The following is a 278,206-nucleotide window of genomic DNA, read 5'->3' as shown; positions in this document are numbered from 1 at the left end:
AGGGTCATTCCCAGCCTGCTTTTCTTGAGCAGTAGGGACACAGCCCATGATGCTGGGACAGGACTGGGGCAAGCACCTGCAGAACAGCTGGATGCTGGGTCTTTATCTCAGCCCTCACCATGGCTCCCTCCAAGAACAGAGTGTGAAATATGAGCTGTAGGTGGAGAGACGCCGAGAAGAAAATAGGGTGGCTTTTTTCCCCTTGTGAATCCGGGAAATGCCACTCCTGAGAACATACTTGCCACCACACCAATGTCTATGGTGCAACAGGTTCTGTTTATGTGAGAAAAAAATGCTGTTAAGTCTCACGAAACCACAGCCCAATAACATTTCATCACAGTGTCGGATTACCACTGAACGGAAACTAGCTTTCCGTATATATTAAACTTCTCCACACCTCAGTCCTGTACCAGAAGCTGAGCTGCGGATAAGTAGGTAAGATACCACCGCTCAGGGCAGGAGCTCTTCTCATTCCCTTCAGCAATACCATCTCTTCAGTGGCCCAGGGGCTGCAGCTTTTTGCTGCGTGAGATTTCTGCTTGAATAAGGGTACTGAGATTTGTCCTGTAGTTCTGTATTTAGGTCACGTAAATTTAAATGGCTCTCATCCATATGTGAGCCTTTCTCCCTAGGCTCCCCTCACAGCCAGCGAGGGGAAATGGGTGCTCCTAGAGTACAACTCACCCTAAAGTAGATAGATAGCCACAATGACTTAGACAGCTTGCATCTTGAAAGTGCTAATTTCTCAGTATAAAGAAAGTCTCAGGAGATTCAGGCAAAGCTGTCCAGGTGTGGCGAAGGCCGTTTGTATACAGAATATGGGCAGGGAATAAGGGCATTCACGGTGGGAGCGCAGCAGCACAGGGCACTGAACATTACTAATTTTATTTTTTCTGAATTAAATATTGGGGTTTGAGATTTGGAGGAAGTTACCAAGATGTCGTAGAAGATGTGGGTTTGAAACACCAGCAGAAGTGAGAGGTCACAAGTCTCTTGTGAACGGCTGCAACCTGGTTTGTGCTGGAGCAGGAGAGCTGCCATTGGGGTCTCTTATAAAAAGAGATGCGACTCCATTTGTGTATCGCTTTGCCTACCCAACCAACAGAAATACCCCAGCTCAGAAAGACTTTCTTTGTGTTTATTCGGCAAGCAGTGAGATATATTCATGCCTTCATGCATGCCAATGCTGACTGATTGATTTTCAGGCTGTTCTGCATGCTCAGGAAGGACCACCCCATGTACCCGATGCTCGTGCTGCTGGGCCTCACCGCCCTCCTGGGTAAGTCTGGCATCCCTCACTGCCTCACCCAAGCAGCCGGGGACATGCTCCCGAGGGCTGGGAAGCAGGAGACATTGATGCACCTCCTCACCCCCCTCCCCAGAATCTTGGTTGCCACTAGACTCTATCGGAGGAGAGCGTGCTTGGGTCCCCTTGCGAGTCTTGCAGAAGGAGGGGTGGCCTCCGAGGGTCGGGTCGGCTCAGGGTGCAGGGCGCAGGATGCAGGGCAGGACCTCGCCTCCTCTCCAGCACAAGGAGTGATGGAGGCAGCCTCATGCATCTCCCGCACCCTGCAGCCTGTCCTCTCCAGGGTGCAGCCTCCCCTTGGGTTTTACTTGCAGTCACAAAAGGTTTTTGCTGCTTGAGCCTTTCTGTGTCGCCTCTGCAGGTGCCTCCCAGGGCCGCACGGATTGCTACGGCAGTGTAAACAGGATTGCAACCTCTGGGGCTTCGTGCGAAACTGCAAAGCCAGAGCGTTTACCCTATTGCGGTGAGTATCCCTCTTCTGCCTAACGGCTCCATTTCTCCGTGGCACAATAATCCCAAACCCTTCACATTTCCAAAGTGCTGCACACACACTAGCTGCTGAGCCTGCATAATATCCCTGTAGGCGAGCATCTACCTCCTCCCAGTGGTGATGCAAATGAAATTTTGATGTAATGCTGTCTGTATTAGGAGAGAGGTGAGAGGCAATTCTGAGTTTTAAAAGTTATTAAGCAAATATCTTTACTTTTTATTTTAATTACAGGAGTTAGTGCTTCAGAAAAGATCGCTGAACTGGACCTAAGAGCTATGGATCGATATAAAACACTCATTAAGAAAGTTGGTGAAAAACTGTGCGTCGAACCAGCCCTGATCGCTGGCATCATCTCCCGGGAATCTCATGCTGGCAAAATACTGAAGAATGGCTGGGGCGACAATGGACATGGATTTGGTTTAATGCAGGTATTTGCCGATACTCCACTAAAACCTGATAAACAAATAGCATATAAATAAAAGTAAGCCTCCTAAACATATCATCCATTACAGCAAGGAAATTACTTCTTTTTGTTGTTCTGATATTTCTAGGTTGACATAAGGTCACATAAAAAGGTGGGAGAATGGAACAGCGAAACTCATCTTACCCAGGGCACAAAAATACTTATCACGATGATAAAGGCAATACAGAAGAAGTTCCCACGCTGGACAGCGGATCAATGGCTGAAAGGTAAGGTACAGGCCACAGGTTTTGTCCAGGAGAGAAGAAAAACTTTAGGACGAGAACATCCTGAATTAGTTCCTGTGTTCCTCAATAACCATGTTTCTAACAGGCTGTCGCTTAGCTTTTCGCCGCTTTTTTTATTTCACTGTGAAAATACAAGTTTTGTCAATTCTGTGTAGTTTCTGCCTTTCCTTAGTATGGCAGCCTCGCCGAGTTTCCAGCACCGTGTGGCAAATATTTATACATCTGAAATCTAGTCTATACAAGAGCTGAGCTTTCCTTACCTGACCATGAGGAGTCTCCTACAGCCATTCGGGTTAACAAATAGCTCCGTGGTTTACTTGAACGGGGCCAGCACTTCACTCCGTATCTCCGTTGACAAAGGAGACAAGGTGTTTGCTCTCAGGGAATTGCAAAGCTGTGCTGCGCAACGTGGAAAAGCTGCCTGCCTCAAAGCAGGCTGCACCCCGCGGCCCCCTTGGACTGCTGGGGTGCCAAGGTGGGCTCGTTTCACAGCCACCTCAGATGCTTTTCAACACCGCATATGGAGTAGCATATACGCAGCTGCAAGACAAAGATAATGCAATGTATAAGTGTGTTTTAACTCTCTTTTAAGAACAGTAATTTTCAAGGATGAGTGAGAAGTTACAAGGTCGTTGGATATGATATGATATGATATGATATGATATGATATGATATTAACAAGCCCAGTGTAAATGAAGGGCATGTGCTGGCCCAGGTAAATGGTGCAAGCCCATCAAACTGCAAATATCTGTGAACACAAAACCTCAGGTATCCTTCTGATGTTTTGGTGGATTCAGGAATAACTGTAAGCTGTTTGCAGAGCCCCACTTAAGTCAGAGAAGCTGTGATAACGCTGCCTACTCCCCTTCCAAAGTCTCCATGAGTCAAAACTTTCAAAACCAGTAAAAGCAGAACATATCGGGCTGGAATTTTCCCTATTTTTTTAAGTCTGTATGACTTCTTTTGGTGTTTCATTTCAGGTGGGATTTCTGCCTACAATGCTGGTCCTAAGAACGTCCAAAGCTATGACAGAATGGACATTGGCACCACTCACCATGACTACTCCAACGACGTGGTTGCACGAGCCCGGTATTACAAGAAACATGGATACTAGACTTGGGAATCTCTACTGAGTAACTTCCTTACCATCACCTGCATGACACCGCTGAGGGAGCCAAGACACAGAGCAGCTGTACCCTGCAAACCCATACAGATGCAAATGTACGAGAATGATTTACGTGTATAGGAATGTGCAGACTAAAGCCCTCAGTTTTTAAAACAATACTCAGTAAGACACCAGCCATGTAGTTTCTTTACAAGCAATAGGATTTGGATTTTACAAAGGGAATATTAGCAAAATCTTAATATTTTTTTCTGCTATCTACGTATTTCTCTGAGTTATGAGGGCTATCTTGTTTTGCTATGGATAATGTGCTGCCTTCCAGATCTTAAAACACATTTCTGCCAAAATCTGTCATTCTCTTAAGAAATCAAAAGGCAAAATACTTTCTTGGGTATTAGCTTAATGATTTATTTTTTCAAAGCTGCTTGATATTTACATTATGTTGTGGAGTAGTAATTTTTTTCTGAATGCTAATGTTTCAAAAAAATACATAGAATAGAGATAGGTGTTTTCAGTTATACAGAAATAAGCAAACAGAAATTGAATAAAAGCGTTATTAGCAAACAAAGCAGGACTCCAATGTATTCATATTGTCATGTGTGTTAGCAAAGTTTGGATAAATACGATGTTAATTTTAGGCAGATAGAGAAACTGAGAAGGGAACAGGCTGAAATACATATTTGCACATCATAAAATTCTTTTCCCCCTCTGCTGCTTGTAGAACAGTGACACGCAGGAAAACAGCAGTCTTTGAGTTCAGCATATTTTGGTGCTCCTATTCCTTCTAGATCTGGAATTGAACTATTAGAGGGGTGGGAGGGTAGAAAGGCAACACAAGGAGAGGGATAGATGCCTGCAGGACCCAGTGACGCTCATTCTCCAGGGCCAAAGGAAGAGTTGGGTTTGGTCTGGCAGTGCAAGCTGTGCCTTTCCCACCAGCATCCACTTGCAGGCTGAGGGAACTTCCTTTATTCTTCCATGATGAGCACACCTTCTGGGAATAACTCTATGTCAAAATAATTAGAAAAACCACTGGCTGCAAGCATCTTAAATGGATAGGAAAATGCAATCCAAAGCCATTAACAGTGCACAGACTTATGACGCACATCCTCCTAGGAGCAATTAGAGACCATGGTGCAAACAACCAGCATGGATTTCAACAGGGTAAATAGTGCCCAGCCAACCTGTTTGCCTCCTGCGATGAGATGACCAGCTTTATGGGAAAGGGGAGAGAAGCGGATATAGTGTACCTTGACCTGGCCAGGTCTTCGCCCCAGCCTGCTATAGTATCCTTATAGCCAGACTGGTGAGACACGGACTGGATAGGCAGGTAGACTGGAAAGTTGCCAGGCTCAAAGCGTGGTGGTCAGTGTCACAGGGGTCAGCTGGTGGCCAGTTGCTAGTGGCATCTCCCGGGGACAGATCCTGCAGCCAGTACTGCTTTCTGTCTTCAGCAGCAATTCAGACTGGGGACAGAGAGCGCTCCCAGCAAGTTCACAGCTGATACCAAATGTGGGGTACTGGAGAGGCTGGAGAAATGGGCTGATGGCAACCCCATGACGATCAAGAAAGACAAAGGCAAAGCCCTGCACCTGGGACAGAATAACCCTCCGCACCGGTATCGGCTGGGGCAACTGTCTAGAAAGGAAGCTGTGCAAAAAGGGACCTGGGGGTCCTGGTGGACACCATGGGCCCTCACGGAGATGTAGACTCAGAGCACTCTGAGCTGCATTAGCAAAATTCTAGCCAGCAGGGAAGGGAGTGATCATTTCCCTCTCTTTCATGCTTGTGAGACCATATCTGGAGCACTGTATCCAGTTTGGGGCTCCCTGATACAAGAGGGACACTGACACGCTGGAGTGAGTCCAGCAGCGGCCACCAAGCTGGTCAGGGGCTGGAGCATGGGACACACAAAGAGACGCTGAGGGAGCTGGGTCCGCTCAGCCTGGAGAAGAGTCAGCTTTGGGGTGACCATGCAGCCTGGGCCCTGACTGCAATGAGGGGCTCTGCAGCCTCTTCCCCCTCTCTCCCAGGGTCTGGCTGCCTGCACTGAAGGTCAGCTCTGATACCACACTCTGAGGAGCCTCATCTGTTCTCCCCTCCCATGCCTGCTGGCTCAGGAGCTGCATTTAAGCTCACAACCTTGCCCTGGGTCCTCACCTGAGCTGCACTGAAGTCTGCCTGCACCTGGCTTTGTAACCCACTGATCTGGATTTTGCCTCGCTGACTTTCCTTCCTGGCTTGCTCTTGAACCTGTCTTGTAACGATGTACTTGCCCTAGCAAGTCACCTTGACTTGGAAGGAGCCTGCTTGTCATCATCACCGCGGCCCACGTGGTGCTGTGAGCAGTTTGCACAGGAAGGTAGGCTGGGAGGTGCCTGCCTTGTTGCCACCCTGGAGAAGTGGCTGTCTGACAGCATTCCCTTGGAAACCCAGGTGATTCACTTGGAGTTTTTTAATGTGGGCTACACAAATCACCCAGAGATAACAAATGCTGATCACTATTCAACTCTTAGATCAACCTGTTACTCCTGCAGATGGACTGACTCTGATCAATCGCTTCTGCAGATGCCTCGCGTCACTGGTTCCCGGGACCAGCACAGAGGGATGTCCCTGTCCCAGGGCTCACCGACCCTGGGCTCCATTAGCTGGAAGGCACCTTGCTGACACTTCAGCAAGAGCTGCTATGAAATCACTTGTGTTCAACATACACGTTTTAAAGCTACTGTCTCTTGTCTTACCTTGTACCAAATTGCTCAGTAGTACATCTGAAGGCAAGGTCTTAGCACTGCCAAACTCCATACGACCTCACACCGAGCCCATACAGCCAATGCCACGTGAGATAAGGGCCACTGTGCATTTAAATACAGTTAAACATGACCACCTTGGTATTTTCTACCTCCTGGCAGTTGATGTAGCAGAGTTTTCCATAGTCATGTAATAAATACGTGTCAAAAACATCCTGCCTTTTTGTTTCTTATTCAGAAAAAAAACTCCAAAGCTTTGTAATTTGCTTAGCAGAGATACAATTGGCTTAGTATGTATCTTCACAAGGTCCTCCTTACATACACGTGGACATGGCTGCAAACCTCACAGCAAACGTTCGCTGCAGACATCCCTCCATGTGGGCAGGTGGCAACTTCACCTTTTCCCCATCCACGCCACCGAGGCGGGCTGCACTCCACGTGCCAGGATTTGCCTCCCACAGCTACAGAGGTGATTCAGTCTTCAACATCCACCATCTCCTGCCCTCCAGCCTGGGGACCGACAGCGCCAGCGTCCCTAGCCCAGGGCCAGAGCAAGGCAGCAGGGTGGGAGATAGGAGTGGGGAGGGCAGAAGTGTTCTGCTGTGGTACGAAGGCAACTGCCACAGTAGAAAGCACAACACAGAGTATCCCTCTGCAAGACACATGAAGTCTTCATGCTAATCACCACCAGAAAGGCCTCAGCTAAGGACTGCGTTTGGTTTGGGTAGTTACAGCTCAGCGAAGATGGGGACCAACTGGAGAACCTCAAATCCACAGCAACAAGCAGGATCAGAAGCAAAGAAAATGTGGCCTGAAAAGACTGCAGAACTGGGATGGCTTAGACAAAAGAAAACATGCTAAGGACAGGTATATGTGTCCACAGCTACATGATACACAGCCAGGAAAGGGAAAGAAGTAAACAGGTTTGCCACATTCGTGTGGACAGAGTGGAGCAGGTACACACACATAAATGCAAAAATGCATGTAGTTTCCCTTTTTCGGCTTTCATTTTTAATCAGCAATGAATACAAAGCATTCAAGTATTGCTCTTTAGTATTTATCTTATAACAAGAATGGCCTTTGCTGTACTTAGCTGAGGTCATGAACAAGACTTCCAAGACATTTGAGAATTTATCTAAAGTCCCAGCTCAGTGTTGCAAGGCCCAAGGCTTAAAAAAATGAACTTATTACAAAAGACACTGAAATTTGTGCAATTTGTGTACATTTCATGTCTCAGTCCTGTTTGCAGTCTCCAGTATGGGGCTTTACGTCTGCTGATGGGACAAGTAGAACTTCTGCAAAAACTACTGGGGACTTTTGAAATCAAACCAATAAGTAAAACCAGCAGGGTTTTGAAACGTATGGTGCAACTTGTTCCCTGTAACAGCCACAGCCACTGCTTTCCTTCTTTCAGTACTCTGTTGGATTGCACTATCAGGCTTAACGCCTTTTCAATTGCTTAAATGCTAAACTATAAAACTGAGCTTTGCCACACCAGTGTCTTAAGTTAATTTCTTAAATACAAACTGTTATTACAGAAAAGAAAAATATTACCAGAGCAGTAGTTGAGAAGCAGGTATCATGAATGGTGTAGTTTACTGATGGGACTACACTACCTAAAAATTACATGGGAAGAAGAAAGACGCAATTTAATCCCACATCCAACACCAAGAAGCCATGGGTGCTTCTAAAACAAGTCTGCAGTAGTAAAAGATGTGAAGGATAATCCACTCAAAATTTTTATTACAATTGGACTTGTGTGATCTTTTATGAAAGGAAGGGCAGGAAGGGCCCAAAAGCATGTTCTTAATTTGCTTTATGCTGCCTTAATTTTTTTGTATCAGACAGGTCCTGTTTGACCTCCTCGGGTCTCTCCTTTACAGAGAGAACTTCAATTAAATGTATGCCAAAACTCTCAACTACTGGCTTACCAAAATGGAAGAGAGACTTGTTTTATTTTAGGGGAAGAGGCCCTGAAGGTAAACAAGAGCTAAAAGTAACATAAATCACAACTGCCTTCACGCATTGTTTAAATATTTCCCAGCAGGGTTACCCAGCTTCCACCTTCTGACTCAGAAGGGTCACTATTTCACAATTTCTCTAGCTATGAAAAATGCTGCAAAGCCGGACAGAACACACCAAAGGACAACACAAGCAAAAGTAAATCCAGTAGAAATAAGTCAAGTCACGCTCCTACAGTTAAAAAACATCTAAATACAGTTTAAAAGCAGTTAAATGCAAAACAGTTAAATACTATTTTAAAATAGACGAAGTTTTGTTCATCTCTGCTGCACGATGTTAAAAAAAGGCACGCTACTCATTGCTTTGCCTTTAATTGAAAACATTTCCAAGCCGCCCTGTCCCAGGCTGTGTGATATCACCTGCCCCCTCAGGAGCTTAACACGGGTATTCTTCAGATAAAGCTTTTGCGGATGAGCCAACACTCACTCCCACACTGAGAAATGACTCTCTGAATCCCCTTCAATTAGTGCATAATCTGCTTCTGAAAAATGCCAGGGCCTGCCTCCACAGCTATTATCTCAGTTCTTATACCAAACATTTTCAGTTTATAAGTAAGTTTCTGTCTTGATAAATCTCTCACTCATGGAAATCAGATTTAACCGACTGGCTCTCTTTCCCCTCTTCCTACTCTTTCTTTCAGGCTTTTCCCCTCCTGACAGATGATCAACAAGTTAAATTATTCCTTCAGTCATGTACGTGTACGTTCCCATTACCTTCAGATTATGACCTTGCCTTCGGTGCAGTTGCACAGACGTAATGGACTGAATTCAGCAGAGGTTGCTGGGGAGGGAAGAAGCACCGGCCCCCAGCGATGCAGTGCAGTAGGGCAACCCACAGTCCATGGGGCTGGCTCATGGCGCTCCGCAGTGAGGTCACAGAATCATAGAATCATAGAATGGTGTGGGTTGGAAGGGACCTTTACAGGTCATCTAGTCCAACCCCCCTGCAAGATCAGGGACATCTTTCACTAGATCAGGTTGCTCAGAGCCCCGTCCAGCCTGGCCTTGAATGTTTCCAGGGATGGGGCATCTGCCACCTCTCTGGGCAACCTGTTCCAGTGCCTCAACACCCTCATTGTAAAAAATTTATTTTTTAAATCCAGTCTAAATCTGCCCTCCCTTAGTTTAAAACCATTGCTCCTTGTCCTGTCACAACAGGCCTTGCTAAAAAGTCTGTCCCCGTCTTTCCTATAGGCCCCCTTTAAGGACTGGAAGGCTGCTATAAGGTCTCCCTGGAGCCTTCTCTTCTCCAGGCTGAACAACCCCAACTCTCTCAGCCTGTCCTTGTAGGAGAGGTGCTCCATCCCTCTGATCATTTTTGTGGCCCTCCTCTGGACCCACTCCAACAGGTCCATGTCTTTCCTGTGCTGAGGACCCCAGGGCTGGACGCAGCACTGCAGGTGGGGTCTCACCAGAGCGGAGCAGAGGGGCAGAATCACCTCCCTCGACCTGCTGGCCACGCTGCTTTTGATGCAGCCCAGGACATGGTTGGCTTTCTGGGCTGCCAGCGCACATTGCCGGCTCATGTCCAGCTTTTCGTCCACCAGTACCCCCAAGTCCTTTTCCACAGCGCTGCTCTCGATCACATCATCCCCCAGCCTGTATTGAAACCGAGGATTGCCCCGACCCAGGTGTAGGACCCTGCACTTGGCCTTGTGGAACCTCATGAGGTTCACACAGGCCCACTTCTCCAGCTTGTCCAGGTCCCTCTGGATGACATCCCGTCCTTCTGGCGTGTCACCTGCACCACTCAGCTTGGTGTCATCTGCAAACTTGCTGAGGGTGCACTCGATCTTGCTGTCAATGTCATTGATGAAAATATTGAACAGGACTGGTCCCAGTACGGACCCCTGAGGGACACCACTCGTCACTAATCTCCATCTGGACATTGAGCCATTGACCGCTACCTTCTGGATGTGACCATCCAACCAATTCTTTATCCACTGAACAGTCCACCCATCAAATCTGTATCTCTCCAATTTAGAGAGAAGGATGTTGTGGGAGACCGAGTCAAAGGCTTTACAGAAGTCCAGATAGATGACATCCATTGCTTTTCCCTTGTCCACTGATGTGGTAACTCCCTCGTAGAAAGCCACTAGGTTGGTCAGGCGGGACTTGCCCTTGGTGAAGCCATGCTGGCTGTCTCGAATCACCTCCCTGTCCTCCATGTGCTCTAGCATAGCTGCTAGGAGGATCTGTTCCATGATCTTCCCAGGCACAGAGGTGAGGCTGATTGATAGGTCCGTAGTTCCCAGGGTCCTCCTTTCTACCCTTTCTAAAAATGGGTGCAATGTTTCCCTTTTTCCAGTCACCAGGGACTTCACCTGACTGCCATGACTTTTCAAATATCATGGAGAGTGGCTTGGCAGCTATGTCAGCCAATTCCCTCAGGACTTTAGGATGCATCTCATCAGGTCCCATCATAGACTTATATATGTTCAGGTTCCCCAGGTGGTCACAAACCTGATCTTCCCTTTCAGTGGGAGGGGCTTTACCCCCCTGGTCCCCAACATGTTGTCCATTGACTCGGGAGGGGTGAGGAGAGTGACTCTTGTCTCTTGTGAGAGGTCAACACAAGAGACCAAGTTTCATGGCAGAACCACACTCTGACAGGCTTTTTGTAGCGTTTCTGAGAGATGAAGTAAAACTAGGATGAGCTGGATCTGAACTGGAGGTTGCTGATTGCTGCAACTAACAGCAAGTGCAAGGGGAATCCGGCAGACAGACCATGATTTGGGGCACTTTTGAGGCTGCCCAAAGCCACCACCTGTACCCCTGACACGGCAGGAGAGATCGCAATGCGCTGTGGCTTATGTACTGCCTCCTCAGTGACAAGCGAGCGATGGGACAAGTGAGAGATTCTGCAAAGAGCACTGGAAAAAGCCATAACTGGTTCTCCATCCCTGGACACCCGAGCCTGCAGCAGCTCCCAAGCTCTCGCTGGAGCATGCAAGCTTGACATCGCACAGATGACAGACAGGGCTGTTGTTATGAACCATCGTGAGGACATGCCATTCTCCTCCAGTAGTCTGAACACAAGTTTGTTGAGGAAAACACTTCCCAGGACATGTGAGACTCCATGCATGCATATATGATTAAATAATAATTTCTGGATAGGGCTCCAGAAAACATAGGAGATCCACCTGCCTACCTCAATTACTGTGGTGTAGAAAAAGCAAACTAGTACATCCTTTAGGATTCTCCCCCAGCAATAAGGGAGCACAGGCCATTTGGAGATTACCGGTTTGTGAATTATCTTTAGTGGTATTTAGAATTTTCAATTTTTTTAATGTCACTCCTGTATGAGTGAGTCATATCTGTTTTATTTTCCTTCCTGCCAGAGGTACTTCCCTGTGTTTCAACCTTCTTTAAACTTACTTGTAATTGTGAACATGAAGAGCTCCATGCAAGGGCTGGTGTGACTTTTTGCAGCCGGTTCTCAATGATGTGAGGCATCAACAGTACAGGAAAAATTTACAGAATTGAATCGTTCAACGCTGTGACACAGGATGAATTCCCCGGCTTAAAATGTGAAAGAGCTGATCAAAAAGCAAAACAGCATTTCACCCTCACAACATTTACCGGGTGGGGGATGCATGTCAGGATGGATTAGCAGTGACGGGGAGCTCTGCCATCCAGTGGCTTTTTTCCTCACTGCTGAACAGCTGCAGCGGCTTTGATCCATGCTGCCTGCTAATTTGGGTTTGTGCCTTCACCTTTGTTGTCGCTGTACAAGAAGGGATAACAACAGGGACCTGGGATAGTCTCTGCATTTCCAAGTTCTCAGTGGTTGCAGCTCTGTATCATGTTATTGTTGCTGGGTCTTTGCCTGCAAAAATTTTATTACATCCAAAAGTGCAGGTTCTTGTTTTCCCATTGGCAGCACGTTATTGCTCCCAACAACTGAAGGGGGACAGTTGTTTTCAGACGAGGCTCCTCCTAGTTCCAAACTGTTAGCAACGGGGTTTTAAATTAAATTAAAAGGTATTTCATTTTTAAAATGGTAATTGTGTTTGTGCTGTGGAGCAGAAAGCCTGTTGTGTTTGGGTAGACGCACAAGAAATTGTTAGGCGTTCCTGTTTCCCGTAATACCAGCGGCGTGTGGGAAGTGCACTGAGTCAACTGCTCCAAAACACTGCCAGCAGATAAAAAGCCCATTTGTCTCTAGGAAGTGCGGCGAGAAGGTGGGGAGACATCCTGCAGCAAACATGTCAGGTCTGTGCTCTTTGTCTAATATTCCTGTAAATAATTCACTGTACCAAAGTCTGTTTTCCATTAACTGCTGGGATCGGGTTAGCATCGTTCCTCTTAGCTGCTGTTTGTGTGTTTTCCCTTCTGCAACAGCGTGTTTAGGCAACAGATAAATGCAGATAAATTGCAAGTCCAACAAAATGCAAGTCAGATAAATTGTAATGGATGTAATTGAAGGATGTTTCTCTTCGATTTTTCCTGTTGACGGTAGCTATGGAAAAGCAAGCTGGAGCCAGTAAGTAGTGTAGGATTTCTTTTGACTCTCACAGATTTTTTTTTATTTTGGAATAGAACAACCGCCTTTTGGAGGTGCCTTTCTCCATTGGCTATGCGGACAGCCCAAGTCACAAGCTTAGACTTGACAGCTAAGTTTTAGGCAAGCTGAAGTTTGAGGAAATGAATTGTGCACAAGCTAGTTCACCTCACAAGCTACACTGTGGCTTTCTGGTAGCATGCCCAAGAGGTAATCCTTTCCAGAGCATACGGTACCATGACTGCATCTGCTAGCACAAATGCCTGCACTAGTATCAAAACGATGCCATGGGTTTCAGTCATGGATCTGAAAACACTTTAACAGCATGCATTACACACTGCGCTGGCCTGACATTTCATTATATATATTGCTTTTAGGCTGTTTGGAGCATTATGGGAATATACTGAATGTTGACACAACTGGAGCTTCGGAGGCAACTGCGAAACCAGAAGGTCTGAGCTATGCAGGTAGGCACTAATTCAGTTGTTCCTCTCCCCTTACACCCACGCACAAGCTCATGCCTATTACAGATCCCGGTCTCAGGCTGTCAGTCATTGCCATGCGAGCAGATTTTTCCACAACCAACAAAGATCCTACTTGGGCACATAAGTTTATGTTGGGAAGAGAGTTGCCTTTGAGATGTTCTAAGGAATATTCAAGACTATCACAGAGAAAATGCAAGGTCTGCCGAGTGCATCCAACCCCTGCCATCGAGCCTGCTTTTCTCTCTCCCTTAAGAGGGTTTCCCTCATGACCTAAGTTTCTGAACATTTCTCCATTATAGTCCTAAATTAAAAGGAACTAAATCTGGGACTAATCCACCCAAAGGCTTAGATTTAAAACAAGAAGACCCGCCTTTTAGTCTGCATGCTAGAGAACTGCCCCCTGTATTTGAAAAAACATCTTTTAGATCATCTGTGTATTGATTTCTAGGGCACTTACCCTTCAGCAAAATTGGTCAATTCTATCATTACTTCTCTCTAAATAGATTCAGAAGGATTCAAAATGTCAAGTCAGTCATAATGAATGCTAGAACAACTTGCTTCTGATTTTAAAAACAAAAGGAAGTCATGCACATTGTGTTGTAGGAGTTCCTGCCTCAGAGAAGATTGCAGAAAAAGATTTGAAGAACATGGAGAAATACCAAGCCAAGATTACAAAAGTTGGCAACAGCAAGTGTGTTGATCCAGCTGTGATTGCTGGTATTATCTCTCGAGAGTCACATGCTGGGACAGCGCTGAAGGATGGCTGGGGTGACTACGGAAATGCATTTGGTTTAATGCAGGTATGGTCAACCTTCTTAAAAACACAAACCTCATCCTTCTTTTGAAGCAGAACGTCAAAAGAGCAGCAGGGGCCCCATTGAAAGGCAAGCCCTTAAACCTTTTCAGACAACTCTTTGGCCAGAATAAAGCTGACACTGACCCAGCTGTCAGCTCCCAGCACCAGGGAAGGACGCCGGTGAGTGTCAGGGCATGAGCAGACTGCTTTTGCACTGTGAAACCGCTGCTTGCTTCCCACTGCTCTCTTGGGAATTAAGAGATTAATTGTTCCTATTTCATACTTTAGATAATAAATCTTGTTTCACAAAGCATTTTTTTCAACTAAGCACAGAGGCCTGTAGGCTGCAGCTACATGCAGTAAGGTTAATTACCCTTTATGCACCACAGGGGCCTGGCTAGTGGGGGATCTTGCTTCATTATTCATGCCTACATTCATGTCTCACTTGTTTGCCAAGTTGTACACTTATCCGTACAATCCCTAAACATTTGCTGCACACGTTGGGATCTGCTTTTGTAACAGCTCCAGCCCCCTCAGATTTGCGCTTTACTACCCCATAGATAAGAAGTGAAGAAGAAGAGAAGAAGAAGAAGGAGAAAGAGGAGGAAGAGAAGGAGGAGAAGGAGGGGGCGAAGGAAGGAGAAGGAGGGGGCGAAGGTGAAGGAGAAGGAGAGGAAGAAGAGCAGAACTGTGGCAGAGATCGAGGGGAGATCCCTAGAGGAAACAGGGGTTTTCCCACCCTTGATGCAGCTGGGAAGGAAAGGAGCAGTCACCTTGCAGCTGGAAAAGCTTAAACAGCAGTAAGCCCACTTTCTGCACCCTATCACCTTTACAGCAGCAGCTGTGTTGGGTTTTTAAGGCTCTGACAGACAAGGAGGTGGGGCAGGCATTCCTCTTCAGTGCCCCGATAGTCTGCTATTCACGCATCTGCTGGCTTCGCCTGCGCCTTGAGCTAAGTTTGCTTCCTCTCTACACAATTACGAAAGAGGTAAATCATGAGATTAAATACCAAAATTAATACAAGCAGCCTGTAAGCAATGAAGAGCTGTGGATAAATAGTGGAGTTTCTGGTGTGCCGATATTGCTGTTTCACTTTCAGGTTGACAGACGGTACCATAAGATTGTTGGGTCATGGGACAGTGAAGAGCACTTGGCACAAGGCACAGAGATTTTATGCGGGATGATAAAGGAAATCCAGAAGAAATTCCCAACATGGACAAAGGAACAGCAGCTCAAAGGTAGAGTATTGTCAGCTTTAAAATGTCAGCTTTAAAACACTTCACACACATAAAAGTCAAGCATGATGACGCTGTAAAACCGAGCACTTCAGAAAACTAAACACGTCCCAAACCCCCTGTTCATTTTATTGAGGTGTGGAACAATATTCCTTCACACTCACTAAAAGGAATAGAGGAATAAGATGTGGTTAGCTTTCTAGCAGGCTTTTGCAAAACTTGTCAAATATCATGACAGTTTTGACTTGCAAGGAGTAAGGGTGGGTTTTTCCCCACCTCTCTCCATTTCATTTGTTTTGTGCTTCTATACCCACCTACAAAAAGCTACTATCCTGGCAACTCCAAAGAAGGAACTCATTAATTTCGAAAATGTATGGTCCTCTCTGAAGGAAGCATGCTTATATTCTTGAGCACTGAATACAGTTGAAGCTGTCATGGTTGGATCTCTTTATTCCAACTACAATACAAATACATCTGAGGTTATTAACGTGGGTAGACATGAAGGAGTATGCACAAAAGGAAACAGTCATACAACTGAAGATGTTACATTAGCAAAAGACAGCAAAGGGTCAACGATCACCAAGTCTGGATGTAAAGGAGGAAATTATGCTTTCTTCACAAAGTTAAAACACAAAAGGAACACCTCAGTGGCAAAAATAGCTGGAAATGGTAATACCATACTGGTGAAAAGAGAGCTGCGAACTAAAGCAACACATTTGTGATTTTTGTTTGTTTCCTTATTTACTGACAAAGTATCACCTCTGTTTATGTGTTTCTTTCACTCTCATTTCAGGTGGGATTTCAGCCTATAATGCAGGAGCTAACAATGTCCAGAGCTACGACAGAATGGATATTGGCACAACACACAATGACTACGCCAATGACGTGGTTGCAAGAGCCAAGTTTTATAAGAGAAATGGATACTGAGATATCTGAGTGCTGATTAGATTTGAGGCACTGATTGCATATTTTGCTTCTAATTTAAAAAACACTGGATTTCTCCCCCAGAAACAGTAAGAATGAAGGAGAGCAATGAAGCCAGAAACAAGTGCAAGCTTTCAATGGTTTTTTTCAGCTAAGGCTAATCACTTTAAAAGATAACACTACTAATAATCCAAACTGTAAGCTATCTTTTGCCATTTATTTTTTATCTCACTTCACGAGAATATTCAAGCAGAGTTTTCATCTGTGCTTGCAGTTTCTCAAGCAGCAGATTAATGCTGCAAGAAAGTCATAACTGCTTAACAAGATTTTATCTGCCTTAGATTTTATCTATCAATACATGTGTCTAACAGCAGTACAAAATTGGTTGTTGACAATTTGCAATTTTGTAATTGAATATTTGCAATAAATATTGTATACATTTTAATCTACCAGAAGAGTATATCACAGTGTATCATATGCTTTCAGAATAGTTGCTCTTACCTTTGGTGATGTGAACCCAAAGTGGCTGTTTCTTGTGACATGAGGGAAAATACTAAGCTATCCTTACTTTTTTTTGCCCTTGATACTACTTCATTTTAGCCTTTACAGTTGCAAACAATCTGTAAAACCCAAGCTGCTATAATGAATACTTCTATTGGAGCTATATATTAGCTTCAATGCAGGGTCTGGAGTAAGAATATGCATATTCCATCATGTTTTTAAAATGGCACGTAGTTTATAAAATCTGATGCAAGTTCACGCACAATAAACAGATCCTTTTAATCAATCATTAAAGTAAAGCTTTTGGGGAGCCTTAGCCTCAGAGTTGTTGGGTTCATTCAGCCATTTCAAGACACAGGGGAGAAAAGTAAGTGGTTTAGAGTTGTTAAAAAGAACCATCAAGCGTATCAGTAGGGGCTAAAGGAGAAATAACAAAGAGCACCGGGGGGGGTGTTTGTTTGTTTGTTTTAAATATGGTGCATTTTTTAGAGCTAGTATTTTGTACCTGTGCTTAAAAATGTCCCGATGCTGTTATTAGAATTGTACTGATCTACTCACACTACAGTATTAATTACCAAATCTGAAACAGTAAGTGAACCTGCAACAGAGCAATAGCACGGAAATACAAATTTATTCTTAAAACAGTACATTTCTACATTGCTACCACATATTGCACCAAAGATTTGTTTGAATATACTTTAAATGCTACAGCAGGTAGACATGGCAAATGGTTCCTACCCAAGAAGCAAGGTCAACATGAGCCAGTTGTGTGCCCAAGCAGCAAAGGCAGCTAAGGGTACCCTGGGCTGTACGAACAGCAGCACAGCTTGAGCAAGGGAAGGGACTACACGCCTCTACTAAGTGCATGTTAGACCACATCTAGAGTAGTGTCCAGCTTTGGGCCCCCTGACACAAGGAAGAAAAATTAAGTAGAGTGAAGTCAGCAGAGAGCCACGAAGGTGGTTGGGGCTGGAGCACTTGCCCCATGAGAAGGGACAGCTTCAGCTGGACCTAACAGCAGCCCCACAGTACCTACCTGTGAGGAATAATTGAGCAGATGGAGCCAGGCTGGCTCCTCACAGTAGTGCAAGGTGGGAAGAGAAGTGACAACAGCCATAAGCTGAAAGAAGAGAGGTTCAGACTGGATGCAAGACTGTATTCTGCATATAACCTTTTCCCCATGAGGACGGCCAGGCAGCAAAGCAGGCTGCCCAGAGAGGCTGAGCTGTCCCTGTCCTCAGAGATTTTCAAGACCCGACTGGACGAAGTCCTGAGCAACCTGGTCTGACCTCAGCACTGGCCCTGCGTTGAGCAGGAGGTTGGACTGGAGACCTGCGAAGTACCTTCCAACTGGAATTTTGCCATCATCTTAAGTCAGCCTGTTTGTTCCCTGCACAAAAAGGCAGTATCTCTTAGCTGTGCTTCATGAAGATTTACATGAAGCATTTACAATGCTCCATTAATGAAAGGATGTGGACACACAGTGTGTTTGTGCAGCCTGTTGGTTCAGGTTTTAGACCTGAGAGCAAACGTTTAGAGAATGTATGCTTATACAGAGAAGGTTTGGGATAGCAGATTGACTGTATGACAGTTGTGACCTTCAAGGAAATACCTTTTCAGAAACATCCAAACCTAAACATATATTAAAAATTTTAAGAAAATACCATTTCCTTTCTCATGAAAACCGCCAGCTTGTCAATTAAACACAGCTGTAAACATCTCTTGTAGCTAAATCTTACCCAGAAATAACAGGTACTATCTAAAGCATTTTCCCTTTTCTGTATTTGGGAAGCAGTTATTAGCTCTGCTCTAACTTAGGTAGTTTATCACACACTATTTAAGTTGTGCACAGTTCATGAACACTTCTTTCTGGTTTACATTGCAGTACTTTTGAAGGTTGTAGCATCTGTGTAGTGTAATGAATAGAAGATCCATATTCATACGCATACTGTGTATGACAGAACTGGCAGTGCTCCCTCTGTTGGAGATTCACCAGGCTGCAGTGCCATGGACACAAACCCTGAACGTGCTTGGTAAGGCTGAGTGATCCTGGCTTTGGTGCTCTGGGCCACCAAGCCTGCTACAAGATTTATATTTGCTATCCCTCAGCAACAAGACACATTTGACTAATTTTCTGGGCCCTACTACTTGTGCCATCTCTTTTAAGCATGCCCTGTACCTTGGATGCACTACACATGTCCTTCAAAAGGCCTGAAATTTCAGCTTTACTAAGTACCTCCCTGTGAGAACATGATCAACACCACACAGAGACTGCAGTTACAACACACTGCAGCACAAGATGCTATGCAGATACTGGAAGGAAGGAGGGAGGGAAGAAAAGCAACATTCATTTATCTGCTTTTTTTTCCTTGCTATTCTATATACTTCGGACTGACACCAGTATTTTCTGTGTCTTTCCAACTACAGACTGTATCTTGTTGAGAAATTGAGGTTTTTCAGCTGTTTTGTGTTCCTGCCTTCGGCCTGTTTGTAGGAACCATTACAGTCTTCAATGCCACTACAATAGCCTATCCTTCTTTTCCTTTCTGCTGCACACAGTGCCTCCAGCTTTTACGTCCCTCTACTGATATGTCTATTCCTTTGAACTCCTACTCATGTTTACTCTTCTCTGCAAACATGCAGAAAGAATAAACATTCATTTTCAGCGACTGTATCCCTCTGATCTTCTCACAACATACAGTCATTAAGATTAACTTCTCTACAGTGTGTCTAGCGTGGGAGAGGCTCAGTGTGCTAAACTATGGAATTTATGCTCCCTGGAATGAAAACTACTTTATCATTTGATACAGCAGTGGCTTCCTAACTTTGGCCATAATTCTTAAAACCATAAATAAAAATACACACACAGTACTATCCAAGATCCTTCAGTAAAAGGTGTTATTTCATAAGCTTGCAGCCCTTAATTACTAACTTGCATCAAAGAGGTATGCTTCAGGGTCTCCAGATTTCTAAAGTTTGCAATTTTAGAACAGGAAAAGCATAAACCTTCACATAGACTGCAGCTCTTAAGCTATTATTATTAAACATTAAGGATCAAGAAATATGTATGAAGTGAGATAGCATGTTTCCTGAAAGACAAATTATACAACCTACCAAGACGTGAATCCCTCCTCCTACTACTCCCAAATGGGGAGTTCAGGTACTTTTTAAGGTACAGAGGAGACCAGATGACAGACTGTTTGCTAAGGAACAAGTGTGAGATCTGGATGACCAGGGTAAGTCACCCAAATGCCTGCCTCACTCAAATGACACTCTCAGTGGATAGCCAGTCGATTCTTGTGTAACTGGTAAACAGGGAGCTTTTCAATTCCAGTTCCTTCCTTGGTGCAGTAAAGGTGAAGTCATGCACCATCATTGTAAGCCTTTACTGTTAGCTGGGAAATGTCCTCATCATCATGAGTTAGATCTATTCTACTTACTTCTCTGCTTATCTGACTTTATAAATAAAGTTCTCTAATAGCTAGCATAAACTGCAGTATTCTAGACACCAAGTTAAAACACGAGGAAAGAAAGCCTATAATTCATTTAATATTTCAGGCAAACATTACCAATATTTAATTTTATATTTGTACACATGTAATCCTTCTTTAAGCATCAGTGTCATCCCTGTCACTCATACCAGACAGGGTAAGAATTAAGATTACATTTCATACACGAACTCTTAACTCAGGAGTTTAATTATTTATTTTATAAAATATAAATCCAACCAGCACACCTTATGACTTAATTTCTTTCTGCTCCACAGGTTTCAGATGCCGTTTAATGACAAGCTCTCCCTTGCTTGTAAGAAAGGTGTCTGACATTTCCTCTTCTGTTGGCAATCCGTAAGGTAGTTTCAGTGGCTGTATTCTACAGGCAAAAGAGTTTGCTTAGTGAAGTCCTATGACTAGAAGAGAGTTACATTAAGTGTTCCAAATTAAGCAAATAGTTAACAAACCTTATCAGATGTTTAATAACTTTCAGTCTGGAATTCACAGAAGGGATATTTTTGTGCAGTCTTGCCTGATGTGCCTATATAAAGGATAGAACAGGTTTTACAAATGCATTGCCAAACCCCAAATCTCTATTCACTGAACTTTTCACGCTATCAGTAAAAATATAAACCACATTTACAAATATAAGATTTAGAGAAATGTCATGCATCAAGAACATACATAAAAATATGAAATCGGAACTTGATCAAATTCAATTCCAGTAAAATGACAAATTCAGCTTTACTCCCATTACATCATCAATATATTCAATTTTTTTTCAACTGTCAAAAATACTATAAATGTAAATACAGGAGTTTAGGGGTAAGACTGCTTGCTTCAGTTAGATCTTAAATTGATCAACCATGCATTTTTTTTCTCTGTAATATAACACTGACTAGATGAATCTTTGCACAATGTGCAGCTGGCCTAAAAAAACTGGATAAATATCTTTGACACAAACTCTTAAGAGTCTTGGATTTGGAAGCTTTTTCATTAATAAATGAGTCTTATTTGCCAACCTGCAATATCTGAATAATATGACCCACAGAGAAAATTGAATTCAAAGTCTTTACAATTCTATTTTTATTATTTTAGCAGAATTCTCAAGGTAAAGTTCTCCTCAGGCATGCAGAGCAATACCATACAGTGATATTCTGAATTCCCACTAAAAGGGCATTTGCCATTAACGTTCCTCTCAGCTCTTAAACATATCACCGATTTCTCAATTACATTTATAGCAGCTGTAAAGCAATACAAGTTTTGTGACTGCAAAACTGAGGTCCTTAAAAAAACCTCATCACCTTAATTCTACCTTATGTTTCTACATTTCTGATGTACACAGTAAGTATAAAGAACAACAATCATACTTTATCCAGTCCAAGATCATGTATTATCTTCTTTTCCCAATATGGGCGACCAACTACACTTTTTATTCTAGTAACAACATGGATTTTGTGGGGCTGCTCAGGGTCACCTCCATACTTTTCATGATCTCCAGGCCGTGGCTGAAATACCTAGAATAAGAAGGTCACAAAATCAGAGGGTTTTTTCCTAAATATCTGAATTATTATTACTATTATTATTATTATAGTTAACAAAATAACTCTCTAAAACATACTTCAACCTTGGTAAAAATTTTTACATATTTAAGTACCTTTCTTTTCAGAAGGTCAAAGCACCAACAAGTGACCTCAAATTTTATAACATTAAGTCAAACATTTTTATAATGGTTTGCTGATTAATACATTAATTTTTTAGTTTGGCCGTATAACTGCATAGAAACACATGGACAACACTCTATACCAGCACAGCACCTAATTCACATGCATTTCATTGAAGAAACTCTGCTTAGCCTCTGAATGGTTTAAGGCTTTAAGAATGATTTTAAGGAAAAGAGTCAACTGACACTAGATGGTATCTTGCAGAAAGATACGCTAAAAATGTAAGTGTAAAAATGTACAATGTAAGTTGAACTTCTCATCTCTTCAGTTTCAGCTATTTCAGTTGGAAGGGACCTACAACGATCACCTAGTCCAACTGCCTGACCAGTTCAGGGCTGACCAAGTTAAACCATGTTATTAAGGGCATTGTCCAAATGCCTCTTAAACACTGACAGGCTTGGGGCATCGACCACCTCTCTAGGAAGCCTGTTCCAGGGTTTGACCACCCTCTTGGTAAAGAAATGCTTCCTAATGCCAGGTCTAAACCTGCCCTGACGCAGCTTTGAACCATTCCCACATGTCCTGTCACTGGATCCCAGAGAGAAGAGATCAGCACCTCCCTCTCCACTTCCCCTCCTCAGGAAGCTGTAGAGAGCAATGAGGTCGCCCCTCAGCCTCCTTTTCTTCAAACTAGACAAACCCAAAGGCCTCAGCAGCTCCTCATAGGACATGCCTTCCAGCCCTTTCACCAGCTTTGTTGCCCTCCTCTGGATGCATTCCAGGACCTGAACATTCTTCATGAATTGTGGGGCCCAGAACTGCACACAGTACTCAAGGTGAGGCCGCACCAGTGCCAAAGGCAGCAGGATAACCACCACTGGCTGGTTATACTGTGTTTGATGCACCCCAGGATGCGGTTTGCCCTCTTGGCTGCCAGGGCACACTGCTGACTCATGTTGAGCCTGCTGTCAACCAGCACCCCCAGGTCTCTTTCTACAGGGCTGCTCTCCAGCCACTCCTCTCCCAGTTTATACTTGTACCTGGTGCTACTCTATCTTAGGTGCAGAACCCAGCATTTTGACTTGTTAAATTTCATGCTGTTAATCATATAGCCCAATGCTCCAATCTATCTAGATTCCTCTGCAAAGCCTCTCATCCCTTGAGAGTCAACAGCATCTCCCAGTTTCCTACCGTCAGCAAACTTGCTAATGGTGCATTCCACTCCTGCATCCAGGTCATTGATCAATGTATTGAACAGAACTGGCCCTAGAATTGAGCCCTGAGGAACGCCGTTGGTGACCGGTCGCCAGCCAGATGTAGCCCCATTCACTGCAACCCTTTGGGCTCTGCCCTTCAGCCAGTTCTTCACCCACCACACCATGAACCTACTCATCTCACAGTCTCCAGAAGTCTGCCATACCACAGAAAGCACAGAATTAAGCAGGCTAATATCTATTTTTCAGTTTCTCATCTACTATAGCACATACCGAGTCTGGAATTCTCGACCTGGTAAAGAGACAACGAACCCATGCTGCGGACGCCATCCCCTCCATCCTCTTCCCCAGCATCTGCAAAGAGAGCAGGACATAATTTGCCCGGACTTTCCCTATAGCTCTTAATACTTGCCAACAGATTATACAGTCACTCAAATTCAGATCGGGGGAGCATATAATCCGCCTTTATTGCATCTCTCGGTGGTTGAAGAACAGACTGTGCTGACCCCGGGCGCCCATAGGGTGTTCGGCCTCTCCAACGGCCGCGCTCTCCTCTCAGGGGAGGCATCGACCGGGCCCCGCGGCGGTGGCGCCCCGAGGCGGCGAAGCCCGCAGCAGCGTGAAGCTTGGCCCCTCACGCCACCCGTCACCGCCCTCCTCTCTCCTTCTCCCTCTCAGAGGCGGCTGCGGGCCGCCAGTGCCGCGTCGCGCCCGAGCCAAACCCCAGCCGGCGCCAGCACCTTCCAAGCGGCTGCGTGCCCCAAGCCGGCCCGGCCCGTCGCGGCCGCCATCTCGGTGCGCAGCCTTCCGGGCCGGCACCAACGCCACGGCACTTCAGTTCCGCGCCGGCGGAAGGACAACGGTGAGGCACGGACCCTTTCCCTTCTCCTCCGCTTCGGTTTCTAGTCCTTGGCGGCGGGTGAGGCGGCGCGCATGCGCAGCGGCCCCCCCCCGCCCGGGGCGCTGCCGGAGGCGGGGCCGCTCCGTGCCGGTCGCAGTCGCAGTCGCAGTCGCGGTCGCGGTCGCGGTCCCGGTCCCCATCCCCATCCCCGTCCCCGTCCCCGTCCCCGCCACGGCGCCCATGTCGCGGGCGGGGCGCGATGGCAGCGCCGCGCTGGAGCGTGCCGGGGCGGAGACGGTGAAGCGGGCGGTGGAGCTGGACCTGGCGTCTCGGTTCCAGGAGTCGCTGGTGTGCTACCAGGAGGGCATCGACCTCCTGCTGCAGGTGGTGAAAGGTACCGGGCGGGGCGGCGGCGGCGGCCGGGCGGGGGGTGGTTTGGCAGCCGTTTACGACAACCGTTGGGGCGGTTAGTCGTTAAATACATCCCGGCTCTGTCGGAGGCCGCCAGCTGGGGGTGGTTTTGAGGAGGCACGAGCCGTGCTTGCCGCCGAGGGCCGGCCCCGGTGCCCCGTCGCCTCACGGGGAGGGAGAGGAAAGCTGGCGGTCTCTCCCCGGGAGACCGGGCGCCGGGCCGGGCAGGGCTCAGCTCCCCGCGCTTCCCCCGCCTTGAGAACTGGCCCGTGTGCTTTCGATCCACAGCCACGAAAGATGAGGCAAAAAAGCACCGTTACCGGCAGAAAATATCCGAGTACATGACCAGAGCTGAAGACATTAAAAAACACATTGAAAAAGAGAAAGAAGGTAATGGAGCGGCGATGTACCCGTTGGCATTTAAATACCTGTTGTTATGTGGACATTTTATGGCCGAGGCGGTTAACACAGGAATTATGTCATGATCTTTACTGAAAAAGAGACCTCTCTTGTTTTCAGATGGCAAATACCATAAGCAAATCAGGATAGAGGAAAATGCAACAGGTTTCAGCTACGAAAAGCTTTTCCAAGAGTACCTTACTGAGATTGTTTCTGAAGTTTGGGTGGAGGACCCATACATTAGGCAAGTTCATCAGGCAAGTAGATATTCAGGGTAACTGATACAGACATAACTACAAAAAAAATCCAAGTTACTAAATTAAATAAAACTTTTACAGTTGTATAACTTCCTACGATTCTGCGAGATGCTAGTTAAGGGGCCGTGCAAAGTGAAAACAATCCACCTCCTCACATCCTATGATGAAGTAAGTGTCTAGGTTTTGGTTTCTGTTTCCCTGTACTCAGGTGATACCACAGGCAAGTGTCTATGTGTATATATATGAATACTTAATTTTAAATATAGATTTGTTCTTACTTACCAGTACTTGTTAGACTGAGGCTCTGATGCCTTCAGAAGAAAACACAGATTAAGAGAAAAATAAAAATATGATAGTTGAACATAAGTGATTTTGTAAGTTCAGAGTTTTCTGATAACTAACCAATTCTTGGTAAGCAGGATCTTAAATGGAAAAGGTATTTTTGTGAAAATTTTGTTGTGGAAGATGTCATCAAAACCAAAGCATCTGTTGAGATGGGTTTTTTTCTCTTCCAACAGCTGTATATAGTTGTAATTTTGGAGGCTTTGATGAGCTAAAACCTCTCAAACTATCACTGCATTTACTTTGGCTCAAATAGTAACTCATATCTAGTTTCAAAGGGCTGAGAGTGAGCTCCTCCTCCACATCCCTTAGCAAGTGTACCTGTAATCTGTCTGCTTTTTATCCTGTCTTTGAAACTGCAAATCTGCTTTAATCCAAGTTACTTTCTTTTGGTTTAAGTTATTACTAAAAAGGTTTTGTTGGTGAGTTTAGGAAGAGGTGACCAGAAGTAGAATATATGGTTAAAAAAAAAACCCCACCACGTTATTTTTACTTTTAACAGGGTAGTGGGAGGAGTCAGCAGATAAGTGGCTTGGAAGAAATACGACAGTCACTGAGGAATTATGGAGTAACACTGAATACTGCATTTTCATCTTCAGTACATGATCGAGAAATTAGGTGGGTGATGTAAGAAATCAGTAAATGCCAGTTATTTGAAGTCAAACTATTTCACCCCAACTTTTGAGACAATTTCTAATTACAGCTGCGGTTAACAAAGTAGAAGGCAGTGGCCCTAACTGGATAAAATCAGCCCTCCATAGTTTCATGTGTTCTAACTGTGAACATAATAGTAGATGTCTCTTTATATAGAACAGTGTCTTCCGTGGTTCATACAGGTATCAGTGACACTAGGAAATAACTGTGAATGAAACAAGGAGCTTGTGCATCATGTGGATATAACTTTTTTTTTTATTCAACATACTCATGGTATTCAAATTTGTGAATTTTTAAAACAGATTCAACAATGGATGGATGATTAAGATTGGAAGGGGTCTTGATTATTTTAAGAAACCACAGGTAAGAATGCTGTGACCTCTTTAATTAACTTACACTGCAGAAGAGCTCATTCTATATTCACCATGTCAATTCTATTAATTTCTACAGAGTCGTTTCAGCATTGGATACTGTGACTTTGACTTGCGACCTTGTCATGAAACAACAGTGGATGTCTTTCATACTAAACATACAAAGAAAATGTGATCAGATATGACTGCTTTTAATGAGTGTTTTTATAAGCATAAAAATGTAAGACTGGAAGATGCTGCTTGAGTCCAGCGGTCCACCCTCAGAAGCAACTCTGCTAAGTACTTAGTCCATCACAGCTTTTATAATCTATAGGTTTAAGAATATTTGAGACTTTTCAGTCTGAGAAAACACAACCATAAAATTCCTCCACTGTATTTCTCCCCTAATCTTAATTGATACAATCCATGTCTAAATTTGATCTTCATTTCATAACAGACTCTCAATACTGTCTCTCAAAGGCCTCTTTACTGTCATTTCTATTTTTACTATTAATTTTGTCTTGAGCAAATTTTTTTTGTATCTTTAATTGACCACCTCACAAGCATTTGAAGCTGGGCTGCCACATGTCCTCTTTTATAAGCAGCCTTATTTATTTCCTTTAATTCCTGTATTCTAGTCATGACTAATGTTCTGCTGTGTTTTGGTCCATCCCTTAATACCTGATTTCACAGACTGGTAACCCCAAATCTAACATTCCATTTTCCAAGCTCCTTGCATACAAACATTGTAGTGTTCAATATACAGACATTTTAGGGTTGTCTTATGTGTCTCTGCATAATGGATTTTGGGCTGGAAAGGATGCAAACAGCTGTATTCTTTTCCCTGTCACTCCTGTATGGTCTTTTATTCTGTGATGTATGGTCATATACCTGATTTCCATCCTTTGCATTAGGTGTGAAAAGGTTGTATGATCCTCTCCCAGTCTTTTTCCCTGACTTCCAAGTTTAATGTCCTTCCAGCTAGTCATGCCAGTCTGAACTGCAGTAAGCTATTTCCCTGCTACTAAGATAGTCCCCTAAAAAAATAATTGATTTTTAAATTCTTCCAGAAGTTGGATACCCTGAAACTTTCTTGTTAATAATTATTCTAAGGAATATGCTGTGCTAATTGGAAAAATGACAGAATCTTTTCGAGTTCTTGATCATTGTCAGCAAGAATCCAGCAAAGTCATATATTCTGACATGAAGAAAAGGCAATGGCCTCTTGCAGGTCCCATCAAAATCTTTTCAGCCTCAAGAATGATAAGTGCCTTATGCTTTCTGCATCTTGTAATACAATATGCCTCCATATTCTAGTAGCATGTTCATTGCTACAACTTTTTCTCTCTCCTATGTTTCTTTTCCCTGATGGCTGGTGTATTCCATTATCCTTTTTTTATTATTATTTGCTTTATTCTTTCACCTTCTGTCATCTAATGCTGCTATTCTTTTAGTCTTGCCTCTAACACAACAAATCTATTCCATAGCTGTCAAGAAGAAACAGAGCTGGTCTTTGCCTTGTTCTGTGGATCACAATTTGCCAGTGGTCTGCCTTCTTTATCCTTTTGCATAATAATGTCTCAGCTTTTCAGTGTTACATCAGCAAAAACAATAACATACGTGCCATGGAAGCTACCAGTCGGTCCCCCCAAACATTCCATAGAAGCTCCCTGGCTTGCTGCTGTGATACGAGGTTTCTGGTCACTGTCATCAATTTTATTCAGTTGTGTATAATATATGCCTATTTTTAATGGAAATAAAGGTTATTTTTTATTATTTGTAGTTTTAGTCATCTGTTTGAATTCTTCTCTGCACTACACAGGGTAATCCAAGGAAGCTGGGTAATGCCTTATAGATCAGCAATGTTTGGGAGAAGGTTCACTGTAAATACAGTAAGCTTCCCAAATGTGAAGCTTTGTATCTTTTAACCTAGTCCAGCAATTTCAAACATACAGGGGCAAAATAAAAAGCCACCTTAAATATTTTAGATCAACTTTAAATCTTAATTGGAAATCAAAGTAAAAATCTTTATGCTTTCTGCATCCTGTAATACAATATGCTTCTCTGTTCTAGTAGTAAGCCCTTATGATGTGGTCCTCTGCAACTACCACAAGAGGCAAGCATGGTCTTCCCTCTCTTGCCTGTTCCTTGCTAGAACTTTTTCTCTGTTTTCTAGCTAGACTATAATTCACTAGCTAAGACTGCAGATTTCCTTGCAGATCTCATGGATACACAACTAAGCCTTTAGTGACGTACCAGTTGGCACTGCACTGCAATTTTTGCCTATAAGCCCTTTATCTCTGCATGGTTCCTTTTGCTGTCAGTAGGAACACCATGTATGAAGAGGAATGGGCATCAATGAACGGGGAAAAAAAAATTATCAGAGCAATCTAATACAGTTCCACAATCATTTTACTGACTCCAGGCCATGATGTTCTGTGCTGCCACTTGCGCTTACGTAGTCAGGTCATCGCCTGGATTGTGCAGCCAGGACTGTCCCTCCCGGCATCATCTGTGGAGACGAGCTTAAGCCACCTTCCCAGCTGGAGTCAGCTGAGTGCCATTCATCCTACAGTGTGACTGCCAGTCCTAGCAGAGGGCTGGATTCACCCCCACTGACTGCTCTCCTTAGCTAAAGGTAGGTCGCTTCTGCCACGTCATTTCCTCCTACAGAGTGCTGGTCAACCAGACATCTTTTAAAGATGAGACTGTGCAAGTAACATAGTAACACCTCATAGGCCTTTGCAGGCTTCCCTTGTTAAGAAATATTTGTAGCTAGTAGTCTCTTCTGCACGATTTAATTAGCAAAGGAGTGAAGCATTCATAAAAGGATATACTGCCTAGGGCTTCCTAATCTGTCTAGATCCTCCTTATTGGAAGAATTTCAGTCTCTGCTGTTACTTACCACATCCTGCTTATTTGACTTTGGTGAAGAACAAATTGTGTAACGTAGAAGTATACTCTGTAACAGCCTCACTTCAGCAGAGATCCTATCAGCAGAGGCTGTCTCTGCTGCTCTGTGTTCTCTCCTATAAATTGCTGCTGTTTTGACCTGATCAAAATTGCATTCCAGTTACTCCGTGACAGAATTTGGTGCTGTGACTTGGATTCATATGTCCTGCGCTTCGCCTGGGAGGACAACAGACTGATCCCTGCCAAAACCCCCTTGGTGCCACTTAGAAAGGTAAGGGACCTTTTGAAATCCCTACTGGAGCTTCAGACGAGGGTTGTCTGTATGGACAACAAGGACACTGGTAGTCAGAATGTCCTGACAGACCTAATCGTAAGTCTTTTAAGTCCAGCAGGATTCAGTCACCCCAACTTTCCACCTGACTTTTCCTTCATGCCACAGCCTCAGAAATGTGATTAGGACAGCCCCAAGGACATAAACATCATTGCTCCTTTGCTTTCTTTAGGCCAGACTGGTCCTTAGTTATCTTGCCCTATTAAGAGCAAGATTGTTTCTTGCCTAATTGATACTGGCGTTTCTCAATCCACTTTATGTGCCTCTGATTCTCCTGCAGTTCCCTTATCTGCAGAAGTAGTAAACGCTGTTGGTATTTCTGGACAACCCATACGTCATCTGGTCTACAACAAGCCCTTTGTCTGTAACTATCCACCTCATTTCTGGACACCATGCTTTCCTTTTAAGTCCTACCACCGCAGTTAACCTTCTGGGAAAAGACTCTTGTGTAAATTGGGTTGTGCTACATATTGCGCCCTGAATGGAATTTACCTTGATGTGCTCACACCTCCACAGGGTGAATTTATGGCTTTTTTGCTTGATGAACCTCCCACTTCAAATTTAACTAACTACTATTCAAGGGCGGTTTGGTGAAGAAAGAGGTGTATGACATAAAGGTATATAAACTCTGTAACTGCCTCATTTGGGCAGAGTTCACATCAGCGGAGTCTCACTGCTGCGCTGGGTTCTCTCCTACAGATATAGCAATAAACTGCTGCTGTTCTGCGCTGATTAAAATTCCATTCTGCTTATTCGGCAACAACAGTGAAATACATCTTGAGCCCTTCTTTCATGTTACTTTATATTGAGCTATTATTTTTATTTAACATGAAAACTGTCCTTTTCAGTTCACTATTGCCTTTCATTAGCAAATTTTCTCCTAAGTGGTAACATAAGGAACCTGTTTCTCCTAGATCTGTATTTGCAAGAGTATTTCCTAATGTAGAAGTATTCCACTTTTAGTTTAGACACCAGTACCTGTGGCAGCAGTGACTCTCAGTGTTGTGCCAGGCAGCGCAGGTACAAAGGAGGCATGTGTGGCCTCCGTCCCAGTTAGCCTCTCCTGCCCTCACCCCATAAACCCCCACACTGAACTTCCTAATCCTTCCCTCCCTTTTGACATGCGTGGACAAAAGCCCTAATCCAGGGTGGAACTGCTGGACTGATTCACTACGCAGCAGCGAGCTTAGCTTACTACCATGCTTGTAGGGAGAGGGTCATCAGCGCTCTGCAAGAAAGGACTTTCAACCAGAAACCAGGGGGACATCCCTCTCCACACCACTCAGGGGCTGAGACATGGCCTTCGAGCTACTATCTGCGAGGAGCGGGATGCAGGCTGGAGGATCCAGTGCAGCAGCACAGTGGCAGTTTTCCATCTACCTCAAGCCATCTGTGTCAGCCATTTGTACCTTCTCTGCTACAGAGCCAGTTTGGGATGCCACCACCATTTTCCCTGGTTTAAGCAGCGATGATGTCTGTTAGCGTGGAGCGATACAGGGCTGCAGCCTATTACAGTGGCTTATATCCTACAGTTCGGGAACCTCAAGTGCAGGCAGTGTGAAATCTAATTGCCAGTAGCATTAAGCAAAAGCACAAGATTAAATGGCTTTAATGACTAATAAATGAGAAAAATTCATCTTGTAGAAATTAATGTTTTAATTTTGTTTTCCATAAATTAACTTTAAAAGCACAGAAATTTAGTTTTCATTTTCAAAATGCAAGTCACATTAACATTATCATATTCTCACACAGCAGATTCCACCTGCTGTGCAACTCATCATCTTGTGGACACACTCTTAGTAACGTCGTTGCTAGTGTAGTGGTTTCATTTGGGCAAAACTTACTGCCAGTAAGGCTCTTCACCAGTTCACTGCACAGCGCTGGTGGCAGCCACTGCTCCGGCAGATCAATGTCACAGACTTCAATCCTTCCATGCTTTACATCCATATCTACTTTAACATCAAGAACAGAATCTTTATAGACCATGTTAAAACAAGTGCTAACGCTGAACTTCGGTGTCTTCCCATACACCCATTCCCAGGTTTGTAGTTCTTTAGTTTTATTATTAATTCCAGGAAGCACAGCCTCATCAGCTGGATTGATTAAGGTGATGTGATGATCTATGTGGTGTTGCTTAGCATATTCTTCAGCAATGGCATCCAGGAGCATCTCACAAGTTAAACTAGGATCCTCTTCAAAGAGATTTTTCACTGAGGCAGGCACACTAGGAGTGGCATTACTTTTTAGCCCTTTATAAGGACTCTTTAACACAGAAGATAAAACAAACTTATCTGCATTGCAGAGTAAAGTACAGTGGTGATAAGCAGTTGTCCTTCCCAGCTTTGCAGCAGTACCTGAGATTTTGTACTGCCTACCTAGCAAGATGTCATATCTGTCAGTGACATGCACATCTAACTGGGGGCGCAAGGCTTTCAGTGCCTTCACAACTACCTTCAGGTTTTCCATTCGTTCATATTTTTTTCTGGTTGTAAAGAAAGTCAAATTGATATTGCCTAAGTCATGGTAAACTGTCCCTCCTCCACTTCTTCTCCTGGCTAGTTTTATATTTTTTTGCCTCAATAGCCTGAGGTTGCATTCCTGCCAGGGATTCTGATGTCTCCCTATTACCACAGCAGGGGAATTTCTCCAAAAGAAAAGGACCTGTCGATTCTCTAAATTCATGTGGTCATGGATCCAGTCTTCCACAGCTAGATTTTGGTAAACATCATTAGAAACAGACTGAATAATGAGGCCTCCACTAGTTGTGCTTCTGAAGCCAGCTTTTGGAGTCCTGAGGACGCAGGATAGCTGAAGGCAGTTCTTTAATGATGACTGGAGTACCATGTTTTTAATAACTGGACAGTGGATGGAAGGAACGCTTGAGCTGGCAAAGCTGAATGTGGCAAGTGCACAACCTGCTGTTGTGACAGAAATGAAATGCTAGTGGCGGTCATGATGCAGTCATGCTCTTCCCCAAGTAGCAACGCTCCCGAACTGATCTGAGTTACCAGGCATGTTTCTCCTCCTGAAGCGAATGATGCCGTTCAAACCCTGATGTGTGCTTAACATAAAAGCTGAGGTCAGAGCAGCTTCTCCTCACAGTCCTTGGTGCCTAAAAGACCAAAGGAAGAAATGGAATTAAACTGTGTGTTTTCCCCTCTCTCAATACAGTCTTGGTAATACAATTTTACTTTGTGGATTTTGCTAAACTTTATTTTAGCAGTCTAGTTCTATTAATTTTTTTTAATTGATCTGATATGAAAAAACGGGCGCAACACGTTCACGAGCTTGTTGGGTCAGTGACGAGCCAGCCAGGCGCAGGGCTTGCTACCACGGAGCCCGCAGCGCCCAACCCAAAGGCAAGGCAAGCGCCGCGGAGTTACCGGAGCCGGTACCATCCGCTGCCGTCGCGGGCGCCATTTCGTTCTTGGCGCAGGCGTTCCCTCAGCCACGGCGGCTCCTCCCGAGAGGCCGTGCCACAGCGAATGCCCTCGGCGCCCTACAGCAGTAGGCCCCGTCCGCCCGCGGGGCTGCACGGAGGCGATGCACCCCCCCCGTCCGCCATCGCCCGCGCCTCCCGCCTCCCCTCACCCCCTCCAACGGCCGAGCTTGCGCGCGGGGCGCGAGTCGGTACTCACGGCGGGCAGGAGCGAGGCGGCGCTCGCGCGCGCGCAGGCCCCTTAGAGCGGCCGGCAGCCCCTCAGCGCGCTCCGGGACGCCTTCCGGTTCCCGAGGTGAGAGGCGCGGGGGGCGGGCGCCCGGCCGGCGGGGCTGCGCCCCGGTACGTGACCCTGCCGCCCGGGTGAAGCCGGGGAGGGAGTCCGGAAATGCAGCGCCCCGGCGCCGGTGGAGGGCTGTAAGCGGGCTTTCGCTGCTCGCGTGAGAGCCGAGGGGAGCGGGTGGCACCGCGGTAAGCGGCGCTCTGGGGCGGTGAGCGGTGCGTGGTGCGTGCGGGTACCGCTTCTCACACCGCAGCCAGGACGTGGTACAGCTGGGGGAGCTGAGAAGAAGCGAGAGTGATCAGCTGCTGTGCAGCGTGCAGCTAAGTTAAGCTGCAGCGTGCAGCCTGGTAAAAAACAAAACAAACAAACAAAAAACCCAACAAAAACCAAACCTCCTATGGTAAGAGATTGTAAAACGGTAAGTGGTGTTAAAGAAAGTAGGTCGGTGTGTAACCAGATGTAACCAAAATGATTAGTTCGTTCTTTTGTAACTAAGCAACGTAGAGATAGGAGCGGGGTAGACAATATAATATTGTGTTTGTACACCTATGGCTATGGATATGCTACTATGCCCAAAGACAATAGGACGAGGAGTAGTACGGACATGCTGCTATGTTCCCAGTACAGCCCCAGCCCATCTTGACAACGAGTCAAGGGTAGTTAGAATAACTGGTTTGTGTTAAGGGTGCCAAGTCATTGTTAGGGACCATGCACCATGAAGAAGGGAAGCAAGTTACATAAGCAAGGTGATATTGCACATGCCCATGAGAAGGGGTCAACTAAAGGACACACCTGTACGACCACCAAGGACCACCAGAGACCCCCAAGAAGCCCCTTGGAGCTCAAGGATGCATGCGTAATGACCATGCAAATATGATAATTAGTTCTGGGAAATAGAATTAATATGCATGATCATTCTGGGAAATTTGATGCATATGTATGTAATCGGACAATATAAGTTTTGGTTGATGTAACCTGCGGCATGCACACTAGGTGGAATGATCCCCCGTGCATCTGGTGCCGTAATAAAGAATGCCTGCTTCTTAATACTACATTGGTCTTAAGGAGTTTGATTCCCGATTTCGGTGACAGGTGTTGTTCTTTACTGCCTTTCCCAACACAATAACTGTGAAGCATTGCATCATGCCAGCAAGAGGCAGATGCACAACGGATAAAATGGATGATTCTTCGTGCAAGATCCAGCTGTGCAGTTCCTTGCCACAGGATATTCTGGATGTGGGAAGCTTTTGTGAGTTCAAAGGGAGACTGAACAAATTAACACAAATGCAGAGACGGTTCTCAAATACACAGAAACTATCCATGGCATTCATGAAGATACCAAAACTAAATGTTGATAGCATAATTAATTAACAAGCTGGAAATGGTGTTGTAGTAGTCACTTTAGCACTAGTATCAAGGCTTGCTGAAGTCAACAGAAAAACAACAGAAAAAAAATTGGCGTAGTCAGCAGGATTACCATGGATAAACTGCTGCAAAAATACAAATGTGCCCCTTCCCAGGCTGGGAAGGAGTGGGCTCAAAAATTTTGGAAGGACAAAGAGAAAGTGATAGAGCGCGCTGAGCAGTGTCAGGCTGCGCAAAAGTTTGGAGTGAAAAAAGGTAAAGGTGTCATTTGTGCGGTATTAGGAGCCTGTGTATCTTGTGCTCAGCAAGAAGCTAAGGAAACCCCTGCTCCCAAACTACTTTCCAATGTGGAATATTCAACTTTACAATCAGAAAATGATGTGTTGAAGTAATCATTGGCCTTTGAGAAGGAGACAGGAAAAACACTAAGAACCCGAGCTGATAACCTTGTGAGTGAGAATGATAACCTTGTGAGTGAGAATAATAAACGCGTGAGTGAGAATAGTGAACTTGTGAGTGAGAATAATCATCTTAAACAATTGCTGGAAAGGGTTAATAGGCTGCTAGATAAAATACAACCTTCTGTTCCAGTTAAGCAGATTCATAGGTTAATGTGTGGTGCAAACCCTGAAATTTGAGATGGTGATCTTTGGTTTGACAGTGATGATGATGAGGTCGAAGGGACCTCCAATTCCAAGCCTCAATTGATTTCCTTACAACCTTTGGTTAAAACTGAGACCGCTGTTGATGACGATGATGAAATCTGCACTACTGTGCAAACAATTCCATGGTCACCATTGGTCCAATCTCTGGGTAAAAAGAATAACCCAGACGGGGAGAATTGCCTAGCTGGAAAACCCCCAGCCCACAAGGAAAGTGCACCTTCTGCACCAGGCTTAATTGACGAGGCGGAATCTCAACGAAAAAACTTACATCCCCAGGAAGGGCAGTGAGCCACCCTGCTCGGTGGGTATTAGCAATTCAATGGCTCTCTGATGAATACTCTGACCCTGTCATTGCCATTCCCATTGGACCCCGAAAAATATTGGTAAACTTTCTCATTGGCACTGGGGCCCAAATGTCAGTAATTACCCATGAAACAGCACAAGCCCTGGGCATAAGATCTGGCCGATGCAGGGTTAAATTCACAGGAATTGAAAAGGAATGCACCACTGAAAAAAATTCACCCTGGTTGCCAGAAGAACGAAGATTAACCAGGACAGAGGTATTAGCTGGTGCTGCATATACTAACATTCTCGGATTTGACATACTGCGTGGGCGAATGTGGAAACTCCCAGATGGAACTGTGTGGAGTTTTGCAAGAGGTAAAAAGGAATCAGGCATAGTGAAATTGAGTCTGTTACAAACATCTGGACCCTTACCCCCCTCTAAAATCACTAATGTTCGGCAATATCTGTATCCAGCAGCAGTGCTTATGGGGATTGATGGGGTGGTAACGGAATTGGAAGAAAGAGGCATCATTAAAACGACTCATTCGCCTTACAATTCACTGGTGTGGCCAGTAAAGAAACCAAGCGGGCAATGGCGTTTTACAGTGAATTTAACACTGCACCTAACACTAACACTGCACCTTTGACTGCCACAGTTCCAAACATGGCAGAAGTAGTGACATTGATACAGGGAGCTGCCCATCCCTGGACGGCTGCCTTGGCAGGAAAAGTACACTGGATTAGCACCCGGTGGATCTCACCCTCTTTTTAACCCTGCCAGTTAAATACAACCAAGCACATTTGTTTCCTTTTTGTGTTCACAGGAATCCTGAAAGAAGACGACTCCAATTGAAGTAGATGTCTGCAAAATGCGGCAAGGGGAGTTGTATTGGAATCAAAGTATACATTAAATTTGGCAGCATTTTGCAGACAACTTCTTTGATGTGTAGCCAGAAGGACCCAGAATGGCCGTGGTCCCAAGTCCACATTAAATACAATGGAATTATTGGAACACGTGCCATCAAAGAAAATTTAAACTTAGCTACTGTAGTTATGCATGGTTCCCATGTGTTCTCAAGACACGAGTGGAGCTGGGATAACGGATGGCTTCCACTCCTGAAAGGAAAAGCAGGAGAAGAAATCCAGGTAGGGTGTAGAATGATCAACGGATCAACCCATGAAAAGGTCACATCCATGATAATATCCAACATTTCCAGAAATCCAATAGCAACAAAGTCTTGTGTCACTGACGAGTGGGATTGTTGGTATAACTTTACTCTGGTGGGACCCACTATTGTGGCTTGTATGTGGCAACAACAGTGTACAGGGCCAGGGCTGTCATTCCGTTTCAAAATAGGTATGATTGAACCTGATCTAACTACACCACCTGACCTAACCTCACCCACTCCATTTGACACACTACCATATAGAGTTAGGAATGTACCCATTTTCACCACGGTATCTCACAATGACCCTTGGGACCATGCGCTGTCACAATACAGTGCAAGCATTGGAACACTACAAAACAAAAGGAACTTAAATCTCTCCACTCTAGTCATGCATGGAAATGAAGTATACTCAAGAGTTGAATGGAGTTGGAATGACTCTCTTCACATGGCTAGACTTCAAGCCATTCCAGGACAGACAATACAAATTAGCTGCCGAATAACTAATGGATCTACTTACCATAGGCTGACTGAAATTAAAACAGTTTATCCAGACTCTTCCAGCCCAGAAAATTATAAGGCCAAGTGTTACAAAATAACTGAACCAAATTCAGATTGCTGGTACAATCTTACCTTTACCAAACCTATAATTGTGTACTGTCTTTGGGGTTACAGAGGCACCGAATTACTATTTGAATTCATCATTGATACAGCAACATCTGCACCCGTTGCAAAGGATAAGGAACCTCTGCCCCCACAAATGTCTGAAAATGTATCAACTCGGCCTCCCATTAGTCTAACTCCTTTCATCTTCAACACAGGCCCTTACATAATTAAAAATACAGGTCAGCAACAAGTGCTGTTTAATCCATCATACTCCCTCAAACGGGTGGAATTAGCAATACAGACTAATATCTCTGCAATTAAACCTACTTGTTCACCATTCCTGAGTACATCTTACGCAGGATGGTCAACACGGTTACATAAACAGACTCTCATCTCTCCAAAACAATAAAACAGAGATGTGACTGGTGTCTTTGGAATGGGACTGGGAGTCTTAAACAGCATAGATGCTGAAGTACTTGCTAATAAATTAGCCACAGTAACCAGTGACTTAAATGCCTTGAAACACCCTTTACAATCTTCTCTTTCAGCTCTGGGAGCTAACCAATGGCTCTTATCGGGTATATTGCCTCAGTGGGGAGAGGTAAATGAGAAAGACCACCAGTTGATTGTGGATGCACTTTGTGTGACCCAAAACAATGTTTCTTTAGCTCTTAGTTGTATCCAAGCTCAACTGTGGATGCAATCTATAGTAGCTGCAACTATATGGGAAGGTGAGAAAGGCACCCTGCCCACTGAAATTTGAAAGGTAATTTGGGATAATGCAACTGAATTTGAGAAAGAATTCCAGTCCTGGTGGTATCCAGTTAACTTCACCTACGACCCCACTGACAGCAAAGCCACAGCTTTTGTCTTAACAATACGCAATGCTTCCGTATACACCATATACCCAATCATTGCGCTGGGGTTGAATCACAATGGAGCTATACTCTATCCATTAGAACATAGAGTATGGGCCCAACAAAATGGGAACAAATGGCAAACTATTGATGTTAATGCATGCGTTGTACGGGAACAACAAGGATTTATTTGTGAGAGTAACACCATCAAAGCCCAAGACATTTGTCTTGACACTGAACAAAATGTTTGTCATTTTGAAATACAACCAGATGAAGCCCCTGAAACTGTACTTGTATATATTGGAAAAGCATGCATTTGCATAAGAACCCTTTGTGATTTTATATTTGTAGATAACATTACTGTAGATATAAGCAATCACTCAAATATTTGTGTTTGTAATTTTACCAAAATTATGGGATGTGACTTCAACTATTCATCTCCTGTCACAACTCACCAACTGCTGCAAGCTAACTGTACACTGTATCAAGACTTATTACCTGCCCCTATTGGAATGAATCTTACATTGGTGAGGAAACTACTACAACACGATGACCTGAACCAATTGCTGAGACACATCCGAAACAATGGACAAAGAACCCTTATTACCATCCATCATGATGCAGAAGAAATACACCATGTCTTGGAAAGAGTGAAAAAGGATGGAGAACACCATTGGTGGGAAACTCTTCTGGGATGGTCAGCGACCGCAACAGGAATTCTCAATAAGATGCTTCATCCAGTTGTTGTTCTGCTAATGCTTACTGTGTTATGCTTCATTTTAACCATTGCGCTGTATGTTAAACTTTGGATTATGATGGAGCATTTGTCTCATCTGATATCCCCACAAGATGTATATGTACTTGATAATCCTCACCACGAGAACGTATGTGATACACCCAATGCATTCCAAATATCATGAAGCTTGAGTGACTATAGTCATGGGGTGGGTTATGTGCAATAATTGCTGGAGGTGACTTAGAAATTAAACTTATATTCACATTTTTAGGTAAGGCACAGCATTGAAGAAGCTGCCTGGGTGGAGTGCAGCTGACATGCAAGGAATCCATTCCATGGACGTTCCCTAGGCCTGCAACCTTAGATGTTGGCAACGCCAGGGGAACTTGGTGTGTTGGCTCTAAGAGGAATTGCTCGGAGGGTGGAGCAGTGTGGAGATACCATGGCCAGGCTCTGTGATAATATGGGAACTTGAAGGTAGCACGGAACCAATAAGCTGCATATTTGCTACCCTGGGCCAACAGTCTGTTGTGGTTTTGACAAAATGCTGTCCTTTTGGTGAACTTTGCTCATTATAACATCGTTATAATACCAAAACACACCTCCATCCCAAAAGCTACCTGCCTCCAAGGTGTGACCACCCCTCACTGAGCTTGCATTCTGAATTTTTCTAGTTTATACCTTTAAAAGCGAGGCGAGAAAACCTTACACCAATCCTAAACAAAGGTATGTATGACTAGAGTCACTCAAGCTCCACCTGAAAGGTGAGAAATAGTATAAAATAATTTAAGAGAGAGAGAATGTTGGGGAAGATACCATCACGTACCACTCTGACTTCTGGGATCAGTCGACGGGCTGAGCCTCTCTTCCCCCCCCATCAGGATGCCTTTGGGTAAGATTCAAACACTTGGTTATACCAGGTGCCTCCCCGGGAAACTTAAAAATCTCTATTGAGTTGCTTTATTATCTTTTAATGCATTTGTAGCCGGCGGTATTACTCATACTCTTGGTATTTGCACATGCTTTGCAGACAGTGAATTTATCACTGGTAATCCAAAAGAACCTGTGTATCTGTTGCTTTAATAAACTGCACTCTTCATTAAATCTAGCTGTGATAGTTCTCATTGAACACGACCAGACCCTTTAAGTGTGGCCATGGTAGTTCACGCAACACGACTAGACTGGAGGTGTATCATGTTATTTGTGAATCCGTAATCATGATAGTTCAGTACACTGAACGCGACCGGACTTATAACGCTGTCAAATTACTTTAACACTGTCACCTTAATCAACTTTGCAAAGCTGTTTCAGTGAAAGCCCTGAGAGGGCTCTAACAGGCAAACTTTTACTCTGATGGGTGACTACATACTGTCCTTAGAAAATAAACCATTGACCAAGTCTGAGACTAAGACTGGGCTTAGCCGCACCTAGACTCCTCTCTGAGAAGCAGTTTAGAAAGCAAGGGGGTCCTGTCTGAACCTCGTGACTCAACGGGAGGGTTCCCCCCCCCCAGCCACTCCTCAGACTCCTATGCGACAGTAACTTTTAATGCAACATTAGGCCACAAGAACTTTCACCTAGATCCACTGACCGTGCACTGAACTTTTACTTGGCTACATGAAGGAAGGCCCCCAAAACCGGTGCAAACCAGAAAGATAAGGAGGCTTCGACTTTAGCAGAAGCTGCTATCCTAGAGATAAGAGAAGAATTGGCCCACCTAGAGACAATGAAAGGGCCCAATGAAGAAGAGGAAGACCCCAAACCCTGATACTACTATTGGTCCGAACTGCCTCCTGAGGGGAGGGGAATTTAGATTTTAAGGCTATAATTACCCAGGGATTTCTTTGTTCTGGGTCCCTCTCTGGAGGCACCCAGCTCGAGCTGTTTTCACCGCTGTACCAATAAATTCGTCTGGCGTACGTCGTATCAGAGACTCTGCTTCGGGAAACCTAGGGTCAAGGCAGAGGGGAGAGGAAGCATCCGAGAGTGAGTGAGTGTGTGTGTGAGCGAGGAGCCGAAAAGGGGCACCCGTCAGCTCAGTGGAGCTGCCCGCTGCGAAGGGACTCAGGTCCTGGCAGTTAAAGTCTCGGGTGGTGTGTGTGCCACTCCATGAAAGGAGTGTGAGTGCTCGGGCAGCGGCTTCTCCTTTAACAGTGGACAAAGACTAGATAATTAAAGGTGTATTGCATGCAGCAGATTGTCTTCAGATTTGCATTGATTTAAGCCATTCTAAAAGTCTACCAGACCTTAGCTATAACTCTTATTCAAGAGCTGTTGTCTGTATTTAAATTTTGTATTAAATATATTGTATAAAATATATTTGTATTGTACATTAAATACGAATTTGTATTTGTATTGTACATTAAATACAAATTAAATATATTGTATAAAAATATTGTATTAAATACACTGTGGGCCAATGCTCAGCACTACTAGTCGAAGTTTTTATCCACAGTAGTATCTATATGGGCACATACGTGCTTTATACCTCTTGCTGGTGTACATGTATTCATAAAGGATACATTGCATGCTTTAATTTCTCATTCCTCTTCAGTATTGGGGTCCCAAGACATGAAGGAATCGTAGAGAAAAAGGGTGGGACAGTGGGTTGTGATGATTTACATAGATTATTCCTCTTGAAGAGGAACAGTTACAGGCAATTTTTCTTCTTTCCAGTTCTAGGAATAGGTGGCTTAGGAAGAAACACCGAGTCGATACCCTTATTCAGGTGAAACAGTGAAATTATTTGAGGAAGCAATTTGGCTTTGGGTATGGGGTGTTCATATGTTTGCTTTACCAATAAAGAAAACTGTTTAAGATGGGGCCTGAATTGCCTTTACCTTCTGATTGAAGAAACAGTACTAGAACAGCTATATTCCCTGAAAGGTGAAGGAGAAAAGAAGGTGGATAAAGGGTGAAAGGCTTCAGAGATTAAAGACGTGAGCTTGGGGTTGTTTCCTACTGAAGAACTGGATCATCACGAGCATGACAGTTCTTTACCAAACTCTTAAAAGAAATGTGTGGGCGTAGTAGGGCAAGTAAAAAGTAACAAACCATCACCACATGTATGGTGGTGGTGGTTAGTGGGAGAAACAGACTCTAAAAGGAGCCTGACATGATGTGTGCCCCAGCACTTGGCAGGTTGTATTATCACATTAAAAAAAAAAAATTTGGTAATTATTTTAAGCAGTTTGAAATGGGCATAACTTGTTGCTAAACTAGACTGGTGATAACTTTTCACGGGGGTGAACTATTCTGTAGTGCACAGGGTAATAAGGATGTGGAATTTGTCTGTAAAAATGTGTTGATTTAGTGTTCCAAATATTGGAAGATCAACTTTTGAGTCAGTTGGCAGAATGCAAAAGTGAACCTGGGCACTGTAACGCTGGTCAGAGGAAGTGAAACGCATCTTGTGGGACTTTGGATGTTAATAAAAAAACCAAACAAAATGTGGGACCATTTGTTTCTGTTTTGGTACTTAACTCTTGGAAATTTGTAACGTGTCATTCCTTCATTTTTGCCATCGGGTGTCACTAAAAACATACTGTGAGCTGTTACACTCTGTTTTTCAAGTTGAAAACTGTGGGCCTAACCAAGGCAACTCTCTGTTCCTTTAATTAGAACCAGAATTTACGGAAAATGTAAAGTGTGCAGAATATGAGGTGGACAGGTAAAAATGCCGTGGGTCTGTTTCTGATATGCTGAAGGATGAAACAGACGTGCAGCAATAAATACCTTTCCTGAAAAGTGGCTATTGTTGAAGACAAACTCGGCAAGATAATTAGAAATATTCTGGCAATAAGCAAAAAGTATGAATTTATAAACAGGATGATGTTACACTATAAGCCAGCAGAAGATCCTGAGAGAGACACATAAAATCTCAGAATATAGTTATCCCGTGGTAGGATCCAGCAAAAACTACCTTAGTGACACTTATTCCAGTATTTCTCTCAGGAATGCAGTTCTGGGTTCAATCTCTGTGTGCAGGAATCCCGAAGCCACTGGGCTACTCTCCTCTGATGGATGTCTGAGGCAAGCGTCCATCTGCATAGCCAATGTTAATTTTCACAGAGCCTCTGGCAGCAGCATAGAGAGGATTTATTACTTTCTTAATTTGCTCTAGCAGGAGCTGAATTATGCATGAAGATGTGACTGGGGCAAGAGGGGGGAAAAAGGCTCGTGTTAGCAGAAGAGAGATTGAACAAAGTCATAACAATGCCGCCATCTTCTTCCTTGTGGGCACAACTAACACCTTTCTAGACTTGACTTTAAATATCCAGCTTGTCAACTGGACTTCCGCAGTGAGAGGTACTCTGGTCACCTTAACTCTGCTGTTCTCATCATAAATCTTGTATTTTTAAAAGTCTTTAGAAATACAACATTATCCCAACACATTTTAGCGAGATTTTCCCCATTTTCTGTCAGTCCTTAGAACCACCTTAGAACAAAGACCTCCTTGTAACGATTTGAGGTCTTTCTTTTTCATGGGCCACTGAATAAGCCAGACATACGCTGTTGCTGTGGTTTCAAGTCTCATGGCCCAGCTACCCTATAAGCAATTCTGCATTCATGTTTTACTGCGTTCACATCACTGTCAGTGTAAACTGCTTGAACTTCCCATCAGCCAGCTCAGTGACTACTCTAATGATGGGGTTAATTTTTTTTTTTTTCTCTGCTGGAAACACAGGAAAGGGGCAAGGCTATCAAATTAACCTCGCAAGAAAACACCTCTGCCATGTTATGTTGGCTAACAGGATTAATGTCCTTCTGACTCCTTAAACAGGCCATGCAATTCTGTTACAGAAACACATCCTTGATGCCTGCCCTAGCCCCAACAATTGAAGTAATTTGGAACAAACCATAATGTTTCCATATCTGGCCTAATTTGTCCCAAATTTCCAGGTGTGGTATCTGATACTTTCCCAATGGATAAAGTGTACATACCATGATTTATTTCTTTCTTCACTCAGTCTAGTGAGGACTGCATTATGTAGGAAGCTGCAAGTTTTGCAGGGTGAGGTTAGTGTAAGAGAGGTAGCGCAAAGTTATACTAATGCCATCTTCTCCGTGGACCTGAATAATAACCTTTCTGGATTGGACTTTTAAAATTTCTTGTCTTAACTACGATCCTATAAATCACATACCTACAAAACACAGCAATTATTATTTTTGCTTTTGAAAACAATTCTGTCTGTGAGTTTCATTCTTTCTTTGATCAACAAATTTTTGTTTGGTACACAAAAAGCAAAGCAACTGTTCTGCACAACATTAACCAGCATTAACATATAAGAGAAAACTCACCATACTCACCAAGAGAGAAAACCATAGACATACCAGAACAATGCCAACTAAAAATATATAATTTTACTTCTAAAATGAATTTTCATGAAGAATAATTTTGATAAAGTTATGAAAACCTTGAATACTATCTTTTCACATCTCTTTTGGAGACAAACGTGATAATGCAGAATCTTCTGTGATGATTTCCACCATAGCAAAATCAGAAAGTAAGACTTATAAGAAATCCAGGATGAAGAGAGGAAAAGAATAAGACTGTTTCTCTTGCCCTTTTTCTGGAAGTTAAAATCTTCCAATTTCTTCTCTGTCTTTGGATGGGGATCATATTTCAGAGGTATTACTCACTCCTAATCTCCAAAAAGGTGAGCTCTCTCCATGAATGCTTAATGGTGGAAGCTTGCCAAAAAACGCATCATCTACCCAGCACTGCCTCTGGCATATAAACTCTGTGTTAATGCCTAACAGGGAAGAGAGTACATTTTCTCTGGTTTCTCAGCTTGACTTTGGGACTACCTAAAGCAGCCTCTTTCAAAGACTGTTTATGTCTGTGCCAGACACGAGCAGGCAATAGGAGCCACAGGATTCACATAGCCTCCTTACCCTTTTCACCTCACTTTCTTCAAAGGTGCCAGTCTTCTCCTCCCTGTCTGTACTATTCCAAGAAGAGATGTGCAGCTGGAGGTGCTGTAAATAAGAACTCCTATCTTGGGGTATAAGAAAACATAAGAAGTAATTTCTTTCATATGATTTTGTTAGTGGAATAAAGAACAGCGTAATTAGCCTTGTAATACCTTGACATTTTAACTTTACGATGTTTGTAAACCAGTTAGTATGTTAGTCCTAGCATTAAAAAACAGGAATGAGTTCATACTGGGGTTTATCATAATGTGCAAAGCTAATGCTTGACACTGTCAAGAAACAAGTGTAATGTTAAAGGTAATATTTATTCTGGACAATACAACTGGCACATATATCTTACAAATACATATGTAAATTAGATGGGGTTTGGATAGAAGATAAGGTTTAATTAAAGGAAGGCTATTTTCACAAGATTGAGTCTTTCTTATCTAACACTTGTTTTGTTCTTGTCAAGCCAGAGAGGTTGTATGGCAATTGTTGGAGTTTTCATCTGTAAAAGTGTCTCCTTGGATATTAGTTTCTGAAAGAGATGAACCTAATTAGAGTAGAGGTGTTAAGCTGAGCTCCCTGAGCTCGCTGTCTGTCCCAGGTGATCAGCTGTGGCAGTTTTAGAATACCCGTCTTCTCTCCTGGGGCTGGACTGACAAGGCACAGCTGCTTGGCTTTGTCTCTGAAATCCTCTGACCTGTAAGCATTTCTTGTGCTGCCTTTCCCTGTCTTTCTCTGAGGCTTTTGGATTAACTGGGGGTGAGCCCTATGCTGCATGTGTGCAGATGGGCCCAGGGAGGTTTGAATTAAAGATAGTTAAGGGTGCTTTAAAACCAAAGAATTCCACTCAAACCAACAATGGGAGGCATTATATCATATGTCAGAGTACGCCAAACTGTGATATTCACCCACCTCCCTGTCTCCATCCCCAAATAACTGAGAGGAATGAAACTATTACTTGAGGAAGTCGTCTTTTTATCTGTCAGGGTCTGGAGAGAACTTTATGTCGTAGCTGGAGAGCTGCCCGTCAGAAAAGGATCTGGGGGTGTTGGTTGACAGCCGGCTGAATATGAGCCAGCAGCATGCCCAGGTGGCCAAGAAGGCCAACAGCATTCTGGCTTGTATCAGGAATAGTGTGGCCAGCAGCACTAGGGAAGTGATTGTCCCCCTGTACTCGACACTGGTGAGGCCGCACCTCGAATACTGTGTTCAGTTTTGGGCCCCTCACTACAAGAGAGACATTGAGGTGCTGGAGCGTGTCCAGAGAAGGGCAACGAAGCTGGTGAAGGGTCTGGAGCACAAGGCTGATGAGGAGCGGCTGAGGGAACTGGGGTTGTATAACCTGGAGAAAAGGAGGCTGAGGGGAGACCTTATCGCTCTCTACAACTACCTGAAAGGAGGTTGTAGAGAGGTGGGGGTCGGTCTCTTCTCCCAGGTAACAAGTGATAGGATGAGAGGAAATGGCCTCAAGTTGCGCCAGGGGAGGTTTAGACTGGATATTAGGAAAAATTTCTTCACCGAAAGGGTTATCAAGCATTGGAACAGGCTGCCCAGGGAAGTGGTTGAGTCGCCATCCCTGGAGGTATTTAAAAGAGGTGTAGATGTGGTGCTTAGGGACATGGTGTAGTGGTGGACTTGGCAGTGCTAGGTTAATGGTTGGACTCGATGATCTTAAAGGGCTTTTCCAACCTAAACGATTCTATGATTCTATGTCACTTGAGGAAAGGCTTGGCTTAGCTCCCCGCCCAACAAAAAAGCCATTCAAAAAGATATGGAGGCAACCAGTCACTCAATATTCATTTGTATTTAAAACCAAAATGTGAGCACCTTTTATTGACTTTAGTAATGTTTATTGAGGAACTATGCTAGAAGTCATAAACCTGATATCTGAAAGTTTAATTTTGATACATAAGAGTTACTCAAATACCTCCCAAGGTGAAACCAAGTAGAGAGAGAAATAATTAAAATTTATATGAAGACAGTGCTCATCAATATTTATATCAGAATTAATGGAAAAAAAGTTTTACTCATAATTTTGTGCAAGATTTTACAGTGCATATGTTCTTACTTTTTTTGGCCTCTGATTCAGGTTTTTTAATAGTTTCTTAGGTTTATTTCTAACCCCTCATTTGGTTTTGCCTCTAGCATTTCAGTCATATACACCTGTAAGGACAGCAGGTGTTATGATCATCTTTGAAAGCAAGATTAAAGAGAACAAAAGTAGAGACCCTACATGCTCGCTACACAGAGCTACTTAGGTAAGTTGTTGTGCTGGTACTGTGCCAGAAGTTGGTTCGTCCATCGCAGCTCCTTGGCTTCTGTCCTGCAGGACTCCCAGCCCAAGGAAATGGGACAGCTTCGGGAAGGGCAATATTGTGAGGATGTAATGGTAATGGGTAGCTTTTCCTTCAGGGGGAGAGCTGGAGTCGGGGTTTCTACGGCTCTTCCCAACCATCCAGACTAGCCAAGGCTTCCACTCAGCCGCCTGGAAGAAGACGAACCACCTCCCGCCTTGGCTGTGCTCCCGCTGTGGAGAGCTTCGCCCCACCGCGGCCGCAAGGAGGCGAGGAGACGCCGGCGGGCGGTCCCCGGGGCTGAGGAGACAGCCTTCAGAGACGTGGGCCGCGCCCCGGGCAGGCGAATGACAGCGCACGGCTGTCCCTTCCCGCCATCCGCCGTCCGCCGCCCCCTGCCTCCCGCCGCCCCGCCAAGGCTGAGCGGGGCGGTTAACGGGCGCGGCAGCCCGCCGGCCGTTGCCAGGCGCCCAGGGAACGCAGAGGGAGGCAGCCGTTGGGGCGTGGCGCCCCGCCGCGGACCAGAGGGGCGGGCGCGCGCGCGCGCGCAGAGCTCCCCTTGGGGCCGGGGCAGAGAGCGGGCGCGGCGGCGGGTGAGTGCGCGGGGCGGGCGGCCGCGGGTGCCTCACCTGGCCCCGGCAGCCGCCATGAGCGCCCGGCGCTCCCCAGGGCGCCGGGAGGGGAGAGCGGAGAGCCGCCGCAAGGTAGAGACCGGCGGGACTCGCCTCGGCGCCCCGCCCGGCTGCCCCGTGAGCCCGGGGGGTCGGCGCGGCGCGGGTGTGTGCCGAGCGACCAGGGGCGAGCGGTGCGGAGGGCGGTGGTGCAGGGCGCAGGACGTTGCAGGTGCTGGTGCTGCGTGCACTGTGGAGAACAAGGAGGAAAGGAGCATCTTCAATTAATCGCTGAAAGACTTGGAACTCAAAAACAGTTTTGGGGACTTAATCAGTCCAGAAAGTTTGCTAACTCTGAATTCTTCTGGTCATGCTGCTAGTGTCTTTAGTGCTGCATGAAGCTTAGAGTGGTCTTAGCGCAAAGTTTCATCCCAGTTGCAAGGGGGTTGCATTATCACAGTTCGGAGGGTGGTGGTGAAATGTGTCAACAGCGGTAATTAAATCTTGCCACTTTATGGCAAGCATCAATAATAATTATTTTAGGAAATACAAATATTATAATGTCTTTCCAAAAGTTCTCTTTCACAAGTTGAGTAAAAGTAGTATTGTGAGTGAGCAAATACGATGTATTCTATCTGTAAATTTGAGTCCTCTGCTCAGTGAGGTACTGAAGGTACGGATAGCTTGCAGATTACTCTGATCTGTTCTGTTCCCTTTCTGGAAAGACTTAAGGCAATGCATATAACTGGAGAAAGTTGTGAGTGCCTCTTTCAGAGAGAACAGAGTATTAGGATGGGATTCACCTCATCTGTTTTCACATGTCAAAGGTGATGATGACTGTGATAGAGATGAGAGACATCTAGGCTGTCTTTATTGTCAGAGGCACTCCTAGGGCACTATTAATTTTTAGGATGAATGCCTAAAATCAATCATGGGAATCACTTTCTAGAAATGCCTCTTTGTAGATACCCCAAATTAAGTTAGCTTACTCCTAAACAAAACTGTCGCTTATATTGGTGCTTAAAAACACCTTGAGGCTGATGGTCAGACTGATACTTGGTGGCAGAGATTTGATTCAGATGAAGTTGAATGTGGTAGGGAAAGAACTCGGTGAACCAGCTGCCCTTGAAACTCTTGAACCTGAGCATGGAGAGAAACTGTTGTGGTCATGCTGGTGGTGATAACTTCCTGCTGGCAGGTAACTGAATGTTCATATTCTGTTGTTAGACCTGTGGGCTACTTCCTATATTATAACAGGAGCAGACTGTTGGGCGTTGAATAGCACTGTGGGGCACTGGTGTGCTTGCCACTTGTGCTGTCTCGCTGTGGCTCATTCATCTTTCACCGAGGGACTCATTCCAGTGGCCCTACTTTATCATAGTTATTCTGAGAAAGCTGCCAGAGACCACTCCATCTTTTTCTTCCTTCTTATATTTCAAAGTGTGTGTGGATTTGTAAGGAAACATAAGCGGCAGTACTGTGAGTTGATGATAAGTAGATCCATATCCCTATGTTCAGCTGAATTGAACAGAATTTGAACACTTACAAATGTTTCCGGCCTTGCTCTATATTTGAGAGGATGCTGATAGATAGAGATAATTCATAAGTTATGTCCATGTTTCTTATTATCATGTATTTCCTCTATTTTGATATAGCTGAAATACAAAAAGATGCTTTTCTGCATCCTTTTGTGCCTAGGAAGTTAAATGGTAGCATTCTCCTCCCCAGTTTATATTGCTGGAACAAGCTGTCATGAGCTAGAGCAGAATGCAATGACATGACAGGAACAAAGGTTGTTTGTACTTTATGATTTTTTTTATGGCTATGAGTATTTTTTGCTAGTGTGGTATTGGGTTTTGAGCCTATAAAGCCTTAAGTGATTGATAATTTTGTTTGCTTACAGACCACTTTCATCATATAGCATTGTGAGCACAGTTGTAATTAGTTAAGGTGCTCAAACTGTAATTCCTGTCTGTATAAAGCAGAGTAATTTGCTAAAATGGTATTTTCCATGAAGAACCCTTAATTTGGTAATCTAAATACGGTATGTCTGAGTGCTTGCCAGAACTTTCTTGGTTATCCAAGAGAAGATGAGGGGGGAAAATCGTAGAGTCGTAGCATCATTTAGGTTGGAAAAGACCCTTGAGAAATGATAAACAGGTTTGCTGTATGGAGCAACAAAACCACTTCTGGTGTAGTCAGTTGCTTGAGGCTTGAGGGTGTGGACGTGACTCAGACTTCAGTTTTGTAATTTTAAGTGTTGTTTGTACATTCAGATGCAGAGTAGGATTTAGACTCCTTGCCCTTCATTAGCACTCCTCTTCCCACCATGTAAGGCAGGCATCGTTGTGAACTTCCTCCAGTAATAGCAGAGCTGTATTCTCCCCAAATTTCGTAATTTAATAAAAGTGCAGGAATCCCCAAAGACAGATGCTGTCTCTACTGCCCTTTGTGGATGCTTTCTGTGGTGTTTTTTTGTTGTTTTTTTTTTTTTTTCCCAGATTTTTGAAAAAAAAACCCCTACTTTTCCCCTCAACCAATCCATAATTATCACGTTTTCAGGTCTATAACTGTGCTTTGTTATTAATTCAGTAGCATTAGCTGGATCAGGCTTGATGAAAACATAAAAATAAAATTAAAATAAATTCATAATTTTTTCACTGACTCTCCTAATGTATTTATATACCCATTGAACAGAAGAAGTGGCAAAATTAACTACTACAGAATGTCACAGGACAGAGCCCACTCAGAAAGCTTTTAGTCACAAAGCATCTTTCAGGTCTTCCTAAATAATTCAAAACGTATTTTTGTGCACTGATAGTAGTACCTGAAGAAAATTCTCTGACTATTAGAATCAAGTGAACCTCACAGAATTCGGTATTCAGTGATGCTGATTTCTCATGCATTACAGGATCAGCCTGTGCAAACAATGGAGTTTCTGCATTGCACTGTATCCATATCTTGACTGGGCTGGGATTTTAGAAATCCAAGGCTGTAATGCTCCTGTAGACTGAGATGTTACAATAAGTTGACAGTGCCAAAATAGTTAGCAACTTCTGGTTTCTTACAAAAAGGCCGTAGACATTTTTTTTAAAGACAATATTGTTCCAGGAAAATTATTAATCTTATATGGATTAACTGATGAATTAGTATTAATACTTGAACTCCTACATTTCTGCTGGCCTTTGTGAAGTATGTGTGAAGGATACAGGCCCAACTCAAAGAGGATGATTGAAGGGCATTCCTAAGATCTAACAGAGCCATAGTGAGTAAGGGTGTTGGAAACTTGAGACCAGGCCTGGAGAGACTTTTCCTCTCACAGTACTATGGGAGAATAACTCTAGTGGCAGCCTAGCTTGAGATAGGTTTTTAGCATAAATATTAAGAATCAGATTCTCCATTGTCCAGAACCCTTCATAATTAATCTGTACAAAATGGTGCTAGTAATATGCATATTGTTCATTTGTAAATGACATATACTGATTTTTTTTTTGTTATGCGTAAATTATTTCTTATTATTAAATACTTCCTGCAAATCCTTGAAGATGAAGTAAAATACTTTCTTCCTCCTTGTCCTCATAGATTGAAGATCTGAAGAAGATAAACCATGAGCTAAGGCAACATGTCATACAACTGCTTGATAAGAAGCAAGCGGTGGAAAGTCAAGTGGATAGGTTCACCTGTAAAAATTATCATCTGTGTAAAGAACTGGCTGTAATTGGCAAACTATCTGAGCAGCTGGAAAAAGAATTACTGTTGAATACTGGTGATAAGGAGCTTGAGGAAGCAAAGGTATCTACTCATTAGAATTAATATTGTGCAGTGATATTTTAATGTTTGCTAATATTGTGGGAAACTGTTGGGGGGGGGGGAGGGTTGACCTTTTGGGCTGCACTTCTAGCTTTAATCTCTGCTTTGAAATATATTTGTTGGGATGAAGGAGGAGTAGGTTGCAGTTAGGAGTATGCTTGCAGTTGGAAAGAATGTAATTTCAGTGAAAACTGCTTTTGATTTCACAGGATAATGGAAAATTGCATTCTATGCACATGCAATTATGTGATTTAGTAGTAGTGGTCAGATGGGAGAAAGCATACTCTTTGTTTGCAATTAGTGTAACTACATACTTATTTCTTTAGCCCACAGGTATATTCAAACTGTCCCTGTTTTCAAAAGTTTCTTGGTAAGACAGTTCTGGGGAAAGGTATCTCATGCTTCCTTTTTCATTTGCTCACCTGAGAGTAACTCAACTGTTACTGTTTTTCCTAATCCTGGACTGCATCTGAAGATAAAACTTCTAACTGATTCCCTTCTAGATTAAGTATATTGTTACTAAATAGCATGTTTTTAGCCTAGTCAAACTAGAAAACATGTACAAAATGTTCCTTTGGACTAGAACAGTTGAGCTAAAATGCTGGATTTGTGCTAATGATTATACAAAATCAATGCATCTCTTGCTCTCAATTTTTTTATGGTAGATTCAAATTCAACACCAGCAGAACAAGATAAAGAAGCTGGAACACTCAGTGAAAACACTAAAATCTGTGAGTTAAACATGTATCCTTAATATATATGTAGCTATGAAATCAGGTCATTTTCACATGAAATTAATACTTGTACAAGTGAATTTCACTTGCTTTGTTTTCACTGATAAGAGACAAGTTATAGAATGGATAAACATATCTGTTTTCATTTGTAGTTTTCTGTCTCTGGATGGATGGCAATCTGTTTGTTTTGCAACTAGCCTGTAATGATTTTGCTTTTGAGAATCTCTCTTTTTTGTTGTTGTTGTGTTTTGTTTGTTTGTTTTGTTTTACAAAATTGCATATAACTGTTTTGAATATCTTGTAAATCACTTGCAAAACAGAAAGAAGTAACATTTTTTCTTTAAAATTTTTATCTTAATATTCTGTCTTCCTTAAGGTGTAACGATACTGTTGGAATATTTTGAAATGTATACAATGTTGCAATTGTAGAAATATTTGCTAGTGGTAAATCTAACTTAATTTAACATTTGAATTTATTAAGCCGCTCATTCACTTGCTTCCAGTATAAATTGATAGAGAATTTGTTTGTGTTCAAGATGATAATTTATTACTGTAATTTAAAGATTTGTCTCAAATTTCAGGGTGGTGGGAGGGGTTGGTTTTTTTCTTTCCTGTATAAAATATTTGAGCTTATGCCACAATCCTGCAAAGAACCCCCCCTGGAAAAAAAACACTCTGACCATGTAGAGCTTACTGCTCAATTACCCTGGAAAGATTTAGATCCTTCAGCCAGAAAGTTTGGGATTTGAGAGCTAGATTTACTGAGAGAGTTAGGTGATTAATTTATAACTTTTCAGGGATTTAAAGACCTACTTCTGCATGTGTCTTAACAAAAATAATAAATTTGCAGAGTTTAGTATTCCCTAGGTGCTTAAACTTTCATGATTCCAGGTACTTCCAACAGATAGATTGTAATGGAGAGGGATCTGGTGTGCAATTTTGAACTCTGGAATTGCAGTTCATCTTCAAAATCTGTTTTAGGTCCCTACGTGACTTTCTGGATTTCAACTATAGTTATTTGCACATTACTTTATTTCCATTTCAAAAGTTCACCTTTCATGGATCTTAAGCAAACATAGTGGCCTAATTTCTTTCATATTTAAAATTCATTAGCTATTCTAATACAAATCTACTTAATTGTCCTCTTTAGTTTTGAACAGATACATTCCAAGTTAATTAACATTTAGCTTTTATGTCCTTTTCTGTCCTGTTAGATCCATTTTAGAAGGACATTCAGACATATTCTGCAATATAACACAAATGAGAAAATACAGACATTCAGAAGTTACTTCAAAGTATTAAATGGATATTTATTTTAATTAGATATCTGCTTCCTCTTCATTTTGAAGAGTATGTTTATTTTACACTGAAGTATCGTTCATTACAAAAGTTCTGTTTCAGTGAATGAATTATCTCATTTTTGCACATGCAGGTTATTTTACAAACAGAAGCTGAAATAAAGCAAGGGAAGTCACCTTCAAGGCTTGATACCTTTATTAAGACCTTGGAAGAGGACAGAGGCTACTATAAAAGTGAGACTGAGAATTTGCTGAAGGTATTTAGAAACGCATTTTCAAGTCCTAAGCGAACCTCTACTTGTGGCAGCATGTCAAAAAAATTTTCATCCATCCAGGTGAGCTTGGAAAACACTTTGGAAGAAGAGGAATACATTTTTTTATAATATTGGTTTATCTTATGCTAAATCACCAAAGCCATAATTACCAGGAAGAAAAATAAATTCATTATGAACACAGGGATGCCCAAGATGGGAATGGGCAAATAATGTGAACTTAACTGCCGTTTTACACTGCATGCATGTATATGACTTTAAATGGCTCCTGACATCTGCTTATGTCAAGTAATTATTAACATGATTGTCAGTAACATTTGTGATAGACATTTGCTACTCAAAATAAATGTGTATTTTAGAAAATGTTATGTATATGTGGGTTCTATTACTAAGAAATATATATGTACAGTCTTGATGGTCTTGTGGTTACTAGGTTGAAGGCTTATTAAATCTTTTATAGAAATTTCCAAACCAGATATAATAAAGTGTATCAAGTTTTGTTTCTCTACTTTAACCTTATATCATCTTTAAGGGAGTGAGTTCTGATCCAGAAGTTTTGAAAATATTGAGAGAACGTGAAGAACTTAAGTCAACACTGAAAAAATATGAGCGCCGTGTGGCAGAAATTCAGGGTAACTTCAAAGTTTTAACAGCTGAGAGAGACAAAATTGTCAATCTTTATGAACGGGTAATTTTATTTATACTTGTATGATTAATTGAAATAGCTTAAGGTGATGTGCAAGAAAAAAATCCTATTTTTGTGTTTTTTTTTTTTTTTGTAAAAAAGAAAAAATGCAAAGCATTTGTTCAAAAAGTAGAAAAAAGTTATAGAAATTCTGTGATTTGAATCTGTCAGTTAAATACAAGTTTGTAAGTGCTGTCCTGACTTAAGAATGCTTTCCTGAATCAAAGGATATATGCACAAATCATTACTTCATCCTTGATATTGCAGTTTCTGGGATGCTCTGCCTTACGAGCCATATGCTACAGTAATATATTAAATTATCTATTCCATATTTCTGTTATGCTGATGTTTTTAAAAACAGGCACAGCAAGAGATTTCCCGACTTCGTCAGGAAGTTATCAAATGCCCCAGGACTCCTAAAAGTGCTGTGACAGCTCAAGCTATGTTAAGACATGTGGAGATAGAAAGGGATACGGCACTGTCAGATTTCCGAAGGATGACTACAGAACGTGATAGCCTTAGGGAGCAGTTAAAGGTTTGATTCTGCCCCCGCCCCGTGCCCCCCCCCATCCCCCCCCCCCGGTTATTTTAACATGAAAACTACTTAGTAGTGTAATTAAAGTTGCTAAAGATTTCTATTCTAATCCTGAGAATTAATTGCATTACATGTCTGTGGTGAGTTCAGACTTGTTCTATGTGTGTTTTTGTTGTTGTTGTTATTTGATACAGATTTCCCAAGAGACTGCGTTTAATGAAAAGGCTCATTTGGAACAGAGAATTGAAGAGCTAGAAAACACTATTCAAAATGTAAGGGAAAATAATTTTTTATGGAGTTGTAAATGTAATACAGATGATATTCATGGTTAATCCTGGAGGATCAACCTGACTGCTTTCTATTAGGAAACAACAGGCTGAGAGCAGTGGATGTATTTACCAAGACTATAGCAAGGCTTTTGACACTGTCACCCACAGTGTTCTTGTATCCAGGTTTGGATGTTATGGTCTGGATGGGTGGTCAGCTAGATGGGGGAAAATTTGATTGGATGGTCAGTCTTATCAGGTAGCAGTTAATGGGTCGTACTTGGCCTGGAGAGTGTTAACATGGAGCACCACAGGTGTTTGTTCTGAGGCCTGTCCTGTTTAACATCTTTATCAGTGCCCTGAAGGAGATGACAGAATGTGTGCTCATAAAGTTTGCAGATGACACCAAATCAGGGAAAACTCTTGATATACTCAAGAGCAGGGCTGTCATCCACAGGGACCAAGACAGGTAGGAGGAATGGACAACAGGAACCTTATGAAGTCCAACAAGGATGAATGCCAAGTTCTGAATTTGGGAAGAAGAGCCGCTGGCACCAATACAGGTTGGGGTCCAATGGGTTTGGGAGCAGTTCTGCTGAAAATTCAGGCCCTGGAGGCCCTGGTGTACAGCAAGCTGTACATGAGCCAGCAGTATGCCATGATGGCAAAGAAGGCCAAGAGTGTACTAGGCTGTGTGAACAGGATGCAGCCAGTAGCTCAAGGGCAGTGATTGTCTACCTTTACTGAGCACTCATGAGACCACATCTGGAATACACCGCATCCAGTTTTGCCACCACAGTACAAGAAACACATTGCCAAAGTGGAGTGAGTTTAGTGGAGGGCTCCCAAGATACTTGGGGCTGGAACACTTTCCCTATGAGAGGGAGGCTGGTGGAACTGGGCTTGTTCCACCTGGAGTAGAGGTGGCTTAAGGGAGACCTAAGTCCTACCTGCCAGTACTCATCAAGAAGTCAGAAATCAGCTTTTCACAGCAGTGCATGGTGGAAGGATGAGCAACAATGAGTGTCAGTTGAGATGAGAAAGGTTCAGGCTGAATACAAGGAAATGCTTCTTTCCTGTAAGGACAACTGAGCAGTCCCCAGCCTCGGAGATTTTCAAGACTGGACTGGACAAAGCTCTAAGCAACCTGACCTCAGAGCTGGCCCTGCTTTGAGCAGGAGTTTAGACTAGAGACCTCCTGGAGTCCATTCCAATGTGAATTATCTTATGACTGTCTATCATTAAGACCTGATGCTCCAAAACCAAATGTAATTGTACTGTTCTGGCAAGTCCTATTTAATATGGTTTAAGTTACTTGTGTGTGCAATTGTTTGCTAACATATGGTGCTAAAATAGAAAATGAAAACATTAATAAAATGAATATAAACCTTAAATATATTTACAGTCTTGGTAGAACTTGATTTTTAAATAGATTAACGTTGATTTCTGTAGTGTATCTTTCTTCTAGATCTTGTGGTTATAAATTCTGGTTCATTTTCTTTTTCCCCTTCAGCCTTTTAAATCCTACCAAGCTTATAAGTATAGTTCCAAGGATTATAATATTAAACTGAGTGTATCTGTGATGAAGAATATGCTGTAGGCTTAAATAACTCTGAGTACTCCAAGTAGTAAATTAGCTTTAATCACACACTTGACAAATGATGTGTAGTGAATATTGGGAATAGTCCTGTTTTAGGTACATCATCTTATTTCTTCAGTTCATTTGGTACCCTTTGAGGGCGATACATCAATATGAATCTTACTGACTTGCTCTTCAGCGTTCTGACCTTTGATTATAGTAACACAGAAATTAGTACTGAAAGAATCAGTAAATGAGGAGAGGAATGAGATGAACATTTTTTACCTTAAAAGAGCTGTTTCAAATAATTTAGAAAGGACAGTTCTTTAAATGTTAAGTGTAACCATTATAATAATGAAACACAGCTTTCTTTAAACTGGAGATTTCAAACTAGGTTTGCTGGAGTCTGTGCAAGAGTTTCTGGACCTGTTCTTTGTTCTAGGTCCAGACCTAAAGGCCTCATGGTGGTAACTTGGTCATATAGTGCTTTATGCAAATGTTTTACAGTGATTTCTCTATCCAGTTATTGGCATAACTATATAACTTAGTAGAGGCCGAAATCCATCATTGGTAGTGTTGTATCCCAAACTGTGATTTCTCCCTTCATACCCTAATAATAATATTTTCTTTTATGTTATTTTGCACTGAAAACTTTTCATGTTGATCAATGCCAAACATTTTTGCCCTTGGGCATAATTACCAACCTAAAATTTACTTTAATAAATGAAAATATTTGCAGAGATATGAAAGATAGGAAATTGATTGTCCTTCAAATGAAGTGAAAATTGCATTTCAGCTCTTTGCCAACTATCTTCAGTAGACTTGGAGTCAAGCCCTGAGTAAATGAGATACTTAGGCATTTCTCCTTCAGTAAAAGATTTGTGCTAAAAACAGAGTAGAATTTGAATTAATAGGAGAAACTCTGTGTATAAACCAGCCTCTTTCGGCTTTTAATATTTAATTATATTTATAGTTAGATAGTGAACGGTTAGAACAGATGTCCAAACTGGCGCTAATGAAGGACACCATTGATTCTCTGGAAACTGAGATGAAAAGATTGGCAAGAAGAGCACTGGACTCTGAAACTGAGCTGAGCCGACAGGAAGCTGAATATGTTTCACTTAGGTAGGTAAAAGTATATGATTGCGTTAGTTTGACGAGTAACGTCAGCCTATGTTTGTTGGTTTTCATAACTGTTACGTAGCTCAAAGGGAAAGGAATTTACAATAGTTGTGCTTCTGAGCATCCTTCTTTTTGAAATGAAATTGTTTTCCTCATTGCTTATTTATATGTAAATGCTCTTGGCTTGTTGATTTTATGGTATGCTGAAAACCATCTTCAGTGAAAAAGTAAAATTCACTCTGACTTAGAGTTAGGAGCTTTCTATTAGAAGCTGCAGGGATTGATGTTTTTTGGTAAATTGCATATGAATTAATTTTTTTCTTTTCATTTTTATTGTTTTTATAGAGGCAAGCAAACACGCGTAAACTAATAAGTGTCCCGTGTAGTTAGTTTCAAACATCCTTTTCTTAGTCTTGGAGCGTTTTCATGAGAGGAAATAAAACTGAAGCCTTGCACAGGGTTTATGGCCTGCTGCTCAACTGGAGTTCTTAACCATGTTCAGAAGCATGTAGTGGGACTGGACTCAGTTGAAGCCTTTAGGGAAGAAAGCATAGGTCAGTGAGTGCAAAATAAAAAAGGATAATTTACTGACTGGAGGGAAAGATCAAGCACTTGTGAAGTTTATGTGGAGAGATAAGAAGGACTAGATCACAGACTGAACTAAGCTACAGAGCAAACAGACTGCAAGAGAAGATACTGCGACTTTTTCCTCTTGTATTTCCTTAAATATAATTCAGTTAGGCAAACAATCTCCTAAACCTATGTGTCCTTACGAGTGACTGGTGTAGTCAACACATGGGTGTGCAGGTTTTTTGGGTGGATTTTGATTGGTGGGAATGCTGGGTGCTAGCGTGCATTATCATGCTGGCCCACAATGCTTTTCTAAGGATACTGTGATTTCTAAAATAACATGAACTCCTTTGCAAATCCAGTCCTTAGTTATTGCTGCTCTATAATAAGTTGTCAGATTTATGAATACTGTAAAAATTGAGTTGTTGAATATTAGTTGCTGCTACTAAAAGATCTTTTTCTTTTCCCCCTAAACCAGGCTGATAGTTGTCTTCAGTTTCTTCAACAGTTTGAGAATCATTAATATTACTACTTGATTTGAATGTTTGACTTGGGTATAACTTGAAATAGGTCAAGCATTCCAATGTATGTCCCAAGTGATGATTTTTGTTCTAATAATTTCTGAGAAGTTTTTATGTTCACCTGTTGTAAAGAATGCTTCTTACTTTTCTGGGATTCTTTACAGGAGTATTTGGACTTTAATTTCCAGAGATTAAGGTTAACATTAATAAAATATCCCAAATAGACTAAAATATACAGAAGAATCTTGCTTTTTCTTAACTTTTGCAATTTTAGTGATGTTTCAAAAAGGAAAAAAAATTATAGATAAACTTCTGAATTCTCCTGTTTAATGCTTCTGCTTTTCCAGTTTATTGAATGAAAAGACAGAACAGAGTCTTTCAGAGACTCAGCGAAGCCTTGTTAAGAAAAAATATGAAATTGAACTTGCCCAAGAGAAAATTATGCTTTTGGATGAAAAAATTGGTGAGTGACAGGTATGGTTTTTGTAATAAAATTCAGTAGGGTAATTGTTATATTACAGCATTTTTCTTTTTCTCTTATGGGATGAAAGAAAAAGTGTTGAATGCAAATAAATATACTTTTGACAGTTTTAACATTTCAACATCTGTTTTATTTCATTATTGGAAGGTTTTTGCATTTTAAAATTATGTAATAAAACTCTTGCAAGTAAGTTTCAGTGACAGCACATACTGTCAGCTGAACAATGTGCGTCAGTACCAATGTGCAGTGTCTGAGCATATCAGTTATATTTATGATCCACTAAGGTGGTGGTAGCACCTCTCAGCATCCTAAGATGATGATGATGGAATCAGGAAAACATCCTTTAGAGTATATATCCTATATTGTATGTTGCATCTTTTTTATATTATGGGAATAAAGGAGGTGGGTACAGGAATTATTATTCCTGTAGTAGCAAGGAATATGTTTTCACTTCCAAAATTACAACTGTATTGTGTTAGAAGTCTTTTATTATTTTCTATAGATGCAGTTGACGTAATCTGTTCTCAAATGCAGTGCTGAATTTGTGAAGGGAAACTAAAGCTAACCTATAGATAATGACACCTAATGTTAGAGCTGCCTTATGCTATTAAAATATTTTGTTTTCTCTTACTTACAAATTTCAAACTCTGGTTATTTGGATTTAAACATTTCATTCAAGATGAACATTTCATTCAAATGAATAAGCATTTCATTCAAAGTGAACTTAATTTTTTTTTAATGCTTTAGCTAAGGCATCTAAGCCACTCCTGAGAAGGATAGAGAAAAAGATGTTTTGTCCACATTAAAATCCACATATTTTTTGTTTTAAAAGTCCTATACCCCTGGAACAGTAAAATAAGGGACTTAATGTTTGATAGGCATGTCACTCTGTGTGTTGTTGCATGCTTTTGATCGTTCCCAGGAAATGTGTCCAAATGAAGTGTAATTTAAGCCTAAAAAAAAAAAATTAGTTCATTAAAGCTGAATAGAGACTTTTCAGAATTTAGCATCTGAGGTATCTTATCATCTGACTGAAGCATGTTCCAATCTAGATTCATTAGGATTTTTCATTACTGTGAGGCAAGTCCAGGCAAAGAATCTTGAAATTAATGGAGACTGTATTGTGCTATTATCCTGTCACTAGAGGAATAACAGTGGAAGATGCTGAAGGAGAGGAACTACAGTGTAGGTGTGGAGAGAGAATGTACTGAGAGAAGACAGTTGAGAGGTTTTAACTGCAGGATTAGTAAAGACAGGATACTGAGATTACAATTTGCATAATCCTAGTGAAATAGGTAGGAGAAGTAAAGTTAATAAAGAGCCAGGAGGCAAGTGAAGAACAGGGATATTGGCTTGACAAGAATTTGCAACAAGGCGGATTGGTTGTCAGAGGACACTGTAAGTGGGAAACGGTGAGATTGGGGAGGCAGTTAATGGAGAAACAGTGTGGATGTGGCACCAGGGAAAGCTGGGGCAATGCAAGAAATCAGAGACTGAAAATTAATGAAGTGAGAGGAGGGAGTGAAGAATGATCAGAGACATCCAGTGAGGAGAGCTAGTATGAAGTGGTTAAAGAGACTGGAAGGATCCTTAAAATTGGGTGACTAGTTCAGAGATTGTGGGTAGGACTTGGAGCTATTGGACGTGCACCGTGACTAGAAACTGTAAGCAGCTATACACACAGAATATTTAGGACTTGGACAATAAAGTTGAAAGCAGGAGAAAGATTGGAAGTAAAAGGAGATTGAGATGGAAAATATGGATTTAGGAATTTAGGTTTGGTAGGGAAGGAATCTAGGATGAGAAACCGTAAGACTTGGGGCTGACCAAAGTGAAGAGAAAGGATGAGCAGCTAATGGTATCTTCTTGGAGAGGCAGAATTGGAGAAGATGGAAAGAAAGTGTGTGTGCCCATTAGAGAACCTTTTCCCTTTTGGAGTCTGGAATGGAATTTGGGATTTCCAAGTCTTGTGTTACCTTCTCTTGTCAGCAAAATAATGTACACTTGGCAAAGTGTCTCTTTCCAGTACTTGTCTGCAGAGAGAACAGCAGTATAGTCCTCCAATGGTTCATCTTTTATGTCATGTGCCACACAACGGGAATCCAAATTGTGCTTTTTGTTTTACAAGTTAAGTAACTTATTTTGGAGACAAACACTAAGAAGTCAGGAATGCCAGTCTTAAGGTTGTCTGTACTACTAAATAAATAAACCCCAGGTGGCTGGGATTTATTTCCCTTATGGTATTGTTTTTAATTACACTATCATGTGGTGTTTTTCTGTAGGAGCCTTTGCGCCAACTTTTGCAGAGTTTTGTAGGGAGTAAATCAGTGTTGTCTAGTGAAGCAAGCTTGTCTGTCAGATCTTCTCCTTAGCCAAAAATACAGTGAATAAAGCAGGTAATTGCAGAAAGAGAAAGCACATGCTATTTAAACTGTTAAATATTGCTATGCAGTATTTTATACTATTGCTGTCTTTACATTAGAATTTTGTGGTGATGCACAACCAAACTTTTCAAAACTGCTCACTAACTATACATATGACCTATTTTCAGAGTGCCTGATTTGACACTTTGGTTATTAATTTTCAGAAATGTTGAGCACTCACAGCTGTGGCAGCAATCCATGGTTGGTATTTTTGAACATGTAATACTTTCTATCCTGAAAATTCAGGTCACAGTTTGGGCATCCAAAATAATCAGATAGCATTTTCAATTGATCTTTGTGCCTCCGTTCCTTCTCTGTAAAATGGTGATAACACACCCTTGCTTAGAATCACAGAATGGTTGAGGTTGGAAGGCACTTCTGAAGGTCATCTTGTTCAACCTCTCTTCTAAAGCAGGGACACCTAGAGCCAGTTGCCCAGGACCATGTCTAAATGGCTTTTGAATATCTCCAAGGAAGGAGACTCCGTAACCTCCCTGGTCAACCTATTCCAGTGCTCGGTCACCCTCACAGTAAAAAAAGTGTTTCCTGATGTTCAGAGGGAACCTCCTGTGTTTCAGTTTGTGCCTGTTTCTTCTTGTCCTGTCACTGGGCACCACTGAAAAGAGCCTGGCTCTGTCCTCTTTGCACCCTCCCTTCAGGTATTTATATACATTTATAAGATCCTGCCCTGAGCCTTCTCTTTTTCCAGGCTAAACAGTCCCAGCTCTCTCAGCTTTTCCTCAAAGGAGAGATGCTCCAGTCCCTCAATCATCTTCATGGCCCTTCGTTGGACTCACTCCAGTATGTCCATGTCTCTCTTGTACTGGGGAGACCAGAACTGGACCCAGTGCTGCAGATGTGTCTCATCAGAGCTGAGTAGAGGGGAAGGATCACCTCCCTCGACCAGCTGGCAATACTTTCCCTAATGCAGCCCAGTATACCGTTAGCCTTCTTTGCAGCAAGGGCACATTGGTGGCTTATGTTCAACATGCCGTCCACCAGGACCCCCAGCTTTCCTGCCAAGCTGTTTTCCAGCTGGGTGGCCCCCAGTGTGTACTGGTGCCTGGGGTTGTTCATACCCAGGTGCAGAACTTTGCACTTCCCTTTGCACTTCATGAGGTTCCTGTCAGCCCATTTCTCCAGCCTGTCACGGTCCCTCTGGATGGCAGCATGACCCTCTGGAGTATCAGCCACTCCTCCTAGTTTTGTGTCATCAGCAAAATTCCTGACAGTACACTGTGCCCCATCATCTAGATCATCAATGAGGATGTAAAACAGGACTGGATGCAGTATTAACCCCTGGGGCACACCACTAGTCACTGGCCTCCAACTAGACTTTGTGCCACTGATCACCACCCTCTGGGCCTGGCTGTTCAGTTTTCAATCCACCTCACTGTCTGCTCATCCAGCCCCTATGTCAACAGCTGATCTATGAGTATCTTACGGGAGTGTTAAAGGCATTATTGAACTCGAGGTAGACAGCATCCATTGCTCTCCCCTCATCTACCAGGCCAGTCATTTCATCATAGAAGTTTGTCAAGTTGGTCAAGCATGACTTTCCCTAGGTGAAGCCATGCTGACTACTGATGATGATTTTCTTGCCTTTAATGTGCCTAGAAATGGTTTCTGGGATTAGCTGCTCCATCAGAATTTTCTTTAGAGCTAGGTTTGAACACTTTCTCAGCAGGTTCCAGAGCCATGCATCCAAAAATATGAGGTGGAAATTTGAGCACCTTTCATCTTGTGTTTTGAAATAGGGAAAGATTCTGTGGAAAAAATAGAACGTGACTATATGCTATGATGTCCCTGAAAGACTAAGCTACAGATCTTTTTTACTTTGGATGTTTTATCTCCTGGACATGGTTAATAAGTATCATTCAATACGCCCAATTACACTGATATTTAAAGAGTCATTTGCAGCCTGCATGGTTTTTGAGATGTAAGGTTCACTGTAAGAAGGGTTTCTGTTGTTCTCCTCTGTGAATGCAATGTATGTAGATCATATAAGGATTGACTCTCTGCCTGTTTAAAGGTAAATGTAGCGTGTAACACCTTATTAGCTGAATGAAGACAGGGAGAGACATCTTTTAGAATTTGATTTTGTAATGAGTAGATCGCTTTTTTCATTTATTATCTTTGCAATTTTTAAGTGGTGTTGAATTTTATAACTATTACTTTTCTACATAAAGTTCATTTTGATTAAAAAAAGATTTCAGAAAAAATGGCTAATGTCAGGATATCAATCTCTTTTACTTCATCACTCATTACACGCTGTAGTCTACATATTGCTTCTGTCTGTTGTAATTCTGTTTAAGCCTTTATTGTTATAATACCTGAGAAAGTTATTTTTAATGATCTAAACATTTGCTGTTTAAAGATAGATTTGTTTTGAGCCAAGTAATTTAAGGCCTTGATCTAAGGAAGAATGCAGTTCTATAAATATCAGTCAGATTATTTATATGTTTTGAAAAGGTACATGCTTCAGTGTTTTCTTGAAGGGGAGCTTTTGCCATGTTCTTTTATGCTTTAGAACTGTATTAAAAGAATTTTTATTTCAAATGGGTTGAATTAATAAAAATGAGGGCTTTCTGATTGTGTCCAGATAATTTTTCAAGACAAAGTCTTGTACAACAAGAGGAGATCTGTGCTTTGAAAGAAACAATTGCACAACTTGATAAAGAGAAGGCATCTTTGCAAGACTGTGTGGAAGAAGGAAGAGAGAAGACTGCTACTTTTGAGGAAACCCTAGCAATTAAAGTATGTTCTAACATGTAAATGGTCACAAAAGGTAAATAGGGAAAGGATCTGTTGGGTCATCACACCTATCTTATATTGGTATCTGTAACAGTGCTCACTGCTGACCTAGTTCTGCTCCAGTTTCAAGGCAACAATAAAACTCATGTTGACTTCAACAGCAGTAGGTTCGAGCAGTGTTGAGCATCTCATGTTTGATGTTTTGTATGGTTTATACTTATCAAGAGAGGAGACTGTAAGTACTTTCCTGAAGTGGAGAAGAGTAAATTAGCCAATAAAATATTTCATTTATCATAAAATTTAGCCTAAATTTTTCCTTGGGTCCACTGATGTTATGCAGGGTGCCAAATAATACTGCCTTTATCATCACTGAAGAACCATCAGAATTATATTCTTTTCACCTTAAGGTATATTGCACAGTATATTGTACATAAGGTATATTGTACATAAAGAAGCTGCTTAGTTCTTAGTTCTGAAACATTATTGTTCACTTCAGCTGAAGTAACCTTGATATTGATTTAGGATAAACTAAATAAGGTTTTTTTTAACTGTTGTGGTTGTTAACTCAAGAATTTGCATTTATTTTTAACAAAATCTTGAAGAAAAGATATTGCAGGACAGGCTAAAAACATCTTGCCATAAGCACTGACTTTGCATTTTTAAAACTGTAAATTGTAAAATGGTGTTCATTTTAGAGAAGAGATGGCTCACACCTCTCTTGTGTCTCCAGTGGAAGACATTTCCTTAGCCTGTCTATGCTTCTTTTAATATCTGTATCCAAAGACAAGGGAGTAAGGTAATATACTTTGTGATGGAATTCTTGTTTTATCAATTACAAAATACCAGACTCTGGTAGTTTATTCATTGTAGAAAATCTGTGATAACGTACCTAATATGCAGAAGACATAATTTAGTTTTGGGAGTGTGAGCCAAATGCTACCTTTAGAACCACAAAGGATTAAAAAAATTAATTAAAATTATTATATGCTGCAGAAAATAATAATATTTGTTCCTTTATTTGCCAAATTAGATTATCAGAATTTTCAGCTCTAAACAGTACAGGATGAAACTTGGATAACCACGGTCCATTTTGCATTAAACAGTTAAATTAATCAGCTAGCTGAATAAAAGGAAAATATAAATAATCTTGTTTAAATTTTTTTCCATTTAGACTGAGGAGTGGCGAGAGGTTTATTTTAATTTTGTATTTCTTTTTAAGGAGAAAATAATTTCAGATTTCAAGATTCTGATATCTGAGTTGGAGCGTTCCACGAGGTAAGGATGAAATATCAAGATCATTATCAAATTTTGATTAATTTATAACATTAACTAAAAAATTGAATCATAGGATGTGCTAATGTAGAAATATTTTTTCTTACTCTATTAAATATTAAAATGTTACAGCTTTGTTTCATGACTTGCAAACTTAACCACTGGAAAAGCTGTCATTTGTATTAGGTTGGGCAGTATTTTCATACCTGAAGTATTTCTTATTTGCTGCATAGAAAATCTGCTGAAGCGCTCTGTATCTGTGAGAAAGATATCACCAGTTTGCATCAACAGCTACAAGAAACCAATGAAGAACTTGCACGGACTAACCAGAACAGAGAATCATTAGCTCAGGAGAATGACAGGTTACAAGAGCATCTTTCTAATGTTAAGCAAGAAAATCAGGTATATTTGTACCCTTGACTAAAAAGGAAAATTGTGTATTTTTCAAGTAGTGCATAGAATTGGTGGGCCCTCATCTGAAGTAAATCTGCAGACTAGTTTTTAAGCTCATTTTTCAAACTCTGATTTTTCCCTTATTGCTCTCGTATAAAGAGGACCAGCTATTCTTACATAATGGTTTGGACGTTTATCTTGAGGAACAACTAATTAATGTTTTTTTCTGATCTTCATGTAAAAACACTGGCAGTTATGACTATTATATAGAAAAGTACTATAAAGGAGGCAGCGAGTATTTGTTACACTGTGCTGTGACTGGCCTAGAGTACTTAAGAGCTTATGAATTTGACTTGCTAATAATTTAACACAGAACATGCTTTAATAAGGTTCAAAACTTTATCAATAGTATTGTATTTACATTCCCTTAAAGTGGCTTTTGGATAAAAGATGATGGAAATATTTGGTTGTAATACAACATTACATTATCTACTGTGTTATTTATCTTTGTGCAGTTACTAATGAAAGTAGTTAAAATACTTGAAGTGTCATCTCATGCACACACAATGCTCATGCATCAATGTGTTTTCCAAGCAGCTAGAAATTAAACTTAATTAAGCTTAATACCTGTAGTCGTTCATAACTGTGTAATGTTCTGTCTTTTCTTCTTTTTGTTCAACCTCTTGCCTTCATGTAGGTTTTCTGATACTTGCTCTTTCTTCTCTGCAGTTATTCTACTGCTTAGGATATCTTTGTCTTTGAAAATACTTTCTGCTCACCTGGCTTTCTCTTCCTCTAGAAGTGCTACCCAGGTTTGAAAGAGCAGATTAACTTCACCTGATTTTAGCTATAAAAGTTTTAAATTATTAAGGCTCCCTTTTAAGTGAAGAAAAGTCCTCCAGAAGGAGATTCATCCCATCCCAGTTTTAAAAAGTGATTCATTTTATCTGTCTCTCTCCCTTCATTATAGAGGAATTGTAGCTAACTAGTTTAGATCAGGTGCCTAATTCTGCCCTGCAAAAATTAGGTGAGACAACTCCCATGCTAAATAACTCTTCTCTCAAACACATTAATATTTTCTCTTCAGCGCCCTCCTTAAGTATGCTAGAAAAGTCGAAGTCCTAGTAGCTTTAACCACCAAAGGTAGGAAGTGAGTGTCACTAGAAACATGGATTGCTGAAAGAGGTTACTCCAGGGAATCACTATTCTTTACCTTCTCTCAGAATCACAGTTGATACTGATGAGGTCAGCTGGTACAAAACAAAGCCTCCTGTTGCTTCTAGCTACTTTTGAAAGCTTCATGGTTTTCTTTGCAATGCCTGGATGCTTGTAGAAGCAGTTAGAAACAAAAGGTCTTAGCCTCGCAGGACCAACTACTTTTTAATGGGCTTGCTTCTATAATATGTAATGGTTCCTCTAGGTTCTTCCATTAATTTAGGTGGTATTTAAAGTAGCATTCCCTTTTCTTCAGTTGGGTTTACTGGAAAAGTTCACAGAACCTCTCTCAGCAATTCACAGCCTTTTCACGGTAGGAACAGGAGTTTCTCCATAGCCTACTTCCCCCCCCCCGCCTCCAGTTCCCACACCTGAGCGTTACAGTAATTTTGTAAGGAAGGAAGAGTTTCTGAACAGGGCAGTTCAAGACAGCCTTTCTGCAGGTTTTTTCTATACTGTTCTATTTCTCAAGCAATAGTTGCCAGAACTGTGCGCATTCTCCTAATACTTGTGGCTTTATTTCTCCTGATTAGGAGATAACCACTTAATTAGTTAATTCCATTTCTAGCTATCTTCTGCTTTTTCAAATGGGGGCTTTTAAGAGACTGTAACATGTAAAAAAGAGGGAATGGATTCTGAGCCCTGCTCCTTAAATGGGGCAGGCTATTTTGTCATGACCACCTAGCTGCTTAATAAACTTTTTCTTCTTAACTGCTACATTCTTTTATTGACATTTTTCTTCTTTTTAAGAAGATTTAGCATTATTTGTAAGTCAAAGAAGGTAAATATTTTTGACATATGCAAAATTTTATTTATAGTAATATACATGGTTTAGATTTTATATAGCCTTTAAATAACTAGTTAATAAAGCCATAGGCGCTAGATACACACTAATTCTATTTTTTTGTAAAGGTACAAACAGTATATTTTAACTTTATAAAACAAATCTTTCTTCACAGGTACTATATAAAAAACTAGCAAAGTACCAGAATGAGCTTGATGATATGAAGTTGAAAGCCCAGGATTCAAACACAGATATTGTCAGGCTGAAGGGTGCACTGAATTCTAAAGTGAGTATATGGATTAAATCTGTTAATAAAAGCTCTTGTTTTACCTAAAAATGAAATTTTAACCATATTTCCATGGAAGAATTTGCTTCCTAGCTTAAACTTATTTGCATTCTACTAACATGTTTTTAATAGTCTGAACACATTTTCTTATCTGTTTTTGCAGTACACAAGTAAGGAAGTATATTTCGCTGTGTTTTTTATATATATGTGTGTGTGTTTATTAAACTTAAGCATTCAGACAGTGAATAATACAGAGACTTGGGACTCTTTTGTCTTTATTACCATACGTGATTAATAGTACCCCCCCCCATTTCTGCAGTATATTGCTATACCTTATATTTGTAATGTTAATTTAGCCATTTTTAACAGATGTCTTTTGAGCATTAAAATGCAGCCATTTTGAACAAACACCGGTTCCTGAGAAGTCTCTCAATATTTTAGTTAAATGGCAAAGTTTTCAATGGAAAGAGAACATCCAATACCATGTCATACCTGTAGATGTATAGATATCCCTATTTAGTGAAGCTTACTGTAAACTATTAAACAAGCTTTATGTGTTAGGAGAGAGAGAACTGTGAGCTTTTGGAGAATTACCACAAAGCCTGTGAACAAGGAGAAAGTTGGAAAGCAAAATACCATCAAGCAGAAGCAGACTGTAGCTCTGTTAGACAGGCACTGATCAGTGCGGAGTCTGAGAACCGCAGGTTGAAAGAGAAAATGGAGTCCTTTGAAACAGAGATGGAGCAAGTAAGTTGAAAGCATTCTTTCCATAGTTCACCCTTGAAATGGTCTGGTACTATTTTAAGCCTGCAGCTGTTTAAAATTATGCTTAATGCCACTTGTCATATTTTAGAGATACTTGCTACAATGAACTATATGAAGTTTGAGTTTATTTAATAACATGACTAGAATTCCATTGGTCACACTTGGAAAAGAAATCTTGAAAAATAACTTTTTTCCTTGAAATATGCTATTATAAAATGCTTTCATGTTTGGAATGACTGAAGGCATAATGTCACACACAACTCCACAGCCTACCTGAAACATACCTAGAGCTTTGTCACCTGTTACGTTCTTGTCCCTGCTTTTTCTTGCTTCCAGCTTTTCAACCTTCTTTCCACTGCTTTAGGGGTCCCAAAGATCCTCTTCCCACTTGAAAATCTGAAGAACTTAAAGGGACATGTACAGCATGGCTTTGAAAATACGTTATGAACATATAAGCTATCTTCTGGTTTTGGGTTGTTACCATTTTTGTTGCAGATCATCTCTGCTTCCTGAATATCACGTAGGCTACTGAGGACTACCCGTGCACGTTAGATACTCAGGAGGAACTGAGCTGCTGCTGTTCAGGAAATGGATGAGAACATAACAGTAGCAAAACAACACAGGAAGATTGTGTGGCAGATTTTGACTTTTTTTAAATATAATAAAACTGGTACATGGTCCTAGTTTGTCCAGCCAGCCTCAGCATGTACATTTTCAGCCAGCCTCAGATGGGTAGAAATTTCATCCTTCTAATTCCTTCCCAGACACCTGCTATTAAGTATCACAATAAACAGGCCTCTTCATGAAAACTGTGTCAACAAATTGAGGCAGAATTCCAGATGGATATCGTGTTCAGGTTCATAGCAGTTACATGTAAGGCAAATATCTAAAACACAGAAGTTTTTATTCAAAAATCTTAACGTGCTTAGCAGTGCCCTGTGTTCCTTGTGCTTTTTTTAGGCAAGACAGAGCTAGAATTAATGTGACGTGCTCCCCCTACAGTCATCTCTTTTGGTCTCATTCCTAAGAAATCCTTCAAGGAAGCCACAGTGCTTTTACTGTCCATTTGCTTTTGTCAACAACCTCCCAGACTCATTCTGCCACCTACTGAAAATTAAATAGTTAAAAGTGACCAGAAACACAGGTCAAGTGTCACAGGGCAAAATACAGGCATTTTTTCAAAAAGGGAAAACCTAGGGTATGTTAATTTAAAATACACAAAATTCTGAACGCCTTTAGTCAGAACTGCTGCTGCTGGCTTGTGGACTTCTCTTTAGTGTGACTTCTGTCATCTCTCAGTCATGCCTGAGTTTATGGGTGACAGGAGTATAAATATGACTGACAGTATCTCAGCATTCACTGATCATCTACATGCAAGAATACATTTTATTGCTAAAATAAGAGGGTCTAATCTGAAAATGGAATGGGGCCCATGGCAGAATTTTGAACCTTATTAGCTCTGCAGAAGGAGTAGAATTCTAGGAATAGAGTTTAAAATGTCAGTAGCGGATTTTGCTGTCAGAAGCAAGAACTCTTCTCTTCTAGTTTTTATATACGGGATTTATTTAAAGAAATAACTTTAAAGTTGATGCCAGAATAAATGACTGCTGCCTCTTAAAATTCACCACAATTACATAGAGATATTTTTGTAGTATTTTGGAAGCAGTTTTAAATTTTCTTTGCAGTAGAGTTTTTTGATTATCTGATACTGCTTTACTGTAGCATTTAACAACAGAAGCAGCATACAAGTCTCAGATTTCTGCCTTAAGCAAGTCTCCTGTGAAAATGAAAGGAGAGCTTCAAAACATACATCAGAGAGAGTCTCTATACTTGCAAATCTCACATCTACACAAGAACTTTGCATTAAACTAGATGCAGTCAAAGAACTAGTACATCAGCAGTTAACTTACACCGCAGAGAAAGTAGAAAGGGTATGTGAAATATATTAGAAAAATAAGTTCATGTTAATGTTATACTTAAGGGTTCTAAATCTACCTTGGGATCTAGAATAATCAAAGAAATGCCTATTGATGATTAGTGTTTCAGGTTTTTGAATGTTTACTTTGGCATTCTGCAGAGGCTTACTCCTCAGAGGGTGGATGCTGTATACTATTTGAAAAGCTCACTGCGTTGCAAGGTTTTACTGTGAATACTCAAAAGTCAGGACCTAAAATTACTGGTTGTTTTCTTGAAAGATGTCTTGGACTTTACGTCTAGTCGCTAAGTAAGCAGAATAGCTGGAGTAGTTTATTAGCAAAGAAACTTGACATGGACTTTAAAATGCTTGACTGTTTTAGGAAACCCTTTAACAATCTCTCCTTAATTTACCTTGAAAATAAATTTCTGTCGACCTTGATTTTTACAAAAACTATAAAATTAATGTTTGATAGGCAAATTTTTAAATACTCAGCTTGAATAAACTGAAAAATTGTTCATACATACTCAGATTATTCAGATATTTTCAGTATGATTCTATCACTGTCCTGTGTGTTCTCTGCTCCAGCTGAGATAATTTCTTGTTCTTTACAGGCTTCCAGCATTCTCGTTTGACCTTTATACCTGTTCCATACTCCATGGGTAAAACTGCTGTTTGACAGTTGGTTATTTGTTCCAGCCAAATATGTGTGATGTCTTTTGTATGCTTGTGGAATCCTCTATGATGCTTTCGATAAGGCAATTTCCAGCATATGACGTTTTTCTGAAGCTTTTGTGAGATCTAATATGACTAAGCCTTCCTGAGATTGTCACTGAAGGGGCTTGCTGGGCCTGTGGAGAGCAGCAACAGTTTCAGGAGAGAGAAATGCAGAAATGCAGTTGGAAAGTTGGAGAAAAGCCTGCCGTTCAGAAGTTTTCACTAATTTTTTCATACCTTTCAGCCAATAGTCTTTCATCAGCCATGTATAACCTTGAGATAGGGCTCTTATTTTATGGAGTATTCCAATGCAGAAATCTGCACTACTAGATTGCAGCATATGTATATTCAGAAGTGGAAATTAAACCTGATGCCGAATATATTTTTAAATATTATTCTTTCAGTGTTTCTAATACTGTTTATTTTCCTATAACTTATGCTGTCTACAGTTTTCAGTATTCTTTTGTTCTGAAGTACAAAAGTAGAATATCAAAACTTTATAGGCAAAGGAACTAGATTTTTGATTGACAGTTAGTAGAAAATTGGATCTTTCAGATTGAAAATACCTTTTAGTTTAGTTTGGTAAAACCAAATCATTTGGCTTTTGCTTTGGAAAGTGAAAAATGCTTTTTTATTTTTTAAATTTTTTTCCTTTATTTTTTTATTTCTTTTTTCTTTTTTCTCTTATTTTTTTTTAATTTTATTTTATTTTTTCTTAATTATTTTTTTTTTTTTAATTCCCTGTTGGCCTATGACCTGAGTTCTCTAAGTATCTTCCTGGTTTGAACACACAAGTGGTTATCCTTTGAAAATTCTGAAGAATGTGCTGAAGAGGTGGGGTGTTTGTTAAGATGTCTCGGTTCATAGATTTACTGTGACCTTTGGGTGAGCATTATTGTGCTTAATGTAAACTAGGTTTGAGTAAAATACAGATAAAAGTGTTTGCAGTACTCCAGATGGACTCAGTTAGACATACTAAAATGCATACATGAAAAGATGAAGGAAAAATACCATCTAGTTTTTCTAGCTAAGATTAAACCAGGCAGTTTTCTGTGTCTCTGTAGCTGACTCAATACACATTTTCCTGACTCACTGTCTCTGGGATTTTTATTTTTTTCTTTTTGTGTAGTTATGTCTCAGGTATGTCCATTGTTCCATTTTCAGTGGAACATACTAGGTTTTATGGGTATTCTTCTTTTTTAGGTTCCCCCAAGATGTATAGATGCTTAATCTTGTTTTGGATTTTATTCGTTTTCCCTTTACCCTCAAATTTATTCTTGACGCTCCTTCAAGTAAAATAAGTGTCATCTCACTCTGCTGGAGATGCAGATATTGGTTTGTTATACCAGGTGTCATTTCCTGCATGCAAATGGTTAATCAGTAGTTTCTTGCCTCAACAAAATGTATAACTTCCTTGCTCTTCTTTAATGATTCTGTCTACAGTCTCTATCCATTGATCCGTATATTTCGTAGGATTTTGTCGTTTCTATCAAGTACATTTTCATTCGGATATATACATTGGGTGAATTTGTAAATCTGACACAGGATTTTGACTGAGGGCAAATATAACACTAATCATCCATCTCGGAGTGAGAGCAAATTTTGGTCATTGATCCAGACTTCCTTTTTTCTTATTATCTTTTTTTTTTTCAAGTTTACCATAATAGGTAGAGAAAACTTTAAAATCTTTGTTTAGCTGCAGAGCAAGTGTGAGTCATCCCATTCTGAAATAGAGCTGCTGAGAAAACAACTGGGAAATGAAAGAGCATCTATGAAAAACCTGGAATCTTTGCTTGTTTCCAGTCGTGAGAGAGAATTTCAGTCACAGATAGCAAAGCAAGAAAAAGACTCTGAAATTCAGTTTCTCATGGAACAGCTTGCTTTAGGAGAAAATAAACTGTGAGTAAATGACCAGGAGAATATTACAGTTTTTTTCATTCTTCCCAAGTGTATATACACACAGATGGTTTTATATCTAGCTGCGTTTTCAAATGGCCAATGTACCTTGATTACTTTAACAGCAGAAGATACCGAAAACCTGCTTCTGATTCCTCAGCTATACCCTAATAGACTTTTTTGTGTAGTGTTATATTTTACTCCAAAAAAACGTTCTTAATCTCAATTGCATGGTATAGCTGCCCTTTTAATTTTAGATAATTGTATTTGGTAACGTACTTGGAGGATTATAGTTGCTATCTAATTAAAGTGTATGGACTTTACAGTGCTGTGCAGAGTCGAGATTTTACTCAGCTCAGAATTAGAGCAGCTCAGCTAGAGTCGGAACTGGATATCACCAAAAGACAGCTGGGGACTGAGTGCTTTGAAAGGTAAGTATATGTTTTTGTATTGCGCTTCCTGCATCTAACTGGGGTGAAATGCAATGTAGTACTAAGACTTAGACTAATCAGTAGGATAAACAGCAAACTTTGGTTTTGCTCTGCTGTACATCTCCTGTGTGTTCAGAGGCTATTCATGTCACTGAATTCAGCCTGTGTAGCTGTTACACATGCTGTCTAAATTAGTTGTCTACGTTCCCTTTATAGCCAGTGGAATGAGACAGTGAGATAAACTGCCCTCTGGAATTGCCTGTTTTGGGATGGGATGGATCACTTTCCTGAAGATGCTCGTCTGTCTTCACTTATTTATAGTGATGCTTGTCTCGATCTATAGTGAGAGTCTAGGTGACTAGTTGGCTAGACAAGTGATTTATAGACTAATAAGTTCTGCGATAGAAATGGCTACCTTTCGGCTACAGCTGTACTAGTGAACTAAAGCAGGTCAGAGCATTGACTTGAGGGGGTTCACGCAACTGTATACTTCTCCTTACAGTTTAATTGTTAGTACACACTCTGGAATGATTTTAGCCCATACCAACCCACCTTCTCCCAGGTACTGCTTGGGGCACAGAAGGTGCTAGGGATGGTTCCCAAATGGCAGTACAGCCAAAGGTTTTTTTTGTTTTGTTGTTTTTTGGTTTGTTTTTTTTTTTTTTGTGGGAAGAGAGTTTAAGAATATGTACAAGCTGTTTCATATGATTTGGCCACAGTACCAGAGAGCAGTCCCTGGCCTGCCTCATGAGTTAGTTTATCTATGTAGTCTCCGTGTCTTTAATAGTTTTCTTATCTGTGAAACAACAGTACTTCTCTATTTCATGGATGTATTGAGGATAAAATATTACTGTCAGGCATTATTTTGGGTATGTAAAAGAGATGGCTAAAAGAAGCAGAGTGATGTGATTATAGCATAGGTTTGAGAATCAAGTGCATTGTTTAATTGTAGTAAATTACTTCATTGATACTCTGTTCTTTCATAGGTAAGGATGGAGGTATTGGAGGGGGCACCTCTATAGCTGATCTTAGGTCTTTTAAAGATGGATTTCTTAGATGTCTCAGTGTATATTTCAATTTCAAATTGAATTCTCTTTTACCTTGAAGTCATGGCAAAAACTGCTAAACTTTTGGGTTAGATGTGCAAGTGAGTTTAAAAGGTGGCATCATTTGTGCTTCTTCAGCTGCATATGAGCAGCTGAATGCTCATATGCACAGAATGAGCCAGACTGTATGCTAATACAGGAGTACCTATTTTTTAAAAGAAACTCAATCTTCTTCAGACTGTTGTTTCTCTACTCCCCATGTGAGTGCATCCATCTCATGGTGTATGGGTGCTCCCTGGTAGGGACTGCAAGTGTTTCTTCTTGAAGTGTTCATTGGCAGAAAGTCAAATCAGCCTCCATACTTAATCTCTTCCCCTAGTTAAGGATAATTTGTTACTCACGTGGTTGTTTATAGTTGCAATAATATCAATGCTTAGTTTACAGTTGGTTAGCAAAACAAATATTATAGTGAGCCTATGCTAAGGCAAAGATTGCCTGTTTTCATTCTTGGAGAGAATTTCTCTTCTACTTCAAGAGAATTACAAACATAATTATCTGAATTGTTTTGAAAAGAACAAACCTAGGTTCCATTATGCAGTCTGCAAGTCTGTTGCAAAAACAATATGCAGAAATCTTAGATAGCAAAGACTGAAATGTCATATAAAAATCCGAGGCTGACATTAGATTTAGCTGTCTTTGAAAGGCTAGAGCTTTTCTCTCTTTTTGGCTTTTTCATAAAATCAAAACAGTGTCCCTTCTGTGTCCTGCAAAGGTTACAAGAATTTTATTTCTTTTCTGTTTTTCCTCAGAAAGTCATGCTTTACAAGAGCAGGTATCTATCTCTTTTGCTTGCAGGGAAAGGGATTAAAGCTCCAAGTTGGCTTCGTACAGCCAGCCAATCTATTTTTCTGGTACTGGCAAGTGAAAACCAGAAAATTAGCCAGAGAGGAAAAATACTATCATTAAAGTCAGTATCATGATAGTATATAATGGAAGCAGCAGATGTCAGTACTGACTGGGGTTTTTTTTGTTGTCAGTTTAAACAAGTGGGTAGATGATATCCTTGTTCTAACACTGACTTAGCTGGTTGTATTGATTTACTGCCTTGGCACAGAATGAAATAATGCCTGAAATTAGGAGGTAGAAGTGCCAATGCTGTCAGGCCTTGAATGAGCACCAACACAGTGATACCAGGTGGCTTAATCCATCTGTCTGGGTTTTTCTTTACCAGTCAGGAAAAGCACCTCCCCATCCCTCCCATCCTCCTGACTGTGGAAGCAGTTTGGACTCATGTGGAAACAACAGGTTTGATTTATTGTCCTGTTCTGGCTGTGGTGACCAAGCACAGGGACTGACTGTCAGATACGCCTGGACAACCCCAAGTGCATGACTTGCATATCTTTTTATCCCTTTCTGTTTCTTGATCCTCCTTTTTGCTGTCCTTTTACTTCCCTTTCTCTGCCTCAGTCTCCCCCCAAATAAAAAACTTGCCCGTGGTTACTTTTCCCCATTGGTCACAGGTTTGCTACATTCATACCCAAACTTGATATTCTACAGGGCAATGTTACCTGTGAGAGCTGCAAGCAGCTGCACTCTGACTTCCCACCATTGCCAGCACCATCTTGACCGTTAAAGACAGTACAACATGTGCATAGTAGAGCCCTTAAAAGCAATAATGCTAGTAAGAGTAGCAGTCAATGTAGATAGGTCTGGTTCCATAGTCTTTACAGGGCATATGACCCCTCCCCAGGCACAAGGTTGTGGGATGTTGGTAGCTAGGTGGAAGACTGTTACCATCTCCACTGGGCTCCTGCTGCTAGAGGGAGCCCTTTTCTTGCCTGTAGATTCAGATCTGTGAGCTGGTGCTGGATCTGATCCCTCTCCTGCAGGTTTTGGTGATCTGCTTCAATGGTCCACTCCATAGGTAGTTCTGTGTTCATAGCTAAGTCACACTGGAGTCAGTTTCAGTTCAATACCATACAGGCAGTCCTAGTTATACCTTCATTTGCAAGGTTTTGGGCAACTTGGAGTCCTTTTTTTCCAGCCTGGGTCAGTGCTATCCTCCCAATACACCTATTCATTTATAATGAACCATTGTCCAGGTTTTACTGGGGTTATCCACTGAAACGCAGGGGTTGTTGTAGCCACCCTTCCTAGTAGTTTCCCAATCCAACCCAGACTAGATTCTCCTTATGTAAACAATTGGCAGCCTGAAACCAGGATCCCAGATGAGTATGTCTCTCCAAAATTTTCTAATGTAGTATCCAATCCCGTGTACTTCCTCCCCCTACACCCAGATGCAGGAGTTACAGATTGATCCGGTATCCAGGCCCCACCTCTTGCAGTCAAAATGACTAGACTGCTATTTTATAACCTTCCCACTGTGAGTCCAGCATTTTTTGAATATCCACCAGCTCCAGGGCACTTTAGGTAGACTCTAGTCCACTGGCCTCAAACAGCACAAAAATACCACAAGCAACACTGTTTTTACATTAATGTCATTGCTGATTTTAGTGATTGTCCTTATGGTGCAGACTTGTGAATAACTTTAAAATTAAGCTGTTCCTCCCTGGAGATTTTTACAGTTTTTAGAGTTTAATGTGCAGCAAACCATGGCTGGCTTCTGTCTTTTAGGGAAAATAGAGACAATGGATATGTAGAACTAAATCTGAGTAAGGGATTAATACAGATAGAGTCACTAATCTGTCTTTCAGAGAAGTACATGATAAACACCACATCTTCTTTTAAAATAAAATAAAATTTTAAAAGCTAACAATCTTAAATAGAAAAAAAATATAATAATGACTGAGATAATTTTGATGATTTTTCAAAAGTGCTTAGTCTCACTCTAATGTTTATTTAGGGAATGTGCTGTACAGGAGCTTCGACGCCAGAATCGTACAATCCCATATCAGTTAAGCTCTACATTAAGAACATCATCACCTGAACATTCCCATAATCGATCTCCTGATTGGTCTCTGGACTGGTCCCTGGAAGGGTAAGTGGTTCAACAACATACAAGTTCCAGACACTGAGGGGGAAAAATAAATAAAAATAAAAGGAGGAACTCTGATATTTCTTGTTGTAATATTGGCTGAATTCCATGGAATTACATTGGTCCAAGAAAAGTTACAAGAAGATTCAAGACCACAATATTTTGATGATACTCCTTTTATTTTGTTTTATTGAGCTATATCAAAACTATATGGTTAATAGCAACTACTTACACCAGGATGCTATAGTCATAAATTCTTAAAACAGTAATAGAAATAATGCTACAGAAATCTCTACTTGACTTGTCACCATTTTGTGCAGATGTAGATGTAAGTATTTTCATCTTTCCTGCATAAAAGCTCACGACTATTCAGCCTTTCTTCTAGTAGTTTTCAGAATAGTTTTTACTCTATATATGTGCATTTTTTACAAGAAACATAAATGCATTCTAAAAGTCTTCAAATACTTGTAACCCTGAGGAGGAGCAAGCCCAGCTTTCCTTTCAACAATCAGTGAAATGGAGCCTCCACAATATGCAGCTACTCCCGTATCAGTTTCAGTCTCAGCTTAGTTTCATATTTGGTAGCTGTGTGCTTGTTGCATCACACTTTTGTGGTAGATTGATGGCAGCATGCATTAAAAAAAATTGCCAGTTGAGGAGGAAAAAATCTCAATTCATGATTTGCAGGAAATAATTTCTGCTTTTGAGATGGTTATGTACTTCCAAGATGAATTTTGTTAATACTTTGGTAACTGAGATTATTACCTTTGGCACTTGATTAATCTTTGTTACCAAAGGCTCCTTTAAGTACAGAGGTCCTAGGAATATGAGACAAGTTTCCTCGGGTCAGTGAGCTGGTTCTGGTGCCCTTAATGGGAAAACACAGCTGTGCAAGACAGTGATTTTGTAGCTATTGCAAGTCCTTGATAGCAAGTACAGGGAATCTCCATTCCTCTGATAGAACTGCATCTACTCCTCCTTAGTCTGAGCACAGCGCAGCTCTTCAATTTGTTGAAATAAGCATTGTATCATTTGGAATGGTTTAATTTACTTTTAATTACCATAACACTTTCTTCTATTTTTGATACTGTATAAAGAAAAGAGGGATCAATCCATGTCATCACGCTGATACTAACGATTATGGTGCTCTTTCTATTTGTATCACCCCCTTTTCAGGGTGATAGCATTCCTTTCTAATTAGTAAACTTCTGGCTAAATACTGAATCAAGACTAATCTACAAACCAGGTTATGAATTCAACTCCTTTCTTGTTTGCTTTTTAGGTTTGGGGGTCGGGGGGGGGGTTGTTCGTTGTTGGGGGGGGTTTTTTGGGTTGTTTTTTTTTTCCTCTCCTGGCTGGCCTGATGTAGCATGATCTGCTTTTGCACATTCCTGGGCATCAATGAGTTTAAGGACTAAAAATGAAATATGTGAGCCAGGTATAAATAGTTTGTTTGCTTAAAATCTTCAGTTGGATTAAGCTAAATCTTTCTCAATTAAATCAATGTAGCTTTTGAGTGCAAATGAACTCATTTTTTTTCTGCTTAATTATTTTCCATTTTTGAGTGCTCAAGATACTAATAAAATTCATAACTTTTTTCCTTATCCAGCTCTTTGTTATACTTTCTTGGCTAAGTGGGAAGAACTAGGGTTGTTCCAGACTTACTTATTTATACTAAATGGTTTTGGATTGTTTTCATTAAAAAATCCTGTGCAATAAAAATAGAAACTTTGGTAGTCTGTGCTATGTTTTAAAAGCTTAACTGGAAAGAATTTATCAGGTTTGTGTAGTGTGGTGATACAGTGATGAATAAAATAGCCTGTTTGATAAAGTTGTCCTGAGATAGAGCAAAGATCTGAATCTGGATCTGTTTGCTTTGTACAAGTGATTTACATTTGATTTACCTATGTCTGGGTGAGTGCTCTAATGTCCAGAATACTAAAGTTCTTGATAAATTTTATGTCAAGAACTTAGAGTTTGTATCAAGAAAAAGACGGAATAGTAGACATGTCTGAAATATTTATGGATGATTAAATCATTTCCCTCCCAGCTAACTCTATAAAGATTCAGAAAACTTCACGGAGATCAGAATGAAAGAAAACCCAATGTAAAGTATGGCCTGACACAGAGTAAAAGCAAAAATATTAGTGCAAACATTTGGGTGTAATCATCAGCAGAATCACAGAATTAAGACTTTTAAAATAGATATATGGGCAACTGATGAAACACAATCTAGGTGTGAGTTCCTGTTGGATTTAAAGCAGAATACTACTAGAAATAATCCTCCAGGAAGTGAAATTTCATTTTTCAATTGCTCGAAGATAACTCACCAGAGATTGAAAAAGATATTGTAGAAACAACTGTTCTTTGGTAGAGAGGCTTCTTCCACAGCTAACGTCTGACTCTGCAGTACATGAAGTATAATGAGATAGCAGTCCTGGAATCACCGTTAATACCCCTCCTCCTCTACAGTGTTTTGGTGCTATTTTAGCAGACAGACTGTGATGGGAGAAGAGGCAGACAGTCATCTTTTTATTTTATTGAGAATGTGATATCAGAAGTAAATTGGACAGTAACTTTTTCTTATTCTTCCATCTTTCTCTGTCTTTATTGCACCAGACTCCTCGTTTCAGTAAAGTGAAAAGGATGTGCCTTGTAGTTTGTCTTGCAGACCTAGTGGGAAAGACATTTTCTGTCTGATTTTCTTAAGTGATAGGAGTCCAAAGCTTGCCTTTCACTTCAAAGAGCATTGTAGCACTTTTATACAACAAAATCTAATCCTTCAAATGATCTGGATTGACAGTTGAAGAGACTGGGAAGCCTGCTCAAAGTGCTTTCAGAATCAAAACCTTAATATTTTGTACATGGAAACATCAGAATGTATTGCTGTATTCACTGAAGGTGAAACAAATTAGATTTATTTTTCTTTCTAGGAATTCTTGTTTCAAGGACTTATAATGTTATATTCACAATGGCTTGTGAAGACTCTGCGCACCATCTGGAAAGTTAGAGTTCAAGTTTAATGCTCATTTAATTATCATTTTTTCCCTGCTGAAGGCTAAATTTCATTAAATCTATTTCACAAATGCTTGCACAGGTTTTTTGTCACTCTTAATGTTGTTCAGTGGGAAGAAATCAGTCTAGCTAGCTTCCTCTCCCACACCTCTTCCAGCTCTTGTATTGTGTGATGGCCCATCTCACACAAACAGGAAAAAACCCCGCAAGTTCCATTGACTGTACTGACAGTGTGCTTTTATTTCAATAGTGTGCATAAGTTTAAAATTAGATTATAATTTGGATGTATTTGGATGTATTTTTGCTGAACTATGTATTATGCTTGAGAGAATGCTGTGCCATCTCAAGGTAGGAGGAATTTGGGGTTTTTTTCCCCCCTTCAAACCTGACTGACTTATGAATTTGGATAAATAAGATAGTAGCGCCAGCAGATACCAGTGTTTCAATGTCCATCCATGAAGATATGTATTTTTTGGTATGTTTCCATACTTAATGCAGGTGTGTTCAATTTCTAAGAATTTCATTAAAACTGCACAAAGTTTCTACTTAGAGTTCTTTAATATGAACGCGTACTGTTTGGTGATAGTTATTGGCACTTAAACTTGCTCAGAATTTCTGCACTTTATGTCATAACATTTGTCTGTGTTCTATATTCTCACACTTTAAATGCAAGAGAAAATGTAAAATTCTATCCTGTAAATCATCTGGGAAATCTACACTTCTGTATATGGAAACAGAGAAGTAATTTCATTTAAAGTACCCATTTTTTTTTTTAATAGATTCATCCTTCTTGCTATCTTCATAAAAGAATTTTTAAAAATGTCTCCAGTTTATTTTTGAAAGCAAAGGCACGTTGGTCATGGTAATGGTTTAAACATCTATCTTGCATGTATGTTCCTTCATATGAATGGTTTGTGATAACCTGACTACTCAACATTAACATTAATGTTTCAGTAATGATTAAAGACAGCATAGCCCATATGAATGCTCCAAACTGCCTTTTAAAACCTGTTGATATGAGCTGTAAATATGACTCTGTTGCTTTTTAGGAACAGGTAGCTTTAAAAGGCCTGTAAAATATAAATATATACCTGTAACACAAATTCTAGGATTATCTTCCATAAGAGCAACAATATTTTTCTGTACAGGTGAATTTATTTTAATTTGTAGGTCCTGATTCTTAATTCTTTATTTGGGGGACAGCCACTGAAGTAATTTCAGCAATCACCAGTGTTAATGGGACTACTTGCAAGTAATGAAGACTCTAGGATCAGACATAATGATATTAACCATTTCCATATTGTGCAGTTATTAAAAGGCATATTGTACACTTTTCCCAGATGAGAGAAGATGATTATCTCATCATCCCAGAAGATGAGAAAGGGGTTTGTTGTTTTGCAATCATATTGTCATATTGATTTTTTTAGAAGATGATCACAAAAAAGTTTGAGAAATGTGATCTTAGTCTATAAAACTAATACCCTATCATTTAGAAGATGAGGAGGAGAGATTAGATAAACATAAAATAGATAAAACTGACTTCTTTTTGGGAGCGGATATACTGTGCAGAGGCACATGTCCTAAGATGTAATTCCTTAGTTGCAATAATGATAGCTTTTCAATATAAGATCATAAAGAAGTCAGTAACGAGGTGCTCCCCTACAAAGTAAAAGTGCAAGATTCTTAAGCAATTTGGACTTTAAAATTCTGCTCTTAAGTAGAGAGGATTAAGGGAATATGAGGTTATAAATATCAAGATGTAATAAACTTGCTTTTTGTAGAGTACTCTGATAAAGTAATAGCCTTTTATTATTAGGGTTAGCCTTTGTTTAGAAAATGTTACAGAAATGAGAACCTTGTTTTCTGCAGGCAAATTGCAAAGGGCTCATCAGGTCATGGATGGGGCCAAAGGAACTTTTGCCAATGGTGATGGGATATAGACTTCAAGTGACTTCTGACAGCAATTAATTGCTATGTAATTATTGATGGCTAAAAGAAAAAAAATAATTCAAGTCAGTATATTCAGAGAGCAGCATCACTGTAGTGGCAACCCCCCTATATCTGACCTAATGCAAACTCAGAAACTGAAAGAAAGAAAAAATGAAATAATTAATTGAATTTGCTGAAGTTTGCAAATAATACCTGTTAGTTTAACAAAAAAGCTGCTTGTTGGCAATGCCTGTAGTAATAGCCCAAGAGGACTTGAACAGTATTTGTTGGTTGGGAATTGTATGTACTACTCCAATAGTATATTCTAAAAACCTTCAGACCATTGCTGAATATGAAATTTTGCTTCATCCTTAACTAAAGATAAATAATGAGCTCAAACAGAGTATTTACAGTTCTTTACTTTTGGTTGCAAACTTTCTAATCTGTAACACCCTAATTTTTTAAAAAAACAGGAAGTACTGTTGAATATGCCCAAAGTGAACTGTGTTATACATTTTGTGATAGCAGCTATTTCCTCATAATGTGGGTTACTCCTGGTAGGGTGATTTTCTTGTTGTTGCTTTATTACTGTATTTTGGTTGGAAAGAAACATACACCAAAAATCTATTTATCATTTGTTTGCATTTGTGACACTTATTTGCAACTGTGAATGACGCTATATTTGATTTTTATACATTTTTTTAATTGCCTTTTACCGCAATGTTTTTACATAAGCAAACCTGAAAATACAATTTGTGATTTTATATGAAGTAAGAGCATGCTAAACTTGTTCTCAGCTACTCTGTGATGATCTAAAATTACCTGTTTTGCATAACAAAGAATCCTATAGTATTTTAAAAAGTATTCATGCTCTTCTGCAGCAATATTTTTCTAATTTCTAGCCACTGGTTACGGAGTTGTTTCCAGCTGATTTTGCTTACCCGTGGCAGTGGAAACTGTCACCATTAATCAGCAGAAGGTATTTTACTTGAGCATAACTGGTTTACAGGGTTTGTATTAGAAAGAATTCAGTGCCTCTGGTATCATCCCTCCTTAGTCTCTTTTCCTTCATCCTAGAAGAAACAGAAGCTACTTTGTATACAGAACAGTATCTCCACTACAGGTATAGTCCCACCAAGAAGGAAGAATTCATTGTGTGTTGCTGGGTAGAAGTATTTCACTGTTTTTTGTAAAATCTATGCAAGCAACGTTTCAGCAGCATTTGGAACCATGTATCTGTGTGATTTATCCTACTGTTTCCACTCAAAGAAAACCAGATTATTTTTTTTTCCTTTCAGTCACTAATAAAGCTTGAACTTTAGCAACATGTAAGCGGAGTTAAGATTCTGTTGTCAGTGTTAAAGCAAATGGTTTTAGTCTTTGACCAGGGAGAATGCTCATGGTATGGGGTACTCTATAGAGCTGAGTGTTTTATTTTACACCCCTCCCCCCCCGCCCCACTTTCTTCTGAGAGCATCAGTAGAGGCTGTAGAATATTACATTGGCACATGGCTTTCAATATCAGATACTCCTTAGCAGCTCTGTTTACTCTCTTGCTTTTGTATATTTATTTAATCTGACTTTGATATTAGCAGATCTTAAATGACACAACAGAATGCATATAAAGTTAGTATATATATATATATGGAATATTTAACTAGGTAATTTGCATTAGCTCTTCGTTCCATTTCGTAGTGATTTCAGTAGGAATAGCCTTGCAACAAGGAATACAAGTTGTTTTACTGATAACAGACTGGAGTGTCTGTAAAGAAGTGATTTTTTTTTTTTTTTTAAATAAAAGAAAGCAAGAGGTTTTTTAAATGTATCTTGCACTCTTAATGATCTTTCCTCTGATCCACTGAACCTTCATATTAATTTCCAGCAGAGGGAGTATGTGAAATGAAGATGAATGAATCATACATAGCTTTATGGTATTGACATACACAGTTATCTGAACACGTGGAAAGATATTTCACAGTTGGTTTTAGGTTTTGGACACTTTCCACACAGAAGAAAAATAGCTTGATAAGATTGACAAAATTTTCATGTGACTTACCTTGGATTGACTATGTCAAAGTATATCCTCATTCCATGACATCAATCAGATTTTTTTTTTTATTAATAAACTTTGAAGAAATGAAGTTTGCTATAATTAAAACATTATGTATAAGACATGGCCTGAAATGATACTTCCATCCAATGGATTTTTTTTACTCCCTAATACATTGCAATTCGATTTCTCTCTTGGCTGTCCCACATTTGACTTTTAATAAAATCTGTGAAGCAGTTTAATCATTTATTTCAGCAGATGTAAAAGTCCAAGCTTAGTTTTAAGTGTCCAAGCTTAGTTTTAAATTTCCTAGCTTGTGCTTCCCATCTACAGTGTATTTTCAGTGTTTTTATTTCCTGAGGTGGAAGAAGAACAAACATTTTTTTTTTATCTTGAATGCAGCCTACACCCAAGCAATTTATAGAGTACACAAAGCAGAAAACTTCTTTGTTGTCAGAGCTGCAGTGCTGCCCAGCAGGTGAACGATGTGCTTCTCAGATTTGCTTTACACAAGGGTATGTCTTTCCTGCACACATTAGTGTTTTATAAAATTACTGTTGGCAGAATATCATACGCATTTTAAAAAAAATGCTACTTAACAGAAATAAAACCTATAATTGAATTTATTTTTTGACCCACAGTGGCTGCTCTAGAAGTAATGTTGAAATGATTTCTCATTTTAAGACTGAGTGTGCACCAGTTTTCCATTTTCATTTCTGCTCCCCTTACCACTGCCGTAAGAAACAATCAAGCTCCATAGCATTTTTCATTCTAACATTTTTACCTTGGACTGCAAGACAATGTAGTGTGGTATTCTTTTTTTCAGGCAACACCTGTGTTTTCTATGCAAAACTGCTGTCCTCAGACTCACTGACTTTACACCAGCGAGACTGACTGTAGAGACATAGATGCTATGTGCTGAAACTAGAACTCACAAGTTTGAGATAAATTTATTGAAATCAATAGATGCCAAAGTGGGAGACTATTCCGTTGATGTTATTTTTGAAGTCTTCCAGCCAGTTCCTCCAGCCTTCCTTTTTCATCTCTTGCATGGAAACTAAGCTTCAAATACACTATTTGAATATCCACATGTACTACTATTCACAGCTGCAAGCAACTTCAGCTAAAGCCTTTCATTCGGATACCACTGTAAGGATCTTGACTAATTTTTAATTTGCGTCTGATCCTACTGACTGTAGCTACGTTCTGCAATTACCCCGCCAACTCCAACGGTCTTTAACTCTCTTGAGAAAAAAAACTGGAGATGGCCAGTTGCTGCTTTAAACCACTAGTGGTAGGCGAAGGGGAAAGAAAAGCCAAGGCAGAAAGCTCTAGTGGTGAAACAGTTCTTTTACAATTGTTGGTTTGCTCTCCTCCCCTCAGCCCCGTGTACCTCAGGGACCCAACCGGGGTCAACGTCTTCCCAACGCCGGCCCGAGGCGGGGGGCCTGGGCTGCCCTGGCTGCCATGCCCTTTACCTCAGCGTCGCACCCAGCCCGCCAGCTCCCCGGGCAGCGCTGCCGGCTTGCCTCGCCTCTGGCCCCACGGCTGCGGGCGGGTCCTGGGCTGCAGGTGGCTGCCGGGCCCGCCGCCGGGGAGGAGTGAGGCAGGGCTGCGGGCAGGTGGCTGCGGGTCAGTGGCTCTGGCGCGGCGCGCTCGGATGGGCCGGTGCCGCCTGACTCATTCCCCGTCGCCTCCCGGGCGCTGCCAGCCGCGGGCACCGCTCCCCTGCCGCCTGCGGGCTGCCGGTGCCCCGGGTTGCGCCGCGGCCGGCGGCGGAGGGCTGCCGCCTCGCTCCTCTCACGGGCCCCAGGTGAGTGAAGGCAGCGCGGAGCCCCTCACGGAGCCCCGCCGCCGGCAGCGTGTAAGTAAGTCCCCGTGGAGTCCCGGGCAAGCGCCTCGCCGCGGAGCGCTGGGAGGCCTCAGCGGCTCTGCCGCTCCCCGTCTTACCGGCGGCCCCGCGCGGCGGGAGGCGAGGAAGCGGCGGCAGGTGCCCAAAGATGGACGCTGCAGGCTCTTTGCTTCGCGCTTGGTCGTGGAAGTGCGAGGAGGGGGCAGGCCCGCGTGCTGCGCCTCAGCTGCAACGCCAGGCGCCTGCGGGGTCTGCCCGCCTTTCAGCCCGCCCGCGGCGCTCCCCACTGAGCCCTCGCCTCAGCCCGCCCTCCAGCATCCCCCTTGCCCTCCGCGCTCCCCGCCGGGATCTCGCCGCCCGCCTCACTCCGCCAGGACCCCGCCAGCTCGCCGGGGGCGGCGCAGAGGGGCTCCCTCTTGCCGGGCGTCGGGCCGCGGCGGTGGAGCGCTGCCCTCAGGGGCGGGGAGGCTGGCGGCCACGGCGGTGCCCGTCCGCGGGGCCGGAGGCACCCCAGGGCGCGGGAAGCGCAGGCCGGGGGGGAAGGGCCGTGTTTCCCGTCGGGTTCTCCCGAGCCTGTTTTTCAGAGAGTATGGTGAAGGGAGACGCTTAATCCGACTCAAAATAGGCGTTTAATTAGGGGCTGAAGGCACGTAGTGGGAAGACACGGGCACTGGTTTCTATGTGCACAAAAGGCTCCTTCGCGATCGGTGTTTCAAGGTTTACCAAAGGTGTGAATAAGATTGAGGTGAACCAGGCTTGCGCTCCCACTGGCTTAACGCCACTCAGGAAGGCTGAGTTTAGCTTGCGGGCCTGTTTTCTTGCCCCGAAAGGCTGTGGCTTTCCCTCTCCCATTCCTCGGATGTCTTGCAAAATGCTCACTGGTCTGATGGCCTGAAATTATCCTTAAACGTTGTGACTTCTTCCCCTCTCTGATACATTTTCGGACATGAGACCTGAGATATCACGAGTCAGTTTTTATCGTTATTATATTAGCTTCTATTGACAAGCTTTACTGTCAATAGTATATTTAGTGTATTGAATTTTAATTGCCACTGATAGATCTTAGGTCACTGTATGGGAATCTCTTCAACTAAAGAAGCTTTTAGAGTGCAATGAAATTTATTTTAGTTGCAAAGACATCATTCTGCCAGTTTTGCCATACGATTAACTGAAGAAAATACACATGTATTTAATACCAATATAAGCACTAATTATTTGCATATTTTCATGCTGGTTAAAAACCTACGTTTTTTTCTATAGCTAGTTTAATTGTATTTCATTTGTATAAAATCATGCATGTCTTAGGCTTTATATGCATCTAAATACCAAAGCAATATAAATATCAGCTAGAAGTGTGCAATGGACTGTATGTTACATCCTTTGTCTGAAAGTAAATTGTTATTCCAGGTTAACACAGACAAGATCTTCCAGAAGTTTTGCCTCTTCTACTGTTTTCCATTATAAATCTAACATACCATAATTAGCTCCCATAAATCTTTCTTCAGTTGGATGTCATGTTCTCTACTCAGTGCTGTATATTCTCCTGTATTTGTCATCATTAAAAAGTTCATTTGCTTTATCACTCACATCTCATTAGCCTGCAAAAGTAGTAACCATGCATCAAAGCCTGTTTGATACTGATACAAGGCTGTATATCAATATCATTTTTGCATCAGAGTAATTTCTCATTCCTCGTACTGCCATGCCAATAAACACTGGGGCTTCAGTCCTTTTCCATGCAACATGATATGGATTGGTTTTATGTAAATCTTAAGTGGAAGCGAGTTCTCATCAGCAGTTTCTACAGGGCAAAGATTAGATTACAGAAGGAAAAAAATGTAACATTATTACTGCCACTTGCCTTGTAGCTCTTTAATCATTGAAAGAAGGCTGTTTCATGGTAGGAGTTGGCTTATCATTAAAGGAAAGGGAGTAGGTGCATTTAGCTTCATCCAGTGATGAAGTAGGAACTTTCTGTGGTTGTAGTGATGGGTAATTAATTTGCCTATGTACAGACGTCAGAGTTTATAGTCGGTAGAAGGTCTTGTTTCTTTGCTTTCACAATGACCTTGTGAATTTTACTTCTACTGTGTTTTTAATTAAAAATGTTTTCTTTAGCATGAAGTATGCTTGCGGATATATATTGTCTGATTCTTCTCTTGGAAAAAAAAAAAAAGTAACCCGTGCAGTAACCTTGCTGCAGTAGTGTTGCGTCTAATGTAGGGCATAGGAATATGAGTGCCTTCTGCCTGTCACTGAACTCTCCAGAGAAAAGGGCTCCGCTCACATGCGACCTGTAGCGTTACTGATATCCTCTGCTATCCCTTCATGCAGGAGATTAACAGCTGTAAGTTACTTGGCTGGCAGATTCAGTATTTATAGTCATGACGGAAGAATACCAAAGGGGAGGAAGAAAGAAGGAGCTCCATAATAGCAGGGACTGGCACTGAACTGTTACCAAGGAACTGGAAATACGATTAAATTATGGAAATGTCTCAGGCAAATATTTATTGCAGTAGCAAAGCTACATTTCAGATTCAGCAGGACTAAAGTGAAATCGTCGATGTCTAATGACACAGAGACAAGTTCTCCCTCTGTGAAGATTTAATAAATGGCCATTGCCTCGTAGAGCATCCGGCTGTTCCACTCTTGGTTTCAGATGCGTGTTGCCCGCACAGCCAGTCTCTGACTGGGGCACTATAACCAAAGCACGTTGTGGATAGGGAGTCTGCAGAGCACTCACTGTGCAGAAAGAAAAGGTGTCTCCTACGTCTGCTTTTCCTAGTGTCACAGATCTCTTTTCCAGTGCCCTGCACAGCTGGAGTGCATCAGTTCTCTCGCCCTCTGAGGTCTTGCTGCTTAACAGCAAGCTTTGGCTTTGGCTCATTAAATGTAGTATATATCTAGCAATGCACAATTAATTTATCTTTATGTTTTCAGATGCCTAGAAGTGCCTTTCTGAGACTGCAGGTGCTGACGAACTGAATGTGCCTGCTTTGTATCAGTCCAAAATACTAAAGGACATCCATTTGAACACGGAAGTCTTTGTTAGAAGGCAGTAGAACGAAGGCTGTACATGCCAGGATTGTAACACACTCATACAGAAAAAGCTACTTCATTTCCCAGCTTTGCATACTCTGAAAGAGAGTTAACAATCACAGGAGAGATGGAAATTCTATCATAAACCACTAAAATGTAATGTGTCCAACTGTTAAATATACAGTCTTCTCTTACTGAGAGGTTTATGGTTCTGTATTATTAAAGAGAAAAGAGAGGCTATGCAGGGTCAAGGAAGGAGGTAATTTAGTACCCATTTTGTTATAGTGAAATATCCATTAATGGACAAAATTGTCCCTTAAGGAAGATGGCTTTATCTGTACTGAAGCATTTCTGTGGGTTGCTACTCATCCTAAAGTCAGCAGAACTCCCTCAAAATTATGTTTCTCCATCCTTCAGCTTTGCGTTTGATAAGGTCGGGTCCTCTCAGTTTAGGTTTTTGAATCGGCCAATGCTGGCACAAGTCCCTCCCAGTGCCTTCTCTGTAGTACTGCAGCCTCTCTCACTCCGTCACCCCACGTGAAGAGGGATAGAGCTAAGATATGCTCATTAAATGTGTGTGATCTCATATAGTCATTAATGGAAAGATCTTTCTAATTCAGTACCAGATTAACATTTTGCAGGTAGATGTGGATAAAACAAAGTGCAATGTAAGAGTCAAGGGGGTCTTTGTCTCCTCTGAAATACATTTAAAATGGAAGGTTTTAAAATGAAATATAAAAGTGAACAATGCAATCAGTACAGTAATTCTGGAGTACTTTAATTTTTGGTGTCTATAAAGTGTGAACATTGTGCGTTGTAGAATTCTGAGTGTAAAATGCCTACATCTGTTTGATGAGTTATAACAGGGTGAAACTAAAAATCTTGGCAGTTCAAAAACAAACGATTGGGTCTGTCGGCACCTGGGAAAATAGACAGCAGTCTGGGAGTATAGCATAAATGTATTAGTAGACGTTTCTGTGAAAACAATCAGCAGTGATGTTTTTAATGAAGCTGAGACTTAAATAATCATCTTGATTTCAAGGGTAACATTTTATTGTGTTCATAACTCTTGCAAGTCCCACTACTCCTGCTGCCTATATTCTGTATAGCCTCAGCTGGAGCCAACAAAATTCGTCTTGGCAGTAGTAGCTTATCCAGTAGTTGTAGGAATTTAACTAACAGAAAACTGTCTTAGAGCCCTTTAAACAGCAGATGGTGTATCTACCTTTGCAGAGCATGTTTGAAATGTACCTTGGGAGCAAGTTTTGCTTTGTGCATTGATGATACCTTAAATTCTGGCAATTTTTTAAATAATTCAAGAGGAAAATTGAATCAATGACTTGGAGAAATATGTGTCAAAACAGGTATAAGAGAGATGGTAGGATTTTTTAGCAGTTTGTCACCATTGACTCTTCGTGACCTTGAAAGAGTCTAGTGAAGTGTAATTACAAGAGTATTTACTTAGGGCAAACAGTTTTTTAGCCTGTCTGTGGATGTTCAAAGAGAATGAGATAAAACAGGATGCTGATTTCTTTAGTATTTCTTCCAGTACATTTTGTTTCCCAGAATTGTTAGGCCCGCGGATCTCCGTGCTCTCAGCTACTTCAGAGCAGACTTCATCAGTCAGCCCTGGGTGTATGGGAAACGCACGTGTGTACACGGTGGTACGTACTTCTGGTGGTGTCCTCTACCAGCTGGTTTTCTGATTAAGTTTGTTGCTAAGCTAAGACAGAAGTAGCTTTAAAAAGCTATAAAGGAAAGTATCTTGAGTATACTGAAGTACAGCTTTTTCTTTTTGGGCCATGCTTATGGTCTTAGGAATGATGTGCAAGTCTGAATTTACAAGGGAGACAGACTCTTGAGAGTACACAGTTATAAAAAGTGCTTCAGCATGCACTGCTAAGCTAAAGTCTCCATAAACAGTTTATTATATTCTATGGATAAAAATACACACTAGCTCTGCTTTTTTAAACAGCAAAAGAGTTTGGGATTTTTTTTGAAAGTAAATTTATTTTGAATGGCATTGTTTAATATTGCCTCCCTGAAAAGCTGAAAACTCAGTGTGCTTTGTTTTTTTTATCTGTAGCACATGAATGTATGGGCAGGGGAGGCAAGTTGCAGTTTTACCCCTTTGTATCGAAAAGTGATAAGCAAGATGGGAAGATTACCCAGTTTCTCTTTCTCTCTGTCATTCTTCTTTTATCACATCAGCTTTGGCAACTCTGCTATTTAAAGAAAAATAGAATAACAAAGGAACAGCTTCATCTTCCAACTCATTGTCTAATACAATGCTATCAGCTGCCTCTATTTTAGAATTATGGGTTTTATTTGATTCTACATTTGATTAGATTTCTTTCCTTCTTAATGGAAAATATTCTAGAACTTAAGAAAGAAGCTATAAATACAATATGTATAACATGGAGCTTAAAGAAGGACTCAGATGTATAGTAAAAGGGCACTGTATGCCATCAGAGTTAGTAACTCCTGAAATCTTACAGTTGTGACATTCTTTCCTTAATACTGGAATCAGTATCGCTAAGCTTTTTGCAAGGTATTAGGGGTCTGGGGAGAAGCAGGGACTGCATGGCATCAGCTGACCATGGAAAGATGCAAGAGAGACATAGGTACTTGGACAAATTGGAGGTTAAGGAGGTACAGACACGCTGTCTGTCCTTCTAACCACTTCCACTCCTAGAAGAAGAATGGACTGCTAATTTCTGTAGCTACGGACCTTCTGAGTTGGTATAGTGTTTAATGCATCACCACTGAGTTGACAGTTTCATAGCTGGGAACGCTGTGGAACGCTGTGCAAAACATCCATATGGCTTAGGTGTCTGCTTGTAAGACTACAAAGTGGAGAGATTCCGAATTTCCATCACTTTGTGTGCTGCTCTGCAGCAAAAAGGCATACAAGTCTGGTCTCATCAAGATCTGTTTTTTACTTAATGATATGTTAGCTTAAAAAACTATTGTGCAGAAAAACATTGGGAGAGGAAGAAAATTACTGTCACTGCTTAGCAGTACTTAGTGTACAGAAGTAGAGCACGAATGCAGTATGTATAGGAGTAGCTGGTGAGAGTTCTCCATTTGGCCTCACAGAAACTTTAGGTTTGGTTTTCATCCCTGTCTTCCACACTGTAGGCTGGTCATGTAGTGTGCTCAGGCATACTCTCTGTTATTTGGAAGTAACTGCTCATGCTAGTTTGGTAAGCATTCACCTCAGAGCCGTCTGTTCTTCTCAGACCTGCTGATGGCAAAGTCTTCATCAGAGAACATCAGAGCAGGCAAAACTGGGAAGACCTTTGGGGCTGGAAATCATAGACAAAAGATGACAAAAGATTGTCCCCCCAAACCTTTTATTTGACGTTTCTCTTGGCGGGGGGCAGTATGTTGAGGGTTTTATCAAAGGATAAACAATGTAATTTTTATAAATGAAAATCAAAACCATGCAGGGGTAGTGTGGTGTTCAAAAAGACTATAGGTGGCAGCATCATAATAAAATAGAGTTTACTTGATGTCTTTAGCCAGAGATCAGTCCTTAGTTCCTTCAACACTGCGTCATGAACAAATGTACAAAAGAGTGTGAATCAAAAAGAGCAGATGAGAAACTTGTTGATCACCATTTGAGCAAACAGTTAAAAGAGGTCTCTTAGATCTGTGTGTCCTCAGTTTTGCAAGCATGAATGAACATGCAGACATGCAGAGATCCTCCTTCTCAATATGTTGCTTGGTCCATTCAGGCCAGCAGTGGTAGCTGGATTTTGCTACACTGGCACATAATCCAAGCACGAAAAAGAAAATGCTCTCCTCAATGGCAATATTCTCCCAGGATTTTGAAAAGGAGTTTTTGAAGAAAGACAAGGTAGTTTATTTGAGTGAAGTGTTCTGACTTTTCCTAGGTGGCTAGTGTCTTTGGGACACTGAAGGTAGATGGACTTTAAAGACTGATTTTTTTCACAGAGGAGTGCTCAACAGTTTATGAAAATGGAGCCTATTTCAGGTATCTTAAATGTGGCTTCCAAACATGAATGCATCCAAGTTATTTTTGAAAAAAAGACAGCCCTTGTTACAGTAAGGTGGATAACATTTTTTACTTCTGTCCCTCCTACTTACCATTAAGGTTTATGGGAACAGTTAATGTGGCGTATCCTCTTGTGTCAGTGCGTGCTATCATTTTCTCCTAGTGTGCTAATTGCTTTATAGCAGAAATGAGAAATTTTTTTTTCCACAGCCCAGGGAGAACAGTCAGACCCATTTGTCAGGGCACAGATTCACTTTCTTTCTTGTCCAGATGCATCCCCCGAAAATTACTCAGCCCCAAATTATCAAAGTGAAGTCATAGACTGTGTCTGATCCACGGGTTTCTTGTTCCTCACCAACCTGCTTTATGAGAAGATACTGTCCAGTTTACTGCTCTCAAATATTCACTTCGAATATGTACTTATCTCAAAGCTTATTTGATTCAAAATAATGGGAGCTATGATAGACAATATGTATGATTTTTTTATCTTAGGGCCTAGCTCTTTTTCACATCTTTCTGTGAAATGAAAATAGGAAGAAAGTATGCTGCAGACTGTAAAGCCAGCTTATCTAATTGCTGGTGAACCGACTGATGAAGAGTGCTGTGATTCTTTACTAGTTTAGTTTTTTAAAGTGAGGTGATAACTGTATATTGGTGTTTTAAATTGATTGCGCAAATTGCGGAGTTCTGGATAACGTGCATCAGTGAAAGGATGCTGGGGAAAAAAAGTGTCACTGTGAAAATTATTTGTTCTTTCTAATGACTTCAGGTTCCCTTTTTTAATTACTTCCACAAAAACCCTTTGACAGAATGCCAAACCAGTGTGAACTAAACTACTTAACTATTTCTGCTTGTCTTGTGTGTCACACTACCAGGCAATGTTGAAATTTACCTCAGGAGCTTCCACGGGACTTCCATTTTTTTGCTCAGAGATAGACTTGAAGCAAGTTCTCAAAGCTGAAATATGCAGGTGATATTTTTTATTTACCCAGGAGAAGGAGGAAAACGCTTGTAGTATTACTTCCGTATTTCTTTCTTTCATAAGTCAGCAAAATGGATTAGAGACAGTGTACTTGGGTGCCGAGGGATAACAGAGGCATCTGTCTTATACAGAGACTTTTAACATCTTCAGGGATATAGTTTCAGTCAACTGCAATAGGATTGAGGCACCTAACCTGAAAATCCCACTGTACATCTTATCAGCTAGTGATTCCTATTGATTGCAAGAGGTGACGGCTCCCATCTCTATCTTTAAGTATTCAATGGCTCTGAAAACGTGACTCTCTAGAACTGTATATCTAAACAGTGGATGCTTGGAGTGAGTACTTCTGAATGTCTGAGCAGCGGGTGTGCCATGTCTGTATCATAGCTCTGTCTGGGTAGTAGCTGTATGTGTGTTATTTTCACCCTCTTTCCTTGTTCATGTGCCTTGGTTTGAAGGAAAGGAAATTTGGTTCTGTGAGCCAACAGGCAGCTGTCATGCACCTTGGACATGTCCCAGATCTGAACAGTTTGGGGTACCTGGACAGGGAAGATGCATCTGTACTACTGAACAGCACAGGGAACGTTCCTGAGTCAGGCTGTCACTGAGCACCTATCCTCTCGGGTTGTTAGAACAGCCCTGGACACGGTCCTGGTTAGATAGGCTGGTGATGGTTTTCAACAAGCAGTGTGGATGTAGTCACCCTCTTCCCGAGGACTGCATGAGTTTAGCAGTCTGATTTCAAGCCATTGGCTCCAGTGCCATAGAACGGTCCTGAGAGGATTTCATTTACAAGGACAGATGCATCCTGAGGCATACCACAGAGGCTCCTAGATATGGGCTAGGCCATATCAACCACACTAAGCAAAATGATTTTGTCCTTACCCTGAGAGATGTCAGTAGGTGAGGGTTTAGTTATATTTGAGGGGAGGGGAAATCATATCTTCTGTTTTGATGATTTTTTTTTAAAGCACAGTTCTATTTTCTGTGCCAGCCTGTGGTATATTTTTGTAGCACAGTATGAATGATTTGTGTTTGATTCCACAGTTAGAGAGAGCACTTCCAGTCTGCAGGGCAGGAGAGGTCATTTATATGTTGTTGTGAAAGGCTGTGGGGGCAAATGCCGAGCTTCTCACAGTCACAGCTGACATTTCTTTTAACACTTCTGAGCTAGAGGTAAGGTTAGTGGGCAGCAGGGTGCTGGTAGTGGTGGGAGTTCCCTGGAACAAAGGAGTATTCACCCAGTTAATGTTTATTACTGTCTTATTTTTCCCCATAAGATTATAGCCCCTAACCCAAAGATGATCTAGCACAATGCTGTTCCAACAGCTGCTGTTAGCGGAAGACGTTCTGGGTATAATTGGGCTCTGTACACTGATGACAGATCACACGAATCTGATAAATTCTTATGACAGGATTTGTGGCTTTGAGGTTCATTGTAGAAGCCAGATTGTGCCTTATTTGCTGTTAAGGCTTAATAGAATTGCCCATTGATTTCTCTGCAGCCAGGTCCCCCAAGGGATTTATTCATTCAGGGATTAAAATTGTTCCACGGTTGTCTGATTTGTTTAAAGCTCATGTGTTACTCTTAATTGGAGACAGTGACCTCAAAAATAGCTGAAACCTTCCATTATCCTTATGTGGAAGAAAAAGGTGTACAAAAAAATAATATTCTAGCTAATGAAGGCCTTTATGTCTCTACTTTTGTACCTCCCTACTTCTGCTTGCTTGAGTCAAAAATGAGTTGAAGTATTTGCCTTATGAATTTTTCTGGAGTGGAAGGAAGCCAAGAATTATTTTAACAAATGTTTTAGCTTGACACTGAGTGTGGAGGCTTAGTTTGCCAAGCTGGAAAAGTGAATAACTAGGCAGTTTTTGTGAGGCTTATATAGGGTGTGGGTCATCTTAAATGTCAGTTCCAATCTGTGTTAAGTATTTGTAAAGGAGCATATACTGTGAATGAATTGACACATTCTCGTCATAAGTTTCATGTTTCTCTGAAACAACTGATTAGTTTTGAGAAACCGTGGCACATACTGCAATCAGCTGAGAAACCTAAGGGACTTCAGGAAATCTGCTCTTCTATCTGCTGGACAGAATTTGACAGGTACCTGCTTTCCCTGTACACATGTCCAAAGGAGTGCTGTGTTGGGTGCCGTGATGCTGTGAAGGTAACGTGTCTGGTAAGCTGGGCTGCCGAATACAGTGAGGAACTTTACTGACTCCTGTGAAAGACTGTTGGAGTTCAGCGCAGGACAAGGGGGCCTTCTAGCACAGCTCCTGCAAGCGTTGGGTCCCACTGGTTGGTATGGTGCCTAGCTGTCCTCCTGTCTGTGGCCTCATGGTTGTAGAACAGGCTCACCAGCTTCTTTTGACAGGTTTGCCATTATTAATCCTTGCCACAGCTATGAAAGAAATCAGCAAAACTCACCTGAACGTGGATCTGCTGCTTCTTCCACTTTTGCACAGGCATTTGAGAAGACGGAGTAGCATGTATGAATAAAACCATACTTGGGCAAGACAGAACGAGGAACTGCTGCAAGGACAGAATCAGGGTTGTGACCCTGGATTCACTTGAGTTCAGGCTGTCAAAACTTAGGTCAAAACCAGGCAATTTTTAATAAGTTTTAGCTAATGTTAATTTCTGGTGATTAAGCCAGATCCAATCCTGATAATTAAAAAAACCCAACCCAAACCTTGTTTCCATGGATGAAGTAGAATTCAACTAAGAGGAGGGAGGCTTCTCTGAGCATCACTCCCTACTTCGTTCCACCACCAGTGAGGTGGTGCTCTGTCATTAGGCCTTTTCAGGGAAGTTTTCCCAACAACTGTTCTTGCTCTCTCTCAGACTTTCTGCTGCCTTTCCTGTATTATTTTTCCTACAGAGTTTATCCTTTCTTTCTGTCTTTCTTCTTTCCTTCAGTCTTTTCCACAGAAACATCTCTGCCATACAAATGTCTGCATTTGTGATAGCAATCTTTGGCCCACAACATTAGTTGCTTCTTTGGACTTGCCATGCAACTATAGGTGATGGTTCTGTTGCTCTCATTATCTTCTTGGATAAAGAAGCTCTGTTGCATTTTACACTTGCTCTTAATTATAGCCATTGCTTCAGTAATGCTTAACTCAGTCACAACAATAACTTGGGTTACTAATTTTTCCGTTGTTTTGTAGCCTGCAATTTAACAGTGGAAGGTGATAGGAGAAAAAGAGAGGCATTTTTTCCTAGAAGCAAGTTGAAATCATGAGTGTGTAATAATTTAATACTGCACATCTGATATTCCAGGATTCCCAAGTGGGCTTCAACCCTTGAACAGGCAAAGTTCAAAGTTTTTATGGGACTGAAGGTTGATCCATTTCAGAGAGATCTGAACCAAGTAAACGGTCTGGCTCCTCTCTGACATTTGCAGTGAGTGTGCAGTATACGGAAGGATAGTGCTAGCTGACCTGCTGTTTTGACAAAATTATGCTTTTTCAGCTGGTTACTATCTCTTGTGTAACTCAGCACTGTTAGTACAAGCATATGAGGGTTTATATTTGGACTGTGGTGGAGTGCTTTAAGGAAATGCTATCTGCTTTAAAGAGGTTGTTTCCATAACCTTTCTCATGGTGACAGGATTTTTTAGTAAAAGCTGGTCCTGTGAATCTGATGCCAAATGACTCTGTGAGCAGAGAGCACTGTAAATTGTTTGTCATGTGTACACAAAAGATTTTTGGTCAGTTTTCTTGAAACTTTGCAGAAATTTTCTCTGCAGGTCTTGCAATGAGCCTGATGTAGCAAGTTTCTTAGTCAAAGCAAAATAAATAAATGTGTTTACTGGCAATTAGACTGTAACCTTTAAGTCAAATTCTGTAATTTTTATTCACGTTGCTTCAACTATCTGGTTTAATAACCAGCTCAGCTGCTTTGCAGTCTTATTCTGAATGAAAGCCGCAAGCTGTAGCTCAATCACAACAATAATTTGGGTTGTAACAGAGGACCATGTGTGCAAATAGGTACATCTCAGTATAAACCTTCCTGTTGGACTCGTAGGGACTCTGGATCTGTGGATGATGGTGGTGGGAGCCTCCAGCAGGGGCTTCCTGCCTCCATCTCCACAAAACAAACTTGCAAATTCTTTTTCCAACCACATCTGCTCCCACAGCACTAAATTTTGTCAGCAGTATCTCCACAATATAAAGCCTCATTTCCTATTAGCTTTTCTTATCTGACTAGTTGTTATTTTAATAGCCTCTGTTTCTGAAACATAAGGCAAAATAAAACTGACCAACGTACAGTTTTTGTCGCAATATTTATAAATGATTACACCATTTTATTTTCTCCATCCACTTTTCAGGATGGAATTAGGCTGGAATTTACAATAGAATTCACTTAGCATCATCCTAACTCTGTTTACTGTGCTATCAAATTTGGACTAAAGCTGAGAGCTTTTATTATCTCAGCCCAAGAGTTTGCTGTGGTGTCATTACAATATTATATTGCACAAGAGGTCTGTACATTGTGTAGTGATCTGGAGACAGTATCTGCTTTAATAGGTTAGGGTAAGGAAACAAAAGCTGTTTGCTAGTGTAGGTGGAGTGAGGTGCTGCGACAGGAACATGCAAGTGGCATACTTACATGAGAAGGTTCTTAATAAAAATGAACTTAAAATTTTAACTAGTGTTCCTGACATTTCTTATTAAACTCTCAGCCACTTTGCTTAGGAAAAGCAGATTGTCAAATACCAGGGGAAACCACTTCAGTTTTTAAATGTTTTAATTAATTGTGTTGGATGTGTAATGTCTGATAATGTGCTATGTGTTAAACCAGAACACCCTGACAGCTTTGTGCAGATTGCTTGAAAAGAGCGTTACTTACTTTGCTGAGTCAAAGCACAAACTTGAGTGTGTCAGAACCAAGGTTCATTGTGCAGCTGTAACCTGCCTCTTGCATGTGGGGTGGGCTTCAGTTACACCATCACAAGCTATTAATCCTTTTGCCCTCCCACTCAAAGGGCCTAAAAGTTATACCACTTGTCAAGTTATAAGCAACTGAATATAATAAAGGAAACTAATACAAGTATCGCTGTTATCTCACCTCTAATAATGTATCACTGGCTTACAGTGAAAGCCTGAAGGGAAGTTAATCAAGAAATAAATACATTGTGTGCTGCATAAATCAATGCTGATTTCATGTAGCTGTAAAAGTGAAGGTGTAAATTTTTTACGTACAACTGTCAATTCCAAGACTTTCAAAACCAACTAAAATAGAAAATGACTTTTTCCTGGGCTTATATGTCATTGGAGAAATAAAATGTACTTAAGCCCCATTTTCTTAATGGCACTGTAGAATTTAAGAATTTATTCCAGATTAGGAAAGTAGTTTGCTCTGCTGTATGATTATCAAATTATACAATATTTAGTAACAAGACCATGCCCAACTTATTTTAGAACAGACTATTAAAAAAATTACCCTGTAGATAGTATAGGATGGAAACGAGATATTTAAAAAGAAGGAGCTTTTTTTCTCCTGTTTTGATGTTCACATGGCTTTTTGATTATGTTAAGGCTTTATTGCCTTTGTTTGCTTTCTCTCCCCTTTTCTTTTTGATGTCACTGTTTCTTGCCTCCAGTGAAGCCCAGGGAGAAGCTGCACCAGGAGTGAGCCAGAGATATGGACCACGCGCAAATGGCTGTCAGACTCACAAATGGAATAAACTGAAATTTGTGGCAGGGGCAGGAGAATAAGAAGAGGAGATTATTAAAAGTAGCTGTATTTATAACATTTTTTCATCCTGCTACTTCAGAGGTTACATACAGCAACAGGGCAGACCGTGCCTATTTCTTTTGTTCTCCTTGGCTTCCTGCCTGGCAGCTCAGCACACAGGCACCCAGCAGCCAGTCTGCGTGGGCTCAGCTCAGTGTCGGCTGCAGCGCTGCCTCTTGCCCTGATGATAACTGGAAGGAAATGGAGAGAGATGGTGGTTCTGCGAGGGTCTTTTGGGGTACACAGAAGTGCGGGAGCTCAAGGGGTTGCCCTTTGGGTCATTGGAGTAATGCAGTAGGCACACATGGGAGGAGACTGGTATCACTGTTCATTGTATGGAGATCCCAGTCATTTCGTTGCTTATGCAATAGCTCATTCTTTCTCTGAACATTGTCCTACAACAGTAATAGAACTTTTATGAGTTGTTATAAGACAGTAAAGATTGTCAAACCTTGCCTGAAGCGGATGTAATTGCATAATCATAAATGTATTCAGATCATACTCATATACACAAAGAGAAATGAGCTATATTGGTACTTTGTACCTAAATACTGTATGCTGATAGCTGCATAGCAGGTCATTGTTTCTTTCTTTAGCTTGCATGCCCCAACCGACCAGTGTATGTCTTGGGTACTATACTGTATTGTGTCTATTATAACGGGTTGGCTGTAATGTGACTGGGTGTGTTTGCATCAAATTCAGCCTTGGTGGAACAATAGCTGTGAGCATGCAGAGACGTGCACTGCAGTGCAAGCTAGACAAGCCCTCTGAGGACTGAAGATGCTGATGAACCCATATTGTTCTTTTTCCTCATTGCTCTTGTTACCTGGGGGTGAATACGGCCCCAACCTAAATAATCTCGCTATGTAACATGAAAACTATTTAGCCCTAATGCAAAGGGGAAAAGAATAAAGCTTCTTTGTTCCCCATCTCAGGACTCCTTTCCCCAGGAGATCCTCTCTTACTACTGGTGGTACAGTCTTCCTGTCCTTTATTCAGTACACCTACTAACATCTGTACCAGTGCAGCTTTCAAATATAGACCTGGCTTGTGCTGTAGCTGGCTAGATATGGTGCTGTTTTACACATTTCTGTGACACATTGTTTTTGGCTGGTTGTTCTACCTTCTCGAGCAGCTGTAACATTTCATAACTTCTCACTGAATTTTTATCTTTCCATTCATGATGGGGACAACCAGAAATCTGATTGTCGTTTCTTTATGAACCACTGACATGAAGTACAAAAAGCAGCTTGGGAATGTCAAGAAATCCGTTTCTCAGCACCACTCCCTTGAACGCTGGGTGGTGTATCAGATTACGTGAAGACCTGGAGCAGGCGGGTCAGTGCAATACAGTTCAGTAGCGAAGGAATTTGCATTGCAAAAGAATTTATACATCTTGTTCTTCAGTTGCACTCGAGTCTAATTGCACTTGATTTGGCACTCACTGGGTAATTAGGGAATCTTTCTTTTGGCCTCAGTGGGCATTGGATCAGAGCTGCTGAGACCAAGGACACCGAACAGCTGGGATAGGTTTATTAGTTTCATAACTGAGGTTGGAAGCTCTGGAAGACTAGGACCAGCTCTGTAGGGTCAGCGTTTATCTAAACAGTAAGAGATCTAGATGTTGCAGACCTCGCACTGTTCCCACTTACTTCACCATGTGATGCAAACCTGAGAGCAGGCAGGCTCTTTGGATGTCAGTTGAGCCACCAAAACCACAGGAGAAACAGAAGAAGGCAAGTGTATATGCAAATTTAAGCATACGGAGAAGCATTGAACTAGGAGTTCTCAAGCTTTTGTTCACTTGGACTATTTGGATAAACTGTTGGTCTTTTGTGGCATTCAGATAGGAAATGAAATGAATATTTTTTCATGAAAGGAATGTTTTTTTTCTGTTGTTAAAACACTTTTAAGAGAGAGCAACAATAATAATAAGAGGATTAGAAAATGTGTTTTTGAGTGTTGCTGTGGCTATGATTTGTCCAGAGTCGTGCGAGATCTTCTCAAGTATGAATAGCACCAAGCTTTTTACTGCTCTTATTATTTAATTGTATTCTCGTAGCATTCAAAGGACTCAGCCAGCACAAGGAGCTATTGTGCTTGGAACTGTGCAAACACTCAAGAGACGGAATCGTCTCTAAAAAATTCTGAGTTTAAAGTAACAAGGTGGGTAAAACATGCACATTCAGGCAACTCATACCTTGCTGTTAGGCATTTAGGTGGGGTCATAGCAAGACTTTTTGGCACCTTTCCCTTCCTCCTCCCTCTGTGCTGCCTCTGTCCTCTTCCTCACACCCTTCCCAGCCAGCTGCTGTTGCAGTTTTGCAGGCCCCTGTCCTGGCCATTCCCTCTCCCCTGGAATGCTGCCTGGGCTGGTTACCCTGCAGGCACAGACATGGTACCCATATTCATGTCAGTTATTTCACAAGAGTCCCCGTACATTGTCACTGAAAAGAGCAAGACAATTGCCGAAGACTCTGGAAAATGATTTGGAGGATTTAAGTCAAGTTTTTTTCCACACAGCATTTGTTTCTTTCAGAAGTGCACATGCCATTCCCTACTATTAGCTGCTGCACAACATGGTATCTTCTCTCTGTACGAGGCCACACAACACCAGCTGCTGGGACTGCAAATCCTGCTTCCAGGCGATAGCCACGACACAGACCACTTTCTGTTATCAAGACAACATGGTTCAGTTCCTCTTGGTACTTGTCTTTCGCTCTGGCTTTGTGCTTCGTTCCCTCTTACAACTTTGCTCCTGCGGTAATGGCTCTCAAAGGCAAAAGAAGGAGAAAATTCCTGTTGGTGGAGTGAGGCCTTACCCAAATCTGCCGGTCTGCCTGCCATACTATTTTGGATGCCAAGTTGACAGCAAGAATGAATCAATGCTGTGAGATTGAAAAGCAAGTGCATCATTTAGCTGTTTGGACCAGCAGATGGCAAATGTAGAGGGAAAAAATCAATCTAAGAGCCAATCCAGGGCATAGACATTAAATAAAGCCATCTGGCAAACATATGAGGGGAAAGAAGAAGATGAGACCAAGTTCTGCTTTAAATATCTGCTCACAACCAAGAGGAAGTTGCTGGGAACTCATGCCATGGGAGAGCAGACTTTGACCCTGTAAGAAGTTCTGTGGAGTGTCAAAACCTTTGGCAGCGTTGAGGACTTACAAGAAAGACCTTAAACTGCCAAGCAGAGAGAGCCTAAGCAGCAGCAGCGTTTCTGCCAGTGTGAGATCCCGGTGATACTCCACATAGAATAGTGAATAGAGGACTGCTTGATCCCCCACGATGGGATTGAGAAGACCACATCTAGGAACCTGGTTTGTAGAAAAGGACTAAAAAGAAGAGCAGGGAGTAAGCAAAGAGGGTGATCAAATATATCCCCAATTCTGAAAGGCATTGATAAATCTGTTTTTATGCCAATGCCATGGCAGTTTGTTACTTTGCCCTACTACTTTTATTCCCACAGAAGAGAGATGTATGTGGTTTTGCACTCAGGCTTTTAAGTAAAGTTTCAAAAGAGAAGCACAATTCATTGAAAAGGGAAATGGTATCTTACATAAGTGCCCAGCCTTTCTTTTGGAAGCTTGCTCTCAGGGAATGTGATTTCAGAGCCCAGAAGTCTAGCAGATGTTATTACTATTTCTGTTTTACAGGTCAATGCTTTGGTTTTTTATACTCAGAAATGCACACAGCTGCTAGCCTGTCTTTTACATTATAAGAACAAGTCGATTCTGTATCTTAACTTATACATGTGCTTTTTTTTTTTCTGGTGAAATGGGTGGACTGTGGCACATCTTGAAAATTCAGGTTCTCTGGTACCCAACAGTTTTGCTGTCACACTCTGTCATCTTCTTATTTGCATAAAGAGCAACAGTGGATCATTTTACAATGAATGGTCTTGATGGCCGGGCCTGTGGCATTAAATAGAAAAAATAATCCCACCACTCAGACTTAACTGCAATAAAAGGAAAAAATTCAGTATTGTAACATCATTTTTTAATGCGTCTGTTGATAATAAGGTTCATATCAATGATGAAGTAGTAGCTGTATTTTGTGCGTTAACTGTTGGTTTCAGACATTTACATGGAAAATGGTTGCCAACTCTCACTGAACAAATTTTTCAAGTATCTACTTCCTTTCCATCTCATCTGTGTTGTTACTGATTAGTTATTGTATCTGAGAAAGTTGTCTTTAGTTTCCCTCAGCATATAATAGCCAGACTAACAAAAAGGCAGTATTTCTGTCCCTCTGCTCAGATGAATAATTCATTGCCCTGCACTTTTTGTGTAAAGTAAATTTGAACTGTTTCTTTTGTAAAGATTATTTACAAGAGAGTCATGGACACACAGAAATTCATTTGCTGCCTTCAGGCACGTCATTATCTTTTTACTGAGAGGGAAGTAACAGTTTATTTTGGTTAAATTTTGGTTAAAGGGTTTCCTATATCTAGCGTTAGAGGGATGGTATCCTTTAATTGGGGAAGTCGGAGTTTGGCAGGTTTTCAGTGCTGTTCTGCTGCTATTCTCCCCAGCCCAGCTGAACAATGGGCTGGAGGGATGCTGGCAGTGTTGCTTGGTTACAATTCATCAGCGTGAATCAATGCTTCACGCCGCTCCTTCTGCGGCTGAACAACCGGGAGACTTCTTGGTACTGTATTACTGATGTATGCGGAGATGTGACCAGATTACGTATTATCGCAATTACTGTAAAACTATACCTTTGCAGAGAGATTTGGATAGCAGCGTTTGACTTGCAGTGGTTGAAGTCAGGCAATTTCGAACTGTCTGTTTCGAACTGTCTGTTTTACATGGCTTTACAAATACATAGCTGAGTAAAGCAAATTTTTAACAATGTATTTTGTTGCAAGGTGTGTTTGACAAGTTCGGTACTTTAGCATCCTTCTGTATTCATCAGGAAGATTAAATCCTTCATTAAGTATCTTTCCCTGGAATAGACATGTGCTGTGCTGAAAGCTGCCCGCAGGCAAAGTGAAGCACATAAGAGAGACCATCACCTTCCTCATATTCAGTGCATTTGGCCAGATCTTAAGCTGGCATAAAATGAAGCTGGTGGAGTTATGCCAGATTAGACAATAGGAAGATGTGACAGGTTATTTTTAACACTATGGAATGGCTTTTCTGTACCCCACCCAGATCCATTTTACTACTTGCCCATTCTTGCTGTTCAAGACATGACCAGAGGAAATGTTAAGAGGGAGGAAAGGTGCCCAGTTTGGGCTCTCCCTTGAATCAGCGTTTCCAGCAGCATTGTTCCTGTCTACATCCTTTTGCTCACTCTTATATAAAACTGATCTATTGTTTTGCGGTTCTCACTGTTTTATTGCCTGTTATCACTCTGCTCCATGTACCACACACACCCCCTCTTCTGCCCAGTAGAAGTTTAAAACTTCCCATGAGTCTTCACAGCATTTTGGTTATGCTTGAAAAGACCTAAAAAAAAAATCAATGGACATACGATAATTGGCAGCTTTGCCGAGAGTGTTAGTGACAAGTCACTGACTGTGCTATTTGCTCATCTGTGGCCAGGAGATCACTGGATTCTGGCACTTACCTGAAGCACTGTCTTCATCACCAAGTATCTCCTGTGGCTCTCTACCCACATGACAGTCCTGGTAAATGTCCTTCAGTCTGTCTACAGAAAAATCCAGAAGTATTTTTGTCATCTTCCTCTTCCTCTTTCACATCTGAAACTCTTGTCCCTGAAAGGCTTTCCCTTTCCCTCTCTCTTTCAGGCTCAGCAATTCTCCATTTCTTCTCAAATCTTCCATACTTGTGTCTTTAAATTTCCCTTTGCCTCTATTAAGGGCCTCATTATTGAAAGCTTGTATTTGCCATAACTTTCCTTTTGCCAAGCTTTCTCTGTTTTCTCTGTTTTCTGCTATTTAATGTCAGCTTGCTGAGTTACTGAACATTAAGGCCATTTGAAAGAATCTGTAGGAAAAAATACATTGAAGTGACATCCACTCCATTTGGTTTGCAAAAGAAGAATCTATAGTAAAAAATGAATCTAGCACTATCTAAAATACAAATATTTCTATGAGTAGGTTCTCTGCATCATTCTGCCTTCTGGTGATGGTATCTTTAGGATGGCCTTTCATAAAGAAAATTGTTTCAGAATACCTGCACTACTTAAAATAGAGTTGCACTGCACAGAGCTATGATTTCTGACTTGCACTCAGTATTCTGTTATATGATCAGCTTTTCTTTAGCAGCAGGTGAATATATATTTAACATCATAAATTTTCAGTTTGTTTTATCCAAATGTTGCTTCATTATCTATAAAGATTTGTTTACTGTGACTCTCTTTAACCTGGATTAATTCAGTTTTGCTGCTTCCCGGATCATGACATCTGTAACTATTTTGTTTGGAAATTTAAGTGCTTTTGGGATAGGACTTAACACTGAGCTCTTCCTATGTCTGCAAAAAGATGAGATAAGGTGTCGTGGTTTAACCCCAGCCGGCAAGTAAGCACCACCCAGCTGCTTGCTCACTCCCCGCTCCCCCCGTGGGATGGGGGAGAGAATCGGAAGAGGAAGAGTGAGAACACCTGTGGGTTGAGATAAGAACAGTTTAATAATTGAAATAAAATATAATAATAATAAATTGTAATGAAAAGGAAAGTAACAAAAAGAGAGAGAAATAAAACCCAAGACAGACAAGTGATGCAAATACAAAACAATTGCTCACCACCAACAGACCGATGCCCAGCCTGTCCCCGAGCAGCAGCCCCCTGGCCAGCTTTCCCCTAGTTTATACACTGAGCATGACACCATATGGTATGGAATAGCCCTTTGGCCAGTTGGGGTCAGCTGTCCTGGCTGTGCCCCCTCCCAGCTTCTTGCGTATCTCCAGTCTTCTCAGTTGGTAGAGAATGGGAAGCTGAAAAGTCCTTGACTTAGTGTAAGCACTACTTAGCAACAACTAAAACATCAGTGTGTTATCAACGTTATTCTCATACTAAATCCAAACCACAGCACTGTACCAGCTACTAGGAAGAAAATTAACTCTATCCCAGCTGAAACCAGGACAGTATCCACTCTTTATTCTGTACCATCTATGTCATGCCCAGGTCCCACACTTTCCAATACATTCCAATTAATCACCACCACCTTTCCTGTCTTTTGATATAAATGCACAGATATCATTTGCTCAGTCTACGGGCCATCCCTCTAAAATGTCCGTAGAGTTCCTTTAGTCCATGACTTTGGGCTCCATCTGTTGTAACAGTCCTTCAGGGCAGGTAAGATGGTGTGTGGTGTTGGACTGTTGCATGCTGAAGCCAGTTCTGGTTCCATCACTGCTGCGCTTGTCTGGTTCTATCATCGCTGCACTTTGCTTGGTTTTCATCAAAATTCATTCTTCATTAATCTGGGTGATTTTTACTGTAATAATGTTGATATGGCATATAGCAACCATAGTAGTGATGACATACAGTAATCTGTAGCAATGAACATCATACAATTAAAATCATTGGCTATTCCCACCCAAAATTAAATCCCCTTGAGGTACACATCGGACTTGCCCATCCTTCTGCATTACCCACCAAGTGCACCCAGGTCCTTGAGCAAAAGAAATCCCACGAATGGGTTTGCCTTTGCCCGAGACAGGAATAACCCAGACTGTCTTCCCCAGCATATTTTTTATGTGCACTACAGGGGCTCTATCCCCTTCTACAGTATGTAAAAGTTTTGACTGGGCAGGGCCAGCTCAATTGGCAGATCCCCTAGTGTTGACTAACCAGGTGGCCTTTGCTAAATGTGTATCCCAATGTTTGAACGTCCCAGCACCCATTGCTCTCAGTGTCGTCTTTAACAGTCCATTGTATCACTCGATTTTCCCGGAGGCTGGTGCATGATAGGGGATGCGATATACCCACTCAATGCCATGCGCTTTGGCCCAGATGTCTATGAGGTTGTTTCAGAAATGAGTCCCGTTGTCTGACGCAATTCTTTCTGGGGTGCCATGTCACCATAGGACTTGCTTTTCAAGGCCCAGGATAGTGTTCCGGGCGGTGGCATGGGGCACAGGATATATTCCCAGCCATCTGGTGGTTGCTTCCACCATTGTAAGCCCATAGCGCTTGCCTTGGAGGGTTTGTGGGAGTGTGATATAATGTCTGCCAGGCCTCCCCATATTTACATTTCAGCCATCACCCTCCATACCAGAGAGGCTTTAACCACTTGGCCTGTTCGATTGCAGCGCATGTTTCACATCCATGGATAACCTGTGCAATAGTGTCCATGGTCAAGTCCACCCCTCGATCATGAGCCCATCTGTGTGTTGCATCTCTTCGATCATGAGCCCATCTGTGTGTTGCATCTCTTCCTTGATGGCCTGAGGTGTCATGGGCCTGCTGAGCTATTAATAATTCACCCTGATGTTGCCAGTCCAGATCTACTTGAGCCACTTCAGTCTTAGCAGCCTGATCCACCTGCAGGTTGTTCTGATGTTCTTCAGTGGCCTGACTCTTGGGTACGTGAGCATCTATGTGACGTACTTTTACAACCAGGTTCTCTACCCGGGCAGCAATATCTTGCCACAACGCGGCAGCCCAGATGGGTTTGCCTCTGCGCTGCCAGTGAGTCTGCTTCCATTGTTGTAGCCACCCCCACAGAGCATTTGCCACCATCCATGAGTCAGTACAGAGATAAAGTACTGGCCATTTTTCTCGCTCAGCAATATCTAAAGCCAGCTGGATGGCTTCCACCTCTGCAAACTGACTTGATTCACCTTCTCCTTCAACAGTTTCTGTGACTTGTCGTATAGGACTCCACACAGCAGCTTTCCACCTTTGGTGTTTTCCTACAATACGACAGGACCCATCAGTGAACAGGGCATATTGCTTCTCATTTTCTGGTAGTTTATTATACAGTGGGGCCTCTTCAGCATGCGTCACCTCCTCCTCTGGTGATATTCCAAAATCGTTGCCTTCTGGCCAGTCCATGATCACTTCCAAGATTCCTGGGTGACTGGGGTTTCCTGTTCGAGCCCGTTGTGTGATCAGTGTGACCCACTTACTCCACGTAGCATCAGTTGCATGATGTGTAGAGGGGACCCTCCCTTTGAACATCCAGCCCAGCACCGGCAGTCAGGGTGCCAAGAGGAGCTGTGCTTCAGTACCAACCACTTCCGAAGCAGCTCGAACCCCTTCATATGCTGCCAATATCTCTTTCTCAGTTGGAGTATAGCGGGCCTCGGGTCCTCTGTATCCCCAACTCCAGAACCCTAGGGATCGACCTCGGGTCTCCCCTGGTGCTTTCTGCCAGAGGCTCCAGGTAGGGCCATTCTCCCCAGCTGTGGTGTAGAGCACGTTGTTTATGTCTTGTTCTGCCCAGACTGGCCCAAGGGGCTACAGCATGAACTATCTCCTGTTTAATTTGTTCAAAGGCTTGTTGTTGCTCAGGGCCCCATTTGAAATTGTTCTTCTTCTGGGTCACTTGTTAGAGAGGGCTTACAAGAAGACTGTAGTTTGGAATATCCATTCCCCAAAACCCCACAATGCCTCAGAAAGCTTGTGTTTCCTTTTTGCTAGTTGGTGGAGACATTGCTGTTATTTTTTTGATCACATCCATTGGAATCTGACGATGTCCATCTTGCCATTTTATTCCTAAAAACTGGGTTTCCTGTGCAGGTCCTTTGACCTCACTTTGTTTTATGGCAAAACCAGCTTTCAGAAGGATTTGGACTATTTTCTTCCCTTTCTCAAAAACTTCTTCTGCTGTATTGCCCCATATGATGATGTCATCAATGTATTGATTTCATCAATGTATTGCAGGTGGTCCAGAGCCTCACCCTGTTCCAGTGCAGTCTGGATCAGTCCATGGCAAATGGTAGGGCTGTGTTTCCACCCCTGGGGCAGTCAATTCCACGTGTACTGGACGCCCCTCCAAGCGAAAGCAAACTGTGGCCTGCACTCTGCCGCCAAAGGGACTGAGAAAAACACATTAGTGATATCGGTTGTGGCATACACACCACTTGGCTGCCTTTGACCCCAGTTCATATTGAACTGGAAGCACGTCCAGCACGGCAGCACTCAGCAGTGGCATGACTTCATTCAGACCACAATAGCCTACTGTTAGTCTCCACTCTCCATTAGACTTTTGCACTGGCCATGTGGAACTGTTAAAGGGCGAGTGAGTCTTGCTGATCACTCCTTGGCTCTCCAGTCGATGAATCAGCTTATGGGTGGGAATGGTGCGATATTGCTGCCAGTGCACCGTTGTGGTGGTGATTGGCACCTGTTGTTCTTTGACCCTCAGCAACCCCACAACAGAAGGGTCCTCCGAGAGACCAGGCAAGGTGGACAGCTGTTTAATTTCCTCCACCTCCAAGGCAGCAATACCAAAAGCCCACCAGTACCCTTTTGGGTCCTTGAAATACCCTCTCCTGAGGTGTTTCTGAGGTAGTCTATGCCAAGGATGCACGGAGCCTCTGGGCCAGTCCCAATGGGGTGCTTCTGCCACTCATTCCCAGTTAGGCTCACTTTGGCTTCCAGTACAGTTAGCTGTTGGGATCCCCCTGTCACTCCAGAAATACAGATGGCTTCTGCCCCTGTCTAGCTTGATGGCATTGGGGTACACTGTGCACCGGTGTCCACTACAGCCTTATAGTCCTGTGGGTCTGATGTGCCAGGCCATCGAATCCACACAGTCCAGTAAACCCAGTTGTCCCTTTCCTCCACCTGGCTGGAGGCAGAGCCCCTCTAGTCCTGGTCATAGTATTCACTACTCACTTCTTGTAAATACAAATCAGAAGTCCCTTCATTAAGATCAGAAGTAAGATCAGCTCTTCTACTCTGTCTGGGGAACTGCTCACTGGAAACTGGAGCAGCAATTTGCCTGGAAGAACCCCCTTGTGTGATTGTTTTTCCTTGCAACTCACGTACCCATGCCTCTAGGGTCGAGGTAGATTTTCCATCCCACTTCCTCATGTCCTCTCCGTGGTCACGCAGGTAAAACCACAGGGTGGCCCGTGGTATGTACCCTCTATATCCTCTCTCTTGAGCAGAGGAACATGTACTCCTAATAGCTGAGATACTGGTCCGTACAGGTGGGGAGTAAGATCTATCCTCTTCGAGTTGGTGGACCTTCCGGGACAGTTTCTCCACAGCCAAGATGAGGGAGGAAGAGAGATTTTCTTCATATTGCCGGAGATGGCCAGCCAATTCATCCACCATTTGTCCCTCTCCATCTTTCCAGGTCATTACTGCCAATGAGTTGGCATACGACGATGGTACGCTCCGTACAAACTTCCGCCACGTGGGTCGCGTGCACTGAACTTCTTCTGGATCTTTGGATAACTGCTTATTGTCCAGGTCACTAGAAATCACCTCCAGCAGGGCTAATTCCCTCAAGGTACCGGATACCTGTCTCCATTGTGTTCCACTTGCCTGGGTGACATATAACATCTTCCTTTCCTTCACATCTGACAGGAGTTGCCTCCAGAGGTTGAGGACTTGTGCCCTTTTCCAATTGCTTTGTCAATGCCCACTTCCCTCTAATCCCAGCTGCTTGGCTTCCCTACCCTCTAATTCCAGGCTACTGGCCCCAGCATCAGAGCAGCCAGGTGACAATGTGCTTGCCTGGACGACGGCTGAAATATTTTTGCATATCTCACAGCTCACTCAGGCAGAGAGATCACATGGTTACTGTCTCATTTCTGAGTTCTTCCTCTCCCTCCAAGGAAGAGGAGGAACCCTCCCGCTGAGTTCTTCCTCAGGGAGAAGCGGGGAATTCTTCCTCTTCTTCCTCCTGTTCTCATGATGTCCCTGTTTTAGAGTAGTCTGCCTCCTCGCTGGCAGGGCAGTATACTTCTTCCTCCTGTTCCCTCTTAGGAGAAGCTTCTTCATCCCTTACTAAACGAGCTGACTTCTGCTTCCAGTATTTCTTCTTGTGTATAGGGGCAACTGATACCAGCATGGGTTGGTTCTCTGGTTCAGCTGCAGTGCCTGTCACCAGGGTTGGAGTAGCCTCAGTGCCTGTCGTTTTGTCATCAGATCCAGAGACCTTGAGGGTACCTTGAGACCTTGAGACCTTGAGATCCAGAGACCTTGATAGTGTTGAACGTGGCTCAGTAGGTATGGGCCAGGCCCCAGCATGTTGCAGTGATTTGTTCCTCTTTAAGTTGCCAGGGTAACAGCATACTTTTTCCCAATACTTTACTAGTTTTTGAGGATTCTGCACTTGTTCAGGGATGAAGTTCCAAAACACTGGAGGTGCCCACTATCCTAGGTACTTGCCCATACTATCCCACACACCCTGCCATTCATAACTATCCAGCCACGGGGTAGATCTCTGGGTGGTATTCTAAAATAGTTGTTTAAATTTAAACAAGACCTGAAGCACATTAAGGAGTAGGAACATGCCAGTTTGAACATCCCCAGGGTATTCAAAATTCTCAAGAGCTATTGTAACTAGCCTGGAGGAGAAGGGGAAAGTGAAGGAAGGTGTCTGCCCTGTAAATCAAGTCTCCGAGGAGAAAAGGTACAAAATGTAATTATTAATAGTTTCCAAGAGATGGCTCCCAAAGTACTGGGATGATGGCGATGCTGAGTACAAATACCAGATTAGTCTCACGACCAGTGATTTTGTCATACCATAAACCAGTGTTACAAAGTACAGCAAAACAATAACCTTAATCCAGCTCCCAGCAGTGATAAACAGCACAACAAGGAAGATCTACAGCAAGTAAGGTGCTATATAACACAACTCTGAGAACAAGCACAACTTTGAGAGCAAATTAACCAACATTGTGACCAGCAACTATCAAACTAATACAATGAATGTTTATAACAGATTTGTTCTAATGCGGTCTGGTCAGATTTGTTGTTATCTCAACCCGTCGAGCCCCACGTTGGGCACCAAAAAGGACTGTCGTGTTTTAAGCCCAGCCGGCAACCAAGCACCACACAACCACTTGCTCACTTCCCCTGCAGTGGGATGGGGGAGAGAATCGGAAGAGTAAAAGTGAGAACACTCGCGAGTTGAGATAAGAACAGTTTAATAATTGAAGTAAAATATAATAATAATAATAATAATAATAATAATAATAATAGTAGTAGTAGTAGTAGTAATGAAAAGGAAAATAACAAAAAGAGAGGGAAGTAAAACCCAAGACAGACAAGTGATGCAAATACAAAACAGTTGCTCACCACCAACCAACCGATGCCCAGCCTGTCCCCGAGCAGCAGCCCCCTGGCCAGCTTTCCCCTAGTTTATACACTGAGCATGACACCATATGGTATGGAATAGCCCTTTGGCCAGTTGGGGTCAGCTGTCCTGGCTGTGCCCCCTCCCAGCTTCTTGTGCATCTCCAGTCTTCTCAGTCAGTAGAGAATGGGAAGCTGAAAAGTCCTTGACTTAGTGTAAGCACTACTTAGCAACAACTAAAACAGTGTGTTATCAACGTTATTCTCATACTAAATCCAAACCACAGCACTATACCAGCTACTAGGAAGAAAATTAACTCAGTCCCAGCCGAAACCAGGACAGAAGGGAAATGAACAAAAGAACTATAATTTTCCTATCAACGTAATGGGCTTTGGCTGTTGTTCAGAAAGATACTTGAAGCACCGTAATACTTACCTGCTTTTGGGCAGTTATAATTGCTGCAGGGATAGACTGATTCCCTGGGTAAATGCAGACATTTATAGGGGAGGGAGAGATTTCAAGCATAACTAAGAGACCATTGCCTGACCCTGAGCATGTGTTGAACACGGCTTTATTGGGCCACTGAACCTGGCTGTATGTAATAATGAAAGGAGAGCCATTTTGGGGATACACTACACACATCAGCAGTAAATTTTAGGTGTGCCATTGCACAGCTGAGATGGTGTGGTGTTCCTGCAAAGACACTTGTGTACATTTCCCTTCCATTAAAACTTTGCTTTGTTTTTAACAGATAAAAAGCTATCATAAGTTGTGGAGTAATTCCCTTTTACTGGGAATTACTGGACTTCTCTAGACATGACAGGCCAGCCTTCCTGTGCCCGAGACCCCTCTTTAAAAGAGCTTTTGCCCATGTGGTGTCTGGGTGGTACGTATACCCGCTGCAAATCTCTCGTGCAGAGAGTGTGCCCTACAAAGATGATACTGGAGCTACCCTCGTGGCTGGGCCACGGATCCTCACAGATATTCCTGTCCGGGACTGGCAGCAACCGCCTGAGCAAGGAGGAAGCTGCTCACGTGTGAGAACATGCTCAGATGCAATGGAGGACTGTCCGGCTGGAATGAAAGGACTTGTTTCTGCACCAACACCCCTTACCCTTCCCAGCCTCACCAGCCCCTCCAGCCTGCGGGAGCCATGCCGCACGTGGTGTGCGCAGCATCGCTTATTGACATTGTTGCCAAGAGGACAGATGTTCCTCGGCGTCGGTAGAAAGCAAACAGGCATATTTTCAGATAATCTGGTCTGTGTGAGACATTTGTATTATGCTGCATCCGAGGAGTCATTATTTCCTTTCACTATACGGGATAACTAGGGTCAGTTATACCCCATGCAAGGGACCCACAGGCGCTTTAGCTCTTCAGGTCTAATTCAGCTCTTATTTTTCATCTTTTAGAAAATGCATACTGAAGGGGTTGAAGCTAAATAGAGTAATTAATACAATGGCATGGCAGTAACTTAAAGTATTTAAAAGGTCAGAAAATGCAGAGTTCTTGTGTCATCATTAACTTCCCTGATTTGCTTCTCTTCAGCTCTTTATGTTACGAATTTGGTGTTAGAATACACCTCGTAGCATACGTGTCTGGGATAATCTTAATGTCTTGATTTTTGTATGTTTAGTATTCTGCGATTGTATTTGTTAGTGCTGTGGCTGTGTGCGTGGTGGATGGTTTCTTCCGCTTTATCTAATGACCAAATTTGAAATACAAAGATCTTATTGCAGGGTTAAAAACTTTCTAGTTTCATTGGCGTGAAAAACAGAAAATTCACCCTCCATTTTTGCACGTGCTTCCTGTTTTCACCACAGGTGCCTTTTTGGTATAAAAATAGCTCAGCCGCTGTCCCTTTGTCCTGGGTGGTGCGATGCGGTGGCCTTTGCAAAGCCAGGAGCAACTTTGCGGCATGTCCCTGCCTTTCCAGGAAGGACCCAGCTAAGCTTCCTGAGCAACACCAGCCTCTGCTAAGAATTCAGGTCAGGATCTCCCTGCTTGTTTCCTAGCAACTGGGGGATACTGGTGCTTTCTCCTCTAACCAACTCCTTCGGCGTTAGATACAGGGATCACTCGGTGAAGGGATCGGGGCAGTGCTAATAACTCATGCTTCGGGAAGGCAGAGCGTAGCCCGGTGGTGGGTAACTGATGGGACGTAGGGTGCACTGCCCAAGTCAAAGCGAATCGAGACTTTACAGAATCCTCCGTGCAAACTTGAAAGTGCCTCTGCTGTTTTTGCTACGACTTAAATGTCTGGCAAGGTGACAGATCCCTTTTGAAACACCAGTAGCCTTTTGTGTTACGTTGAATCTGGCAAACAGGAACGTACGCAGGTAAGCAGCTGTAGAAAGTTTATGTCTGAGGTGCTTTAAAGGTTGTTTTCCTACTGGTGTAATGTGTTTCTTGGTTACACAGATGCACAACATTCAGTTGTGGGAGTATTGACCTGCCTTTGTACTTATTAAAGTTTCATTGGATGGTAAGTAAAAAAGTTAAGTGGAAAGATGAACTGTCTTCCCTAGTTCCTTGTGGTGTCTCTTTATAAAGTGCTGAAAACAACCTTTAAACTTCACTAGTTAATTTATTGTAGAATTGGCTAATGAAAAATCCTTAAGTGATCAAGAGTGATTGGTTGCCATGCTCTCGCTGCAGCTGGCTCCTTGTAGCACATTTACAAAATGGAAAGCAGCAAGTTCCTCTATGTATTGTTTGCAGAGGGTGGCAGTCATTGCTGCTGGTTGGCAACACAATGGGATTTGTTACTGCTGTTTGTTTTCCTTTGATAGATTACAAGTAGAAAGCCTTTGACAAATGTAAAAATTAAAGTGATGTGCCATTCTAAAAAAAAATTTAGGAAAAAAAAATTGTCTTCCTTGTGCTGTAGTCTCTCTTCTCTACTCACAGATAGAAGAGATGGTAGGATTTAAACCAAAGTATGTTCATATCTAGTGTTGGTATAGGGCTGGCATGATAGTTTTCTGAAGGACTACTCCTCACAGAAAATACAGTTTTCGTATTTAAAAAAATGTGGAAATTAATGTCTCCAGGTGCATACAAGCTATTTAACTTGCCTTTTTCAGAAGTCTATAAACAGTACATTCCAGCTTTTCAGCCATATGATTTGGCACAGCTCCAATTAACTTCAGCAGAGGCCCGCCAAGTGACATCAGGCAAAGATCTGGCTGCACATCTCTAGGACAGGTACTGCAAGCATGTTCGTAGGTTTTTTGCACAGGAGGCTGTAGTGGTGGATTCTGAATAGGGACATAAAAGACCAGATTCTTTTTAAGCCATATATTTTCATTATCTCTAATATGAAGCTGTTTGAGTGCTGACTCTAAGGCATTCAGGAGCTGATTTCTTCAGAGAGACTGAGTAAGTGCAGTTTCAATTGATATTTTCCACACTTAGTATTCAGAAAAACAATTCCCAGAGTCTCACGTTGCATACCTGATACAGCAGCTGCTTTTCAAAGCGTGCATGTCTAATTTGCTATCCCAAGCTTTTTGTCTCTGTCATACATATGGGAGAGCTCATACATCCATTCCTAGGACCCACAGTGTATATGTCCACTTAGGAAGAGAGAAAAAATCTATACCGGGGCAGGATCTTTGTGCAGTTCAGGATGTTCTTTATTACAAAAGGCTCTCCCAAGTGTGTAACTTCACACTACTGTGTGTTTAGGTGATGTAGGACATAGAAGGACAAATATCTGTTTGAGGAGGTGCTTCACATTTCATTTAATTGTTCCGGTCTCAATGTCAGCAACTTTCAGGAGACAATTAACAGCAGAAACCTCTTTAGTCACTTTGTTCTAGCTGTTTTAGTAAAGCAGCATCCTCAGAGGGTAGCATGGGACCCGAGAGATTAAGTCGTCCAGCACTCCCTGATCTTTCTTCTGTTCACAAAGCCTTATAGTGTCCTCTTAATAATGTGCTTCTGCCAGAGCTGGGAGTTCTGCTAGACATCTCATTCCCTGCCCATTGCCATGACTCACAAATATTTTTAAAACGTCTTAAAAAAATGGTGAAAGGAAAAGGAGGCCTCTAAGCAAAGAGGGTCAGATTTTCCTCAAGCTTGAGCTAGTACATTTGCCAACTACATGTAAAAGGCTAAATATTTTCCCATTACAGCTATACCAGAGACACTCTGCAGATATGCAGATGACTGGGCCCTTGTGAGTCCAGCCAAGGGAGTGTACGCCGGTGCTTCGGGGTTTGAAAAGAAGCTGGAATGGGTCCTGTAGTCTAGTATTGGCAGCAAGCATCAGCGATCTGGGTGGCTGGATGTAGGAAAGAGCCAAGTCTGGGGAGGTTATTGGAACATTCGGCTTGCACAGAATGGCATTTCTTGATAGCAAATGGCTCAGACATGCCCTTGGACTCCGCAGTAGAGAGCGGGCTAGAGCTGGAAGGTGAATGCTTTCCTCTCTGCCTGTCTGCCAACCTGTGTAAGTCTAGCTGGGAGCTGTGAAGCTTAAATACAAGAGTGACCTTTGTGTCATCTAGCTATAGAGGCCACCTAGCATCCAGTGTCCGATTCTGGGCATCTGGCTGCCAGAAGAGGTGAGCTCGGAGTGGGACGGGTGCAGAAAAGGGTTAGTAAGATAGCCAGGAGAATGGAGAGCTTTTCTCTGGGAGGAAATTAAGGTGCCATGGCTTGTTTGACTTCGCAGATGAAGGATGAAAGGGGAGATGGCTGTCTTCGCTAAATATCCCTGGCAGGAGAGAAAAGCTGCCTCAAGGGAAGGATCACATTGGTACAAAAATAAACAGGTATGGACTGGCCATTTAGTCTGGGAATTTCTAACCATCAGAGTTACAAAGTTCTGGAATAGCATTTCAGTCAAAGGGATGGGGAAAATTGAATAGTTTTCAAAATAAGACTTTAATCAGCCTGTGAAAGGATTATATGGAGTGTTTGCCAGCAACAACAGGGGACTGAATGCTCAGGAAGTCCCCTCTGGTAGTATGTTACCAAGTTTTATCCTGACACACCTATGTGAAGCTCAAAGATTTAGGTGTACCAAAACTTGCCATTCCTCAGGAGACTGTACTGTATGAGAGAACTGAAAAAGGCCCAGCAATGCCCCCTGCGCTGGGAAGGGGCTGATAGGTAGGATGCATCTGGTAGTGATAGGACTTACAAAAACACAGAGCTGAAGAGCCTTTGTGGGCAAAACAATTCATCACTAAACTATGTAAGACACTGGATGGGTGCTGAGCATCTCTTCTGTTACTTTGGACCTGCCCAAGGGATCAGAAAAAGCCAAGAAGTGCTAGGACCCTTCAAAGGTGCCATGAGACTGGTCATTTTGGACATGAGTTTTGATTTGTTGCTGTAACTAGTTCTGTACACACAGATTTTTTGCTTGCCTCCCTGGGAAAGCAAGTGAAACACAGCAGTTCGAGGCGGGCAGTTCCCTCCCCAGGAGTGGTGGGATGGTCCTGGAGGGCTGTGCCATGCCTGAGAGACGGGTTGCCCCAGAATGAAACCACTTCAGTGGTTTTACTCCGCACTGCCTGACTTGGTTGAGATCATGGCAGGCCCACAGGAGGCGGAGGGAAAGCCCACCACAAGCAGCTTTTGCTCACACAACTTTGCCTTCTGAGCTCAGCTGATGCTGAGGGTGGCAGCTCTGCCACCCTCTCTCCCAATGGTGTCCCTTTCGCTCCCCATGGGGAGGTTGTGTGCCCCTCTGCTCCTCTTCCTATGTCTGGAAGAGCATACTCTGAGGTTAGATTTTTCTAGCATCTGAATGCCAATGCCATTTAATTTATGAATGCTGCAGTAGATTTTGTTGTGCTCATTTAAATCAGGCAGAGTTCAAGTATTGTACAGTCACCTGTAAAAGTGATGGCAGATGAGAGCTCTTTATGTCATGCTGGATTTCTGCAGCTCACTTACACTCTATCTGCCAAATTGCAGGCAGGAAATTTTTGAATTAATGACAAATATTTCCCAACAGTAGTTAGTTAAGTGCCTGCACATGTTAAATTAATGATAATAATCTTGTCATAGTCATAAATTAATAACCTGCATCTCATTGGGCTTTGAGTATTGAAGTAAAACATTTGTGGTCTATTCAAAGAACTGAGTCTGGGGACAAATGGGGTAAGTCCCCAAATGGGTCTTTTCCTTTCTGCCCCTTTTAAACATCATTGCCAGGTTCCTGTGTAGCCTTTGGGGCTTGGCACAGGGGGTAGGATGGTGGGGATGGGAATGCAGAGCACCTGACCATGAACAGATAGGTAACCCTGGCTTCCCTCTATCCTGCACAGAGAGGCGTCTCCTCGGAGTAAGGTGATTTAGACCTATTAATATCTGAAGTGTCTTATTTTCTTCATTGCCTAGAGGGAGATACAGCCAGGAACAAATGTGCATGTGAGAGCTTTCTGCCAAAGGGATCTTAAAACAGCGAGGGGTTTCACAAGGAAAGTGCTCCTCAGGTCAGAGGAGGACAGGGAGAATTTCTGCCCCAGTGGTAGAAGTGAGAAGAGACTGAGGGCAAGTGGTGATGTGGGAAAGGGGGACATTTCTCCCAGTGTATTCCCCACCAGTGGTCCATGGGACCCCTTCCAAGGGAGATCCAGGGAGCAGGATCCAGTTCCCTTTGCCTCCTGCTTTCCACTGGGCCACGGGGTGCCATGGGGAGCTGGGCCCTGGACCAGAGAGGGCACCTCAGTCTGCGCCATTGGCTCCAGCAGAGCCGGACCAAGGGACAGGCCTGGAACTGAGCACTGCTTCCGTATGACAGACTCACTCTGGTCCCTACTCTGAGAGATGCTTCTTGGAGGACATCGGGAAAAGAATTTAATCTCTCCATACTTTTGTACCCATCTGTAAAATGCAGGTGCCAACAATTCTTTTCCCCCTTTGGAGAGCCTTTTCAAGTTGTAGGCTGGTTGTCGTCCCAGCATTGTATATGTATGGACTGGTTCAGCATAAATTCATCATGGTAGGCTTTGTAGTGGTATGAGTGGAAACAACTCTACCTTTGTAGTTTCTTGAAATGCCGTGATGTTCTCCAGAAAGTCCCATGTGACTTGAGGTCAGGGACAGGTCTGAATCTCAGGACTTTGAGAGAGCCGCAAGAGCTGGCAGCTGCCTCTTCCACTCTCTTTTCTTCTCTCCATCTCCAAGTAAAGCGGCAGCATCATGATAACATCAGCGTCGTTTTCTAAACAGCAGCTGGCTTCTGCCAGGCTGGTGATGCTCCCCTGCTGCAGTATGCACCCCCCCCCATGTGCTCTCTTCAGGACTTCATTTCTCAGTCCCTCCCTTCTCCTCCTGACTCTCCGTCATGCCCTGAACTGTCCGTATCCTCTAACAGCCAGCCTAGAGCCTCATCAGGCCTGTGCCTGGGCTACAGGTGTACTGGCTGCTCAGCTGGCTAGCAAGAAGAACAAGCAACTGCTTTCCTCCTGCTGTTGGCTTTCCTGCAGTGGGGACTCTGCACGATCACCAGTTTTCGCAAAACTGGTAGAAGCTTCATAGTTTTGAGATGCGTCTCTCCATTGAACTCAGCTGAAAAGGACCAATGGCTTCAAGAGCGGTGGGGAAACAGGAAAATGGAGCAAGATAGACAGTGCAGTCACGTAAGTGTTGTTGCCTTAGGAAATTAAACCTAAGGAGTAGCAGCATCATATAGTGATGTTTATCACCTGTCCTCCTGCACTGGTTTAAGATGAAAGTGCTTTCAGGGCTGGATCCATCTGTTTTGCAGATGAGAGAGGATGCACAATCAGTATGACACTGTGACTGGTGGCGTATTCTTCTGCTGCTCTGGATAGATAAGGAGCAGGAGCCCTCCCCGTGAATGTGTCCCTTACTGTCGTTATAAATGCTATCAGGGAAGGTTTGAGCTCTTCAGTGCTGTCCTTTCTTGTACTTTCTCCAGTCCACCCTCCTCATTTTGTTCTGCATCTAGCATTTTTGCATGTAATCTTCTGAATATATGAGCACACGCGCTCACTGTTACTTGGCCTGGACAAATTGGCACATGCAAATGCTTTCTACTTCCCAGTCCAAGGGAATGAGTGGGCTTGTGCAGGTGGTGTAGGGTGCACTAGAGACTTGGCTCTGGACTTCTGACAAGGCAGCAGTAAAAACTGCTAAGCTGCATTCAGGGTATTGACTTCCAAAGTCTGCAAGTCTGAAGTGGCAACTGGAGGTGAAACATGCAGAGTGACTTGCCAGAAGTTATTTTCACTGAGGTTGTTGCTGCAGGGAAGGAGTGAAGGAGAAAACAAGAATCTGAGCAAGTGGCAGTTATTTCCATTTGCTCGTATCCTTGTTTTGAACCAGAGTGTGGTTTGGAGCGCAGACCTCCAAGTATACAGGGAGAAAAGAGCTACAGGAAAATATCTCCTCTCTTTCAAAGACAAAATAACAAATATGTCCTGAATGGATAGTAAGAATGAAAAGTTTGCAAGTACATGTCATGAGGGAGTAAATGACAAAAAAATAGGGCTCTTAAATTTGTGAAATCCTTGATTGTTATTTTCTTGTAGATTGTGGAGGAAGGTTCCGAGCAAAGATGAAAGGACTCAGCAATGTTGTTTATTGTGGCGTGGTCAGAAAGCAACCTTCCAGTCCGTTCATGTAAGGAATTATTTGGGTTAGGAAGACTGTCCAACTTAACTGGACTCCTGCCTGAAACCCCTGCGGTAGACATGTATTGCTGTGACCTTGCATTAAAAATTTCATGCTCTTTTTTCTGGAAGTGATCTGAGTGTTACTCAGGTGGAGGAAAGAGAAAGGAACCCATGGCTCATCTCTCTCCCATCCGGGCTGAAGAAAAGGATTATCAATTGAAAGCTGAGAGGGACTAAATTAGGAAGGGTCAAAAGAGGCTAAATAAGGTCCTTCCCCATTAAAAGCCTGCCACAAGTACCTCTTCAGAGAGAGTCTCATACAACAGTTAGACAAGAGGCTGTTCAGCTTTGCGTTTGGCCTGTGGGGTTTAACACAACAGGAATGTGGAATGTGTTTACAAGGTAGCAGTTATTGCTGAAATATGTGAGCGCTGTTGCCTGGGGAAATTTCAGAGGATTGAGATTGCGCTGACAGTGGCTGTACCTCTTGGACAGTTCGTGTGGATGTTGAGGAAGAAAGTGACCTCTGAGTCTGCAGCCAGAGCCTTGCAGAGGGAATGCAGGGGAAGATGCTCCCCTTCCCCACCACCTCCCGCTGCCCTCCCGCGGCTCCAGCCGGATCTCACTCCGTCCTTGCCGCTCCTTCATGCTAGGATGACCCAGGAGGGAGAACCGGTCCTTGGGCTGGAGACATGGCTTCTTGTTATCCCTGCATCCGAGGTGACTCCAGGTTAGCGCATGACTGCAGCCGGTTCGGCAGAGCGGTGTGGGCTGAAACGAGGCAAAGCCAAGGGAGTGCTGAGGACTGAGGGCCCCTGATCGCATCTTTCATGAGCAGCTCCTGGAAATCAACCTGCTTATGTTCTGGCTAGTCTCAGCTGGTAGGCTGGTGTATCTGCCTGGAAGTGCTCAGGCTTTTCTTAGAATATTTAATTCATTCTCTTTGCGTTCCCTACCTCCTTTCTGTTTGCTCTTCTTTCAATATTCAATATTAAAACTGTTCTGCACATGGTGCATAAATGATCACAATGGTTACTTCATCTTTACAGCATAGGAATTCCCAAGGAAGCCAGTAAAGCCCAGCCTAATCTCTTTATTTCATGTACTTTCCTCATTACTTGTGTTTGGCCAAACCGGACTATATTTTTCATCACATTAATGGCAAAATATTTGGAAGTAGGCCTGAGATATAGCTATATTCTGTGTTCAGATGAACATGATGTTTGAAAAGATTTATCATTAACTTTTAAAGAAACTTAATAAAACTGTTGAAATTACACTGTTGAGTACACCACACATTATGCAGCTGAGAACAAATACTCCATGCAGTATAGATAGGCTCAGAAAGGATGAAAATTGGGCCGTGTTCAGCTCTGATGTTAGCAATTGCCTTCATTGTCTGGTTAACTTGGCCCCCTGTGTTTCCTTCAGAATAGCAGATAAAGCTGAATAAGGATGTCATTCTGAGTAGTGCTAAACATTTTCTGCATCTTAAGCTCCGATTAACCTCTGCACTGTACAAAAACACGCTTACATTAGGCTAATTGATGAGGCAGCAGGTGTGAGTGTGCCATTCCTCAGGGCTTGCTGTGGTTCCAGGTTAATCTTATTCTTTCTTTGCCACAAAGTAAGTGTGTGTGTGTACATAGGTATATAGACAATTTATGGTATTCATGGTTCCAAAAACCAAGGAAGGATCAATGAAAGCCTGGTTATGTTTCCTTGAATTTAAAGGTATTGAGACCTTACAACAATGTTGATATTTCTACTCATTCTGAATGCCAAAAGACCTGGTATAATTATTTTTGTGAAACAGCTTCAGGAATGTTCCCAGTGCTGAATTCAAGAATAATTGCAATTGTGACATGTAGAATCAAATGTAATTTTGTTCTAACTAAAGCAAGACATTTTACTTTCTTTTCTATTGCTTTTCAAGGAGAGGCACAGTGAATTTTTAATACTTTCCTGACCCTTGATTCTGAGTGACGTTAGCCTGCTATTGTACAAAAAAGATTAACTTCTTCAGAACATTATTAGCCAAAGTACTCTACATGAACACTTGATATTATTTAAGTTCAAAATACAGATTATGCTTCTAGCCGTAAAGGTGGCTGATACAAGCCTAAAACTCTGGTAGTACATCGAGCTGTTTGTGCTCCTAAATATAGGAGAGGAACTCTGGTAGGGAGCCGGCTGGGGGAGGTCTTGTGTCTTTGTGTTAAACAGCTATGTCTTTGTTATCCCTGCGTGCTGAGAAAGAAGAAGGAGAGCCAATGTGGCTTTATTACTCTAACAGGTCTTTTAATAATAATGCTTTCCATGTTGGTAGAATAGATCTCCTGGCCCCTCTCTTAAATCACAAAAAATAGAGAACTGAAAGCAAGAAGGAAGGGGTTACTCCATAGGAATAAGACATTTCACATGAGTTTCCTTTATTCTTTTGCCAGAGTAAACTCCTCCCCGCCTCCCTTTTAATTCTTTTATATAGTTGTTTGGTTTGTTCTCTTGTTGGTTTTTTTTGTTTAAAGAAAGCGTGCAAGCTATGGCTTTTCCCATGAACAAAATGTGGCCTTTGACAAGGTGTGTACCCCCGAGGTACTGAGCTCTATCAGGGAAGCAGAATTCCCTGGAGCCTTCTGGGGGACAACCTATTCCTTACACTATCCAGGACACCAGACTGGGCAATCCCAGTGGTGCCTTCTGACCTCTTATGTTTGCATGTTCTGTTGCAATGCACTTTTTTAAAAACAAAAAGCTCACTTTTCAAAAGCTGCTTGGGGGGAAAGTTTATTTTATGGAGTGTTTCTTATTTCTCTCAGAAACGATGCGGGAAGGAAGCTCTATCAAGTCTTGAAAAAAACAGGTAGAGCGAGCAGGGTGTTTTCCCCTGTCCCCTGGAAATGCATTGTGTTTGTAATAGAGAAAGGAATGTGCTGTTGGCAGGGGCACAGCAGAAGGGCTGGTGAGGATCCGACACGAGAAACTGCACAGCCTTTGGAATAAACAGGGACAGATGCACCAGGGAGGAGCTTGGGCTGGTTAGGTGAAGGAAAACACACATTGCCCAACAGTAGTCAAAGAAGCAAGCAAAAACAACTGAACACCCAGAAAACCCATTGAAAGGCTTGGAAGATGCACCTGCTGCCTCTTCGGTTTTTCCTCTCGTAGCTCGTGAAGTCCAACATGCTGGTCATGGCAGGTCTCGCCCTGTTCGCACAAAGGCTCGGAAGGGGAGCCCATGCAGTGAGCTGTATCCTATCTCCCCTCTCCCATCTTCCTTTTAGCAGGTATTTTATTACTTGAGCTCCCTTGATGTCTCTTCTGTCAGTGATCACAGGGACATCGGGCACCACCTTATGTTTACACAGTATGCAACGGGGGATCTGAGTGATAGATGTGAGTACTGCAAAGAGAAGGGCTGGTGCAGAGTAGCACCAGCTACTCCACGTGTCAGCAGTTATATGTAGCTGGTCCCTGTGCCACAGCTTGCTATTCCTCCACCTCCACCGATGCCGGAGGTGGAGGAATAGCAAACTCTGGCACAAGGAGCAACACTGGAAGAGATTACGTGTTGGTGCAACTAACTTCTGTTAGTCATTTCTGAGAGAAAGGGCAAATCACTCAACAGCTAGCTCTATTCATTTTGACAGCGACTGGGAAGAGGATGGGAGGATCCCTAAAAAGCAGAGTTTTAAAGAGGAAGGCATTGAATTTGTGTTCAGGCTGGGTGCTGTCACCTGATGCCGGCCTAGGACCCACGCAGCCAGGGAGAGGATGCTGGTAGCAAAGCTACTCGCAGCCAGCCTTGCTCTGAGCGTGAGGAGTGGCACCCAGGCTCTCACCACACCACCGTGGTTGTGCAGTATACAGTTTTTCTAATAACATGAGAGGAAAATGCCAGCCACAAGCAAAGAAACAAAACCTTTTCTTAACCAATAATGCAGATAAGAAAAGGTGGGGAAGGTGTACCAGGTTCAGTGTGAGACTGATGAAGATAGATAATGAACTATCATGTCTTAGACAGCAAACCATTAGTGAAAATACCACATTTTGAAGATGATGTCCCCATGGACATCAGTCAGCGTAAACAAGTAGGTGCTAACAGCATCCGCACTAAATTATTAAAACAAGCAGAGAACACATGAAGTCAGAGACTTTGCAAAGTAATACTTTTTGTTTACTGATTCAAAACATTTGAAGAAAATGGAAGGAGATAATCTCTGCCCAACTTTGAAAACAAAAGGCGAAGTTGTATACAGAAAGTGACAGGGCGTTTTTCTTCTTGGTTTGGCATGAAGTTTATCTTTGATATTTTATATAGATTTGGTAGAGGAAAACAGTGCCGTTTTCTCAGAAAATATGTCTTCTCTGGGTAAATTATTTTTAGTAATTCAAAAAGGATGGGGACACAGCTAGAATATGTACAGATCCTGTATAGGTGCTGACATATGGTAGAGAGGCAGGGTGGCCCTTCAGTCACAGTTCTGGGACTCTGGATAAAGCTCCTAGGATGGCTCTGTGTATGTAAGCATGGACTCAGGTGCATTTGTTAATTTGATTTAAAAATTGGAGGCTGAATAAAAAGTGAAATCTGTACTCCTTTGACATAAAGAGATGTCTGGAGCAGGAGGATATATGGCTTTGGAAATGGTGTTGCAATTGTTATCAAATTCTCCTGTCCCTTTATGTGAGCTTTTTGGATGTGTTTATACAAACTAATTGGATTCCCAGAGACCTGCATCTCACTCATGTGGACATTCCTAATACCTGGGCTCATATGTGCCATGCTAGCTCAGGGGGAGCGCTTCACTGTGCTTCCTAGACCTCCTCTTGCAGAAGTGGGGGTAGAGAGGAGAGGTAGAGAGGAGAGGTTTATCTTAGTAACATAAGCTCAAGATGATGGATGACTTCTGGAAAGCTTTTTATAATTGGGCACGCTGTGAGAGATTTAGTTTTGGCTAGGCTCAAGCGTTATCACTTGGGAGCACTGAAAGTGGTTTGAGAGCTTGAAAGAGGGGGTGATGTTGGGATCTCTGTTAGGAAGAGAAGGTCTAAGCAGAGAGGCGTGTTGAACAGCAGGGGTTCTTGCACTGTGCAAATACCTCTCCGTCACAAGCTCCTTACACTTCCTTCTAGCACACCCTGTTGCGCAATGTCTTCAGCACGCGGTCTGCTCCAGTTGCAGGGATAAACCTTTGCTTGGGAGGCAAGTGATCACGACACGCTTTTGGACCTGCGCTATGCCACAGCGTGGCATCCTGGAGCTGTGTCCGGATGGTGCTCATGCTAATCCACGTGCCAGAGAGCTGGAGCATCTCCAGAGGTGTGAAAGCTCTGCTGATTGTGCCTGCTGCTGGCAGGGGATCGCAGTGGGAGCCCTGGGCTTGCTCCCTCTGGAAACTTCGAGCTGTCCCCTTTCTGTGGTCCATGTGACAGGAGAAGGGGCTGCATAGCCCATGGATGGTGCCTTCATTTCAGGTCTGAGCCCTCAGAGAGGGGGTGGGTGAGGAAAAGCTGCCTCAGTCTTCACTTCTGGTATTTAGGATGTGTTTCGTTCCGTTACGACCTGTCGTGGTTTAACCCCAGCCGGCAGCTCAGCCCCACCCAGCCACTCGCTCACTCCCCCCTGGTGAGATGGGGGAGAGAATTGGAAGAGTAAAGGTGAGAAAACTTGTGGGCTGAGATAAAGACAGTTTAACAGGTAAAGCAAAAGCCATACACACAAGCAAAGCAAAACAGGGAATTCATTCACTGTTTCCCATGGGCAAGCAAGTGTTCAGCCGTCTCCAGGAAAGCAGGGCTCCATCACGTGTAAGGGTTACTTGGGAAGACAAACGCCATCGCTCCAAACATCCCCCCCTTCCTTCTTCTTCCCCCAGCTTTATATGCTAAGCATGACGCCATATGGCATGGAATAGCCCTTTGGCCAGTTGGGGTCAGCTTTCCCAGCCATGTCCCCTCCCAACTTCTTGTGCACCCCCAGCCTACTCGCTGGTGGGGTGGGGTGAGAAGCAGAAGAGGCCTTGGCTCTGTGTAAGCACTGCTCAGCAATAGCTAAAACATCCCTGTGTTATCAACACTGTTTCCAGCACAAATCCAAAATATAGCCCCATAGTAGCTACAATAAAGAAAATTAACTCTACCCCAGCCAAAACCAGCACACTACCTCAGCTAGAGGAGTCTTTCTGAGTATTTGGGTTTTCTTTATATCCCCAGAATCCCTGCATTTTCTTTCCCAAATCCACAAGGCTGTGTAATACCCGTAGGAATTTTAGTGCATCTCATGATATTGGAGAGAGAAAAGGGCAGATCTTCCTCTCATGTGAAATGATTTCCCTAAATTTAGATTTTTTAAAATTACTTTAATTCCTCGTGTTTCTTTGCCTACTAGAAATAGAATATTCTTATACGACACAGGAATAAAAGGTGTAAATTGCTGTTGTTCGGTTCAGCTGTGATTCTTTGGAGACACGCTTTTGAATGTACTGACATTTGGGAGGGATAGGAAGGGGAATAAACACCCTTTGTGCTGTCATATTCCCTCTCTATTCTCTGCACTCATGTAGTCTCAGCTGTATTTCTTGTATCTTAGCTCATCTAGAAGGGGCATGGGAAGAAAGAAGGAAAGTGGAAAAAAGTCTCTGCTGGGAAAAGTCCAATATAGAAAAAATACTGTTATAAGCTCAGGTAATATTTATCAATTTATCATCAGACATTTTTGGCTTATAAAATCTCATAATAAATTGATAAACCAGGTATCTCTAGCATTCCCCTGTGAAAAGAACCACACATAAAATGCAAAGGGAAAAAAAAAAGAAGAGGAAAACAGTATGACTGCCAGCAGTGTGGTAAATCTTGCCCTTGCTAGCAGAGGAGGAGAAGTGATGCAGACTGCTCCTCTAGGATGTGAATCCTGCTGAGTCTTCAGAACACAGGGTGATTTAACTTAGTGGTGGACTTCAGCAGATCCTTGGGGAAACTGGAAATGAGAAAGCTCAGCAGCCCCGCTCTGCAGCTGAGCCTCCAGATCCAAGCATAAGTGCTCACTGAATTCCAGCCGTGCTGGTGGGTGCCGATTCAAAGCTGCTGGATTTTGTCAGCAGTTCGTCCCACAGCTATTAAACTTGCAGGCCGTCATAGATTTTAAGCAAAGCTTTGAGGAAGATAAAATTTAGCTCCAGAGCAAACAATCAAATCTCTGTTTACGTCAGGGAAGTGACAAGCAGTTACAGTCATACCAAGGGTAAACTTTGGCCTCTGGTTTTTTTCTGTCCTCTTAAGTATCATGTTTTAATTGAATCTTTTGTATGATGAATGTATTAATACCAGAGGTTTTGTTACAGACACTGAGGAAAAAGCTTGAAAGATTGAAAACCTGCCTAAAGATATTGTTAAAATAGGTTATACTAAAGGAAAAAGGGGAGATACAGATAGAACAGTTCTCCGAGTTCATGTATTTGGGAAGGAAAATAGAGTTATCTTGTGATGGGTGGTGAGCCTGTGAAAACCGGCGTTTCTCTAACAGCAAAGGAAGAGTTTAAAAGGAAAAGCAACTTTCCTCCACGTCAATAAATATGTCATCGTAAATTTTAAGGTAGAAATGAATGTGATTGCCTACAGCTAGGTTTGGTGAGAACTTAAGCAGGGCAGCACCCTGCTTGCAGAGAGGTGCAGAGGGATCTCCAGCAGCCGTCGGATGCTCAGCGGGGGCCAGTATCTCTTCACGCTGTGTTTTTGCATGGTTTTTTTTTTTTATCGGTGGTTTTTTTCATGCTGATATTGCTCCAGTGGAAACTGTCACTCAGCAAAACATTCAAGCAAGTGGCTAAGTCTCAGCTTCAGTATTTGCTTAAAATCAAGGTTTGCTAAAAACCGATCTGTTGACTTTCGAACATATTTCCGAAAACCCGGCCTCCAGCGCACTGCCCGCCAAGCGTTTCGCAACTCCTTTCAGTCCCCTCCACTGCTGACACTGTCCCCCCACCGTGTCGTCCCGTCCCCCCCCCGCTGTCCTCAGGTTAGGGAAGCAGGTGCCCGTGCATCCTTTGAGGCGAACAAATCTCCCCTTGGTAATAGCAGCCATAAAACTCCTCCTGCACCCTTGGTGCTGGGCGGGTGGCCGTGCCTCGTGGTCCTCATCACAGCGCATGTTTGGACAACATAGTGACTGCGGCGAGGGCTGCCGCTGCCTCCTCCTCCTGCGTGTCAGCCAGCATGGGCCTGGGAAACTCACTTCAAACCCTGGGTTCAGGCTGGAAACTTGCCTTTTGAACTGAAAACCTGAGGTATGTCCACTCGTAAGCTCTGGACCCTGAAAGGTCTACACAGTTCCCCAATCCTTATAATTGCACACTGAGTTGAGATGCAGTTTTTATAAAAGCCTTACAGTCCCCCCACTGCAAAACCAATATTGCCCATCTGACCCAAATTTCTAGGATTTATTTACTGTAATTTAAAATAACTGTGACTGTAATTTAGAATAACTATGTCCCTGCTGGGGACATCAGAGTCTCTGGGCTCCTGCACAGGAGGCAGAGGCTGCTGGTACTTGCAGCCAGTGTCTTCTCCACCCCAGGTACCTCTGACCTGCACCTCAGGTTCCTTTCTGCTTCACTCCAAAGTCTTCTTACCTGAACAACCTTCCTCCCCGCACACCGCCTGGATCTCTTTGGCAGCTCTCCCACAGCGAAGCAGCCAGCTCTTCCCGCAGGTGACACTGGGGAGCCGTCCAGGGACAACTCCGGCAGCAGTGGTGGGACCTTGTGTTATGGAAATTATGCATGCCAGCCACCATAACAGGGTTTGAATCTAGGTTTCCGCTGAATCGATAAGCCGAAAGATAGATTCCTCTATAAAAGTACTTTTTATTAATTCTATAAAAGTACTTTTTATTAATAGCGCTACAGCTCGAGCTGGGTGCCTCCGAAGAGGGACCTCAAACAAAGAAATCCCTGGGCAATTATACCCTTACAATGTAAATTCCCCACTGCTCATGCAACAGTTCGGACCAGTAGTAATGTTAGGGTCTGGGATCTTCCCGTTCTTCATTGTCTCTAGGCGGGCCATTTCTTTTCTTATCTCTAAGGTTGCAGCTTCTGTTAATGAATGTAGCTTCCTTATCTTCTGGCTTGAACCAGCTCTGGGGCCTTCTTTTACTTGACTAAGTAAAGTTCAGCATATCTACGTGAAAGTTCACAGCTTGCGGCCTAAGGCTTCAGCAAATTTAGCTACTAACGCTAAACAAGTTATGCTAAACAAGTTCTATATAAGTAGTATATCAAATCGCACAACACTGGCCAAGGACCTGCCTCCTTCTCACAAGCCAGCGCTCCAGCCCTGCGCCCCGTGCTGCGCCCTTGCAAGAGACATCCCCAAAAGCACAGCGGTGGCAGGCTGCCTCCCCCAGGTCTTGGGCCACTTTTTGGAAAGACACACTAATGCTTAAAATAACGTTAGAAAACAGCAAAAACGGGGTAGACCTGAAGAATGTCCACGTGAGGTCAGAAGGGGAGCGAGGACCTTGCTTCAAGATGCACAGCTGGCAAGGAGAGAGCTCATCAGGGTTCAGTGTCCTTCTGTTTTCCCTAAGTGAGGAGATGTATGCCCTGGCCATGTATTACTGTCCCCAGATGTTTGGCGCACCCAGTGGAAACACTCTTCATGACCTCAGATGTCATAAATCCGTCACACAAATCTTCTCTGACATTATGGTGGAGCTAACTTTTTTTAAAATCGTTTTTATTCTCTAGAAAAATGGCTGCTAAGGTTTGGGATGGGACAACAACACATTTCTGGTTTGTCAGAAATATAATATATTATCTGCTTGAATTTTGCCAGAGGCAACGTGTTTATACTTGCCTGCCTGTTTCAAACTAACATTTCCATTATGTGGCTATTTATCCCCTGGTGGCTTTGCTATTCAGAACTAGTGACGTGTGGCATATAAACATTTGGATAAAAAAAATACCCTCACCTGAGTGCAGCTGGATGCAGCGGAGCTATGCCAGTGGGCCACAGCTGGGGATCTGAGTTATGGCATCCATAATTTATATAGAGACTGTAGGATCCCACCTCTGAATGCATGTAGCTTATAGATGCTACAGGGCATGCATATAACAGCTGAGGCTTTGAAGGTATTGATTTGCACTCCTGCCATTGCTATTGCAACGTGACAGTGTGAATCTGAGACATCCCAAGCCTGTTTAATAATTGACTAGATATGCCACAGCCCACAATACATATTTATCTGTCACCTCCCAGCAGGCATTTACTTTAAAAATATATGTATCATCCATGTCTGTTCTTTTCTAGGGCCGGTTCCTTACTAGTTCTCCCTATGTAAGGCAGATGCCCTTGACCAAAAGTTGCTCACCCTCGTGTTTGTGTTTAACTCTGGTTTGGTTTCCCAATGGGTGGTGGCAGGGGATATTTTACAACCAGCGTGCAGGTCCAGCTGGCAGGGGAGCCCTGGAGCCGCTGGGCAGCAGAGGTGCCTTTGCTGTGGCTGTCATGCAGCCGTTCGTCACAGCCCAGCTCAAGCGCTTGCTGATGGTTCAGGCAACACATCGTGTTTTAGACTTGAGTAATAAATGTTTCATTTCCATTTCACTAACTCTTTGAATTTACGAGCCTCGTTACTTAAGTCTGCTGGTACTTCAGAGGATGAAAATAGCCACAGTGTACTCACCCTCCCATCCAGGTTGTGGCATGAGCATCTGTCACCATTACAGCCCAAGGGGTTACTCTGCAGCATTAGCAGGAGTAGGGAAGTGATCGTCCCCCTGTGCTCAGCACGGGTGAGACCACAGCTCGAATACTGTGTTCAGTTTTGGGCCCCTCACTACAAGAGAGACATGGAGGTGCTGGAGCGTGTCCAGAGAAGGGCGACAAAGCTGGTGAAGGGTCTGGAGCACAAGTCTGATGGGGAGCGGCTGAGGGAACTGGGGTTGTTTAGCCTGGAGAAAAGGAGGCTGAGGGGAGACCTTATCGCTCTCTACAGCTACCTGAAAGGAGGTTGTAGCGAGGTGGGGGTCGGTCTCTTCTCCCAGGTAACAAGTGATAGGACGAGAGGAAATGGCCTCAAGTTGCACCAGGGGAGGTTTAGATTGAATATTAGGAAATTTTGCTTCACTGAAAGGGTTACCAAGCATTGGAACAGGCTGCTCAGGGAAGTGGCTGAGTCGCCATCCCTGGAAGTATTTAAAAGACATTTGGATGAGGTGCTTAGGGGCATGGTGTAGCGGTGGTCTTGGTAGTGTTAGGTTTATGGTTGGACTCGATGATCTTAAAGGTCTTTTCCAACCTATACGATTCTGTGATTCTGTGATTTAACTCACCATCCAGTCAATGGCATCCGTGACTTGATTCTGCCTTGACCATGAAATTATGGCTCTCCAGATGAAGAAAAGAGAGCACAAACAGACTACTGCTCTGGAAATGCATTTTAAATTACAGATATTCTGTCCTCGGGCTTGGGAGATGTCCTTACATGGACTTACAATTTTGGAAATACTTTTTAATTTAGGAACCTTAATAAGCAAAGTGATATTTTGCTTCCAAAAAGCAAAGAAAAGAGAAGAAAAGCAGAAAATCAATTGTTTTATTTTTACTTGTACTTTTCTGTTGACTATATGAACAAAAGAATAAAAAGAGTTGTTACCTTTTCACAAGTTGCTTAAAATAGAAGAAAAATTAGAATCTACAGAATACTTCAAGTTGCATATAAATAAAGGAAAATTATGTGTGGTTCTTTACTAATGTTACTCGTACGTGTTACCCAGATGCTGTAGTTATCTCAAAGACATTTTGTCTGTGGTCCTGAATAGGTGCAGAGAAGGAGACTCAAAGAAAGCCACCTCCTCTGATGCGTGCTTTTAGAAGCATTTGAGAATCTCATCAAACTCAGTTTTTAGTAAGGAGAGGTTAGTTGGTTAACTAAACCATAATGTACTATTGTCTTACGAAAGTGGAAATATTCTATGGAATTTATTATAAGTTAGCCTAATAAGCTTCATCCTATAGGATATCTTATATTTTATGTATATTTATATATAGATATAATACATATATTTAGACATATATTGGCTACATATTTATATATAAAAGCATATTCATAACATATTATTTTATATTTTTATATTTTAGTAACTTGCCTGTATGTATATATACACATATATAGTGAAGTACTGTTATTTTGTTGATACGACTGACACTTTTTCTGCCTCCTTTAGTGACTGTCACATGAGTTCCTCAAGGATAATGGACCCTAAGATGCGAGAGACTGAAGGAGAGGGAGAGGACAATTCAGGTAGCATTGCTCCCTTCCCCAGTGAAAGAAAAGTGCTGTGATTTCTTGAGCTTCAATGCCTTAGCTCTATCATAGAAGTGAATCTGTTTGTTTAGAGAATGCATTCTCCCTTTCTTTCCTCCTTTCTCCAAGAGCTGTTATATTTTTGACATTTTCAGAGGCTTGAAATAAGATTTTTGTAGCATCTTGTGACCAAGTTAACTTTTTTACCCAACAAGATCCAATGATGAGTGAAATGTTGACAGGGATGCTTTACAGTGCTGTCATGCCAACTTATATGGGACAGGCACAAGCTGTTGGGATGTCTTGTGCAAAACGCTGATTTCATTTGAAGTAGTTTCCTTTACAGGGCTTGCAACTGATCCTAATTCAAGTCTTTCCTCACTGAGCAGACTAGCATTGCTTTTCAAGATTATTGCTTGATTTCTAGTTTAATACTTTGTGATCCATTGAGTCTTGTAATTAGCATTCAAAATATTCTGGGATGTATTAGAAAACTGATATTTTTAAAGCATTAGCCTCCCAACACTGTGCATTCCACCTATGTAAGCCTTTTCTGCATTTAAATTGGTTTTGGTAGCATTGTCCTTATCATCACTATTTAGCTTGCTGAACAAAGGCAGTGGTTTTCCAAGCTGTAATTTCTTCTCCATATCCCAGGCTGTTAATACTGAAGTCTTTCTTCACAGTCTAATTATCTCAAGAGGCAAGTAGAAACTCTATTAGGAAAGATTCTACACCATAGGTTATTTCTTATGTGTCATAAACATTGCAATCCATTCTCCAAGATAATAGTAATTTCATGCTATCAATATAGTCTTAAAAGACATAATGCAAGAGCAGACTGTGTTGCATTTTCTAGGAAAAAAATCCACTTATGCAGAAATTATAAAGGAATTATTATTGTTCTAAAAACTTGCACATGCTGCTGCATTGCATCTTCATTATGTTTCTCCACTTAGGAAAGAAAAAATCAAAGTTCAAATCTTTCAAAAAGTTTTTTGGTAAAAAGAAAAGGAAAGTGACATTGTCTTCTGGGAGCAGCACTCCGAAGTTATTCCAGTCAACAAGTGATGTTGCGGCCTCTCACGACATGCATGTTAATGATGATTCTGAGGATGAACTTGAGTAAGTCTTTGGACTCTAGCTGGTAAACAAACACAGAACTGCTACAATGTTTGTAGATTAAAGACACCCCAAAATTGCGTCCTCCTCTTGTTCAGAATGCAGCATTCTCAAACACTTGCCTTTTTCAGGAAAGTACAAATTAAAATGGCTGATGCAAGACAAATCGCAAGGGAATTGGATGGGGTACAGCAAGAAATAATAACTAAAAAAGCTTTAATTCAATCAGAAATAAGCCTTGGGTTATCGTTTCAAAAGAATGTAATTCCCATCTTCAAAAATGAATTAGGCACTCAGCTTATATCTTACCAGGATTGTCTTATGCCCCTAAGATGTAACTCCTAAAGATTGTTAAAGAAATTTATATGCCTAACCATTTACACTGGGTTTTGAAAGCAAGGAAGAGATAAGGGGATGACCGCAACTAAAATCAGCAGGAACCAGAGGCTGTGAAGCCTTTATTTCCTCTGTATACATGGGATCCATCTGACCAAAGGACAAACGTCTGCATCTGAGTTAGTCACCAGCTGCCTTTTATAATCAGCAGAGAGAAGTCAACACTACTAAGAAAGCTTGTATCTTTCTTGTGTAGATGTCTGAAGTTGTTCAGATGAACCAGGCTCTGGAAGTGCCTGTTTCTCCCCACTGAATGTAAACGGGAGCCAGGGGTGACCAGCTCCGATGTAGATACCTGTGGTTTAATGTCTGAAGTTAGACCAGATGAATCCCAGCCTGTGTATCTGCCTCTGAAAATCCTGTCTTCGTTCAGGCATTGCCAAAAGCGTTGCCCACTACTGAAAGGTAACCATGAGAAACCCGGTCTAAAGGTCAAATGTGTTCCTGGATGGAGAGGTGGACTGAAGAGCCCCTTGGCTGCCTAGAAAGCCAGTCCTTGCACGGGTGGCTCTTGGGCCTCCCCGAACAAGCCTCCTGCTCCTCGGGCCAGAGACGCTGCTGTGCCCAGGGGCAGCAACCTGTGCCCAGGGAAAGGCAACCAAACCATCCCGGCCATTTACAACGACGTTATACCAGGCGGCCACCAGGCAGCGCCAAACCACCAAAAGAAATTATTAACAATTTTTGTGTGTGTGTGCCTTTTGTGGCATTGGCAACAGTAATATTAGTCCATCTTGAAGCCCCAGGAGTGCCGGGCTGGCAGCACCAGGTCTACCAGTGGGCTATAGCACTGCTGTTTGCTCGACAACATATTTTTAAGACATGGATGGTCAGATTTTCTCTCCCTCCTGCACGACCCAACAAGGTCACGTCCGAGTGGATGCGATCTTTGGCTGTTTTGGCCACGTTCCTGTGCCGTTACTTGCAAGGTTGTTACATTATTGTTTCTTAATCTTTGTTTAGACAGACAAAGACCAGGAAATTCCTTGAAAGGCAGGAAAATTAATTCCAGCGCTCATAATCTGAGGAGACATGTAGGGTAGCTCCACCATGCATCCAGGGGGTCTGCGTCTGCTAGAAAGAGAAAGCAAAGGTAGCATGCTGGGGTAAACGTGCCCATGCAACAACGCCGCTTATCTGGCTGCCGTTGCAGGTTTGTAAAATGGCCGTGCGTTGAGCAGCCATCGCAGCCCTGGCTGGCACGCACTTTGCAAATCGCTATAGATCTGTCTGACCCTGCATACATTGCAGAGATCACATTTTCACTTAGGTAAATTGTTCTCCTAACGTCTCTAACGCATTAAGCAGAAACAGCAGGCTTTCCTTCCTTCTGCAGCAGAAATACAGATAAACTTTTTCCTGCTATTGTTTTATCAAACATATTTATAGCAGCCATTACAAGGAAAATGTTACTTTCTGCCATGTCTGTTTATGTTACTGAATGTCCCTGTGACAGTATCTAAGATCCAAAAATACACAGTTCTCCTCCTGTTTTTTTTTTCTTTTTTGTTTTTTCTCTAGAGTGTCTGCTCAAATAACTTGATAGTTACATGAACCCAAAGAGTTCTGTATTCTGTACTCTGGTTTGCCATTTCATAGCTGTCTTATTTAAAAAATTTAAAAGAAGGGAGTCCTAGAAGAAGCGCCATGTGCACGCATTTCTGGTCCCTGCTCAGTTAGGCTATGAGCTAAGCTGAGGAAAATGAGCACAAGAGACCTCCTAGCAGCTAGCTGTCTGTCCGTGGCTCTCCTGTACTGTTCCCATGAGGAAACAAGGTGTTCATGCCCCACATGTAACATTTGCAAAAGAAGTTACATACCACATGCATCAAAAGTAAGAAACAGCATATGAGAGAAGCTACCCACAAAGCACCTCCTGCTTTCTCTCACCAGCCCACAAAGAGTGTCCATGAAAAAATGTCCCCCGCAGGCTCGTAAGGGAAAATCCCAGGGATCTTGATATAGAGCACAGGACCTTGTAAGCATCTTGTAAGGATTTATGCAAATTATTCTATGTGAGAACTATATTGCCTGGAATATTTTTCTTAATGACTTGCATGGCAGAGATACATTAAATGCTGTACCACATTCTTCCTATGGTAATGATCAGTCGTTTGCAAGACACATTCTTACATTAGCAAGAAGTTAGTCCATCTCAAGTACAGGCTCGTTTATGTGAACTCCCTTCATTTTGTACCTGGGCTTGCCTGCAGCACTGTCACGCCACCCGGCTGCTAGCTTCCAGGCAAGGGGCAGTAGCTTTTCCATAAGATGTAACTCAGTTGCTGGGGTTAAACTGTCTTTAACCTTGATTCAGTTTGTTAATGTGACAGATAACAGCATTTGCAAATTTTTGTTTGGTTTTTAAAGGTGTTACCTAGATTAGCCTGAATGACTGTATTGTATTCATGGCAAAGTCTGGAACCTTGTGTGATGGGTGCTGCAAACACCTATCTCCCACTCCATGTTCAACAGACCACCTGAGTTAAGAGTAATAGGACTAGCAAAAAACTCTGTATGTTTTCACTCATTTCTTATATTATTCTAGGACACATAAAGGCATTATGGGAAGCAGAGCTTTGTCACATGATAGCATTTTCACCCCTGAGACTGGGCAAGAGCCTACAAGGCCAATAAGAGTGTTTTCTCAAGAAAACGTTTCTGATCGGATTAGAGCTTTACAGGTAATTTACACAACATAACTTTTTCAAATGCAAGAGGTGGAATGTCTTTCCAGGCTTGATTTTTTGGGATAATATTTGTGGTTGAACATTTGATTAGTAAGTAATATCTGTCTGCAGCTTGCATTAAATGTCCCATTTGTTAATTAGACAGCAGTAGCATATCTTGGTTCTACTTAAATGATAGTTGAAAAATGGATAGATTGTTTGGCTCCCTAAGAGAACGTCTAAAGTGAGATGTCCTGTGCTCTGGATCATTCAATTGTGAAGTTAAAATAAAGGTAACTCATTGACCTGAGCTAAAAAATGTACTGGGGAAACCTCCATCACTATCACATGCTAATGTATTTTATGCCATGATGAAGTTGAAACTCCAGCCTACCATGAAATTGGGACCTCCACCTCCATTTGGACTTCATGCAAAGCGAACAGAGGACACTGGGACCAGTTCTGAAGACGATGGATTACCCAGGAGCCCTGCAGAAATGTCTTTGCTCCATGAAAACCTAAATTCAGACACAACAACAAGAGTGAGTAGTTCTGGTGTTGACAAAAATCAGTGTTTACTGACTTGTTTTACCTATGTGTGGAAGGCAGAATAAAATAATTGGTTTGCTATATGTATCACTACTTTAACCCTGAAATACCTTACTCCAAATGGGAAATGCTCTCTCTGTGTAAACAGCTACTTAGAATCTCTGTTCCTGTTAAAATATAAGTATCATGCCACAAAATGCAGAACTAGGAAGGAGAGGATGTGTTTGTGTGCATGCATGGGGTTTTTTAGGGACTACAGAGAGCTGCCAGGCATAAAAAAAAGGCTGAAAAATCTGTATTCTCCCCTGAATGTGCTGATAAGAGAGCTCTCTTCTTTAATGATTTTCTAGGCTGTCATCAGAAAAAGAAACATAAAAGAATTTGAAACTTTTTTCTTTTTAAATGATAGTTTTGTTATACATTATTTCATTCTTTATCTGCATGTCTTACACTTTATGTTTGCAGTGTCCTTGCTAATCCTTAAGACTATAGAGAAAAACAACTTACATTGTCAGTATCTGTGTGCACTTTGTGTAGATGGTTTCTGTGAGTATATCCGTCTCGTTTGTCATCTTTTACTGAATCTCTTCCTCATTCCATCCCACAGTTCTCTGACTCTCACAAGCACCTTAGCTCTTTGAGTTTAGCTGGAACAGGCAGTGAAGAAGAAGAACAGGTAACTTCTGCCAAATGTATTAAGGGCCAAGCAATTATGCATAGTAGTTTTTTAAAGAAATGTAAGACATAAATATTATTTTGTTGCCTGTCTGCTGCAAAAAAAAACCTTGGATGTATGTAATTGCATGCCTGTCTGTTTGCTGTGCTTTTTTAATGCCTGTCCATCTAACATAAAAGTTATGATTATTTATCAACATAATTCTGACGCCAAGTAATCTCCCATTGATAATAATTAAGCCCTCCAGAATAGCTCATATCCTTTAGCAAACTTTACAGACATGATTTAATCTCCAAACACGACCAACCACATTCAGACGCTGAAACAGTATCCCTTTTTTTAAAGATGGGAAATTGCAGTAAAGGCTGCTTGGGTTACATGCATAGGATAAGGGAGGAAGCTTGTTGAGGAGCCATGAACAAAACAGATCCTCTGAAATCTGCCCATCCTCTTGCTTTAAGTACAAGGTTACCTCGCACTGATACAGAAAGTGTTTGCCTGATGATAGTGGCTGACATTGCTGCTTAGGAGTCTGAGGTTCAGCCTTCAGTCGGATTCTTGCCACATGAGCCAGCGCGAGCTGTGAATTTTGCTGAAATTATGTTTTCAGGACTTGAGTACAGGCAAATAGATGGCTTTCTTCAATCAGCAGCCAGCCGTTCTGGCTGATTAAAGGGTGGTTTTGAAAGGCTCTGAAGAGTCCCTTTTAGTTGTCCGCAGCTGGAGTCATGGTGGAAACAACATGGGGGGTAAAGGGAAAAGCGTTTTCTAGAAATAGGAGGAGGGATAGAGGGGAATTGCAGAAAGGAAATAGAGAAGCTAGTCCTGAGCTGACTATTCCTTGGTAATTATGCACAATGTATTTCAAGGCCAGCTGCAGCAGGGCTCAGCAAAGATTTCTAGCCACACTTGTTAGATTCCACATGAAGCTGTTTGAAAAACCACTTACATGCAGTGAAACTTTAGTATTTTTAAAGAAAAAAACCAGAACACGTGAAGAAGGTATTTCTTGAAAACTGGTATAGGCTCACTGTAAATTTGTCCAGTCCAGATGCATGTTTGCTACAGGAGGATTTATGTCTCCCTGTTGTTCCATTAACATCACTCTCTGACTCACTTGCTGACTCCTGAGACGCAGTGGTGACTATGTGGTTGCTCAGCTTTTTCCACATGCCCCATCATTTAGCTCAGAGCTCTCTTCATCCCAGTCCAGTTTCGGAACGCAGCCAGAAAGTAGCCCCATCTGAAGGCTTTCCTCCCAAACCGCCGTGCCTACTACCTGGCATTTTGGAGAGAATAGCCCTGCTTCTAGAAGTCAGAGGAGACCAGCTTGCAGGACTGAGGAGTTTTGCACAATGCAGCCCTGAGGTTTTGGGCAGCAGTGACACCTTGCTGTCTCTGGGAAGGGTTCCTGGATCGAAGAAGGGAGAAAAGGATCACGACTGTCCCATCCTGGCTTTGGGGATGGGCCACCTTGTGCCACCCAGCACAACCAGCTGAAGGACAGCTGAGCCATGTGCACATGGGGTTTGGGGAAAGGGGTCTGCCAGCCATCCCCTCCTCTAACAGGCTTTGCCAGAGCCAGGCTTTGTGGGACAGGCGACTTCTGCAGCTGGCTCAGAGCAGGCATTCACTCAGGCTGCTGAAATTTAAGTAACAAACCAGATTCTTGATTTTCCAGTGTAATGGCCAACACTGAGCACTGCCAACGAGAAGACATACAAAGTTCTCGAGGAAAAGCAGAAGCCAGAAGAAAGGCAGGCAAATAATGACGTGCCTTGAAAGAGAACATGTGCTGAATCTTTATCATGGAGCTGAAATGTCAATGTATTCACTGTTAGGTACTAATGTATAATGCAGCCACGTATCGTTTGTTGTACATTAGTCATGTTTGAGTACTAGACTGCAGATATTGTAGAGTGAAAATTAATGAGAGCATCCATTATTCAGCATGGCTGAGCTAGTTTTTTTTTCTTAAATAGAAAGCATGATCGGAAGCTGTGGATGCAGCCTCCACTAAAATCAATGGGAGATTTCCCCTGGCTGTTGAGGAAGCTGTAGCAGGCCCTCGCTACACTACAGAGTTATCTTTTGGCTGCAGTGCATAATGCAGAATTCTACTTGCAGAAAACACTGATGCTTTTTCCCTCCCTAAATAAAACAAACACTATCCTGCTCTCCCTTCTCCCATCCAACCCCCTCAGTAAAATACCACTTCCAGAGAAAGGAGAAAGAAGAAGAAGAAAGAAGAAGAAAGCCCACAGAAGAAAGCATGACAAAGGAGGAAAGCTCCTCTAATGAAATGAACTGGAATTTCAAGCCTACAAAGGGAGTGCTGTCACGAGTTGTCAGACGTCATGTTAATGCCATGACAGATATCATGATTGAAAATATCGTTTTGCCTGTTTGCAAAAACTGAATCCGAGAGAAAGGAAGAAGCCTTTAGAGTCTTTTTTGTAAATTGTTCAGTCTCCTTTTTGCATCAGCCCTGGGACTAGGGTAGTTCTTGGTGAAGGGCACAGGCAAGCTGGATTCCAGCTTCGTGAAAGTACTGCACCCCTTGGAGCATTCAGGAGTTGTTTCTGGATGAGTTATTGGCCTCTAGGAGGAATTGTCCATCTTTTCCTTCCCCAGAATAGTCTACAAATTAAATTTTACATTTCAGGTTAACTCCCTAGTTATTTGGCAGATATAAATACATGAGGAGAAAACGCAAGCTGACTGAAGTGTCAATGCCACTGATGTTTGATTCTTTTGTCTTTAGGAGGGTGTTGTAGAGTTGGAAGGGACCTGATGACGTATAGGAAGCTAGAGATGCTCCAGCCCAGCATAACTGTGGGTAGGAAACTAGACACAGATGCTGGAGCACAGACCCAGAAAGGAAACTGGCCCTGTAGGTTCTGTAACTGAGTACTCGTCATAAATCTGTCTTCTAAAACATGCTGGCTATGTATTTGTGTGCTTTAGATCTTCTAGTTAAATGTGACTTGGTCCTTCCCTCTGGACAGTATAGCATGATATTCAAGCAGCTAAAAATGCAGAATTGCTAACACCAGTACTCCATGTGCAACATTAGGAAATGCAATGTATTTTAAAGAGATGTCAAAAAGAAAAAGAGGCAACCTTAAAATGCCAATAAACATGTCCCCTTATTTGTAGAATTGTTATCTTCACATCTTTGTTTCTTTGTTTGATTCTCTATTTGGGGATTTATTTTTTTTTTCAGGTTACATTGGGTCCTTCTTCTAGATCTCACTCTACAGACAGTCAGCTGTTTGCTAGGCATGGAAGTGCTAAAACTGGAGCTCCCCAGATATCTGACAGTACCATCTCGCCTGCAGCCAATTTTGACACTCCACCTGAGCTTTCCTCTTGCTTGGATAATTCTGCTGCTAAACACAAACTTTTAATAAAACCCCGGAACCAGAGATCCAGTAAAATGAGAAGATTTTCTCAGGTACTTGTGAAAATAAACAGTGTCACCTTTGACACAAAACCAGGAAGTTCTCACTGGACTTTGTATTTCAAATTCAGATATGATAAGAAAAGTCAGATTGCAGCATCGATATTTCATTAGGTTTTGATAGCTGTTATTTGATGAGGCTACGTATCTGGAGTAGGCACTAGGAACAGATTAAATATTATGAGATTACTTGTTAACTCTTGATGCAGCAGTTTATGTAACAATTTCTTCTTAAATTTACCGTGCAGTACAATTTAGTATCTTGTTTGTGATGCAGAAGTTGGGGCTGACTGCTTCATTCCTTGCTTAAAAAAAATTTTTTTTAAAGTGTTATGATCAAGTTGTGTACTTTTCCTAGTCTGAAAGATCCTGTAAAAACTTGAGTCTTTGAGACAGTATTGATGGAGGAGCTGGTTTAACTTTACAAATATAATTGGGCTTATATTTTCAAAAAGTACAGAAAGAATAAGTAAGTTGTGACCTATTAATTGGAGCCCAGTTCTGTACATTAGGACTGTTCTGAATTCAGCCCTCTTTCTCTGCCCCCAAACTTGTAAACCCTTTATGTGCACTACAGAGACTTAAAATAAGTCTCCACAGGAAAAAAAAGGTGTATACGATTAAAAAAAATGATTAAAAACTGTATACTGTTAAAAAAATTTTTTTAAACCATCCTTTTAAAACACCATTTCTCTGATTCTTTGTCATGCCTTATGAAGGGCATAGCTTAATTTTTCTTCTTTCTCTTCTCTTTTTAGAACTAAAGTTTGCAGCTCTTACTACAGTATTTGCACTTTATTGTTTGTGGTTTCTTTCAATGTTTTAATTACATTAAAGCCATTAAATTGGCTTGCTTAACACCAGGAATATTATTCCCTCTGTCTCTAAATATTACTTAGCTGATATTCTGTATTTCCCAAAATCTTTGAGTGATATTTGGGTTCGGCAGAGCACTGCTGCAAGCAACACAATGATGAGACCAGTTATTTAGAAAAGCACGTAAAGCAGTAACTCACTGATCAAACCTCCTTTTTCATTGTAACGTTGTTACTGAAATACAATTGGTTTGTCCAGTCTGCCTATAAACTGCCAGATGACTGAGCCCTCTTGGTTTTCCATGGAGAGTGTTCACATCTTTCGATAATACAATTTTTAATATTTTCCTGCCTGACTCTGCCTGTGCACCTTGCTTCTGGATAACTGATGTCTTCATGTATATGGATTGTGAATGCAGGTGGTATTGTAGCTCTGTATTTGCAATTGCACTTGCAAAACAAGAAGCTGGAAGAACCCTAGAAGTATCTTCAGAGTGCAAGTTTTGTGTTCTTAGAATTAGGGCCTACATCCAAAATATATATTTACCCAACAAACTACAGTGAATCAGTGAGCGAATACAGGCACCACATGAAAAGGCATATTCAGCAGCTTAATAATGTGCTTTCAAATAATCCTGTATATTTAGCCAGTCCTTACCTGAAGCTTAATCAAGAGACCTCACAGATAACTACATATGCATTTATAAACTTTTATCAAATAGTCTAACTCTTGAAAGAAAAAAAAGGCTTTTACACAAAGGAAGCAAGGCTGTAATGCTGTATGGCAGTGGGATTAGACAGAAGACTGCCATATGGGGGTGGATATTCAGCTGGCATAGAGTGTCGTAACCGGATGGGCTTGTTAGGTTTTTGCTCTTCCTTCTATGTACCCTTCCCTCTTCAGAGTCATGCAAGAATGGGTTGTTTTATTTTTAATGCTAGTATGCAGTAGCAAAATACAAAGGGACAGATTTTTCTCTTTCAAGTGCTGCTTTTTGCCCAAGAGCAACACAACATATCCAGTATGCTCTGGGGAATCAAGTGCCAAGGACGGTCCAATGGCCATTGTTTTTATGAACTTCCCATCTACAAAGGCATGAAAGCACTAGTTGTGCAGAAGGAAGAGTCACTGATTGCTTTTATACTGGTTAAATACATTATTCCAGGATCTGCTTAGATAAAAAAGCATCCAGTATGTAGGTTAAGAAAACAGTGAGCTCAGCATTGGAGGCAAGTATTGCCTTCCTCTCTAAGATCTTGATTGTAAATGCAATGATGAATAAGAAAAAAAGTAAATCTGTACATGGTGATGGAGCTTTCTGAATTTCTTTCTTGCAGAGGACCCAGTCTGAATCTATGACTGATTTGAGCTGTACCCCAGAAGAAGAAGAGGATGATGAAAAGGAGATGCAGACAGACTTGCCAGATGCTGTATTCAAACCCAGCAATCAAGAACTGCCATGTGGCACAGCTGCAGCGCAGGATGTGGCTTCCTGGCCGAAGCCCAGAATGCCTGAGGACCTTCCCCCTGCTTTGAGACCAGCGATGACTCAGCCTACTTCTGAGTCTGCTGTTGTACAGGAAGCCCTGCTACCAGAGAATAAACCAGAGGGCTGCCAACCAACACTGGAAACAACGTGTGTGAAGTCTGAGTCCTCATTGCTGTTAGAAGGCAAAGACTCTGCAACTTCTTCCTACTCCAGTCCAGACAGAGAAGTACAAAAGCAAGAAGATTCCTCAGAAACACCAGTTCCATTGTCTGGGGATGGGGGCGATGTGTCAATCAATATTTTGAATCAAGAAAATAAGGAGCTTCCTCTTGTGTTTTCAGTAAATAAAATACCATCCGAGGAAGATATTTCAATTAGTAAGAATAGTATTTTTTGCTTGGAAGGGTCAGAAGAAAATACACAGCAGGATGATCAGATACCTGTGGAAATACCCTGTAATAAAGAGGCAAAGAAAGAGGTTGCTCTGTTGTCAGAGTCCGGCAAGCAATTTTCCATAGGTTCTTTCCAGCCCACGGACTCATTCCATGTTTCACATCCTGCTTCCTCAGCACAGATGGGATCATCTGCTTCCTGCTCTCTAGAGAAAACAAAGACTGCACAAGAAGCAGCTGCTTCTGGTAAGGAGAACAGTCAGTCACTGGTCCACAAGGAGGGACTTTTGGGGAAGGAAGCTGAAAAAGCAGCCAATGAACTCAATGCCCTGAGAAAGTTTTCTGTCTCCTCTGCACAGGAGAGACCAAGGACCAGAAGCCTACACTTCCCAGAAAGATCAGAGTTGGAAAGCCCATTAAATACTGGATTCTTCCTGTCCAAAGCAAAGGTCTCCTCTAGAAATGAGAAGTGGAAAGAAGACTTGCAGAAGGGATCAGATCTGGAGGAGGAAAAATGTAGCAACAAAAAGGAGGCTTTGCTGCCAGAGTCCGACTCTGAGAACACAGGCCAATCTACAGAAATTTTGGCTGGCTGCGTTTCTCCGGCTGTTGATTTGGTGCCGGTGCCAAGCGATTCTTCGGTGATATCTCAGAATCAGCCAAGCTGTGAAGACAGAAGTCCTTTTCAAGTGAAACTTAGATCCATCTCACTGTCCTTGAAATATAGAGATAACTCATCAACAGAATCAAAAGGGATTAAAAGATACAGTGCAGAGTTTAATTTAGAAAACGAGGGATTGACTTCCTTTCTAAAAGGTGATAAGGCACAGATCAAAAAAACAGCTGATACAAATATTGGTGATTCTTTAAATGAAAAGATGAAACCCAAAGTGAAGTCCTCTGAACAGCTTAGTAGCAAACCTCCATTGCCTAAAAAGCCAGCCTTGCAAAGCATAGCCGTTCCAAATACTACTGCAAACAGGGAGAAGCAGGACAAAGCTATTCACTCTCCTGAATCCAGAAATGAAGATAGAGACTTGGAGAAAAAGTCAAATCCTTGTAAAGTGCCTGGTAAGACTCCCAATACTTTATAAAGTTACCTTAACTCATGAGGAATGACCTTACCTGTGAGAGCATGAGGTGTCGTGTCAATCACAACACTGGTGAGCGCAACCTGACGGCTCTGCCTTCAGTGATGTTGCTCTCTGATTCTCCTTTGCTGAAAAGATTATCAGAAGGACAGCAGGGAAGAAGCAGCAGGCACTATAAGATATTTTTGCCTGTGATTTTTGCATTTCAGGGCATTGTTTAAAGGATGTTCCAAATGACACTCAAAAAATAAAGTGCATTAGGAAGTATTGTGAAACAGAAATATCAAGCCACTAAGTGTCCCCATTTAGAGCTTCTGTATGGCAATTCAAAAGCCAGGAGCGCATGTTAAGTGGAGCGCCCTGCGTGGGATGAGTGACTCAGACCTCTAGACCTTCTTTTTCACCATAGTATTGAGGCAGAAATACTAGTAACTGCCTGGCATGCTCAACACGCCATTTATTTATTGTCTCCTGTGAGCTTTGCTTATTCATTTATCCATCTTTATCATTACTCATTCCTCGTTTAAAAACAAAAATTAACTACCCTGCAGCTTCCTGGAGTTTAAAGCCAGGAGAGACCGTAAGATCGTGTCTACTGCAGATTGTTAAATTTCACCCTGTTGTCTGTATTATATAATTGGGTTAGAGTTAAAAAAAAAATCAGTCCTCTGGAGACTAACATGTTGTGTGCTACAGGCAGAGAACAGAAAAGACTGGAAGTGGCACCACTGTCTGAGGTCTTTGCAATGACAGTAAACAGGTTAGCTGAAGTATGCTCAAGCAATTCTAGGAGGAGACCTCTGCTCTTCACTTCAGAGAACAGCCAAAAGGGGAAAAAAATTTTCAGGTCTTCTGATATGTGGGAGAAACTTCTTCCCTGCCCTGAATCTGTCTGATCACGAGTTTGATGTTAAGAATGTAAGGAGGAGATGCTGGCCAAGCAAATGAAAAGGTTTCTTTGTGCCACTGCAGAGCTCCTCTCCATGGTTGTTCTTCTCCAGTCAGTCTCTGAGCTTCAGAGCGGGGGAATACCAAGCCAAAAGAAGACCTCAGGACACAGCAGGCCACTTGTCCTGTAGAGTGACAAAAGCCTCTTTCTGGCCCCAGAGCCCACCTGCTGACACCCTGAGTGACAGCAGATTCCAGTTGTCATCTGCTGCAGCATCGCAGATATTTTTTCAGGGCTCTGGCCACGTTTACAGTTTTCTGCTCTCTCAGCGGCCATAAAGGAGGGGATTCATTGCCTCCACAGCCAGATGAGGCTCTCACAGCCATTCTGCCAGAGCCTCCCTGCACCCTGCAGGCAAGGCGCTCTCCCTTTGTATAATCCCAACGCTCCCTTTAAAGGCATTTGTAGTGAAGGCCAAATCTCTGATCGATTGAGATTTTGGAGAGGGTCATACCAGGAACAAGCGAGGAGGAGACCTAGCATGGTAGGGTTGGTCTGGCAGAGGACAGGGGAAAGCAGCGGGGGTACCAGCGCTCCTGCACACAGCCTTTTTTCCCCTCCCTCTTGCTGAGTCCCAAGGTGACTGCAGCAGGAGCGGGGTGGGAGATGGCAAGTGCTGGAGGGAGGAGAAGGTGAAAAACAAAGCTGGGGAGCACGTTTCTCCTCCAGGCTTCTCCTCTGGTCCTCATCCCTGAGGCGAAGGAGACTCCCTGCCCCCAGGCTCAGGACTGTCCTCTGCAAAATAGGGTCTGCAGGTGAGAGCCCTGTCACAGGACCCCTGGCAGGGATGCACACACCTGGAATTTCAACCTGGGGCTGCAGGTGGAGGAGCCCTGTTTTGGACGTGTTCCTCTCTACCTGACAGTGTTACACCAAATCTGTATGGCCTGGGGTTGTTTAACATGGTGGTTCAGATTGCTTTGCGATGGTAATTAGTATTCTTCCTCATCTACTGCCCCACTGTTCTTATTGTATCACCTTAAGCAAAGCTGCTATGGTTTTCCACGTATTTCCAGCTTTGAGTAGTTTTGTAGTGGGTTCTGATAAGTGGGCATGCCGGGACTCAGAAAGAGTTTAATTCTAAATACAAAGCAGTCTGCTCCAAACTGACCTGAGGTCCTTCCTACCCCACTGCAGACCTTTCTCCTTGGACATCTGACCAAGCACCCCCTTGTGCTAAGTTGCCATATCGGCCTGAGCTGGCTGCCTGAAGTCATGGGTGAATGAGGTGTGCCCACCTCCTCTGATGGCCCTGGCACCACACCAGCCTTGGTGGGGGGATTTGCACAGTGACACCAGAAGTGATGCCCCTCTCCAAGATGTAGGAGAGCCATGGGACGCAATGAGGCCCTAGCAGGGCAATACCCTTGCCCAAATGTCATTTTAAGCTCTTTGAAACATTTGCCTCATCCCAGTGAGTCGGGAGCACGTCTTTGCAACCACAAGCAGCAGAAATATGACAAGCACCATCAGCACGGCCCTTTGTGGATCGCGTGGCTTGCCAGTCATCTCTGGCCTCCTGATCTGCTGGGACACCCACTTCTTTTTTATTGTCCAACCGCCCATAATGCTGGTACCCAGCCCTCTCCTAGTCCTTGAGTTCATCAGCTCTTTCAAAGAGCTGCGGTCACCTTTGGGAGCAGCACTTTATGCTGCCAGGGAGTTTCTTCCCATTGTGTGTTAGGAAATCCCTGCACCGAACAAGAAGACAAGTTGTGAAATGGTGACGTAAGGGGCTGCAGTTCCCTTCTCATGTACTCTCATCTCGAAAAAGTCAGTTTGCTGTGTCATGGGGTGAGCAGGAGCAATTTGGTTCATTCAGTTCAATTTTTACCTTTTCAGCACTACTGGTACCGAAGGCAACGGGCAGGCTGGTGGGATGCTGGCTCACCACCCCAGGCAAAAGCAGCGCTCCTGCTCTCCAGAGTTTTCTGGGGAACTAGCAGGGATTGCTCTGGGGATTGCTTGGCCTCTGTCGGGCTGCAAGGTGGCTTTTTAATGGCTGTGTGAAATTAGTCACCCCAGGAGGAGTAATTTTTAAGTTTCTGGAGCTAAAGGCACAAGTCTTTGCAAGAATTAAAAGGTTAAGCTGTGTTGTTTGGGGCCGATAAGCTTTGCTATAAATTCCATAAAGGGCAGAAACAAATAGCACATGGTGACAGGTTATTACATGAGCAAAACCAAAAGCAATACCTATGTGAATGTGCATATTAGGATATACAAAAATCAGCGACTGAGGAGCTGTAGTGGGGAGACATGCTCTAACAGAGAAAAGGAACTTGGGGAGGGATGCTGAACATAATGGTGAATGAAATTGGTGTGTATTGTCTGGCAAATGCAGGCTCTGAAATGACAAGAAAAATATTTCTCTCTACATAAAAAAGACATTGCTTTAATGCTGTCCTGGCTACAGCTGAAAAGAAAGCTGCCCTTTTTTTTTTTTTTTTTTCCAAAGGAAGTTGCTTTTTCAGTTGTATCAGGCTATTTTGCAATATGGCTGTTTTCCAGCAGTGAAATAGACTTTGATGCAAACATAGCAGTTTCTTGTGTCAAAAAGGCTCTCCTGGCATCAGTGGTATAGATCCAACCCAAAGTCAAATCCCTCGCAGAGCAGCTTAGAGAAGAAAGTAATGTCAAAAATACTTAGCCAAATCTTTTAGAATAGCTTTGTGTGAAATTAAGGAATTGGGTGTGTACACTGACACAAATGCACGTAGTGCTTTATTAAACAAAGGGAAATATGTAGGCCAGGATACACTAAATGCCATGTGCATTTGTAAAGCCCTTCTTAAAATAACTGGTGTTTTATAAATGAGCAAAGATACAACAGTGTGGAATTAAATATGCATGCATAAGCAGTGTTATAAAACAATGACACTTGTATATGGGAGGGTTATCTCCCTGTGTAAAGTTGTTTGAATTAGTTTTGAGTATGTTTGCTTTTAAAATACGCAGGGAATCCACGTTAGCTTTGCCTGCTGTTAGAGGTATGACTTTCAAAAGGCTCTAGTATTCTGCCTCTGACCTTTTGCCTGCCTATGGCAAGAACAACCACTCTTTGCAGTCCTTGCAGGCATAAGATGTTAATTTTCAGGTATGAGATTTAAATGTTATAAAGAGTCTCTGCTATATTTTGTGCGCACAAAGGCTTTTAGATTTAAAGAAAACAGGTACAATATCTGAGGCCATCTCTAAAAAAAAAATAATCAATTCCTAAATCTCAGGGTAATGTTTAAACATATCTTTGCTGTGCTTATCCATATAAGCAGCACACACACCCCCAGATACAGCTGAATACACTGAGTACATCTGTCTGTCAATAGACAGAAATAGGTATGTATTTCTCTTTCACTTTCTGTGTGTATATAAACCAATGCACAATAACAAGTCAGTCATAGATCTCCTTTTGTACATAAAGATTAATGTTTTACCTTCATCTTATTGTTCACACAGTCTGACGCATTGAAGAATAATATCCAAGTATCAATGAAAAGTGTACCCATTCATTTCCACAATGTTTAGGCAGAAGAAGTTTTATCTATAAGATCAGAGCTTTAGTCTGAGAAAAAAAACCCGCTGCTTTAGTAAGATACTGAAGGAAACAGATACCTGCATTTAATGGGGCTGCAGCAGGGGAATTTCCCCCCTTAGGGACCACTGAGGCAGCCAGCTCTGCCGCTGTCAGACCCAGCGGAGAAGAGCTCGGGTGATTCTGATCTGCGGGAGGGAACTGAGCAGGTGGCTATGGTTCACTTGGCTTCAGGGCTTCTGTTCGGTGGTCAGTCTGGAAGCTGCGGAAAGGGTGAAGAACACAGACGGAGCGGCTGGTCTTGCGACTGTCCGTGTGTGTTTGGTGGCTGTGGGAAAGAGGTGAAGGGGGGGCTTCAGCAGCCTCTGGGTGTGGTTTCAAGTGGCAGCAGCAGAACTCGGCAGCCTACATTAAATGCTAGCTTTAATATGTGGGGACATTACACACAGAGCAGCTTGACAAGTTCTGACCTGGTGTCTTCCCATTGTTGGTGGCTTATCCCGAGGGGAAGAAGGGGCTCGCTCGTCTTTCAAAAAGCCTGAGGCCAAGCCAGCTCCAAGGAAACCAGAAAAAGATTCAATCACGAGGTTAAAACTGAGTGAACGAGAGACAAATGGCTGCCAGCAATATCCTTTATTAGCTTACGAAGTTATTAAATAACCAGTTGAATAGCATATTGTTTAAAATAACACATTGTCATAAGAACTGAAGAATATGATTCAGATTTTAGTTTTGTTCAGAAAATCTCCCAAGAGTAACACAGAAGCAAGAGGCTCAGCCCCGCTTCACCAGAGGAGAAGTGAAACATGGGGCGTTTGTGGCGGCAGTGGCCTGTCGAACTTGCACAGCTTCCGACAGAGGATGCTGCTGCTTGCATTTTGTAGTACGTTATCGCCCTAAAACTGGCATTTACCATCTGAGAACTGTTGTGCTAGCTGCTGTGCACGTGACGGGCAGCAGAAACAGGAATTAAATTGTACTTTTGAGTACTTTTGGTTCCACTCTGGTTACTTAAACACTGTGCTTTGCCATGTGGTGAACTGTAAAAGTGCATGACCGGATGAGGTAAGATAGGGAGGGCTTGTTCAAAGTGATCAGACAGTCACTGAACGGAGGAAAAAGACACGCAAGCAGCACTTCTCTGGCGAATAGTCGCTTCCCGAGAAAGCTTTTGGCCTCTTGGTGCCCCTCAGAGTACCAAGAGCTTCATAGGAGAGTCTCAAATCACCTTAAACACACTTCACCACACTATCTGATGGATCACTTCACCACCTTTCATTCTTCTGGCTGGAACAATGGTGCACGTATACTGCCAAGAAACCTTCTCTAGTTGGAGGTGGAAGGATGTAAAGGACCTCTGGGCAATGGGAAAGATAATAAATAGTGAATATGCCTCTTCTACCCCTTACAGTAATTCTGGCTGACAGATGAGGTAGCAAATCCTTCACGGGTTGCATCTGATGGCTTTTTTGCTGAAGAGAAGGCATTTCCCCTGCCTTGCCTGCCTGCCTGGCTTCCTGCAGCAAAGACTCGCACAGGAACAAGGGCAGAACGTAATCACTTCAAGAAACAAGAAAGCCCCTCCCAGAAGCAGATCAGCTCTTGATCCTCTGTAGGTGATACTACTCTGCTGTCCTAAGTCAGGCCCATACAGATACATATAAAATCTTTAAAGATGATGATAAAAGAGCTTTTGCTCCCTACTGTCACAGGGGCATTCTGATACCATCTCTTATGGGATGATACTTGGCTCTAATTTGGCTGCCTTCTAATTGGCATGACTAGGATGTCTGGCGTCTCATCAGGGAGAATTGTCTGAAGAGCAAAAGTGCTTGATGCCTTCGTTAGAGTATCTGCCTTATGAAAAACACCGTTATAATAGCGGCCTCCAGACATATTGCTGCGGGGCTGGGAACCCTGTTGTGCTAGGCAATGCACATCGAAATAACAGAAAGATGAATCTGAAATCCATGAGGATGACAGAGAAACAGGAACACAGATAGCAATGAGACCATTATATGTACCGCAGTAAACAGAGCCTGGGCATAGCAGTCATTTTGTTGGTATTGATTGTGTGGTGGGAGCAGAGGAGGAACAACGCGCGGTTCGGTTGGTGTTTACAGAAAGCTCTTGTGGTGTGACAGGGAAAAGGGGACAAAACACAGAGGGTGATTTTGAATCACAGAGACAAAGAAGTACATCAGTAGCAGCATCAAGGCAGAAGCCAGGTTCCCTGTATCATGGGAAAGCCGGTGGGTGGATTGAAAAGGGCCTTTGGGGTAGATGGTGGTGTTTGTGAGCACCGAGACATTACAGACAGTGAAGGAAGGTAAAAATGTGGTGGAAAAGGATGTGTGTGGTGGTGTGTCTGTAGCTGTACAGTCAGAGAAGAAGCCCAGTCTTCTCTGGGCTGAGAAGAGGCCTGTACACGGGGGAAAGGGTATGTTTGATGGGATTTACAGGATGAGTCCAGCAGGGCACAGGGAGGCTTCAATGGGGAAACATCTTTGTAATATTGAGCGTAACTGTTGGATAGGTATTCATTACAGGATGCTAGGAAAACGAGCTGACTAATTTGGGTAGAAGGTAACTGAAGTGAAAAGCTACTTTATGTACTGAGTGAGGGATCCTCACCTCTGAGGAACACTAGACATCACCATCACCTTCAGTAGTGGCAGTCGATCTGTGTATCACAGTAGTGCTTTGGGAACTGATGAAGCCTGACACCTGGGCAATGCACTAACAGGTCCTGCCCAAATTGCTCACGACCTAAAAAGGTGCAGATGGGTTCAAGGGCATGGCCTACAAACAAAGAAGGGAATGTGATGGCAGATGCATTAGCAGACATCACATCAGTTCAACTGTGTGGGGTTACTTATGAAGCTCTTAATGAAGTTTGTCCTAAGATACTCAGAGAAGATGGGTTAGCAGTCCTTGAGCTGCTAGTGGTTATCTTGGCAAACTGCGGAAGGTAAGGGAAGGCTCCAGAAGGTAGCATATCTTGAAAAGGGGGGTGGGATGGAGAAGAGAGAGAGGGAGAAAGGGTGTTATATGCCACTTAGCTTAATTTGAAATACTGAAAGGAATAATTGAGCCATTTCTAAATGTCTACAGGATAACATAGATATAAGTTCCAACCAACATGACTTGGTCAAGAGCAGCCAAATCAAATGATAACTGGTATCACAGGGCATTCCTATAAATATTACATTCCTATAAATACAGTCTTTGTGAAGCTATTCATTGCGTTGATGCAAAGCTACTGAGTGTGCCAACTACTGATTCACTGTCATATTAGATGGTGGTCATCTTAGGTCTGACACTATTCAGTATATTTAAGGACATGGGTGACAGAACTAAGTGTGTGCTTATTACGTTTGCAAGTATTACCAAGCTGGAAAGCCTGTGGGCACACTGGAGGACAAGAATAGAAATCAGGGTTATCTTGAGAAAGTAGAAACATAGTTTGAAAAGAATATTTTCATTACAGGCAAGTAGAAAGTTCTGTTATGTGTGCAAAAATAATCTGATGCACGGATACAAATGGCGAATGGAAGAGGGGAAGTAACACGATCTGGAGCTCACAAACTAAATACAAAACAGGAATCACATAATTGTGCAAGAAACGCATCATACTGACTGATGTGTACAGGAGACCATCTCAGGTGAAGTGGGGTACTCCTTCCACTTCACCCGATGCTAGCACCATTTCATCTCAAGTGCTATGTGCCAGTTTTGAGGACTGTATTTTGAAGAAGATTTGGACCAAATTAGGACAATTCCTACAGAAGCAAGAGTCATCTAGAGAATATGGCCAATCGGAAAAGTTAAAAAAATAGGGATAGCATGGTCTAAGTCTTCAAATGCACAAAAGGCTGCTGCAAGGAGGCTATGAGTAATCTGCTCGTGTCCATAGTGTATAGGAGAAGAAGTTAAGGATTCAGATTAGAGCAAGGACGATTTAACTTACCCAATATGGAAAAAATTGAGTAGAAAAAGAACACCCAAGCCATAGGATAGGCTGTCTAGGGAGACTCTGAGATCTGTCCTGTCTTTGGAGGGTTTTAAGAACAGGTTAGATACATATTTGTCAGTAAACAGTTTATGTTAAATTGATCTTGTAACTGATTCTGCCTTGCAGCTTGAAGGATAGACTAGATGACATCTTGATATCTCTTCCAGCCTTATTCTCTATCATCCTGTAAAATTAGACAAAACAAAGTGAGGGCAGCCAGTGAAGAGAAAGGAAGAAGATTATGGGAGAAACAGCTGTTGGCATGGAAAGACGGGGCGTAGGTAGGATGCAGAGAATTGAAGTAGCTTGCCATGCAGGAGGGAGGGAAGCTCATTCAGCATCCAAGGGCCCTGCTCTATCTGTGCTGCATTTGCACAGCTGGACTTTCTGGCTTGTTTCTTTCGGAGTTTTCCCTGCAAGATCACATGAGGTGAGTGTGAAGTGAAATGCAGGCATCAGATGGCAAAACATCTTGCTTTGGCCTTAAAGCAAAACTTGTGCTTTCTCTTTTTGCGGTTTCTAGCTGACATAGGCTTTACAATATTTTCTTGCTCAAATAACTAGTCTGTCTCTGGCGAGGTACAACAGTGACTTCAGAAAATCCCCGAGCAAAGAAAGTTTGTGGGCTTTTCATAATGTGCCTGAGTTTGCAGACTCCAGCTCTTGGGAGAGCATCATCCCTTTCATCTCCTATGCCTTTATGAGGCATCTCAAATGTGGCTTCAGAGACTCTTACCTGCTTTCCTGATTGGGGCCACGTTCCTCTAAATTAGACTGTAGCCCTCCAGAAACACATCTGACAGCTCTGTGGGGTCCTGTGCTGGGTGGCCCAGCTCCACACCAGCACAGCAGCTGAGCCCTGAGGCAGGCAGCCACAGCAGGGCAGTAATCCTTCCTGGATGGCTCTGCCATCTCCTGGGTCCCTGCAAAGGATGCTGACTAGGTAACAAACTTTTCCTAGGGGCAGGACTGTGTGTGATCCGAGGATGAGAAGCATAACTTCTGCTCTGAAATAGCATTCCATAAATTTGGGTATGTTAGTGTCCAGAAACGGCTGGGCAAGGTTAAATCATCTTTCCCTATGGCCCTGTCATGGCTCTAAGATGGCTCTAAGGGTGTTAGTACTGTTCTTCTTCCTCTTTTAAATCTCAAAGAGGCTCCACATTAGTTGGAAAACTGAATTTTGGGTGCAGTGCGAGCCAATGAAGAAGTGGAGAACCTGGGGACTGGATCCAACAGAGGAGCTGAAGCTGTTTTGATCCACTATTGCTCACCATATAGACAGGATTTCTCTTCACAGATTATCTGAATAGCAGGTATTTCACTTCCCCATACCTCTGGATACTGCTCGTCCCTCGGTAGCAGTTGTGAGGACAGCAGGGTAGCACTTTTGACCTTTTACTCTAGGAAGCGCTTTTTCTTTCTTGTCTCGCTGAAATCTCAGTTCTGGTAGAGCATGATGAAAGTGACTGGCCCCAGTGGAGAGCATGGTCAGCGTCAGCAGGGATAAGTCAAAGTAAACCTCATGTACAAAGACCGTGAATTAACCCTGTGGCTTTAGCAGTATTTCTGTGTGATCAGAAGACACAGACTGTTGTGCTCAGTCACCCACCGCGTGTGCAGGCACCAAGGGCTGCACGAGGGAGGCTGCTCCTAAAGAGGTGGAAGGAAGGCAGGAACCAGACTAAGGCATCGGCTGCTGCTGCGAGGGCATGGGAACAGCAGGAGCCAAGGGCAGCCACAGCGGGGAGGGGGTTGTCTTTGCCACACCACTGTCCAGCTGTGTCCGGCTTTGAATCAGCTGATGCTTGTCTCTAAGAGGCCACAAAGCAGATGGGAGGAGGGGGCAGAAGGGGAGACCTTGGAAAACAGGTAGATGAATGAAGCTTGATTCATGTTTCTGCATCTCCCTCACGTGAAGGCAGTGACACTGCGACTGTAGCTGAACAAAGTTGCAAAGTGTTTTTCACCAGGTAACTTAAAACAGCGAGCACAGGAAGATTGCTCTCTGGAGACCAAACTAAACAGAATTCCTATTACCCAGGCTGGTCACACGTCCTGGGACCAACAGCGTATTGAGCAAGTGTGAGCTAATTACAACTCTCTTTCAAATAACCATATACATAAATAATCTGTCAACAGAGAGAAGCGTGCCTTCCCCCGTGGCTGCTGGAGACTCTGGAAGAGATCCCGACAGTCCCGCAGAGCCAGCCTGGATTTCCATAGCAAGACAGAAGCAGAGGGGCATGCAGCAGGAGCAGGAACTCGACAGAGAAAAACTTGTGGCTCCAGATGTTAAGTCAGATACAGAGAAACAGAATAAAGAGAAGGAAAGAACAGAGGTACTTACAGTACAAATTGGTGACGTTTTCGTATCACCTTCCTGTAGTATTCTTTGGATCTAGTGCTATATTACCGGTCATGCTGTAATGATTACAGATACTTAATGAGTATAATCATAAGTAACAAAGACACTGCTCTCGGAAATGTGTTACATATTCAGAGTTCCTGATTGTTCAGATAAGTAATTTTACATCTCCAAGAAATCCTGGAATTATGCGAGGTGTGTAAAATTTCTTGGGTGCCCTATACATACTTACCAGATCTAATGTGTGTATTGTGTGCTAAAATACCCCAAATGAGGTGCTAAACTGTACAGTCTCAGATCTCTCGCAATACAGAGGGGATACATTCTCTGTAACTATCCTTCTAAGCACAGCATTTCATTGAACCTCCTATACTTCCTGACTGATTTAACACTGAATGAACAGCTCGGTCCCAGAAGCTCCTAGGTAACAATTTTTAGAGCCTTGAGAAGTGAAATAGAGTAAAAATAACTTTTGCACTTGCAGACAGTGCCAAGATATAAATTCTGGTTCTCTGTATATGGTTAACTCAGATGCCCATGTGGTGCCATGGAATATGGGCTGATGCTGCCTCTTCAAAGATCCTATGCAAAAGATGGTGATACCTGTAGCAAGTGATCTTCCCAGATGACAAAGCTGTGCCAGCAGAAGCACTTGGCATTAATCCAGAATACTAACAAGGCTTCCCTGGTACTGGGCTAGCTCACGGAGGCAGCAGCGTGCGAGTGCTGCCTGTATCGCCTCATGCACAGTAAGAACCCTGCACTGATGCAGGAGCGTGTGCGTCCTATACCAGTATAGCATTCCCAGTGCAAAGGGCCTACTTTCTTGCTTCAGATGGTACTGTTAGAAACCCAGATAGCTTTACTATATCCTGGAATAAGAGATCTCTAGATGATGAAAAATAGCAGTGGTTAGATTAACAAGAAATAATACCTAATAAAATGTCTAGGCAAGATTATGAACTGCAATAATGCTCAACATTGTCATAGCACTTAAAACACCAAGGGTTTAAATGATCCCAAAATACCGTTTCTGTGTCAGAATAGGAAACTCCAGATTTTAGCTGGCAATGTTCCCTAAAATTCATGCCATGCATTTTATTTCCCTATATCAGCTAACAGAGAAACATGCCAAGATGCTCTTAACTGTAGCGTGTGAGGCTTGGTGCCACTGTACTACTCCCACTTTCCTCTTCTCCCACATGGCACCAGGCACTATCACTTCAGGGTAGTTTTTGATACTGGCAAGAAAATCCATGGGAGGATGTGTTCAATTTCTTTTTTTATGGAAAATCCATTTACTGTCAACCCTCCAAAAATACAGTGTCCTAACCCAAAAAATCTGGGAGGTGGAAGGGAAACATGAGAGAACAAGGCTGTTTCCAAATCCTATATATGTTTGTAGAGGTGTGCAAAGGGCTTGAAATACATTTTGCATTGAAGACTATAATAACCTACTCACAGATACCATTATGAAAAAGAGATACAGAGGGACAGTTTTCATTTGTAAAGTTCACTATCATGGACGCTAACATGAAACCACTGGAGCTTTCTGAACAGGTATCAGCTCAAGTGAGAGGATTGGGACCAATGTGTGATGAGCGCTTGTGGTCTTTGGACCATGACAGGCACCACATCTACTCCTTTTGCTCGTGTTCTTCCAAACTGCATTCTCTCTGCATTACTTGGATTTTATCCCTCTCTATGCCCAGGGGTCAGTGAAGCAGCAATGGAGCAAACCTTCACACTTGGCACCTAAAACCACTTCTGAAGAACAGAGGAAAGAGACAAAGTCTGAAGTGAAGGAGCCGCTGCTGAGAACCAATTCACTGTCACATTATGTCCCTGGTAGGAAATAAAATGCTTAAAATGTAGGCTGTTATCTCACAACCTTGTCAGAAGAAATCCTGCTTGAGTGTGCTGGAAAAGGAGTAGAGAGGCTAGATCGTAATTTCTTCCCCAGCCCCACATCACCAAGGGCAAACTGTTTTCTCAGCACTCACATCTGGGGTTTTATTTGGTGGCATATTCTTTTGACCACTTTGATTACAGAGTAGTCAAAACCTGTGTTGAAAGAAATGTGAATCAGAAGTGCTTGGCCATTTCACAGGACAGGGTCCCAAATGCACTATCCTAGTGTAAAACATAAAATGCATGCAAAATTACTTTCAATAGCGTTCAATTTTGATGTGGTTTCCTCAGCAAGCTGGAATTATGTGATCACAAACTGTCTGCCCATCAGTTCTCCCACAATAACTTTGAATCTATTTGGTAAATTCAAATTTGAAAGAAGGGCAGAAGTTTGGAAGGTAGTAAAATTCCTGTGAGCTGGGGGCTGGGTAAAGGAGGAATTGCAAATGCATGCTCTTGCTAATGAAAAGACTCTCTCTTGTTTGGCCTGGGTGTTAAACACAGGGCATGGCAAGGAATCCAGGTCATCATGTTGGTTTTGGTAAATTTAGGGACCAAAAGATATTATTCATGAGAAAAACACTGTATTCTTTTGAGCACGGAATGGCTATTGCCTCAATAACATATTGCAGAAGCTTCCCTGTGAAATGTAAAGATTTTCTACTGTAGGGCAAGGCATGGGAAGTTTTTAATGAAAGAGCTAGGGTGTATAGCTGCACAGCAAGCGAATGTAAAATGTCCGTGTGTTTTATTCACAGTAGCTCCATCACCAGCACTGGTGGATAAAGAGGAAATAAGCCACTTTAAGAAAGCCAGTAATGCTGCTGTGAATCAGCCATCGTGGATGGAACTGGCCAAAAAGAAATCGCAAGCTTGGAGTGATATGCCACAGATTATAAAATAGAACGATGCAAACAAACAGCATCTTTCATAATTGAGTCAACTGCTGAACTGAACTTCTACAGACCAGCTAATCACAGTGAAGAATCTCTTGATACAGGAGAAGGGTTTTATTATACAGCTGTGGAGAAAGTGTGCAATAGATGCAGTCAAAAAGTTTACCTTCAACTTTGTAGCAATCAGGATTGCAATGGCAATGGATTACTTTGGATTACAATGAATTATGCTAAGAACATACTTACACTTTGGAAAATAAAACTTTTGCCTTATGTATTTTCTGCGTTTTCTGCTTTTAATGACATTTGCATTGAAACAGGATCTTTGCTAAACTTTGCTGAACTTTGCTGAACTTCTGTTGTTGCTGGAAACTTCTATTTGTTATGGCTATTCTGTTTACATTTATAAATTGTGCACTAACATCCTGATTCTGTTGATGTGTTTCACTGGAATCGCCTGACGCTCTTTCTATCAAAGCTGCTTGGACCATGGAGGTATTCATGAATAGCTGCTAGTGAGTACTCCATTAAAATGTGTTGCTTGAGCTGCGTGTTTGCCTAGCTGAGCCCAGTGGTCCAGTTTCTGGGCTGAGGTTACACTTAATGAGGCGCAAATATGCACATTTATGCGTGACCATGAATAAAAATTCCTCAGTCCCTTCTGTGAGCAACCTTGGTTGCACAATCTTTGCAAGCAGGCGAGCAGTAAGGAAACTGAACTGCAGTTGGAAGCTCATGAATGCAGTCACAGTTACTTTCCTACCTGAATTTATTTGGTTGCAACTGGTTTTCCTTTATGTGAAATCACCATTCTCAATTAGGAGGATAGTATTAGTAGCAAGAGACAATATGAAGTTAGTTGAAAAATAAGAACTGAAAAGCCTTCAGCTAGAGTCCAAACTGAAATGCTGGGAAAAACTGTGAACTTCATTGCAGTGTCAGCTTCACATATCACCCCCTATATGATCTTAATTTTTCTCATTAAAAAACCCAGTAACGTATAGCATCTCTGTACTTTACTACCTTCCTATAAAATTCTCATGCCCATCGGCCTGAGTCTCCCGCACCAGTTTGGAACTCCTGCTCATGAAGTCTCCTAGGTTCTTCACCTTCACCTGTTTAATGAGACTGACAAGAGAAATCATTGACCGAAATCACTCTGAATATATTGTAAGACCTCCCTGTGAGTTAAAGAAGCTGAAAACAAACCCCATTAGCTAATTTCTTTGAAACTAAATGCCCCACTGCGAGGACAGACATTTCACTTTGTGTACGTATGTATATATGTGCGAAGCTTAGCACTGTGCTCCCTAAGTTTATTTATGTATACATTTGTGATTTTGTTTTTCTTGTCACATTAACGGTCTTTTTGGAAAAATGTAGGGAGACCTTAGGAAACCTAGGATTTCCTAACACCTGCATTTGCAGGCTCGAAATCTTGTCTTCTCTAAAGAGATAGGGAGGAAATTCCCTCAGTAATGACAATTGCATTTTGTAATGAATAAAGAAACAGGGCATTGGAACCTATGAATATCCAAAACACTGATGACAGTTTTCAGACAGGTCCGTCTCTCATTGTCAAAAATAGGAGGAGGAAAAACAAGTTTTGTATTATTTGTCAAAGCCTTTGGATAAAGCCAGTCGGCCTGCATCGCTGCTGAAATGGGCCTGCGTGGCTGCTGAGATCAGCCTGTGTGGCTGCTGAAGGCCTGATGCAGCCGCGGGACGGACACGCTCCAGCCCATCACAGTAGCTGTCAGTGGTCCCGACTCAGACAGGTTTCTGCCAGCTGTCCCAGGGTTTTGTCCTTTATGCAGATCACAAAAGGCAGTGTGGGCATACCCTCTGAAATCAGAAGTGGCAAGACAGCTCTCTCTTAAACAGATCCACAACAGAAATAGTAACTTAATTACAGGACATGCAACCTTGGGCTCAGTTGCCTGAAGGGTTGGTTGTGCAAACAACTTTCACGTTGCTTTCCCATGAGCAAGCATGAACAGTCCTTAAGCTCAAGTGATTTTTGTTTGGTATTCAAATCATACTCTAGGACCTACAGTAGGAATAGGTACATTTCTCAGATACAATAAAAAACATCTTAACTCCCTCTCTCTCCAAAACACTCTTTCTGTAATAAATAACTAATTAGCATAAAGTGTCATTTTAAGAGATGCTATTACCTTTTGTAGCAATCTTGAAAAAAAACAGTTTCTGTATTAAAGGAATATAATATATAAATAAAGACCAAATTTGTATTCTCTAATTATTGCCACTCCATGCAAACAGCACAGCGTTTTCAGGAAATTTAGTTAAAGGTACGGTCTGTCTCCTTACAATTCTCTCCCTGTTTAAAATGATTAAAACTGTGTCGCATCATGACTGAATTCCTGGACCATGACCTGTACAGCTGTACGGGGAAGAGTACAAATCTCTTGGACTATCTCCTGTTTTCATAGACGGATGCTCAGGAATAACAGAGACGAAAGGCGGAGGTATCGTGGCAAGACCTGCACAATCTCATGGAGAACAAGCCCTGTGTGTGTCCCCCTGGCAGACGTGTCAAGGAGAGGAGGTGAGGGGGGCACCAGCTCTTCATGGAGAGTGGCCCTACTCCTCATGCAGCATTTGGGATCTGAATTTGGGAGCACGCTGAGGTGGGAAGCGCGGGGCGGACATCAGCCTGTGCTTTGCCACTGACTGCGATGTGTTCCAGGTATTGCTGCGCTAGGGTTTCCACTGGCTCGACTCACTTTCGGTTTTTAGCGTGGACTGGGTGCAAATGACTGCTGTGAGCAGTGGCAGCCGGCTTCGTGGATCCCTATGAGCCCATGAGCAACCTTCATCCACGCTCCAAGGGAATGGGACTGCGGCCCCGCAGGCTGCTCAGGCCTAAGTGAAACAAACTCAGGATCTTAACCAATTCTGCCATAATTATGGAGGAATTTAAGTATCGCAAAATATGCTTCAGAGCAGCGGTAACATTCTGTTCTTCTTTTCACGCAATGCATACTTACAATGGAACTGATTGCCACAGGAGGCTGTAGACACCAAAGGTTTAGATGACTTCAAAAAGCAGCTAGACAAATCAGTGGAAGACAAAATCCATCAAGTGCCACTCAACATGAAAGACAGGGCCTTGGCCTGGGAGATTGTGAAAGGCTTTGGGAGGCGGTGTGACTGGTGGACTTGTCACCTTCATGTTCTCCTGCCACTGCCAATGGCCCTGACCTTTGTGCAAGAGAAGACACTTGGCTACCTGGACCTCTGATCTGACAGCTAGGGGAATTGTTATCTTCTCACGCGTCAGTCTGTACCCAGATTTCTTCATTCTAAGTCAAAGGGTCATGCAAGCAGGTCTTGCTATAGCTGTCTTGTCAACAGGTAGGCAGAAAATAGTTTTACAGCCTGTGTATTCTTCTTTGGTCAAATGGCTCATTTGTGGCAATGGAAAGATGCAAATACAAATACATTTTTCTTCTCTGTATGGACAGTGAGTTATGTTTCACACTCGATACCACCAGAAAAGCCTTTCAGAGCTGAGTAGCTTTCCTAAGGACGTTGTTGTACTTTTCCAGCTGAGAAGCAATATGACTGACTCAGGCTGATCCATTTTGCTCAGGCAGCTGCAATATATATTGTTTGTGTAGAACATCTAACAGGGAAACAAAATGTAAAAATTCACCCTTTGTTCGTGACCCACACACATAAACTAACAGTTTGAATTACAGTCAAAGAACAACAACAAAATGGACTTGAAAAATGGAAGTCTCCTCTCCCAGAAGTGCTGCATGAGACATCTTGGGCTTTCTGTTTAATGAGCAAGGTGACGGTCTGCAAGCAGTTGTCCTTCCCAGCGGTGAAGGACCACGCACAATGCAAATGAAATTGCGTATCAGGCGTCTTTCAGTGCAAAAACTCTAGATTTGATGGCTTACGCAGTTTACTAGTTGGATTATCCTAATGAGCTGCCTCCTAATGTTTAGCAATTTTAAGTAAAAAATTACAGCTACATTATTTTTAATGTACAGCAAAGTGTAATAGATTTTTAAGGCCAAAATATCCCTCTGGCCTTTACTTTGATATGGTGTTTTGCAGTGTTGCCTTTGACAGTAAGACCGTTTACTAAATCTGTTGCATTTTTTTTTCAAGATGAAGAGGAATATAAAATCTTGTTGCCAGTGAAAATATCCAGCAGCAGCGTAGCAAGCAGCTTGCTGTAATTTTGCAATGCCATTAATTCCCTCTTAGTCTCGAGGAGCATAATAAACTTGCCAAAATGTTTGCTTTGTATACATGATGAGCACTCTGCTGTGAGTAACAAAGGTTTAATTACAGGATTTTGTGTTTGCGGTTAGAAGATAACTTTTGTACTGTTACAGAGTCCAAAAAAAACCCAAAACCAACCTATTTGTGAACACTGGGCAGTGCTGCATGTCTCATAAAACCCCAGGGGAGAAATGTAAGCCTGTGTGATTGAGCACAGGGTGGCTGCATGGGATTAACTCTTGTAGGAGAAGACATTTCAGTTCGCAGTGGGCCCAGGTCTCAGGCTCACATACTCCCGATGTTCGCCAAGATGCTCAACAAGCGACAGGAACCGCTGAGTTTTTATAGCATGGGATCTTTTATTGTCTGACTTCACAAAATAAATAGCATGTGAAGATTTTTATAGATTATTACTCCCAGGTAATTCTCTGCCTCATGTTACACTTTGAAGCTGGAGGCTGATGTGACACGTATTCATAGTCCATTCAGATCTTCTTCCTTTGCAGTATCTTGCAGCACCTTTGCTGCAGATTCTAATTCTCTATGTACACTGGCTGTATTCTCAGAAGAAAACCTCTCTAGCTCACCCAAGGCAGCTTAAATGGAGGTCATTCAGGAAAATGTTGAACTGTCTCCCTCTCCAGGATCCCAAATCGCTCTCTTAAGAACTGTTAGGAACGCAGCTAAGAGTGTGTAAGATATTACTGAAGCAAAGTGATAGAGGACAATTTTCCTTCCTTCCATCTCACACACCTTCACATTGAGTACTTTCATTGTTGATTTCTTTTTGCTTTGTTTATTTACTTATTTGCATATGAAATGGTATATGTTGCAGGTTCATAATTCCACTGAAGCCTATTCAAGGATGCTGAGCCAGGTACCGTGGTATCCTAACTCACTGTAGCAAGTAGTCCCCATTTTTCCCCAAATATGGTTTGATTTCTAAAGTTTAGAATTGACGTGTAATTTATTACCCTGCCTTTGAAAGTCAACTCTGCCTGAGAAACACTTTAATAAAAAAAGGAAAAAAAAAAGAAATCTCCATTCACTATCTGCTGGAAAATGGCACGTGGCACCAATGGGTCCTGCGATGATTACCAGCGCATGGCTTCCATGCTGCCACTTGTCACCCATAGTGGAAGTTCCAGGATGACAAGGCAACCGGGCCACCTGTGCTGCTCTTGGGCCAGACCGTGGAAAAGCATGGCCCCATCAGAGATGGAGAGGAGGCAGAGGAATCTGGCAAGAGCCTCCTATTGCCAACCACCACCCGTGCTGCCCTCCCCAACCAGCAGTTGGTATCAGACCGCGTTGAGGTGAAGCAACAGTATTTACTTGTCTCTGGGCTCTAACTCCAGGCATGGGACTGTTTGTGTGAGTGACAGCCCAAGGTGCTGTAAAGATTTCAACACCGTATCAGAAACTGCAAGTCTCTGAACTGGAGAGTCAAGTTTGCCCCACATCATGCTCTGGTGATCGTGACTGCCAAAGAAATCCTACGTTATTTTTATTCCATACACACCCCCCTGAATTTAATGAGACTATCAGTAAACCCCTCCAAATCATTGCCTACGTCGAAGAACCAAGGAGAACTGTCTGGAAAGAGCAGAGGAAAACACCCAGAGTTATGACAAGAGGATAATTCAGTTAATAACCTTTCAGGAAAATAAAAGCCACCTTTCTCAGCAGAAATAACAGGACTCCTTAATAAGCTGTTGGCTCATCCTCTCTGCACTCAGCACAGGAGATAATTTTGATGGGCAGGCTGCCTGCAGACGAGGCAGAAGAATAAGGCCCTGAGCCTGTCCGGGCAAAACAGACATCATCTTCCCCATCTGGCCACTCCTTTAAACAAGGGATGACTTCTTTAACTCCTTTGCCTCTTCCTGCAGCACTCGCCTCAAGTATGCAAAAGGGATTGCTTTTTGCTTAATGAAGCCTTTTGTTTGGTTCATGCCTTTATTTTGAACACCCCCCAGAAAAGACTCCCAAATAAGAGGAGCCATGGTGCGGAGTCACTCCGCACACCCCAGCCTCATGGCATTGCAAAGCTCACCCGTACGCTCTTTCAAACCCCTGGGCTACGTGGTGGTTCAACGGCGCAGTAAATCCAGCTCCAGTGCTCACTGGACCCGCTCAGAAACTCAAGGGCCAACCAAGGCAAGGCCCTGCCGGCACGCTGCAAACCGTACACTGTGCGATGCCGCATGAACCCCGGCTGGCAGGTGTCACGCTGGACCACGTTACCAGGCCTCCCATGGCCAGCTGGCATAGGAGTACAAGGCGAACCTAAATTCTTATTTAGTAACAGGTGAGCAACGTGCACGTGAGTGTGCATTCACCATGGCCTAGATGTGCTGCATGTGCTTTTGCGTGGCTTGGTAAGTTGGTGGGCACAGTCTGCATACGGTGGTGTTACAATCTCAGAAGGAAGAAAAGCAATGCAAAGAAAGAAGTCGGAGGTAGAGATAAGAGAGGCAACCTTTCCCGCTCAGCAGGGAATTCTTACTGCCCGGCTTCTTTGCTGCTTCCTCCTCCTCCTCTGTGATTTTCGGTTTGTTTTCCTGGTGCGCTGAAGCAGCCTGCAGTGGGCTGCCTGCCGCCGAGGAGGGGTGGCTGCGTTTCTTCACCATCAGATCCAGCTAGTGAGCTCCGTCTGCCAGCGGAGAGCAGGGCACGAGCAGCCTGGGGCAGCGGGTTGCAAGGCACTTTTGATGGTGGATCGTGCTGTCAGCTGTCCTCCAGAGAGACAATGAGCTTTTGAATTGCCTTTTCACGCCACAATTTCCCCCATCAATGCGAGAATATAATTTATCTTACCTTGTGATCATGGACAGGAGATCGGGGGAGGCAGATTTTACTGTGACCTATTTTCCTAGAGCAGGATGGGAAGGAAGGTTTTGCTTTGGCTTAGGAAAACAGTGGCATTCCCTGTCAGAGCCCGTTTATGTGGGTTTACGTATCATGCGGGGAAAGCAGAGGGTGGTTATTTGAACAGGTAGATTTCTGCTGGCTTTCCCATTTGTTTTATCCCGTTGCACAACCAGCTCCTCAAATCTACCAACCAAAGTAAGCCGTACCCTCACCAGCTCCTGTTTGACGTGACCCCCAGCACAGTGCTGCAAAATAGTGACGCTCAGATTGAGTCTTAGAAGTTACGCCAAGGATATGGGAGGAGAAGAGGTGGTTTCCTTGCCTCCTTTTATGTAACTGATGGACAAAAAGGGAGCCTCTTAACTATACGTCTGTCTCAGAAATTGGCTCAAGTAATTTGGAATCCTTGTTAGCAAGTAATAGATGAGTTTTGGAGAGGGCAGAAGGACACAAGCTTAATTTCTTGCATAATGTTATTGAAATACAACTGAAGTATAAAGTTGAATTTAAAAGGGAGAATAAAAATCTCCATCTTGCCTAAATAAAATAACCTTTGAATTTTATTCTTCTCTTGTATGTAAGCTAATAAGTTCAATTTATTAAAAAATTTGATTTTAGAGACAAATGCTTGCTCCCAGGACACAAGACATTCTTCCTCCTAATTTAGTGGGTGATGACTCCAATTTCTGGTCCTGAATTCTGCCTTCCCTTCAAGCAACTGAGTACAAACAACTTGGGCACAGAAACTGTTTTGATCAATCTGGAGCCCAGTGTGTGACAACCAGTGTCCATCTCTTCCTCTGCAAACTGGCAGTTTTACTTGCTTAAAAGAACCTCCGGGTCTTGCCTGGTGCTGGGGACATCCCCAACACTTTTAGCAACTTCAGCCCAGACTCTGACCATTCATTTTAGGGGAATTTTTCTATTTACACACCAAAATAACTGAGGTCAGAGCTAGCCCCTCTTCCCTATCAGCAAGTGATGGTGCAGAAACACTGCAAGAGGAACCCCTTTCCTATGCCGTCAAGGCAGATGTTTTTGTTACGTGCCTCTGGCTACTTTTCTAGATCCTGTTTTACTTTTTTTCAGCCCTGTTAGGAATTGCATAGAGGAACTTCTCCTGCTCCCAGGTCCCTCACAAGGTGTGCAAATGTGGGCCAGTCACCCGGTGCGTGGGTCCCACCACCTTCCAACGGGCAGCGTGCTGGAGCAGGAGCCTGCAGGCACTTTCCCCAGCCTGTGCCACTACGCATGGGCCTCCAGCTGACCCCAAATTTTACCTTTCATAGACACAGGGCTCACTTCAGCCAACCCAATATAATTGAACTGGTCTTCTCAATTATATATATTGATTAATGAGTGAATTAAGCTATCGAATTCTGGCTCCCTGACCCCTCCAAGGTACAGCCACTGAACTGTTAGGCTTTTAATCATATTCTGCTCGTATTCATGCTGGTGTTTGCCATGCTTGGGGACCTACTTCGGAGTGGCGTATTTTGATTACTGTAGCGAGATGTAGTTACTTGGTTGTTTCTGACTAATACATTTTATGAATCTTCCCTGCTGTTAATAAACATAGTGGTGTTTAATTATTGAGACATTTCATAAAAATGTTTTTGAGAGGAAGACAAATTTTATGTTCCGACTAAATAATTAAACATTATGCAAATGTTCACCACCCCAGCATTCTGGTTATGCAAAACAATACTTGGATGATGGCCTTGTTTGCACACTGAGTTAGTATTGTTGGGCTGTAATTAGCAGCAGATATGGTATTACTGTGATTTAAAAATGTAAACAGGTTCTGATGAAACAGGACGAGCACAAGGGTAAGGCTGAGGGCCAAGCTGCAGCCACGCTCTGCGAAGGAGAAGGTGGGACGTTTTCCCCCAAGAACCACCTACCATCCCAGCTGTGCTCCCTGAGGAGCAAGACCAGCCCTGGGCTCACCCTCCTGCAGCTTGGCAACCTCACATAAATGCAGAGGGAAGAAGTAGGGCTGTGGCCTGCGACACAGCCTGCAGCATGGGAGAGACAGGGGAGAAAGCCATTGCTTTCCGCACAAGCCCGCTTCACCTGTGCCCGACATGATGTGCTCCACCCAACATGATGCTCTCCACCTCATCCTTGTGTTTTCCTCTCTGGTGGTCAGGGACAAAACCCAGCCCTTGATGGTTTTAGGGTTTAATTGTTCATAAACACGCTTGCCTTGAGATGAGTTGTCCTGAGGCCCGACTTTGAACACGTCAGTACACATGCGCCATAACTCTGTAACCTAGGGTTAAGGAGTAATCACCTTAACAACCAAAGGACCCTGTATGTGTCAGCCTTGTCATTTGCTATAGCTCTGTTTCTCTCAGGATAGGAATAACAGTAATAGCATGCATGACATGCAATATGCTAGCAATACAGCTATTGCAGTTATCAAACTTGTCATCACTGACACGTTACAAACTTCAGAAAGAGTTTATTAATTGCTCAGCGTGCTTCGGCTGCCAGCGGTACTTAATGGCTTTGATCGGTGTCTGCTCCTGACCCCTGTCCCATTCACTCTCATTACCTGCGTGTTTGGTGGGTAGAATTAGCATTTGCCCACGCAGTTGCACAGCACGTGGGATCACGCTAGGAGCTGTCATTCTGAAAAGTACTTTTGGGGAATAAAATACAATATCAACATATTGCTCTTAAACTGCTGGTTTCCCTTTGTGTGCCAGGAGAGTAATCTGCATGCAATTGAGAGGAGGCTGAACACCTAGTTTGCATGTGGAGATGGGAATCTAAAGCTTCTTTTGAATCTGTGAAGAAAGGAATACACCGCTTCATTTAAAAATGTATGTCCTCGGTGTCCTTCCTGGGGGATGGAGCTGTCCGATAGTCTCAAAGCTCTTACTGTCATTTTTGTTGCCTGTTGGAGCTGCAGCAGTGCCTACCTCATTGCTACTTACACGTTATTCCAGATATACAGGTAGGGCTCCTGTCTGACTGAGGTTCATTTCTCTTTTTCCTAAAACCTTGGTCTAAAAAGCCCTAAGACGCGGGAAATTGCACTCATTATTTCTAAATGCCATGAAGAATGCTCCTGTCCTATCTATATTTTCCTTGCCATCTACCATCCTCCCACTGCTGCTTGGATAACTACAGGTTTGCTTTGTGGGGAGGAGATGGGATTTTAAATTGGCAGAAAGATAACGGTGAAATGAAAGAAACATCACTAAAGCCTTTAAGGCTGGTCAGAATGACTTAATACAGCCTGGATCCCTGCTGTGATAGTGCAAAGCATGAGATCTTTTCATTACAGCAGAGCAACAGCTCTGCTAGTTTAAATGGAGAGTGGCTTTGATAATTATTTTCAGTGCTGCAGAGTTCACACGCTCACAGGGATTGTCTTGACACTTGCCTTGTCTTGGAGGGATACAGGTTAATGTTAATGATACGTACTATAGGTAAGTAAGTCGAGCAAGGGGGTCTAAAGATATCATTCTCTTATTTCTTCTCTCTCCCCCCCTGCCCCAAATCACTTTGTCACATACCTTGGGTCCAAATGACAGCTCTCATCCTCCCTGGGCTGGATTTGAGCCTGCTCGTCTGTGGTCCTGCTGCAGCGTGGAATGACATGCACAGTGAATATGCTGCTCAGGGTAAAGTTTAGAATGGGGAGGTTGATGGGGAGACCAAAAACCCCTTGCCAATGATTAGGGATGCACCTGGGATTTGAACTTTTTACCTGTATCTAACGTGATGGGGCTGGACATGATTAGAAGGACACAAGTTGCAAGGTCATGCTTTGTCAAGGCACTCATGAATCCGTCTCTTCTTCCCTTCATTCCAGTGTGAGCTGGTTTAACAACTTCTGGTTGTTCTTTGCAATTTTAGTACAAGATGATGAAGGAAAAGCAGTGGGAAAAGACAGAAGAGTGGCACAGGATCAGAGCAGGAGGTGTTGGGGTAGGGAAGGTACAAGAGCAAGGGCTATGCCTCTTTGTCTGTCGAAGCAATGCTGACTCGAGTGTTGGTAGGCCACAGGTGATGACTGCAGTTAGTGCAAATTCTCACCCAACCATCATCTTGAGCATCAGGTTCCACATATACAGTTTTGGCTGGGAATTAGGTTGCCAAGAATGAATGCAGAGGGTCATACAGCTAGTGTTATTCATGGAAAGGCAGCCTGCTCTGTCCTTGTAAACAAGCCCATCTATTAACTTGTTGCTACCAACCTCCCGTTCATCTTTTGCTGGGTGAAGGAATTTTCATCCCCTGCCCCATGCTGTCTCTAGTGGCAGAAAACATGCACCAAGTTCATCCTTCACCCAATGCTCCCCCTCTGTGAAGAAAGAGGTCAGGTTGGTGCAAGAAAGCACAGGAAGCTTTCCTCCTGCTCCCCCAGCTGAAGAGCTCCTGCGGTAGCATGGCTCTTTGCAGGCTATTGACCGCCATCAGAAACAGAGCATAAAGTGAAGGGATGTGGCAGCAACCGCTTTATTCCAGTTTGGTCTGCATGGGATGTCCAGATCTGCCCTTCAGTGGGCAGTGGAAGAAAGAGACACCCACTGACCAGACATTTCCTGGGTGACAGGGCAAGAGTAGGAGGGAGCTACTTGCCCCAGAGTTGGGTTTTAGCCAACAGTCTGGTGCCTGGTTTTGACTCTTAACGTCTGGTCCTAACGAAGTGGATTGAACCAAGTCCTGCACAACTCTGCCTTTCTGTGGGAAGAAGGATTGGTGACGAAGAGCTGGGCTGGGCTAGACAAGAAGAGAGGTGAGACAAAGAAAATGACGCAAAGACTAACATGCGGCCAGCCCACTCTTTGGCAGGGGAACCTGTGCCAGAAGTCTGGAGTATAAAGTTTCAGTCTGCATTTCTTGGCAGTCAGAAGTTTAGATTTGCCTTGGTTTTGCAGATTTTAGCTTAGGTTTTACAAATCTCTGCATCTTTAGAAAATATGCTAGACCCTTAACTGTGCATTATTCAAGTAGGTATTTGGGCATTTGCAGTGGGTGGAGCTAGAAAATCTTTATAGTTTGTAACAATTCCACACAAAATAATTAAGAGCTATACAGAAGTCACAGTTTCTCTCAAAGCTTCATCTATCAATGAGACAATATACTGGATTTTGACAGACCCTTCCAAAACACCTTACTTTTGCCTGTACAAGTTGACTTGAATTCTTTCCCTGTGCTGTCTGGACCTATATTTAGTTTTGCTAGGAAAGAGTGAAACAGACCTTCAGAAGAGTACCTTCAGAAACCTGTACTCGCTGAGGGCCTGATTCAGACTTCCCTTTAACTGCAGCTGTCCCGCCGTTGGTGGACCAACCACCAGGTTACTCCAACGTAAGTGAAAGGAGACATCTTCTCAGTGTGTTTTGCTTACAGTGAAGGTGTTCAATGCAGAAAATCTAGTTCTCAAAATTTCCCTGAAAAATTTTCTATCTTTTAAAATTAGGAGAGAGAGTACCATGAAGCAGGCACGTGGAAAATGAGTTGGCAATCAAAATCCTTAATTCTTAACGTGATTTCCTTTCGCCTGGACTATCTCTTCAATAGTAGCTGTATCTGACTGTTCTTTACCCAGGCATTGGACCTCAGCTACCATCAGAAATATTGGCACAATATTAACTTCACGGTTTCCAGGTTTATGTTTATGTAGTGGTAGGAATGCATTTAAAAGCCCCTGCCTTCAGAAGGAGATGAATAAATGTAAATGTTCATCACCTCTGAGCATATGGCAGAGGCATTTGCAGCTCAGACAGAACCTCCACAGTGAGTGAAATGACGGTGATGTGGGGGTGAGGGTAGAGAAACATGAGTTTGGAGATCGAGCTCTGTTCCTACCTCCCCAAGAGACTTCTTGGACAGATTAGTTGCTCTCTCCCACCTCAGTTTTTATCTTGTTAAAGTGGACCAACAATTTACCTACCGGAAAGGATGCCACCATCACACCTGACTTCTGAGTGAGACACAGCTCTGTGCGGAGAAGCAGCATCACAACATGTAACAGAAGATTATTTCATAATGTAGTCACAGAAAAGGCAGAATAAAGATTACCTAAATGTGGCATTTTTTGGCTACTACACATTTGTATCTACAATCATATTTTAATGTAATTTTCTACATCCCTTTATTTGTTGAGTATTAGCACTACAACAGGTGCTACACAAGCCACACATTAATACATGAACGGTACATCTAAGCAGCTTTGTGTATAAAGTAAATTTTAAATACTACAAAACAAAACCTGTCTTTAGCAAACTAGCTCAGACCCTGAAGCATTCGTTTCAGTTTACGTCTATAAAGCTGTAATGAGATCTGAATTTGTACAAACATCAAACCTGTCTGTGAGATGGGAAAACCTTCTGTATTGTTACGCACACACCATTTTACCTAGTCATAGGGAGGGGATGGGAAACCTCCCCTTCCCTTTCCCATTAGCCTTGGCTCCTACTGCCCTGCTATGGTGCCAGGTGAGGGCCTCAAGTCTTCCCCATGCTGCACTGGTACTTGAAGCCCGGCTCCTCAACACACCAGGTTTAAGAAGGTGGTTGAAGGGGAGTTTGCTTTTCCTTTCACCAGCCATGTGCTGTAGGGGTGGCAAGTGACCTTACGTAGGAGATAGCCTGGGGCACAGACAGATTGCAGGGGCAGTGGGCAGCCATTGCCAATCCTTCCCCAATACACACCGGGTGTATTTGTGCCACTCTTTATTTTTAATGTTGATATGGGAGTGCAGCAAAGGACCAGCAGAAATACAGCTTCACTGAGCAAGGTGCTCGGCTAGCATATAGCAAAAAGGATTCAGTCATGAAAGGCTTACGGTTGAAAAAGGCAAAACTGGGGTGAAATGGAGGTAGAAGCACTGAGAGTCCCAAGGTGTTTGCTCTGTTAAAAAACAAGGTTAGCGGCAGGCTGGGAATAAATCCTGTCTCTGAGAGAGGATTCCATTGTCAGTCAGGAGACACAGACAATTTTCAGCCAGCCATTTTTCAGCTGAGCAACTGTTAAGACTTTTGCTGCCACTGCCCAGGACCTCTACCTTTTCTGCATCTTCCCTAGTGCCTGGGAAAGCCAGAACACCAGCAAGGTGAAACGCAAGAACAACAATGCTGTTGTGCTTCTGAATGAGTCAGGAAAAGTGCCTGGATAAAATGAGCTCCAAATCTGATGAAGGGCAACAACTGCGCAGCCCTATAGAAGTAAGCAGCTCAGGTGTGCCAGAGTCACTGCAGCCTACGTGAAATTACAGCAGGCCTGGAGTGTCTTTTCCCACTTTGTCTTTACTCTGACATTTAGGTAATACTTTAGCAAAAATTTCCCAGCATGAAATCTCCTCTCTGTCAAAATATGATTATGCATTTCTCTCTTGTGGGTTTTTTTTTTTTCCTGTTGGTACAGAATAGCAAGCTCCTTGGTCTTTTTTTTCAACAACCAAAGCTGGAACGCTAAGGATTAAACTTCCCATATTTTTTAAACATTTTCTCCCCCCAAGTCTCCCCTGTTATGGTTGTTATAGCATTTGCACCTTAACACTTGCATTTAAACACAAAGTGTTTGGAAGTGCTTAATCTTCTCCAATTTCAAACTGATACTCCAGTTGAACAGCAGTGGCTGCAGGATGAAAGAATAACTCGGCACAAAGAAAGAATTCAGAAATTTGCTGGCATTAAATCTTGCTCAGGCCTAAAAGGGAGCTGCCACCCTCACCAGAAGTAAGTAAGTGACATTTTAGTGTGTCAGCCAAACAGCCCCAATTCCTTTTCTCTGGCAGCTGCAGCATTTTCCTTCACCGTGCACTTTTTCCACGCATCAAGCAGCGGAATATGCCAAGAGGCATTTGGTTATTGCTGTAGTAGGTCAGATGAGGGCAATGTTGAATTTTTTTTTTTCTGTCTTAAAGTTTGCCTTCCTTCTCAGGAAACTAACTTCAGGAGAAGATATCAGAGGAACTGAGAAACAACCACCTTATACTTACTCTATTGTTTGGGAAATTAATAGTTAACTGGATACTGTCAAGGTCCAGTCGGTAAACCTTCCTAACGCAAACATTCAGTCAGTGAAAGAACAAAAAGGAGGAAGGCTCAGACAGTCCTCATGAAATAACTGTCATTAAACTCATCTTGTAAGAGAGTCTTTTCTTCAGCAGACTAAGCTCTCCTGACAAAAGGACTTTTATGTGAAAATGTCTCCACCGGTTTTTTTTTCCGGCACAGAAATGCAAAAATTCATATCCCTAAGCAACACTAATCTATTAGAGGCAAACAATGGTGGCTCTAATGTTTGTAGCTTGTTGGGATCTCTACAGAAAATTCTGTTGTACGTGTGTGTGTGTGCGGATGCGCATGCACCAATTTTTATTTTAAAGTTATTGTACTGAATTTGTTCTTCAATAAAAAATCCACTTCATTCTACTTCCTTATAAAAGGGAGGATTGAAGCACACATTTACATAATTAAATCTTACCACTCAATGAATAAAATCACAGAACAGCCTGGGTGTCAAGACCTTGCAAACTTCTCCTGAGCTTCTTTTTGCGCTCTGCCTGAGTTGCCACCAGCCCCTCTTTGCAAGCTTTGAGAAAGCCAGCGAAATCAATGAGGGCTACTGTGCAGGTACTCAAATGTGCAAAAATACTGTAACATGTTTAAGCTTTGCTAAGCTTTGGAGACTTGTTAAATGTCACTCTTTAGACAGAATAACTAGGAAGATTTTTGCATGGTTTATGAAGTTCTGGTGGGGAACTATCTCACTACATCCAGCATAATAGCCTTAAATGAGAGTAAAAATGTCTACTATAGACTTTGTCTAAATCAGGTGGAAGATGAGAAAAAAAGGGGAAGCAATCGAGTCAATCAAAAGGATTGAACACTGCTAACCAGTTAGCACTACATGGTAAGAGCATGGCTCTTGCAAGGTAGATAGGATGGTACCCTAACCTGAAGGTGCTATTTGATTTTAATGGGAGCTTGCAGACCTGAAAATATGCATGCAATTCCTGGAACACATGAAACGAACCACTGAAGATAGGGAATTACTTACAGAACAGAAACATCACAACCCTAAATAATGAACCCATAGAGTAAAGCTGCCACTGACTTTCTTTCACTGGTTGCACAACACAGCAGTAACGACCCTCTGGAGGAAAGTGAGTTCATTTTCACACCTCCAAAGCTGTACCTGTTTAACAGCCTCTTGGGCAGCACACATGCCATTGCAATGTGAACGCTCTCCCCAGAGCCACGCTTGTGAATGGTACAAAGGACAGAGCGTTCATTTAACTGGTGTGAAGCAACAAGCTGCTCTTTAATTCAAACAGTTCTTGATACAAGCTCTAGGATATGATTAACACAGTATGAACTCAACGGTAAAATTTGTGACTGTGACTTCTTGTCACTGGTGAAGAAGCACATGACACAGGGCACCAACACATATTATTTGCTTGGCACTGACAGGCAGTTTAAGAAATCTGCTGCTGCATTCAACGTCCTCTCAGGAGTACAGACACACCCTCACGCAGCAGGCCAGGGGCTCGACCCTGAAGTGACCAGGTAGGACCAGGTTCAGTATGGACCTCCTGCAGCTGATCACGGGGCAACGAGTAACCAAGTGCTGGGGCAGCTAAGTCTTTCTTAGGACTCTTCTCGAACAATAAACGCCAAAAGCACAGCCTAAAAAGGGGACACGCTGCAGAAAAAAGGAGCACTGAGAACAACCCTCCACGCCGGCTCCCGATGCCGCTACTGAGGGAGGTCTCGCGAGACTGAGTATTTATAGCCGCGGCCGAAGAGAGCGACAGGCAGCCCAGCCAATGAGCGGCGCACTCCGACGCGGCGCCCATTGGCTGCCGGCGGGGACAGCGCCTGGCCGGTGGGCGGGGCGAAACTCCGTGCGGTTCCATGGCGCTCGGGGCGGGGGGCGGTTGCGCGAGCTGAGTGCGTCGCTGACGAGGGAAGGGCGGGGGGCGGGCGAGGGGAGCGAGAGCGAGAGCTCCGGCGCGAGCCGACACAGTCGCTCGCCGCCGCGCCCGCCGCCCGCGCCCCGCGGCTCCCCCTGCCGGAGCGCAGCGCACAGGTGAGGATGGCAGCGGCGATCAGCGGGTCCCGCTCCCCCTGCGCTCCCCGGCCCCTGCTGCCGCCAGCCGGCTCCAAGCCGGGTCCGAAGGCGGCAGCTACAGCCGACTCGGCTTTTTGGGGGGCTAGGGCCGGACGTCCCTCTTCTCCGCACTGTCTGGAGTGGGTGTGTAGCGGAGACGCTTCCCCTCCCAGCGCCAGGGGTCTCTGCGGTGTCGCCGGAGGGAGGGCAGGCGGGAGGGTGGGGGCCGTCCTGCTCCCCATCTGCATGCATGCACCCTTCTGCGCTCACGTGCACCTGCGTGCTGGTGGTGTAGGGAGCGCTTGCGGCTCCTTGGCAAGACTTGCTGCCACCCCTCCCTTCGCCCTGTGCTTGGGGGTGCCCGCGGGGCGTGTGGAGGGCGGCGCTGGGGTCCGGGGCACAGCGGCACTGCTCCCCCTTCTCCGGCTGGGGCGCCCGGTAGAGCGCTGCCGCTGCCCCTTCTCTCTCTGTCCACCTTCGTCCTTTTCCTCCCTGCGTGCCGGGAGCCCGAGGGGGCTTCGGCAGAGTTTGCAGTTTCCTGTCCCTCGTCCTTCCCCCCACCACCTCGCTCCGATGCACCGGGCGCCGCGCAGCTCCCCGGACCGGCGCTCTGCCTCTCCTCCGTCGCCGTCAGCTCTCGCCCTATGCCTCCCGGCAGAGCTGGCGGCGGCCGGTGCGTATCTCCCCGCTTGAATTTTCCCTTCCCCGACTAAATAGCCACGACCGGGGCGGAGAGACACTGGGGAAGGTCCCAACTAACTCGGGACGGTTTCCACGGAGGCAGCGGATCCCCCTTACCCCGGGCGTGAGGGGACTCGGCTGCGAAATGGCAGGGCGCCGGCGAGCCTGAGGTAACGGCCGTTAACGGCAGCGGGTGACGGCGTGCGGGTGGGGGCGGGGGGGGGGGCGCCTGGGCGCCCGCGCCCCCACCCGCGCCCAACCGCGCGCCGCGGGGTTTGCTGAAGCGTATCACTGGAAATAAGGTGGAAAAGTCCCTGTCTGACAAATCTCCTCCACCCTTTCCTTATTGTTTTCTTTTAATCATGGACCGTTCTCCCATCCCTTAAGGAACAACCTTTCAGATGCAGCACTGCTGCCGCGGTAGGTGCTTTTGCACCTCCCGGCAGGATGGGATCTGGGCTCATCTTCTCGGAAGTCTGGCACTCCTCAGGCTTTGATCCTGCACCATCTAACCCTTCAGCAACTATATAAAGAGCCTTTGCAGGGGCATTGAAGTGTGTCAGGTTTTATGGTTTGCAGTTGGAAATAAGCTTTGTATGTATTTTGGGAGTGTCTGGATATGTACAGAAACTTCTTGGTTTATTTAAGATGTGATTAGTAGGGTGCTGCTCTGCACCTGAGAGGTGCCAGGTACCTTCAGTACCCATGGCCTCCAGCATCTGACAGGGTCGTTCCTCTGTATCTGCAGTGGGAAAGGTTCAGGTCATAATGGTGCTGGAAAATTACATAGGCTTCATCTATCTAGTTATACCCTGTCATAATGTCGGCTCAAACTGGATTACCCCTCAGTTAAATTTGTTTAGTTTGTGTTGTAAATTATTGAACAAACCTCAAGTGACCACCTGGGGGTTAAATAATTTATGTGCGTCTACACATGGGTTTCTGCTGGTTTAACTATACACATTTTTAAAAGCTGGAACGCTTCTGGTTCATGCATGGCCTTGATGTATGCAGTTTGATATAGTGAAATGCTTGAATAATCATCTAAGTACTGCTGAGCTGTAGCTGAGCTGCTAGTGCCTGTGCTAAGAGGAGCGGGTACAACACCAGAAGAGAAGGATAAAAGCAAAACCAGCCAGCTCAGAACCATGATAATTATTAATTTGACACAATTTTGTGCGTACTCGCTGCTAATTGAATCATGTTGCTGCTGGGTTTTTTTGGATTTTTTGTTTATTTGTTTTGTTTTCTGAATTCTTTCAGGCTGTATTTTTTTGTGGATTCAAATAGCACAGTGAGAAGCCCTGATCACAACATCTTGATTTTATTGCAGCAAACGTAAAAACGATGCCCACATTTTCTGGAAAAGCAGGCGTTTCACTTTCCTTGCATTATCAGATGATATTTTTACTTTCCTGGCTACCCTCTCTTATTTGCATGTCGGACCAGCTGTCTGTTGCCCCCACTGGGATAATCAGTCTAGCTTGCAGCCTGGTCCTTCGTGCACACCTGAGCTGCTCCAGAGAGATCTGACTGCTGCTAAAATAATGGTAAAGGTAGATCCTTTAGGCATCCTTTAGGATCCTTTAGGATGCCTTTAGGCATCCTTGCTTCAGAGCCACTTTAGCTGTGTTAAATGGTTAATTCATGTAGACAGGCCTTACAAAACCTTGGGGTTTTGAGATCTTTGCATCTCCTTGCTATTAAAGTTCACCCAGACTTTTGTCTTCTCACCTAATTACTATTGCCTACCCTTCTGGGTTTTATGATATCCATCTCCCATTCACAGTGGTGATGATATTTCCTGGCATGCCGTGGTCTCCGTGTTAGCTTTCTATAGGTCTCTCACTTGTCTTTATCTTTCATTGTGTCAAATTCAGGTTTCTTGTATCGTAAGGCCTTTCACAGTTCTTCTGTTCCTGTTCATTATTTTGTTTCTCACTGAATTTTACTATCCACTTTGTCTGCTTCCTGTGTACTTGCATTTGTTCCCATCCTTATAGGTACTATGTGATTTCTGAGTTAATGTTTACAGCCACAAACCTATCTGTGAGTAAAGTTCCTCTGAACAAAGCACGTTACTAGCTTTATATGTGAGGTAATCATAGTCCAAAGGTAAACACTTTGTGTAACCTGGATGTTGTCACCAAGATTTGAATGCAAGAGCATGTAGTTCTGCAACTTTGTTGCTCTCTTCCATTCATTTGTTAACCATGCCTGTTGGTTATGTCTTGTGTTGCAAGCTCTATGGTAAAGGTAGTGTGCGCAGCAATACAAGCTTGGGAAGTGTAGTTCAGATTTGACTGGAATCTCTTGGTACTGTAATAACAAAAAGTATTTTTTCCCTGTTCCAAATGCACCCAGGCAAGAGTGTGACAGAGATTGCTTCCAAGGAAATTTCAAAGCAAGTTATTTATTGCTGGGTAGCATACTTGTATCAGATGTAGTTTATAGTGGGGAAAAACTGGCAGTGCCTTAAAAGAATATCAAATGTTAATGTTTGAGCTACTGTAAAGGATGATTTAGTGCTTTAAGAACAAATCTGCCCCCCGTCTTTTAAAGTTGGTTAATTTATTTCCCTACTCTCTTTGTCTTGCTCAGTTAGGACAGTGTGGTTAGATGCTAGCTGTATTTGGCCAGTTGAGGATTTCTAATCCCAGGATATGAAACCTTCATCTGGGATAAAACTGAACCATAGGTAATTCCTGTTTTTTGTCCTTGTGCCTGTGTGACAGAGCTAGAGGAATGATATGGTCATATCATGGCATTTTCTGGGGCTTTTGGGTTGTTGCCAGTTGGTATAGATTGAGCAGTCTCTGTATGTGTGACTGTAGCCTGTGCTTTAGCTGCAGCTAAGCTAGGAAAAAAAAATGGTTGTGGATGAATCAAATACTCTTGCACTGAGCAGAGGAAGATGAATGATGTAGGTTTGTAAATGCTGTTTAAAGCTCTGGTCTTTCAATTTGCTGGGGCTGGTTCTGCTGCTGCAGTTACATTAGGCCTCGCAGATTTCAGCGGGGTTTTGTCGAAGTGAGTACTTAGGAGTGGGGCCTTGAGTTGCTGGCTTCCTGAAAACAACTCTTGTATCAGTTCATCACCTGCCAGAGTTACACGTAATCTTGCCTTGAGTTTATGATAAAATTGTAATGTTGGTGATGTGTATGTTTGTCCTTTAACAACCAAATTCACGTGCAATACGGCTCCTCCAGATACAAGAAATCTTAACAGAAACCAGACAAATTAATCTAACAAGTTCTATTCCCTGAGCTGAGGCTGAGGCAGTGAGAGGGGGATGCATGTAAGCCACAGTAATGAGTGTATAGTAGTATTTCATGACTGTATTTTGGTACATGGGGGACTCCTGTAAATATTTTTGGCATAATCTGTTAAAATTTTGTTTCCTTTAAACAGGACTAGAAGAATAAAGGGAAGTTTAATTTATGAGAACTATAAGAAAGCTTACAACAGCTTGGAACGGATTGATTTATGATACCTCTGATATGTGAGAGCTACATTTTGTGTTGCTGTTGGCCAGCTGCTGCTGGTGGACTTCAGCTGACTTCATTGCAACAAGCCCAAGAGATAGGTCCTCATCGCTAATAGAACATAAACAAGTGTGATGCTGAAATGAGATGAGGCTCCGAAATGGAACTGTGGCCACCGTGTTAGTTTTCATCACTACTTTCCTCAGTTTGTCCTGGTATACTGCATGGCAAAATGGGAAAGGTAAGTAAAAGGCTCTGAAACCAAATTGACCTTCACATGGCTGTATGGCAGAGGAATGAATAGTACAGGCATGTGCACTGCTGCTGTATGTTAGCAATCTGTAAATTGCTTGTTGTCTAGCTCTGCTCCAGAAGGTATTGCCTTGGTGAGGAATAAACACCTGCTAGTAGATTCAGGAAAATTAACTTAGAGTGATCCTGATTTAAAAAGAAAAAAAATGTATCTGAAGTAAAACAAATGCTGCCATCGGAGGAAGGGGTTGGTCCAGGCTGAATAGTTGTGTTTTGGTGTTGTTTTTTTTTTCCTGGTTTATAGTTGTTGGAAAAACATATGGTCTCTGGTTGGTGTTTTGTTGTGTTTTTTTTCTTTTTTTTTTTTTTTTCCATGTAACATATGGCCAATGGACCGGGCTGGAGAATGTTATTTTTGGTGCTGCTTTCTGTCTTCCCTGATGATTCAGTGATGGCAGTGGCAAACTGCCAATCAACATTGTTGAAAGACTTTTCTTGCTGTCTTTGAAGGAAATGTAAAATATTTCTTGTCAGAGTATGATATAAGAAATAAAGTAATATGAGCAAATTCACCAGGTAATGGCAAATACATCTATTATAATAACATGAGCAATCTCATGAAATAGTCAAGTAACTATTGTGTGTAATAGACTTTTACTTTTTTATATATCTTTGTTGATCTTATTGCACTCCATGTGAACCTTGGAAAATTCAGTTTTTCTTAGTTTCAGGACTGTTTACAGCAGGTAAGAGATTTTGGTTTTGTCCTTCAGTAAAGCAAACAAACTTGTTCAGCAATGGTTTCTAGAAGAAGAAAGGTTTTGGTTTGGGGTTGTTTTTTTTTTTTCCTTTATAAACATCTGATCTCTTGAAACATAGTCTACTATGTCCTTCAAAGAGCAAGTAATTTTGAAACACATATTCTGTCTTAAGTGAGATTGCTACACGGTTTGTTCTGGCTGTTCTGCTGAGAATATTATCGTCAGTTGTACCTCAGGTCCAATAAGAGGAAGCTGAGGTCTTCCAGGAATACTGTCTGTTGTAGCACAGCCAACTTGTAACCCTTATTTAAGTATAAAAGAAGCAGATGAGTTCTGTGGCATATTGAATTTATTTTTTTTTTCCCCATTGGGCACTTGTCGGAGAAGCAGATGCTTTGTGGTGTGATCTCTGCTGTAGCAGTTGGTCAGTAGGCTAGCCTTCTGAATGTAAGCAGCAGGAAAAATGTCAGGTTCTCCAGGTTGTAGTAATATATAGATCTTTTAATTGGACAACAAAAGCGTAGACAAGAAAAGGATATTTGAATAGCACTGTAAGTAGTATTTTCCTCATTCTGGCTAATACCACATTCTCTAGTTAGATTTTTATGTTACTGATTCATTTCTTGCTGAAGAACCGCACAAGAATTTTGCTTTCACTTCAGCAAAGATACATATCTGTGAAATTCTTTCTCATGCTTTTTTTCTTTCTCACTTGACATATGATTTACAAGTCTTGTTCTCTTGTCAAAGCATAACACAAAGAAAAGTCTCCAGTAGAAGAAACAAACAAAAATCTGCTATTTGGAGAGTACTAGTATATATAGCACTTGGTGACAATTTAAGCTTTTGTTGGTCAGACTGCTCAATTTTTTAATACTTTTTTTTTTTTCCATCTGAGTGCTTAGAATCAATACTTTGTTAATGTTGGTATAAAAGTTCTTCATTTATCTTCCAGATCTTGCTGTTGAGCATTAAGATGGTAATTTGTTAAATAAAAATCAGCGTAACAGGGCATCAGTAGTGTGTTAATTAATCATAAATCACAGTTATGAAACTACAGTCTAGATAATTTGCTCTTAAAGTGCTGCTTCAAGAGAAATTTATACATAGAATATTGTTTTTTAAATTTCATTTTACTTTTTAACTTACTTTTAGCATTTTATTAATTTGCATAGATTGTCTAAAACCAACAGATTTGAGTTCATTTAGTACCACGTTTTCAATCAGAGACAATTCTGCACCAATGGAAGAGGTTCAGAAACTGATGATATGTATTTATTAAGAATTTTTTTTTCAAGTTTGATATCATTTTATGTTTATTTAGTAAGCCTTGTGGGATGGTATCTTAATTAGTTGATAACATTTTCATTACAAATTGAGTGGCTCAATTAGAAGCAAATATAGTGCTTCCTGTTCCCATTCTCTGAAAGGCTATGGGGTGTCACATACTCTGATCATCATCTTTTGTTATTTATTACATTTATACAGCATGCACTAGATTCATGTAGGTATTTGTCAGTCTTTGGACAGCAAAGTAAATCCACACTTGGAAAGAAAATACTATTTACATTTTTTAAAAGAAAAAGCAAAACCCCAAATTGCTAGCTTCTCAGTGATAACTAAAATTTTGCTTTTTAAAAGCAGAAGCATAGTGCCTTGTTTCTAACAACCCTAATCCAGTCTTCAAGTGATTAATTTTAATTGAGGAACTAAGATCTCGGATAATTGTCACTTAAAATGCAGAACTATTTGTAGAATAGCAATAAGACTGGGATTATGTGATATTTTTGTACATCATGTCGTCTTCTAGTAAGTATACCTAGTCCCAGTCTATGCAGGATAGGATTTAGACACTTCAAAGTGATACAGATGTTGGTACTAGTTTAAAGTGCAAAAATTTGTCTCTGCAGAACAGTGCTTTACAAACTTTAAGGATATGCTGAAAAGTTGTCAGGAGTTGAAGGAAATACTCTGTCTGAAGTGTCATCACTGGAAACAGCATGTCTTTAGCTTACCCAGTGTTCTGATGATGTAAATAACCTTTCATGGGGCAGATGTTGCTATCTGGATGAAATGGCTAATTACATGGTTTTGCTTTTAAAGTTAACTGTGTTTGAAGAAGGTTGACTGAAATACCTCTGGTCGTTGGAGAGAGTCTTCAAAATTAAGCCAAGATCTTTGTCATTTTCTGGACCCCATGCAATGTCTAGAAGCACTGGAGTTGTAAGGAAGCAGTACAAGCCCTGAATACACCTGGGAAAGACCTCTCCTGTGGGATTCATGAACAAGAGTTGTAAGACTGCTTTCTAAGAGTTAAAAATGTGCTATGGTTAGCACAAATGAAGTAGTTGTTGGAAATCAAATCTTACCAAAATGCAGATTATTTTGGTGCACAGAAGGAGCAGTTTTAAAGGATCTGCAGTCATTTCACATTCACAGTTAGTCAGTTCAGTGTAAGATGTCCTTGAATTCCTCCTAAGACTGAGTTCTTATGCAAGTGATAACTTTATGCTTAACACCATCTCTTTTGACTGAATCGTGCTTTTTGGTACTACTGACCAGCTGAGGGTCACAGGTCTTCACCACCTCATTTGTGAGTTACAGAAAGGCAGTGTTTTTTTATCTTAAAGGCACTACTCTTAAGAAGATCTAACCAGTACAAAACAGTGCTGCATACCTATTACACCAGTCACAAAAATTACATCAAAGCTGTTGTGCACTATGTAGAGAGTGTAGTCTTGATGCTTTGATCTTTAACATGACTAGTGGTCTGAGTACATAATGTGCCAGGAAGATCATTATGCTCCATAATGCTCAAGAACTTCTTCTTCTTGGGTCAACAACCTTCCTGATGCCTGTCACCAGCATGGAAATTGGTAAGGAAGGTAAATAACTTTACTGAATTGGGCCAGGCAGGGTAGGATGAAACTCCTCAGCAAAGCATTCGTCAAATTGCTTCCCATGTTAAAGTCCTACTCTGAACCTGCTGCCTTTGATTACAAAAAAAAAAAGGCATTTTTTTGTTTAAAGTATGCGTGTTTTGTTCTTGGTGATAGATAGTAGTTGGCAGTGTCTTGTGTCACGTTTAGAAGGCATTTGGCTACTTGAAGTGGTGAGGAGGACCTGTATGGAATATGTGTGGTTGAAAATCTGATGCAACTTAACCCTTCAGGATTGTCTAAACTATGTAGTTTTCAGAGCAATCTGTAACTAGTAGTGTATGTCATCTTTTTCCCATGTAAAACATTATTGTTTAACGTTGAAGAATCACTTGAAAAAACTTATCTTTTTCAGTTTATCCAATGGTGTTGTCGTAACTGTAGGATCTCCTCACTGTATGAGGGTGGCTTATTTTGGTACACTGATTTAAATTCACGTGGAAGGACCTCCAAGAGGACTTTTACTTTTGAGATATTTAACTAGCTTCCTAGTTTGCTGAATGTTCACTCATACTTAAGTAATGATGGTTGGAGCTACTGTTTTGTTTTAAGCATGATGTTTTCTCTCATTTGGAGAGAAGATGGCCTGGGCTGTATAATAAAACTGTTATCATCTTTCTCCTCTGGCTGTTTTCATTAGAAAATTCCAAAATTAGAATTACCGCACTGTTTGTCAGCCACAATAATCATAAGTGCTGAAAAATATCTAAACTTAACAAGCATAAGAAAACCTAACTGAGACTAAAACAAAAGGCCTCAGCCAATGGTGGAAAATTTTGGAGTAAGAACCAGGAATTTTAGTTCCCAAAGGGAGAACAGTCCTACAGAACCACGGAGGAAACGGGGCAAGGAGGACAGGAGAGAGAGAGATATATAATTTTTTTTTTTCCCCTTGGTAGTGGTTATGCAAATATTTTCTTTAAAAATAGATCAGAAATCTGAGAGATACGTGTTAGTATTTTGCAACCATAACCTACCTTAGTTTATGCTTTGATCCTAACAGAAACTATTATTGGAGTAAATGCTGATTACAGTCTTTTGGCCACACATTCTGATTTTCAGAGTTATATGCCAATTTCCCACTGATGTGAATTAAGACCGACCAACCGAAAAAATTAAATGGACTACAAACTGGGAAGAGTGGAGGCAGGGGAAGGGAAGGGATGGGATGCTAAAGTAGAAAGTGCATATAACAATTTATGCCAGTCAGCTTGTTTGGGGGAGAAGAGAGGTCTTTTTCTTTTCTGTTAAATAGAAGGGAAGTGTTGGTTTCCTTTGGAAATTCTGTTGCAGATCTTCCAGGAGCTGAAATTAAAGGAAATAGGAGTTTCTTCTTTCTTTTTAACACCAGCACATGAACATTACTCCTGTCTTTGTTTAAAATACGCTTCAAGCTTGGTTTCCAAAACTGACAAATTGGCATGTAGCTTATTGATATTAAAAATAGGAGTTGAATTTCATTAAGGCCAATCAGGAATATAGGTTTGGAATGGTTACTGAGAGTCCTGTGCAGGTAGCGAACATGCTGTCCCAAGTGAATCGAGCAGAAGAGGTATATATCCCAGGTGTTCAGGTGGGCAGTGTTTAAGTCTGCAGTATCTTTGTGTCTGTCTTGTGCCTGATGCAGCAGACCTTCTCTGACACCAGTGATTTTGGTGAGCTGCAGTGGAAAGGATCACAGCCAAAGGGGCTTTTGCAGCACTGCCCTGTCCCCTTGCTTTTTTTGTAACCTGCTAGTTAGGTTAGCTTGACAGTTTATGGTATTCTAAAACTAGGTCGCTACCAGAGCATTTAATGTGAGCAGACTCAGCCAACATTTTGAGGTACTGCTCTTGATTGTGGCCCAGCCCTCAGAGTCGAGGAAAGGCAATACTTTTGCTCTGTCTGGCTTCTCTTAATACTTCTTCAGCCCAAGTTGTCTGTGCTTGCATGACTTCTCCAAAATTCTGGTTGCTGCTCTCATGCAGAGACTATCATATGACTAATTTAGCCAACCCAGGAAAGAAAGTTGTGTGTGACCCAGCTTCCTGAGCAGCTCTAACCCTCACAGCTCTACTGTAAGAGATGTATCTATGAATGCATCTATGAATGTATCTACTAAGAAACCTTTGCAGTGGATTGTAAGCCAGCATGTATTTGTCGTCTTGTTAATAATTCATCTTCCTAGAGTAGTTACAATAGATACAAGGTCACATTTTTAACAGTGAGCAAGGGGGGCTTCGCAATGATCTGTCCTGGTTTTGGTGGTGGTTGATATTTTCCTTAGTGAATCTGGGTGATGAGGGAGAGATTTCTTACTAAATTTCAAACAGCACCATGCTGGGAGGAGCAGCGAAGGCAGGCAGAGAGACTGAAGTTCAAAATAACTTATGCAAATTGGAGACCTAGTCAGGAAGGGGGGGTGAGTGAAGGGTTGAAGGTAGGTGAAAATGCCCCAAATAAAACATGGGGTGCAGTAAAGCAGAAGAAAATCAAATGTATACATAAAGAATGGAGAAGAAATTTGATGTTAGGATTCTAGTTAGGAATGGCAGTTTACTGTAAATCTCATGCTAAATGTGAGTCATGACGTTATTGCAGAAAACAAAATAAATTGAACAGAAAAGGTGTGTTAAGGAAGTAGAGAAGTATGAAGTCTACTACTCCAGCAAGACACAGGAAGTCTTCTTTCTGCTCTGCTTGGCACTGTGTCTACTTCGGGATGGTGCACTGCAAAGGAAATAGATTCATTAGGTGGGGTTCAAAGGAGCAATGTATGATCAAAGTTCTAGAAAATCTACACTGTAAGGGAAGGGTCAGTGTCCTGACATTGCTTAGCTTAAAGGAAAGGTGTGAGAAGAGAGATGGGAAGATAATTTTCAAATATTTTAAAAGTTCTTGAAAAAAAAAAAAGTCATCATCTATTGCTTGTGGCCATAGTGAATAACAGGGTATAAGGGACTGAAATTGAAATGGAGAGCAAGGTTAGGTAGTGGAAAAAGTTTTGTAATGGCAAGTACAGTTACATACTGGAGTAGATTGTTGGGAGGGGTAAAGAATTTCCATGTAGGCATTTTCAAGAACAAGTTAAACCAACGATGACAAGTAAAAGACACCAATACCATGTTTGGTACCAATAGAGATTTAGGCTAGCACAAAAAGAGTGAGTTACACTGGTTTTTAAAGTCAATATGACGCTCCCAAAATAAGTCTCAGGTAGGGAAGACCTACAGCTGGCAGGAATGATCTAACTTTGAACTATCTTGTTGAAATTAGTTTTGAGCAGGGGGTTGGACTAGATGACCCCTAGAAGACCCTTCTAACCTAAGTTATACTGGTATTCTTGAACTTTGCCAAGTTTATCTCGTCTTGTGCCAAGAGTGACATGCCAGTGCATTTCATTACTAAATAATATTGATGTTTGCATGAGATATGTGAGAGTTGCCCTTCATTATCGTAAAATTTGATTCCTTAAAATACATAAAATGTTTGTTTGTATTTTAGCAGATTCACGTAACCTTTTATTGTTAAGGTCCACAGCCCTTTCTATAGCTAGGAACCATGAAAATATTGTGTTAGAAAAATCTCGAAGTGACTTGTTTTTATTTTCAAGTGTGATTTCCCCCGCCCCCATGGTTTAGAGTAGTATCTTATGCAGTAACCTTATTCCTGCTGTGTAATCATGACTTTATTTGCTGCCTGGATAGCAAAAAAGCTTTTTTCATTATTGATACAACCTTTAGGAAATAGAATCCTATAAGTTGTTTCTTTTTAGGATGAGACACTGGTAAGTCTTTAAGTTTTGTTTATAATGTACTATGTTTTGTTTTCCTGAACATGGCAGAAAGTGAATAGAAAGTGGTTTCCTTGCTCACAGTGCAAGGCTTTATTCCAGCTAGTCTCTGCCTAAAAAGCAATTACTCTAGACAGTCTTTTAGAGCTGTGCTTCCAGCTGCTTTTCTGGTTGTCTCCTTGGCTTTCATGCAGCTTTCTGTCTATTCCTGTGGATGCTTCCCATGGATGTGCCACCCATCTATCTAACAGTAAACAACAGAAACCCTATTTTTGCTTGTGGCAGTATATAATTTTACTATCTTATGCTCAAAAATAATTTAAAAGTTTCCTATGCTTATCAAGCATAAATGTTGCTATTGTAGCCCGCAGATACATCATGGTCTTACATATCAACACCATGAACATGTACATTTCCTCAGACAGTTCAGAGATGGGCTGAACTAAATCTTTTTTCTATTACAAATTACTAGTAAAGTAGTTGTGCAAATAAACAGCCCCCATACTTAGTTGCACAGCCCCTAGAGACAAACTGTAGAGGTACTGTTGGGATCACATTTGACTTCCAAGGTGGTTGTTAATTTGCAGCAATGTGGGAGCATGGTGAAGCTTTGATCCCGAGTTGTTTGCAAGCAGGACAAGTTAGAATATGATACTGGAAACAGAGCTCGTTCAGAACAGTTGTCAAGGCACAAAGAAACAAGGAGCATCAGCAACCTCAACCCACTAGCACGTGTGGAAACAATAATCAAAATTCTGCAGTGCTTGAATTTTGTGCTCAAGCTAATAAGAACTTCTAAAAGTTTCATCTCTGAGAATAGCGTTGTTAATTGTGAGGTGGTAGCACTCTTCTGACCAGTTATCTTTTGATAGATGAATTTTTTTCTAATGTATTAAAATGCTGAACATTTGACTGTGGATCTACCATTAATAATCTCATTTTAACTTAGGAAGCTAGCTTTTCTTGCTGTAGTTCCTGGCTTGTATGTGTATGTTTTGTTGCTTTCTGAGGGGAGGGAAAGGAATGGTTTAAAGTAAGAGTGTCATGATTTACGTGTACAGAAACTCACAGAGTTATTGACAATTCTGTGGTAGAAACAAATGATATTGAAGTTTTTCAGAAGCTTTCAGGTTGTCAGAACTGAATGGTGGCTTTTTCTTTCTGTGTCATAGCTCTACTGTCCTGTGTGCTTTGTTTCCTTGATGCATTGGTCTGTAGCTGAGTTAATCCATCTGAGAATATACAGCATCTTAACTCTCAAAATCTGAACCCTGAATGTTCAACAGTGTGTAAGCATATAATATGATGATTCTTGCATTTTCACCTGGGTTTTCCTGGACATGACTTCTTTTTCTTCATGGAAATCTTGCCTGGGCAGAAATCCTTCAGCTGCAGAGCCTGTTAGCCCCGGATGGGTGGATGCTGCTGCACAGGCATCATGTTGCTGACCAGGTTACTGCATGACCAGAAATCCCAATTGTGTACACAGAGATTGTTTAAGTGTGCACAGTAAGTGACACCTTTGGGAAGTTTCATGTAAGTTCATATTTATGATAAGTAGTTGCTGAGCAATTATGCAATAGTCCACATGCTTTTGGGATGTCTGAGAGGGATCAACCACTCAGTTACTGCCTGGTTGGTTGGCATATGTGCTGTGAGTTGCATTCTGGAGGATGTACAGAGGTGCATGTGTTGTAGAGTTTGTTTGGGTGGAAGTGTCAGGGTTAAACATTTTCACTTTGTGCAAATGTATCTGTTGATCAGGGATGCTCCAGATAGACACAGGGGAGACCTTTCTGAAACTCCCATGTGTAGACATGTGATGGTAGAATAACTGTTTTCTTTTCTGATGTAAATGGGACACACACATTCATAGGTAGAGATGACCTTTTTAGGTCAGGGCTCATTTTTCCTTGTTCTCCTCCACACTGCTTTACTGAGAAGGCAGCTGTATACAATAAATGTGCAATTTTATAGTATACGGAGACACTGAAAAAGAGACTAATGCTAGGCCCTGTATTTGTAATATGTTGCTTTAAACCTAACTGTATTTAACTTGGTTTGATAAAATTTTTAACTTGGAATGAGCTATAACTGAATGGAAGACTTTTCTCTTTCTCTTGTATTTTGAGGATCCAGAGATGAGTTGCATCGGGTTTTGTGGTATTTTAGCTATGCGTAGATTGCAGTGATCAAAGATTTGAATTGGGTGAAGTTAAGAGTTTGTCCTTATGCAGGAAAAAAATTGATGCTAGGACATTCACAGTATGTTTGTATATTTAGTACCAATGGCTTTAAGTTGTTCTCTGGTGCAGTCGTAATGATAAACTAATGACTCAGATAATGAAAGTAGGATGGCTGTGGTTAACTTTTTTCAAAAGTTGAAATGTCACTGCAGCTTCTTTTGCCTTAAGACATGCCGCTGTATCCTCTTTTTCCCTCTGTCACTCCTTCATAGTATTTTTTTTAGTCTGTCCTACTCACTTGGTTCAAATTTGGTGTTGTCATTAACACTGTATTCCTGTAAATTTTGAGGAAACAGGCTGTCAGGACGAGGACAGAGCTTCCACTTGGCCTTATGGAGGGAAGACCTGGAGCTCAGCAGCAGTGTTGGGCTTTGCTAGCTGGGCAGCCACTGCTCACATTCCCGCTGACCATGCAATGGGCACAGAGCTCTGTCTGCTGCAGCACTGCTGTCTTTTGCTAGTGGTTAAAGGCAGATGCTGTTAATGCATGGAGGAAGTATGTGTATGGGAAGACATACACGGGGGACAGTGTGAAGAGTTGTGTGCCAATGTGAATGCTGGTTCTGCTGGCTGGGGTTATAGTAGCAGAGGAATGGAGGGTCCTGGGGTGTGGACAGGAGTCTTGGGGAAGAGCTGGGGCCACTGGGATAGAAGTCCCTGTAAGTGAGAAGGGGTGGAAACAGCTGTAGGAAAACAAATCTGTGAAACTTGCGTGGATGGAGTACCTATGTTCGGGTTTGGGTGTTCCCTGCCTGCCCCACAATCTTGGCTCTCACTAGGCACGCAAAATTACCAGAGTGCCAGGTAAGAGAGCTGTTTTAAATAAAACTCAAGCAGACATTTACACATAAATTGTATATATTAGTTTTTGATTCTTCATGATACTGCTGGTTTAATCCTACTTCAAAGTATAGAACAAACTACTTTTGATTGTGTTCACGGGTGTATTTTTGTACTTGGTCCTCTTTTGAATTAGTGGAGAATAGCCTTCTGTGTCTGGCAAGAGTCTGTGCTTAAGCTGTTTGCTTTTATCTGTATCTGGTCTTGTGGTGCCTCTTACCTACTGTACATGTTTACTGTTGTTGTTAAATGTGCCATAGAGGAAAAAGGCATTAATGGCTTCTGTGCTGTGTTGTTTATTGAGATGTTATAGATGCATTTTACAAATGGAAATTAAATGTAGGAGGCTTAAGATAGTTAAGATGTTAAGATAAAGGAGGTGTTGCCATTTGTGGTATTTAAGTGAAACTGTAGAGTTGGTGGCTGATGCAGTTGACTCTACCCTTCATTCTCAAAAAAAGCTTTATAGCAGATTGATTTATATACTGCAATAATGGCATAAAAGTAGTGGGACACTTAATAGAAACTTCTATCCTATGGCTGTATTGATTTGCGCCTTTCAAATGTAAAAATGGAATTTTACATATAATTTCTGTAATGCAAAAAGTTTTTTGAAGAATCTTTAGCAAAAACCAAAGCCTTTCCTGTAAGGGGAAAATCAAAATATATTTTATTTCAATTCATCTTTATTAAGATGTGGTTTATAGCCACATGATGCTTCTTGGATCTCTTCTTCTGTGGGAATAATCCTACACTGTGCTAGTTCTTCCACAAAGTCTTTGCTTCCTTGTTACAGAAGGGATTAAGATGAAAGTTATAATTCTACTCAGAAACCTTAACCCATTTGAAATACAAATGGAACCACATTTCCCTGTGGTGTTGTAGCATCACAAATTAATGTTCAATAATATTGATGAAGAGTAGTGTAATGGGAAAATAATTAAAAATATGTAATTAACACAGTGATTTGGGAATGTTAAACAAAAATATTAATTTTCTGCACTGAGTGTTTTGGAGACTCTGTACTTCTCACAAAAAAAATTAAAAATGTCAGCTTCTTGTACCATGTGATGTATTCCAATGGTCTTAGTCAAGTCTAACTAGAAACCAAGTAGTGCCTTCTCTAACCTTGTGAAAACATGTTTGTTGCTGGTTCTAGACCATTCTTTTCCTGTTTACGGCTTCATTTGCCATGATTGAAATTCTGATCTGTTAAAGTATATTATTTGTTCTGGCATTTGCATATGACATAAACAAACATGTTTGTTCATCCTGCCCCCCCCCCCCTTGATTTTTTTTAACCTTTTACTCATTTTCTTTTTATTCATTTGAAAGTTGTCTGTGAAATGATGACAAAACAAATATGATACATAGAGACCATGTGAGAGTTGAGATTCAGCTAGTTTCAGGTGTCTAGCTAGGGTTGAATTTTGAATGGGTGTAATGCCATAATTGCAGGCTTGAGATACACCAGTGCTCACAATTGCTTATTGATTAGCATGATGGTCATCTCTAAACCATACCTGATTCTGTGTTGATTTTTTTTTTCAAATGCAGACCTAGCTGTGTGCATTATAATGCTCCTCCTAACTAGAATTTAAGTCTGTCATCAATATTCCCTGAATTATGGTTATTATTTAAGACGCTTGGGTGCTTCCCAAACGAAAAGTACTAAACTTGCACCTTATTCTCAATTTTTAACCAAGAATCTTTTATTTTATGCTTTGAATCAGAAGGTCCCTCAGCACTAGGCACTATGGGAGGCACTGGCTGGCTTTGGTTCCAGCTGTATAGTTAATGTTGTGTTATGTTAGCAACACAGTTTACTGGTGTAACAAGAGCTGGAGAAGGGAAAAAAGTAAGTTGGTTTCAGATCAGTCAGTTTTTTGAATTTTCTTATGTGTAGTACATCATGAATACAAGGAATAATATGTGTAACCTTTGACTAAAACTTTGTCTCTTTAATCTTAAAATATAGCTGTAACTGTTAAAGCAGGAAGTTGATGTGGGGGCCTCAAATATGTAAAAGATTTTCTAAAAGTGTAGAATACAGGTTCAGTTGATGACTGGCTGTTTGCAAGATGTGAGTGACAGGATTAGAGGAAGCTTGAATGATTACCAAATTGATTTGGAAAATTGGTTTACTGTTTATACACCCTAGTTTGGATAATAAAAATTTTCAATAAAAATGTTTTTACTGTGAGCTTTTATGGAAACTTGTTTTCTCTTTCAAATCTCTTTTCTAGTTTTAACTTATCAATTCGATAACAAGGAGAACCAAAGACCCTACTTTCATGAATTCTGTTATGGCAGAAAACACTATTTTAGTAAACTGAATTAGAAATTCAGTAGCTTATAAAAAGGTGGTATGCAGAGAAATATTTTTCATTAAAAAAAAAAAAAAAACCAAACAAACCAAAGCCAAAAAACCCTCCAGGAATTTGAGACCACTAGATAGCATGAATGTTTTTATTTGATATCTTAATACAGGTATATGTGTTTGCTTGTAGGAAGTAGCTGAAAATACTATCTGATTGAGGTCTGAGGAGAAACATGAGATTTTACAGATGACTTGTAGTCAAACTGACTGTAAGGGCTTGAATTACCTAAAGGGTAATTACATTTGTTTACACTGTCAGCAAATCTGTAAGTATTTCAGGTGAAGGGGTTGTCTCTTCTTCTCTTTTAACAGATGTGAAAGAATTGTGTTTTACCAGGGTTAGATTTTGGTATTATTTTTAATGCTGAAATTACAATACCACACAGAGATGCTGATCGTTACATTATAAAGCCGCACTCTGCTAGGATCAGCATAAGCAGTTATGGCTTCTTTCATATGTCTTGTTAGAAATGAGCATAATTAGCTATTATGTAGTTTTAAGAAGATATTCTAGTTTATTGGTAGCAATAAAGTATTTAAACTAAATGATGGAAACAAACACAATAAATGTATGCAACATTTATGCTTAATGCACGCATTTCTGCAGAAATGTACAATAGATTGTTTTATCTTAATGCGTTAAAAAAATGCAGTGGGAATGCTTTCTTTCAGCTAATGTGCTTTAGTCTTTCAGAGTTGCCAAGAATGCAGGCTAGATATCGACCTATCCTATATCTTAAAAGTAAAGTGTGTTTCAGTGCTATGATTGTAATGCTTGCCTAAACGGGACCTTCATGCTTGCTTGAGCAGTAGATCTTCTCCATAAGATTTTAGTCAGAGTTGTAGTGTGGCTTTTTAATTGGCAGTTAGTTTGAAAAAATAATCATGACATAATGATCTTTGTAAAAGCTGTCACTGGAAATTGTGTTCCTGTTTTTGAGGTAATACTGTGACGTTATTGTTGACCACTTCCTAGTTTCTTTTACGCTGTAGTACACTTTGAGTCTTGTGCAAGACAAATAAGAAATATCAAAGTGGAGGGTTTTGGTGAAGGTTGTTCTGACACTGTAAAGAGTTAATGTCCAAATTATATGAATTCAATGGATTGCATACCCAGCTGAGCTCTTCTTTTCTTAATTTCTTAAACTGAACTCTTTGTGATATGTATGTCTACAACAGAAGTTGCAATAATTTTCCTTGTACAGCTTTGCATTTTGGCAATAGAATCTGTGAAGCTTTTATTTATTCCTTAGTGTTTCTATTCAGGGCTAGAGATGTGTTAAGTGCTGATTGCTTATTGTGGAACTGATTTAGCATATGATTTCAGTGACCTTTTTATATGACTTTCCCTTTAAAGAAGGAATGCTAGCAAAGTTGACAGTGCTTCTTAGCACTGGGAATAAAATAAAAACCAAATAGCTGGAACCTCAAAAGCCCTGAGGATTATATTCATCCATAGGGTCCTGGGCAGTGTTGTTTACTGGGCAAAGAAGTGTGAATGCTTGTTAACAGTCAGACCAGGACAAAGAAATTGCAAATATGAGATTTCTTTATTTTTGTTCCATCACTGTAGCTTGCTGTTCTTTGTTTTAAAAGAAGACCTTCAGCTCAAGTGCTGCCAATAACTCTTCTCAAACAAATCATGTTTTAATTAATTATCCTTATTGTCTGAAGCCAATGCACAGACAAAACACCATATGCTTCTGTTGACTTGACCTCCTTAGTCGTGGGTGTCTGGATTTTCTGATACATTATTCTTTTTATTCCTTGTGTCCAAAGGAACGTTTAGACCCTCTGTAAACCCTCATCAGTGGAGATCTGAGAGTGGTTTCATAGTGGGTTTTATAACTGTATAGGAAACTTTCTAAAGTGTGACCTTTCTGTATTGAACAATTTGTGTATGGAGGCAAAGGTGAGCAATTGCATCTGGAGACATTTAAAGCTGTTCCTGGCTGCTCTATCCAGCTATTAAAATACACCTTAAGTAAATCATTCATCAGTTGTCACAACTTCAGTTTGGCTTCTTTGGCTTTCTGATTGCTTAGGATTGTTTCTCCTCTGGGAAAATGTTTTATTCTGTGGCTTTTTAGAAAAAAAAAAAGAAACCAAAACCAAACCTGCCTGGTGTACTACTTCATGCTTCCATTTTGATTGATAAGATGGAGCATTTTTAGTGTATTTATATTAAAGATGTAAAAAATGGGGGGGAAGCGGCTTCGCAGAGTCTGATCTGTTTTGTCCTCCCATTTTTCTGCTGTGTTTGTATGTGTGGAATCTCTGAGAAAGCAAGGGGTTTTCAAAAGAATGTCTACAAGTAAATTGATTCTGAAATGTACATTTCAAAATAGGAAGGTTTTACCAGTTGATATTACAAAGGATCATATTCAGATTGCTTTAAAAATTTAGTGAAAACAACTTCAGCTCCTGCTGCAAAGGAATGTTTAAACAAAAGTATCTGGACTGAGATTGGATCAGGTCCTGAAAGTTTCAAAGCAAACATTTCAGACTTGTGCTAGTGCATTAGAATTGGAGAGAACAAAAAACATTATTTGTTTATACAGATCCTTGAAGTGCAAAATGTGAACAAGTTGCAATGAAAAATTAAGTAATTATAATTCTTGGGTTAATTTTAAAAAATAAAGTTAGGAAAAACCTGCAGAACCTTCACTCAAAAATATGCTGTTCTTCACAATGAAAGCTACTTGAATAAGCATTTTTAAAAATACTTCTAGTCCCAATAAGTACATTTCTATGTGGAAAACAAGGGCAATAAACAGTAATTCTACCGGATTGTTTTGGTAGATTGAAATACGGGATTGCTGAAGTGACCTGTCAATTTGAGTAACAAGATTAGGGACAAAAGAATGACTTGCCCACTTTTTTTCCTAAATCTCGATACAAGACCTTTTTTGTTTGTTTCATGAAGCAGAAAATGTTTTGTCATGATTAGTGGGATGTATTTTTCATATGTAAATAATCTACCTTAATTTACTGTCTTTAATTCCACAATAATATAAAACAATTGCATATTCTCTAATACCTTCAAAATAATAAAATAGCTTTATGAATAGGCATAGCTACAAGCTCTGTAACTAAAAAGGCCCACAGGATCAAGTGTTCAAAGAGGACTGATAAAATTTGACCTTGAGCAGTTTTCTTCAGAGCTTTTATTTATAGCATGCCTGTTGTTAGCATTTACAGTATACTGCTTTATTCTGTATTTGCATGGTTGATTACTTTTCTGTTTCAGATTTTATAACTCATCATAACTTGCTTATAAAAGGTTTTAATTTCACTTAAGAGCAAGGAAGCTAATTAGCTTAAGGGGAGTAGTCATCCATGGTAATATATTGTAACATTTCAAGGACACCATATATCAGCTTTTAGGCAGTTTTGAGACAAAATCAGAATCTGATTTGTAAGCACACTCGTGATTTAATTTTTGGGGGCAAATTTTGTGAAGAACTTCTTTACTCTTCACTGTTTGGCATTGGTTATAGCTATGATTTGTGCCTATGTACAGGTTCTGACGCTTAATAATTACCCCAGCTTGTTACAATGTTTTGCTATTTTTATAAGCCTAAGTGTCACAGGTGGTTTCTGGACATCTTTAATATATCTCTTGTGTGGACAGAGCTTTTTTGGCCATGCCTGTCTGATTGGTTTGACAATTCCTCTGCTTGCCTCTCCTCAGTCGGACATTTGAGAATGTAGTGCTTGATTTATGCCTCATGAATATCTTCTGAGCTCTGGAGTCACTTCCAAAGGGCAATGGAAGCAATGTTTGTATTTCCTCAGTAAATGCCACTATGTATTTCTTGTCTGTGCATCTTTATGTGGATGCTGAATGATTGTACAGTGCAGTGAGAGCAGGATTTTGTATCACAGTATTGGGTAATTGTATTTACAGTTACATTTTGCAAAACCCATGCAAAATAGGAAATCTAGCCTTTGTCAAAAAAAGTGTCAGCTTTAAGATAAAGTTGCAAATTACTTAAGTGCTAGTGTAGTAAGAACTTCTTTTGACTTACTAGAGGAATTCAGTCTTTCTTTTTTTTGACTGACATTGGAAATAATTTAGTCTGCCACATAGTCTGCCACTTGCATAGCAGGATTTTAATTTAAAAGGATATCTATTTGTGAGGGACAAAGATGACTATTTGATCAGGTGATACTGCAAATGTGATAGCTTGTAAGGTACTTAGATATTATGGATCAAGCATGGTCTAAAAAAAAACATGTTGCATACATCTCTGTGGGAGTGAAGTGCGGGTCAGTGCAGGTATTGTCATGACTTACTGGATACTGATTTACTTGATACCACAATTTCATGGATCACATAAAGCATCTGAACTGATTTTAGGGGAAGTGTAGAACTTACTTTTTCACCTTACATAGCTGAAACAAAGAAATGTTCCTGTAAAAGCTATGCCAGATTGAATTGGCTGGCATGTTGACAAATCACTAATTCATTGAAGAGCAGCCTGCTCTTGCTACACCCACTGACTATATAAAACTCAGTGTGGAAGCTCTCTGTCCATTAAGACCTCTATTTTGTATCACCCTGTAAATTGATCAACATCCTTGATGCATGTGTAATGAATTAATACACGAAGCTTGTTACTATCTCTGGCCTGTGGCATGATGGTAACTACTGTGGGGTTTTTATAATGGGAGTAAATGAGTTGTGGAATAACTAATCACAAAAGTACCTGAATTAGCACTTACTACAGCGTATTCTCACAGATTCAAACATTTATTTAATGGCATTAATAACTCTTCAACAGACTATACACAAAAATGAGACATTTGCTGTGGAACCTTTAACTTTTAGCACAATTTGCTTCAGCTGAAGTCTTTTTTGGGTTTTTTTTGGTTTTTTTTTTTTTTTTTCAGAAAGTGCAGGCTATGTTGGTTTTGAGTGAGGGTCTAAGGAGAGGGAACCCTGGGGCTGGAAGAAGAAAACTGAAAGGGTTGTCACTAGGGTGGGCCATAAACTTAACTGTTACATTGATGAATTTGGTACTGTTGCCAGTGAGACGCTGTTCATTTGAATAATGATTTGAATATCCCCCTCTTGGATACAGGAAAGGTCCTGCCGCATCAGGTATCTGTTCCTGCTCTTACCTGTTTACTAATTGAATATTTGTGTGCAATGCTTTGTTGCCAACGAAAGCCTTTTGTCTGTGTGTCAGATGGCAGTCAATTCTTCCTGTTCCTATTTAATGAACAAAGAGAGTGAGAGGTTTCAAGAGTTCAGTTGGGTAAGAGCAGGAAATATAAATCAGGCCTACAATGTGATAAAGCTAAGCCCTCTGTACTTGTGTTGCTGTCTTTTATGAGTGCCAAATCTGTGGCTGATTACCTTTTTCTCTATGTGGCAGATCCATCACTTTGGGTATTTACCTGATTTGCAGTTTGAAGGAAGACTCAAGTGCCTGCTGTTGATATGGAAAGGTCATAAAGCTTTTCCTGGTCTTGTCTGATGCATCTGCCTTTGGAGACAACCAGCCATACCACCACAGAGCTCTAGAGTAAATTATAGCTTGCCTTTTTTTTTTTTTTTAAAATACAGTCACCTTAGTTCAGTATGTTCTATTTCTAGTTGTCAAAATGGCCTGTGATTTAACATATTTGTGAACCTGCTTGATTGGTAAGATAAATAACAGCCTGCAAAGCTTTCATACTGCTTTTTATGTTGTAGATGGTGCTTCTTTGAGCAGACAGTAAAAGGCTTTCCTTGAGGGAGAATGGTAACACTAACTGAGAATCACTGAAACATTCTTGGGGTTTGTAAGGGTCTTCATGCAATTCTGTTTTCTTCTACCTTCCCCCTCACCAAAAAAAAAAAGGCGGGGGGGCATATTACACAGCAGCCACAGATCTGTGTTTTCTTGTAGTGAGTGGCATGGTTTTTACTGGAGTCACAGGCTATCATACTATGGCTGTTGCAGGCTACATGGAGCCAGAAACTTTGCAGAGATTGCCAGAAATGCAAACTTCCCTTTTCAGAGAGTTTCTGGACCTTTGTCCACTATTTAGCCCATTTCTTGAGAGGCATCTCTAGAGGGTCACAAACATCTCTGATTCTGTAGTGCCTGTACCTCCTTTCCCTGGTGCAATGTTAACAAAGATGGATGCATATGCATATCATCTCAATACGTGCTCCTCTGTGTTCCTCTTCTGCTACTGCCTAAGATATGTAAATAAAATCTTCTGAATTCTCATATATCAATATAAGTACAGCTTTGGTCAAGACTGTCATGTACTTACATGCTCTCAAGAATATTAAATTGCACCTTCAACCTCATTGGTGGATCTAAGTACTTCTTCAGCCTTCTAAATAGTGAATTGAGTATTTTCTGGTGATTGTTGCTTTAATAATACCAGTATCTTGACCAGGAATCCTGTTCAACTGTACTTTCTGTACAGTTTGAAACCCATATATATATGGGTTTCAAAAGTGCATTGTGATTGAAGGTTAGGTGCCTAGGTTCTTTCTTTGATACTGACCCATCTCCATTTCCTTTGTGGGTGGTTTATGGTGAAACTTCAAATAGTTAGAGGCAGCAGAATTTTGCTGATTCTATAGATGTCTGTACTCCATTCAATTTAAAAGTGCACCCAAAGTAGTTTCCTCACATAGTTTTCATAATAGAATAGACTATTTCAGTTGAAAAGGACCTACAACGATCACCTAGTCCAACTGCCTGACCAATTCAGGGCTGACCAAAAGTTAAACCATGTTATTAAGGGCATTGTCCAAATGCCTCTTAAACACTGAAGGCTTGGGGCATTAAAAAATTTCATTTTGCTAAAAAAAAATCCATGAAGAAAAAACTAAGAGCTGTTGATGATTTTTAATGGCACTGAAGCTGAATAGCCATAGAATTTCTTTGGTTGTGTTTCCAGGGTATTTTTGCCATTTTGTTGTTCAGTATGTGTTTCATTTGGAATTATGATACAGCAATCATTCTGCCAGTGCAGGTAATTTACCTACAATTCAGACTTCTTTTGCTATTTTAGTTGAGCTGAGATAATCTGCAAAATGCTTTTGTAAATTCAAACTGCAGCATGTTTTCTTGTTCCTTTACCTTGATGCCCTTTTTTTATCCCAAGGGAAAGCTCTTTGCTCTTAGAAATAATGGGTTCAGAAGCTCCACATTGAACTTAGGAAATTGGCACCTGGTTTAAAACTTAGCTTATGAGCTGTCTAAATTTGGAGCAAAAATCAAATGATGTAATCGAGACTGTCTGTGTCTAAGAGGAGAATGGACTGAGTTTGTAACTTAGGCTAATGGTGTCTTTTTGGAATGACTTTGTTTTAACAGTTGTTTAGTAGGAGAACCATAAATAACCCAGAGAAGGAAGAGTAGGCTGAGAGCTGAGATTCCATCTCTGGTCAAAAACTTGCAAACCTTCACAGTTTGATTTGAATTTTTAATTTTCAAAATACTGCATCAACTTTCAAGTGAGCTTGCCTAGGTTCTGCATATTTAGGAGAACATCTTGCAACAAGGGAGAAAAGTTGAGAAGACAAACTACTGAATGAGTTGACATAGTGTTAACTTTCCAAGAGGTGCACAGCATCAAGCCAGCTAAAATATTTAGGTTTTAGCTTCTGGAGTTTTGCTGAAAATACTAGAGTTTAAGAGAAAAAGATGAAGAATTAATGCTTTCAGTTCTCAAGTAATTTCTTAACAAGATATTTTCATTTGAAATATGAGGGCTAGTTATTTTTATTTGATCTTTTTGGCTTCCAGAGCAAAGTATGAAAAAGCATCACTGTCTCATTTCAGTGTAAAATAGTGTATTATTCTTAAATGAAAACATGACTGTATGCTGAAACTATTGGAGATCAAATGTGTTTGATATTGGCTACAGCTGCTGTTAGAGGGATGTTTTATTTGTCAGAGAACAGATATGTTTGGGGTTCTTCCATCAGCTGTATAAGGCCAATAACTTACTGTCTGAATTCCTTCATTTGTTTTCTTAAATTACCCTGGGTTTCAGCATAAGAAGAAAAGTAATTTATAATATTGTAGAAACAGAAACTTTTTTTCATGATGGTGACCACTGATCTCTGTGACTGTTTCCTTTATGGTTTTAGGCTCAGTATTTTTCTTCTTACTGTAACAGCAATAAAAAAAGTGGTTTGATACTTTTTGACAAGAAATCAGTTCAATTTCTTTAGGTTTTAGAGAAACCTTTGAACAATAAAACACTAAATGGTCAAACGCGTTTTGAACTGTTGATTTTTTTTGTATATACAATGCTTACAAGTCAGCTTGTCATAGAACAGACTATTTCAGTTGGAAGGGACCAACAACCATCATCTAGTCCAACTGCCTGACCAGTTCAGGGCTGACCAAGTTAAACAATGTTATTAAGGGCATTGTCCAAATGCCTCTTAAACACTGACAGGCTTGGGGCATCGACCACCTCTCTAGGAAGCCTGTTCCAGGGTTTGACCACCCTCTTGGTAAAGAAATGCTTCCTAATGCCAGGTCTAAACCTGCCCTGACGCAGCTTTGAACCGTTCCCACATGTCCTGTCACTGGATCCCAGGGAGAAGAGATCAGCACCTCCCTCTCCACTTCCCCTCCTCAGGAAGCTGTAGAGAGCAATGAGGTCGCCCCTCAGCCTCCTTTTCTTCAAACTAGACAAACCCAAAGGCCTCAGCAGCTCCTCATAGGACATGCCTTCCAGCCCTTTCACCAGCTTTGTTGCCCTCCTCTGGATGCATTCCAGGACCTGAACATTCTTCATGAATTGTGGGGCCCAGAACTGCACACAGTACTCAAGGTGAGGCCGCACCAGTGCCGAAGGCAGTAGGATAACCACCACTGGCTGGTTATACTGTGTTTGATGCACCCCAGGATGCGGTTTGCCCTCTTGGCTGCCAGGGCACACTGCTGACTCATGTTGAGCCTGCTGTCAACCAGCACCCCCAGGTCCCTTTCTACAGGGCTGCTCTCCAGCCACTCGTCTCTCAATTTATACTTGTGCCCAGCATTACTCCATCCAGGTGAAAAATCCAGCATTTGGACTTGTTAAATTTCATGCCATTGATGATTGCCCAATGCTCCAATCTGTCTAGATCCCTCTGTGAAGCCTCTTGTCTCTCGAGAGTCAACAGCACCTCCTGGTTTGCTATTGTCAGCAAACTTGCTAATGGTGCATTCCACTCCTGCATCCAGGTCATTGATCAATGTATTGAACAGAACTGGCCCTAGAATTGAGCCCTGAGGAACACTGCTGGTGACCGGTCACCAGCCAGATGTAGCCCCATTCACTGCAACCCTTTGGGCTCTGCCCTTCAGCCAGTTCTTCACCTAGCGTACTGTGAACCTGCTCATCTCACAGTTGGACAACTTGTCCAGAAGGATGCTGTGAGGGACAGTATAAAAAGCTTTACTAAAATCCCCCCAAAATGTATCCACTGCCTTCCCTTCATCCACTAGGTGGGTGACCTTATCATAGAAGGATATAAAATTAATTAAACAGGACTTTCCCTTTGTGAACCCATGTTGACTATGCCTGATGATTGCATTGTTCTTTAAATGCCTTTCAATAGGACCCAGTATAATCTTCTCATAACTTTTCCAGGAACTGAGGTTAGACTAACAGGTCTGTAGTTTGCTGGGTCTTCCCTCACGCCCTTTCTGTAAATTGGAATCACGGAATCACAGAATTGTATAGGTTGGAAAAGACCTTTAAGATCATCAAGTCCAACCATAAACCTAACGCTACCAAGACCACCACTATATCATGTCCCTAAGCACCTCATCCAAACGTCTTTTAAATACCTCCAGGGATGGCGACTCAACCACTTCCCTGGGCAGCCTGTTCCAATGCTTGACAACCCTTTCAGTGAAGTAAAATTTCCTAATATCCAATCTAAACCTCCCCTGGTGCAACTTGAGGCCATTTCCTCTCGTCCTATCACTTGTTACCTGGGAGAAGAGACCGACCCCCACCTCTCTACAACCTCCTTTCAGGTAGTTGTAGAGAGTGATAAGGTCTCCCCTCAGCCTCCTTTTTTCCAGGTTATACAACCCCAGTTCCCTCAGCCGCTCCTCATAAGACTTCTGCTCTAGACCCTTCACCAGCTTCGTTGCCCTTCTCTGGACACGCTCCAGCACCTCCATGTCTCTCTTGTAGTGAGGGGCCCAAAACTGAACACAGTATTCGAGGTGCGGCCTCACCAGTGCCAAGTACAGGGGGAGAATCACTTTCCTAGTCCTGCTGGCCATGCTATTTTTGATACAAGAATAACATTGGCTAGCTTCCAGTCGGCAGGGACCTCCCCAGACTCCCAAGACCTTTGGTAGATGTTCAAGAGGGGTCCTGCCATAACATCCACTAGCTCCTTCAGTACTCTGGGATGAATACCCTCAGCCCCCATGGACTTGTGAACGTTCAGCTGATACAGCTGGTCCCTTACAATTTCGGTGTCCACAAATGGAAAGTCACTATTCCCACACTCGTGGTCTTCTGACTCAGAGGACTGGGCAGCCCAAGGTCTATCCGTATTTTTAAAGACTGAGGCAAAAAAAGCATTGAATGCCTCCACTTCATCTTTGTCCCTGCTAGTCAGGTGACCATAATCAACAAGTATCAGGCCAATGTTTTCTTTAGACCTCCTTTTGCTATTAATGTACTTGACAAAGCCCTTCTTGTTGTCAGATACAGCGCTGGCCAGTTTCAACACTAATTGAGTGTTGGCCTTTCATCATACATACATATTTCAGAAAGACTGCCTTGAATTTCTGGAGAAGCTTCTACAGTCACTTGCAAATTTTGGTTCCTTCCTCCTTGTGGGGAAAGAAGTGAAATTTAAAATATAAATGGGACTTTTCTGTAATGTAGTAACATGTTCTTCTCAAAAAGTCCTAATTTTTTGATGAAAAGATTTAGCTTTCAAATTATTTCATATTTTGGAGAGGAGGAAAAAAAAGCAAATACCAAACTTGAACTAAGTCAAAGTTTAAATAAATAAAAATAGATCATTAAATTTAATCTTGTAGGCTCATTCCCAAGTATTTAGGAGTCAAGAATCTGAAAAATCAAATTACCGTATTTATAAACTCCTGATGCCTTAAGGGACACTTACTTTTCTAAAGTCTGGGACAGGTGGTGACTACTATTGGTGGTACTGTAAGAGCCGAAGAAGTATTTTCTCCTTTGCAAGTGCCTTTCAGTATGAGATGAAATTTGATATTGCTGCCGTTGTGGTTTTTTGTTTGTTTGTTTTTAAGTAATAAGTATCTGAGCAGTTGATCAATGCTTTGAAATACTGCAAGTATGCCAAAGATGTAACTACTAGAAATTTAAATTTAATTTGTTTTGTTTCAAAGTACAGGCAGTCATGTTATAAAACAAGTACCAAAAGGCCAAATTACACATTAATCTCCAAATATATGAAGAGTGCCAGCTCTGTTAGTGTTAGAGATGTAAATGGTTTAAATTACTTAAGTTCTTGCAAAGAAGGATTTTAACTTCATTTTGTGTAAATACTAGAAAAATACTCATAAGGTAGTGGACTTAAAATATGATTATATTTGTAATGTTAGCATTTTCTAGTTTTACTTGGCTGAATAATATTGTGACCTAACAAAAAAAAAATCAGTCGTACATTTTTGAAGGATGGGTTTCAGGAGTTTAGGTATCTTTTAGAGTAGCTTCTGTAACCCAGATGTGTCTGGTTAAAGCAACTGTGAGAAGTTGACTACTTTGAACCAAGTAACCAGTGTTTCTTAAAGGAATTCATGCTTCTGACATCTCAGGTACCATAAATGCAATACCAGTACTGTTCACTGGGAGCCTCAGAACTGAACTACTTTGTAATACTTCCACTGGGAACAACTTTCTTAGAAGCATAGAATACCAGGTTGGAAGGGACATCAGGGATCATCTGGTCCAACTTTTCTTGGCAAAAGCATGGTCTTGACAAGATGGCCCAGCACCCTGTCCAACTGAATCTTAAAAGCGCCTAGTGTTGGGGAATCCACCACTTGCCTGGGGAGATTATTCCAATGGCTGATTGTTCTCATTGTGAAAAATTTTCCCCTTGTGTCCAATTGGAATCTCCCCAGGAGTAACTTGTACCCATTACCCCTCATCTTTTCCATGTGACTCCTTGTAAAAAGGGAGTCTCCATTTGCTTTGTAGCCACCCTTTAAATACTGGAACATGGTGATAAGGTCTTCCTTAAGCCTTCTTTTCTCAAGGCTGAACAAACCCAGTTCTCTCAGCCTTTCCTCATATGGCAGGCTCCCCATGATCATCTTTGTGGCCCTTCTCTGGACCATCTCCAGCCTGTCCACATCTTTTTTGTATGGCGAGGACCAAAATTGAACACTATTCCAGGTGTGGCCTGACAAGCGCTGAGTAGAGTGGGATAATGACTTCTTTCTCTCTGCTGGTAATGCCCTTGTTGATGTAACCCAGCATCCTGTTGGCTTTGTTTGCCGCAGCAACACACTTCACTCATATTGAGCTTGTTGTCCACCAGGACCCCCAGGTCCCTTTCCACAGAGCTGCTCCCCAGCTGGGTAGATCCCAGCCTGTGCTGCAGTCCTGGATTATGTTTTCCCAGGTACAAGACCTTATATTTATCTTTGCTGAACTTCATAAGGTTCTTGTTAGCCCACTCTTCCAGCCTATCCAGGTCTTTCTGCAGGGTGGCTCTCCCTTCCAAGGTGTCCACTTCCCCACTCATCATTGGTGTCATTGGCAAACTTCATCAGGGTACGCTTGATCCCATCATCCAGATCAGTCATGAAGATATTAAACAGCGTTGGGCCCAATATCAATCCCTGGGGGACCCCACTTGTGACAGGTTGCCAGTTTGAAAAGGAGCTATTTACCACAATCCTCTGGGTGCAGCCCGTTGGCCAGTTCCCCACCCACTGAACAGACCACTTGTCTAGACTGTAACGCATCAGTTTCTCTAGGAGGAGGCTGTGGGAAACTGTATCGAAAGCCTTGGAGAAATCCAGGTAGACAATGTCCACCGCTTGCTCCACGTTGACCGAGCAGGTTACTTTGTTGTAGAAGGCGATCAGGTTTGTCAAGCACGATTTGCCCTTGGTGAATCCATGCTGGCTTTTCCCAATCATGTGCTTCATTTGACTTGTGATAGCCCCCAGGAGGATCTGTTCCATAACTTTCTCAGGGACTGAAGTAAGGCTGATGGGCCTGTAATTTCCTGGATCATCCTTTAAGCTCTTCTTGTAGATGGAGATGATTCTATGATTCTGTGATTCTATTTTACAGTGCCACAGTTGGGATCCTATGTTCTTTGCTCAAAAACTGCTATGATAAGTTATGAAAATAAAAGTTTACTTCTACATATATAATTTTAAATTTATTTTAAAAGAAATTAATTACCTTTTTATTTTTGACATATTATATTAATTGTAAATTAAAGGTGTTATAATGGCCACCTCCTCTGAAAGTATCATCTCCTCAGTAAGGGGTTTTTATTGGTAGTTCTTAATACAAAACTACAGTTTTCATTTCTTCACATGATATAACTGCCATTTCAGCTGACTTCTAAGTTTCTTGTGGTTTTACAACAGATCTTTAGTTTGCTGTGAAATTACAAGGGTCCTGTAATTCCAGTTTATGTACTACCTACCTGAATTAGGGAGGTAGAAAAATCTTAATCTCTGTTTACAACTGAGTTTAGTAATAAGATATTTCTGATTTTGCCTTATGGAGTTTGCTAGGTGGAGGTGGCAGGGGAACTAGTGCGGTTCTCCACTCTTGGACATATTCCTAGGTAAATTGTTCCCTCCAGGCCTCTGCTATTCCTTAGAGCACCAGAATCATCAGAGCACTTGTGTGTGATGTCTTGTGCTGATATCTTTTAGTAAGTGTCGGAAAAGAAATAGTCTCTGCCAAGAATTTGTCTAAGTTGAGAGAGGAAGACCTGATTTCATCCTACTTGAGGTGCTGGAGCCTGAGCCACAGGTTCCATAGGGTTCTCACTATTTTCCCAGGAGAAATACAGACTCTGCCACAGACAAGTTTAGTCTTTTCAAAGTAGGAAGAACAGAAGTACCAAAGTTTGTCTGCTATCTTGTATCATGAAGAAAGACAAGAAGGGAGACCTGATGCTACAGGCTGCTTCTGAGGCTATTCCCTGCTATAGAAGTAAAACCTTGCATGTCCTTTGGTTGCTCACCTGTTCTTCCCTGTTTAGACAGAAATTAACAGGGATCTATATAACCTGCTATCATCCATTCATTTTGGGGAGGGGATGTCATTCACATACTTGTGTGGTGTCTATGCTAATACAATTCTATATTCATTTAGCTGTTAAAATGTTTTGTAACCTTACTGTAGCTAGTAGACATGGTTCCAAGCAATCTTTGATTTCTTTGGGTTATCATTGGCAAGTAAGAATGCCCTTCATGCCAGAAACACCAGAAGATTTTCCTGGCCTTCTCAATACTGCTGACTACAGCACCAAGTCCTGTTTCAAATAGCAGTCTGGATTCAGTTGTCAGTGTGTAGTGTGCCTAGCACTGTATTGTGGGCCAGCATCTGTGTTCTGGGTTTGTTGGCACGAAAGCAATAACCATTTGGTTTTAATGAAAAAAAGAAAATAAGGCTGGCAAGGGAAATGTTTTTAAGAGGTAGTGAACTATATTTTTATTTTTCTGTCTTCAAAACAGAGGGCATTTTAGCTAATTATGTTTTCTAAACATAATCAGAACAGTGCATTCCCACTACAAAAAAGAAAATAAATGTAAATTGAAAGAAGTTGGAGGAAATGCAGCATTATTAACAAGAGAAAGTTGACTGTAATTCCTTTTTTTACTTCATGTGTTACTGTAATGTAGCAATAGGAAGAGATTCAAATTGCTTACGAAACTTCTACTTCCCTACCATTGCAATACTAAAAGGCTAGGAATAGGTAGGTAAATAACAAAAAAGATATGTCTGTGGTTGACAGCTGTGTGGTTGGAATATTGATTACAAGGTATAAAATCACTTAAGATACCCCAGTCCATATCTGTAGATGGGCTGAAGGAGTGTGATGGTGGTGAGCAGGAAATTTGAGGAAATGACCAATAGGAAGAAGGAAAGATGCACAAACCAGAGATACTTACTTCACTGGGGTGGCAAGGGTATAGGCAACATATCAGCAAATGAGTTTTGGTGTTTCCCTCTCCCTTTTGGTCTCCTTTCAAAGAATACATGTATGTATCTACACTAGCAGGATTTTGATCAAAATTTTGTTCTTGCAGGCTGCGACAATGTCATTAAGTTAGAACTTGGGTTTGAAATTTGTATGTCTGAAATATTGTCAAATTCCACTCATTCTTGCAAAGTATTCAGAGGGGGCTTTCAAAATGCATAACCTGTGCTTTTGTAAGGCACCACTCCTATCTGCTTCTCAAAAGAAAGGGTTTGTGGGCATCTGTTCCAAGAAAAGATTCAGAATTGCCTTGTGGTGCTGGGTAATGAGGACTCAAAGGTTGCCCCTGTCTGTGGCTACGGTGAGGGCATACCCCACTCAATGCCTGCTTTGCATCCCTGTCTGGTGCAGCTCACTCTTCCCTCTGTATGGTGTGTAAATGCTAAGGTGCCTAACTCAGGTGGGATGGTGCTGGGCTGTGCCCTTCTCAGTTGAATTTCAGGTGCTACATCGCTGAGCAGTCCCTGACCCTTGTTGGATCTGTCTGTAGGTGTTTGTTTCAAAAAATAACCAGGATCATCTTTTTTTCTCTCTAGAAAAGTTGATTGCATATCAACGGGAATTTCATGCTTTGAAGGAACGTCTTCGTATAGCTGAGCATCGCACTCTGCAACGCTCTTCTGAGCTGAATGCTATCTTGGAGCAGTTCAGGCGTGCAGTAGCAGAAACAAATGGGAGTAAGAATGCAATGAATAATTTTTCAGGTACATACTGTGATTGAGCTATTCTTTTATAACTCTCCACTACTAATATATCTTCTTATTACTATAGAATAAGAAATTAGTACCAAGAAGGCCAAATGAAACTGTTCAGCCATGCAAATAAAGAATCTGTAATACCTTATATCTGGTGGGGATTTTTTTGTTTTTTTGTTTTTCCAATTTCTATTCCTAATGATCCACCCACTCTTCATTCTTATGACTTTAGGGACTGAATACTTATTCCATGCCTAGCTCCAAAAGTTTGAAACTTCTGGTTACTTATTTAACATACTGAATATATTTTGACAATAATTTACATCACTTTTTAAATAGAGCTTGAGGGGAAAGGTGAGCAGACAGCATTTAAGAAATGGATGAACTTGAAGCAATTAAAATATGTTTAAAAGTCAGCTGGAAGATGTAAAAATGTACAGGCTATCTAAGGTATTGGTTATGATTTGTAAAATGTACAGATAATGTCATTTTTAATAGCTACGTGATTAAATGTTGAACTGGTAAAGTCTTCCATAACTTTTTACCCATTTTGGAGGCTGATGCTCAAGTTTACTGAGAGCTGTGTTTGGCAATATTAGAGAATGCCTTCGCACTACTCACTAGTTTGAAGTTAACTTAAAATCACACTATTACTGCTTTAGTCACTCTGACTATTCTAGATGGAAAATTAATAACAAATAAACATAAACTTTCTGGTGAGATGTCTGATTTGGTAGGTTGCAGAAATTTCACTGTATTGGCCTAATGAGGAATATAAACCCGAAGATTTTTGCAAATCAAAACACTGGATCAAGCTTTTTGAATCTCTTATCTACTTGCATTTGTGCTATGGGTTACTATCTTCTATAGAACTTTTTTTTTGGGGGGAGGGTTATAATTATAGGTCCTCAGTGCTGTTATTAAGGATGGATTGCTCTGTCTGGCACTAATGGCCTATCCAACCTGATCGCTGTAGTTCCCTGGATCTCCAGGAATGGTATGGATAAAGGTTACATTTAACATAGCCTGTGACTCATGTCTTCCTCTTCTGTGTGTATGTTTTTGGTGTTAAAGTGAACAACAATAGAGGAAGTCATGTAAGTTTGATACTGGATTTATGATTATTACCACAATTATTTCTAAAAAGGAGTTAGCTTGCTTATAGACATATAGTCATAGGGAGTTAATCTCTTCTGATGCAGCTGAAGTTACTGATGCACATTTTAAACTTTCTACCATGTCTGGATCCCAGCTGGGACATCCTTTTTTTTCCATGTGGAGCCATGATGGGAAGTCAGGTGAGGTCTGAATTCCTGAGCTTTTGTGCTCAAAACTTAGTGTTAGATAGATTTTATTAAGTTTAATGTACTTAAATGTACATAATACTGTGTAGTATTTGCTATCTTTGAACCTGAAAGAATTCCAGATTGTTTTATGGAAATCATTATTTGTTCATACAAAGAGTTGTCATATTTTGAGAGAATTTTCAGTCCAGCTTTTGCAGTTGAAGCTAAAGGAAATGTTAGCAGGAAAAGTAAAATGTACCTGTATTGGAATCTATCAAAATCAGCATCTCTACTTTTGGCATCTATTTACAAAGCATTTTTCAAGATTATAAGTGGTTAGGAATTTAGTTTCACCGAAAAATAAATATTAAAAAAACCCCCAAAACTCACAAGAAAACTGTTCCAGTTTTGTAAAAGCTACTCAGAATCTGAGAGGAATGATGTTCGTGGCATTACTTTTCTCACTTCAGCACAATTCAATTTTTTCTTGGAAACCATGAGTACAGTTTTTTACTTAACTTGATATTGTAAAGCCCATAAGTTTTCAAAGGTCCATATGCTGTCATATTTGTCATTTGAAATAGGAGTTGTTTTCACACTTGATGTAAGAAAATCTACATGCACAGCAGGGGAATTTAAAAACTGTTATTTGCAACTTTGAGAGCCACCTGGACATCCTGAGAGGCAGCTTTTTAGAAAGAGCAAGAATTATTTTAAGTACTTTAATGGACTAAATTAAATTCATGTTAGCATTCATTTTATTGCAGAAATACTCAAAATCTTAATTGTATATTTAATGCTATTTTTGTTTTGTATCTGTATGTGCAGTGTATTCCAATATGTATTTGTGGCTTTGAAAAGTTATTTGCAGTAGCCATCACTACATGGTGATGGGCTCTGTAAATGTAAGTAAAAAATAATCTAGGTAAATAAGCCTCCCATTTTGATTTGCTGGGGGGGGGGGGGAACACCCAAACTAAATAAATGGAGCATTCTTTACTTCTGTGATTACACACTAAGTCTTGTGTGATGAGGTAAGTATTAACTATATCTGTAGCAAGGTTACCAAGTGGAAAATAATCTTGGCCATAGTTTATTTAAAAAATTAAAACAAGAAAAGACTTTCTTTATACGCAAGATATAATATCTCAGTAAAATGCATCATTTGTTCTGTTTTTCAGTTAGGACCAAGCTTGGAATTCTGTATTATTTACCACTGCATAAAACTTCATATTGTTTGTTTTCTACATTACTGATTTCATGTATATTTGCAGATGAGACACTGAAATTGTTAAAAGAGCTAACAAGTAGAAAATCTCTTCAAGTGCCAAATATCTATTACCATTTGCCTCATTTGTTGAAAAATGAAGGAAGCCTTCAACCTTCTGTGCAGGTTGGCCTTGGAAGAACAGGAGGTATGCTGATACGATGTTTATTTTACGTTTTATATCTGGAGGACTTTCTAGTTTTAGTAATATAATTCACTGCATTACGTGGTAGATCAAGGACATCTCATTTAGCTTGTGTGATATTGATATCTCTTAGAATTCACACTGAATCCAAGATGAAAGGAGTCTGGCTTCAGCTTTGCTCCTTTCTGCATAATCTCAGTCACATCCCATCCTGTGTTAAGGTACACATTAAGAAGCATTTCATTTGGATTAATTTTTTGTAACTAAGTAAAAGGGAACAAAGCTCAAGATTCTGAACAACAGGTTCTGAACTGATAATGGACATATGCCTTTGGCTTTTCAGATTTGTGGGGCAACCATGCATGGATATAATTATTTTAGATTTGATGTTTCTGTTTTTTTGAAAAATATATTTCAATGTATAACTTAGAGTTGGGAGAACTAGGATAATCAGATATAATTGCATCAATAAAATGTGGACAGTCATTGGAGGTGAAAAAAAAATCAGTGTTGTGCTGCAATACTGTTGATCCCCTTTTTTTTTCCTAATCCTCACAAATTCTGAGCATTGGTCATTAAGCATAGCTCCATGGGATCCCACTCTTGGAGCTCTAGAAAATAAATAGCTTAAAGCCCAACCAAACTGATATACCTCAAAGCATGTGTCTCTGTGTGTCTCTAAGCTTGAAGGCCCCACCAATGAATCCTTGTTTCTCTGTGTGCCATCTGACTTGAATGGCTCGTGTTATTGTCCACTAGGCCTTTTTTTTTTTTTTTAAATTTTCTTCTCCTCCTTGCTTTTGAAAGAAGCATTAGGTAACTCCTGGCCTGTATTTTTTTCATTACTTCACTAAGTTTGATTGCTCCTTCTTTTAACAGAAGGCATTCCTGTGTGACAAATATGCGGGCTCAAGCCATAGGGTTATTTTTCTGACTATAAATGCCATTTATTTCAACATTGTTATTCAGGAAGGAGAAGACTCCTATTCCTTTATTGTTTCAAGTGAAGCCTGTATTATATCCCACTGGGAATAGATGACAGAGTTTTGAAATTACAAAATAGAAATTGGAATCAGGTTTATTTAATTAAAAAGGGGGAGGAAATTCTGAGTTAAAATTATTTTCCTGTCTTCCCCTTTCCTCGTCACTGTGCTTTTTGAGTGTTTGTTTTAAAAATTCAGAGCTTGTTAATGTGTAGTTGCTAGGCGAAGCAGGCTCTATAAGGAAGGATAAACAACATTTTTTAATCGTTGTTTGATTTTATATATTTATTATGTGGTAAATCATTTCACACAGATGGCTTGGAATGCTGGCGCTGACTTCATTAAGTCTGCTTTATCCTTTTACAGTGTTCCTGCTGCTATCTGCTGTGTGCCTAGTAGGTAGCCAGCCCTGGGTACAGGGTGGGGTGCAGAAGAAAGACTATGGGAAAGTTAAGGAACAGGGGAGTCAAATGGCCAGCTGAAAGATGGTGTTAATAGCATTGTTGCTGGGGTCAGATTGCTTTGCATTTGAGGTGCTTTTAACAGGGATAAGAGATTTCAGTGAGGAATTTCTGGGCAATCCTGATGACCTGGACTTGTTTTTCTAGAAGAACCCAAATCAGGTGCAAGGAAAGTAATAGAGTTTTTTCCAGCAGTGTAATTTTAAAAGACGACTTCTGAGAAGTTAAATACTTGAATTGTGAAGAATGGTTATGCCAATTTGAAAATAAAACTAAGTTAGGGAGTGTAATCACTCTGTAAGTCTTGGTGCACCTTATCTGATTAACACCATGGTTGTTGATTATTACCTATGCAATAGTCTGGCATGTCTAGGATTACTTTTTTTTTGTTTGCTGTGTTTGCTCTGAGTGTTGGTGGTGATTATGTTAATCATGCTCCTGATGATGGGTGGTATATTTTAAAACTATTTTTAATTACTGTTATCTCCGTGTTTTAACTCTTTGCTTTTCTTGAGCAATGCTTTATTACGAGATAAGATTTTTGCTTTCTATCTTGTGTATGAAATCACTGAAGGTACATTTCTGATTTGTTTGATTTCAGTTTCCATTGTAATGGGAATACCTACAGTGAAAAGAAAAGTCAAGTCTTACCTTACAGAAACTCTCCACTCCCTTATTGATAAGCTGTCCCCTGAAGAAAAACTGGATTGTGTTATGGTTGTCTTTATAGGAGAGGTAATCACTGAAATATTTTTATACAGTTTCTAACCTGCCTTTAATTACAAGTACCACTCCTTTCAGGAATTGATGAGGATCCACTTTTTCTTCAAGATGTAGACAGATGACTGTCTTCTCCTTCCCTGAAAAGGAGACAGTGTTTAGTCTTGTGCTTCTGAGAGAAACAATCCTGAAGAGCCCAGCTTTTTCTATTTATCAAGGGAATAGTGGACACGGATTCAGTGGACTGCTTATTTTGCAAATCTTCTGATGCTTATATCTCGTGACAGAGATGTGCTAATTACCTTATTCCTTCAACATCAAAATAGTGGCTAAGGTACTCTAGTGTTGTAGGGAGGATTCTTCCCATTCTCTTCATGCTACTGCTTAGTCCTTCCTCAAATGAGTGCTGCAGTTTGAGATGTTAGGCACAGATTGTTACTGATTTTGTTTTCTGGACAGTGTGGATATTGTAAGTCCAGACCTTTTTCATGGATTAATTCAAACAGTGTTCAGTTGGACAGTTTGGTCAGTTTGGCTCTGATTTAGTGGAAATCAAATTTAGGAAAATGATAGAATGCTTTCAGAAATAATTCTGTTGGCTGCTGAGAATTGCATACAGTTATTTTGGTCTGTATGTTTTTCTCAAAACTCTGAGTGGGAAATTTTTATATATGTTTGACCTTCATCCGTCTAATCATATAGTGCTCTACTGAAACAGTGTTTATGAGTCCCACAGGTGAAAACTTGAATCCTCTAATTATAAGTGTGAAAATGGTTTTAATCCTGTGAGCCAGTGTCCATTCAGGGATGAATCAGTGGAAAATCAGATAAGCATTTTAATACTTCTAGTTCTATTATCAGCACATTTTAAAGCTTTCCTTGAAAAGTTTGTAAACTGTTTACCTATACCTAAGAACTGATTCTTATGTTTTTTAATAGAAATTGCTCTGTTTTCTTTTTCTTGACAGTCAGTCAAAAACTATCTGTCAGGATAGATACTGCTTTTCTGCAGAAAATGCTCTTAAAACATCTGTTGATTGAGAATATTAAGAGAACAGAATTCATTCTGAATTACTGGAATGCTGGTTTTTCTTCCCTGTATTAGTTGGAATAATTTTATTGCCTTTTAGTGTGGCTTCTTTTCAAAGTTTAAAACTGAAGTTTTGTTTTGCTTTGCCTAAGGAGATCTGAGCTATGACGACCATGTGTTATCATTGGATTGATTCTCTATCTTCTGCAAAACTTAGAATAGGAGTGAAGAGAATCCACACTCTGTCCCCAACTGCACAAGTTTCTCTTGTTGCCTTAGACAAGCCATATTGCTATACCTGAGTTTTCCATAGCTAAATAACTTCCTTCCTTTGAGGTGGTGTGAAATGCTCTTTCATCTTGGGATGATTCTGCAAAAGTGACTATGAAGGAACCGAACATTTTAACATGGGAGCTGTTGCTTCTGTGCCCAAGGAGAATCGTGTGGTTTGTGCCAGAGTGGGATACTGTTACCCTCTGTATCTTATCTCTATCTCTCTCTTTGAGAGCAGCACTATGTGCTTACTCACATATCTGCTATGGGCACTGCAAGCCATGAACGCCTGGGAAAATTTGAAGAACCTAAGTTTAAATTCTTATCCTATTATAACCATTCCTTATATTTGCTTATATTTCTTTTTCTTTACTCCATCCAATTTTATGTCTTCCCTGCTTTACTATTTCTTTGACCATGTTTTATATTTTCTTAAGTTCAGTATCTTATAGTTTGTTTTGTAATTGCTACAGGGGACTCTTTCAATGAATAATATGGTACAGTAAAAGTAAATACTTCATCCTGAACTATGCTGTGTTTTTTCTGAGTTATGCTGTATATTTCAGCTTCCTTCTGCAAGATGAAAAGTGTAGGTTTATTAAGCATTTTCTCTGGCTGTTTGAAGGAAGGCCTACTCCCCTGGTGGACTTCTGTTTCTTCTTAAACAAAAGGAAGGGCTTTAGCTTTTAAAATAGCTTTGTCTGTGGGGTTTCCTAGCCTAAAATGTGTTAGACTATTGCTATCATTAACATGTGTGCATTAATGAAGGCTTATTTAAAAATACATTAGAACTTTGACTAGCTATGCTTGTATAAAAAATGATGGCAAAAGTTCCTGAAAAAAGGTACGGACTCTGCTCAACATCTGTGCATTTTAAGTACAGCAAGAAATGGTCATAGTGTGAGGTTAGGTAATTTTGCTAATAAGCTTAAAATTACTATCTGTGCTTTGTCTATAGCTTGCACCAATTAAAAAAAAAAGCGCAAGACTTTACAAAAATATTTCTACAAGAGAATTATATGAAAAATGGCATTTTAAAAGGATTTTAGTATTTTCTTGCTGACTTTATTTGAAAAATCAAATTGATGGTGTTTAAGAAGCATGGCTGGAAGCCATAGTCATGGACTGTAATCTCTTTGTGCTAAGCACCCTAAAAAACTCTTTTAATCCTGCTATTTTTTTTAGCAGTTCAATCTCACTCCTTTCTTGTAAATTTCACTTTTTTGCCAGAAAACAAGTTGAAAATTAGGCGTAACGCCTTCTGCAAACAGCATGAATATGTGTAAACAGATAAGCTAGTAAATATAGATGCATTATGGTTGCTAAATAGAGATCTGCATATTCATTTACTGTATGGATATTTCTCAGTAATTTAATTATACACAGTAAATTTCCATACTGGAAGTTCAAGGAATTCTAAAATATCTCAGCTGATGTGATATCTAATCACCAATTTAAATAATTACTAGAATTGCTTGACAGTAAACTGTGCAATTTTCCCAGTAACTGACATATGTCTGTGTTCTCCAATTTGTTAAAATAACTTTATTGCAGAATAATTTGCAGGTATTCATTGGGATGACTAATAAATAGGCATGATTCATTATACCTCTATACTTAAAGATCTTTTTATTCCTCTTCACTATGTAGCTAGTTCATAGGCTCATCAGATGACTTGAAACAAGCAATTCAAATCTCATAAAGCTGCTCTGTATGAGAACTTGCTTTCAGAATAAACTGTAGGCTCTAGGTTTAAGAACCTATGGACTCCAGATTAAAATGGTTGTCTAGTATTTTTATTTAATATGGTTTTTAATTAATCATGGGAAACATGGTTTTGAAGTACTTTACATCATCATAGTGGGACAACAAACATATATTCAGTAGAGCGTGTGTGTGTGTATATATCTATATGAGAGAAATTAAAATACTTTTCTGGTATCTAAATGAATTTTTTTTTTCCTGTGGGGAGATCTCATTTACCATGAAGAAAATACATCTTAGACTTGTTCTAAATATATCACAAATTATTGTCAGTCCACTTCATTAATCAGTGACTGCACTTAGCACAGTCTTTTGTACAAACAGTAATCAGTGTATATTGGAAAGACTATAAGCCCTTGATTTGACCAAAAATATCAGAAAGACAAATTATTTCAGTAAGAATCAGAAGACACTGCAGGTATGCAAAAGCATTTTGCTAATTCTGTATGCTACTGATTGCATCTGACTAGGCAGTAATTGACTAGCCATTTGTTCTTGGAGCACTAGTCCATATTTTACACTTTCTTGCCTATTGCTTATTCAAATCTTACTCTGTTGTTTCATGTGTATACAATTCACTTAGGCTAGAAAAACTTGCATGTCTTGAATTATCTTTTACTGTCACTGTGTCAGCTCTTTATGTAAGCAGTGGCTGCTAATTTAAAAGATGTCGATCTTCAATAGTGTTTCCTCTGTCCTCCTTTTGTGGAGAATCCTTTATTATTTCTTTAGAAAAGTTTCTGTACTGGTTGGGTCAGCATGACACAAGCACCCAGTAAGGCACCATCCTGTGCGCTGGTATGAACAAAGCCTCAGCAAATTAAGCACTGAGTGCACATACTGGGTCAAACCTTGCTGAACCTGTTTTGGATGTATTAATATTGGAGTGCAATATGGAAAACTTCTCCAACAAAACAAACATGACTGTGTTTTCACCTCTTCTTGCTCTGGGCCTGTATTATAGATCTCTTTGATCAGCAGATCTCTTGATAGAAGAAAACAAAGGAATATTTTGTCTCTCTTGCTCTCAACTCAGGTGTATTAGTATCATCCTGGCTACAGAGAGGTTCACTTCTTTCCGCTAATTGTCGAAAACTTGAGAGTCGCCCTGTCCTGGAGCTGCCCTGGAGAGTGTATTCCTAGTCCTCAAAAGATTTGACTGCACATCTCAAGCTGGAGAAAGACCAACAGATCTTAGCATATACATACATATGTATGTATGTAATATATATATATATATTTTTTTTTTTAAATCAAAGCTAGACAAGGCTGTTGTGCCAAATGATACATTATCTTCACCAGGTAATTTTAAAGGGCTACACAGATGGTAGCCTTTGTTTTGGACATCTCACTCAAAACTGATCAGGATGAACACAGCTTCTAGATATGCTGCCAACTCTTCTGTCTGGAAGGGTAGCTTGTCCTGTCAGTGAGAATTTGAGATATTTAAGCTGCTGTTGCAATCCCTGTGTCTTTGGCCCCTAAGCTTTGGTACCCAAAGAGTATGGGCTGCTGATACCAGGCACCATCATAGGATTTTACACGCCTCTTTTCATGGCAGTGACTAGCAAAGTTTTTATATGGGATTAAACCAATGATAAAAATCTTTCTTAGATTTCAGAAAAGATCCTTGACAGGATTTGAAAACTTCCATGTACCTGAGACAAATTTAGTATCTCAGCACAAAGATAAAATTCAGGATTGTGCTCTTTTCTCAAGCCCTAGAATTGAATGACTGAAATGCTTCTCTATCTATAAGATCTCTTCTGAGATGTACCTGGGCCACAGTGACTATCTGGTGCTTCTGGTAAGGGAACATCACTTAACAGACAGAGTCGTGTCTTATCTCTTTGGTAACATCTAGTGTATTTGTGAGATGGAAAGTGACAGTAATAATCTTATTTCAGAAACATTGTAGCAGGTGATTTCATACCTGGATGATTGACTGAATTGACACTTTGAGTTTTGGACAACACTGTCAAATTTTGCTACTGTGGTCTGCCTTGGCCTAGAGATAATGAGGACAAATTCCTTCTGTCCTCCAAATAAAGAACACATATCATAGAAGGGTGCTTTTGACTATACACGGCAACTACCTATCTTCTTCTGAAAAACAAACCATCTAGACCTTTTCAACGATTTACAGGCTCACCCAAGGACAAGAAAAAATTTCCCCAGGTTGCCAGGCCACGTATTCTACTTTCTTTCAGACTTTACAAACCAGGCTTCATCTGTAATATGCACAAAATTACGACACTGTATGACACTGACATAACTTGCATCTGAATGTCCTGTTTTGAATTGTCCCTTGGTTTTGTTTTTTTTGTTGTTGTTGTTCTGGCTGGCCTTCTTAAAAGCTAAACTTGTTCTCTGATGTGGTGCTGTGGTTCACAGCACAATGCATGTGGATGTATGCCCTCACGATTGAGGAGCTGACATGCAGGGGGCAAGGGCAGGGAGAAACGGGAGTGGAGTGTTACAAGAATATACTTGTATTCCTGCTGTTGCTGCCAAAGGCTTCTCATTGTGAAACCCTGTCCTGAACTGAATTGGGTTAATCACAGAAATGACTGGAGAGAAGAAGATATTTCTTACCTGTGTGGTAGAGTGGGGACTTTCAGTAAGGGAGGAATGAAGTCATTAGCTCATGTAGGACACAGAGGCTACCTTTTGCTTATGTAACATTAGAGGGCTATGTTATGACAGTGTTCTGCATTCCTGTTTTTTGCTTTGCATCTTCTTCTCATGTTCCCTGTATTTAACTTGAACTTGCTGCTTCAGATCTGAAAGCAGATGCTGTATTCCTGAAAATCTTATTTTTTTCAGCTGCATTTGTTGAACTCTAACAGATGTTATTACCTTTTTGCACAGGCTTTGTTTATATCCGTACACTATTGCAACCATGGGAAACCACTGCTGCACTTCTGTTCCTTAGGGCTTTTTCTTCACTGCATAAATATCCAAAAATAGGTCCAAATGCCACTTTAGTGGCAGCTTTTTCCTATGTGAGTTTTAATGCCTTTTAAAGGTAATTATATTCATATGTTCTTTCACCATTTCAAGGCAAATATACGTTTGCTTTGCCTTTTCTGGAGGCTGTTCAATTTTGCATTGTTTGTTATTATTTAAAATACATTGTAAAATTATTCCACCCCTATTCTACAAGGATGATGAAAGATCAAATAAAATTGTAGAAATTAGTAAGCAATGAAATGACCACGCTTTGCAGATTAGCATGGTTGTTTCCCACGGATTTTTTTCTTTTTTTGGAAGATATTCTTGAATAAGTTAAGACTTACTTATAGTAGATTTCCTTTAAGAATTAAGATCTGGGTAATCTAACAGCCTAGATAAACCACATTGTTTAGAATGTTTACAGTTAATGTCTGAATTTTCCCCCTCCTTTCCTGTAGCTTCTCTTCTTGAATTTGTAGTATTTTGATATTCTGCATTTTAATTTCCTTTCCTAGTGGGCTGTGAAACAAAAATCTTTGGAATTTTAGTGCCATCTTTGCTTCTATTTGCACTTCTCTTCCTAAAACTGACTCTTTTTGACAACTGAAATAGAAATTTAATCCAAACAGAGGTTTGGTCTGTTAAGGCAAGATCTGAGATTCAGAGAATCACTGAGATTGGAAGGGACCTCTAGAAGATCATCTAGTCCAACCCCCTTGCTCAAAGCAGGGTCACCTGTTGAAAACTTGTACGTTCTACAGAGCATTTCAATATGCATCTTGAAAATTATAGCTTTAAAAAAAGCTAAGGTTGCAAGTCAAACTTCCAGAACAAGAAAATGCTACAATTACATTGCTTGTGCACTGTAACATGGCATTCCATCATGTTTTTCTTGCTTTTTTTGTGGTTTGTTTTTTTTTTTTTTTCCCCCCACCCCATTTGGAGAACCTAATGTGAAAATGAAGTTTTTCACTAGCTAGGTGCCAATATTGACGCATACAGTTAAATTTTTCATGACAGCTGCCATTCTGTAGCACTTTATATCGCCAAAGTCCAGTGGTTAGCACTTCTGGTCGCATTGGGTGGACAAGTCATGGGAACTGGAGTAAGAGTAGTGCTTAGTGGCAAACTAAGGAAAACTTAATTTGTAACATATCCAGTATCACTAGTTAACTTGTTGCAGGACAGGTGAGACAGGAAATAAAAGTGGGGACAGGAATCCCATGCTTTACAATGGAATGTAGATGTCTGAACTTCAAGGCTATTTTTGTTTCTTCTAGCAGTACCATGTCTTGTTGGTCCTGCTAGACTACAAGACCATGTCTTGTATGGTGTGATGCAAAGTGTTTGTGCACTTGCTCTGCCTGTGTGTCAGCCTGGCTCCAGCCCTGTTTGGGCTCACTGTTTTGCTTGCTTAGATTTTACATATGTGGATTAGAACCAATTCTCAGTTTGGCATGGTGATACAGGTGCCATCTAGGTGCTGCTAAATGAAATTAAGAGGCAAAATCTAAAACAAAGATGGTATTTTTCACTTGGTATGTAGCTAAATTGTGGACCTTGTTGCTACTGGATATTGTGAAATACAAGTGAGTAAATGGGTTCTGAAATGAATCAGGCAAATTCACAAAGACCAGATCCAGGAGGAACTATTGAATATAATGGTATGGATACCAGTCAGGCCTAGGACTTATAAACTATTCATTACTGAGAACTGGGAGGTATATGAAGGCAAGGAAGGTTCATTCTGTACATACTCTGTTTATTGCACTCTGCACTGGTGCGGCCCCACTTCAAGTACTGTGTGCAGTTTTGGGCCCCTCAATATAAGGAGGACATCAAACTATTAGACTGTGTCCAGAGGAAGACGACCAAGATGGTGAAAGGCCTCAAGGGCAAAACTTAGGAGGAGCAGCTGAGGTCACTTGGCTTGTTCAGCTTGGAGAAGAGAAAGCTGAGGGGTGAACTCATTGCAGTCTAAAACTTCCTCGGGGGGGCAGTGGAGGAGGAGGTGCTGATCTCCTCTCTCTGGTGACCAGTGATAGGACACAAGGAGATGGAATGAAGCTGCGTCATGGGAAGTTCAGATTGGATATTAGGAAAAGGTTCTTCACTGACAGGCTGGTTGGTTGCTGGAACAGGCTCCCCGTGGAACCGGTCATGGCACCAAGCCTGTCAGAGTTCAAGGAGCGTCTGAATGATGCTCTTGGTCATATGGTTTAGTTTTAGGCAGTCCTGCAAGGAGCAGGGAGGTGGAGTCAATGATCCTTATGGGTCCCTTCCAACTTGAGATATTCTATGATTGCATCTTTTTTTTCCTATGCATCTGCTACTGGCTAAGACAGTAGATAGACCTTTGGTCTAAAATGCCATGGTTTTCCTTACATTTTGAGAAACAGCCCACCTTCTGTCATTCTTGAAGGTATGAAGTAGGTAGGATTTAACAGTACGAAAGGGTTGATTCTTAAAACTAGAAATCTTGGTTTTGTCTGACAGTTGGCTAGCTGTTAATCAGAACTTTCTAACCTCTTGTTTTGTCTGCTAGCTAATATATTCTACTACTTTGCTATGCACACATTCACTCGTAAAAATCAATACAAAATATTGGAAAGTTCATTGCTGCTGTGGTTCTTTGTGTGTTTGTTATGAATGACAATGTTTGTTCAGACAAACCTTAGAATAATTGCAAATTTGAAATGCAGCCTCACCTAAACTAGAGAAGGTACTTTAGAGAATTCTAGGGCGGCATCTTATAGAAACTGAGGAAATTTAAAAACTTAGTTCACTGACAGTCTGAAACTTTAGTTTGTTCCACAACAGACTCTCAGTTTTCTTTTAGAGAGATTCATCAAAGCACTCTATATATGTGTCTCATCAAAATTGCTGATGCAAGGAGTTAAACCTTAGATGTTGCCATGTTCACAGGCTTATGAAACTCTATAGATCTCATAAGCTAAAATCTTCTTTTCTTGCTGAAAGTTTAGATAGGCTCAAGGGGATACTGGCGAGGTACCTTGAAGAGGAGTCTACTGAGTAGTATTAAATACACAAAATCCCATCTGTGTCAGGAAGTAACCTGAATTGAAGGTAGTCAGAGTGTGGATGGTAGAAGGAGGGAGTATTGCGTATGCTTGCCCTGTTCTTAGCCTTTGCTATGTATCTGTTCGTGGCTGCCCCTGCTGGAAGCAAGATGCTGAACTGGATCAATCTTTGGTCTGATCTGGTATGAATTAAAAAAGGAGGATGTCTCGCTCCAAGTGTTCTTGCTTTCTCTCAGAGATCAGTAATTTCATATGACTAGGAAGAAAGTACAGGCAGAAAGATTTGAACTGCTGATATTGAAATAACCACCCCTACTTACACCTTTCATTAGTTCCCAGAGATCCACCTAACAGGACAAACTTGTTTGTAAGGCTCCATGTGATTCATTGATAAGATGCATCTTTGTGGCTGGTGCACTGTTAACTCTTTGGTTGTGGCCTATCACAATTTTGCATTTAATCACTTTTAAATGATTAGTTCTTAAAATGTTCATTTTTGCTTCTTTTTCTTGGGTCCCAAACTCCTAGGAATTATTTAATCTTCAACATTAAGAGTTTTACTAAGGAAAAATTCTGGTTTTGTTATTGCCTTCTGATTGGGTAGGCAAAAACATTCATAGCTGTAGTCTTACAGGTTGTGCTGCTTTGGTTGGGATCACCAGTGACATTTCCTTTCAATAGTTGCAAGCAGCACTGATACCATGAAACAGAATTTAAGTTCATTGTAGCTGCCCCAAAGTCAACCTGGTATTACACTTTGTCTTTCATGGATGAATTCCTTTTGATTAATCTGGATTTGTCTTGTCCTGTTTAAGGTTCTTGGAGAAGACAAGGGTATAACTCCTTCATGTTATATATAGTTCATAATTATTTTCAGCTGCCTCGTGTCCTGCAGGCTGATAAAGAGGACCTTAGGTCTTATTTTGTCAAGGCAGTAAATGTTTTCTTCCTCAAAAATGGGGAATAGATTTTGGTCAATAATAGATTTTTTTCTGTCACTTTTCAGTTACTAGCTGAATTTATTGATACTGCGTGAAAGATCCTCAGGTTAAAGCAATTATCTGGCTATTCCAGATTTCCTTCCACTACTACCCTGCGAAGTCTTCTGTGTGGTTAACTCTTCCCTTGGGTATAGTTACAGCTTGATCAAATGTATTGCATATTCTCATATTTATTTCATGAGGTTGTGCAAAATAACTTACAAGTGCTGCTTTCCTGGGACATGTCCACAGCTGAAGGGTGTTGGCAAAGATCCCACTTAGTGTTAGGCTGAGTAACAAGAGGAGTTGGTTGCCTCTGGAAGTTCTGATGTGGAAAGATGGCAGTCAACCTGCTATCCTGAGGGGAAGAGTTTGGTGTTGAAATCCTGGTTCTGAATCTCAGATGCTGCTGGTAGATAGAAATACAACTGCCTATTTAGAAATAATGGGAGGATATAAAGTTTTTAATGCATTTGCTCATGTGAAAAATGGCATGAACTTTCTTAATCTCAGTGTTCTTTTTCATTCTAAAAGTGGCATCTCCTTTTGCACTATGCTGATGCAGTGATTGTTGATTCAGAAGGAAGGTTACTTACTAAACCAGCAGTGGTATTTGCCATATCTCGTATTCAGTGCAGCTAGATCAGACCATCTTGACTTTGTGTGACAGCAGCACAGGTTACAATATGAGGTTGGAAGTCTACAGGCTACATCTCTTTAATGTGAACCTATTGTGATTGCAGCTCTGACTGGGAAACTGCCAACCTTTTGCAGGGAGGACACAAACAAATAAAGGGAAGTAGGGAAAAAAACCCTCTTATTCCAGACTTTCTTTTTTTTCTGATTGTGGCGCATTCTGTGTAAGTGTATAAGGTTTTAAAAGCACTAGCAAGGCTTCATGGTGTATCTGCAGAATAGGTCAAAACTATGTTCGGTCTAAGGGGACTTGCACTAAGGCACAGGCCTGGGACCAAATATATGCTTCCAATTGGGATGAAGTTCGGCATTTATTTTAATCTCTGGAATACTGTATAGAAACTAGCTGTGTTTCTGCTCTGTGTGTGTATGTATATATATTATCTATATTATATATAGGTATAAATCTTGCTTTTTCTATGCAATTACAGTATGGACTCTTTAACAAGTGGGTTATTAATGCTAGACTGGGTAATTGAAGTTTGGCATGCCAACCGGAAATTTAAATTGTTTGTCTTTTTCCTGTGCCGACTAAACAACAATTTCTGTATTTTTAATGTTCAGAAAGTTTAAATAAAAAAGAAAAAGAAATGTTTAAGTTAAAGATGGATATACTAAAATTATTTTTAGGTAGTCACTAGGTCACTGTTTTGCAGCTGTTACACACAGCAGAAAAAGTTATGTCTTAAACTCTGTTCCAGTAATAAACTGTGCGTGAACAATCCATATGTGTATTTAAAGACTTAGTGATATATTAAGGTCCATATGGACCTGTGAGTCTGCTTCTGTGGAACTCAGTGCAGGATGAGTTTTAAATTGCAAACACCTTATCTGCTTATTAGAACTTCTGACCTGCACTAGGCATAGCACTTATGAAGAAAATATGTATGAAAAATTTATGACAAATGCTTTCTACTGACATGTTCTTGTAGTATTTAGAACCTGCTTTTGGAAGAAGCCCACTGTTGTCCTCTTTGGAAAAGTGTACGTCACTGGCATTATGTTGGATTTTATAAAAATAAACCTTTAAAAATAGGAATGGTGATTTTTAAGATCAAAGGGTAAGCACCTTTATCAAACAAGATTAGTGGTTCTATAGAAATGCTTGGGAGGGATTTATTCTCTGTGTGTATAGTCCTTTAATGATAATCTGCATTACAAATTCATCAGAAAAAGTATGAACTGTTCCTTTGTTTCGAGCATTTCAAAGGCAGCTATTTCTGCAGAATCCTTATGAGCCACCAGAATCTGTCTTGATTTATAGACTCTTTTCTTTTGAAAACTGATAAATAGTATGTCAAATTATTTGATTAGTAAGTATAACAAAGGCTAGGATTTTCAGTCACATTTATGAATTCACAAACTCTCTTTTCCTGGGATGCATGTTTATGACCAAGTGAATAGGTTGAATAATCGGCCAGTTCTGGCAAGTTAGGTGATCTAGACTTTTCCCAGAATGTCGTGATTTATATTTTAACAAACAAGGAATTTTTAGAATTTGTGTATCTTTAAGAACCAGGTGATTGATAGTCTTATTGATAGTCCTATTGATAGTCCTCAAGTTTAATCTCTGATGCAAAAAAGCAACCCTACTCAGGAAAACAGCATGTTCATTGCTGTCTGTGGTTGGGGCATCCATGCTTTCAATGCAAAGTGTAGGAGATGTATTTTTGAAAGAAGAGTGTGTGTTCAATGCCCTGTTTTCCAGAAATATTTCCTTGGTAATATTTTCATATATATTATTATTATTATATAACAATAATATTAAGTTCTTCCTATGCAAACACTCAGTGATCATTTTGTCATTAAGAGCATGAGAGGTTGCAAGAAAATACCAACAGTTGGATTAGAACTGTCTGTTAAAAGCAGATGAGGCAAATATTATTCCCCTCTGTTTACAAAAAAAATTGTTTCTTCTCACGTTAGACATAAGACATAGTTACTTGTGTGATGTGTTCCTATATTACTCAAATATCTTACATGCTGAAATTGATTTTCAAGTACAGCTACCTCCAATGTTTATTTTACTGGGTTCTTTTAAAGTGTAGCTCTAAAACTGTTAAGTATTCTATTTGGTTTTTGTGTTTGTTTTTTTTCCAGACTGATCTTGATTATGTTAACAGTGTTGTTGCAAGCCTGGAAAAAGAGTAAGTTGTAGTTTTGATGGGGAACTTCTTAGCTTATTGGTGGGTTTGCTTTTTGTTTTTTCCTAAATCAGGTTGCGATAAGTAATAAAAAATATTCTGGAAATATGAGATCATGCATTTTTGTTTCTTTGGGGTTTGGACTTTTGAACAACAAAGTAATAGATGACAAATTAAGGGGCAGTGATTCAGTCAGTTAAACTGTAAAACAATAAATGGGATTAAATTATTTGGTGCAACATAATCAGATGGGATTGGTTTAACATGAATGGAAATTTGTGATATCTGTGTTAGGGCCTTCCATATGTTCAAAGAGAGCTATAGAAAAAAAATTCACTAGGTTCTGAAAAAAAGGAAGGCAAAAGAAGTGTTTAGAATCTAGTTAGAATTCTGATTATTGGGCAAGAGGCTATACTGCTCTGAAGAAGATGCTAAGGAAAACAATTTTTTTTAATATATATACTACTTTTATTTTATATGCCTTGTTTGAATAAGTCATTGTTGTAACCAGACGTAATAACTGTACCAACAGAAGGCAAGGAGGAAGTCTACAGAACTCAGAATCTCTCATGTGACTTTTGGATGTTTCTATTGACAGGTTTTCTACAGAGATCAATTCTGGCTTGGTGGAAGTAATAGCCCCTCCTGCAACTTACTATCCTGACTTGACAAACTTGAAGGAGACATTTGGAGACTCAAAAGAGAGAGTGAGGTTGGTTTATTCCCCCGGATCTTTTCCCATCTCCTCCCACACCCACACTTTCGTTGTTTATGAAATCGCAAGTGGGATGTGAATTCTTGAAATGTTTTCTTACTGTAATTCTTGAAAGTGTGGGGATGCTAAAAGTGCTCTGTGAATCCATCTCATTCCTATCTGCATGCTATTCTGTGTGTGATCAGAGCCTAATGCTACGCTCGGTTGAATTCATTTAGTGTTAAATTTTGGGAGGAGAACTGAGAATTGATATTCTTTTTTTGCTGTATGTAGACTTTTTATTTTACTGTTTTTCTTCTTGAAATAGAGTGTAAAACCTAGTAATTCCTGCTGAATTACCATTTAAAATGCACATGGGTTTTTAGTGAAATGTCAGGTAATTTTCACAAAATCAAATTCAAGTTAAACCAGTTCTATGTCTGTATTAAAGCATAAGGCGAAAGCTTTGTTCCTTTTTTTCAGACAGAGGATTTCCCAAGGGAACAATGCCAAAAGCAGCTGTCCTAACATTTCACTAATATGCGTCATTCTTCATAGTGAGATTTACTTTGCATTGCCAGCGTGTATTGAAATAACCTTTTTTCACAATCCTTAAGCTTTTAATTTGATTTCAGATGGAGAACAAAACAAAACTTGGATTATTGTTTTCTTATGATGTATGCCCAGAAGAAGGGGGTTTATTACATTCAGGTAAATTTATCTTCTTTGTTTTGAGACAAGTTTTCAAATGAGTGTCCAGAAATTATGCTGTTGGACACATCAGAAGGGACACATCAGAAGGGACACATCAGAAGGACCTACACAGAACAGAGATAACTTGATTCCATAGTTGAAGGTGGGCATTAAGTATGGAGGTTATGGTATATGAGGAAGTAATTTGTGGAGGACACGGTCTCTGAAGTAGAAAGTAATTTGTCCTATGCAACTTATTTTATCTTAAGATGCTTAGTAAAAAAAGTGAAGAAATGCAGACACCTTAACTACTGTTTTTTCCTTGTCCCCCAAATGAGTTACCATTGAGTCGCCTAGGCAAAAAAAACCAGCATAGTTTTGAGTGGAAATTGAGCTAAAATCCATTTTTTCTTTCTTTTGAAGATAAGTACAGCATCACTTTAATATGGCTGTTGTGTATAGATAGGTTTTCAGTGGGTTGCTAGACTTGTTTTCTTTTTTCTTTTTTAAAGAGGTTTTCAAGAACAGGGTTAAGCAATTCTTCTTAAATTTAATTTAGCTTAGAATTGTTCCTATTGTGTCTTGCTGCTTTGAAGTAGAAGCCTTACCTACAGGTATTGCAGATTTAGTGAGTAACTGCACTTATGATCTTTATTTAGATTTTGGGACTGTGTCCTTTGGGTATAAAGCCCCACTCATCTCATCTAGTTTTTACAAAGCTATGCTGACTGCTCTCGGAGAGCTGTTGGAGACCCAGCTCTCCTGGAAGTTGCACAGCCAATAACATGAGACAGTCTATTTGAAACTAGGCAGTCGCACAAATATTAGTGCCAGCACAAGGGGGAGAGCATGAATGCATTGGGAGAAAGGACAGGAGAAGCAGGATCCTTAAAGGAGTGGCCTGCACTTACTATGAATTAAAGGGACTGTAGCACCACGTCTTGGCAGTTCTGCTGCCTGGACCAAATGATTAGTTTGGACTATGCACCTGTTCTTCTGTTGGACAGCTAAAGCCAGGTGAAATGGATCCCACCTCTGTAGACAATGTGTCTCTTAGCTTCTTGTCTCAGAGGAGAAATTCTTTCAGTGCTGTTAGGTGCGTGAGTAAACAGAGTCACGTTTGCATACAAATAATACAGGTATTCTACTTGTCCTGCTGATGATGTCACTTAGTCTAACATTATTTCATGGATGATTTTTCTCTGAAGAGAGAAGCTAGAAAAGCAATGTTCTGAAGTAGTAAGATTCTGGTTTAGTTCTCCACAAATAGACAGACTGTGATCCCTACAATAGTTATTCTTGGCTATAGTGTCTAGGTTTTATAGCAGCATTTGCATTAGAAATATATGGCTATGCGTTAGCAATATATTATAAATCAGTATTTCCTAGCTGTACTTTTTCCTATTGCTTTGCTGGTGCTTTCTTTTATTTATGTTGATATCACTGCTACCTTTCTCTAGCTTGAAGATGACATCGTTGTCAAGCAGAATTATTTCAGCACAATAAAAAATTTTGCACTTCAGCTCGCTTCTGAAGATTGGATGATTCTAGAATTTTCTCAGCTGGGTTTCATCGGTAAGAAAATGTTGACTTTGGTAGTTCGAAAGAACACATTCATCCTCAGACTCTGTGAATTAATAGTGATCTGACTTCAAAGCTCTCTTCTTTGTACTGGAAATAGACCAAGAAGTAGAAATTCATTGGCTTTTTTAGGAACTCTGGTTTAACTCGTGGGTTTGGGATTTTTCTTGTTTGTTTGGGGGTTTTTTGGGTTTTTGTTCCTCAGTTGTTTCATATACTTTTGTATGACTGAGGCAAACTCAAACTGTTGGAAAAGAGGGCATTTTTATAACCAGAAGTTAATTCATTTATAAAAATACTAACAGTCAAACTGCAAGGAATGACTTATTTTGAATTTAGCTGCCGTTAAAACAAAGATGTAATTAAAACACAACTGACTGAAGTAAAAGAAAAAAGCATGAAAACTAACTCCACCTAAAACAACTTCATTGGTGTTTTTGCCAAGATTTTCAAGAATCAGCAGGCATCAGTTTGTCTTGGTTGCAGAGTCTGTTCTATCTCCGCCTTTCTACTCCATCAAGGAGAAGTTATGACAGTCTGCTCCTTCTTAGGTGTAGTTAGAGTCTATCTCTCATTTGCAATGAACAGTGAGAGAAGCTAATACAGCATCTCGGGCTGTTGTGGACTGACTACCAGAGTGCTGTTGAAATTAGTTTATGGTTCTTTGCTCTTACACTAATATGTTTTTATTGAGAGGTACTAGACTTAACAGAAAAGCAATGAAAGAGAAGTTTTGAAGGGATTTTACAAATCAATGTAAATATTGAATACTGAAATGCTATTACAAATCATTACTGCAGTGATGTGTCGTGATCTGTTTAAAAGCGCTAAGCTGGAGATAGGCGAGGAAAAATCAAAAGCTAAGTCAGACTGTGGAGGTTCCTGTATGTAGTCAACACAAACAATTCCAGTGCAAAGGCTGTAAATTGACCTCAGAATAGGAAGAAAATCCGACATGTAACAGATAAAGTGCAGTCCTGAGTTCTGTCATTCTCTTGGAAATTCTTGTTCTCTTGTTTTTACTTTGGATCGACTTTCCAGAGAACAGCTTCATTTTTAGCTCAGTGACCCATAATGGTAGCACTGAGAACTGAGAATGTTGGTACTGTGTGAATGGCAAGTACTATGCTGTTTCCAGCTCAGCATCAGGTGTGTTGCTGAGGCAATAGTTCCCTGACTTTGAGTCTCAGAGATTCACTGAGCAGAGAGGAAAACAGTAGTTATCTCCTAAACATGCTATGTTAGGGTACAAAATGATACTTCGTACATTTGCCTGTCACTCTAACCTGCAGAAACAATGGAGAGGAGGAGACGAAATGGGCAGAGGGAAGTCTCCTTATCTGTCTGGCCGCCACATAACCAATCTGCTTGGTTTCCTTGAGCTACCAACAGAGATGCACTGTTGCTCAAATAGTTATGGGACTGGTTTTGTGGCCTCAAATGTGGAAGGCAGAAACAGGAAATGCAGCTGCCTATCACTGAGAAATAAGCATTTGAATAATTCACTGGAGCTTTTGCCCTACATAGACTTGTCTCTTCTGTTGGGGAGTCCCTTGCAACTCTCTGTGATTCTGTGGTTGCAGAGACTGGTTGAACACGGGCATCTGATTAGGCTTTGTTTCTACTTTTGAACAGTTAAACTGAAATTGTGGGCTTAGTTGGGGTTAGAGTTTTAGCTCCAGCTCTAATTGCACTTTAAATGTAAATTCTGTATGAAGTTCCTGGGCTATAGAAGTAATTTACAATCATTCTACATTTGCTTAATTTAGTAGTAGAGCGTACTTGCTTACAAATTGCAGTTTTGTAAGACTGACATGTCAAAATGGGCATAAAACCAACTTACAGTTTAGCACATGCACGGCCTACCCCATGCAGATGTATTTCAGATCACTTATTATTTGTGTATCTGTGTATTTCACACCCCTTTCTGTTCAGTGCTGCTATAGAGGGCACAGCGTCTAAGCCAGAAGGGGTAGGTAGATAGTTCTTAATACTGAGATTTGGCTTCACCTGCACAACTGTTTGAAAATATTTTAAAGTTGTTTTTCTATACTGTCTATATACTTTTTTTCAGTGTAGGCTCTGAAAATAGTTGTAGTTAAATTTAGTTGTTAGCTTCTGCTGCTTGCATCTCTCTTCTTTGTTCCTTGTATCATATTTGCTTGCCTCCTTTTAATTAGATGATATCAGTAGAATTTCAGATGCGTTTAGCTATGGCTACCCATCTTAATGTTGCCTTTCTTCCTAGAAAATGAAATTTGATTCTTTTTCTCCCAATTTAGCTGCTTATCCTGCTTTTAAGTTTTGAGAGAAAAATTAGTATTCATGAAAGTGACTAAAACTTCTGGCTTTGAGACACATTGGTGTGCTATAACCATATATTGCATAGAAATTTTATGCAAGTAATGTAGATTTGCCTCATCTCTGCTATGCCTTTATGGATCTTGGTGCAGACTGACACTATGGTAATTTGGTAATGCGCGTAGCTGTGGAGAACAGCAAAAGTAGTTTTTTGTAACTGGGGATGAGTTTTATGTGTAGATGTCTAAGAGAGGAAGTAGAGCACTGAATTGCCTAGATGCTACTGATTTAGAAATAATCTCTAAAAAAGAGAGGTGTGGCTGATTCACTGTAAGCTCTTGGAAACCTTGATCAGCTTGCAAGTTTGCTAGGTAGAAATGTGTTTTGTCATGGTGTATTTCTGAACTGAAAATCTAATTTATGCAAGTACTACATGAGGAAGTGGCAAATGCAGCTATTTAGGCTGACAGCAGGATTATACAATTCTGTCACCTCTGCCACAGAGCAGAAGTTGCTTCCTTTGGTTTTTTTAATACTGAAAGCATAGTCTTAAGTGCTGTCAAGTATCTAATAAATAATGGGTGAGACGTATGCTGTTTCCCTAAGAAGCTCTGTGGAAGGAGATGCATCTTTTGCTCTTCTGGATTCTGGTTTGCACTGTGGTCCCTGACACAACATAGGAAAGTCCTACTAGCTTTTTCTGAGAAATATTGATTTGTCTTCCAACTGCCTGTGAGCTGAAGTGTTTTCCAGAGGATGTGCAATACTCTGTGCTGTAGCTGTAATGCCAGCTGTCACAAACTTTCAGTGGAGCAGTTTGAAATCAGCCTTTTGGTTGTCTTATACAGTTCCTCTGAATCTTACTGTGCCCTGATGTTTTAAGGCCAGTTGTTCTGATTACAGTTTTGCTCAAGCTGTCCACATAGTTGAAGTTTGTGGAAGAGTAGATCAAGCCAAATATTTGAGATTTAAATAACTTCAATGAGGTTCTGGTTTTAATACCAGTAATTTGCATATCATTAACAGGGAAAGCATTGAAAGACTTCACCTATAGTTAGAATATGTGCTTGCAGGTATAAAACTATTGTTGGTGTAGACTGAATACATTTAATGATGCTTATGCAGAAGAATGAAAATGAATGATTTAGATATTTGCAGTTCAGAGAACTGTAGAGAACAAAGTTTTTCATTTTGTGTGTCTTCTACTTGCCAACAAAATACTGAGAGGCCCAGAATAGTTCACTAAGGATAGCATTTAAATGGACTGCAAATCAGATAGAAGTCTTGGCAGGGCACAATAAATAGCAGAAAATGTTCCACAATATATTTTTTTTTCAGTCCTGGCTCTCACTTTTATCAATATAGATAAATAATATGGATAAAGTCTTCTGCATTTTGTAAATCTCTAGGGATTTATGGAGCAAGATTTTACCTTTGAGTCTTAATTCTTTTGGATTTTGAAGTTTCCTTCCAAGGGTAGGTTGTATGCACCCAGAATCTGAAACCTCTGAAATTTTGTCAGCAGAGTCTCCTTGGTTTATGTCTGTTCTCATGCACTGTTCCAAGTGCATGAACACGGTGCAAGATGAGCCATTGTTTCAATACTGTCACATTGTCTTTGGTTTGAGCCAGTGTGTGTTGACTGCAGTTTTTGCTTAGGTCTCTTTGGCTTGATGTTTTTTGACTCCGTATTGGGGGTGGCCAGTGGGCAATCTGTAGGCTGGATTTGGATGGCATCTCAATGGCTCCATGGCTCACAGCACTTTCCTCACCTGCAGCTGCATGGGAAGCCACAGGACTGCAGGACCTTGGCAAATGCTGCTTCTTGTTCTTGGGCTATGGCGATGCCCTAGGGAAGCCAGGCTGCTGCTGCTACCCTCGCTCAGGAGAGGCTAGGCAGGGGCTTGGCTGGTTTGGATTCAGAGGTGCTGGGGTGTTGGATCTGTGGAGTAGGAGTTGTGCTGGGCTGCTTTCCATCACAAGGAATAGCTGTGGACAGTCAGGGCTCCAGAGCTTTGAAGACCTGTTTTACCAGGGGCTTCACTGCAGAGGCCTGTTTTTGAGCTGGTGTAGGAAGAGTGTTCTGGGGGAGAAAAGGGGGACCTTGATCCATGGCAGTACTGCTGTGCTGTGCTGGTGGTGTCCTGAGACAGAAATGACAGATAAAGGATGCTGTGTCATACCGAAGGGCAGGAGCTGGGGCAAAGCTGTGCCAAGCTGGGTGTGGAAGGTGATGGCATCATTTCAGCAAGTAGTGTGTGGATGTCTGTCCTTGGTTACTGAAGGGAGACCAGGGCTTGACTCAGGAGCAGGGTGTTACCTGTTCATCTTTGCTCCAGTGATCATTGCCAATTAAAGTGACAAGGCTTTGCCTGCACTGTTGAATCCTTCCACAGTGCTGGGCAGTGTAATGTAGAGAGGCCAGCTGGGTCTGAAGATGCTAGTGCAGGTACAGCCAGCTGATTCTTACCTAACATTCTGACTAGTTACAGTTGGATGTATCAGATTTGTTTGTTTGTTTTTGTGTTGGTTTTTTTGTTTTTTTTTCTTGGTGCATCCGGTGACATCACCATGTTAACGAGATTATTCCCCTGAGTCAGGGGTGGTTGACTACATGGTTGACAGTAGTATGCCAATCTAGGTGTAGAGGAAAGTGCCTCTGGGCCTAGACAAGTTTGCCATATGGAAGTAAATAATTCGTTTGTTGATATTCTGTTTCTATTTTAGGTAAAATTAGGATAACTTAAATTAGGGAAAAGAGCAAATTCCTACTCTTACCTTCAGTCTTGTTCTCTGCTTATTTAATTGTAGGTAAGGATCCTGTACTTTAACATTCAGGTTTTAAGTGACATGGTCTGTGAGTGTCTCTTCATCACAGATGACAACTGAAGACTAATTCTTGTGCTCTTCAGAAGATGAGCTAGTCAAAGGAGAACATGTACAGTGTGGTTCTATTCCTCTGTCCTTGGGTAGAAGAAGAAAAGGATTCCAGAGCAGCATGACTGCGTATACCTCCTGGAAGAGGATAAACTGTCTCTTCAGTCAGTCTGCTTCCATTGAGATTGGAGCAATAACGTGGGGATGTTTTTGTCTTCTGAGTTGCATGGTATTGTGCATCTCTCTAACACCACATGGAAAGGTCCACTTCCTATGGAAGCAGGTGTGACTAACAGACTACCTCAGCAGGTTTCATCTAGAAATGATGGGTTTGGTCCCATAAACATCCCAGAAACATCTGATTAGTCCCATTTTTCAGCTGGTGTTTGGTTAGGGTTTCTCATGTTTTTCTCTTCTCCTGCCCTATGCTGTTGAAAGCAGTAGGCAGAGATGAATCACCAGGAAAATTGGGAGCCCATTTAGTTGGAAGTGTGACAAGCTGAAAGAGCTGTTATTCTGCATGAATATTTTACACAACATTGTACAAATCATATGATTGTTTCCTACCCATTTTTAAATATTTACTTCCAGAAATAATGTTAAACAATATGACAACAATATAGTGTGTAAATAGTAACAATAGGCTAATAAAAATCATAACAGCTTTCTTATATCTTTAAAGAAGAAAGCCCTGCAGTCATCCCTAGTTTAGTAGGAGTTGTCCCTTGTTTAGTGGGAGCTTTAAAATTTAGTTACAGAGTATTTTCAAGTGGAGATGCCTATTTGAGGACCTCATTGCAACAAGCACTTACAAGTGGTGTCAATGTTTTTGCTTTATAAACAGCCAAATTAAAGGTTTGTGTAAGGAACAGCTTTGATTTAGCAATGTCAAGTCAGTTAATGTCTTACCACATTTACTTCTCCACCCTGCTGTGTGAATGGTCTGCTTTATGAATATAGCATCATTCCAACAGGTGAAATAATTGGGACTTTTGTCAGATGCTTCTACTGTATTTATTGCACTGCATCATTATGTAGCCTTGCTCAGACCCCTCCAAACTCATCTCAGAATTCCAAAATAAGTATTATTTCATTGGCTATGTTCTTATCCAATTTCATACAAGTTATAAGGGGATGAGATCACATTAGACCTGTTTTCTGGAAAGGGCAAGGCCCTTTAGGTGATCTTCTAAGTATGTATCCTCTTTTTGAGAAAATAAAGGATCTTGCAATTCGAGATCCTGGCATTCTCAAAGCAAATCTCCATATGTAAGAATCTGATACCTGGCAGTGTCAGAGCACACGTAACAGGGCCCCTGCAACTTTGATGCTTTCCCTTACATATATTAGCAACAAGGATATTTTTAAGCTGGCATTCTGTATCTACTCTGAGATATTGTATAACGTGCCAGGCTCAGTCACCTGTTTCAGTAGAGAAATTTTCCATTGCTGTTACAACAGGGATTTGAACTCCCAGCTCCTTCTTTTTTTTTTTTTTTTTTTTATGCTGCCTTGCGATAATCTTCTATGAATTACAGACTTCAGTGAGCCTCAAAAGAAAGAGAAATAACTGAATGTCTGGCTCTGAGTGATAGTCCACATGTACATTCACAGTGGAAATGTATGTTCCTAATCACTTAAGACTAGATAACTTTTTACCTTTTGTGTAGTACTGGTTCAGGGTGATACTTCAGGTATATCCTCTCTTCTGTTTATATAAATGTGAACATCCTCCTTAACGGCTAAATAAGGTAGACTGCTTGCACCATTTCTTCATTGCCACTAAACCACCTGCTCCAGTAGAATGCTACACTGCTGATAGTTTTTAAGCTTCATACAAAACATTGTTCTCTATTTGTGATCCAGACTAGCCTATACAGGTCCTTAGTGGCCTTTCCAAAGAATTTTGTTCTCTTGTAGATGAGAACCAAATCCCATTTTCTGATGACTGTGGGAAGTGTTTTTGCCACCTCAGAGAGGAACCTGTTCTTAACGTCTACTCCAGCTGTTCTCCGTAAATGTACAAGAAGAAAATATTACGACCTCTACCACTTGTGGAACATGTTATTTAAAAAGCCTATGAAGGCCTCATAGATTAGAAGTGGGAAAAAAAAAACATTTCACGTGCCTAAGTGCTGTATGTTAGTGTGTTGTACATAACTCCCAAGTGTGGACAGACAGAAGACTTGCGTTGGAGAAGAGCTTCTTTCTATTGGACTCTGATCCATTAATGCACATATGCCCCAAGAGCCCATGCTTGTCTAAGTCAGCACTGCCCACATCTCAGCACCATCTGCAGAACTGAATCACTTCAGCCAGTGTCCTCCTAAGAGATTCATTGTCATGTAATGTCTTCCTCCCTTGCTTCCTCTGTTGTAGCCTAGCAAAATAGAGGCAGACTTAATCTCCAAACGTGATGATGTTTTCTCAATCTGCCCTCAAATCTGGAACTGCCTTTGGGAGTTTAGTTGGCACTCAGTCCCTGGTACAAGCACTTGTCAGTCTCTCTTCAGCCTGGGCTGTCCCATTCCCAGTTATGTGTTGCACCTGGTAGCAGGGTCTTCATACAAGGCACCTTTCTTAAGTGCTGCATTCAGTTTAACAAAATAGCCCAGTGTATTGGCCACCTTTCTCTTCAGACACCTGTACTGGCAGTGAAATGTATTCCACAACCACATAAAAAGTTGCTTTTGTCGATAGTAAATAGACTTCCTTCATCAACAATAAGTTTACTTATTTTGCCAAGGCCTCCTTTAAGCCTGAATTTGCAGGGTTCCCAAGAATCCTGTAGCACAGTGGCCCCCAGAAGTCCATCTGTACTTGACCAAGCAGTATGCTGTCTTGGAAGCCCCAGAGTCATGGCAGTACTTCGCGAAGTTGTTCTGCAGTTTTTGTTTGTGGGAGGGACTTAGACTTTCTACTAGGCAGCTGACTGCTTTCAGTGTGGCTAGTTGGAAATTCCCTCAGTATGAGTTTGCCGACAGCCTATGCATTTCAGAAAAAACTCCGGTCTCTGCTATGTGATGTCTCTCTTTTTTTAAGTTGCGTTGTCTCTGGTTATGTTCTAGTAGCTTCCTTCTTTCCCTTTGAGTTTCTACAGAGAAGGATCTGGAGTTAGTGGTAGGCATTCCATCTCTGCTTTTTGTACCTGCAAAAGCTGAAATCGTGTGACTGGGCAGATAGCACTTGTGACAGCTCCCTGTCTCAGATGCTTAAAGCTTCATGTGGCATGGAGAATAATAGATACCAATCCATAACTCTTCTTTCTCTATTTTTGCAGACTGACAATTTCTGCTCTTAAGGAGACTGTGTTGTAGTATACATTGAATATTTCAATAGCACCAAGATATATTACAACGAGTTCTTGTTTGAATAGTTGTTTTATTTAGTTTTGCATAGGTAAGAGGTATGGAGCTTTTAATAACATTGAGATTTCAAGTTGTTCATTGCTAACATTTCTTGTTTTGGCACAAACTTATCATCTATTGTCTCACTGATTTCAAAAGACAAAGTTATCTTTAACCTAAAATAACTCCAGTTATTCTTAATGTTGTCATAGGTAAAATGTTCCAGTCTCCAGATATCACTCTTATTGTAGAGTTCATATTTATGTTTTATAAGGAGAAACCTATTGATTGGCTCCTGGACCATATCCTCTGGGTGAAAGTGTGTAACCCTGAGAAAGATGCTGTAAGTTTGTTTTTATTATAAAGCTTCTAAAATGTTTTCATGGGAATGAGTTGGTGTTGGTGAGCTGGAAGCTAGCATACTGTGTATTATGGTTACTGTGTGTCCTGAAAGAGTCTTTCTTCCTACCAAGATTTTAATCTCAATGAGAACTTTATAGTGACAGTTCTCAGAGGCATTATAACTGTTACTGTTTCAGGTTTTGGAGATGGATGCAGTAGGATGAAAAGCAAAAGTCTAGTTAGCTTCTGTGTGTAACAGTCCTAAAAAAAACTCATTCACGTAACCCCTGCTGAGTCTCTGCAGAATGCCACTGCTTGGATAGCAGTCATAGAGAAGGATCCAAATGGGGAATAAACTTTGGATTTTGATCCTTCATTTCTCAAGTAGCACCCTTGCTGAAAGACTGAATAAACAGGTTCTGTGCAAGAATCTTGAACGGTATTATATTTGCACAGCAGTCTTGGTAGATTTCTGGAAAGAAAACAAGAACAACTGGATAAATAAGTTTGGGTTCTTGTTGAGTCTTTTCGTTCATGCAACATCACGTACTTGCAGAAAAAACTTAGCAACCTTGTGTTGGTTTTACTAATATGTGTTTTGTTTTTTTTTTAACCCCCCCTCCCATTCTCTCCCCCTTTCAGAAACATTGTGATCGACAGAAATCTAACCTACGGATACGCTTCAGGCCTTCTCTTTTCCAGCATGTTGGCCTCCACTCCTCTCTAGCAGGGAAGATCCAGAAACTCACAGTTAGTATCTAAAATTTTCCTTCCTTTCCAGAGCAGGCTGATTAAATGAAAAACTTTGTAGCCTTTGAGAAAACAGGCATTTTCTTGTTGTCTGGCATTTTCAAGCATGTTGTATGTTACTCCATTTGGAATGAAATCTGATTTAAACTGGTTATTATCAAGTATAAGAAGTGCTAACATCAGCTTATGTTTGTGGATTTTTGCTAGGGGACATTTTTTCTATTTTTTTAACTTTAATGGCATGTTCATCTTATTAATCAGTACAAGATCTGATACACCCAAATTGAGTAATGCATTCATTTTCCATTTGATGCAAGTGTTTGTTTTAAGTGTAACCTCTTGGGAAAAGAACATAATAAAACAGGTTATCTGACCAGCATGATGTTTGTCTTTCTTTCAATTAGGATAAAGACTTCCTGAAACCATTACTGCATAAAATCCACGTGAATCCACCTGCAGAGGTTTCGACATCTTTAAAAGTCTACCAAGGGCATACGCTAGAAAAAACCTACGTAGGGGAAGATTTTTTCTGGGCTGTCACACCAGTTGCTGGGGATTATATTCTGTTTAAATTTGACAAGCCAGTCAATGTAGAAAGGTTAGTAATTATTTGCCTTTGATCTTCATATCTAAAGCTGCTTGTTCGCCAAGAATGCTTGAAGATAGAATTTGGGGCTGTCATTATAAACTAAAGTGAAATGTCGTAGGGTCTTTGGAGTTCAGCTGAAACTATGATCATTAGTGTCTTCCCTCTAATTCTTTTACTACTGTAAATTTTGTCTTGCTCTTTTTTTTTTTTTTTTTTAAATCCAGAGCCTCTTTGATAGATGCAATTGAAAGCCAGTGCTTCTCTGGCACTTCATAAGAGAAATTAAAAGAAGCCAATTTGATTTTATTTGTATTTGGTTGGTCTGCTTCTAATTACAGAGCAATTGTACAGCATGGTGTGTGGTACAGTATGTTGTGCCCTGCAGCCTCGGTCCCTTGATTGTCCAGTTCAGAAATCTTGCTGGAGCATATCACGATGTCCCCAGACCTGAAAGCTGGGAACTCTGAAGGGTAATGTTTTTTAGATGTAGCTTTAGGGCTTGAAAAAAGTCACCGTGCTAAGACTTCAAGTTGACCTATTTAAAAAACATTAAAATGTAACCAAAAAAAAAGGGGGGGAGGGTGTCCTTGAAATACAAATATCTGTGATTTGTTAGAGGACTAAAGGTGACTTCTTTTTAGCTACTAGTCAGATTAAATAAGGATAATTGAGTTTGCACTTTAGAGTGTAGTCATCCTTTAGTTTTATTGAGACTTGTTTGCTGCTTTGCTTTTTACTGTCTTGCCAACATCGTAGTCCAAGACTTATAAAATAAATTATTTAGTGTCTGTTTAAGTGTTGCTATGTTAGTGGATACCTTTCCTCCTTTCTTCACATACCTTATGTGTTCTTTTGAGGCCAGTACCTATAGTCTGGTAGAGCAAAGTTTCTTTGGATCAATTTGACTGGATGCTTTTCTTGTGAAGCAGCCCTTTTTGCAGTCCTGAACTGAATCCAATTAGTCAACTTCTGTGCCTCGGTACATAATCAAAGGCTAAGTCTTCATCTTGGCTTAGCGCAGCAGTGAGGATCAGTAGTTTCCTTGTTACTATGTTGTTCCAAACTAGTCTGACCTATGAAACTCAAGGTTGTTGTTTGAGATGTCAAATTACTCTCTCAGTTGATTGCTGTGCTTTAAAAGACTTTCCTGGTTAGCTTTCCAAGATGCATGAGGAATATGACTGCCATACCTCCTTGGATTAAAGGCAGAATCTTTTTTATCCTTTGCCAATAGTTTAAAAAAAATATATTTTTCAACTCAGATGTAGGAATTCATTGATTTCTTTTTGATCAAATTTTCCTTTTCAAAGTTATGAAGTAAACGTTGTCCAATTTGTGTGTTTGGTTTTGTTTTTTTTTAAAAAGAACTATATGCATCTACGTTATGAATAGAGTAACTGTAAGCAGCAAATGTTGATCTTGAGTGGATTAGGATGAGTCAAATGCACAATGGCAATTTTGGAAAGCATTGCTAGCAAGTGTCATAGGTCAGCACTGTTATTTAAAAAATGGCATGCACAGGTCTGAAGAAAATATTTTTTTATATGTGTTACCTTAATGGTGAGGGAATTGGAGGAACGAGTAAGTACTAATTATTTGTGCAAAAGGTGGGAAGATAGTGTTCATTATTGTGCCCTGGAAAATTGTAGCTAGGCCTAAGGTAATTACGTCTACCTGCTGTGTTAAGAAAATCCCAGCAGTAGAAGATGATATGTTTTGGGGTTTTTTTTGTAATTTCTATTTATTGAAGAAATGCATTTTAGTTTTAGAAGAAAGGGAACATCTTGTATTCTGTTGCTTCCTCAAAGGAAGTCCACCAATTAGACTGATGCTACCTGTTCAGACTTAAGTTTAACATTGTTTGGGCTATCATTGTAAGCCATTTCAAAGTTTATTATTATTTTAGCTTCTATTGCCACAGTGTCCTCAAAAATGCAATATTTTGCCTTTCTGAAGTCAGTGGCTGATTAGGGCTACAGATGATGTAATTTCAAATTGTTGGGGACTTGTTTTTGTTTGTCTACTTAATTTCAGCAGCAGCAGATTTTGGTAGGTGAAGGTCAAGTGGAGCAATGATGTTTCCTGGTATTTCAAGGATTCTTGCTGAGGCAGTCAAAAATAGAACTGTGATTTGCGGGTTGAAACACAGAAAAGGGCAAATGGACTGAGCATTAGGAAGACTTGCCTGGTGGAGAGATACAGCTGATTGTGGGCATTAAGAGTAGAAAATATGCTTTTGAAAGCCATCTTGTGTTTGTGAAGGGATGCAACAGGTTTTTTCCTTTTTCCTTTTCTTTTTAAGTAATAGAAAAGCTCTTTGAATTTACAGAAAATTTTGTCTACCAAGTCAGTTTAATAACTCCCATAATAAATTCTTGATAAACAAGTTTTTCAATGGAAATATTGACCACAACTCTGACTGAATGAATGGCAGGTCTGTTACACTGTGACAGAGCACTAACTTGTTCCTATATTTTATTTTTACATGCCAAACGTTTTGCTAAATGGAATTTAAATTTTCTGCTGAGTATAGCAGTTCAACAATTAGCTTTAATTAAATCTTTAAATATTTCATTTTTGAGATATGAGAATATTGTCAGTGATAACACTGGCAAGGATGTCTTAACAGTTTAAAGGGAGAACTGAGCTCACTTCACTGAGCAGAAAGTAACATTTGTGGCTATTTTGTGCAAGACCTGGTTGGCAGATCCCTGCTGAATACTGAACAGTCAAGTAGACGGTGCTTGTTCTAAACCACACCTGAAGAACTGGGATGTGTAAATTGAAATTGTCTAATGCTCATTGTAGTAACAGCTCTTGTACTGAACCTTTCGGTTTTTTTCCAAGCAAAAGATCTCCAGCCACAACATTGAAGTCCCTTAATAGTAAGTTAGGATCTCATTCTTATTTTTGCAATAAGAAGTTACATACTTCTCTTTCAGTAGCATGTCCTTAGGAATGAAAGTGGATGCACTGACTTTCTTCTTAAAAACAAATTGCACAGCAGTGTTGAAGGTGTGGTTTGGTTTTGGTTTGTTGGTTTTTTTTTAAAATAAATGGATGGACTGTTTTCTAAATGCTCAAAACAGCTTACATTGTAAAGATAAGAAATACTGAATTTCTGTTCCCTTGGGTTGTTACATAATTATTGAAATCTACTTTGCTATTTTGGTATATACACTGTTGTTCCAAGCACACATTTAATTATTAAAACTGCGAGTTTTATTTAAGAGTTTCTTTATGAAGCATACATTATTACTACTTTAATGCTAGTACTGAATGTAAATTCATTTTACTCTCTATAAATAACAGATTCAAGATACTTCTTTTCTTACTAGTTACTCTTTTTGTTCAGAGATGTCAGTGAGGAATGTTGTACCCAAGCAGCTCATTGTGAAGAGCTTTTGACTTGAGGCGTTGCTTTCTTTGAGGGGTTTTTGTATGTAGGAAGCTCTGAAATATTGGTAGATGAGTAGTGAATCTTGAACAGAGGTAATAAACTTTGAATGTGATCCTGGTTTAAATAAAAACAAAACCAAAACACATCCCAGAAAGATGTTCCATTGCAGCACTTAAGTGATACTGGTGTCCATCATCATCACAACCATCTCTTCTTTAGCTGCCTAAGTTTCAGAGTCCTCCCTATAGATGTGATTGACACAAATCTGATATTGTTTTCAAAGAACATGTGCACTAATTACATCGAGGAAGCCCTTGGAAGCGCATAACCTATGGCTGTTTTAATTAGATTATGTTTACACTTGTCAGCTTTTCTGCAATAGGAATTTAGAATGGATATTTATAAAAAAGGCTTCAGGTTTGTTTCAGTATAAATTGCTCAAATGCTGATCTTTATTAAAAAAAAAGCTGCAGGAAAAGACAAGGATGTATTTTATACTGTGGAAAGGAAAAAAAAAAATCAAAAAACAAAACCCACCCCAACCTCACCGGTATATATATATATATATATAAATTTGCTTTATATTTTTAAAATATGAGGCTCATCCTTTCTTGTATGTAACTGCTTGGTAGTGTTACTTTGAATATTTTCAAAAGGATTAGCAGAGTTTGCTTTTTTGGTGGGGGTATTTGGTTTTTTTGTTTGTTTTGTTTGTTCCCCCCACAATTTTTATAACTCTAGTTGCCCCATAGTTGTGTTCTTCTTTTAGCAAGTTATTGGGTGGTCATCCTAATGTGACATTGATTATCAATAAAGTGATTTTATGAGGTAGAACTTGCTGACTGGTATTTCAGCTTTAAACTGAAATCTTAATACTTTGACAAACCAGCTTGTAGATTACATTTACTACTTTGTGTTCTGATATTGGCATAGATACTGGATATGCAGTATTTGAGACTAATCATCTAATTTTCCATATTGTTGACCCTGGAATCCCAGGGAACATGTGATGTTAACCTCACATGTATTTCCCATGGCATCTTCTCACAACATAGAATTGCCACTCATGCAATAAATATATATTTGACTATTTCAGCTAGAATATCAATGTATTGAGTGTGAAGAGTGTCTTGTTGGGCTCCTGGTAACTAAACATATAGATTATTTTGTCTGCTTTGAAATTATTGTGACAGTGCTGAAAAATACCGGCATGAAAAGTGACAGTTGCTTGCCTGTTATTACTGCCACTTCGTTGTAAAGGAAAATAAATGCAGCTTTTAAAACAGGTTCTCTAGCAGTGAAAACTTAAAAGGAATTTATTTTTTTTTTAAGTAGAACAAAGTTACCAAAAAAAAAAGGTATCATAGCAGTTGGTCATGTATGTATCTAAAATGTAGTTGATTATCCATCCTATGGGATGCAACTCTTTCTGTGGGTGGAGAGATACAAGATCAAATGCATTACAAAGGAAAAAAAGACTTCCTAATAGTTTTCCAAAACTGGCAGTGAAGTGGAACTTTCTCATCATTTGCTTTTGCAGTAACAACCACTAGTAACAACCTAGGGAACTGCAAAATTGTTTGGGTTTTAGAGTAGTACAGCAGTAACTTGACTGATGTATAAGCTGTTCTTTGTTCATAATCACTGTTCAGTGCAGAAACTCTCCTTCAGCACAATGCAATACGTTCAACCTTTCTTGGGCAATTTTAGCTGAAGAACCACGTATGTGCACACACACAGAGTGTATGATTTAGAAATAATCTTTGTTCTGATTCTAAAGATATAATACAGGTTATTAAAGTTTAACATAATCTTAATTTTATTAAGCTTTAATGGTGGTGTCAGTTGATAGGAAATATTTGAAAGTCTCTTAAGTTATTATTTTAAATGTTTTGGTGTTTGTCAGTATATTTCAGGTGAGATAATATTTTTAGTGTATACAAAAAAGAGAATTTGAGCACTTTTGTTTCTGTGTTTACATAAGCTTCTGTACTAACAAGTAGAACATCCTCAAATGGATGCACTGACAGCGGGGATTTGGCAGGCAGGCTCCCAGCCACTGATGCTGTTTGCTCTGGGCATGGAACTCTGCCCATAACAATGAGGCAAGAACTTCATATGAAAAGGGGAAAAAAACCCAAAGTATGGATCAGAGACAAAAGAAAAGAGCTGCCTGAGCCAAGGACATGCTGCTTCCTCCTTAATGGCACTAATATTCAAGATTTGTGTATCTGGCAGTGTTCCTGGGTTTACAGTTCTCAGTCAGAAATCTTAGAGGCTTAATGCTGTTGCGTAAATGTTAGATGTCTAATGCCACTTGAGATACCCTACAATACTTCACCGGATTCCCAGAAGGGCTTGAGTCTCTGAGATGTCATAATTGCATCTTGCCAGCCTGTGATGAGGTCTCATACCCAAGTGCATCTCAATTGGTGGCAAATGCCTATATTGAAGAAAACTGAATGGAGTTATTCTCTATGCTTCTGGAGAATTAAGCTGGGGGGAAAAAATGTTTATGTGCACACCTACAGATATATACACGCACACACACACACTTATTAAAAACAAAACAAACCCCAAAGCCTTTCTACATTTCACTGATCAAAAATTCAGCAGAAGTAACCTTGCAAAAGAACATAAGGGCCTTTTAACTAATATTGATGTGGTGGAAAAATGAGTAAATTCCTTAAAGAGAAGAGCAGAGATTTCAGGACAGAGAAGAGCCCCTCCCTTAAAAAACAACCAACCAACCAACCAACAACAACAAAAAACCCACACAAACAAAAAACCCCAAGCACGAAACACCAAAAAAACCAAACCACCTCCAAAACGAAAAATTAAAAATAGTTAAAATCAATTTAATGGTAAACTCTTTTCTACTACAGTTGATGTGTGTATACTCCAGAGAGCACATTGCAGCTTTAGAAAGCTGATCTCATAGTCCTCACTGGGAAACAGAAGGCAAGAGAAGACCTGGGAATGAGATTTTCTTACCCAGCTAAATGCCTTCTACACATATTGCGCAGCTGAAGAAAGTTAGGAAATGGCATGGGTAACCTTATCAAAAGATTCAGATCGACTTCTAAAGTGGTGTGAGAAGATGAATTTCTTAGGTGTGTGTTGGATAAAAAAGACTCAGACCACTCCCCAAAATCCCCCCATCACCTCTTCAGTCAGGCTACTTTGTGGTCCTTTGACAAATATGAGAAAGTTCTCTCCTTTCGGTGTGCTGGTTCAGCACTTCTGTAAAAATGGGGAATTCATCCCTTGCAGCTCTCAAACATGCAGCCCAGTTCTATATAGGGACAGTTAGACTGGCTGGTTTTGGCAGAGGAAATGACATTTTACCATAGAAGATAATGGGGTAAATGTTCGTCTTTTTTGGTGTGGGTTTTTCGGTGGTTTGTGTTTTTTATCCCCCCCCCCCCCAATCGGAAACTATAACAACAAGATAGAAAAACTCCCATTAGATTGCTTACCTATTGTGAGTTCTTGGTGGGTATATACATAGATTTGAGGAATTAAGCTTTTTTTTGAAGTATAAGCAATTTTTGCAAAAGAGTGGGTAAGAGGCATAAAGGATAGGAGAAGAAATTGAGCCTGAGAGGGAAAAGAAATTATTCATCTTCTGTTTTTATTTTGCACAAGGAAATGATGCATGGTTAATACCGGTTTCCAGTGACAGTGGAAAAATAGCATTTCCTAATGAGGATTCTGGGAAAATGACAGGGAGGTGGTAGATTAGATTTCTTTTACCACATTTGCATCCAGTGATCAAAAATACTGGATAGAATTGATGAATAATGACTCTTGCAGTGGATGACGGCATCCATAGAGAGCCAAAAATTTGCTGACTGAATGTTGCTTTTATAGAGATTCATGTTGTGCAGAATTAAAAACTGTTTTGCTGCATGTTGCTATGGATAATTTGCTCCAATGTGGAAGGAAACATTTCCTCTCTGCCTTCCTACTTCTTTTCCTTTTCTGAAAATAGGATATACTAAAATATATCAGATTGCTAAAAAGAGACATAAGGAGAATATGTAGAGAAAAGGATTTGATTCCTGATGTTTACAGAGCACAAAGGCCCATGTTCATAAATAGATTCTTAGAATATTTGTGTTTAGCATCAAGTGAGATAAGTCTTTTGTTTCATTCAAAACAAAATCCAAATATATTGACAGTGGATGTGAATTGTGCTTTTTGTAGAATTTTTGTATATTATTTCCTTTTATAAAGCTGCCATAATTTACTGATAAAGTTATTATGTGTTCTGTTCTAATTTTTAATTGCTCAACAAAATAGAAAATGCATAGATCACACTTTCTATATATATATAAAAAATAATTGGCACTTCTATTTATTTAAATAAAATATAAAAGACAATAAGACAGATTTTTTTAATGCCTAAAAGAAAACAAATCAGGTAATAGAATAACAGTTTTCTGAGCCTAAATATGCTTTGATGTGAGGGAAAGAAGAGAGATACATTCCCTTCATAAGCAAAATAGGAGGAGGGTAAAGAGGTGTGTGTAGTTGGGATTTTTTTTTTTTAAAGTACAGGTGATGGTTTAGTGCTGCAAGATGGAAAAGTTTAGCTACTCAAAGACGACTATTAAAGCTAACAGCACAGATTAGTAATATCGATATTAATTTATACACATCTTTTGGGGGATGTTACAAAAGGTGAGAATCTTTCCAGGTGCTCACTACTGGGGTAGTTCTGAATCTGAGTGTAGGCTTCTGAAGCACTGTAACAGTTAACTGCATTGGCAAGCTAATGATGTCTTTCATCAGTGTATCAATGATAATCATGCTTCTGCCCTTCTCTCCCTTTGTGTGTTAGGATGTGCATAAGTATTTGTTTCAGCTTATTGGTTTTTGATTTTTTTTTTACCCTCTAGTTGGCTTGATTTTATAGGTGATACCTAGCTCCATAGGAAGAAGTCAAACCCTCAATTTGAGTAAATACTGAAGTCACTGAACGTGACAACTGAAGTTTTCTTTGCAACTTTGACTTTGCTCCATTTTGTTGTTTGTTTGTTTTTTAAACCTTTAGTGCTCTTTAAATTTTATTATGTAATTCTTTTTGGCCACATGAGATGTTAATGTCTAGCATCCTCTATTCCTCTCATACTACATTGAGTTGATGACCAGAATGTATGCAAGGTGGTTCATACATGTAGTGACTTTGGCATGGAGGAGGTTGTCTCTGGTTTTGAATATCTACAGTAGCTAGCTATTATCTTTGACCCGTGCATCTTTAAAAAGATACTGCCAGAGAAAAAGGTTCTCTAAGGTTCAGTTACATTAGTATTTCATTTACCAGTTGTTAGAGTTACTTCTCTGATGACTTCCATCAAGAATGTCCAAATGTGTCCATGTTTGTATTTTGTAATAAAGCTGTGAAGTAATATTCCATAAGGTAATAGTAGTACTTTTTTTAACTTTAGGTGAATTTGTATTTGTTTGGGATTACTATATTAGAGGTCTATGGCTTTCAGAATTTTAATTTGAAAGAATGGTTCAGAAGGGGTTATGTTTAAGCAGCAGGTAGACAAGAATATCTTAGTGATTACATCCTAAGAAAAATGTCAGTTAACTAGGAGGGTGAAAAAAATAAAAAGCATGTTTTTAGTGTTTAATGGACTGTCAACTGTAAATCCAAGGACAGATGTCAGAACAACTTAGCCAAAAGCACAACTACTTCCATGTCTTTCAGTCTCTGTATCCAGAAAAATCTTTCATAGTCTGAAAACCTTGAAAACTTGTGATTTATCAATATGTGAGGGAGGCAAGTTTTACAAAAGAACAGCTAATGACACTTCTTTTAGGACCTGTAGAATATCTGTTTATTTGTAAATTAAATTTTCTTTCAAATAAATTTTTTTAATTTGTAAATTTTATTTCTAAGCAAAAGATTGATCATAGATGTGCACTGTGTACGTATATGCATACTTCTATTTTTAATCTGTGTAACTTTTTCTGACTAAGTAGGTCAAGTGTTCAAGCAAGGCTCAGATATAAAAATATCCCTTCCTTTCTAAACATAATTTTAAGTAAGTGGTGACATATGCATATGTTATATATGTGTGTGCATATGGGTAGACAGATAGTTATAGAAAACATATTAAAAAAGCGAGTTCGATTACATGGAAATCTGGAAATCAGATTTTATTAATTACTTCTGTAAATTGTTTTGGCATTGTGCCAACTTGTGAGTGCATTTTCCTAATGGAGTGATAACTGCTGGGGGGAGGAAACCATACTTCAGTTTCAAAAGTTGATAGCACAGAAGGCGAAATGGTTGGCTAAGGTTGTATGGTCGCAGGGTTGTTTTTAAAAACAAACAAACAAAACCCAAATAAATAAATACCCCCCGCCCCAAAACCAAACCCACAAACAAACAAAAAAACAACCCACCACCACCACTTCCCTCCTGCCTGCCCCAGCAAAAAACCCCCACCCAAGCATCCCAAACCCATTATCGTTCATTGAGACCACAGTGATCAAAGATCAGGAGGAGTTTGTGGCTTTTTAGGTGTGTCTTCTCAGAAATAAGACTTGTGAACTAGAAAGACACTACTGTGTCTGTGGTTTGGTTGGAGTGTTCCATGGCAGCACCTTAGATGTGAGTGTTTGATCACTTGCATTTTAAAATAAGTCTCCTTTAGAATTTTCAGTGTTTTCAAGAGAAAAACTCCCAGTAACGGTTAGGGTATCTGACAGACCAAAGAATGGCAAGTTAGATCTGCTAGGTCAGAAGACAGCAGAATATACTTTTAGTCCTCTTCTGGTCAGCTTTGACAAGAGTTTTGTTTTGCTTGTTATTGAAGCATATAATAAAGGCATCTTCCTAGACAGGATAATTAAGTCTTTGGGGATTTTTGGATGTCACTAATGTTTAGAAAAAGTCACAGGATTTTTCTTGGAAGAACTATGTATGTTTTAGGTAGCTTGTGTACTTTAGAATTGACTAAGCTTTACATTAAACTACAGTGGGGAAATTATTTTTCTTGAAGCACGTACAATGCTGAAGGTTACTGAATCCAATTTTGGTTTGCAGTTCAATCTGTGCAGTTCTGCTGAAACCAGTGCAATAGAAATCAATGTAGCTTTCTTATATCAGAGCGTGTGGTTTTACTCCTCCTCTGAGCCTTGATAAAATAAATGTTATATATATGTGTGTGTGTGTGTGTGTGTTGTTTGTATTTTTTTAAATTACTTCTATCATTTTGGGATCACAGACATTTCTGAGTCAGGGTCAGAGAGCTCTGTTTTCTTCTACTTCTTGTCTTGTAGCTATGGAGTATGGATTAATGGCAAGTACTTACCTGGCTTCAGACATACTGGGTAAAGACAAACTGGAATTTCCATCTCCAATTATGTCTTAATAAATTGCAAATTGAGCTAATGTTTGTAATTTTAATCAAGTGATAATTTCTGAACTAATTTTGTCCCTGGCTGGTGATGTATTTAATGTTGAAGATGGTACTTACTGTTAATTTCTCTAAGTTCCAATTGAAGAAAGGTTTGAAATGTGTTGATAGATTTTTACATATTCATTTAAACGTATTAAAAGTAAAATAGGCTTGTTAAAAGTGGCATCTGAGTAGGTGTAATATCTAGGTAGTTTTTGACAGTAATCTGAATACACTCTGTGGTCCACTACAAAAAATGGTAAGAAATGAACAATTTTTCAAGCATTGATACCACCTAGTGGTAAAAAATATTGATACTTGTTTACATAATACGTATTCAAAAAAATATGAAGTTTGTGTTATATATAAGAAGAGGGAATTAAACTGTGCCTTTTGTAACATTATCTACATGTGTAGTACTGCAAAAGCTGTTTGAGAGTGGGCAGCTAGAATTCGAACACTTGCACTTCACTGCTTGATATGTATAGGGATGGTTTTGATACAGTTTTAAACATATTTACTCTGTCCCATTAAAAAAAAAAAAGATAAATTTCATTAAATGCACAACTAAATGAGGGTAACGGGGACTTTGTACAGGTATAAAAAAAACCACGTCCTTTTCTGTATGTCTGTACATGTCAAAAACATGCTTTTGTTTAAAAAAAACCCTAAACCTGTCTTTGGAGTACAAGTTTGAATTCAGGTACCATTAAGGGTGTGGATATGGGTTGGGAGTTCCTGCACAGTCATTAATGAGACTTTGCAATGAACCAGAGTGGAGAGCTGGTCTTGGGGAAAACTGGCCTGGCAAAATGTTGACTTGGATAAGTTCCCAGAACTGGTTCAGAATGGATCTGCAGAGTTCGTCCTGTGGGCACAAGGAGGGGGTGGCGCGTGGTGGGGTGGGGTGGGTGGGGTGGTCACTTTGTATAATGCAATCTGTCAAGATCAGATTATGGAAAGTACCTTTCTAAGCAAAATATTGCCCAACTACTCTTTAAAAAATGCAAAACTTTAGCCCTTTCAATTAGGGTAGTATGTGAAACCATCTTTCATTTCTTATCACCAGCTGATGTAGGTCCAGTATAAAGTTACGTTTATCATTGTAACATCTGTAATGTGACTATTAACATGTAAGATGGTAACTTAGCTAATTCTGACTGATGTATGTAGACTGTTTTGTTTTTCCATTTTCATTTATAGGTATTTGTTTCACAGTGGCAATCCAGAGCATCCAGGAGACATACTTCTAAACACAACTGTGGAAGTTTTGCCTTTTCAGGTATGAATTTATTGATCTGTGTCTTCTCCATTATAGGATAAAAGTAAAACCTCCTAATTTTATTGATGTTTTGAACAGGGTGAGGGAGACATGAATGCTTCTTTTAACTGTAGGATCTTGATGCTCTGATGCTCTCATACTTTTTCTTGTTTTTAATTGGGTCTATTAACAGAAAACTACTGTAACTATTCAGATGATCATTCAGAGTGCAGTTGGCTACAAGTGCCGTTGGTAATTTGGAGGTGAACAAGCTCATTTTCTTCCAATTCACTGCTACTATTTAAAACAAAAAAATAAAAAATCTTCCCTCTCCTGTGTATTTTGGAAAATGGGAAAGCTAAGTCAGTCTGCTTTTTGACTTAGTAAAAAAGTCTTCGTTCAGGAATTGACACACATCCAAACCTTACTAGATACTGAAATATCTGGACTCTTAAACCGAATGTGTTCCTTTCTCCTGATTACTGTTTTGTTTTTTTTTCCATAAATCAGTCTGAGTTTTATCTCAGGAGGGCACTACACTATCTAAAGTATATTCTTCTTTGAAGCTGGATGGTATGGGTTATTTTTCTTCAACTAGATACTATAGCTAACCATTTATATCACAAAACTCTGTCAGAGGATTAAGATACTAGTTCAGACAAGTTTATTTAGTATTAAAATAGCAAAGTATTTCTATCTTCTGCCATACACCTTGTGTAGGTATCTTGAAATCTGTGCCTAAATTACCATATGCTGAATCCCTTTTTATTTTTTTTTCTTTAAAAAAAAAAAAAAAGTGAATTATTATGGAGGAGTTCACTTCTCCATTCTTGCAATCTGCCTTCCTGGGAGCGAGCAAAACCAGGAATTTCTGACCACCCTCACCCCTAAAAAGAAGTTTGTCAGTTTTATTCTAATTATACAACATGATATATGGAATATTATAAGATTTCTGGGTTTTGTTTCTCAAGACTTTTGGAAATATATTCAACCACAAAACCAGCATCAGTTCTCACTTCATCTGGGCCCAAGATACCACAAGATAACGAGAAAAAAATGTGCATCAAGCATCTCTTTTTTTGGCTACACTTGCCTGTGAAATGTCCCTCAAACTGGAGCATCCTTTAAGGAAGTAATGCTACCGAGCTTCAATTGCTATTGACACAATTTGTGGAAAGGTAAACAGGAAATTCTGCATCTGGCCCATTCCTAAGCCATTGGTGTCAGCAGAAAATGTCACCAATATGAGGACAGCAGCTGCAGAATGATAGGTACTGTCCTGAGGGAACGATTTCTCCACCATGGACTTCAGTAGAGCTGGCAGCCCATTCAGGTACTTCAACCCTGATCCTCCCTAAGCAGAATTCAGAAAAACAAAAAACAACCCTTAGAAACCAGAATGCCCCCAGACTGGATTTGTCTGGGACTCAAGCAACACACTCAAAAAAAACAACCAACCAACAAAATCCAAAACAAACCAACCAAACAAAAAACCCCACCAAACCACAAAGACCCCCAAAACCAAAAAAACCCCACCACTTTTTCAGCAGCCTCCCTTAAAAGTAGGAATTAAAAAAAAAAAAAAAGCTGATGGATTTAATCTCTTGTTTTGTCAAGCATTTTTAATTGATTCCTAGGAAATTCTTACAGTGGGTCTTTTAGTATTGGATCACGTGATTCTGGTTGTAATTTTCCAGCTGTTTTTGAAGCTCTGGTCTACAATCTCATTTTTCTGTGCTTATTAAAGAAACTTATTGATACCCATCCCTTTTTTAGTGAGGCAGTGATAATTGCAATGCTTTCCTTGCTGGTCTGATGGCTTTTCATCTCACCCAAATTCTTACATCAAAAAGTAAGCTGTAAGTTTCATTCGTCCTGAGAGAAATCTCTGGTTCAACCACAGGAAAAGAAGGCAAGATCCTGCCTTTGCTTTTCTTCTACTGTCTATGCCAGTATCTGCTATGTATTCTGTTCACGTGGCAGTTAACATGCAAGTTACAAGGGGCACTTAAAGTACTTCTTTTTTTCTACTTTGAAGCCAAATACCATTCAGTTCTGGAACACTGCTGCTTTTTCTTTTTTTCGTATTGGCTTGTCTAAGGCTATAAATAACTATTCTAGGCTGGTTCATAATTATTTAGAAAAGATGGATGCTGAATATGTAACAAGAGTGCCCACACATTTGTCTTTCCCTGGCAAAGTCATATGTCAAAATATATGATCTAATTTGTGCTTTGTTGTTCTAGAATGAAGAACTGGTATTAAGCAAAGAAACCAAAGACAAACGCTTAGAGGATGGTTACTTCAGGATAGGTATGTCCCAGTAGAAAGAAATGTGTATTGTTACTATTGCAACAGTTCAGACATTTTCATTAAAACCAAAACAAACCTAAAACTGAGTTTTGATCATTCATTTTTGGGTACATGACCTTGGAAGCTTCACTTAATATCGTTTCCAATATTTCTTTTCTGAGACTGATGTACTAAACAAAGATCTAGTGTGACTCTTAGTTGTAGCGCAGCTACATCCAACTTCTCTGCCAGGATCCATCGCCTAGATTATTGTAGAGGCACTTCCAGGCTGTATAAGATCACCTCTTCTGTCAGGTGACTGCATGAGTGCCTCCATGTGAGCTGTTGTGCTTGGCCTGGGTTTGAACCCACCCTTCAGACAATCAGCTGTCTCGTCACGGGATGAGATTGGCATTTTCATAGCCAAGTAGCTGTTGGGGCAGGTGCCAGGATACCTGTCGTCAAGGAAGAGAAATTTTACTAATGGATTGTATTTAGCTTGCTGGACATAGGTTGGGCAACCCTGTTACAACAAAAGCAAGTTTTTTTGTCTTAATGAATTGCAGTTGCTGTGTATATGTTTTAAGTGTAAAGTCTAACTGGGCTTTTAAATTGGATTCTTGTTCATTCTAATATAATTGAAGATCCTTTAAATAGGAATACATTAAGAAGGAATGATATCCCTTGTCCTTAATCCTCCTTGAAAACACATAAGCCAGGGGCTCCATGCTTAGTTCCATGATATTAAATAAAAATCTGTGCCAAAATCTTCCCAGAGTTTGAAGTGCTGATACCCTTAGGCAGTTCCAAAGTCTTTATTCTTACATGTAATTCTGTTCAGATCGGTGTGCTCTGATGATATACCCCATCTTGTTTGCTGCTGCAAAGCTGAATCTGATATAAAAAATCACTGGCTGTCTTTGGTTTCAGGAATGACACCAGTCAACCCTACAGCCACCAGCAATAGGTTTCACTTGTGAATTGTGATACTACAGAGACATTTTTCTCGACACAGATTTTGTACTTAATTCAGGATAAACTTTTGCTTCTTTTGCAGGGAAATTTGAAAACGGTGTAGCTGAAGGAACAGTTGACCCCAGCCTAAACCCTATTTCATCATTCCGGCTTTCAGTGATACAAAATTCAGCAGTTTGGGCAATTCTGAATGAGGTGAGAGGTGGTATAACCTTTTAAAAATGAAACCGGCAAATGTGAGATTTCTTCATTCTGTCAGTGTGTTGAAGCTCAAAACTTTGGCTAATGCTGAAAACAGTTACCCCTTATTACTGAGAAATGTAATACCCTAAAACATGACTTCTTTTTTTCTGATTCTCTATTTCAGATTCACATTAAAAAGATTACAAACTGATCATGGAAATCTGCTTTAGAGAAAAAAGAAAGAATCCTTGAAAGCTTTTCCTGTAAAATCTGACATCCTTAGCAAGTCACGAATTGAAAATACTGAGCATGCACCTTATTCCAAATTTCTTTAATTTTCACTTGAACTCTACCTCTTGTGAAATCTACTGTAGATGAGAAGATTGTATTTATCCCTTCTTATCTGATCCATCCGGAAACTGATGCTCCACACTGATAATGTTCATCTGAGGCCTAAGTTGTCCTCCACTTTAATGTGACTTTACCATCTTATGGTTACAGAACCCTGCTACCCTGCTACGCTATTTTGATAGTCTAGTAATATAGAGAAGTTGTACATATTGTTACATTCCTTGAAGAAGAAAAAGAATATAATTATTGTTAAATATGTTTTATGAAGGGGGTACTTTCGGAGTTCCATTTATTTTCTATAACAAGAACCCTCTTTTATAGACTGTCAGGGATATATATTAAAAATGTTAGGGATATTTAATTTATTAAAATAATTTGAAAAGTACATATTTTTATGCAGTAAAATTTTAAATTGATATAATTTTTTTTATGAATTCTCTAGTTTAAGTTGTCTTTCTACATTTTTCTTTGGAGATGCAAACATAAATTAATACCATATTTCAAATATACTGCCATGTTTCAAAAAAACCCCTAGATTAAGTTTCTAGATTGTGTAGTTTTGTACACAGAATCTGAATGATTTTCAGAGGCATTAACAGAGTTCTGAAGAGCATTATTCTTTGGGGCTATGAAATTCCACTATGTACAGTTTGTAGCCACATAAAAAGCATGCTGAAATGTCTTGTTTCATATTATGTACTAAATCTGCAGTGATTTTAGATTGAATCCATTGCATTTTAGAAGAATTTTTTCAATTCCAAACAGTTCTTTCTAAAAATCTTTGTAGACATTTCCTAGCCTGGACAAATTCATTTTCTGTACTGAAAAAATCATTCTCCAGCTTTGCTTTGGAGCGACAGAGGTTACCTTTTATCAAAAGAATTAATAGTGGTTAGATACATTTGATCTACAGAGGTCTCCTTTTAAAAGGTTCTGTTATTGCAGTGTTTATTTTAGATACATGACAGTGAGTAGTTATGGTTTATTTTTATTTTCTTCCATTGTTCAAGAACAAGGTTTAAGTTTGACTCCTTTATTGATCAGTGTAGTAACTCGGGCTAACTTTTAATAGGAACTGAATTTGGCCTCAAGTTAGTACCCTGCCTTTTTGTTTCAAGGGAAACAACAGTGATCTTAAATAAATCAAAAACTCCATCAGGAACAGAAAGTGGTTTGGATTAAATCCAGAGCAGGACCGTTGCAGTACTAATGCTGCTGCTGCTCTTAAGAGTCCTTCTGCTTAGGTGCTTATGTGTAAGGACACAGGCATGGGAAGATTTAAGTTACCCAGTCAGAAATGGTCAGGAAGAAGAGAGGCAGAAATTCCTCTCATTAAGAGGAATGAAGTGCCTGATTGACACTGGAGGGAGGCATCTACACTGGCTTCGGGATTCTCAGCTGTTGCTGTGAACTGACATCTCGAAAGCTGGCCCAGTTTTCCCTGTGGAAAAAAACCTTCTGTTATCCCCAACATCTTTGTGGTCAGGGCACAGATGCGCAAAACCTGTTGCGGGATCCCTGATCTAGAGCGGGGATCTTGAATTCATCTCTCCGGCATGAAAGTTCTACTAATAGATATGGCCACTTTTTCATGACATGCTTATAAGGAGTGGGAGCCTAAACCTGACTCTCCAGCACTGCAAGCTGAAAGCCATCACCACTGGGATAGAGAGTCAACCTGTCTTTTCTTCTGCCTTGTTGGAAAACTGTCGTAGCTTTGACAGTTCAGCAATATTCAAGTTTAAGAGCTTAACTACTTCTACAGACCATAGTCATTTTGTTTTAGCTGTGTTGTCTGAGGACACAGGGAAGACAAGGTTTGTACACAGAGAGAAGACCTCCTATTGAGACTGACTGGTGTAAGTTGAAGAAAAGTAGAAAGCTACCAGGCAGGCCTTGTTTACTTTTTTCTGATTGCATCAGATGGTGTAAATAAAAGGTTACTTGGAAAGCTCATCTTGCCCATAGAGACTGTGGGCAGAAGCTAAGCACTGGCCTCATAAGTGGAGTTTATTCTTGGATTTAGGAACGTGGGTGAACAGGCTCAGAACCCTGTGTGAATCCAGCCTACTGTGGTGCCACAGCCCAGTTCGTTACATGTATAATGCCATGCCATCAAATTATTGCCATGCAATGGCTTTTTATCACGTTAGCTAGCAAAGGTCTAAGAAAGTATTTAGATTTTCTTCTCAGCTGTGCCTGTGAATGAATGATGCAAGTAATTTAAACTATAGCTATTTATTACAATTTAGATGATTGCAGAAATATGTTAGATACTGCAGTTTCTTAAGATAAGTAGCTTTGCTGACAGTGACTTCCATCTTTTTCCATGAGTTCCAAAGTTTCTGGTACCACTTATTAAGCAGGCTGTGGGCTTATTCTCAAAGCATCACTGTTCCTGATGTTTCACACTAGTTAAGATGAATCATTGCTAATATATCTAAATATATAGAACCCTTATCACATTGATTGCAGGACTCTGGTGTTACAAGTTTATTTAGTTTTCAAAAATGTTGAGATGAAGTTTATCAAAGACAACAAATTAACTAGTGCTTGGTAAAATATGTGGGTTTTTTTTCTAAAGATTGTTGCATTTTTATTACATTGTACTAGCAGGAGTTGGAAATACTCTGAGCTGCTTTAACACTTTAAATGTACCTGAGCTTACATGCTCTCTCAATAAATGTGCCACATTAATACAAATCACGTTTTGTAGATTCAGGTAAATTCAGACCTGGTGTAATCAGACAGTACTGCAAATTTACTCGGAAATTTTGCTGATGTAGAAAAAGCAGCGAAAATATTTTCGATCTAATTATCTCTGCAGACAGCTATTTTGGGCTTTCTACCTTTCAAATTCCAGTCCCCAAGTCAGGCTAAAGTGGTGCAAGCCTCCTTCCTGGAATTATGATGAAATAAGACTGCTTTGGCTGTTTGGCTCAACAGTCATTAGCTCGGGCACTGCTTATGACTGGGTATACTCCTGGGCTTGTCTCTTTTACACGTCTCAGCTGTAAGTTACAGTATTACCACAAGAGTTCCTCTCGGCATCTTAAACCTATTAGCTGATTTTGGGGAGTGTTTTCCTACATTTATTTAATTTCAAGTTATTTTTGTTGTGGCCTTAAAAATCCCCTCTAAGCTGATGAATCTTACAGTAATCAAATAATGGAAAGTGTTTCAAAATAAACTTGCATTATCCTATGATCCTATTAGGTCCTTCTGGTGCTGTTAAAAGCTTCAGAAAAGAGAACTTCTGTGAAACCAAAGGCAGTACCAGAAACCTTCATTATCTGGGCAAATTATTCTTAACTTCTTCTACTGGATGCCAAACAGATGGGCTGATATGAGCACTGGCTTTTCTGAGCTAATCATGATTGCTCTGGACCAAGGAAATACAAGACTGTCAGTATAACCTTGCTTTGCTCATTCAGTGGGTAGTCCTACTGAAAACTTTGTAAATAATGTGAACAGGATATGATCCCAAATTAGCACTTTTAATTTTTTCAATTAAAGAGGGTTTCTAAAAGCCTTTGCGCTTTTGCAGGCATCTCGACCATTTATTTGCATTCATAGAAAATATTCATACAGATGCATTTGTTTTTTCTTAACTGAAAGATGGCTTAGAAAAATTCAAACAGATAACCATATGATTCGTGGACCAATAAAAGACTGGAATCTTCTGTTTTATCGCTGCTTGTCTAGCTCTTTCCAAAGCAGTTTTGAAATACCTTGCATCAGTTTAGAGCAAAGCAATTTATACTTTGCCCATGTGATACACAATTCCTTGAATGGGCTGGAATGCTATTAGTCTTTGGCAAAATTGAACAACTGTGTAACATTTTTCCTTCATTTTTTTCCAAGTATATTATCATTTCAGTAATCTGTTTTTTGTTGGAAATATTTGCTCCAGATGAAGTATTGTAATAATTTGTAGTTTGCTTCCAACTTGGAAAATATTATTTTACTCTTGTGGGGGGGGGAAAAAGAATTAAATCTCTTCAAACCTTGCTCCCCTGAAATAAATTAACCCTAGGTTCTCTGTTTGTTCTTACTAGGAAGGATGTATTCTGAAAAAGCTAAAGCAAGTAACTGTAGTAGAAAGGGAAAAAACCCCTTATGTTTTTAAATCATCTTTACAATCACCAGCATAATGCTGAAAGGCTCTTAAACAACTGGTGTTTTCAGGCTAGCATTGAGTGCTGACGTGAAAAACACACCCCACACAGGCCTGATGAACTTGTGTTTGAGAGTGTCGCTTTTCTGACCTCAGCAGTCTCTTAAGGGTTTTGCTGATTTCTGCTGTAAACAGTGAGTAGCTAGAACTTAAAGTAGCTTAATTTCGAGAACAATGAAGTCTTCTTTCAAGGGGAAAAACTTTGATCCCTCTGAAGGGAAGGTACACAGGCCCTGAGTCCTTCACTGATTTCAATGGTATCGCACCATAGGGCACTAAATACGAAGTATTTTTACTGTTGAACCCAAGTGGGTGATCACTGGTGCTGGGATTCCTGTTAAGGAGAAGTTGTACAGTTAGGCTGCAGCTGCCTGCAGGACAGGAGCTTGTGCTGTTAGCCAGGGTGGGAGCAGGTCCTGACTGGAATCCTTCGCCTTCCGTGGATGTGCTTTCCTTGTGAAAAGGGGAATGTTGCTCAGTGTCTGCTGAGAGGGGAACACGATTCTCTTCAAGCCTTACCAGTGGCTGAAACACACAGTACTGTAAGATGCACTGCCAGCATATTTGGTATTTTAAGATAAATATAGTTTTTCCTTAGAGATCAAATTCTAGTACTGAAATATTAAGTCTTACTGTAACCAGTTTACTCGTGTTGTTTTGGGAACCGAATCCTAGCACTCATGTTTCATACTGAACACTCTGCTTTGGAGAGTTGTCATCGTCATTTTCCAGAAGGTATTGTTTGTGACAGTCCGTTTATGCTCCTGCCTTGTGGACTTTACAGCTGTAGGCACTGCCACCAGCCTACCCTCATAGCCAAACTAAACTTGTACTTTCCTCCTTCCATGTTCATCGACCTGCCACTGATAATGGTGGATGTAATAATACCCACTGGACTTCTAGAGATCGGGTTTAAAAAGTTGCTGCTATATTTGGAAACCTGATATGGGTCATGTTAATTGTGCCTTTCATCACTGTTTCTTCTGTGTGCCAGAGTAGTCCATGTATATTGGAAGTAGTCACTGAAATCAATCTGTTCTCGAGTTCTTTCATGAAAGGAGGGGAGAGCTCTGTATCCGGAGACAGTGGTTGCTTTATCATTGCAGCACTATTAAGATCCCTACTTTCACACAGTCCCAAGGCCAGGTATTCCAGTATTATTCTTAAATAAAACTGCTTTTCGATGTCACTTAAAACCCTCCTAATGTAGAGCTTATGCCAGTACATGCAAAATATCAGCAGTAAGAGTTATGCTAAATAGACTTGTTGCAGTTAAATTTAAGCTACAGAGATGTACAAGTAACTTTTTAGGAATGTACTGCAAAAGTATTTGAACAAAATTGCTAACATGTTTACTGTTGTAAATATTTTAATAAAAAAGGACACTTCAAACTTTTTTACAGTTATCTACAATAAAGCAAAATTTACAACCATTTACAAAATGTTCTTAATGTTTTCTTTACTGTCAAGACAGCTAAGATAAAAAGAAAATAAACATTAGATACATGAAGTCCTGGTTTTATTTCACTCTGTATTTATAAAAGGAACAAAGCATCTTGGTGAAGTTCCATCCACATGCTAATGAGATCAAGTAGAGCACGATGAGAAGTGCAAACGGATACAAAAGAATAGCTGTGTTCTTCAAAAAGGGCAATGCTGAAACAGAAGCAACAATGAAGCAAGTATAAAAGTAGTGCTCTTTCAAAAAAGGTGCTTCATGTACAATGGCCTTGGGGAAAGACAGCAAGAAAAAACAGTACTGCTCTGCCAGCCGCCTTAGAAGGGTGGGTTTGTCATCTCTGCTCTACTAGTCCTACCATTATCACAGATTAAAGAGTACTTGAGCTAACTGGTATAGGTAATGCCCTGGGAACCTGTTTTACCTAAAACTATAGTCTTAAACTAACTACAGAAGTTTTATTCAACGCAAACATTTTGAAGTGGATTTGCAGAGGGACAAGGAAAACAAGTTGTGGTGCTACAGGTCTAAGACAAGAAGGGACAATGGTACGGTGAAGAATACAAATTCTTTGCTTAAGATGTCATCCAGCTGGAAACACGAATTGGTAAATTTCTGTCAAACTTCTTTCACCATGAAGAAAGAATTACTTCCACACCCAGCTGAGCCTCTGCTTTACACATTAATGGACTAAGACAAAATAAGTAAAATCATGCTCTTGCTTTTAGTCAAACAAATAGAAAAGAAGTTGCCATCACTTACCACTGTATCCTAGGAATGTCACATAGATGTAATAGCCAATTGCAATCAGCCATAATGTATTCCCAACAAAATACCCAATGACAGAATCAGATATGATGACATCTGAAAGAGACAACTGCTCTCAGCCGTTTTGATAGAACGTGATTTTGAAGCAGAGAGCACAAAATATTCTACTTACAGTTGATGAAAAACAGCTGGATAAAATGCAAAATGACTAGAAGCGGATAGAAAGCATTCAGATGAACATCAAAGGCATATCCCCACTCCACATCATAGTCTCTGTTCTGCTGCTTCACCAAGTACTTATTAGAAATGAACCTACATGAAAAGATTTTTGAGAATGTTGTTAACGTGAATCTATAAAGCTGACTGACAAAATGTTGGTCTGAGATAGTAAGCCCTATGTGATCCTGACTCTGTACCCTGACAAAGTTTCTGCTATCTGGGAGAAAAATATGCAAGAATTATGCAGACCAGACTATTGTTTTTGTTAAAACTATGATTACATTCCTTGCATTCAGCAGGCAGCTGAAATACACTGCAGGTAATACAGCACCAGAACTTTTTTTTTTTAAATAGAACAGTGCTACAATTTCTCAATGCAGTTACAAGTTCTCAGGCAGCGTGGCACCCTCGTACACACGCAGAGAGGACTTCAGAAAAGTGCTCCAGGTTATCACTTCACCTGTGCATTACCTCACACAGAGAGGGTTTATTTCATCTCTACAGAAATGGCACACTTCAAGGACAGGAAGAGGGCAGGCTAGCGCTCTTAAGATGAGCCCATTCTTCTTACTGAAAAGGAGTGCTAACAGAACACATGTGGCCTGGTGTTACAGGCTACTGAACAAGCCTCAGGACTTTGTCTTCTTCAGCTGAAGTTCTGCTGACATCAGAAAATTTATCCCATTTAGAAGAGGAACAAGAAGTCAATACATGCTCAGAAATAAGAAGAGACCAGAGCTTTCATGGTAGCTTTCTCTGACGTACTCTTTGTGCTAAGGGCAGGGTCAGAAAGGCAGAGCCTGGATGCATGGTGAAGTGAGGCATGAAGGGGTTTAGACTCATTAGGAAGCTTTGGAAAAAAAAAAAAAAGGTGAGCACCTGCACTGGAAGAAGGGACTGGAACTAAACTGGAGCCAGATGACTGGTATTTAGGCCTGTAGGAAGCTGACAAAAGCACAGAGGAAAAGCAGCAGATGCTGAAGTCTTTCTGGTTCAGGAGACTGCATCCCAAACCACAAATTGCCGGAGGATGGGGGGGAAGCATTGCTATATCCTCTTCCCCAAGCATTTTACGGGTTGCTGTCCCAGACAGGAGAGTAGGTCAGATGGATCTTTCATCTGTCAGCTACAGTTCTTGTATATGCCTCATCCTGAATTTTGCAATTACAAGCAGGAGTTCCTGAGGTCACTGTTTGAAAGGAATATATCCCTTTTCCAGCCAGCATCAATTTAAGATGTCAGCTCCATTACTAAGAACTCTTTTAAGTGCCCTTGTTTCCTTGTAAGTTTTCATTTTCCACCACTTCCATGAAAGAGTTCTTGGTAAAATGAAAACTCTTTCTTCGGTGCCCTCCCCTTGCCACAGTACAGAAACAGTGACTTCCCGTTGGTTCATGGTTCCCTTGCTGGTGCAGGACACATCTATAAAGTCCTGAGGCCTGAGTTATAAACTGACTCGCTACTGCCTCTCCCCTTCTCCAAGTCTCTGGCCATTACAGGATAAAACTGGCAGCGACTACCACCAAAGCAACAAAGCCAACATGCGTGAAATAGAACAGACATTGCTTGTAGTGGAAATAGCTAAAATCTTCAGCAAGAAGCATGAGCCAATTGTATATTGCCCTACTTAAACATAACCATCCTCAGGCTTACTTTAGTTAAGCTGTTCAATCAAAATAAGAATTGGTTTTGATCACCAAATTTTTGATTTGGAATTATTGCTGAAGATCAACCAGCTCAAGAAGAAAGAAAACAAGCTGAAACGTTAATCATAATACAGACTTCCTGAACAATAATCTTCTGCAGGAAATAATAAAGAAAAGGATGTGTTAGTTTTTAAAGCAACATTTTGAAACAATTACCACAACAGCACAAAGCCTATAGTCAATACTTACTCTATAATTTTGCCCCAAACAGAGAATCAAGTGTCTTGCGAACAGCAGAGGACTATCGGTGTCCCACCAGCAATATCGCACTCAGTATCAGACATCACTACTTACCACATTAGAGTTGCAATCAGGAGGCCAACGCCCACGCAGTCTATGAAGACAACCCAAAGTAACAGCTTTATTGTTTCAAAAAACCCCATGTCCAGCACAAATCCAAATCCTACAGTAGACACTGAAAGGAGAAAAAGATTATTAAAGTTAGCTATAGAAAAGAAAGCATGAGATCTTAAAATGATACAGTTTTTTAAGTATACTGTTAAAAAATCTCCAGTTTCCTTATTATTTTTCTCCCTGAGATTTTCAGTCCAACACCTCATTTTTTTTCCACCAGATACCAGGTACAATGCAATTTACTCATAATATAATCCCTTTCACAGATTGGAGAACACTCATCTGTACTTGGGCTTAAAGATGTAACAGCAAATTGTATTGCTCCCCCCCCCAACTATTTTTTAAAAATTCACACAATACTACAATAGAATATTCTTTGTTTTAGAAAAGCTCCTTGTTAACCCAAACTGTTCGCATGGTAACATACTTTTATTTCAGTTAACAGTTTTGATATCACTAACAGCCATGTGCTATATAACAGAAGAAGACTAGGATAATACTTACTGCATTTGCAAGTCAGTCTAAAAATTAGATGAGACACTTTGTTTATAGCTTAATTCTGCAATATACAGAATTTCACTAGGGCCTTTAGGGTAAAAACAGTATTTTATGTGTAACATTCAGATAAACCAAATGTTCAGTATTTTTTAACTAAAGCATTACTGTGAGGCATGGGGTTTTAATACTGTCTGTAAAGTTACAGGGAACTACGTAGTTTGAAACGCAATAGCAACTGGGTTGCAATAGAGAGATTAATTCAAGACTACATAGTATTAGTTATGCCTCCTCTGTTTTCTAATTCTCACCTTAACTTCCAAAAGGTTAGGCCATTTTCTTCTGTTCTACTTTGATTAAAAGATAATCCATATGGATTGGTCCTTTTTTGTGTGTGTGTGTTATTAGAAGGGACACAACTGTTCATCCTTAAACTTTCCCTCCCTCTCTTTTATGCTATCTATTCCCCTGCACTCACCGCAGAGCCAGATACTGAGAAGTACTAAGAAAGCAGGATCATCTCTTGCCCATTGGTCCTTTGTCTGTTTTCTGTAGTGAAAGTTCCTGTAAACCCTCTGTGGTGAAGTAAACAGGTAAAGCATCTGCCAAAGAGCAAACTCAAAGTCCATCTGTCGGAAGTGGAAGAGCCTCCGCAGGTACTTGTAGCGTTTTGCTCCAGCCGTATGCCTCGCAGCATCTCTGGGGCTCAGTGCACCATTGCCCTGGCTCCGAGAATTAACTGAAGTGGTTGGCAGCATTTTGCTGAAGAAGGAATTTCAAAAGATGCATTTGGTTTTGCACATAACGGGGAATAAAAATAAAATCATGTGATGCAGGCCACATCTGTAATACTGAAGTTACAAAAACTGTGCACAAGTATAAACGAGGCCATTTACAGGCGAGTCTGATATAGCTCGGCAGTCGCTTTGCTGACTGCTGGGGAGGCAGCAAGTGGGAAGCTAGGAGCAAGCAACTCTGCTTCCAGTGCTGCCCCTCAGGTAGCCCCACGCCTGTGGCCCCCGCCTCCTCAGCCCGGCGGGGCTGCGCGGCGGCGCCCGGGAAGCGGGCTCTCTGCCGGTACTGCACCTTCTTGCAATGGCAAAAGCCATTCCAGACGTTAAGGGCCGACAGGCTTCGCGGAAGGCGAAAGGCCGGAGCGCGCAGCCAGGGGCAGGGGAGGGCTTACCGGCCTTCCCGCTTGCTGTTCAGCCCACACCAGCCCAGCACAGCCCGAAATAACCCTCACACCCGCTCTCGCCCCACAGACAGCCGCCGCCCGCACCTCAGCGCCGGAGCAGGGCAGGAAGCCCCAAATATCCATCCATCCTCCCTCCCTTCCCCCCCTGCCCTGCCCACGGTCGCGCCCTACCAACGGCCAGGCTCGGGCCCCAGCGCGCGGTGAGGGGGCGGAGCCTCACCTGCTACCCCGGCCCGCGGCGCGACCCCCACCTCGCCCGGCGCCGCCGCCCGCAGCCTTCCGGCAACGTCTGCAGCGCAGGCGCTCCGGTTTCCTTCCCGGAGCCGCCCCGCCCCTTCCTCCCTCCGCCGGAAGCGGCGGGAGGACTTGGGGCGCCAAGATGGCGGCGGCCGTCGGTAGTGGTGTCTGGGTAGGCCGTAGCGAGGCGTAGAGTCGGCCTCGCCGTCATGCCTAAGTACTACGAGGACAAGGAGGAGGATGGGCGGGCCTGTGGGGGGGTGAGGGAGGACCTGCGGCAGTGCCTGCTGGAGAGCCCCTGCGTCCTGCGGGTGAGCGCTGCCGCCCTCCCGGGAGAGAGCCCCGTAGCCCTCGGCTCCGCGTCGCTGCTGCACTCTCCTCCCCCCGGTGAAACCCTGAGGGAAGCGTGCCCTGAGGCTCGCTCCCCGGTCCCGGCAGGCCAGGCGCACGGGAAGCTGCTGCCTGAGGCGGCCCCCGCCGGGGGCGCGCAGTCCGGAGGTCCGGGGGCGCGGAGTGCGCCTCTGGATGGGGAGCGGCGGCTTCCCGCTGCGTGAACGAGCCCTTGGGAGAGAGACGCTGTTATTTCGTCCCTTTCAAGCCTGTTAGTGTTTTAAGCCGGTTAAGAAATTATAACCTCAGAAGAAAGTGCAAGTCACCGTACCATAGCAAAATCCCGAGTGAACCTTGTCTGAAGTATTTTGATGTCTCTCTGACAAGCTGCAGAAATTCCTTAAGTCTTTAATCCTTTATTTTTCATCTAACAGGAAAACAAAAGCCCTAAACAATGTTTGAGGGAAGGACACTGTAGGAGTTTGCAAATCACATTTTTTGCATGCAAAAGATCAATGGTAAGTGTTTGTAGTGTATTTTCTTCTGCTAGCAGCCTGGTTGCTTTCTGTCCTTTTCCCTGCTTTCTGAAGAAAACCACTTAACTACTTTAATTCAGTAAGACTGGTGGTGTTAAGCAGAACAGGTCTTGCCTTTGAACTCAATTTAAAATGTGCATGTTGTACACTATTCTCATGAAGAAAAAGTTGTAGAGTGTGAACAAGATGGAAAAAGCATATTTAACTTGAATTAGGCTTAGCGTGTGACATGTAAATGAGGTAGGTATTTTTCTGTTTATTCTTTAGTAAAGCTTTAGTTTAAACAATATTAGTGGATCAGGTAGTTGTAAGATAAGATATTGACAAGCTAATTTTTGTCTATGAACAAAGAACATTTAAGTGAAAAGAATGTCCTACTGAAAGAGATTTCCACTGTTGAAGTAGGCTCTTGCATTCGTTAATTTTCTTGAATTCATGATAAAGAACAGTTTTGGGTTTTTTTATATAGCGATCTATCAAGTATGGTAGTGAGAAGCCGGTTGTAAAAGTGTAATTAGATAAAGTATCCCCAATTTTGGTAGGAGTTCCTTGTCTAGAAACATCTTGCTTGTGTTTCCATAAGATGTAAAAGTGGCAAAAATGGTATTAAAACTTTCTAAGCATGAATAGTGCGGGGCTTATTTTTATTTTTAGCTGATGTGATACATAATGAAGAATATACAGCTGAAACTGTACCTAAAATTTTTCTTCCATTCTGTATTTTTGCTTAAGTCATAGCAGCTTTTTGTACCTCTCCTACACAAACTGTATTAATCCATAAAGTGACAAATGATTACTTCTGTGGACAGGAAAAAATGCTGTGTATTTAATGATTGAAATACCTACTTGATGCTGCAGTAGTAATGTATGTATCTCCAGATGATGGGCCTGTATTTCTGTCTGTAGATCGTTAAGGGAGCCTGATGAAACTACGTTTCATGTAGGAAGAGGCCTGGCTCTTATATAGTTCTACTTAACTGCTCCAAATTCTAAGGTTGAAGAACGGCATTCTTCTTGTCCTGTTAACTCTGTAAATTTCAATAATTGTGCTCTGCCAAATTTCTTCCTTGGTATAATAGACTTAAAGAGTATTTAAAGGCAAGTTAGATGCTAAATACAGATATAATTTACAATATGCTAAAATCATTAGGGATTTTTCCTAGATGCTATTTTCTTTGTAAGGAAATACAATCTCTTATCAGTGGAGTAAACTTTAGTACACTTTAGATATTGAAGTAGGAACAAGGTTTAAAGCGGAAGCTGCTTGGTTATTGGACAAGCTGTGCCACCTGGCAGTTTAGCTCTTTACAAATTTTGCTCCAGTTCTGAATCCTGGAAGAGGGTTAGTTAAGGGAGGTAAAAAGATACGTCCTCAATCTAATATCTGAATATGGCTGAATTACAATCTGTAACTGCCATCTTCAAGGTTGACTATTTAAATTCAGAAGAATTCTCCCAAGATCAAAGTATGTTTTTCTGCTGCACTGGAAAGGAACTTGCAATTTGATTTCAGTAAGTGCTGAACCGTAGCTGTTATTTTAACTTTACTGCCATTTTTTGCCTTCCATTAAATGCTTTTTTGTAACTGCCAAGAAGAAACTTGCAGATTTTACAAGATGAATATTATTTCAGTTTTTACTTATATTTTTTTTTCCCCAGACACTTGTTGTATTTAAGTTATCCCTGTCCTCACTGACATTTGCAGTGACTGCCATGTCAACCCAATCTGAATTTTCCTCCTTCAGCTTGTCAGTTAAGCTTGGAAAAACAGATCTAAGTAGATTTACACTATGTTGTTTTCATGTGTTCCTTGCCATCCTACTATGCTGTTCTGTCATTTGTGTTGTTACGTTGTTTATTTCAGAATGCACAGGATGATTATCACATAATTTTAATTTTGCATGAGATGTAAGATAATACAATGTCTGTTTCCTTGCAAGAACCCTATGACTTGTTGGCTACGTCACTAATTTTCTTTACAGTGACCTCTGCTTTATTCTGTGCTTTCTTCTGATGTTGCAAAGTGCCGAGATAGCACAAGCACTCTAAAGTATTTCTTTTGCAAACTGTATGGGTTTAATATACTGACTTCAATTTTCAGTTGGATACCAGGGCAAGATTCAGAGGAAGGAAGGGATACTGAAGTCCTTGTGAAGAGACCCAGCCATGGGAAATCAGGGTTCATCAGCACTTTGAGCGAAACAGAGACTAAAGTAAGAAGATCGTATCTGCTGCATCCTTTCATGCAGTATTTTCGTGGAAGGTATCTGCTCCTGAGTATTCCAATAGATTGACCTGGATGTGCATTTAAATTTTAAAAAGAAGACAAGCATAAAACTGCAAGTTCTGGCCAAAATGGGTGCTTGTCATGCACTTGCAATAAAATATGTAAAATCCAGAATAAGCTGCAGAAGTTATCATTGTGTTTTGAAGTGAAGTTGCCTTTTGTGGTTTTACTAATTCTGATAATGTTTTACTATTACAAATAATACAAGATATGGAACTGGGAGTTCACTGGACTGGTATCCCAGAGGATACCACAGGATAGAGCTGTTTCCAGAGATGATGAGTTGACCAGGGTTGTGAAATGTATGTGCAAGCTGCTTCCTCCCCAATAGGTTTGTTACCCAATAAACATGTGCTAATAGGTAGGAGTGGTGATGTTTTTGCAGTTTCACATATACAAGGATGGCATCTCTTTCCTCTTGCTACAAATGCGTTTTAATGTGATGATTGATGTACATGTTTATTAGCACAGTCTAGTCTCGTTGGACAGCTAGATTAAAATTTGATTGCTCTAAATTAAAGGATGTCTGATTTATCTTTCAGTAATGTGTCTTCTCCTTGTATTGACACAAGTATAAGAGAACTATAGCATTATTCTAGTCAATAACTTGAAAGCTGTACACCCAGATGTAGCTAATTATATATCTTTGGATGGGTGAGGAAGGTGTTCCTCAGGCCAACAGTTAAGGGGACTGTGGCTGCTATTACTGTGTTCTAGAAGTATTTGCAACAATATTTAAGTTCCTCTGAGATGACCCTGAATGATCTTTCTGCACTAGTTTCCAAGCAAGCGTGTAAATACTAATCCAAACATATGTACAAACTAGGCATGATGATCTGGACTTCATTGTGTTTCTAGGAAGTCGTGTTCCACAAATTTACTTTGTGAGCATTTTTCTTCTTTTTACTTTGTCACTTCTCTCTGAATTCTTTGGTTCACATTTATGGGTGTAAAATGTTCAAATTGCCATCCATATTCATTTAAATTGTAACTAGTTTCTGCTATGTACTTCTTAAAACTTGCTCTTCCTTTATAATTTTTTTGTGCTTAGTAAAATTTTATATAGTTTCATAAGTTATGAAACAGCTGCAGTGAAAAAGCAAAGAAATTAATAGAGGAAAATATTGGTTTGCTTTCCAATCATCAAGGATGATTACATCAAGGATGACTGGCAGATCTGTCTGCAGTATGAGAGTGTTAACATCTATCAGTCTCTCTTGCCCCACCCTGGGTAAGGAAGCAGGATTTATGGGTGTAACAAGCATTAAATAGTGCTTAAACCATGACTGTGGTCAATACTTACTGGTTCTGTTTAACAACTTGTTTCTGAAGAATATTTCTTTTTCCTTCCCTCAGTGTCTCTATCTCCTTCCCTGCCTTTTGAAGCCTTTAAGAAATAAATGGTAGTGTAACTCTTACCTATGGAAACTGAAATAGCTTCAGACAAGCTGATTAGAAACAAGATTAGGAAATAGTGAGAGGGGAGGGAGTCATAGTAACTTCTTTTCTTGGCTAAAGCTTATAGCCACGTGGCTGATTTACATTTAGTCTGAACAGATGCATGCAACACTTATTGTTTGTAAAATTGATGACTTCAGTGAATGAGTGCATGTTGATTATTTAATTCTGTCTGTCTTAAGCAAAGGCTCTGTGAGCAGTCAGAGTATGTTTATATTCCTTGTATATGTAGGATTTTATTTTTGCAATCATAAGTCAACACCGATTTCACATTTTCATGTTCTGTTGATCATGTGAAAGCTAGTTCGTTTGTTGAAGGGCTGTAAACATCCTTGGTTTTCCACAACCTAGTTACCATATTGTCTCTTTACATATACTAAAATGACAAATTGATGTGATGTCTGTAAGAGTGTTCTTACTTCGAAATTAGAATGCTAAGTTATTACTCACAAGCCTGCTCCATGGGGGAAAAAAAGAATTAAAACAAAGGGAGTAAAAATAAATTTAAAGATACTTGGCAGGTAATTAAATGTCATTAGAGAGAAGAGTGGGAATGGTATGTGATTTTGGTAGTCAAGGACTCTTCCGTGGTCTGCTCTGCCACAGGGGACTGTAGGCTTGATGCTTCAGGTGATCTGTCCCTTCCTCAGTCATAATCACTGAGCCTCACCTAATGGTGCTGCAGAAACTCCTTTTGGACAGGAGCAGGCAGTTAACAGATCATAGACAGATAACTAGTTAAAGTTATTTTTAGTAATTGGCTTGATCCAGTGGAGATCAAGTGTTAAAATTAAATGCAGTGTTTGCTATTGGATGTTTAAGGATTTAATAATTAATTTAACAGAAGACTTGTATTATTTGATCCAATAGAATCCCTTAGTGTCAAAACTTGCTAATGGTTCACTAGGCTATCTAGGACAGTATAAAAATACATACAATATGTATCTAAATACTGACTTGCTCGAGAGACTATCGTTGTTCAATTCCAATATTGTGTAACATAATATTCTGTCTAAAAATGACTAATTATATAATTGCCTTGGGACTTTGAGCACTGTCCTACTTGAGAGCTATTAATGGTTCTTGTGTGAAAAATAATTTGTTGCATTAATGGAAAGCCCTAAATGCTATAAATTTGTGTATATGATTCCAGCTTTTTTTCTAATACACAGAATGCTTTTATTTGAATATGTTGATATTTTTAAGTCTCGTGCCTTGTGCTACACCACTGGCTTTTATTAAAAAACACATGTTTCTAATCTGTGGTAGATTTTGCAAGATTGAATGTGTAATCTGTTTGAATCTGTGAAATTGGACTGCTGAGGACACAAGGTTGAAATGGCGCCAAAAGGCTCTTAGTGGTTTTAGAATCACAAATATATGCAGTGCTAATAATTTGTATCGAACAAATACAGGACGCAGTTTGCAAAAACCTTTCACTGCTGCTCTAATTTCTCCCATTTGTTTTGCATGGTGGCAGAGTCAAAGGGTGCTGAATGCTGTCGAGATTCAAGTCACAGACTGGCTCCATCAGCGTTAGGACCTGTGTTACTACATCTAGTTTCATCAGTTAACATGTTCTCTCCGTGGTCCAATCCTGCAAACACGTTTGTATTTACATAGCTGTAAACACATTGCAGAACGACTCACATGTTTATTATGATAAAAAATAGGCCATAGTCATTTACTCTGGTTGGAAAATCCTTTAGGTCATTAGCTCTGTTCTTTCAAGTTAGTATGAAGTGATAAGCATATTGTTTAAGCAGAATGTGTTTAATGAAGGCCCATGTGTACATATATTGAAAAGTGAGAGAAAGGGGTTGGAGTTTAACAAGTATGCATGCATTTATTATTTAAGTTATGCCACTTAAAAGGAAAGACAAAGCATCTTTAAAAAAAAAATAAATCACTTTTGAAAGCTTTCTGCTTCCAGAATGTGTGCATTTGTATTACAAAGAGCTTCCTTATTCACTGGTTGGCATAAGAAATTGGTTGTGTATTCTCTCTTCACTTTTAAGTTTCTGGGGAGTAGCAGGTTGGATGATGTGCTTTTATTCAAAGCAAATCTTTAAAAGAATATTATTATTATTTCAGTGGAAGCCCGGAACAAACTAGACTGACACCTTCTGCTCAAAGAAGAGCACTAAGTGAAATCATCCCCTAAAAAGGCAGGCACAGAATGTAGGTGGTAAGCAGTATCTGTTGTTTAAGCCTTTGGCTGGAAAACTTAGAAATACAGAACTGTAGCAGCTTTGTTGACATGATGAATTGCACAAGTACTCATGCTGCCTTAGCACTTGATATGTGGTCATTTAGAATATGTGTATTTATTCTAGCTATATATCGCATTGTCTAAAGCTGAAGAGCATGACAGTTTAATTTCCATCATAAACTGTAGTTGACAGAATAGTAACCAGAAACCTTAAGATCCTTTCTCCTTTTTCTTTTTTTCCAAATGCGCATGCTGAATTGTTTGTCTCTGGCATGGTTTTGCTGCAGATATCTTCAGAAAATTATTAACGAGTTATTTCTGTAAGTGGTACACTCCATGATGACTTGGCTGACTCTCTATAGGAAGAAAATTCTGTAAACATAGAGAGCAGCTTCTTGAAGTGGACTATGCTTTATTTTCAGGATTTACAGTAGGTTGATTAATGATGTCCTTAAACATTGAAAGGAGAAGAAGCAACAAGATTAGCATTTTAATAGCTGCTTAATGATGTCAGTAGCAGGTGATATATTTCAAATAATAATGTATTTCAGTAGATAAACATTGAAATTATTTTTTACATCAAGTTGAGGTTGGTTTGTCCTGATGAAAGCTTTCGTGTGCCGTATTCTTTCTTTTCATGTAGGTACTAATGGGCTGCACTGAAATGGAAGGGAATAATTTCTTAAAGATTTTAGTAACAGAAGAAATGATACAAGCGAATCTCTGTGACTTAGAACAAGATATCCAGAACTGTTGTTGCAATATTGCTACTGTTACTTTAAAAGGAGCTAGGGAAAAAATAGTGAATATAGAAATTGGTTTGTAATTCCTAAGTTCCAATGATAAACTGTGCTACTGTAAAATTGTGTTGTCCCTCATTATCATGAAGGATGAGGAATATAGAATTTTTCTGTCAATTTATGGCAGGAATTTTTAAGGCTTTTTTGGTGGGGGAAGTTTTGAAGTCTTTCTGGTATGTAGGTCACAGAGGTCTAATATTTGTTAGATATTGCTTGTCTTGGGCTTTTGATTCTGTATCAGCCGTACCTCCCTAATGGCTATAGCGGGATGGTTTCTGGAAAGCTGGGTGAGAAGAAATGTGTTATAGGTCATTGGATCACTAGCATACTGAGGAAGATGAGGGTAAATAGAAACTGATTATCAGTTGTCTAAAATTTTGCATTGCTCGATATAAAGACAGAGACTACATAAAGCCCTTTATCAGATGGGACTGGACATCCAGTGAAGTGTCCCTTTCTTCCTGCTTTATATTAGCAGTTAAGTTAAGAGAGTTTAACACCCTTCATCTAGTCTGACTTCCTGTGAAGGTTAAGTTTTTATGCTAGAGAAAGGCATTGACTCTTGAAAAAGGCATAAAATGTAATCTATATCTTCATTTGATAGTATAGTGCAATAGCTAGTAATCCCTCTGTTAAAAGTGCATGTCTGTCTTGTGACTAGAATTTTACTTCAGCTTCCACTTACACGAAAAGGGGGGGAGGGGGTGGCTCTGTGGAAGAGGTCAGTAGTATTTTGTATTTTCTTGCTGGGAATGCATTAAAAACTAAAAAAACACTCAGTATTTTTTTGTGAAATGTATGGATTGATGTCCTAAAATCTTGTGTTATGCCTGTCTTCCTTAGTCCCCTCACAAATTTGTAATATTCTTTTAAGAAGGAGATAAACCCCTGTTACGGGTTTTTTCAGGGATCTATATACGGGTAAA

General features: G+C 41.0%; 11 protein-coding genes across 23 annotated transcripts; 8 read left to right on the top strand and 3 right to left on the bottom strand.

Moving 5' to 3' along the window:
- Positions 1 to 378: 378 nt before the first annotated feature.
- Positions 379 to 4,189, top strand: LOC140646170 (lysozyme g-like). The gene is made up of 6 exons (XM_072849688.1): positions 379 to 435; positions 1,206 to 1,279; positions 1,668 to 1,769; positions 2,028 to 2,224; positions 2,348 to 2,486; positions 3,485 to 4,189. The coding sequence occupies exons 2-6, from the start codon at positions 1,216 to 1,218 to the stop codon at positions 3,616 to 3,618; spliced, it is 636 nt and encodes a 211-aa protein (XP_072705789.1). The 5' UTR covers positions 379 to 435; positions 1,206 to 1,215; the 3' UTR covers positions 3,619 to 4,189.
- An 8,290-nt stretch (positions 4,190 to 12,479) lies between these two features.
- LOC140646165 (lysozyme g-like) lies at positions 12,480 to 16,691 on the top strand. Its single transcript, XM_072849679.1, has 5 exons — positions 12,480 to 12,610; positions 13,277 to 13,366; positions 13,988 to 14,184; positions 15,280 to 15,418; positions 16,209 to 16,691. The coding sequence occupies exons 1-5, from the start codon at positions 12,604 to 12,606 to the stop codon at positions 16,340 to 16,342; spliced, it is 567 nt and encodes a 188-aa protein (XP_072705780.1). The 5' UTR covers positions 12,480 to 12,603; the 3' UTR covers positions 16,343 to 16,691.
- Positions 16,692 to 20,527: 3,836 nt separating this feature from the next.
- MRPL30 (mitochondrial ribosomal protein L30) lies at positions 20,528 to 24,085 on the bottom strand. Its single transcript, XM_072849680.1, has 5 exons — positions 23,950 to 24,085; positions 23,483 to 23,563; positions 21,702 to 21,848; positions 20,799 to 20,872; positions 20,528 to 20,710 (listed from the first exon to the last, which is right to left on the bottom strand). Exons 1-5 carry the CDS (start codon positions 23,998 to 24,000, stop codon positions 20,578 to 20,580), a joined length of 486 nt encoding a protein of 161 aa, XP_072705781.1. The 5' UTR covers positions 24,001 to 24,085; the 3' UTR covers positions 20,528 to 20,577.
- MITD1 (microtubule interacting and trafficking domain containing 1) lies at positions 23,937 to 28,239 on the top strand. Of its 4 annotated transcripts, none has more exons than XM_072849677.1 (7): positions 23,937 to 24,071; positions 24,750 to 24,851; positions 24,981 to 25,117; positions 25,199 to 25,285; positions 25,962 to 26,077; positions 26,416 to 26,476; positions 26,564 to 28,239. In XM_072849677.1, exons 2-7 carry the CDS (start codon positions 24,803 to 24,805, stop codon positions 26,657 to 26,659), a joined length of 546 nt encoding a protein of 181 aa, XP_072705778.1. In that variant the 5' UTR covers positions 23,937 to 24,071; positions 24,750 to 24,802; the 3' UTR covers positions 26,660 to 28,239. The 4 variants fall into 4 exon arrangements, with proteins under 4 accessions (XP_072705778.1, XP_072705775.1, XP_072705777.1 ...); XM_072849674.1 differs by lacking the exon at positions 23,937 to 24,071 and adding an exon at positions 24,164 to 24,434; XM_072849675.1 differs by lacking the exon at positions 23,937 to 24,071 and adding an exon at positions 24,169 to 24,444.
- A 1,174-nt stretch (positions 28,240 to 29,413) lies between these two features.
- On the top strand, positions 29,414 to 40,169 carry LOC140646162 (uncharacterized). Of its 3 annotated transcripts, none has more exons than XR_012040352.1 (2): positions 29,414 to 29,647; positions 30,917 to 31,317. XR_012040352.1 is itself a non-coding variant. In XM_072849668.1 (2 exons), the coding sequence occupies exon 2, from the start codon at positions 36,603 to 36,605 to the stop codon at positions 37,923 to 37,925; it is 1,323 nt and encodes a 440-aa protein (XP_072705769.1). In that variant the 5' UTR covers positions 29,414 to 29,647; positions 36,569 to 36,602; the 3' UTR covers positions 37,926 to 40,169. The 3 variants fall into 3 exon arrangements, 1 of the variants encoding a protein (XP_072705769.1); XR_012040353.1 differs by having other exon boundaries at positions 30,844 to 31,317; XM_072849668.1 differs by lacking the exon at positions 30,917 to 31,317 and adding an exon at positions 36,569 to 40,169.
- Positions 31,355 to 33,495, bottom strand: LIPT1 (lipoyltransferase 1). 4 transcript variants are annotated; one of them, XM_072849671.1, is made up of 3 exons: positions 33,346 to 33,495; positions 32,716 to 32,819; positions 31,355 to 32,625 (listed from the first exon to the last, which is right to left on the bottom strand). In XM_072849671.1, exons 2-3 carry the CDS (start codon positions 32,774 to 32,776, stop codon positions 31,430 to 31,432), a joined length of 1,257 nt encoding a protein of 418 aa, XP_072705772.1. In that variant the 5' UTR covers positions 32,777 to 32,819; positions 33,346 to 33,495; the 3' UTR covers positions 31,355 to 31,429. The 4 variants fall into 4 exon arrangements, with proteins under 4 accessions (XP_072705772.1, XP_072705774.1, XP_072705771.1 ...); XM_072849673.1 differs by lacking the exon at positions 33,346 to 33,495 and adding an exon at positions 33,299 to 33,318; XM_072849670.1 differs by lacking the exon at positions 33,346 to 33,495 and adding an exon at positions 33,091 to 33,283.
- A 7,568-nt stretch (positions 40,170 to 47,737) lies between the features above and the next one.
- On the top strand, positions 47,738 to 84,915 carry TSGA10 (testis specific 10). Of its 2 annotated transcripts, XM_072849667.1 has the most exons (19): positions 47,738 to 48,032; positions 51,522 to 51,731; positions 52,415 to 52,480; positions 53,916 to 54,116; positions 54,586 to 54,741; positions 55,100 to 55,273; positions 55,468 to 55,545; positions 58,092 to 58,243; positions 59,679 to 59,794; positions 64,838 to 64,992; positions 66,209 to 66,264; positions 66,495 to 66,663; positions 68,829 to 68,939; positions 69,501 to 69,686; positions 74,033 to 74,235; positions 74,559 to 74,663; positions 78,573 to 78,707; positions 82,499 to 82,581; positions 84,726 to 84,915. In XM_072849667.1, exons 1-18 carry the CDS (start codon positions 47,976 to 47,978, stop codon positions 82,557 to 82,559), a joined length of 2,391 nt encoding a protein of 796 aa, XP_072705768.1. In that variant the 5' UTR covers positions 47,738 to 47,975; the 3' UTR covers positions 82,560 to 82,581; positions 84,726 to 84,915. The 2 variants fall into 2 exon arrangements, with proteins under 2 accessions (XP_072705768.1, XP_072705767.1); XM_072849666.1 differs by having other exon boundaries at positions 47,837 to 48,032; positions 81,638 to 84,915.
- A 50,441-nt stretch (positions 84,916 to 135,356) lies between these two features.
- CRACDL (CRACD like) lies at positions 135,357 to 161,891 on the top strand. The gene is made up of 10 exons (XM_072853274.1): positions 135,357 to 135,423; positions 136,386 to 136,551; positions 139,493 to 139,628; positions 139,991 to 140,155; positions 140,770 to 140,838; positions 144,065 to 144,295; positions 146,455 to 148,069; positions 158,725 to 158,924; positions 160,663 to 160,798; positions 161,620 to 161,891. The coding sequence occupies exons 1-10, from the start codon at positions 135,357 to 135,359 to the stop codon at positions 161,763 to 161,765; spliced, it is 2,931 nt and encodes a 976-aa protein (XP_072709375.1). The 3' UTR covers positions 161,766 to 161,891.
- A 16,895-nt stretch (positions 161,892 to 178,786) lies between these two features.
- On the top strand, positions 178,787 to 264,644 carry MGAT4A (alpha-1,3-mannosyl-glycoprotein 4-beta-N-acetylglucosaminyltransferase A). Its single transcript, XM_072849661.1, has 16 exons — positions 178,787 to 178,956; positions 183,070 to 183,384; positions 212,084 to 212,251; positions 214,803 to 214,943; positions 216,986 to 217,119; positions 229,944 to 229,990; positions 230,586 to 230,699; positions 231,317 to 231,392; positions 232,835 to 232,949; positions 241,693 to 241,823; positions 242,465 to 242,572; positions 242,977 to 243,170; positions 255,186 to 255,264; positions 257,490 to 257,556; positions 258,593 to 258,705; positions 258,878 to 264,644. Exons 2-16 carry the CDS (start codon positions 183,291 to 183,293, stop codon positions 258,902 to 258,904), a joined length of 1,608 nt encoding a protein of 535 aa, XP_072705762.1. The 5' UTR covers positions 178,787 to 178,956; positions 183,070 to 183,290; the 3' UTR covers positions 258,905 to 264,644.
- A 79-nt stretch (positions 264,645 to 264,723) lies between these two features.
- On the bottom strand, positions 264,724 to 269,766 carry UNC50 (unc-50 inner nuclear membrane RNA binding protein). Of its 3 annotated transcripts, none has more exons than XM_072849663.1 (6): positions 269,641 to 269,766; positions 268,701 to 268,984; positions 267,668 to 267,788; positions 265,621 to 265,760; positions 265,443 to 265,544; positions 264,724 to 264,877 (listed from the first exon to the last, which is right to left on the bottom strand). In XM_072849663.1, the coding sequence occupies exons 2-6, from the start codon at positions 268,978 to 268,980 to the stop codon at positions 264,741 to 264,743; spliced, it is 780 nt and encodes a 259-aa protein (XP_072705764.1). In that variant the 5' UTR covers positions 268,981 to 268,984; positions 269,641 to 269,766; the 3' UTR covers positions 264,724 to 264,740. The 3 variants fall into 3 exon arrangements, with proteins under 3 accessions (XP_072705764.1, XP_072705763.1, XP_072705765.1); XM_072849662.1 differs by having other exon boundaries at positions 269,672 to 269,740; XM_072849664.1 differs by having other exon boundaries at positions 269,592 to 269,724.
- Positions 269,767 to 269,835: 69 nt separating this feature from the next.
- Positions 269,836 to 276,184, top strand: COA5 (cytochrome c oxidase assembly factor 5). 2 transcript variants are annotated; one of them, XR_012040351.1, is made up of 4 exons: positions 269,836 to 269,968; positions 270,422 to 270,505; positions 272,625 to 272,736; positions 275,749 to 276,184. XR_012040351.1 is itself a non-coding variant. In XM_072849665.1 (3 exons), the coding sequence occupies exons 1-3, from the start codon at positions 269,867 to 269,869 to the stop codon at positions 272,664 to 272,666; spliced, it is 228 nt and encodes a 75-aa protein (XP_072705766.1). In that variant the 5' UTR covers positions 269,836 to 269,866; the 3' UTR covers positions 272,667 to 272,927. The 2 variants fall into 2 exon arrangements, 1 of the variants encoding a protein (XP_072705766.1); XM_072849665.1 differs by lacking the exon at positions 275,749 to 276,184 and having other exon boundaries at positions 272,625 to 272,927.
- The last annotated feature ends 2,022 nt before the right edge of the window (positions 276,185 to 278,206 follow it).

Source organism: Ciconia boyciana, chromosome 1, assembly GCF_034638445.1.
Source record: "Ciconia boyciana chromosome 1, ASM3463844v1, whole genome shotgun sequence".
Taxonomy (NCBI): domain Eukaryota; kingdom Metazoa; phylum Chordata; class Aves; order Ciconiiformes; family Ciconiidae; genus Ciconia; species Ciconia boyciana.
This window is presented reverse-complemented; position numbering and strand designations above follow the sequence as displayed.

Coding starts and splice junctions, on each gene's coding strand:
- TSGA10 (XM_072849667.1), top strand. CDS start 47,976: ATGAGCGCCCGGCGCTCCCCAGGGCGCCGGGAGGGGAGAGCGGAGAGC. Junction 58,244..59,678: donor GCTGAATATGTTTCACTTAG/GTAGGTAAAAGT, acceptor CTGCTTTTCCAG/TTTATTGAATGAAAAGACAG. Junction 64,993..66,208: donor AGGAAACCCTAGCAATTAAA/GTATGTTCTAAC, acceptor TTTCTTTTTAAG/GAGAAAATAATTTCAGATTT.
- CRACDL (XM_072853274.1), top strand. CDS start 135,357: ATGAGTTCCTCAAGGATAATGGACCCTAAGATGCGAGAGACTGAAGGA. Junction 135,424..136,385: donor AGAGGGAGAGGACAATTCAG/GTAGCATTGCTC, acceptor TTCTCCACTTAG/GAAAGAAAAAATCAAAGTTC. Junction 136,552..139,492: donor GATTCTGAGGATGAACTTGA/GTAAGTCTTTGG, acceptor ATATTATTCTAG/GACACATAAAGGCATTATGG.
- LOC140646162 (XM_072849668.1), top strand. CDS start 36,603: ATGTCTGCAAAATGCGGCAAGGGGAGTTGTATTGGAATCAAAGTATAC.
- LIPT1 (XM_072849671.1), bottom strand. CDS start 32,776: ATGTTAAGCACACATCAGGGTTTGAACGGCATCATTCGCTTCAGGAGG. Junction 32,626..32,715: donor CAGGAGGAGAAACATGCCTG/GTAACTCAGATC, acceptor CTGTCACAACAG/CAGGTTGTGCACTTGCCACA.
- MRPL30 (XM_072849680.1), bottom strand. CDS start 24,000: ATGGCGGCCGCGACGGGCCGGGCCGGCTTGGGGCACGCAGCCGCTTGG. Junction 20,873..21,701: donor ATGATCTTGGACTGGATAAA/GTATGATTGTTG, acceptor TCCTTTATATAG/GCACATCAGGCAAGACTGCA. Junction 20,711..20,798: donor GTTATTAAACATCTGATAAG/GTTTGTTAACTA, acceptor TTTTGCCTGTAG/AATACAGCCACTGAAACTAC.
- UNC50 (XM_072849663.1), bottom strand. CDS start 268,980: ATGCTGCCAACCACTTCAGTTAATTCTCGGAGCCAGGGCAATGGTGCA. Junction 265,761..267,667: donor CTGATTGCAACTCTAATGTG/GTAAGTAGTGAT, acceptor CTTTTCATGTAG/GTTCATTTCTAATAAGTACT. Junction 265,545..265,620: donor CCAGCTGTTTTTCATCAACT/GTAAGTAGAATA, acceptor TGTCTCTTTCAG/ATGTCATCATATCTGATTCT.
- MGAT4A (XM_072849661.1), top strand. CDS start 183,291: ATGAGGCTCCGAAATGGAACTGTGGCCACCGTGTTAGTTTTCATCACT. Junction 214,944..216,985: donor TGGCCTTGGAAGAACAGGAG/GTATGCTGATAC, acceptor GTTTGATTTCAG/TTTCCATTGTAATGGGAATA. Junction 217,120..229,943: donor TGGTTGTCTTTATAGGAGAG/GTAATCACTGAA, acceptor TTTTTTTTCCAG/ACTGATCTTGATTATGTTAA.
- COA5 (XM_072849665.1), top strand. CDS start 269,867: ATGCCTAAGTACTACGAGGACAAGGAGGAGGATGGGCGGGCCTGTGGG. Junction 269,969..270,421: donor AGAGCCCCTGCGTCCTGCGG/GTGAGCGCTGCC, acceptor TTCATCTAACAG/GAAAACAAAAGCCCTAAACA. Junction 270,506..272,624: donor TTGCATGCAAAAGATCAATG/GTAAGTGTTTGT, acceptor TTCAATTTTCAG/TTGGATACCAGGGCAAGATT.
- LOC140646170 (XM_072849688.1), top strand. CDS start 1,216: ATGCTCAGGAAGGACCACCCCATGTACCCGATGCTCGTGCTGCTGGGC. Junction 1,280..1,667: donor GGGCCTCACCGCCCTCCTGG/GTAAGTCTGGCA, acceptor TCGCCTCTGCAG/GTGCCTCCCAGGGCCGCACG. Junction 2,225..2,347: donor ATGGATTTGGTTTAATGCAG/GTATTTGCCGAT, acceptor TGATATTTCTAG/GTTGACATAAGGTCACATAA.
- LOC140646165 (XM_072849679.1), top strand. Junction 13,367..13,987: donor AGAAGGTCTGAGCTATGCAG/GTAGGCACTAAT, acceptor ATTGTGTTGTAG/GAGTTCCTGCCTCAGAGAAG. Junction 14,185..15,279: donor ATGCATTTGGTTTAATGCAG/GTATGGTCAACC, acceptor TTTCACTTTCAG/GTTGACAGACGGTACCATAA.
- MITD1 (XM_072849675.1), top strand. CDS start 24,291: ATGTCGCGGGCGGGGCGCGATGGCAGCGCCGCGCTGGAGCGTGCCGGG. Junction 24,852..24,980: donor CATTGAAAAAGAGAAAGAAG/GTAATGGAGCGG, acceptor TCTTGTTTTCAG/ATGGCAAATACCATAAGCAA. Junction 25,286..25,961: donor TCCTCACATCCTATGATGAA/GTAAGTGTCTAG, acceptor TACTTTTAACAG/GGTAGTGGGAGGAGTCAGCA.